Raw genomic sequence first — 218,301 nt, forward strand, 5'->3', positions numbered from 1 at the left:
GTATATCTAATATTTTTATGGCCTCTAGGTACGGCATGAACAGGTGGCGACATATTGCAACAACTATCTTTTTCTATACTTCAAGAACGAGGTCTTTTAGAGCCTGGATGGAGAGTGATGACAACTTGTCTCTTCAGAATTCACCATAGGTGTTGGGTTGAGCTCAGATTAGGAGACACTTAGCCACTGAATCACTTTCACCCTGTTCTTTAGAAATGCAACAGATGTGTGTGTTTTGAATCATTGTCCTGTTGGAAAAGTGCGCGGAGTGATATCAGCATATTCTCTTTCATCATAGAACAGTCCATCTGTGAACTTATGAAACCATCAATGAAATGTAGCTCCCGACAGCAGCAGCAGCTCTCATGCCGCCGCACATGAGGACACTGCCACCACCATGTTTCACTGTAGGCGCCATACAATTTTTTAAATTATTTTTTTCTAAGTCCTTATGTGCGACTGCATGAGAGCTACTGATGTCAGGAGCTACATTTCATTGTTACCATTAATTCACAGATGTACTGCTCTATAGTGAAAGAGAAGATGCCACCATCAATCCGTGCCCTTGATAGACGTGACCTTTTCCAACATGATAGTGATCCAAAGCGCAAATCTAAAGCCACTGTTGCATTTCTAAAGAAGAACATGGTGAAAGTTATTCAGTGGCAGAGTGTCTTCTAATCTGCACTCAAGTAAACACCTATGGGGGATTCTGAAGAGACAATTTGTCATCATTCTCCATCCAGCATCCAGGCTCTAAAAGAGGTCGGTTTTGAATAATGGAAAAAGATAATGTTGCAATGTCACCACGTTGTTTGTTCCATGTCTAGAAGACTTGATGCTGTTCTTAAAAATCATGGAGGTCATACCAAATACTGGATGTAGCAGTTTTTGATGTGGGGTGTACTCATTTTTGTATCAACTAATTTGCGCAAAACTGAATATGTTGTAATGACAGTTATAGTATTAACTTTACTTTCGTGTTACAGGGTAAAAATAATGTTCTATGACACTCAGTCTTGTCAAAATTTTGGAAATTGTTCTTGTGTTGACTTAGATACTGATTACATCATAGAATGGTAGAGTTGGAAGGGCCCTCAAGAGCCATCGGGGCCAACCCCCTGCTAGTGCAGGTTTTCCTAAATCATCCCAGCTCTATGTTTATCCAGCTTCTGCTTGAAGATTTCCATTGATGGAGAGCTCACCACCTCACTGTCAGAAAGTTTTTCCTAATGTCTAATCTGAATCTCCTTCCTTTTAGTTTCATCCCATTGCTCCTTGTACTTCCTTATGTTAATGAGAATAGGGTGGTTCCCTCTGCACTGTGATTACCTTTCAGATATTTGTAGACCGCTATTAAGTCTCCTCTCAGCCTTCTCTTTTTCATACTAATCATTCCTAGTTCTTTTAGCCATTCTGTTCATATACATAGTTTGCAGACCTTCTACATTAAAATCTTACTTTATAAAAGGGGTGTACTCATTTATGCTGATTACTGTATGTTTCTTGTCTTCATAATGATAATCCTGTAGCTGACGATGAAATATGTTCTCCTTTTATATAGGGAACTAAATTCGGGCAGTGGGACACTGCTACGTTCCAAAACCCCGAACAGCAAACCAAATTCTTGCGACTTTTAGGTGGATTCAAGAAGGAAAACCAAGGAAGCTTGACTTCAACCTCGAATCAAGTAAAAACCAACATGGCCTTGGGGAAGCAAGGAGAACAGGTTCTTGAGAGGAGCCTGCAAGCAGAGTTCGACAAGGCTCTTTCCTGGAAAGAGAACAGAGGCATTGGCTTAGGCTTCCAACCGGCCCAGAATAAGGTCTTCTATATAGACAAAACTGCGTCCAGATCGGTGAAATTTGAGAATTGACTTCTCCTTCTTTCATATCCCAGACTACATGTGGACATTGAAAAGATGATGGCTAGAAGCGTCTGGTGATCTCATCACTGGTCATTTGACATGCAGAATCCAGGTGCTTCCAAAAAAACAGATGCTGTGTCCTTGTTCACAGCTATAATTTATAAATGTTTTATTACGTGTAAATCTTTATATATGTAACTCCATAAATAAAATAACAGTTATAATAGTGTAATTTGCCATCCACTCTTTATTCATTGGGTGTTTTTTCTTTTTATCTGTACTTTCCACCGGGCTGTGGAGTCGGTAAGCCAAACCTTCGACTCAGACTCCGACTACTCAATTTCCCTTGCACCGACTCCGACTCCACGACTCCGACTCCTACATATATTGCTTATAGTTAAGTGAAAAATTTATTGTAGTACATGAACATGTGTATGTGACCATCAGACATTTAATAATTTTTATGATAGAAATAATCAAGATATTTGGATAGAACATAAAATATATTTACTGGAATACAACTTTAGAACACAAACTGTAATAAATTGTAATTATGGAATACACTATGTAATATACAGTAGATTACATATATTATGTATGTGTATATATATATATATATATATATATATATTCATTCATTCATTCATTACATATTTACAATGTATTATTTTTTTGTTTTAAAGTTGTATTCCAATAAGTATACTTTCTTTATCGTTCCTATGGGAGACCCAGACATTGGGTGTATAGCTGGAGGACACGCAAAGTACTACACTTAAAAGTGTAGCTCCTCCCTCTGAGCTTATACACCCCCTGGAGAACCAGATCTAGCCAGTTTATCGCTTTGTGTTCAGGAGGCATACATCCACACATGCATTCTCATCTGATTTTTCATTTCTGAAAAGAGTTTGAAGAAAAGCGGGTACAAGCCTGGACTCCCGGCATGTCCCTTCTCACCCCACTGTGTCGGCGGTGCTGTTAAGGTTGATTCCAAGGCTGGAGCCTTACATGCCGTGCTCCTTCACCATCCCTCCGGACTCTGGCTTGAAGTGGGATCCAGCACGGTTCTCCATGCTTGGCAGGAGACCGGTCTCCATCCGCAGCCCTTCAGGATCCTGCTGGACCGGAGCACTCGCCCCCAGGGACTTGGAACCCTGCGTCTCAGCAAGCTAAGTACCTGAGACGTTTATATATGGGGGTCCCTTGTACTTTATTGTTGGGGGAGAGTGTGCTGAGTGATTTTTGTGACATTTCCGGCGGGTTCTCTGGCTGTCGCCTGAGAACCGCGCCGATGGTGCCTGCGCGCCGGCCGCTCCGCTCAAATTTAGGCCCCGGCTTCGCCGGAGGCCTACTTTCAGTTTCACTGCCCTCGCATGTCATTCATGCAGAGGGACAGTGCGGCTCCGCCCAGCGGCCGTTCTGCACAGGGGAGGGACACTCCTCACTGAGTACATGTCTCCTCCCCTGTAGGTCTCTATGGCCCTCCAGATCCCGCTCTCAGAGTGAGTCCCGCCCCCTCTCTTCGCTCCGGCGCCATTTTCTCAGCGTTCTTCCCTGCGATCAGCGCTGGCTGCAGCATCCCTGCTGAGGTGCTTGGGGGTCCGGGCTTTGGGATCTGGAGGGCACACAAACCGCTCCAGCGGTCTGGTAAGCCACAACCTCCGGTTGTGGACCTTCTGTATATACTCTCTGGGGGTCATTCTGGCAGAGCCCCCACTTCAGCAGCATGTCTCACACGAGGAGCAAGGCTCCAAAGCTGTATTCAGTATGCACTGCATGTAAGCTCCTACTGTCTGAACCGAGCACCTATCCACATTGTGATGCCTGCTCTAACCTGACGATGCCTCAGCCTGGAATCGCACCCCCAGTGGTCTCTCCGGCTGCTCCAGCTCCTGTGGCTGAACCCCCGGCTTGGGTAGAAGCCTTATCTAGGTCTATCTCCCAGTCTTTTGCCGACTCCATGGGACAGCTGTCCAAGACTTTGCTGAACATGCATCAGCCCCCTTCACAGGGTGCCTCTGCTGCTAGGGCTCTCTCAGCGGAGCTCACAGAGGATTCATCATCTGGTCCCAGACCCCGTCCTACTAAAAGGAGACGCAGGGCTCCCTCTCCTTCCTCGTCCCGCGGCTCTGTTTCAGACGCTGACTCGCGGGACGAGGAGGATGCCTTTACAGGGGGCTCGGAGGCTAACTCCATGTGCCCCATTGATCTGTCCGAAAGTGACTCAGATGTTAGTGATTTGATTGCGTCCATTAATTCTGTACTGGATCTCAATCCGCCAGTATCAGAGGAGCAACCCTCTCTGGCAGAAAAGCACCAGTTTACCTCGCCTAAGAGGACAAAGAGTGTGTTCTTTAACCACTCCAGTTTTCAGGCCGCTGTGTCCAAGCCTAGGGCCTGTCCTGACAAACGCTTCCCAAAGCGTAATTCTGATGACCGGTTTCCATTTCCACCTGAGGTGGTCAAGGAGTGGGCTCATTCACCAAAGGTAGACCCTCCGGTGTCTAGACTATCAGCCCGGACCGTTGTTTCGGTGGCTGACGGCACCTCACTTAAGGATTCCACTGACCGCCAGGTCGACCTTCTGGCCAAATCTGTATATGAGGCGGCAGGGGCCTCGTTCTCCCCAACGTTTGCAGCAGTGTGGGCTCTCAAAGCCATCTCTGCTTCTCTAGAGGAGATGCATTCCCTCGCCAGGGAATCTATGCCCGAAATGGTTGCTTTAACTTCCCAAGCTTCAGCTTTTTCATCCTATGCCATGTCTGCCATGCTGGAGGCTTCTCACCGCACTGCGGTGGCTTCGGCTAATTCCCTCGCTATCCGCAGGATCCTGTGGCTTCGAGAGTGGAAGGCAGATGCTTCCTCGAAGAAGTTCCTTGCTGGACTCCCTTTTGCTGGGTCCAGGCTGTTCGGTGAACAACTGGATGAAATTATTAAGGAGGCTACTGGCGGGAAGAGTACTTCCATGCCACAAACCAAACCCAGGAAACCTGTCCAGGGCAGGAATCAGTCGAGGTTTCGTTCCTTTCGTTCCTCCAACTGGTCGTCCTCTAAGCCCTCGGCCTCGTCCACTAACTCAGCCAAGGACCAAAAATCCAGCTGGCGCACAAAAGCGCGTCCACAAAAGTCCGCAGGAGCTGCTGCCACTAAGGCAGCCTCCTCTTGACTATCTTAACAACGCCAGCAACGTCCTTAGTCGGTGGCAGGCTCTCCCACTTTGGCGACGTGTGGTTTCAACACGTCTCCGATCAGTGGGTGCGGGATATCATCTCCCACGGCTACAGGATAGAATTCTCTTCCAGCCCGCCAAACAGATTTTTTCTGTCAACTCCCCCCTGCTCCAAGGCCGCCGCCTTCTCTCAGGCCGTGGCATCCTTCCAGGCCAACGGAGTAATTGTACCGGTTCCCGCCCGGGAACGGTTCAGAGGTTTCTACTCAAATCTCTTCCTAGTCCCCAAAAAGGACGGTTCCTTCCGGCCCATCCTGGATCTCAAGCTTCTCAACAAGCATGTTCAGGTGCGTCATTTTCGCATGGAGTCACTGCGGTCAGTCTTTGCATCAATGACCCAAGGGGATTTCCTGGCATCCATCGACATCAGAGATGCCTATCTGCATGTGCCAATTGCAGTTTCACACCAGCGTTGGCTACGTTTTGCAATCGGAGAGGAACATTTCCAATTCGTGGCTCTCCCCTTCGGGTTAGCCACGGCCCCTCGGGTATTCACCAAGGTCATGGCAGCAGTGGTTGCGGTTCTGCACCTCCAGGGGTTGGCAGTGATTCCTTACCTGGACGACCTTCTAGTCAAGGCTTCATCCAGCGCAGACTGTCAGCGGAGTGTCTCGCTCACTCTCGCCACTCTAGCCCAATTCGGGTGGCTTGTCAATCTGCCCAAATCCACTCTGACTCTGACCCAGAGGCTCACGTACCTAGGGATGCAGTTCGAGACTCTGCCGGCACTTGTGAAGCTGCCCTTAGTCAAACAGCAGTCCCTCCAACTGGCGGTGCGCTCTCTGCTGAGGCCCCACCGTTATTCCATCAGGCACCTGATGCAGGTGCTGGGTCAGATGGTGGCGTCAATGGAGGCTGTTCCCTTTGCCCAGTTCCATCTGCGTTCTCTGCAGCTGGACATGCTCCGCTGTTGGGACAAGCGGCCTTCCTCCTTGCACAGGCTAGTGGCTCTGTCGCCACAGACCAGGAGCTCTCTTCAGTGGTGGCTTCGGCCCCTCTCTCTGTCTCAGGGGCGCTCCTTCCTGGCCCCGTCCTGGGTGATCCTCACCACGGATGCCAGTCTATCCGGCTGGGGAGCGGTATGTCTCCACCACCGAGCGCAGGGCACTTGGACTCCGTCCGAGTCAGGCCTCTCGATCAATGTGCTGGAATCCAGAGCTGTGTTTCTAGCTCTCCTAGCCTTTCATCACCTGTTGGCGGGCAAGCACATCAGAGTCCAGTCAGACAACGCGACAGCGGTTGCCTACATCAATCACCAAGGCGGGACACGCAGCCGCCTGGCAATGTTGGAGGTTCAACGCATCCTTCAATAGACGGAGGACTCCAAGTCCACCATATCTGCAGTCCACATCCCAGGCGTGGAAAACTGGGAAGCAGATTATCTCAGCCGTCAAACCGTGGACAGTGGCGAGTGGTCCCTGCATCCGGCAGTGTTTCAGTCAATCTGCCGCAAGTGGGGAACTCCGGAAGTGCACCTAATGGCATCCCGTCACAACAACAAGGTTCCGGTTTACGTGGCTCGCTCCCACGATCCTCAGGCCTTTGCAGCGGATGCTCTGGTTCAAGACTGGTCCCAGTTTTGTCTGTCCTACGTGTTTCCCCCTCTAGCTCTCTTGCCCAGAGTCCTGCGCAAGATCAGAATGGAGGGCCTTCGAGTCATCCTCATTGCTCCGGACTGGCCCAGGCGAGCTTGGTACCCAGACCTGCTCCATCTGTCCGTAGAGGTGCCGTGGCATCTTACGGACCGTCCAGACCTTCTCTCACAAGGTCCGTTTTTCCGCCAGAATTCTGCGGTTCTCAGATTGACGGCGTGGCTCTTGAGTCCTGGATCTTGACGGCTTCTGGTATCCCTCCTGAAGTCATCTCCACTATGACTCGGGCCCGTAAGTCTTCCTCTGCCAAGATCTATCACAGGACTTGGAAGATTTTCCTGTCCTGGTGTCGCTCTTCCGGCCATTCTCCTTGGCCTTTTTCCTTGCCGACCCTTCTGTCTTTTCTACAGTCCGGTCTGCAGCTAGGACTGTCCCTCAACTCTCTCAAGGGACAAGTCTCAGCTTTGTCAGTTCTGTTCCAGCGGCGTATCGCCCGGCTGGCTCAGGTCCGCACCTTCATGCAGGGCGCGTCTCACATCATTCCGCCTTACCGGCGGCCCTTGGATCCCTGGGACCTCAATTTGGTTCTCACGGTTTTGCAGAAACCCCCCTTTGAGCCTCTTAGGGAGGTTTCTTTGTTTCGTCTTTCACAGAAAGTGGTCTTTCTAGTGGCCATAACTTCCCTCAGGAGAGTCTCTGATTTAGCTGCGCTCTCTTCGGAGTCACCTTTTTTGGTTTTTCATCAAGACAAGGTGGTTCTCCGTCCGACTCCGGACTTTCTCCCTAAGGTGGTTTCTCCTTTCCACCTTAACCAGGACATTACCCTACCTTCCTTTTGTCCGGCTCCTGTTCATCGCTTTGAAAAAGCGTTGCATACTCTGGATCTGGTGCGGGCGTTCCGGATCTATGTAACTCGCACCTCTGCTCTTAGGCGGTGCACCTCTCTTTTTGTGCTAACCACAGGTCGGCGTAAGGGCCTCTCTGCTTCTAAGCCGACCTTAGCCCGTTGGATTAGGTCGACCATTTTGGATGCCTACCAGTGTTCTCAGGTGCCTCCCCCGCCGGGGATCAAGGCAGACTCGACCAGAGCTGTCGGTGCCTCTTGGGCTTTCAGGCACCAGGCTACGGCTTAGCAAGTCTGTCAGGCTGCCACTTGGGCTAGCCTGCATACCTTTTCAAAGCACTACCAAGTGCATGCTCATGCTTCGGCAGATGCGAGCTTGGGCAGACGCATCCTTCAGGCGGCTGTCGCCCACTTGTGAAGTTAGGCTCCGCCTACTTCTCAGTTTTTCTGTTTATTCCCACCCATGGACTGCTTTGAGACGTCCCAATGTCTGGGTCTCCCATAGGAACGATAAAGAAAAAGAGAATTTTGTTTACTTACCGTAAATTCTTTTTCTTATAGTTCCGTATTGGGAGACCCAGCACCCTCCCTGTTGCCAGTTTCTTGTTCCGCGTGTTATCACCGGCTGTTGTCGTAGACAGAGGCTCCGGTTGTTCCGGTTCTTGCTCTGTTTTTACTTGTGGGTGGCTATTCTCCTTCAGCTTTTGCACTAAACTGGCTAGATCTGGTTCTCCAGGGGGTGTATAAGCTCAGAGGGAGGAGCTACACTTTTGAGTGTAGTACTTTGTGTGTCCTCCGGAGGCAGAAGCTATACACCCAATGTCTGGGTCTCCCAATACGGAACTACAAGAAAAAGAATTTACGGTAAGTAAACAAAATTCTCTTTTTATGTTCTATCTAAATATTGATTATTGTATCAAATGATTAAATATCTGATGTTCACATTGTACTACAATAAATTTTTCACTTAAATATAAGCAATATACTAAATATTATTTAGTATGTTTTTGTTGAAAACTGTTGTTTGCCACTTACATAGTTTATTATATAGTGTTAGTATATATATTTACACACAAATATATATAACACTATATAATACACTATGTAAGTGGCAAACAACAGTTTTCAACAAAAACATACTAAATAACCTTTGTGCAGTCCATGAATTTGTTGTAAGAAATAGATTTTCCTCCATCAGATCCTCCTTCGCAGATGACCTCAAATCTGAGCTAATATTAAGGCTGGAGAACAACCTCTCTACAGTAACTTGGGTTGGAGGCAAAGCCGTAACCACATGGGCAACATCTCTAACAATTTCCGGATATAAAGGAATTGCCTCATGCACGGTCAGTTTTGATGAACTGTTGAATTTTTTTATTTCTTTGAGAGCGAGGGACCAGATTTCAGTAACATTTTTCAATCTGCTGCTATAGGAGACAGTGACATCTTTTTCCTTGCGGAAACGCTTTGCCTGCTCCATGTCATCCAAATACTTGTCAAAGTTAAACTCCTCATCTGATGAAGATATGGCAGCAGTTGCACTGTCAGTCCCCAAGTCCTCTTGCGCCTGGCAGTCCTGTAGCCGCTCATCCTAAATGCTACCTCACTCAAAGCTTCTTTTCCTTTAGTAAGCTGTTGATCATCAAGCAGTATATGATGACTTGGGTCCACATAAACAGCTTAGTTTCATTGAAGCAGAAATGCCATCTGCGATTAAACCTCTTTGGGACAGGCAAAATAGCAAGTTCTTCCACTCCCTTATGAAAATGCCAGGAGTTAAATCCTCAGCTTGTAATTTTTTAGTCACGGTAAATGGGTGATTTAAGCAATTCCTTCAATTGAGCCACCTGTGTCCATTGACCTTCATTTAATGTTACTTGAGGGTTCACCATATATATAAGAAACTATTTTAGTTCAAGCAATCGCTCAGTCATTAAATAAGTGGTGCCTCACCGAGTGGCTTGATTAACAATTGCCCCTTTCCCAGCACGTCTCTTCAAGATGGAATCAATTTTAGGGGTTCTGGCGGCAATAACCAACTTCCTCACTTTTCCAATTAGATTTCCAGCATGTCCACCCAGTTTCACACATCCAGCTTTTCGCCAGTTTGGCGGATGCGGCGCACGCCAGTACAGTACGATACAGTACTGTGGCAGCGCCGCAACTTCCGGGTCACATGACAGCATGTGACAAGCGTTTGTCACGCTGCCACTGTACTGTATACACTGTACTGGAGTGCGCCGCATTCGCCAAACTGGCAAAAAGTCGGATGTGTGAAACCGGGATCCCTCTTGCAGACTCTCTCTTATTGCCAGCTGCAGCGTGTGCACAACACAGCGCATGTGATGAATATGAACGTGTTTGGAAGCAGCTTCAACAAGATCATCTAATCCTAAAGTATCATTTTGCTGTTCTTCTGTTGTAATATCTGTTTGTTCCTCAGTTATATGAACAGCACTGTGGCCTTCCATCTCTAACACACTAAATCCTCTTCTAGCTGTTGTTCATTACTCTCATTCATCAGTGTAATTGTACTTGTGTTTGAAGCATTGTCCTTTACAATAGCAAGAACCTGTTCTTTTTTTGAGTTGGTAATCTTGCAGAACTGTTTCCACTAAGGCCTGGAGAAACTGGCCGGTGTGATGAGCTTTAGTGTCTTTTACTGCCAGTGTCTTGGTAACAATTTCTTTCTTGTTACAAACATATCTAACATTGATGGCAAAATAATTCAGTGAAATGCAGTGACTCTGGGCATCCAGCAAAGGCAGTGGGTGACAAGATAGGACATTCAGACACAGCGTTTTGTTTGGCTCCTCACAAAGAATGATCATGTTAGTTTGTGGCCTTTTTCTAATTTGCTTTTGCTATTGAAAGCATTATTTATGAGCTCAAAAACCTTTTAGGTGATGCAGTTTTTAAAAAGCTGATCTGCTTTTGCAGCTGACAAATGTATCCTCAAAAAACGCAGCAAATACACTGTGTGTGAATGTAGCCTTACATCAGGAATAGAACAGCCATTTATAGGACATTTCATAACTTTCCCAAATTCCTATGAAAAAATATTCAGCACATTCTGCATTCCACTACATTACTGTCCCCAATTTATTATATATTTTAGGAGTCTGAGTCTGTGCATTTTATTCAGGCTCCACCAAAATGAGCTCAGACTCCGCAGCCCTGCTTTTCACTATAGGTGCTGGAGCTTCATTTGCTTCAGTTCATAGTATGCACTCTGGCTGCTCTAAACAGAAGCTTGTAACGCTACTAAGATTGTATACAAAAAAAAATGAAAAACTTAAATTCCATCAACAGACTAGAAAACACCAAAGTGGGAGAAGCCCACAATTGGTCAACGGCAGCTTATATTAAACATATGCAACAGAAAGAGAACATGAGCAGAGATCGCTGATAATTAGAAAATATTTATTTTAAACATTTGCAAAGTGCAGAAAGTAAGAAATAAATTACACCATTAAAGGGGATGGGAATAGTACAATGTAATTAGTACAATGCTAAAGAGGCCAGGAGCACATTCAAAAGCTGTAAGAAGGTAAACAGTTAAAGCAGGAGTAATAAAATACAAATATAATTTCAAGGGAACATTACCACGGTCAGAAGGTGGAAAATGCCCGACGTACGTTTTGCGGCCTTTGGCGTGAAGCCAGCCACTTCACTTTCCCCCTTGATGAAGTGGCTGGCTCCACACCAAAGGCCGCGAAATGTACGTCGGGCATTTTTCCACATTCTGACCGCGGTAATGTTCCCTTAAAATTATATTTGTATTTTTCTACTACTTTTCAACTGATGTTTACCTTTTATAGCTTTTGAATGTGCTCCTGGTCTCTCTTTACTTGCAACTTTGCATATTCTCAGCCCTTTCTTAATTAATGGGCATCTTTTACTACCACCTGCTATATATATTTGGGACCCTTTAACCTACGTTTTGATAGGCCATTGAGGTTGATTAGCATTATACTAATCTATCTTTACTGCTGGTTTACACCTGATCACATTTTACTATTCCCATCCCCCATCCTCTGATGGGGTTTTGTTTAATTTCTTACTTTTTGCACTTTTTAAATGTTTAAAATATTTTCAAATTATCAGCAATCTCTGCTCACGTTCTCTTTTCTGTTGCATAAGATTGTATACAGTGTCACAGACAGGAGAGTAAGGAGACACAGCCACACCTTCCTGTAATCTGTCTCCAGAGCTGACCATGGTCTGATGATACCACAGCTCCTGAGCTGGAAAGGAAGCAAAAGAGGATGGCTATGTACGCATGTTGCATATTTGCGATAACCACAAACATGCACGTTTTTGGCCCCCAACAAACGCACCTGTGGCAAAAACACTACATCTGAAGCTCACAGCAAGTGCCATAGAACATGACTGCCCATTGTGAGCTCCATGCAGCAACTGAAGTGAGCTGTGTGATCAGCGGTGACATCACTCAGGTGATTTGTGGTCACAGGTGGAGGACTACAGATGTGGCCACGGGTAATTTGAATGACGTCACCACTGATCACACGGCTCACAGCGAACAGTCATGTTCTATGGCGCTCAGTGAGCTTCAGATGTAGCAGTGGTGGAAGCGTCGTGAGACCTTGCATGGATTACATCAGAACTGCAGGGTTTTTTTGGCGTTAATAAAGTGGTGAAAGAGGGTGCTTTTTTGCCTTTTATTTCAAATAAACAAATTTTTGATGTTTGTTTTATTTATTTTCACTTACAGATTAGTGTCTCATAGATACTGCCATTCACTAAATCTAGGATTTAGTGGCTGCTGTGGGCTGCCATTAACTCCCTCATTACCCCGATTGCCAACGCACCAGGGAAATCAGGAACAGCCGGGTAAAGTACCATCGCATCTAATGAATGTAAGACAAAACAATCACTGATATCCAGGAGATCAGCCAGTGAAGGCGCTCAACACCGTGAAATCCTAGGTGCATTGCCCCTTGGGAAGTATGCAAATTAAAAATGGTCCGTGGAGCCTCTGTTAGGAGTCTCAATACGGAAAATAGCCAGATATCCCTCCGGGAAGGAGACCATCATAACCACCATATTAAATGGCCCTTTTAGTCAATATCCAGCTCTTGATGAATTTAAAGATATGACAAGGGAATTACCAAGGCCAGGTATCCATCCACAGACAGCTGTTTTGGGGTATTGCCCCTCAACAGTGTGGAGTAGGATTTTGGCCAGCTACTTCTCAGGAGGCAATGCACCTAGGATTTCACTGTGTTGAGCGCCTTTGCTGGCTGTCGACAGTGTTTTCTCTGGCTGGTCTCCTCGAGATCAGTGATTGTTTAGTCTTGTTGGTCTTCTAGGCATTGCTCCCACCTAGCCAGAATCCTACTCCACACTGATGAGGGGCAATACCCTGAAACAGCTGTCTATGGATGGATACCTGGCCTTGGTAATTCCCTTGTCATATCTTTAAATTCCTCAAGAGCTGGATATTGACTAAAAGGGCCACTTAATATGGTGATTATGGTGTTCTCCTAAAAAGAGCCACTTCTCGGCTAGATCCTTCCCGGAGGGATATCTGGCTATCTGCCGTGTCGGATCTTTTTTGATTTGCATCTAATGAATGTGGCATTTCTGGGCGGCTGGTGGCTGATATTTTTAGTCTGGGGGGCGCCCAATAACCATGAGTATCCCCAGCCTGAGAATACCCACATCAAATTTCAACTGAACTTTGAGGTGGTTATAAATGGGCATAGAGGAGATAAGAAGAGTTTTAGACCCTGTTGGCAGAACTAACTCACTGACTGATTCACTGTTAACTCAGTCGGTAGGCTGCTATGTACAGTGAAACAGAGGGCCTGTAGATGCCAAACTCCAGTCTCTGACTCCATACACTGTTTGTACATGGCAGCTAAGATGTACCAAACTCATTAAGGCTGTGTTTGCACGCTGAGAATTTGATGCAGAAATTTTCTGCATCAAATCTGAAACTTCTGCCAGAAAAAAAATGCATGCGATTTATGCCATGTGTTTTTCATAATGAAGTGGAATGGCTGGAAAACGCAGGAAAAATGCATAAAGAATTGACATGCTGCAGATTTTCTGCACCAAATCTGCGAGGAAAAAAAATAAGCAGCGTGCGCACAACACTCTAGAATTCTCAGACTTTGCTGGTATAAGGATAGACACTAGATTTGTGACAACCGCACCAAAAATGCATCAACGCATTGTGTGCATACATCACATGCCAGCGCATTCTTCATTATGACTGGAGTACAAAATACGAGAGGTTTTTATCTTAACAGAGGCAGTGATTAGAGAAGTAAACTTTCCCCTACAAGTCTATGGGAGCATTCATCAAAGCTTTTATACCAGAATATGGGAGTAAAAACGCTTTGAGAAAAAAAAAAAAACAATTTTTTTGGCATCTCAACAAGCCAATCAAATTCAGGAAAGTGAATGTTTCTTTCTTAGTGCCTGAATGGAATTGAATTTTTGATGAGGCACACGTCATTGAGAAGATACGTTGAAGTCATTAAAGGGACTCTGTCACCAGGTTTTTGCTCCCCCATCTGAGAGCAGCATAATGTAGAGACAGAGACCCTGATTCCAGCCATGTGTCACTTACTGAGCTGTTTTCTGTCATTTTGATCAACTTTCCTCTGCTGTAGATCTAGCAGTTATACAGAGCTCATGAATATGCTGGACTACCTGAAGCATCCCAAGTAGTCCTGTAGATAATCTACTGCTAATTAAACTGGGATTTTATCAAAACTACACTAAGCAGCCCAGTAAGTGGCACATCGCTGGAATCAGGATTTCTGCCAACAGATTAGGTGGCAAAAACTTGGTGACATATTCCCCTTAACTGGGCGACTCTTAATATATTCAGCACATCGTACCAGCGAGTCCATCATTAAGCATGGCATGTCCCTGTGTGCTTAGATTTTATGACAAGTCAGTTTAAACAATTTCACAATAGATGTCAAGAATGAGTCACACTTAGAGCAAAAGCTGGATGGCCATATTAAAGGGAACTTGTCACCATTAATAATGGAGTGTTATCTGCTATCTAATAAAGCTGGAGGAGCTGAAGAAATTGACTTGTAGAATCTTAAGTATAACTTGTAATGTATTAATTAAAATCCCTGGGCATTCAGGGCTTAGGAGTCAAGTGGGTGGTCCTAATAAGTGATTGATAGTAACCTCTGGATGCGCACAGACACAGGAAAGGCTGTCAATCACAAGGAACTTGAGTTGCATTGTTACTGGTTATACAGCGTGTCCACCGCTGTTAACTTGAGAACGGCAGCAGCTATAGGCATACAAGTGGTGTCTAGGTATAGTAAAGTAGTCATGCGCTACGCAATGAAACCACCTATAGCACCACCTGGTGGAAAACATCGGAGTTAGCATTTTTATCTCGAAAACAGAACGAGATAGAGATAAAAAGTGAATTACAAAATTGTAAAGCATCATCAATTCAATACAAATCGACACCTTGCATACAGAAATGCTATGATATGAAACCCATGACCCCCAAAACATTGAATGCTGGTCACGCATAACGCGCTCATTTATCTTTGATGCTCAAAGTGGCCCCCGTCAGCTGCAATGCACATCCGGACTCTGCACAGCATACTGTATCTTGCTGCACGTTGTGCAATATGGTAGGGGACACGTTTGCACAAGCATCTGTGATACGTCGTCGTAGGTCCTGCAATGTTGGTGGAGGGGTCGCATACACCGGCTGTTTGATGTGACCTCACAGAAAGAAGTCCAATGGGGTCAGGTCAGGTGAGTGTGGAGGCCACACAGCCACCATACCCAATGACTTGTAGGAAGGTGTCCATGAGGTATCGCTTCACGTCCGCAGCCTCGTGCGTTTTACAAGTTCTAATCATAGCATTTCTGTATGCAAGGTGTCGATTCGTATTGAATTGATGATGCCCTACAACTTTGTAATTCACTTTTTTTCTCTATCTCGTTCCGTTTTCAAGATAAAAATGCTAACTCCGTTGTTTTCCACCAGATGGCGCTATAGGTGGTTTCATTGCGTAGCGCATGGCTACTTTACTATACCTAGACACCACTTCTATGCCTATAGCTGCCGCCGTTCTCAAGTTAATAGCGGTGGACACACTGTATACTATATGACTGGAGATGCCAAAGATCCAACTCCTTTTTTTTTTCCTACCATGCAATATTAGGAAACATGACCGCATTTTTTTTTTTTTTTTAGTGGTCAAGTATCTACGCTCTCTGTCGTTTCCGAATTTATCCTGCGTCATTCTAGTAACGGTTTGTTCTCTAATCTTGATGTCTCGATAGTTGGGATAATGTAAAAGAGGACGCACATTGAGAGCAAATATTTTTATTATATACAAAAGTATTTTTTTTGTTTTTTTTTGCAGAGATTTTGATAAATTCTGCTATGAGTTTAATAGTAAAAATAAGAGTTAATAACACTGACTTCATATCACCTGGCTGGTGTCTCCTTACACCATGTTCAGACGTTGCAGATTTGTACCAAACCCCATTCACGTGTGGTAAAAAGAAAAATCAGTTTGTGTTGTGGCTTTGCTGCAAAAACTCCACCATATATGAATGTGGCCTCATACTCCTGCCACGTAGGGCCCAGTATAAATTGGCATAAGGGTGACAGCGCTCGGCAGAAATGCTTCATAGCGGACCCTACAAACAATATGGAGGTATATAATGAGGATGGTGCCCGTCATAGCTGGCTGGTATAAGGTTATACACATCCGTATATGACCGTATATGACGGTATTGCTGCTACCAGGCTGAATCCTCCAGGGCCACAGACCAGGCTCGGCTTTATTATCTGCACCGGGAATAATCAGCCATTCCTGTCATTAGGCCCTAGTCTGCAGGGGTAATCTGGCCGCCAGCTCACTTAGGTGGGCACAATCCGGTTGTTTGCTTCTCTTCTTGATATATTCCAGAGTTTTCACCTAGTTGGGAAAAAAAAGTGATAAAATTAAACCTTTGATGCCACTTTTCACTTCTGCTCTGTAACCTATATAGATTATATATATATATGTATATATAGATTATATATATATTATATATATATATATATATATATATATATATATATATATATATATATACACACAGTGCCTACAAGTAGTATTCAACCCCCTGCAGATTTAGCAGCTTTGATAAGATGCAAATAAGTTAGAGCCTGCAAACTTCAAACAAGAGCAGGATTTATTAACAGATGCATAAATCTTACAAACCAACAAGTTATGTTGCTCAGTTAAATTTTAATAAATTTTCAACATAAAAGTGTGGGTCAATTATTATTCAACCCCTAGGTTTAATATTTTGTGGAATAACCCTTGTTTGCAATTACAGCTAATAATCGTCTTTTATAAGACCTGATCAGGCCGGCACAGGTCTCTGGAGTTATCTTGGCCCATTCCTCCATGCAGATCTTCTCCAAGTTATCTAGGTTCTTTGGGTGTCTCATGTGGACTTTAATCTTGAGCTCCTTCCACAAGTTTTCAATTGGGTTAAGGTCAGGAGACTGACTAGGCCACTGCAACACCTTGATTTTTTCCCTCTTGAACCAGGCCTTGGTTTTCTTGGGTCGTTGTCTTGTTGGAAGATGAAATGACGACCCATCTTAAGATCCTTGATGGAGGAGCGGAGGTTCTTGGCCAAAATCTCCAGGTAGGCCGTGCTATCCATCTTCCCATGGATGCGGACCAGATGGCCAGGCCCCTTGGCTGAGAAACAGCCCCACAGCATGATGCTGCCACCACCATGCTTGACTGTAGGGATGGTATTCTTGGGGTCGTATGCAGTGCCATCCAGTCTCCAAACGTCACGTGTGTGGTTGGCACCAAAGATCTCGATCTTGGTCTCATCAGACCAGAGAACCTTGAACCAGTCTGTCTCAGAGTCCTCCAAGTGATCATGAGCAAACTGTAGACGAGCCTTGACATGACGCTTTGAAAGTAAAGGTACCTTACGGGCTCGTCTGGAACGGAGACCATTGCGGTGGAGTACGTTACTTATGGTATTGACTGAAACCAATGTCCCCCACTGCCATGAGATCTTCCAAGAGCTCCTTCCTTGTTGTCCTTGGGTTAGCCTTGACTCTTCGGACAAGCCTGGCCTCGGCACGGGTGGAAACTTTCAAAGGCTGTCCAGGCCGTGGAAGGCTAACAGTAGTTCCATAAGCCTTCCACTTCCGGATGATGCTCCCAACAGTGGAGACAGGTAGGCCCAACTCCTTGGAAAGGGTTTTGTACCCCTTGCCAGCCTTGTGACCCTCCACGATCTTGTCTCTGATGGCCTTGGAATGCTCCTTTGTCTTTCCCATGTGGACCAAGTATGAGTGCTGTTCACAAGTTTGGAGAGGGTCTTAATTAGTCAGAAAAGGCTGGAAAAAGAGATAATTAATCCAAACATGTGAAGCTCATTGTTCTTTGTGCCTGAAATACTTCTTAATACTTTAGGGGGACCAAACAGAATTCTTGTGGTTTGAGGGGTTGAATAATAAATGACCCTCTGTATAAACTTTTCACAATTTAAAAAAAACAAAAAACAAAAAAGAAATAACATTCTTTTTTGCTGCAGTACATTTCACACTTCCAGGCTGATCTACAGTCCAAATGTCACAATGCCAAGTTAATTCCGAATGTGAAAACCTGCTAAATCTGCAGGGGGTTGAATACTACTTGTAGGCACTGTATATAATATATATAATTGCCCTATTCTGTCTTTCCAAGAAATGACGTCATACACTGAAACCGCCTAAACCATGCCCACACAGCTCCAATAAGCCAAACACCACCTCCCCACACCCACCCCTCACTCCACCCTCACCTAATCAGCAGAGGCCCTGCATCAAACCCCACCCACACCTTACTCTACCCACACCGAATCAGCAGCGACGACCGCTCAATTAGGACACGCCCACTCGTCGAAACCCTGACAACGCCATGACACAGCCGGCGGACAGGTACAAGAGACACCGCCATGGAAGCTCCCTACACCCGACGCAACGAAGCACAGTAAGCCACGACCCACAGGAGGACCCAAAGCGCAGGTCAGTGACCCAACTACGCCACAGAGACACAGAGGGACGGGAACCGGAGGATGCGCAGCTGCGGCATCTCAGGGCTTCCCCGCGCCACAGAGACACATAGAGGGACGGGTTCAGGAGGAGACGCAGCTGCGGCGCACTAGGAACCCAGCACTCCGGGATGCAGCTCTCCCACTAACCAACGATAAATAAGGGGGAAGCACATGGCTACTTAAATATTAACACTGCAGGGAATGTTAAGGAGCCGTTCATTATTATTTATGAGCCACTCATTACTATTCATGAGCAGCTACTTAACATTCCCTGCAGTGTTCATATTTAAGTAGCCATGTGCTTCCTCTGCATTCATCTCAGGTTAGTGGGAGAGCTGCATCCCAGAGTGCTCATGAGCCAATCATTACTATTCATGGCCAGCGGGAAATGAAGACACACACACACACCACGACTCCCACACAGCCCAACACAAACACACACAAACCACCACACACGCACAACCCCGCTCATATCAAACGCGGCCCCCACACATACATACACACACAACCACAACCAGCTGCACACACACACACATCACCCCACACACACACGCCCACACACACACGCCCACACACACACCCCCACAGCACACAAATACACACACACCCCACAAAACACACACCCCCACACACACACACACATCATCACCCCACATACGCACCGCAACACATACACAACGCAATACACACACACCGTGCAACAGAAACACCGCCCTACACAGACACCCACATACCAGGATGGGGTCCATACAAGGATGGAGACTATACCAGGATGGGACACAAACCAGGATGCTGCATACACAAGTATTCTACCTATACCACGATGGGGGCACATCACAGCATCAGCCCACATACCAGGCCAACCCACACCTCCCAACGCCACAGCCTGCAACTCACTGCCAGCCACAGTGGAAAAGCGGAGCGGACGCCGCCCAGGAGCGAGCAGTCGGCGGACAGGTACAAGGGACACCTAGGAAACATTCTAGATGGTGCCTATACCGGGAGGCTGCCTACACCAGATTGCGCACACAAGGATTTTTCTCAAAAATCATATATTAACTACACAATCAATTCTAGAATACCCGAGCGTTCGAATCGGGCCACCTTCTAGTGAGTACATATAATGCCGACTTCATACGCCCAATATTTACGGTTCGTTTATGGATGGTGAAATCCGGACTTTCGGATGAGGAGACCTGTGACGAGTCCAAAATCAATTTCTGTACACGGACTAGGAAACTTTGATGTATGAAGTCATCCTTAGAATAAAATACACCTGCTTAAGGCTGCCTACAGTATTTGTCCTTCCCCCATGCTTTACACTGCAGCTTAGCTTCTACACACTGAGCAACAGTCAATCATGAAGTCAGTACTGAGGCAATCAGACTACCACTGATTACATGGCAGACCGGTCCAGAAAATGGATAATGTGGAGGAAGCCCACATATACTGGTGATATTAGAAGACACTCTACAAATGAACGTCCCAGCTACACTGGCTCTTACCATAGTCTTCGTATCGGCAAAGCCGTGCTTCTGAGCCAGGTTCCATAAATTCACAGCAAGTTGGTTTAATTTATTGTTCCTCAGGTCTCCATGAGCGAGAATACTACTAAAAAAGAGCAGTGCGAGGGAGCTCTGCCGCTTCAAGGTCTACGGGGAGCAAAAAACAGGGATGTAATAACAGGTTAAAAGGGTTATTCCAACAAAATCATGTTATCCCTTACTGATAGCACCGGGGTATCTTGTGGATTGCAGTGACAACAGGGCTCAGCAGCCTCCATTCTATTCATTGTCTATGGGACTGTTGGAAATAGCCGAGTCATGTGCTTGGCAGTCCCATGGACAATGAATATAGAGGAGGCCTGGCATATGCATCTTCACTCCATTCATTGGCTATGGGACTTATTGAAATAAAAGAGTGCTGTGCTTGGCAGTCCCGTAGACAAAGAATATAGAGGAGGCTGTGCATACACATCTCTGCTCAACCCATTGTCTATGGGACTGATGGAAATAGCCGAGTGCTGTGCTTGGTAATCCCAAGGACAAAGAATATAAAGGAGGCTATGTATATGAAGCTCCACTCAAATCATTGTCTATGGGACTGATTGAAATAGCTGAGTGCTGTGCTTGGCAATTACATGGACAATGAATAATGAGAAGGGTGTGCATACACACCTCCAGTCCATTCATTGTCTATGGGACTAATGGAAATAGCAGAGTACTGTGCTTGGCAGTCCTGTGGATAATGAATATAGAGGAGGCTGTGCATCCGAAATTCCGCACCAATCAGGACAGTGCGGCCGAACACTTTTGTTTGGGGGACGTGGAGGGTCCCAGCGATTAGAAAGTTAATCCCTATCCAATGGATAGTAGATAAAGGGTTATTCCCCAAAAGTGAAGTTATAACTGTACAAAAATACTACTACAAGTATGAGTAAAGGGAACCTGTCTTCAGCATAATATAGGAGCCGAGACCCTGATTTCAGTGATGTGTCACTTGCTGTCATTTTCAATCACAGTTTTCCCTACTGTAGATCTAGCAGAGCTCAGAATGCTGAGCTGTATATAACCCCGCACACACCAGTGTTTGGCAAATTTATGTGTATGCTGTGCATAAGAAGAAAGCTGCTAATCAGTAGTAAGGATGTGGGTCATACAGAGCATTTGACTAGGAGGTACAAGACACGTAGCCCTGCAGTGATTATTTCCTGCTGATAAAACACTGATTTTATTGAAACAGCAAAATACAACCTAATAACTGACACATTGCTGGAATCAGGGTCGCAGCCCCTACATCATGGTTCTCTCAGATTATATAGCAAAAACTTACTGACCGATTCGGTTTAATGTATCCATATCCACATATATATATTTAACCAGGTAGTCCTGAGGAAGTGACCCTCTTATTTCTGCTGGCCCCCCACGTATCTATTGAGTCATCTTACCCAGATTAGCAGACAATATATCTACACAATTAGTATTATAGTCATTACTGGGTATACATTCAGGGTGGCACAGACTGCATGTACCATTTTCGGTGGGTACTAACCAGTGGCTACCGCGAACACCTCATAAGATCAGACCTTTTGACCTCACATACAGCCTCAGTGACCCCACTAATAAACAGGTAAGGTCCCATCGTTCCTTCCTTCCCACACATTACATGGAGAAAAGTAATGGGACACGTCAATCAATAAAGGTTTTTCATCCGGCCCCTGCCCCCCCACACTGGTGTCCAACATCCGCTCTCAACCCCTCACCATAGTGTATAACATCCGGCCCCCCACACTGCTGTACAACATCCGCTCTCAACCCCCACCCACCCCCAGTGTATAACATCTGGGCCCCCCACACTGGTGTACAATATCCGCTCTCAACCCCCCACCCCCAGTGTATAACATCCGGCCCCCCACACTGCTGTACAACATCCGTTCTCAACCCCCACCCACCCCCAGTGTATAACATCCGGTCCCCCACACTGCTGTACAACATCCGCTCTCAACCCCTCACCCCAGTGTATAACATCCGGCCCCCCACACTGCTGTACAACATCCGCTCTCAACCCCTCACCCCAGTGTATAACATCCGGCCCCCCACACTGCTGTACAACATCCAATCTCAAAACACCCCACCAACCCCGAGATGTAATACCCATAATCCCCTTCCCCAATGCCATCTGCCTTTACTAGCACGTGACAGAAGGATCGGTGGAAAAGATCTCACTGATACCAGCGCAGTCCTGTAATAGGAGTCACCTGTGTAACAAGTCTATTCAGGACATTTTCCTTCCTAAATATATCCCCATCACCTGTGAGAGGTGGAAGAAACTGCAGCAACGAAATAAAGACCCCATAACATTACAGAGCGGGGGGCTGAGTGCTGTGGAAACAAAGGGCAGATAAGTCACCAATGCTCTGCTGACTCCTTAACTACAGTGTCCAAACCTCCAAAACTGCGCCAGGAACTTCATGGGCGAGCAGTTGCAGCAGCCGTACATCACCAAGCTCAATACCGAGCATCGGATGGTATAAGGCAGCCCCTACAGGATGCTAGAGCCCCCACAGAACTCCACAGCATGCTAGAGCCCCCACAGCATGCTAGAGCCCCCACAGAACTCCACAGCATGCTAGAGCCCCCACAGCATGCTAGAGCCCCCACAGCATGCTAGAGCCCCCACAGCATGCTAGAGCCCCCACAGCATGCTAGAGCCCCCACAGCATGCTAGAGCCCCCACAGCATGCTAGAGCCCCCACAGCATGCTAGAGCCCCCACAGCATGCTAGATCCCCCACAGCATGCTAGATCCCCCACAGCATGCTAGAGCCCCCACAGCATGCTAGAGCCCCCACAGCATGCTAGAGCCCCCACAGCATGCTAGATCCCCCACAGCATGCTAGAGCCCCCACAGCATGCTAGAGCCCCCACAGCATGCTAGAGCCCCCACAGCATGCTGGAGTCCCAGAAATTTGATCCATGCAGTGTTATCTATCTATATCTAACCCTTCTAGCTACATGCTGTAGTTCTCCTCTTATTACCACAGAAAAACAACCTCTTCCCTCAGCTCAGTACTGAGCATGTGCAAAGACGGAGCAGGGACGCTACTGAGCATGTGCGACCACCACTGAAGGCAGACCTACACTGCAGCCACAGGAAAAACAGCAGGAGGCGCTATCACAGATGAAAATGTCATGTATATATATTAAAAAAAAAACACTTTCGAATGGATGTACATTTCAACTGCGCTCTGAACAATATTTTTCACAGACAGCCCCTTTAATACAAAGTTTCCTTCCTACGACACATTATTGGCAGGAATCGTCCGTCCCTTGAAGGCTAGTAATGGCTCTCACTCAGTGTGTGAGTGGTGATGGGACCTGGGAGAGGACGGTGAGTAATGACCTTCTAATGAGGAGTGGGAGATGCCGGATTGTGTGAGCGGGGAGATCATTCACAGTTCATCTCCCCTGCGGCCACACGGGACAAGCTGTTTCACATTACACCATTAGCTCATGGGCTGCAATCACAGCTGCATTGTCAGAGCGCTCGTCCGAAAAAGTCTGTAGTATCGAAATATAATAAACCAGCCCAGATGTGGAGAGGGGACTAGAAATGACCCCCTGACACTACGTGAAATATCCGGGGGCCCCTGCGGGTCATTACTGTATGGGTGTATCCCCAATATGCTGACAGCCATCACATTTTATCTCCGTACCATCGTATCCTCTTACTCAAGTGATACCGGGGTGGGGGGGGGGAAGATGCGGTCCGGATCCACGAAATGTGGATTGCAATGGGAGCATCTTGCTATCAGGGGAAATAATGATCGGGCATTGGGATTTCAACAGCCTGATCCTTTACTGGCAGCAACTAGCTCCGTTCTCTAAGAAAACGTATGCACCCCCCTTGGCCATGCTGGGGTCAGAAGAAGTGAATACAGACACATTTTGGCTGTAGGAGCTTGATAATAGCATTCACTTCGATTGGAAGAAAAGCAATTCCAGCAGCTAAACAGGAAAGGGTTCTTTACAGTTAGAGCAGTCAGACTGTGGAATGCCGACCACAAGAGGTAGTAATGGCAGATACTATAACAGCTTTCAAAAAAAGGGCTGGATGATTTCCTCAGTACACAACATTGTTGGTTATAAGTGACGTAGTGACAAAATGTAAAAATGGTGGAGGAAGGTTGAACTAGATGGACCGAGGGCTTTTTTCAACCTATGTAACTATATAATAACCTTTTTCAATGTATGAAGCCAAAGCACCACTGAGTAAGATGTACGGATCTACAGAGAACTCAACTCCCTTGGTTGCTTCATTGGGGGACACAGAACCATGGGATAGTCTGCTGCCACCTGGAGGCCAACAATAGTATTACACAGAATTAAAAATTGGCTCCTCCCCAGCAGAATAGACCTTGCCTACTAGCCACCGGCCACCTCAGTTTTCTCTAGTGTCATTTGGTGGAAAGGTCTGTGTCAGAACTGTCATTGATACTCGGTTAGGTGTTAACTTGATGTCTGTTTCCGGGTAACATTGTGTACCCTAATGGTCAGTTTCACCCAGGTAGTGACGGAGAGTACAGTCTGTATCGTCTGTCGTCGGTTTGGCCGGACTAGGGTGTCTGACTTAAAGGTCAGGTATGGGGTTGAGGTCCGTATGCCAGCAGGCTCCACAGAGCACAAGATAGCCTGCCTTCAGGACAGGTAACTATTACCCTGTTGTGTCTCCCCCTTCCGTCTTTCCCATAACGACCATGGGTTGGGGTGTGGGGGTGCCAATTGCATTCCAGAGTGCCGCCGCTGTCCTTGGCATTCTGGTGGGGAGCTCCTAGGGTGAGGGAGCGGGTTGCACGGCAGTTAGCATCACTGCTGATTTCAGGTTCTGGGTGTTCCTATTCAATCAGAGCTACTGCTTAGGCGTGGGGCAGCTGGGCATTCTCCTATATGTGCGGCACTTCACCCCCCCCCCCTCTCCAGTCCACCTCTTCCGGCAACAGCGCCATATTTTGGTGAAGACGTCAGCTACTTGCTGGGATTCCCACCTCTGCATGAGACACCTCACTATGTATTCAGCTGTTGTCCCCTTCACATTATACCTCAGACTCGGTATGCTGTTCCCATGTGGGAGCCGACTCTTTTCGGGTTTTTTCTCTCTACTCACCGATCTTCTTCATTTTCTCCCTTTCTTGTTCCTTCGATCTTCCAGATGTCGGAGACAAGAGAGGACCGGGCATGCCCTCCAGCTCAACCTGCAATTGTTACCTATGCATGTCCTGGAAATGGTAACAAGTCTATATCTTATCGTGCCACCTTGTCTCCTCCTCCCTTGCAGATGTCTACTCAGGGGTTCTCGAAGATTGCTGAAGAGAATGTGGCCCGTCCTATCTAGGCTCACAATCTGACTCAAATGGCTGCAGAACAAAAGTGTCCAGAACTCTGGTTACAGTTGTGGACCGTTTTCCGGTGACACCGGCAGCCCCAAAAGCTCTGGCCAACTCTTCAACCGAATCAGACCCTCCAGTGACTTCTCCCCAGTATGGCACGTCCTTCTATGTTCTAAACCAGTGTTTCTCAACTCCAGTCCTCAAGACTAGAGTTGAGCGCGGTTCGTGGTTCATGGTTCTCCAGTTCTAGGCTCGAGTGATTTTGGGGCATGTTCTAGATCGAACTAGAACTCGAGCTTTTTGCAAAAGCTCGATAGTTCTAGAAACGTTCGAGAACGGTTCTAGCAGCCAAAAAACAGCTAAATCTTAGCTTGGTTTCTGCTGTAATAGTGTAAGTCACTCTGTGAATCAAACTATTATCACATTTCAGTGTATAGTGTGCGTGAACAGCGCCTTCAGATCACTGCTGTTTCTATAATGGCGATCGCCATTTTTTTTTTTTTTTTTCTTGTCTTCCTTCCCTAAGCGCGCGCGTCTTGTGGGGCTGGCCAGCATGTCAGCCAATCACAGACACACACACACCTAAGTGGACTTTGAGGCAGAGAAGCAACGGCATGTGTGATAGGATCTGCATGTCACATGTCCCTGCATTATAAAACCGGACATTTTCTTCACGATCGCCATTATCTGCCTTCTGCGTCTTTGGTGTCAGACATCACTGTCGCAATTCCGTCCTTTGTCCTATCGCCGATACAGCTGTATGCGCTCCATACACAGCGTTAGACAGCTTAGGGAGAGCACATTCTAGCAGTCCTTTTAAGGGCTCGTACCGGCAGGGTCAGAGAGCCATAAGTGACAGGTCCTGCAAACAGCAACAGCGTCTGTGTAGCCCAGGTCAGGGATTTCCTCCCTGCATTTCACCATTAGGAGGGAATAGAAAGGCAGGCTTCCATTCCTCTACCCAGAGCACCACAATCCTGCCACTGTACCCTCTTGTCCTCTGCACACTCCAACTCATTCTAAGTAAGCCATTATACTAGCAAACACTCAGTGTACCTAGTGGCATCCTATCTGTGGCTATTGGACTTTGCTATAGTCCCACTAGTGCAAAGACATTTGCAGAGCACATCTGCCTGCATTGCACACTCCAAGTTTTTTAAACTAAGCAATTTTACTAGCAAACACTCAGTGTACCTAGTGGCATCCTATACGTGGCTATTGGACTTTGCTATAGTCCCACTAGTGCAAAGACATTAGCAGAGCACATCTGCCTGCATTGCACACTCCAAGTTTTTTAAACTCAGCCATTATACTAGCAAACACTCAGTGTACCTAGTGGCATCCTATACGTGGCTATTGGACTTTGCTATAGTCCCACTAGGGCCAAGACATTTGCAGAGCGCATCTGCCTGCGTTGCACACTCCAACAAATTATAACGAAGCCATTATACTAGCAAACACTCAGTGTACCTAGTGGCATCCTATACGTGGCTATTGGACTTTGCTATAGTCCCACTAGTGCCAAGACATTTGCAGCACGTCTGCCTGCGTTGCACACTCCAACGAATTATAACTAAGCCATTATACTAGCACACACTCAGTGTACCTAGTGGCATCCTATACGTGGCTATTGGACTTTGCTATAGTCCCACTAGTGCAAAGACATTAGCAGAGCACATCTGCCTGCATTGCACACTCCAAGTTTTTTAAACTCAGCCATTATACTAGCAAACAGTCAGTGTACCTAGTGGCATCCTAAACGTGGCTATTGTACTTTTGTCAATTCACAGTATTGGAACGTTATTTGCAGCACGTCTGCCTGCATTGCACACTCTAACTTTTTTAAACTCAGCCATTATACTAGCAAACAGTCAGTGTACCTAGTGGCATCCTATACGTGGCTATTGGACTTTGCTATAGTCCCACTAGTGCCAAGACATTTGCAGAGCGCATCTGCCTGCGGTGCACACTCCAACTAATTATAACGAAGCCATTATACTAGCAAACACTCACTGTACCTAGTTGTATCCTAAACGTGGCTATTGTACTTTTGTCAATTCACAGTATTGGAACGTTATTTGCAGCACGTCTGCCTGCATTGCACACTCCAACAAATTATAACGAAGCCATTATACTAGCACACACTCAGTGTACCTAGTGGCATCCTATACGTGGCTATTGGACTTTGCTATAGTCCCACTAGTGCAAAGACATTTGCATAGCACGTCTGCCTGCATTGCACACTACAACTTTTTTAAACTAAGCAATTTTACTAGCAAACACTCACTGTACCTAGTTGTATCCTAAACGTGGCTATTGTACTTTTGTCAATTCACACTACTGCAAATCTATGTGCAGCACCTCTGCATGACAACCTCGTGCTCTGTTTTTAATAAGCTATAATGATAGCACAAAATACTGCCATTTTGTGGCATCATAGAACTGGCTGTTGTATTCCATTAGTGCCCCACTGGTGACAAGCTATTTCTAGCACCTCTACATCACACCCTCATGCACATTTTGCTACGCTAATGTTATAGCAAACTCATGGAATTCATTGCTGCATTTCATAATTCGGAGGGATAGAAAGTCAGGCTTCCTTTAGCTTTTCCTTCTGTTCATAGACAGCATCTCCAAGACAAATTTCCCCTCCACGTCTAAGTGTGGAGAGGCAGCTAGTGCGCATGCGTGTGCCGATGTACCCCAGCTGCAGCATAATTACAGTGTTTCGCCTAGTGAGTATGCTCAGCCTGACTGTGCCATTCCTGACGCTAAGTTTTCATTTCGGGATACAGCGCATGCTCCCACACTAAGTGTGAAAAGCCTCTTTGCACAGGTGCTTGCATTCCGTGCCGGGTCTAAGTCCTGTTTTGGGCATAGACACCATGCTAAAGCTGATAGTCTTTTTTCAGAGACTGTATTTCATGCTACTGAGCATGCTCAGGCACTTCCTGCATCAGAGACTAGGTCCGGTAATGAACTCTTTGGCCCTGGCCCTGATGTGGGGGTCCCATATAGACCACAGGGCATCAGGTGTCCTCCCAAATGGCTTGCAGAGGCCCACACCTATGACTTGTCACCGCATTATTGATGCTCAGACGATGACTGGTGAGGTGTTTGGGTCATGGCAGCCATGAGGTCATCATTGAAGTTGCGTTTCCAAATAGGACGCTAGTTATGCCACTCATGACGTGTCACTCTACTTTTGTCTCCAGGAGGTGCATTGTGGTTCACCCTGGTTTGGGGCGGACCCAGGTTATAAAAGGGGCTGGAGCCAACAAGGAGGTGCGCAGTCTTCTATTATGCTCCGAAAGAGCACACCTCCATGTGTTGAACCCATTGCGGCTTTAGGCCAGAGGTAGGCAGGGATAGGGTGTCGATGCAGGCCACCACCACAGTTGGTAACGCAGAACGGTTAAGACCAGCTCCTGTCCTAACAGTCCTGCTTGTGCAGCCCAGTGGCATTAACAGGCCTGCTGCTGCTGATGCGCCTGCTGTCCACAGGTGTGGCCCCTACGCACACGGTCAGCGTACTCAATGGCCCCTGTGTTGTTAACAGGGAGTTCCTGGGCTGGGTGGGCATGTGGACCCTGTGACGCTAACAGGGCTCACAGTCTCCAGATCCGAATGGCGTCTAACTCGGTTCAGGCTACTATTAGTTTCATAGCCACACAGCTCTGTATCCTCCACCAAACCTTCAAGTTGCCAACCTCTCCTTTTCCAACTGGGAGCACGGTGGACACTGACTGCTGATGGGGATATATACCTTTCTCTTTCTTTTCTTATTAATTTTCGTTATATAGCGGTCACAGATTATATACCACTTTATCCAAATCTGCCAGTCCCACTGTAACAGATGTTGTTTCTTCAGCAAATGTTACAGTTGCTTAACCACCAAATCCACGGACCAAAACTTTTTTCCCCTTTCCAACACACCTGTTCCCCTTTCCAACAGCATCTGTCCTTTTTCAACTCATTTTGGGATATGACCAAAAGTGCCACTGTGCAGGGACACCGTACTCAACGCCATCTCAGCACAGCAGCCATCCCTCGGTCCCTCCGATGTGGACAAGTAAAAGACCATTTCCTCCTATCCATGACAAAGCGTTGAGATTCACTCTGTGCAGCACTGGTGTTTAGTGGAAAAGCAGATCTAAGATTGCGTACCACATTCTGCAGATACTCCTGTATACGTGCGTCTATTTCTATGGCAGGAATTAGTTCGCCAAATTTTGTCTTGTACCGGGGATCTAACAGTGTGGCAACCCAGTATTCAGGATTAGTTCAAATTCATACAATCCGAGGGTCATGTAGGTAGTGCAGCAAGAAGGCGCTCATGTGTCTTGTGCATCCAGGAGGACCAAGTCCTTGGTGTGTTGGTGGCAGAGAGGTGAGAATCGTGCATCCTTCCTCTGCCCTCTACCCACAACCTCGCACAACCGAAATGTGAGCAAGCTCTCACTCATCTGCTGAGTCTTCCATGCCCATCGCCAGTTCGTCCTCCATTTCTTCATGGGCTCCTGCACTTTCATCAACACTTTTTGCTGATACTATGCGCCCTTGTTAATCCCTCTCCCTCACCATGAATGCCGCATAGGTGCCGCTGACCATCTGGACCTCGTAGATCTTGTTATCCCTTCCGCATATGACTCCTCCTGTACTTCCTCCCCTTCCTCTTGTCCCAACACCTGACTCAGAATAATAATTACAGTGTGCTCCATCATGTAGATGACCAGAATTGTCACGCTGAGAATGACATTGCCAGTGCTAAACATCTTCGTCGACATTTCAAAACTGTGTAGCAGGGTGCATAGGTCCTTGATCTGACACCACTCCAGCAGCGTGATCTGCACCACCTCTGGATCAAGTTATCCCAGGCTATATGTCTTACCGTATTTCAGCAGGGCTCTGCGGTGCTGCCACACACGCTGCAACATGTGCAGATTCCAATTCCTGCGTGTCGAAACATCGCATTTACGGCGTTTAACTGCCAGACCCTAAGACTTCCGGAGTGATGAAAGTTGTTGAGCTGCTGTGTGCGCACGATGGAAGTGAGCACATAGCGAGCGTGCCCACTGCACAAGGCCATGTAGGCCGTGATGGTGTTTTAAAAATTGCTGGCGAATTCGGTTCAACACGTGAGCCCTAAAAGGCACGTGTGTCACATTGCCCTGAGGATGGCCCGCAGCCAGGTTTGCATCATTGCCGCACACGGCTGTTAAGTCACCAACGTAGTCCGCTCCGTCAATTTGTACTCCGGTTGCCAGGTGACAACGTGTTCCTTTCATGAATAGTGCTGATGATGTGAGAGTAGTCGATGCCAGCGGCGCAGGTGGACGCAGGTTATGCTCACCCACTGGGCTGCATTACCTTGACAGATGCAGAATCTCTGGCTGAATGTAGCTGGTGGGTATCTCACAGATGAAATACCATCATTCAGCTACAACCAATGGGAAGACACCACACCCTTTTTTATGCCCATCCTGTCTGCAGACCACTGCCAGACATAGCTATGAACCTCTGGTTAATTTTACCCCCAGTTCAGTTTTATGATTTTGTGTGCTTGTTACCTGACTACTTTTCCTGCTTGCTGTTTATGTACCTTGTTGGCCGATACGCATTTCAACTCTGCTTGTTTTCTGATTCTTTCCTGGCCGTCCCATTCTGTTCCTGTTCCTCAATTAATGTTTTGACCCTGCCTGACTACTATTCTCTGTAATAGCGGTGTGACTCACATTTCCCATACATTTCAAAGTAAAACTTTGACCGCCTGATGGCATTGAGCTCTGCTGCCAGCATAGTAAGGAGGTGTGTGGTAGTCCTTGTGCGCAGTTGCAAGGAAGGGTGGCCTGACCACACAGGGTTTGCGCAAAGGTAGAGGACCCACACGAGGTTGAAGAGGCAGAAGCAGTGTATTAACTTCTACATACAGAACAAGGATTGAAACAACTCGTGGGGACGGCAAGACTTGTACAGCAGACCCTTCTCCATCTCTCACCATAGTTTGCCAGTGCCCAGTCAGTGACATGTAATGACCCTGTCTATGCTTACTGGTCCAAGTATCTGTGTTGAAATGCACCCTGTCGCACACAGATTTTCTCAAGGAAGTGGTGATGTTGTGTGCGACATGCTGGTGTAGCGCGGGCATGCTTTTCTTGGAGAAGCAGTGGTGATTGGGCATGTGGTACTGGGGCACAGCGACAGACATAAGGTCTGTAAAATCCTGTGTGTCCACTACGCGTAAAGGCAGCATTTCGGTAGCCAACAGCTTACAGAGGGATAGAGTCAACCACTTAGCTTTGTCATGGGTCGCAGTAAGTGGCCTTTTATTTGACCACATCTGAGGGAAAGAGATCTGGCTGCTGTCTGTAGACGGTGTTGAGTAGGGTGTCCCTGGAAAAATGCAGGTTTGTGAGAAAAGTGCAGGCGGAGACATGATGTTGCCTTCATCTTGCCTTCAGATCTGTTCATCTTGTATCATTTTTAAAAAACACATCAAGCAAGGGTTACTCCAAGCGGAGTCTACCTTTTTTCCCAACATTGGGCACACAGACACCCCATCAGTGGCAGCACTTGTGCCCTAGTTGCAAACAGGATGTTTTGATTTGCATCAAGCACATTCCAAATCCACAAGCATTTACTCTCCCCAGGATGACACAGGGGTAGTAAATTCCTTCTGGATCCATGACTTGTTCATTTTGATGAACGTCAGTGTGTCCACATTGTCACTGGACAGACGCGTGCGCTTATCTGTCAGCACACACCCAGCAGCACTGAAGAAGACACGTTCAGAGACAACGCTGGCAGCTGCACACGACAAAATCTCCAAGGCGTAACTGGAGAGCTCTGTCAATTTTTCTAGATTTGAAGCCCAAAAGGAGCAAGGCTCCATTTGCAAAGTCATTGCATCGATGTTCATTTGGAGATACTCCTGTATCATCCTCTCCATCCGTTGACTATGTGTCAGACTTGTTGTCTCTGGTGGCCTTGCAAAGGAGGGTCTAAAAAAATTATGAAAATATTCCATAAAATTGCTGTTACCAGCACCAGATACGGTCCTACTGGTACGGGTAGACTGTTGAAGATGACGATGCCGTCCCATGTTTGTCAAGTTACAACTGGGAGAATCACTCCCTTCACCTGCACGGTTGTTTGGTGTAAAAGCCGAGCTAAGATCGAGTAACAGCTTATGCTGATACTCCAGCATACGTGCGTCCCTTTCTATGGGTGGAATTATGTCACAAAATTTGGACTTGTCCCGGGGATCTAATAGTGTGGCAAGCCAGTAGTCATCATCACTTCTAATTTTGACAATCCGAGGGTCATGTTGGAGGTAGTGCAACAAGAAGGCACTCATGTGTCTTGCGCAGCCATGCGGACCAAGTCCACGCTGTGTTTGTGGCATAGAGGTGCTAACCGTTCTTTCTTCCTCTGACATCTCCCCCCAACCTCTTTCAACTGAATTTTGACCAAGGTCTCCCTCATCCGCTGAGTCTTCCATGTCCATGGACAGTTCGTCCTCCATATCTTCATGTCCTCCTGCACCTTCCTCAACATCTCGCCTGCTACCATGCGCCCTTGTTGATCCCTGTCCCCCATGGTCCCATGCCTGCCGCGTTGGTGATGATGAACGTCTGGACCTTGGTGATGTTGTTGTGTCTTGCGCATATGAATCCTCCTGTAGTTCCTCCCCTTCCTGTTGTCCCACCCCCTGACTCCGAATAGTGTTTAGCGTGTGCTCCAGCATGTAAATGACTGTAATCGTCATGCTGATAATGGCATTGTCAGCGCTAAACATATTCGTCGCCATGTCGAAACTGTGCAGAACGGTGCATAGGTCCTTGATCTGAGATCACTCCATCAGGGTGATCTGCCCCACTTCTGCATCTCGTTGGCCCAGGCTATACATCATGACGTATTGCACCAGGGCTCGCCGGTGCTGCCACAGTCGCTGTAACATGTGGAGAGTTGAATTCCAGCGTGTCGCCACATCGCATTTCAGGCGATGAACCGGCAGGCCGAAAGACTTCTGGAGCGATGCAAGTCGCTCAGCTGCGGCGGTTGAACGGCGGAAGTGAGCACTGCAGACAGTTTACGTGCCCTGGTCAGAAGGCCATCTAGGCCGGGATAGTGTGTTAAAAATTGCTGGACAACAAGGTTCAACACGTGAGCCATACAAGGCACGTGTGTCACCTTGCCCAGGCGAAGGGCCGCACCCAGGTTTGCAGCATTGTCGCACACGGCCTTACCAGGCTGCAGGTTGAGTGGAGACAACCATTTATTAAACTCGGACCGCAGAGCTGACCACAACTCCTCAGCTGTGTGACTCTTATTCCCAAGACATGTCAAGCTAAAGACCGCCTGATGCCGTTGCGCTCTGCTGCCAGCATAGTAATGAGGGGTGCGTGATTCCTTCTGCGCAGTGAGAACGCTGGTGGCCTGACCAGGCAGGCTTGGGGCGGAGGTGGAGGACCCAGATGAGGTGGAGGATGCAGAAGCAGTGGCGGAACTTGGACAGACAGAGGATTGACACACAAGTCGTGGGGACGGCAAGACTTGTGCAGCAGACCCTTCACCATCTATCAACATAGTTACCCAGTGCCCAGTCAGCGACATGTAACGTCCCTGTCCATGCTTACTGGTCCAAGTATCGGTGGTGAAATGCACCCGTTCACACACAGAGTTTCTCAAGGAAGCGGTGATGTTGTGTGCGACATGCTGGTGTAGCGCGGGCACACCTTTCTTAGAGAAGTAGTGGCGACTAGGCATCTGGTACTGGGGCACAGCGACAGACATAAGGTCTCTAAAATCCTGTGTGTCCACTAGGCGGAAAGGCAGCATTTCGGTAGCCAACAGCTTACAGAGGGATAGAGTCAACCTCTTAGCTTTGTCATGGGTCGGAGGAAGTGGCCTTTTATTTGACCACATCTGAGGGACAGAGATCTGGCTGCTGTGTGTAGACGGTGTTGAGTAGGGTGTCCCTGGAAAAATGCAGGTTTGTGAGGAAAGTGCAGGCGGAGACATGATGTTGCCTTCATCCAACGTAGGTGCTATCGATGTCTGAGAGAGCTGTACACACTCACTTGTTTCCCCTTCCAAACCAACTGACGACCTACCAAGCAAACTGCCTGTTGCGGTTACAGTGGTGGAAGTTTTGCGTGGAAAAACAGGTGTGACAGCTGTCCCCACAGTCCTAGAAGATGAAGAGCGCGCGGATGCACTGGAAGGGGCGGGCGGTGGATGGTTCGCTCCGCTAGGCCGCATTGCAGCACAGTGAGCTTCCCACCGGGACCTATGATATTTATTCATGTGACGATTCATGGAAGAAGTTGTCAAACTGCTGAGGTTTTGACCTCTACTAAGAGAATCATGACAAATTTTACATATCACATGATTTGGGCGATCTTTTTCTATGTCAAAAAAGGAACAGGCTAGGCAAGGCTTAGAGGCCATGCGACCTGTTGATGCACCCCGAATAATGCTCATAGGCAGAGTGGTGGCTGAGGATGCAGTTGTAGACGTGCTACCAGTGCTCCGACTCTGTCCAGGAAGGCGCAAGGTAATTTCGTCGTCGGTTGCATCCTCCTCCACCGCCTCTGTTGACCTCCTCGAGTGCCTGACTGGGGGTTGACAGTAGGTGGGATCTAGAACTTCATCATCAATTGTTGTGTTTGCACTCCCCTCCCCCTCAGACCGAGCCTCTTCTTGCCCTGACCGAATATTTAAGTTGTCATCCCAATCGGGTATCTGCGTCTCATCTTCATCAGTATGTTCCTCATTGCCTATAACCACAGTTGTTGGAAAGGCAGCATTTTGGTAGCCAACAGTTTGCATTTTATGAAAGTCAACCTCCAAGCCATGTCATGCCCTTCTAAAAGCATGTATAACACAGCGAGGGGACTCCAACCACAGTCTCCCTCGTTTCCACTAACTGGGCCACACACACCCCACTTGACTGGCATCGGTTGAGCCCCCTTTTGAAAAAGAAAAAGATGCTTTGCATGAAGCACTCTCAAAAATACGCGTGCCTTTCCCGTCCCCTGGCTGACCCAGGGGAAGAAAAGTCCTCTGAGAGCCATGACTTGTTCATCTTGGTTCTTTTAGAGACACAGCGAGGGGACTCCAACCACAGTCTCCCTCGTTTCCACTAACTGGGCCACACACACCCCACTTGACTGGCATCGGTTGAGCCCCCTTTTGAAAAAGAAAAAGATGCTTTGCATGAAGCACTCTCAAAAATACGCGTGCCTTTCCCGTCCCCTGGCTGACCCAGGGGAAGAAAAGTCCTCTGAGAGCCATGACTTGTTCATCTTGGTTCTTTTAGAGACACAGCGAGGGGACTCCAACCACAGTCTCCCTCGTTGCCACTCACTGGGCCACACACACCCCACTTGACTGGCATCGGTTGAGCTCCCTTTTGAAAAAGAAAAAGATGCTTTGCATGAAGCACTCTCAAAAATAAGCGTGCCTTTCCCGTCCCCTGGCTGACCCAGGGGAAGAAAAGTCCTCTGAGAGCCATGACTTGTTCATCTTGGTTCTTTTAGAGACACAGCGAGGGGACTCCAACCACAGTCTCCCTCGTTTCCACTCACTGGGCCACACACACCCCACTTGACTGGCATCGGTTGAGCTCCCTTTTGAAAAAGAAAAAGATGCTTTGCATGAAGCACTCTCAAAAATACGCGTGCCTTTCCCGTCCCCTGGCTGACCCAGGGGAAGAAAAGTCCTCTGAGAGCCATGACTTGTTCATCTTGGTTCTTTTAGAGACACAGCGAGGGGACTCCAACCACAGTCTCCCTCGTTTCCACTCACTGGGCCACACACACCCCACTTGACTGGCATCGGTTGAGCTCCCTTTTGAAAAAGAAAAAGATGCTTTGCATGAAGCACTCTCAAAAATACGCGTGCCTTTCCCGTCCCCTGGCTGACCCAGGGGAAGAAAAGTCCTCTGAGAGCCATGACTTGTTCATCTTGGTTCTTTTAGAGACACAGCGAGGGGACTCCAACCACAGTCTCCCTGGTTGCCACTCACTGGGCCACACACACCCCACTTGACTGGCATCGGTTGAGCTCCCTTTTGAAAAAGAAAAAGATGCTTTGCATGAAGCACTCTCAAAAATACGCGTGCCTTTCCCGTCCCCTGGCTGACCCAGGGGAAGAAAAGTCCTCTGAGAGCCATGACTTGTTCATCTTGGTTCTTTTAGAGACACAGCGAGGGGACTCCAACCACAGTCTCCCTCGTTGCCACTCACTGGGCCACACACACCCCACTTGACTGGCATCGGTTGAGCTCCCTTTTGAAAAAGAAAAAGATGCTTTGCATGAAGCACTCTCAAAAATACGCGTGCCTTTCCCGTCCCCTGGCTGACCCAGGGGAAGAAAAGTCCTCTGAGAGCCATGACTTGTTCATCTTGGTTCTTTTAGAGACACAGCGAGGGGACTCCAACCACAGTCTCCCTCGTTTCCACTCACTGGGCCACACACACCCCACTTGACTGGCATCGGTTGAGCTCCCTTTTGAAAAAGAAAAAGATGCTTTGCATGAAGCACTCTCAAAAATACGCGTGCCTTTCCCGTCCCCTGGCTGACCCAGGGGAAGAAAAGTCCTCTGAGAGCCATGACTTGTTCATCTTGGTTCTTTTAGAGACACAGCGAGGGGACTCCAACCACAGTCTCCCTCGTTTCCACTCACTGGGCCACACACACCCCACTTGACTGGCATCGGTTGAGCTCCCTTTTGAAAAAGAAAAAGATGCTTTGCATGAAGCACTCTCAAAAATACGCGTGCCTTTCCCGTCCCCTGGCTGACCCAGGGGAAGAAAAGTCCTCTGAGAGCCATGACTTGTTCATCTTGGTTCTTTTAGAGACACAGCGAGGGGACTCCAACCACAGTCTCCCTGGTTGCCACTCACTGGGCCACACACACCCCACTTGACTGGCATCGGTTGAGCTCCCTTTTGAAAAAGAAAAAGATGCTTTGCATGAAGCACTCTCAAAAATACGCGTGCCTTTCCCGTCCCCTGGCTGACCCAGGGGAAGAAAAGTCCTCTGAGAGCCATGACTTGTTCATCTTGGTTCTTTTAGAGACACAGCGAGGGGACTCCAACCACAGTCTCCCTCGTTTCCACTAACTGGGCCACACACACCCCACTTGACTGGCATCGGTTGAGCCGCCTTTTGAAAAAGAAAAAGATGCTTTGCATGAAGCACTCTCAAAAATACGCGTGCCTTTCCCGTCCCCTGGCTGACCCAGGGGAAGAAAAGTCCTCTGAGAGCCATGACTTGTTCATCTTGGTTCTTTTAGAGACACAGCGAGGGGACTCCAACCACAGTCTCCCTCGTTTCCACTAACTGGGCCACACACACCCCACTTGACTGGCATCGGTTGAGCCCCCTTTTGAAAAAGAAAAAGATGCTTTGCATGAAGCACTCTCAAAAATACGCGTGCCTTTCCCGTCCCCTGGCTGACCCAGGGGAAGAAAAGTCCTCTGAGAGCCATGATTTGTTCATTTTGGGTCTTTTAGAAACACAGCGAGGGGACTCCAACCACAGTCTCCTTCGTTGCCACTCACTGGGCCACACACACCCCACTTGACTGGCATCGGTTGAGCTCCCTTTTGAAAAAGAAAAAGATGCTTTGCATGAAGCACTCTCAAAAATACGCGTGCCTTTCCCGTCCCCTGGCTGACCCAGGGGAAGAAAAGTCCTCTGAGAGCCATGACTTGTTCATCTTGGTTCTTTTAGAGACACAGCGAGGGGACTCCAACCACAGTCTCCCTGGTTGCCACTCACTGGGCCACACACACCCCACTTGACTGGCATCGGTTGAGCTCCCTTTTGAAAAAGAAAAAGATGCTTTGCATGAAGCACTCTCAAAAATACGCGTGCCTTTCCCGTCCCCTGGCTGACCCAGGGGAAGAAAAGTCCTCTGAGAGCCATGATTTGTTCATTTTGGGTCTTTTAGAAACACAGCGAGGGGACTCCAACCACAGTCTCCTTCGTTGCCACTCACTGGGCCACACACACCCCACTTGACTGGCATCGGTTGAGCTCCCTTTTGAAAAAGAAAAAGATGCTTTGCATGAAGCACTCTCAAAAATACGCGTGCCTTTCCCGTCCCCTGGCTGACCCAGGGGAAGAAAAGTCCTCTGAGAGCCATGACTTGTTCATCTTGGTTCTTTTAGAGACACAGCGAGGGGACTCCAACCACAGTCTCCCTCGTTGCCACTCACTGGGCCACACACACCCCACTTGACTGGCATCGGTTGAGCTCCCTTTTGAAAAAGAAAAAGATGCTTTGCATGAAGCACTCTCAAAAATACGCGTGCCTTTCCCGTCCCCTGGCTGACCCAGGGGAAGAAAAGTCCTCTGAGAGCCATGACTTGTTCATCTTGGTTCTTTTAGAGACACAGCGAGGGGACTCCAACCACAGTCTCCCTCGTTTCCACTCACTGGGCCACACACACCCCACTTGACTGGCATCGGTTGAGCTCCCTTTTGAAAAAGAAAAAGATGCTTTGCATGAAGCACTCTCAAAAATACGCGTGCCTTTCCCGTCCCCTGGCTGACCCAGGGGAAGAAAAGTCCTCTGAGAGCCATGACTTGTTCATCTTGGTTCTTTTAGAGACACAGCGAGGGGACTCCAACCACAGTCTCCCTCGTTTCCACTCACTGGGCCACACACACCCCACTTGACTGGCATCGGTTGAGCTCCCTTTTGAAAAAGAAAAAGATGCTTTGCATGAAGCACTCTCAAAAATACGCGTGCCTTTCCCGTCCCCTGGCTGACCCAGGGGAAGAAAAGTCCTCTGAGAGCCATGACTTGTTCATCTTGGTTCTTTTAGAGACACAGCGAGGGGACTCCAACCACAGTCTCCCTGGTTGCCACTCACTGGGCCACACACACCCCACTTGACTGGCATCGGTTGAGCTCCCTTTTGAAAAAGAAAAAGATGCTTTGCATGAAGCACTCTCAAAAATACGCGTGCCTTTCCCGTCCCCTGGCTGACCCAGGGGAAGAAAAGTCCTCTGAGAGCCATGTCCACATTGTCAGTGGACAGACACGTGTGCTTATCTGCCAGCAGACCCACAGCAGCACTGAAGACAGGTTCCGAGAGAACGCTGGCTGCAGGACACGACAAGATCCCCAAGACGTACGTGGCGAGCTCAGGCAATTTATCAAGATTGGAAGCCAAGAATGAGCAGGGCTCAAGTTGCACATTAATGGAATCGATGTTTCCTTGCATATACTCATATATCTGTGTGTCCTCCTCTTTTTCCTTGTCCAGCTCTTTTGTTTTCGCATGAGTATATGTCCTTGTCACTTTCCCATGTGTTGTGAGTTGTTTGTGACCTTTTGGACACCTTTGAGGGTGTTTTCTAGGTGTTTTTCTGTGTTTGTGATTGCCTGCCATTGTTTCCTATGCAGTTCGAGTTCGGTTCGTCGAACGTTCGACGAACCGAACTCGAACGGGAGGTCCGTTCGGCGAACCAACCTCGAGCCGAACCGCGACCGGTTCGCTCATCTCTACTCAAGACCCACCAACAGATCATGTTTTCAGGTTTTCCTCAATATTAGACAAGGAATAATTCCATCACCTGTGCAACATCAATGGAAGCCTGAAAACCTGATTGAGGAAAACCTAAAAACATGATCTGTTGGTGGGTCTTGAGGACTGGAGTTGAGTAACACTGTTCTAAACAGTCTTGGAGTTCTTTCCCTTCCAGGTCTCACTGTCCAGATAGAGGCCCAGCATTTTAGGGCGGCTTTGCACGTTGCAACATCGCACGTGCGATGTCGGTGGGGTCAAATCGAAAGTGACGCACATCCGGCGTCACTTTCGACATCGTTGTGTGTAAATCCTAGATGATACGATTAACGAGCGCAAAAGCGTCGTTATCGTATCATCGGTGCAGGCTCCGACTTTTCCATAATTATGCTGCCGTGACAGGTACGATGTTGTTCCTCGTTCCTGTGGCAGCACAAATCGCTGTGTGTTACGCCGCAGGAGCGAGGAACATCACCTTACCTGCCACCGGCGGCTCTACGGAAGGAAGGAGGTGGGCGGGATGTTTACATCCTTGCTCATCTCCGCCCCTCCGCCGCTATTGGCCGCCTGCTGTGTGACGTCGCTATGACACCGCACGACCCGCCCCCTTAGGAAGGAGGCGGGTCGCCGGCCAGAGCGACGGTCGCAGTGCATGTGAAGCTGGCATAGCGATAATTTTCGCTACGCCAGCTATCACAAGATATCGTACTTGCGATGGGGACTATCGCGTGCGACATCGCAGCATCGGCTTGCGATGTCGCAACGTGCAAAGCCCGCCTTACCTTCAATGCTGAGGAGGCAATCTGCAGGGCGTTCAGACTCCAGCTCCTGAGTGGAATTGGTGTTGGACGCTTATTGGGGGTATAATGTAGTGACGTACCTTTACACTTTTATACCATCATCTACAATGTTATGATACAGACAGAAGTCTGAGCAAATCGACAGATAATTACTGACTTAATATTAAAATAGGACTTACCTTTTCTTTCCCAAGAGCTTTCAGGTGTTCCAAAATCTGTCCAATCAGAGTGTCACACAGCTTGTTGATCTCAGTCAAGAATTTTGTATCTCCACCATAAAGATTATCATTGGAATCAACTAAAGAGAAGACAAAGGGTCATATTATCATGGTGGAGGTATGACCACCCTCTCAGACAGTGTAAGTGTGGATTTATTTCCTCTACAGATCTTTTAATTTGTTTGGAGCTTTGTATTTCTTATACAATCACCGATCTGTAATGTAACATTCTGCCTGTCTATAGTCACCACTAGAGTGAGCCAAAGAGGACACTGCAATACTGATATCACCACTAGAGGGAGCTAGAGAGCTCAGTGCATACTGTCACCACTAGAGGGAGCCAGAGTGCTTGCTACATACTACTGTCATCACTAGAGGGAGCCAGAGAGCTCAGTACACACTGCTGTTACACCTAGAGGGAGCCGGAGAGCTCAGTGTATACTGCTGTAACTGTCAAGGTTGGGAATTTAGGGAAAACCACAAAATGGGGTTTTTCAGGGTCACAGAGAGAGAGAGTTCAAATCAATTTGCGCAGATGTATGTATGAGGGAAAATAACCACACAGAGACGTGTCTCTATTCGGAAGAAGCTCAATGGTCTTCTGATCCGTATATTATAAAATACACACAGTTATTCAGTTCAACATTGTCCCTGATTGGTCAGAGATTACCAGCAATGTCCATATAGTACGTCATCAGCCTGTTTCTGGCTTCCTAACACCAGCTTAAACCAGCTGCTGAATACTTCTTTGTTAACATGTTGCTGAGGAAGAACGAGGTGTCAACCTCCCACATTTCACATGGTGAGCTCTAACTGATACAGATTCTCTCAGTATATTCTAAATACCTCTTTGTTCATTGTTCATTTTGGCTTGATTATGTAGTTAATACATTCCTAATCACACATCTTAAAGTCATATTATAAAGCTTCTATGCAATTGTCACAGACACACAGATAATTATACAACGATATCTATACTTTGATTACACACACACACACACACACACACACACACACATAATCTTATTACATCTGGACAAACAGCACAGCCCAGGCCTACCCTCACATTACCATTACAGGGAGCCAAAGAACTTCGTGCATAGTGCTGTCACCACTAGAGGGAGCCAGAGAGCTCAGTTTATACTGCTGTCACCACTACTGTGAGCCAGAGAGCTAACTGCATATTGCTGTGACCACTAGAGGGAGCGAGAGAGCTCAGTATATAATGCTTTCACTAGAGGGAGCCAACCACTAGAGGGAGCCAGAGAGCTCAGTGCATACTGCTCTCACCACTAGAGGGAGCCATAGAGCTCAGTGCATACTGCTGTCACCACTAGAGGGAGCCATAGAGCTCACTGCAAACTGCTGTCACCACTAAAGGGAGCCATAGAGCTCAGAGCATAATGCTGTCACAATGTATGCGTAGTTTCCTAATCTCCCTCCTTATTGACCATATCTAAGCCAAGGAATTGGAGCTCTGCATACAAAATTGTGAGTTAGGAAATTAATAGGACAGAAGGCTGGACCTTACATCATTGGTGTTACTGGGTGGGCATGACTCAATGACCCTTGCATGGGTAGCTGGACTGATCCAAAAAATTGACCTAATGGGTTATTAACTGTTTTTCTAGAATATGTAAAGCGCCCGTCCTGGGTAGTGTTTGGGCGCATAGTGCCATGTGGAGCACATTATGTTTGGTTGATGCATTTGTAAACAAAATCTATTGTTTGACAACTGTTGATTTTCCTAAGCGACTCTGCGGTGCGGATTAACAGGAGCACCACTTCTATGTTTGGTTACAGTGAGATAAGCCAGCTACAAAGCAGTTTATTTTGGGTTCCTTAGCGAGATGCCAACCATAAGCAACAGCTGCTGGAGGACACTGCCAAGTGTAAGGACTGGCACTGAAAAGGCTCCACGGGCTCGGAGCATTGGAACTCAACGTCAGTATTTACGAAGTGCTAACCGGGGTCGGTGCTACAGCACATATACACTATCCTTATATGTGACACGCATGCAGCAGTCTGGAATCCCTCCGCGGGGAAGGTCTGGAATCCCTCCGCGACGAAGGTCTGGAATCCCTCCGCGACGAAGGTCTGGAATCCCTCCGCGACGAAGGTCTGGAATCCCTCCGCGACGAAGGTCTGGAATCCCTCCGCGACGAAGGTCTGGAATCCCTCCGCGACGAAGGTCTGGAATCCCTCCGCGACGAAGGTCTGGAATCCCTCCGCGACGAAGGTCTGGAATCCCTCCGCGACGAAGGTCTGGAATCCCTCCGCGACGAAGGTCTGGAATCCCTCCGCGACGAAGGTCTGGAATCCCTCCGCGGGGAAGCTCTGGAATCCCTCCGCGGGGAAGCTCTGGAATCCCTCCGCGGGGAAGCTCTGGAATCCCTCCGCGGGGAAGCTCTGGAATCCCCCCGCGGGGAAGCTCTGGAATCCCCCCGCGGGGAAGCTCTGGAATCCCCCCGCGGGGAAGCTCTGGAATCCCCCCGCGGGGAAGCTCTGGAATCCCCCCGCGGGGAAGCTCTGGAATCCCCCCGCGGGGAAGCTCTGGAATCCCCCCGCGGGGAAGCTCTGGAATCCCCCCGCGGGGAAGCTCTGGAATCCCTCCGCGGGGAAGCTCTGGAATCCCTCCGCGGGGAAGCTCTGGAATCCCTCCGCGGGGAAGCTCTGGAATCCCTCCGCGGGGAAGCTCTGGAATCCCTCCGCGGGGAAGCTCTGGAATCCCTCCGCGGGGAAGCTCTGGAATCCCTCCGCGGGGAAGCTCTGGAATCCCTCCGCGGGGAAGCTCTGGAATCCCTCCGCGGGGAAGCTCTGGAATCCCTCCGCGGGGAAGCTCTGGAATCCCTCCGCGGGGAAGGTCTGGAATCCCTCCGCGGGGAAGGTCTGGAATCCCTCCGCGGGGAAGGTCTGGAATCCCTCCGCGGGGAAGGTCTGGAATCCCTCCGCGGGGAAGGTCTGGAATCCCTCCGCGGGGAAGGTCTGGAATCCCTCCGCGGGGAAGGTCTGGAATCCCTCCGCGGGGAAGGTCTGGAATCCCTCCGCGGGGAAGGTCTGGAATCCCTCCGCGGGGAAGGTCTGGAATCCCTCCGCGGGGAAGGTCTGGAATCCCTCCGCGGGGAAGGTCTGGAATCCCTCCGCGGGGAAGGTCTGGAATCCCTCCGCGGGGAAGGTCTGGAATCCCTTCGCGGGGAAGGTCTGGAATCCCTTCGCGGGGAAAGGTCTGGAATCCCTCCGCGGGGAAAGGTCTGGAATCCCTCCGCGGGGAAGGTCTGGAATCCCTCCACGGGGAAGGTCTGGAATCCCTCCACGGGGAAGGTCTGGAATCCCTCTGCGGGAAAGGTCTTGAATCCCTCTTTTTTTTTGTGAAAGATCAGCATGCTGCTTATATTTGTCCACAAAAGATCATTGTTTCTGCTGTGCATAGGCACATAAACTAACAATGTTGTCCAATATTGCTGGAAATACAGTATTTAAGTAGGGGTTGTTCTAGTAGTGGACAAGCCCTTTAAGACCAGCTTACCTTTATCTATATGATAGAGATAGCTCTCCTGACTTAAGGCAGCCAGTAAGTGTAGGACACTGGTGTAGATCCGGACTTTGTCGTCACTGTTGTCCTCCCATGTATAATCTTCAATCACGTTTAAAAGACCCCGGACCAGGAAGAGGACGCCTTGTTCTGGGTGGTCCTGTAGATATAACAGTACTGTTAGTCAAATAGGAAAATATAAAAGGCATTTTTGGGACATTTTTCCTCACTTTCGGTGTCTTTGCTTTTTACAACAAGCAGCATGCTCTAAATGTGATGGTTATTTTATGTGGTTATCCTTAGGCTTCTCCATCAGGTGAAAAAACATGGAAGATATAAAAATAATTATATTTTTTTTAAAAAAAAGCCACCCAAAAACCAACTGCATAAAATGTATGGCATTGTTTAAAACAAAACCCAAAAAACATGTTATGCTATGGATTGAATTCGATGGACTTAAGTTTTACCTTAAAAGGTGTGAAAAAAAACACAAAGTATGCTTTAACAGGAATCTGGCAGCAGGTTTTTGCTACCTCATCTGATAGCAGCATGATGTAGGCAAAGGGATCCTGAATCCAATGATGTATCACTTAGATTACTAGCTGTAGCATTCTAACAAAAATCACAATTTTTAGAATTAGCCATGTAGCAGAGCTGAGAGTGTTATTGCCAAACACACCAGGCTCTCTATAGAGATTGTACATAGACAGTGAGGTGTCAATCAGAGGAGGGGGGTGTCGGACTTCTCTGCACCTGAGTTACTAGTCCTGATATAAGGGTCCTGCTGCTTAAACAAAGAAACAAAAGATCGGACTGTGACAAACAGGCATGCCTGAATTTCCGGTGTTAACCCTTGCAGCATGCTGGCTTCATCTTACATAGCAAAAACCTGCTGACAGATTCCCTTTAAGAGAGCCTGACAGTGACAACACAAATAACCATATTAAAGGCAGTTTTCTAGGACTCCGTACTGATCGTAGCAGCTCGTTCTTGACTACAAAACGTGATACTCACAGGAACAACCAGCAATGTGGAGAAGAAGTTGCTGAGGAACTCCAGGAGGAAGGACTCAGAAGATCGCATCTTCCCGTCTATATTAATGGTCTTTGGCACCTCCGGAACAAGGCTGACGGCAGCTCTGAAGAAGGCGTCAGCTGGAGACGGAGACAAAAACATACCAATAGATTTATCCAAAGGTGCTAATGCACATACATCTTTGTCCGACATATCCAAGCATCTTTTAAAGCCCAACCCTGCACTAAACCCCACTCTCTCCTCCCAGGAGTTTAAGGTAAAAGCAAAGACCCAATCTGAGGAGCAACCATCTGTAACAGCGTGTCCCTCCCCCGCCTGTGCTCATGGTGTAAGAGTCTGTCTCTCCTTGACTGTCCTGTATGTACTACTGGTGGGGGATTGTTTGTTCTTCTCAGCATGGGACTTCTCCAGTCAGCAACTTGGTAAACAAGACAGAGCCAGGAGTCTAAAGTCCATTCATGTATCAAATGCCATCAAATGTCCAGGCGGAGTTGGGCCCACCTTAGGGGCTGATCCCAGGAGAGAAGAACAATGAGACCCATGTTAGGTTAGTTGGATCTCGGCTGGAGAAAGGCAAGGATCTGTGCTGAGGGCAGGTCCTTGTCCCTGTGTATGGACTTTGGGACATTGAAGATCAGCTGCTACATGGGATTGTGTTGTCTCCGCCACGCTATCGGATTTAAGGAACACATCTAAGGACTGTTATTGCATTTTCCTTGGCATTGGATTGCTGTGTGGCGCCCCGGATCTCTTTTCTTTGTGTAGACTCATTGTGGACCCTAAAGAACCATTTGGATATTGGATGTTTTATGCTCCCTGCCTCATTAAATCTTCTTGGATTGTTCATTGATCTGGTGTCCCTTACTGCTCTGTTGCATACCCCGTCACACCATCCTCGACCTTCCAGGAGCTCTGCTTTCAATGAGGTTTTCGGAGACTTTAGCAGTGCCAACTCTTCCAGGAGGTCCCCCTCTTTTCTCTCAGGAGTCTCCAAAATATTTGAGGAGAGTGAGAAAGTATCTTTCAACTTTCAGAAAATCTACTATTCTCATTCTTAAAGGGATATATTCAGAAAATAAAGCGTAATCATTGTAGAAATACACAAGGACAATTGCCATTCACTGACTTGCAGCAGAGATCTTAAAAACAGCACGGAATTGAGACACATGACTAAAGCTCAGTACTCGTAACTAATGATGAGCGAGCACTGCCATGCTCAGGTGCTTGGTATTTGTAATTAGTGATGAGTGAGCACTGCCATGCTCGGGTACTCGTAACTAGTGATGAGCGGGCACTACCATGCTCGGGTGCTCGGTACTCGTAACTAGTGATGAGCAGGCACTACCATGCTCGGGTGCTCAGTACTCGTAACTAGTCATGAGGAGCACTACCATGTTCAGTGGTCGCTACTTGTAACCAGCAGTTAATGCTTGGATGTACAATTGAAGTCAATGGGGAAGTCGAGCATTTTTCAGGTAGATTTTGACTTCCATCTACTTACATAATCACCAGTTCTGTCTGTTCCCCTATCACGTGATGCACTGCGGCATTGTCCGTTGCACAGCCGCAGTTCGAGCGATGCTCCGCCTTCCGGGTCCTCACTGCACGCATGCACACACACACACAGCTGACACACATAGATACACCAAGCAAATACACACATAGCGCACATGCACACAACACAGCCACACACACTGCTGTATACTCACCTGTCCGGGGCCGCCGCCGATTCTGCTATCAGCCTTTTACTGCAGTTGAATGCTTTGTGGAGCCGTAAAGCATTCAACTGCAGTAAAGCCATGACATCAACCTGCAGCGGCCGCTCCGCACGCTATCACGGAGTAGGTCTGCTGCAACTGGAGGCTCCACGGCCACGGAAGACAGGTGAGACACGGCATAATAGGGGACAGAAGGGAACAAGCAAGAGCACATTACTAAACAATGTGCTCATTGCTGCAGGGAACATCAGCCTCCCTCCACTAGATCTGTATACCCCCAGTCCCCCCCCACCAGATCTGTATACCCCCAGCCCCCCACCAGATCTGTATACCCCCAGCCCCCCACCAGATCTGTATACCTCCAGCCCCCCTTACCAGATCTGTATACCCCCAACCCCCCCCCCCCCACCAGATCTGTATACCTCCAGCCCCCCTTACCAGATCTGTATACCCCCCCACCAGATCTGTATACCGCCAACCCCCCCACCAGATCTGTATACCCCCAGCCCCCCCACCAGATCTGTATACCCCCAGCCCCCCCCACCAGTTCTGTATACCCCCAAGCCCCCCACCAGTTCTGTATACCCCCAACCCCCCCCCAGATCTGTATACCCCCAACCCCCCCACCAGATCTATATACCCCCAACCCCCCCCCACCAGATCTGTATACCCCCACCCCCCCCACACCAGATCTGTATACCCCCACCCCCCCACACCAGATCTGTATACCCCCAGCCCCCCACCAGATCTGTATACCCCCAGCCCCCCCCACCAGTTCTGTATACCCCCAACCCCCCCACCAGTTCTGTATACCCCCAGTCCCCTCACCAGATCTGCATGCCCCCAGCCCCCCCACCAGATCTGTATACCCCCAACCCCCCCCACCAGATCTGTATACCCCCAACCCCCCCCACCAGATCTGTATACCCCCAACCCCCCCCACCAGATCTGTATACCCCCAACCCCCCCACCAGATCTGTATACCCCCAGCCCCCTCACCAGATCTGTATGCCCCCAGCCCCCCCACCAGATCTGTATGCCCCCCCACCAGATCTGAATGCCTCCAGCCCTCCTCACCAGATCTGTATGCCCCCCACCAGATCTGAATGCCTCCAGCCCTCCTCACCAGATCTGTATGCCTCCTCACCAGATCTGCATGCCCCCAGCCCCACTCACCACTGCTCCTGTCAGCACCACTAAGTATAGACAGATGTTTTTTTCACCGCACCCCCGATGCGATAGCATCGGGCCTATTTCTAGTTATACTAATATACTTGAGTCGTGCCCATTAAAGCATAGTAGTGCCCGCTCATCACTGATCCTGACTTGTAACCTATTTATATACTGAGTAGTCCATTTACAGATATTGCATGTTTTTTGCCACGGGATAATCCCAGAAGTAGATATTTAACCTTTTTGGGAACTGCCGAGTTGATTTGGCCGATCTTTGAGTCTTTTCATATGGAGTATCAGCGGATAGCCACATTCCTGAAAGCAAATGTTCCTTTTCTTATGTACATGAAAATAATGGGGTTCTAAAACTAAATAATAATCACAGAGGTGACGGGCCGCTGATCTGTCAGCCGTCTCTGAAGTGTGGCCGGTAATTGCATGTGATGAACCAGACTCGTGGTGCAGTCATTAATATTTCACAGCACAAAAATAGAGGAAATGCCAACACAGCCAGGCGCCAGGAATAATGGCACACAGAATGGCATCGACACTGTTGTCAATCCTTAAAAAAGTTCCCCTATATGAACATATATCTCATACATCTGAGGGTACATAAAGGTTGTATATGCCCTAATAACCGAAGGAACCACTCGACATTTCCCTCTAGTTCCAGTAACTTCCAGGGCATAGCGGGTGCTGTTGCTGGGATCCCGGAGATTGACCGCTATCGGCAGGGAAAGTGGCGATTAGTATTCATGTTCTTCACAGAAAATCATTCAAATAAAATCTTTTCTGAAATCCGTGGTGCTCAGGTCACACCTCATTAGATATTAGATGGGCAGGAATAAGCCTGGCTTCACTCCATTTTTCTGGATGACTACCCGAGCAGTCAACTGTAACGAGCTTTATGGAAGCAACATAGCAGCAGCCATTAATAACGCTGATCTACAAGCGGTGAACATATGTAAGAGCGTGGACTGCCAACATCAGTATTCACCAGTCAGAGGTACATATACAGTGTGTGCACCTATATCCTGTCCACCGCCATTAACTTGAGAACAGTGGCAGCTATAGGCATAGAAGTGGTGTCTAGGTATAGTAAAGTAGCCATGCGCTACGCAATGAAACCACCTATAGCGCCACCTGGTGGAAAACAACAGAGTTAGCATTTTTATCTCGAAAACGGAACGAGATAGCGGAAAAAAAATGAATTACAAAGTTGTAGGGCATCATCAATTCAATACGAATCGACACCTTGCATACAGAAATGCTATGATATGAAACCCATGACCCCCCCCCCCCCAAAAACATTGAATGCTGGTCACGCATAAGGCGGTCATTTAACTTTGATGCTCAAAGTGGCCCCCGTCAGCTGCAATGCACATCTGGACTCTGCACAGCATACTGTATCTTGCTGCACATTGTGCAATATGGTAGGTGACACGTTTGCACAAGCATCTGTGATACGTCGTCGTAGGTCCTGCAATGTTGGTGGAGGGGTCGCATACACCTGCTGTTTGATGTGACCTCACAGAAGTCCAATTGGATCAGGTCAGGTGAGCGTGAAGGCCACTCCACGCAGCCACCATACCCTATGACTTGTAGGAAGGTCTCCATGAGGTATCGCTTCACATCCGCAGCCTTGTGAGTTTTACACGTTCTAATCATAGCATTTCTGTACGTAAGGTGTCGATTTGTATTGAATTGATGATGCCCTACAACTTTGTAATTCATTTTTTTTCTCTATCTCGTTCCGTTTTTGAGATAAAAATGCTAACTATGTTGTTTTCCACCAGGTGGCGCTATAGGTGGTTTCATTGCGAAGCGCATGGCTACTTTACTATACCTAGACACCACTTCTATGCCTATAGCTGCCGCTGTTCTCAAGTTAATAGTGGTGGGCAGGATATGGGTGGACACACTGTATATGTATGCATATAGTATAGGTCAAATGTTTGGACACCCTGTTGATGGAATGGTTTTCCTTGTTCTTATTGGAATGTGAACAATGTAAGTTCAGACTGAAGGCAGCAAACCGATTAAGGAATATATATAGAAACAAGGAGTGAAACAAACCAGAATGTTTGTTAAACCTTAGACACCTCGTATTATCCCCTCCTTTTACTATGATGGCAGTGTTACACCCCCTTGCATTCTCTCATGCTGCTTCATTAGGTAGCCACCTGGAATGGCTTCTAATGTATGCCATGTCAAGAGTTAATTTGTGGAGTTACCAGCCTTCAGAACACGGCTGCAACCATGACATGTGTTTTGTAGAGGATATGTTAATCTACAAGTCCATAAATTGCTGAGTCCTACTTCACAACTGTTCCAAGCCAGAATATGACAAGAACCACTCAACTAAGTAAAGAGAAACAACAGTTTATAATTACTTCAAGACATAAAGGTCACCTAATCTAGAAATTTGCTACCTTGAAGGTATCCTCAAGTGCAGTCATGAAAACCATCAACTGCTATGATGAAACTAGCTCTGATGGAGGACAAAAACTACCTCTGCTGTATAGGATAAGGTCATCAGTGATACCAACCTCAGAAACTGCAAATAACAGCACCTTAGATAACAACCCTTATAAATGATGCACAGACATAGCTGCAGAAACATCTCATTATAAGCTGTCCAGAGGAGACTGTGAGAAGCAGGACTTTATAATCAAACTGCAGAAAAGAAGCCTGTACTGAAAAACACAAACATGGAGAGATTTGTTTGGGCCAAGCAACACAAGTACCGGACATTAGATCTGTGAAAATCTGTACTATGGACTGAGGAGTCAAATTTTTAGATTTTTGGAACCAAATGCCATGTCTTTGTGAGACACAGAAAAGTACAGTGGTTAGTTTTTCATGAGTAGTGTCCACTTGGAAGCATAGAGGAGGTAGTGTGATGGTTTGGTGGTGCTGTATTGGTGATACTGTTGGCATTTTTTTTTCCAAATTCAAGGCACATTACCGAGCATGGCTACCACAGCATTCTGCAGTAACATGTCATCCCATCTGGTTTTACACTTAATGGAATCACTTGCGTTGCAACAGGAAAATAATGCGAAACACCTCCAGGCTATGGAGGGCCTACGTGACCACGAAGAAGGATGGAGGCCACATCAGATGACATGGACCTCACAGCCTCCTGAAACACCTACAGATTATGGAGGGCCTAGGTGAACAAGAAGAAGAAGAGGGATGGAGGCCACATCAGATGACATGGACCTCACAGCCTCCTGAAACACCTACAGATTATGGAGGGCCTACGTGACCAAGAAGAAGAAGGATGGAGGCCACATCAGATGACATGGACCTCACAGCCTCCTGAAATACCGACAGATTATGGAGGGCTTAGGTGAACAAGAAGAAGACGGATGGAGGCCACATCAGATGACAAACCTCACAACCTCCTGAACACCTCCAGACTATGGAAGGCCTATGTGACCAAGAAGAGGAGGGATGGAGGCTGCATCAGATGACATGAACCTCACAACCTCCCGACCTGAACTCAGTTGAGATGGTTTGAGATAAGTTGGATGTAGATTGAAGGATAAACAGCCAAAAAGTGCTGAGAACCTCTTGAAATTCCTTCAAGGCTGTTGGTAAACCATTCCAGGTAATGCCTGATGAAGCTGCTTGAGAGAATGCAAAGGGGGTATAATATCGTAGTCAGAGTTAAAGGGGGGTACTTTGAGGAATCTAAAGTCTAACACATTCTGTGCTTTGTTTCTTTACTCCTTATTCCACATGTGTTCCTTAGTGCTTTTGCTAACTTCAGTCTGAATTTGCAATGTGCACATTCCAATAAGGAGAAGGAAAATCAGTGCATGACAAGGGGTGTCCAAACATTTGATCCGTACGGTTTAAAAGGAGTATATTACAGTAGTAGATGATTCTTTTAATTATGAATAGCAGACTAGTAACCGTGACCTCCTTTATCCATTATCGATTTAAAGATCTGCGAGGGTCTACCATTTTCTTTAGGGTCCACATGAGCCTGAGAATGAGGGGGTCGACGTCCGCAGGGAAATACGGTGGACTAGACGGAGATCAGATGTCAGCTGATTCTAAAATCTAGGCGTATACTAGTGTATAAGGTGTGAACCTTCATCTGTAGAAAGCTATGACTACAGATTTGCATGTGACACACAGACTTATTGTGGATTAGCTGCAGATTTCACCCTATGTATTGCACAGGATGAAATAAGCAATTAAATCCAGATATGAATGGGTTAAGACTATTTTCTGTCCCCCAGAATGGCCAGAATCATACCTAAGTGATATCTAATGAGATTAAATGGCGTACAGCCGGAAGCGAGACCCCCCCAGTGTGACGCTGCCTCCCAGCCCGGGTAATAAACACTTATTATCTGACTTTGCAGCTTTTTTTTGTTCTTTTATAATAACCGGTTAAGAAAATTGCTCGGCTGTAGTTTCTTTTGTCTCGGGCCGTCCACAGCATCAGGTCCAAAACAAAAGAAACCTGCTACAGCGGTGGACTTCCAAAAGCCAGAGTCAGCTCCCTGCGTCAGCTCATTTATACCAGCGGCTGGAACCTACTGGGGTGTGGAGAGCAAAATCCACCCGGTGACCCACGAGAGTCAGTAATAAGCACAGCGGATACGCTCACAGCCATGTATGTAATGAAGACAATTTTGGGATTACCTAAACTTTCCACAGACTTGATAAATCCTCGCCGCTGGTATTAAAAGTTTGTGGAAAAAATAGAAAACTTCGTCTACATTCCCAACTTCATATAAGATTTGTGAAGTTCGGAACAACACAGCTCGTCATGAATTAGACCAATGTCCGTCGCAGCGCCCCATCCTAGGTCTGCCCATTTTGGCAAAGCTGGTCAAAACTTGTGGCAAAAGTAGCAACATTTTTTTGCAAAAACATTGTGACTTTTTAAAGCACTTTACACCAGCTTTCAGATGTGATGAATTACTGTATTTTTCGGACTATAAGACGCACCCTGGTTTTAGAGGAGGAAAATAGGAAAATAAAATTTTAAGCAAAAAATGTGGTCATGACACACTGTTATGGGGTGAGGATCTGCTGCTGACACTGTTATGGGGGTAATGTCCCCAAATTCTCTGCTAAGGTACCTCATCCTGGTAATGATCCTCCTGCCTTGTATATGATCCCCATCCTTGTATATATGTCCCTCATCCTGCTATATAGCCCCATCCTGCTATATACCCCCATCCTGCTCATAATATGCCCCCATCCTGCTCATAATATGCTCTCATCCTGTTCATAATATACCCCCATCCTGCTCATAATATACCCCCATCCTGCTCATAATATACCCCCATCCTGCTCATAATATACCCCCATCCTGCTCATAATATGCCCTCATCCTGCTATGTGGTCTGTATCCTATGGTATAGAAAAAAATAAACATTTATACTCCCCTTTCCTCACTCCCTGCAGCATCGCTTGTCTTCTGCTCTGTGACAGCAGCAGTGCTGCTGCCCTGTGTGGAGCCATTCCCCTGCAGCATCGCAATGTCCTCCTGTCTACTGGCTCGCTGATCTGTGTGGAGCCATGTGCGCACAGCGATGACGTCATCTCTGTGATCACCGTTCTCTACACAGATCAGCTGGCCAGCAGACAGGAGGACATCGCGATGCTGCAGGGATCGGTGACCAGTGAGTATACCGTACTTATTTACTGCACCCCGCGCTGCTGCTGATGATGCGCGGGGGCAGTGAATACAGCCGCACATGATCACTCCAGGCTGTAGTTGCCAGGGGTGATCACGTGGGCCAGCTGTTATGCGCACACACCCCGCCCATCATCCCGCCCACCTGTCAGCGCCGGCTTCAGCGCTGAGAGATGATAGGTGGGAGGATGCATGCATATTAAATGAGTGGGCCCCCGTAGTCACGGCAGGCGCTGCTACAGCCTGCTCGTGCCTCTGATAACCAGTTCCACCGCAGCACCCTCATTCCTCGCAGCCCTACATTCAGACTATAAGACGCGCCCCCCACTTTCCCCCAACATTTGGGGGGAAAAAAGTGAGTCTTATAGTGCGAAAAATACGGTAAGTTTTTAAACCCATTAAAAAAAAAAACGGATAGCAGTTGGAAAGGCGGGGAACATAAGACATTTTAGGACACTTCTGTTCCCATTCACATTAATGTGTCCTGCACCGGAACATTTTATTTCCTATTTTTATGCAGATCCAGAAATGTAAATAAGTATCGGATTAGAGCCTGACATACACAAGACTGGGTGTTTTTGCACTGACTGACAGCAAACGACAGGAAAAAGAAGATTATATCCCCTGTGGGTATAAAATCCTCAAACTGTGGTCTCCAGCCTAAGCTTAGTATTTGGCCACACTGATTTCCATATTGATAGCTGTAATAACTGGGAAAGTATTGGTGCGTTCTGATTCACAAAGTCACATATAGTCACCAAAATCATATGATTCGCTCCGTGGACGGTTGGTTATTCCTTACTTTGACATACTCACATTCAATTACCGCTCGCAATGTGAATCTACCCCCCCTTCCCCCAAAAAAACCAACCAGCACCATAAATATTACAGGGTCCGGTCTGTAATAATCTATATGTGCCCTTAATACACGCTGATAACTTAGGAAACATTGCTGCAGAGCATTACAATACATGATGTATTTTGTAGCATGGGACTAGCTGCTACAAACAATAATATTTAACCCCTTCACGACCATGGACGGATCTTTCCGTCATGGATCGTGTCCCGGTAATCCCCGCCCCCTGCCGCGGGCAGGCGGCGTGGATCGGCACACATATCAGCTGTTTTCAACAGCTGACATGTGTGCCTACATGTTCCGAGTGGAATCGCATTCCACCCGGAACATTAACCCCTTAGATCTCGCTGCCAAAGTCTGGCAGCGAGATCTATATGCGCGCGGCCATCTTTTTTTCTTACCGCCGCCCCCTCCGGACGTCACGTGAGTGATCACGTGACGTTCGGTGGTTGCCATCGTAGCACAGGGTCATGTGATGACGCCTGGTGCTAAGAAGTTTCACTTTCATTCTTCCTCGGCACGGAGCAGAGGAAGAAAGAAAGTGACTATTTCTGCTGTTTACAGCGGTATAGCTGTGATCAGCAGATAGCAATCAGCAATCGGATTGCTGATCGCTATAGCCCCCTAGGGGGACTAGTAAAATAAAATAAAAAAAGTAAAAAAAAGTTTTAAAAAATTAAAAAAAAAACAAAAAACCTAAAAGTTCAAATCACCCCCCTTTCCCCCCATTGAAAATTAAAGGGTTAAAAAATAAATAAATATACACATATTTGGTATCGCCGCGTTCAGACATGCCCGATCTATCAAAATATAAAATCAATTAATCTGATTGGTAAACGGCGTAGTGGCAAAAAAATTCCAAACGCCAAAATTACGTTTTTTGGTCGCCGCAAGTTTTACGCAAAATGCAATAATAGGCGATCAAAACGTAGCATCTGCGCATAAATGCTACCATTAGAAACATCAGCTCGAGACACAAAAAATAAGCTGTCACTGAGCCATAGATCCCAAAAAATAAAAACGCTACGTGTTTCGGAAAATGGCGCAAAACGTGCGCCACTTTTATTGGACAAACTTGTGAATTTTTTTTAACCCCTTAGATACAAGTAAACCTATACATGTTTGGTGTCTACAAACTCGCACCGACCTCAGGTATCATACCCACACATCAGTTTTACCATATAGTGAACACCGTGAATAAAACATCCCAAAAACTATTGTGCCATCACACTTTTTTTGCAATTTTTCCACACTTGGAATTTTTTTGCTGCTTTCCAGTACACCATATGGTAAAACTTATGGTTTCATTTAAAAGTACAACTTGTCTCGCAAAAAACAAGCCCTCATATGGCAAGATTGACGGAAAAATAAAAAAGTTACGGCTCTCGGAAGAAGGGGAGCAAAAAACAAAAACGCAAAAACGGAAAGTGCCCCGGGGCTGAAGGGGTTAAAGGGGCTGTCCACTATGTGCCATTAGCCATTTTTAAACGAAATAATACCAATTATATATATAAAAAAACAAAAAACAAAACAATATACTCACCTCTGATACTGGCGGGGTTCCAGTAATGTCACAACCATGACTCCTGGGGCTTGCATGTCATTGTTATGCTACATGAGCCCTGGAGCTAAGCAGTGGCCGCTGGCTGCCACTTTTTCCAGGTTCACCTCTTCAAACAAACCTCAAACAAGCGAAAGCCCAATATCGGCTGCTACCTATATGCAGCATGAGCCCAGCAACCAATGTCATGTGAGCCCTGGGAGACCCGGTGCTGGCATCACCAGAATGGGAGGTTGAGTATATGGTGAGTTGTTTTTTTTGTTTTTTTTTTAATGGTGAACTATTTGATTTAAAAAGGGCTTGTAGTGATAGTGGACAACTCCTTTAAGAAAGAAAAACCTATAAAAATGACATGTAGACATTGACTACTGTGTATTGGAGTCCATTTGTGTAAAAAAACAAAGGCCCTCTGGGCCTTATAGAATAGGGAATAGCTGCAAAGATTTTCTAACATTTTGACAAATTCAATGGCTTCATTTAATACCAGATTACCATAATTCTTCTGCCACCATAATGAGATGTGTTCATGTAAGACATGGTACTCCAGAAGGGACAATCCCTTTAAAAGTTGTTCCCATGTTCATAAATGGATATCTTTGGACAGAGATTACAAACACAAACTCTTTTATAATTTACTGTTTATTAAAATTTTCAGCCGTTCTTGAGAAATGAACACTTTTTGTTTTGTTTACAGCTCGTTGCCTTGGTCACCGACCACCGCTGTTGTCTATCTTCTAGGCACTGCTAAGTAAGTAATTGGACACTCCAGAAATCCTGGACAGTTTCTAAACAGTGTTTACAGGCTCAATAAAAATAAGCTTGTAAGCACTGCGCATGTTTTGCTGTCTAACAGCGGTGGTCGGTTACCAAGGCAATGAGCTGTAAACATAAGTGTTAATATCTCAAGAATGGCTGCAAATTTTAATATGCAGTAAATTGCAAAACTGATTGTATGTACACGCTCAATCCGACAATACAGATTAATGAAGATGAGAATAACTAAGTCATATGTTGGAATGCAGTGGTCTTATACTCACCTTGGGAAAGGCACTGGTTTGCAAGAGCCACTTGGCCAGAATGCAGGTATAGGTTGAGTCGGGTGAAGATGCTGGTCAGAGAAGGAATGGTGATAAAGCAGAAGGCAACACAAGCCTGGAACAAACAAGGAACATAACACTTGCATGAAAGTTTTCATAGTGGAGGAAGCTCCTCCTACTTGGCACTATACAAAGGCTTAGGCTTCATTCACACTTGTGTCAAGTCAATCTTAAGTAATGGGCCTAGCACAATGGAAATATTAACAAAAACCTAGACTCATCTCCCGATCTGGCGTTGCTCCTCCACACTCCGTATTATGTCCCTGTCTATAACATCTGGAGGAGAAGCAGTAACGTGACTGCTGCAGCTAATCAGCAGATACTGATTGGCTGCAGCCTTCACATTCTGGCCAAGTTTAAAAAAAAATATGGTTTCGAGAATACACTTTCAATTTGTTTTAAAAAGCAAACTGTGTTTTACTATCCCTCCCCGTGTCCTGTCTTAAGTGTCCACCGCTGCCCTCAGTGTCTGTTATTGCCTGCAGCATGGACATCATGTCGACAGCGCTGCAGCCAATAACTAAGCTCTATAGTTTTGACCAAGCTGACGGCACAAGCTCCTGAGTTCACTGATTGGCTGCAGTGCTGCAACTTGACGTCAGTGCTGAAGTCAATGACAAATACCAGGGGTGGCTGCAGAGACTCAGTGATGGACCTGGGGAGGGTGAATATAGCACAACTTGATTTTTTTTTGTAAGTAAACTGTATTGGGGGATGGGTTCTCCTCCCTGCATGTAAGACGCTCTACTATACTGCGCCATTATGTCTATACAGACCAACAATATGATTTATCTATAGATCTTACGGTGATTTTGACAGTGTCACCATCTTAAAGGCATATCTCTACACAAGAATCTGTTGTGTCTGATGAAGACCCAAATATCGGGGTCAAAACGTTACATGATTTGGATTGCCTGTATAATACAATTCTTAAATTCATTTTTGGTGTGCCACGATTTCTTGTATCTAATGCCAGGTTTGAACCCTTCTTGAGCCCCCGTAATTCCAAGTGTGCCATAAACCTTATTCTGCAGCCCCTTTAATAGTTACAGAACTCATTTATATACTTTAGCGATGTTAATCTATAATTATGGGGGTACCGTGACAATCACACCTACCCTGACAAACGAGGCAGTCTTTCTTGAATGATTCCCTTTCATCACCTTTTTGGTTTCCATGGCCAAATGGTTGACACTCTAGGGAAACAATAAAATGACTATTAAATACAGATCTGATTTATTAGCCTCTCCCTTTGCCGGCAATGATCACCCTCACGTTTCTCATTATCATGCACCGCTATGAAAGAGGAAGGTGGACAGACCCCTCTGAAGCCTTTAAAGCCACTAATACTAAGTATGTCTATGGTGCCAAAATGAGGATTTTCGGTACTCAACGTAAAATCTCTTTATGGCAGCCTTCATGGGGGGACACAAGAACCATGTGTTAGTCTGCTGCAAACTGGAGGCTGCCACCAAGAATACACCTTAGCAAAAAAAAAGTTGGCTACTACTATCTTACAAGCTTCCTCAGTTAGTGGGAAAGCAGTAGGAGAAGCATAAAAGAACTAAGCATGAAGAAATTAAAGCATAACCACCCTAAGAGAAAGACCAACTTAAATGAACACCCAACCGAGCAACCAAGAGTGGATGTTGTGTCCCCCAATGAAGAGTACGAGAAAGATTTTATGGTGAGTACCAAAAATCTTAATTTCTCAGTCACTTCATTGGGGGACAGAGGAACCATGGGATGTCCTAAAGCGGTCCTCATGGTAGGGATAAGAAACAAAAAAGTGAAGGTTAGCACCTAACGTAACCCAAACAACGGCAAGATTGGTCTGAAACTCTGCACCATGATTGCCTCCGAAAGACACTAAGTAGTCATGGGCGAATCCCCCCGAAGTTAGTGTTCAGGAGACTCGCCCGAACGTTTCGTAAAGTTTGAGTTCGGGTTCTGAGATAACGTGAACTTGCGTCCGAACACCGAACTTGGACTTTACAGTTATGTGAAGGGGCAGGGGGCGCTGTAAAATAAAGAATATAGTTAATAATAAACATTGTTATTATACTTACAGGTCCTGCGAAGCGTCCTGCAGACTCTGTCTCCCGCCGCTTCTGCTGCAGAGTTCTATCATCGCTGTGTCCTCCCGGTAACTGTCGCTGACGATAGGACCTTCCGTGACGTCATAGCTATGTGACCAGTCACGTGTGAATGTTATATTATATTATCTCATTGGCTACAAAATGGTCACATGACTATGACGTCATGCAAGGTCCTGCAGTGTCAGTGTCTCGATGCTCGCCGGTACTCGGTGTTCGCCCGAGCATCTCAGTACTCCATATACTCAGCGAGCGACGAATACCGGTGAGATGCTCAGACACATTCTTGGCTCCCCCTCCCTGCATGTTGGCGCTCTTTACACAGTCAGCCCACATGCAGGGATTGGCTGCCACATACTAATGCCACAGCCTGTGAATAGCGGCGCCGAGAATCAGGTGATCGGAGATCACTGTTGCTATAGTAACCCGCTCATTATGTTACTATGGCAACGGTGGAAGCAGTGACGTCACCGCTTACCAACCCACAGCGTCTGATCACTCATTGAGTGATTAGACAGCGAGGAGAGCAGAAGCATTCTTCCTCCCCCCATGCATTCTGATATAGCAGAGCTGCATCGGTTGAAGAAGAAAGAAGACCAGGATCATGGAGGGGTGAGAGGAGGTAATAAAGATGGAGTCCCTAAGTGTGTCTGTGTATTTATCTCTAATAAAGTATTTTTTTCTGTGTGGTGTCTTTTTTTAACCCTTTATTAGAGATTCTTAATGGCTGGGTCAAACTTGGCCTGACATTAAAAATCTCTGGCTTAATACTAGCTGGTAAAACAAAGCTGGTATTAACCCATTATTACCCAGCATGCCACCCTGCACCAGGGCCACTGGAAGAGTTGGATACAGTCCAGAAGATGACACTTCTATGAAAGCGCCATTTTCTGGGGCAGCTGCGGACTGCAATTCGTAGCGGGGGTGGCCAGTAAGCTTTGGCCAACCTGCGCTGCGGATTCCAAACCCCTGCTGCCTAGTTGTACCTGGCTGGACACAAAAATTGGGCGAAGCCCACGTTGTTTTTTTATTTTTTAATAATTTCATGAAATTCAAAGTGAGAAACAAATAGACCCATGTCAGCTCTGCTACATCACTCTGTACAAAGCAAGATGAAGCAGGCTGACCGTGAGGAGATGATTGCACTTGCGTCTTCACCGCAATCTCAGGACAGGAGCGACTCAGCTGCATGAAAATAAACGCAGCTGACCCAATGCTGTCAGGAGATTGTGCGTCGTGATGCAATGCGACACTGGCATCACGGCGCACCAGGACCTTTGATGACGTCATAGTCATGTGACCAGTCTGTATCCAATGAAGTAATACAACATTCACACATGACTGGCCACATGGGTATGACATCACGAAAGGTCCTGTAACTCCGTGCTGGTTACCGGGCGGCACAGTAATGATCGGAGGCAGAAGCGGCGGGAGACAGAGTCTGCAGGACGCGTCGCTGGACCTGTAAGTATAATCATAATGTTTTTTAATACTGTGCTTTTTTTTTTTTTTTTTTTTTACAGCGCCTGGACCTGAACTGTAACACGAGCTTCCCAGGAAAGCTCGTGTTTGGGATCATGTGAAGTACGGACCCCAAACTTTACAGTTCGGGTTCACCCATCTCTAACATTAAGCTAAACTTAGGAGTCTTGATGCCAACAGGGGAGGTATAGTCTGCTAGGGAGGAGCATGTACTGTTAGTGTCAGCCTCTAGGTGGCAGCAGACTAACCGATGGCTCCTGTGTCCCCCAATAAAACTGAGAAACGATAATTTCTGATCAGCTGAAACCTTTGCCAAGAATTAGAGAGCGCTTTCTATAATGATTTCAAGATGGGAATTTCTCTACACTCCCCATATAATAATACAGAACAACTGATAAGGCCGGTTTCACACATCCGGCTTTTCGTCGGTTTGCCGGATCCGGCGCTCTCCCATACAGTGACTACAGTACAGTGACAGCGCAACAAGCGCCGGTCACATGCTGTCATGTGACCGGCGCATGTGACCCGGAAGTTACAGCGCTGTCACTGTACTGTATTGTCTGTACGGGAGAGCGCCGGATCCGGTAAACCGGCGAAAAGCCGGATGTGTGAAACCGGCCTAAGAAGGATTAATAACGGATTATGAGATAACTGATATTAAGGATCAGTCTTGACCTATTCATTGGAAATTATACAATTTCAGGGGCTACATTTTCTGAGTAGGTGTTTTAAAGAGCTGTTTGGTCTCGTATCCATTGTTTGTATTTTTGTGCAATATATATGACAAATTTCATATTAATAAAATATGTGTCTGGTATATCTTAAGGCCTATTGTAGCCTTTTTCTTGGTATGTAGGTTGTTGTGCTTGTAAATGGAGGGGACACAGTGGCCATATGAAGTTGTGCAGGTGGTATACAGACTGAACAGAGCAGAAGAAGCTACAGTGCTCAACGGCTTAACAAGAGCTGCCCATTTAACCAGGAGTACAGAGAGTAAGACCCCCTCCATTATATAGAGATTCAAGACAAGAAAAATTCATCCAGCAACCAATTCCCTTTTTTTAAAAATAAATTTCTTCTTCTTTATTATAAAGATTAAAACAACTCAATTTCCAGTGGTAAAAAAACAATGCATTGTGAGCAAAAGTACAAATTACGCGTTTTGGATGTTACACATCCTTAAGGTTTCAGATTAAGGATGTGTAACATCCGAAACGCGTAATTTGTGGATGAATTTTTCTTGTCTTGGATCTCTATATACATAGTCTGGCTGAAGCTGTCCGTGATTCCATGCACCTTCCTGGAACAGATGGTGGTTTCCTTACCGGGTTCCATACTTTCCTTCCTTCCCCTCCATTATATATACACGTGTGTGTGTGTGTGTATTATGTGTGCATATACGTATACACACACACGCACACACACACACACACACACACATCTTTCTCCCTCTCTCTCTCGATTATATATATGTGTGTGTGTATATGTTATTTATATATATATATATATATATATATATATATATATATATATATATATATATATATATATATATATATATATATATTATATACACACACACACACATACATACACACATATATATATATATATATATATATATATATATATATATATATATATCTCTTGTATGTATATAATACACATATATACCGTATTTTTCGCTTTATAAGACGCACCCTAAATTTAGACACAAAAAAAGGTAAAAAAAAAGAAAAATGGGGTCCGTCTTATACTCCGGTGTTTTCTTACCGGAGGGGGGCAGCAGTGGTGGGGAAGCGGGTCACAGGAGGCACAGGTTGTGCTGGCAGGCGCGGCGGGTCAGTGGTGGCAGGTGCCGTGGCATCCGTGGTGGCAGGTGCCGTGGCATCCGTGGTGGCAGCGGCGGCTCAGTGGTGGCAGCGGCGGCTCAGTGGTGGCAGCGGCGGCGACGGCTCAGTGGTGGCAGCGGCGGCGACGGCTCAGTGGTGGCAGCGGCGGCGACGGCTCAGTGGTGGCAGCGGCGGCGACGGCTCAGTGGTGGCAGCGGCGGCGACGGCTCAGTGGTGGCAGCGGCGGCGACGGCTCAGTGGTGGCAGCGACGGCTCAGTGGTGGCAGCGGCGGCGACGGCTCAATGGTGGCAGCGGCGGCGACGGCTCAGTGGTGGCAGCGGCGGCGACGGCTCAGTGGTGGCAGCGGCGGCGACAGCTCAGTGGTGGAGCAAACAGATGCGGTGTTTTCCCAGTGTGTCCGTGGTCCCGATTCAAGTGATGGCGCCCGGAGCGGCGCATGCGCAGATGGAGCTCTCATCCCAGTGCTCCATCTGCGCACGCGCCCGCTTCCCGGCGCCATCATTTGAAAGTGGGATCGTGGACAAACTGGGTAACTTGCTGCACAGCCGCCGCCCCGCACGCACAGAGTGGCAGCCAGCAGGCTGTCCGCCTACCCTGCGTGCAAGCGGCAGGGTACCTGTGCTTGCGTGCGGGCGGCAGCCGGGTGCCTGTGTGAGGGCGGCAGCCGCCTGCCGCCCGCACGGGCACCCAACTGCCACCGGCACACAGCACCCGGCTGCCGCCCACACGCAAGCACAGGTACCCTGCCGCTTGCACGCAGCCACAGACACCCAGCCGCCCGATCGCCGCACATACAGGACCCCCAGGTACCGCTATATTCGGATTATAAGACGCACCCCCCATTTTCCTCCCAAATTTTTGCGTCTTATAAAGCGAAAAATACGGTACACACACACATTATATATATATATATATATATATATATATATATATATATATATATATATATATATATATATATATATATATATATATATATATATATATATATAAATATATATATATATATATATATGTATACACACACATATACACACATATACACACACACACATATATATTATATATAACTGAAATGAAAAGTAAAGATAGCATCAGTATGATAAGAGCACAGCACGCGATCCCCAGGGGTAATAAGTAATGTGTAACATACATGGAGAGCTATGTGCTGCGTCATTGCCCCTGGTGGACACAACTCACATGAATTAGATGGACAAGAACCGGCTCCAGATTGCAGAACAGCGCTCGGGCCTCCACATAAAAACTGAGCTGTTGTTCAAAGTCACGCCCAAAGGAGACCTGGGAATTAAACAGAAAATTAGGGCCAGCTCTGGTGTAACTCAAACACCTATGACAACTCTGACGGGAAAGGGAACAGCATGGATTTCAGCAGCCGCCAGGTTAATTTAACGGCTGATTCCCATTTCCAATATCCTATCCCAGTATGTAGTAGGTGTAGTAATAATAATATTAGCAAATACCTCCAATTAAAAATATAGTACAGTTCTCCTGATATAGCCACAACTCCTACCTCATGTGCAGGGCATTGCAGCTAGGTATCCATGGTAACATCCATTCATATAGTGACCGTTAGTTAGTTGTTCATGATCGTATCCATAGATAATTAGCTATGTCTCTTACCTCATGTGCAGGGCATTGCAGCTTAGGTATCTATGGATACTATCACGAACAACTAACTAACTGTGACTATAAGAGTGGATGTAACCATAGATACCTAAGCTGCAATGCCCTGCACATGAAGTAAGAGACATGGCTATATCAGGAGAACTATACTACATTTCTAATTGGAGATATTTGCTAATATTATTTCACCTACTACATAATAGGACAGGATTTTGGAGATGGAAATACACCTTTAATTTTTTTTTTCTTTTCTTTAATAATTTTGTCCAGCATGGGAAGTTATGAAACTTTACAAATCACTTTATTAAGGTGATTTGTCTTAATTTTTTTTTTTTTTTTTTTAAAAATGCATGTAATTGATTTTCACAAAATACATAAATCTGCACTCTAGAATGCATTGAATAAATGAATTCTGGTATTGCATTACTGCTATAGGAATATTTGAAAAAAAGAGAATTTTGTTTACTTACCGTAAATTCTTTTTCTTATAGTTCCGTATTGGGAGACCCAGACCATGAGTGTTTAGCTTCTGCCTCCGGAGGACACACAAAGTACTACATTCAAAAGTGTAGCTCCTCCCTCTGAGCTTATACACCCCCTGGAGAACCAGATCTAGCCAGTTTAGTGCAAAAGCTGAAGGAGAATAGCCACCCACAAGTAAAAACAGAGCAAGAACCGGAACAACCGGAGACTCTGTCCACGACAACAGCCAGTGATAACACGCGGAACAAGAAAAATTGCCAACAGGGAGGGAGCTGGGTCTCCCAATACGGAACTATAAGAAAAAGAATTTACGGTAAGTAAACAAAATTCTCTTTTTCTTTATCGTTCCTATGGGAGACCCAGACATTGGGACGTCTCAAAGCAGTCCATGGGTGGGAATAAACAGAAAAACTAGGAAGTAGGCGGAGCCTAACTTCACAAATGGGCGACAGCCGCCTGAAGGATGCGTTTGCCCAAGCTCGCATCTGCCGAAGCATGAGCATGCACTTGGTAGTGCTTCGAGAAGGTATGCAGGCTAGCCCAAGTGGCAGCCTGACAGACTTGCTGAGCCGTAGCCTGGTGCCTAAAAGCCCAAGAGGCACCGACAGCTCTGGTCGATTGTGCCTTGATCCCCGGCGGGGGAGGCACCTGAGAACACTGGTAGGCATCCGAAATGGTCGACCTAATCCAACGGGCTAAGGTCGGCTTAGAAGCAGAGAGGCCCTTGCGCCGACCTGTGGTTAGCACAAAAAAGAGAATTTTGTTACTTACCGTAAATTCTTTTTCTTATAGTTCCGTCATGGGAGACCCAGACCATGGGTGTATAGCTACTGCCTCCGGAGGACACACAAAGTTACTACACTCAAAACGTGTAGCTCCTCCCTCCTAGCATATACACCCCCTGCTAGCCAGTCCTAGCCAGTTTAGTGCAAAAGCTGAAGGAGGACATCCACCCACAAGAAGAGACAGAGTAAAAACCGGAAGAACCGGAACCTCTGTCTACAACAATAACAGCCGGTGAAGACACACGGAACAAGAACCTGCCAACAGGCAATAGGGAGGGTGCTGGGTCTCCCATGACGGAACTATAAGAAAAAGAATTTACGGTAAGTAACAAAATTCTCTTTTTCTTTATCGTTCCTATGGGAGACCCAGACCATGGGACGTTCCAAAGCAGTCCATGGGTGGGAATAAACAGACAACTGAGAAGCAGGCAAACCCAACTTCACAAATGGGCGACAGACGCCTGAAAGATGCGTCTGCCCAAACCCGCGTCTGCCAAAGCAAGAGCATGCCTTGGATAGAGCTTCGAAAAAGTATGCAGACTAATTCGAGCTGCAGTCTGACAGACCTACTGAGCCGTAGCCTGGCGTGAAAGCCCAAAAGGCACCGACAGGTCTGATCAAATGTGCTCTAATCCCCGGCGGGGAAGGCACTTGAGTACACTTGTAGGCCTCGGAAATGGCCGACCTAAGCCAACGAACCAGGGTCGGCTTAGATGCCGAGAGACCGCTACGCTGACTAGCAGTCAGTACTAGAGAGAGGTGCACCGCCTAATAACGGCGGTGCGAGACACATAGATCCGGGGCGCCCGCACCAGATCCAGGATATGCAACGCTTCCTCAAAGCGATGAACAGGAGCCGGACAAAAGGAAGGCAGGAAAATTGCCCCGGATAAGGTGGAAGCTGTAACCACCTTAGGGAAAAAAGTCCGGAGTCGGACGGAGACCACCTTGTCTTGATGCAAAAGACCAAAAAAAGGGGGTGACTCAGAGAAAGTGCCGCCAGAACTCCCTGGCGGGAAATTATAGCCACTAGAAAGACTACTTTCTGTGAAATATGAAACAAAGAAACCTCCCTAAGAGGCGCAAAGGGGGGTTTCCGGGAACCGGGAGGACCGGATTAAGGTCCTAGGGCTCCATAGGCCGCCGGAAAGGCGGAATGATGTGAGATGCGCCCTTAAAGGAGCGCACCGGAGCCAGCCGGACGATACGCCGCTGGCACATACTGACAGAGCCGAGACCTGTCCCTTAATGAGGGATAGTCCTAGCTGTAGACCGGACTGTGGAAGGGACAGGAGGGTCGGCAAGGCTAAAAAGGTCCAAGGACACTTTGGAGCTCGAGTCATAGCGGAGATGACTTCAGGAAGGATACCAGAAGTCGCCAAGATCCAGGACTCAATAGCTACGCCGTCAATCTGAGAATCCAGAATTCTGACGGAAAAAACTGACCTTTTGAGAAAAGGTCTGGACGGTCCGGAAGATGCCATGGCAACCTAACGGACAAAAGGAGCAGGTCAGGGTACCAAGCCTGCCTGGGTCAGTCTGGAGTAAGAGAATGACCCGACGGCCCCCTTTACTGATCTTGCGCAGGACTCTGGGCAAGAGGTAGAGACGAAGCTGGGATCAAACATGAGCCAGTGTGTCTACCGCAAAACCTGAGGATTGTGGACCACGGTTGGACAGCTGAAATAGTCTGCCTCGCAGTTTTGACATCTAGGATGTGGGCTGCGGATACGGTGGACTAGGAGTCCCTTGTCCACTGAAGAATGTTGAGGCGCCAAGATTGCCAGGCGGCTGAGTGTCCCGCCCTGGAAGTTGATGTAGGAAAACGCTGTCACGTTTTCCGACTGGACTCGAATGTGCCTAGCCGCCAACAGATGGTGAAGGCGTAGAGAGCTAGAAAAAGAGCTCTGATTTCCAACCTATTGATCCAGAGGGCTGATGCGGACAGAGTCCAAGCGCCCTGCGCTCCACGGTGGAGATATACTGCTCCCAAGGCGGAAAGACCAGCACCCTGGTGAGGATCACCCGGGACGGGGCCAGGAAGGAGCGTCCCTGAGACAGAGTGGCCGAAACCACCACTGAAAACGAGCCCCTGCTCAGTGGCAAAGCCACCACCCCGTGGAAGGAGGGAGTTCGCGTGTACAGCGGAAAACATCCAGTCTCAGAGGACGCAGGAGAAACTGGGCAAGGAATCGCTTCCATTGACGCCACTGTCTGACCAGCACCAGTATTTGGTGTCTGATAGAACGACGTCAACCGCCAGCGGAGGGACTACTGATCGACTAAGAGCAGCTTCACAAGAGCCGACAGAGTCTCGAATTGCGTCCCTGAGAACCTCTGGTTCGAAGTCAGAGTGGACTTGAACAGAATGACAAGCCACCCGAATAGGTTAGAGTGGCGAGAGAAGCGAAGTACTCTGCTAAGAGTCTGCACTGGATGAAGCCCCGAGAAGAAGGCCGTCCAGGGCAAACGATCACTGCCAATCCCTAGGGGTGCAGGACCTTAATCACAGCAGCCCCACTGAGAATACTCGAGGGGCCGTGGCTAACCCCAAGGGAAGAGCCACGAATTGGACCACTCCGATGGCAAAACGTAGTCAACGCTGGTGTGAAACTGCGATTGACCCCTGCCGAAAAGCATCTCTGATGCCGATGGCTGCTAGGGAATCTCCTTGGGTTCTTGATTGATCCGGTGAAAAAAAACACACGGAACAAGACCGAGGCTCCATGTGAAAATGCCACACCTGACCATGCTGAAAAAGCTAAAGATCTAGGTCGGAAGGCACCGCCCTCTTCGGGGACTAGAAATAGATTTGAACCAAAATCTCAGAACCGTTCTCAGTCGAGAACCGGTACAATTACTCCATTGGCCTGCAAGAAATGCCACGGCCTGTGAGAAGGCGGCGGCCTTGGAGCCGGGAGGTGACAGAAAAAAATCTGTTTGGCGGGTGGACAGAAATCCATCCTGTAGCCATGGGAGATATGATCCCGCCCCCACTGAACGGAGACGTGGTAGAACCATACGTCGCCAAGTGGAGAGAGCCTGCCACCGACCAAGGAGGTGGTTGGCGTGGCTAGATAGCTCGGAGGAAGCTGACTCCGTGGTAGCATCTCCTGCGGTCTTTTGAAGACGCAGCTTCAAGCTATTTGGTTCTATGAACCAAGGCCGAGCTAGAGGACGATCAGATGGAGGAACGCCACCAAAACCTCAACTGATTCCTGTCCTGGACAGGTTCCCTGGTTTAGGTTTGTGGCAAGGAAGAACTCTCCCCGCCAAGAGCTTCCTGAATTTCATCCAGTTGGTTCCGAAGAGACTGGTCCCACCAAAGGGGAGCCCAGCAAGGAACCCCTATAGAGGCATCTGCTTTCCATTACCGAAGCCACAGGAGCCTGCGGATAGCGAGGAAAAGTAGCCAAGACCACCGCCGTGCGGTGTCCAGCATGGCAGACCTGGCATAGGATGAAAAGACTGAAGTCTGGAAGTTCAGGCAACCGTTTTGGGCATAGAGTCCCTGTGAGGGAATGCATCTCCTCCAGACAAGCAGAGAAGGTACAAAAGAACCGCACTGCCGTAAAGCTGAGGAGAACGAAGCTGCTGCCGCCCCAATACCGACTTGGCCCAAGGACAACCGGGCGGACCGCAAAACCTTAAGTGAGGAGCTATCAGCCACTGACATAACGGTCCGGGCTGAGCCACCTGAGGTGACTGAGCCCACTTCTTGACCACCATTGGTGGACAGGGAAACACAGTCCTCAGAATCACGCTTCATGGGAAGCGACTGTCAGAGCGGACCCTGGGCTTGGTCACAGGGGCCTGAAAACTGGAGTGGTTAAGGAACACACTTTGGTGTTCTCCTAGGTAAGGTAACTCCGGCGGATTGGGGTCCAGTACAAAATTAATGTACCGTGGGAGCCCTATAGAGGTGCCGTCAGCCACTGATACAACTATCCGGGCTGAAAGTCTGGACACTGGAGGGGCCACGTTTGGCGAATGAGTACACTCCTTGACCACCTCTGATGGGAGGGGGAAACAGCCGCAGAACCCCGCTTTGGGGTCTGCAGGACAGGCTGTGAGCTTGGACGCAGCAGGCTGAAAACTGGAGTGGTTAAAGAACACACTCCTCGTCCTGTTAAAGGTATACTGATGCCTTTCTGCCAGCGGGGAATACTCCCCTGATACGGGCGGATGGAGGTCCAGTACAAGTATAATGGACGCAATCCAATCATTCGGCTCTGCGTCACGTACGGACGGATCAATGTACATAAAGTAGCGTCCGAGCCCCTGGTAGAGACATCCTCCTCGTCAGTGAGTCAGCTCGAAATCGGAGCTGCGGGACGGGGAAGGACAGGGGACCCTGCGTCTCCCTGTCAGGAGGACGGGGTCTGAGCCCAGAAGGAGAGTCCTTTGTGAGCTTTATTGAGCGAGCTGAAGCAGAAGAACGCCCTGAGAGGGGAGCTGCATGCTCAGCAGATGCCAGGACAGCCGACCCCTGGAAATAGGATTCCCTCAGGGGTCAGCCACCGAAACCGGAGCAGATGGAGGGGCCACTAATTAGCAATCATTCGGCTCTGCCTCCAAGCTGAGGGGCCACCATGGTTATGAGCTCGGTACAGCCGTACGAGACTACCTGCAGTGCATAATAAAAACAACCTGCAGCCCTGCTCTGTGAGACATGCTGCAGAGGTGGGGGCTCTGTCAAGACTGGTCCCCAGCATATATAAACCGATAAAACAAGCAGCTGCACAACCGAGGTTGTGGCTGCCAATCGTTTAAACAGACATGTCTGTGCCCCCTGGTCCCTCAGCCCAGGTCCCCACTTGTCACACTGTGGAATCTCTGTGCCCATGCAGGCACAGAGAACGCTGAGAACATGGCGACCGGAGCGAGCGAGACGGGGGCGGGGCCTACTCTGAGAGCGGCAAAAGGATTCTGTCAGTGAGGTAGCCAGGGGGAGGGGAATCTTTCCTCAATGAGGAGTGTCCCTTCGCTTGTGCTGCACAGCCGCTGGGCGGAGCTACACTGCCTCTCTGCATGACTGACATGCAGAGACAGTGGAAACCGAAACTAGGCCCCAGGCGAAGCCGGGGCCTAGAGTAAAACATGCGGCCGACGTGCAGGCACCATCGGCGCGGTTCTCCAGTGAAAACTGGAGAACCGGCCGGAAATGTTAACACCAAACATAAAACACATTCCCCCAATAAATAAACATAAAGGACCCTTGGAAAGACCACTTTCTGTGGTAATAACGTCTCATATACTTAGCTTTTGAGACGCAGGTTGCCAGGGTCCTGGGGGGTGATAGCTCCGTCCAGCAGGGTCCTGCAAAAGGGCTGCGGATGGAGACCGGTCTCCTGCAAAGCAGTGAGAACCGTGTTGGCTCCGACTTCAAGCCAGAGCCCCAGCATGGGATGGTGAAGGAGCGCGGCATGAAAGGGATACAGCCCTGAAATCAACCTTAACAGCAGCCCCGCAGTGGGGTGTGAAGGGACATGCCGGGAGTCCAGACTGGACCCGCTTTTCTTCCAAATCTTTGTCCAAAAGGAAAAATAAAAAATCAGAGAATGCATGTGTGTGTGATCCTCCTGAAACACAAAGCATGAAAACTGGCTAGGACTGGCTAGCAGGGGGTGTATATGCTAGGAGGGAGGAGCTACACGTTTTGAGTGTAGTAACTTTGTGTGTCCCCCGGAGGCAGTAGCTATACACCCATGGTCTGGGTCTCCCATAGGAACGATAAAGAAAAGAGAGGTGCACCGCCTAAGAGTAGCGGGACGAGATACATAGATCCGGAGAGCACGCACCAGATCCAGAGTATGCAACGCTTTTTCAAAGCGATGAACAGGAGCTGGACAAAAGGAAGGTAGGGTAATGTCCTGGTTAAGGTGGAAAGGAGAAACCACCTTAGGGAGAAAGTCCGGAGTCGGACGGAGAACCACCTTGTCTTGATGAAAAACCAAGAAAGGTGACTCCGAAGAGAGCGCAGCCAAATCAGAGACTCTCCCGAGGGAAGTTATGGCCACTAGAAAGACCACTTTCTGTGAAAGTCGAAATAAAGAAACCTCCCTAAGAGGCTCAAAGGGGGGTTTCTGCAAAACCGTGAGAACCAAATTGAGGTCCCAGGGATCCAAGGGCCGCCGGTAAGTTGGAATGGTGTGAGACGCGCCCTGCATGAAGGTGCGGACCTGAGCCAGCCGGGCGATACGCCACTGGAACAGCACTGACAGAGCCGAGACTTGTCCCTTGAGAGAGTTGAGGGACAGTCCCAGCTGCAGACCGGACTGTAGAAAAGACAGAAGGGTCGGCAAGGAAAAAGGCCAAGGAGAATGGCCGGAAGAGCGACACCAGGACAGGAAAATTTTCCAAGTCCTGTGATAGATCTTGGCAGAGGAAGACTTACGGGCCCGAGTCATAGTGGAGATGACTTCAGGGGGAATACCAGAAGCCGTCAAGATCCAGGACTCAAGAGCCACGCCGTCAATCTGAGAGCCGCAGAATTCTGGCGGAAAAACGGACCTTGTGAGAGAAGGTCTGGACGGTCTGGAAGATGCCACGGCACCTCTACGGACAGATGGAGCAGGTCTGGGTACCAAGCTCGCCTGGGCCAGTCCGGAGCAATGAGGATGACTCGACGGCCCTCCATTCTGATCTTGCGCAGAACTCTGGGCAAGAGAGCTAGAGGGGGAAACACGTAGGACAGACGAAACTGGGACCAGTCTTGAACCAGAGCGTCCGCTGCAAAGGCCTGAGGATCGTGGGAGCGAGCCACGTAAACCGGAACCTTGTTGTTGTGACGGGATGCCATTAGGTCCATGTCCGGAGTGCCCCACTTGCGGCAGATTGACTGAAACACTGCCGGATGAAGGGACCACTCGCCTCTGTCCACGGTTTGACGACTGAGATAATCTGCCTCCCAGTTTTCCACGCCTGGGATGTAGACTGCGGATATGGTGGACTTGGAGTCCTCCGTCCATTGAAGGATGAGTTGCACCTCTAACATTGCCAGGCGGCTGCGTGTCCCGCCTTGGTGATTGATGTAGGCAACCGCTGTCGCGTTGTCTGACTGGACTCGGATGTGCTTGCCCGCCAATAGGTGGTGAAAAGCTAGGAGAGCCAGAAGCACGGCTCTGGTTTCCAGCACATTGATTGAGAGGACTGACTCGGACGGAGTCCAAGTGCCCTGTGCTCAGTGGTGGAGACATACCGCTCCCCAGCCGGATAGACTGGCATCCGTGGTGAGGATCACCCAGGACGGGGCCAGAAAGGAGCATCCCCTGGGACAGAGAGAGGGGCCGAAGCCACCACTGAAGAGAGCTCCTGGTCTCTGGCGACAGAGCCACTAACCTGTGCAAGGAGGAAGGCCACTTGTCCCAACAGCGGAGAATGTCCAGCTGCAGTGGACGCAGATGGAACTGGGCAAAGGGAACAGCCTCCATTGACGCCACCATCTGACCCAGCACCTGCATCAGGTGCCTGATGGAATAACGGCGGGGCCTCAGCAGAGAGCGCACCGCCAGTTGGAGGGACTGCTGTTTGATTAAAGGCAACTTCACAAGTGCCGGCAGAGTCTCGAACTGCATCCCTAGGTACGAGAGCCTCTGGGTCGGAGTCAGAGTGGATTTGGGCAGATGGACAAGCCACCCGAATTGGGCTAGAGTGGCGAGAGTGAGCGAGACACTGCGCTGACAGTCTGCGCTGGATGAAGCCTTGACTAGAAGGTCGTCCAGGTAAGGAATCACTGCCAACCCGTGGAGGTGCAGAACCGCAACCACTGCTGCCATGACCTTGGTGAATACCCGAGGGGCCGTGGCTAACCCGAAGGGGAGAGCCACAAATTGGAAATGTTCCTCTCCGATTGCAAAACGTAGCCAACGCTGGTGTGAAACTGCAATTGGCACATGCAGATAGGCATCTCTGATGTCGATGGACGCCAGGAAATCCCCTTGGGTCATTGAGGCAATGACTGACCGCAGAGACTCCATGCGAAAATGCCGCACCTGAACATGCTTGTTGAGAAGCTTGAGATCCAGGATGGGCCGGAAGGAACCGTCCTTTTTGGGGACTAGGAAGAGATTTGAGTAGAAACCTCTGAACCGTTCCCGGGCGGGAACCGGTACAATTACTCCGTTGGCCTGCAAGGATGCCACGGCCTGAGAGAAGGCGGCGGCCTTGGAGCAGGGGGGAGTTGACAGAAAAAATCTGTTTGGCGGGCTGGAAGAGAATTCTATCCTGTAGCCGTGGGAGATGATATCCCGCACCCACTGATCGGAGACGTGTTGAAACCACACGTCGCCAAAGTGGGAGAGCCTGCCACCGACTAAGGACGTTGCTGGCGCGGACAGATAGTCAAGAGGAAGCTGCCTTAGTGGCAGCAGCTCCTGCGGTCTTCTGTGGACGCGCTTTTGTGCGCCAGTTGGATTTTTGGTCCTTGCAAATATTTCAAAAGACTGACCTGCACATCCTACAAGTGTGTATAGGTGCCAGCTGAAAAAACCTAGCAAATACAAAATGGATACAGCCGCACACTAAATGCCATCAATGTATAAGGGAACTCTGGTACTGCATTACTGCTATATGAAAAAATGAGATTTTAGTTTATGAATTGGCCAATGCATGTAAGCCCGGACACCAAACGGCAAGGTAAATCTCAATATTCCGGGTCCCTAACTAAAATGCCACTATCTAGGTTAAAAACATCCTTGTCTGGGCAGCTAGACTAAAAATCTAACTAGAAATGCCACTATCTGGACTAACCTCCATGTCTGGGCAGCTAGGACTCCTGGTATAAGGATTTTGAACACAGCCTGGTTTATAGGGCGGAGTGCTCAGTCAGAAAAAAACTCACTGCAAATATTTCAAAAGACTGACCTGCACATCCTACAAGTGTGTATAGGTGCCAGCTGAAAAAACCTAGCAAATACAAAATGGATACAGCCGCACACTAAATGCCATCAATGCATAAGGGAACTCTGGTACTGCATTACTGCTATATGAAAAAATGAGATTTTAGTTTATGAATTGGCCAATGCATGTAAGCCCGGACACCAAACGGCAAGGTAAATCTCAATATTCCGGGTCCCTAACTAAAATGCCACTATCTAGGTTAAAAACATCCTTGTCTGGGCAGCTAGACTAAAAATCTAACTAGAAATGCCACTATCTGGACTAACCTCCATGTCTGGGCAGCTAGGACTCATTGAATTGGCCAATGCATGTAAGCCTGGACACCAAACGGCAAGGTAAATCTCAATACCTTGCCGTTTGGTGTCCGGGCTTACATGCATTGGCCAATTCATAAACTAAAATCTTATTTTTTCATATAGCAGTAATGCAGTACCAGAGTTCCCTTATACATTGATGGCATTTAGTGTGCGGCTGTATCCATTTTGTATTTGCTAGGTTTTTTCAGTTGGCACCTATACACACTTGTAGGATGTGCAGGTCAGTCTTTTGAAATATTTGCAGTGAGTTTTTTTCTGACTGAGCACTCCGCCCTATAAACCAGGCTGTGTTCAAAATCCTTATACCAGGAGTCCTAGCTGCCCAGACATGGAGGTTAGTCCAGATAGTGGCATTTCTAGTTAGATTTTTAGTCTAGCTGCCCAGACAAGGATGTTTTTAACCTAGATAGTGGCATTTTAGTTAGGGACCCGGAATATTGAGATTTACCTTGCCGTTTGGTGTCCGGGCTTACATGCATTGGCCAATTCATAAACTAAAATCTCATTTCTCTAGCGTTTCATTGGGGGACACAGGACCATGGGTTATGCTGCTGTCACTAGGAGGCTGACACTAAGTAAACAGAAAAAGTTAGCTCCTCCCCAGCAGTATAACCCCTGAGCCGGAGGCGGGCTCAATCAGTTTTTTGCTTAGTGTCGTAGGAGGCTGATGTGGGCCGACTGGGCCCCCTTCAGCCACTTGATTTTTTGCGTATATTTTTTCATTTTTTCTCTCGGCTGTGGTAATTCTCTTTTTCTACAGGTATCGTTTCTCTACCTCAGCTCTCGCAGCCCGTGTGGGTACCACTCCCCTGGGTCGCAGAGGCTTGAGTCGTCGGGCCCTCTCCCCCGTCCAATTCCACGGTACCACTCCCGGGTTGGCACGCGGGGCTGAACTTTACTGAGCACCCCCTATTCACCCTGCGGTATCACCCCAAAGGGTGCAAGGGGCATACAGCAGGGACTGGACCTCGCAGCGCGTCTGGATTGTATGATGGGGCCCGCAGCGCTGCTACACTTCAGAGGGGCTTCCCCCCCACCGGCGTCCACCTCCCTGCCTGCCTGCCTGCCTCATTCTTCTCCTGCTGCCGCAGCCAGTCATCCGGTGTGCGGAGCACAGGGGCACGGGTGCAGAGCTCCACGCCTGCACACTGGCAGATGCGACGCCGCCCTTCAGGTAGGACACCCTCTCCTACCTTCTCCCGGGCGGATGCAATCTTTAGGCCCCGGTCCGGGCCTACTCACCGGGCGCCCCCACGTCCCCATCCGGTCATCGGGCGGCTGCTAAAATTTAGGCCCCGGTCTGGGCCTAGTCGCCTGGCACCCCGGCCACGTCCGCGGAGCTCCCTGCCGACATCCGAGGTCGGGAGGGTCCGCATCGCCGCTGCGCCGCCGCCGCTTCGTGAGTGGGTCCGCCGGCGCTGCCTCTGCCCGCGGCGGCAGCTTCCAAATTTAGTCCCCGGTCTGGGCCTAGCCGCCTGGCACCCCGGCCACGTCCGCGGAGCTCCCTGCCGACATCCGAGGTCGGGGGGATCCGCATCGCTACTGCGCCGCCGCCGCATCGCTACTGCGCCGCCGCCGCTTCGTGAGTGGGTCCGCCGGCGCTGCCTCTGCCCGCGGCGGCAGCTTCAAAATTTAGTCCCCGGCTTCGGCCCTGTCTTCGGCGTCCCAGGCCCGCCTCCCGCGCAGCGCTATTGGCCGCCGGCCTCTCTGCCTCCGCCCTCCGCTCTGCTCCAGGCATCACTAGGGGGGTGGTGGATAGTTTTTCCCGCTCTCTTGGGTCCGCCTCCAGCCCCCTCAGCGTCCATTTTAAATAAAAAATAAAAAAAAAAAGAGGATCAGGGCAGACTCCTGATCTGCGGATTGCTGAGGCTGCAGCATCCCTTATCAGGGAAAAATGGGCCCAAAAATAGCCACAATTTTTAACGATAGTAGGTTTTTTATGTTCATGGGTTGAGTTATTACTATATATGTAGATTGAGTTTATTAACTCTTACAGGTCTCAGCTTGAGATATTTGTTTTGGACCGGTAAGCTCAGGTCTATGCTTCCCTCAATTGTTTTTTACATCCACCGCAGCCACTGGCACTGCACGCCCCTGCTCCCCGCCCCTGCCGAATAGTTGGCGCCTGGCTCTGGCTAAATCCCCTCGCTGGCGTTCCTCGGGTTGGTGCGCATGCGCTGCGTCCCTGGCCGACGCTCTGTCAGATCATCCACAGGACTGGCGCAATCCCCTCGGGGAGGTGAGTCCCATACCAGGGGCCGGTTCCTCTGCCGGAAGCGGACCCGCCAGGTCTCATCTTCTGCGGCCCCCCAGGTTTCACCTTAATCCCCAGGTCCAGACTGCCTGTCCTTCGGTAGCCTTTCGACCTCTCGGGTGATGGCCCAGGCGTTCCACCTCTGGTGAACTCCGAGCAGGACCTGGATGTTTTTGCCGCATGACAAGTAGCCTGCTAGGAATGGTGAGTCAAGCCGTAAGGCTACGGACAGCCCTCTTCTCTCTGTGCACGCAGGTCTCCTTTAAGACATTTGGAGCGGACCCTTGATGTAATCAGTGGACATCCAGAGTTCGCCGAGTTACCGCGTGATCACTGACAACAACCGGACACGAAGTTTACCAGCGGTAAGTCTTGTCAGTATCATTATGCCTTTCTCCAAGAGGGTTTTCGGACAAAATGGGCATGCTACACTGGAGTCGCTGTTTGATCACGAACAGCAACTAGACACTGCGTTTCCAGCGGTAAGTCGTGTTATTGCCATTATCATTCCCCCAAAGGGCTCCGGAGAGAGGGGGCATGTCATCTTGAAGAGACGAATGTGGCGGGCCCCTGCGGTTTACAGGGGACATCCAGAGTTCGCCGTGCTGACTGCGTGAGCATGGTTATTTCCCAGGCACGATGTTTACCAGTGGTAAGTCCCTTTACTTGTCATTACCCCTTCTCGAAGGGGGGCTCCGAAAGGAAGAGGCGCGCTACCCTGTAATCGACCCGCCTGGGTTCCTTCTGGTTTCTCGTCCCTAACGTGACGCTCCGCAGGGTCTCCGCGGACACCCTACGCGGCGGACCACGTTCCACCTATGCCGACCCTGGACTGGTTATCATCTTCCGTGAGTACCCTCTCTTCACAGACCTGGTGTCTGACTGCGGCTCGGCCTGAGCCTCTAGCATCGGTGTGTACACCCGTCGAGACCTCTGACTCAGGATTAGGAACTGGAATCGACGTCTAAGGAGTCGCTGACTTCCCTTCCGACTGTACGTGAACGCCCTTCGGAGATGGGCGGGGCCAGTTGCTCCCCTAGGCTACGTCAGGGTAGAGTACATCTCTTCCCGGCATTGGCCAGACGCATCAGGATCGTCCCCCTACAGCTAGGTCCCAGTCCGTTCACGCCGCACCCGTCAGGGCGCCTCTATCCCTCCAACAGTCCCTCCGCCTCGCGGGACAGTGGGCCGTTCCAGTTTTTTAAGAGCGCTTGCAGGGATCACTGTCCCTGCGCATACTACGCTACAGGGCTGCTAGGTTCACTCCGCCCAAAAACGACCTAGAGGACCAGAGTTCTCCCTTCAAGGGCCCGCGCTTGAGGTTTAGACCGTCATCATCACTTTTCGCTACTAGGGTAGCTGAGCTACCGGAGGGAGTCCTCTCAGATCCCTACCCGGTAGATCATCTCTTAGGCACGGTATCGAGCCCGTCCACGGGTAGCTACTCCTCACGCAGGAGTAGTTTTCTACCGGGCACAGAGTCCCGCGTACCCTTTGCCATCCGCGCCCGTTTTTTTCCATCAGTTTTGCTATGCGAGCCCTCGGCAGTCTGTGGCGGGAATAGCGGCGGTGCACTTACCAGATTCATCCTTGACTCTCCAGCGGACCACTCTGAAGAACGGAGTCAGGAAGGTTCCGTCTTCGTGGGGGACTCGCCAATCCCCTCCTTGCGGACCAGTTTTCACAACCGTCCCTTGAAGCTCCCCTTTCCTCCTCTGGAGCGTGTTATCAACCGTCACCAGTCTCCCGTGCTAGGGTATCCTTCTCCCCTCCGGTTAGCCCGGTTTACAATTTATTCTCTTGGTCGGGGTGGCCCATTCAGGTTCCACTCGGACCATGCCACAGCGGTGACGTGCATCATCCTCCAGGGAGATGCAGGGAGTGTCATGGCAAGGGAAGAAGCCTAGAAGATCTTCCCCTGGGACAGGTCTCTTCACTCGCTAATCTCGGCTCCACATACCTAGCGTGGACGTTTGGACGGCCGATTCTCTCGGCAAGAAGGACCTCGCTTAGGCAAATGGCTCTTCAACAGGGAAGTCACCAGCCAGTTCCCCGGCGAAGGAAGATCTCCAGTCGTGGTCCTATTGGTCTTGCGATCGCACTTTCAGGTCAATGGGGCATCGTGGGTGCCACCTGCTCTGGACTAGGTGACGATGCCCTCGACCGGTCGTGAAGCCTATTCAGGCTCTTGTGCGTCTTCCCGCGGTTTCCCATGATCTTGAGGGTTCTCAAGATGGACCAGGGCAGAGGAAGGCTCTGGAGTAGCCCAGGTGAGCATAGTTCACATATCTTGCTCAACTCCTCGCAGATGCCCCGTGACTCCTTCCAGACCGCCCAGTTCATCCGTGTCGGGGCCCCTCTCTTCTACCGGGACTCAGAAGTCCCAAGTCCAACGGGCTCACCAGTGGATCCCGGGTTCTGGCTCGGTCAGGTCTGTTGTCAAGAAGATTGCAGACAAATGGTGAGGGCTGGGGAGTCCAGTTTCCTCGAGGATTTAATTCCACTCGTACAGAGCTCCCCCGGTGGTATGAGGAGCACATCTTCCCTTCTCCTCTCTCTCCCTCCCCTCCTTCTTGCTGGCCTTCTTCCAGTCAGTTCTGGATGCGGCACTCTCGCGTTTCCCTGTATCGACCAGGTGGCTGCTCGATTGTTCGGGTTTTCGGAGTCCTCTCACTTTCCGTCCTTCGATCACGGCCTCCACTCAGGGAAGCGTCCATCTGGCTCGGCGGTATCTTCGGTCACTAGAAACGTGGGACCTTAATCCAGTGATGGTTTCGCTTCAGAGTACTCTTTTTCCCTGCTCCCACCGGTTTTGATAGGTGGGCTCCTCGTGGCCGTCTTTTGGTTACGGACGGCATCAGGGCGGGCAGCCCTCTTGTCGCCTTTCCCCCTTTTCCGGCTCCTCTAGCAGGACAAGGGGGTGCTCCGGCAGAACCCTTCGTTCTGTCCAAGGCAGCTTGCTGTTTCTTCCAGAAGAGGAGTTTAGGTTTCAGTGTTCGGTTCTAGTCTCCTCTCTCAGCCAAAATGAGGGCCTAGTTCGTTCCAGGGCTGGTACGAGCCCTCAGTCTTTTAGGTCTGCAGGACACCACTTTTCGGTTACACCGACAGTCAGTCCATCCTTCCACCTGTTCCCAAGAGGCGCATGCCGGCGCCAAGGGCCAGAATTTCACATTGATCCATTCCTCCATATGGTTAGGCTATCGCACGAAGGACGGACTTCCGCCGCGGTCTACCGAGCAAGGGATACCCCTTGGACGGATGGACTTCAGACGTCGACTGGCCAGGTCCCCTGGGTCGCCACCTGATCTAGTCGGCATACCTTTACTAGTTTTGACCAGGGTCACACCCAAGCTTCGGTAGAGCCCGGTCTTGGCGTAAGGTTTGCGGGCGGCAATCGCACACCTGTATCAAGGTAGGTGCTTGTAGGTCTGGGTCAAGTCCGACAGGGGGAAGCGGCTCCTTCCTATCTCTGGTGATGGTTCTCTTCCCACCCAGGGACTGCTTTTGGACGTCCCATGGTCCTGTGTCCCCCAATGAAACGCTAGAGAAAGAAGGATTTTTGTGTACTCACCGTAAAATCTCTTTCTCTGAGTCTTCATTGGGGGACACAGCACCCACCCTGCTTGTGTTTCTTGTTATATATTACCTGCCGGTTACCCCAGTGGCCATATTCCCATGCCACTGGTCACACGACTAATGATCATAGTTTTTACCTTGTTTTATCCAGGATTGTTTGGTTCTCCTCCTACTGCTTGTGCACTAAACTGATTGAGCCCGCCTCCGGCTCAGGGGTTATACTGCTGGGGAGGAGCTAACTTTTTCTGTTTACTTAGTGTCAGCCTCCTAGTGACAGCAGCATAACCCATGGTCCTGTGTCCCCCAATGAAGACTCAGAGAAAGAGATTTTACGGTGAGTACACAAAAATCCTTCTTTTTTCATATAGCAGTAATGCAGTACCAGAGTTCCCTTATACATTGATGGCATTTAGTGTGCGGCTGTATCCATTTTGTATTTGCTAGGTTTTTTCAGCTGGCACCTATACACACTTGTAGGATGTGCAGGTCAGTCTTTTGAAGTATTTGCAGTGAGTTTTTTTCTGACTGAGCACTCCGCCCTATAAACCAGGCTGTGTTCAAAATCCTTATACCAGGAGTCCTAGCTGCCCAGACATGGGGGTTAGTCCAGATAGTGGCATTTCTAGTTAGATTTTTAGTCTAGCTGCCCAGACAAGGATGTTTTTAACCTAGATAGTGGCATTTTAGTTAGGGACCCCGGAATATTGAGATTTACCTTGCCGTTTGGTGTCCGGGCTTACATGCATTGGCCAATTCATAAACTAAAATCTCATTTTTTCATATAGCAGTAATGCAGTACCAGAGTTCCCTTATACATTGATGGCATTTAGTGTGCGGCTGTATCCATTTTGGATTTTTGGTCCTTGGCTGAGTTAGTGGACGAGGCCGAGGGCTTAGAGGACGACCAGTTGGAGGAACGAAAGGAACGAAACCTCGACTGATTCCTGCCCTGGACAGGTTTCCTGGGTTTGGTTTGTGGCATGGAAGTACTCTTCCCGCCAGTAGCTTCCTTAATAATTTCATCCAGCTGTTCACCGAACAGCCTGGACCCAGCAAAAGGGAGTCCAGCAAGGTACTTCTTTGAAGAAGCATCTGCCTTCCACTCTCGAAGCCACAAGATCCTGCGGATAGCGAGGGAATTAGCCAAAGCCACCGCAGTGCGGTGAGAAGCCTCCAGCATGGCAGACATGGCATAGGATGAAAAAGCTGAAGCTTGGGAAGTTAAGGTAACCATTTCGGGCATAGATTCCCTAGCGAGGGAATGCATCTCCTCTAGAGAAGCAGAGATGGCTTTGAGAGCCCACACTGCTGCAAAAGTCGGGGAGAACGAGGCCCCTGCCGCTTCATATACAGATTTGGCCAGAAGGTCAACCTGGCGGTCAGTGGAATCCTTAAGAGAGGTGCCATCAGCCACTGATACAACGGTCCGGGCTGAGAGTCTAGACACCGGGGGGTCTACCTTTGGTGAATGAGCCAACTCCTTGACCACCTCAGGTGGAAAGGGAAAACGGTCATCAGAACCACGCTTTGGGAAGCGTTTGTCAGGACAGGCCCTAGGTGTGGTCACAGCGGCCTGAAAACTAGAGTGATTAAAGAACACACTCTTTGACCTCTTAGGCAAGGTAAACTGGTGCTTTTCTGCCAGAGAGGGTTGCTCCTCTGATACTGGCGGATTGAGATCCAGTACTGAATTAATGGACGCAATCAAATCACTAACATCTGAGTCACTCTCGGACAGATCAATGGGGCACATGGAGTTAGCATCCGAGTCCCCTGTAAAGGCATCCTCCTCGTCCTGCGAGTCAGCTTCTGAAAAAGAGACGCGGGACGAGGAAGGAGAGGGAGCCCTGCGTCTCCTCTTAGGAGGACGGGGTCTGGGACCAGATGATGAATCCTCTGTGAGCTCCGGTCATTAGAAAGCTCTAGCAGCAGAGGCACCCTGTGAAGGGGGCTGATGCATGTTCAGCAAAGTCCTGGACAGCTGTCCCATGGAGTCGGCAAAAGACTGGGAGATAGACCTAGATAAGGATTCTACCCAAGCCGGGGGTTCAGCCACAGTAGCCGGAGCAGCCGGAGAGACCACTGGGGGTGCGAATCCAGGCTGAGGCATCGTCAGGTTAGAGCAGGCATCACAATGTGGATAGGTGCTCGGTTCAGGCAGTAGGAGCTTACATGCAGCGCATACTGAATATAGCTTTGGAGCCTTGCTCCTCGTGTGAGACATGCTGCTGGAGTGGGGGCTCTGCCAGAGAATGACCCCCAGAGAGTATATACAGAGGTCCACAACCAGAGGTTGTGGCTTACCAGACCGCTGGAGCGGTGTTGTGTGCCCTCCAGATCCTGAAGCCCGGACCCCCAAGCACCTCAGCAGGGATGCTGCAGACCAGTGCTGATCGCAGGGAAAAACGCTGAGAAAATGGCCGCCGGAGCAAAGAGAGGGGGCGGGACTCACTCTGAGAGCGGGATCTGGAGGGCCATAGAGACTTACAGGGGAGGAGACATGTACCCAGTGAGGAGTGGCCTTCCCCTGTGCAGAACGGTCGCTGGGCGGAGCCGCGCTGTCCCTCTGCATGAATGACATGCGAGGGCAGTGAAACCGAAAGTAGGCCTCCGGTGAAGCCGGGGCCTAAATTTGAGCTGTGCGGCCGGTGCGCAGGCACCATCGGCGCGGTTCTCAGGCGGCAGCCAGAGAACCCGCCGGAAATGTCATAAAACTCACTCAGCACACTCTCCCACAATAATAAAGTACAGGGACCCCCAATATATAAACGTCTCAGGTACTTAGCTTGCTGAGACGCAGGGTTCCAAGTCCCTGGGGATGAGTGCTCCTGTCCAGCAGGATCCTGAAGGGCTGCGGATGGAGACCGGTCTCCTGCCAAGCATGGAGAACCGTGCTGGCTCCCACTTCAAGACAGAGCCCAGGAGGGATGGTGAAGGAGCACGGCATGTAAGGCTCCAGCCTTGGAATCAACCTTAACAGCACCGCCGACACAGTGGGGTGAGAAGGGACATGCCGGGGGTCCAGGCTTGGACCCGCTTTTCTTCAAACTCTTTCCAAAAATCAGATGAGAATGCATGTGTGGATGTATGCCTCCTGAACACAAAGCGATAAACTAGCTAGATCTGGTTCTCCAGGGGGTGTATAAGCTCAGAGGGAGGAGCAACACTTTTGAGTGTAGTACTTTGTGTGTCCTCTGGAGGCAGAAGCTATACACCCAATGTCTGGATCTCCCATAGGAACGATAAAGAAAAAAAGTGATACTTCGCTTATGTATTGGCCAATGCATGTGAGCCCGGTCACCACGACAAGGTGATCTCATATATTGGGACCCTAACAAATGCCTCTATCTGGGTTAAAACCTACATGTCTGAGCAGAAAGGATCCAGTTATAAAGGGAGATGGATACAGCCTGGTTACAAGGTGGATGCTCAGTCAGAAAGAAATGCATTACAAATATATCAAAAAGACTGACCTGCACATCCAACCGGTGTGAACAGGTACTAGCTGAAAACACAATATAACTACAAAATACATACAGCTGCACTCTAGAATGTATATAGATCAGCTGGATACTTACTAGTAATAGTCAGTGCTGGGTTATGCACTCTAGAATGCTAACAATTAATAAGGGTTCTCTGGAATTGCATTACTGCTATAGGAATATTTGGAAAAAAAGATGCTTAGCTGAGGCATTGGCCAATGCATGTGAGCCCGATAACCAACGGCAAGGTGATCTCTTGTAGACTGGAACCTTAACTTAAATGCCTCTATCTGGGTTAAAAACCTACATGTCTGGGCAGGAAGGATCCAGCTTTTTTTCAAATATTCCTATAGCAGTAATGCGATACCAGAGTTCCCTTATTCATTGTTAGCATTCTAGAGTGCAGCTGTATGTGTTTTGTAGTTATATTGTGTTTTCGGCTATCACCTGTTCACACACCTGTTGGATGTGCAGGTAAATCCTTTTGATATATTTTTAATTGATTTCCAAACCCCTACTTCTAACTTGTCTATTGGCTACCTTTATTTGCATTTATATCAGAACCTACTCATTTGGAGTACAGGTAGTCCAGCCTATTCATCAGCTCTGTATAACTGCTAGATCTGCAGCAGAGAAAACACTGATTTTATCAAAATGACAGCAAACAGCTCAGTAATTGACATCACTGGAATCAGGGTCTCTGTCTCTACATTATACCGCTCTCAGATGGGGAAGCAAAAACCTGGTGAAAGATTCCCTTTAAATGCAGCTTACCCCCTCAATCACAGAGGATACAGAAAATAGACCTATAAAGGTCATATGCAGGCTGCAAATTATATAGGGGATGACGTTAAGACACAAGGAGAAATAACTAAACATCTTGCCTTATAAGAGAGGATCACAAAGGGGTTTTCAAGACAAAAAATGCACTTGGCGCTAATCAGTGATGTCTTATGTTTGGCATGTAATTGATAAAAAGCTACAGTAAGGCTATGTGCGCACTGGGAAATGGAATTTTCTTGAGAAAATTCCGCATGCTCTCAAAGATTACCGCACCCGCGGTAAAAAACCGCGGGAAACCGCACCCGAAAACCGCATGCGGTTTGCCGCGGTTTTACCGCGGTATTATTCGCGGTATTGCCGCGTGCGGGTTGGGATGTGCTTTATTGCATTCAATGCAATAAAGCACATTGAAAAAAAAAAAAAAAGTCATTTAATTCTGAGATAGTAGATAGATAGATAGATAGATAAAGAGACAGAAGAATAGATAGATAGATAGATAGAGAGATAGAGGACAGATCGCTGCATTTCCCACGGTCGGCAGTGAGTTCACATTACCGGCCGTGGGAAATGACCGGTAATTACCTCTGCTGTCTGCTGCATTCAGCCTGTGTCTGTGACAGTCGCGGCTGGATGTCAGCAGTGCAGGACGTCGGAGCCGGAGCTGTGGATTATGTCGGAGCTGTGGATTACGCCGGAGTTTTGTTGCGGGAGGGGTTAATAAAATGGTGAACGAGGCTTGTTGGTTTTATTTAAAATAAAGGATTTTTGGTGTCTGTGTTTTATTCACTTTATTTACGGGTTGATCATGTCAGCTGTCACATAGACGCTGCCATGATCAAGCCTGGGGTTAATGGCGGTGGTCCCCCACCACCATTAACCCCTTGTTATATTACCCTGACCGCCACTGCTACACGGCGGCAGGAAGAGCCGAGGACACTCCCGGTGCTGCCGCATAATGCATGCGACAGTCCCGGGGCAGCTGCGGCTGATATTCTCGGCTGCGGGAGGGGGAGGGAGGCGGGGGACATTAACCCTGCCCCTCTCCCTCCCCAGCCTGAGAATACCGGGCCACCGCTGTGTGCTTACCTCGGCTGGAAGGTAAATATGCAGCGGAGCCCACGTTCTTTGTTTTCTATATTTCCGTTTTCTTTCTATGTGTGTTCTATGTGTCTGTGTCTGTGATGTCTGTGTTCTATGTCTGTGTGTGTGTGTGTGTGATCTGTGTGTGTTTACTCTCTGCTCCGCTTCCTCTTCCTGTAATGACATCACTTCCCTGCAAACCGCAGGCCAGCGTTGTACATTACCGGAGGTAAACCGCGAAATACCGCAGGGAATAACGCAGGAAAACGCAGTGAACCGCACAGAATTTGCTGCCTGCGTTATTCCCTGCGGGATTTCTCGATTACATTGGAGTCAATGGAGTGAAATCCCGCAGCGATGTGCGGAAAAGAAGTGACATGCACTTGTTTTTGCTGCGGGATTCCCGCAGCAAAACATGCAGCTGTCAAATTCCGCCCAGTGCGCACAGGATTTTTTTTCTCCATAGGATTTGCTGGTGATTCACTGCAGAGATGTTATGAACATTTTCTGCAGCGAAACATGCAGCAAATCCGCGAAAAATCCGCGGCAAAATCCGGTAAGTGCGCACATAGCCTAAAGCATCAGTCGTCCGCGTACATGATGAGAAGCAGGAATCCACCTACCATTCTGATGAATCCATTAATGAGCTGAGCCAGCGTCCTCTTCTCATCCTCCAGGGTCAAGGCACTGCGAAGAGAGAACTGTAAGTCACATACCTAAAAATGGCTGTCCGGTGAAAATAAGTTACAAAAGATAAAAGGACTAATTGCTGTACAAAGGGGGTCCATCTGCTGGGGTCCGCACCAATCAGCAGAACAGGACATTTATCACTGTGAGAATGAAGCCTCTGCACATGCTGGAACGTTGCTCCCTTCATTCTCTATGGGGCTGAGCGCTGCGCTCCGCTTCATCCAGAAGTACCATGGTGAATAGATGGAGTGGTGGTCATGTATCCAACCAGCCTCATTAATTTATAATGGGGATAAGAATTCCCCTATCTGCTGATCAGTGATGATCCTGGGGATATGATATCCACAAATCAGTAAGTTATCACCTACCAATAACCTGTTGTAACTGGACAATTCCTTTAATACGTAATGACAGATTTGGGAAAACCTATATAAAATACTTATTATTCATTATTATTTAATTTTTGTAGCTAAGATCATAGAATGTATGAACCAGGTAGAATTTTGGCTCGTCAAGTGGCTTTTTGCAGTACAGAGGCCCAAACTACCATTCATTGTGATTGGCTGCAGCAGTCACAAGATGTCGATGTGACAACGACGCATCAGCCATGTAAACAAAACTGGGGAAAGCAGAGAAATAATATAGAAGGAGCAACATAGTTTAGATACTGGAGGGCTAGGAACAAAAAAAAATAAATAAATAAAAATGGACAATCCCTTTAAGAGGAGTTTTTTTCCTTCAATGATTTACAATATCACAGTTATCGCTGAAGTGAATGTAGGAAAGTCTTACTTTACGGAGTCATGCATGGTCTTACAGACGTGGAGGAGCGCGTTCAGTATGACCGGATCCTTGGTCACCTCCTGCTGATGTCTACGGGTAAAAAAAACCCAAATTGTATAAAAATGTATTGTATGGTGCAGGAGTAAACTAAGCCATATTCAGTGATATATTTATGATATTGCTATTCACATTCACTCTATAAAGTTTATAGAGATATTTTCAAGTTTGGAAGTGATCATATATTCTTGGATAGGGGATACAGTTCTGATTAGTGGGGGTTTGACTGCTGGGAAACCCATGAATCCCAAGAACCAGAGCTTTTTTTTTAGGGAAGGGAAAGGGAAGGGAAAGGGAAGGGAAAGGGAAGGGAAAGGGAAGGGAAAGGGAAGGGAAACGGAAGGGAAAGGGAAAGGGGAAGGTAAGGAAAGGGAAAGGTAAGGGAAAGGTAAGGGAAAGGGAAAGGAAAGGGAAAGGGAAGGGAAAGGGAAGGGAGGAAAGGTAGGGAAAGCAAGAGAAAGTAAGAGAAAGGGAAGGGAAAGGGAAGGGAAAGGGAAAGGGAAGGGAAAGGGAAGGGAAAGGGAAAGGGAAAGGGAAAGGGAAAGGGAAGGGAAAGGGAAAGGGAAAGGGAAGGGAGGAAAGGAAGGGAAAGGAAGGGAAAGCAAGGGAAAGCAAGAGAAAGCAAGAGAAAGCAAGAGAAAGCAAGAGAAAGGGAAGGGAAAGGGAAGGGAAAGGAAAGGGAAGGGAAAGGGAAGGGAGGAAAGGAAGGGAAAGCAAGAGAAAGCAAAAGAAAGGAAGGGAAAGGGAAGGGAAAGGGAAAGGGAAGGGAGGAAAGGAAGGGAAAGGAAGGGAAAGGAAGGGAAAGCAAGAGAAAGGAAGGGAAAGGGAAGGGAAAGGGAAGGGGAAGGGAAAGGGAAAGAGAAGGGAAAGGGAAGGGAAAAGGGAAGGGAAAAGGGAAGGGAAAGGGAAGGGAGGAAAGGAAGGGAAAGCAAGAGAAAGCAAGAGAAAGGAAGGGAAAGGGAAGGGAAGGGAGGGAAGAGAAAGCAAGGGAAAGCAAGGGAAAGGAAGGGAAAGGAAGGGAAAGGAAGGGAAAGGAAGGGAAAGGAAGGGAAAGGAAGGGAAAGGAAGGGAAAGGAAGGGAAAGGAAGAGAAAGGAAGGGAAAGGAAGGGAAAGGAAGGGAAAGGAAGGGAAAGGGAAGGGAAAGGGAAGGGAAAGGGAAGGGAAAGGGAAGGGGAAGGGAAAGGGAAGGGAAAGGGAAGGGAAAGGGAAGGGAAAGGGGCAGTGTACATATTTTTTGGATTGGTGCCGGTCCCAGAGGTTGGGAAGTTATTGTCTATGGAAGGATAGGGGCTGCCTACCTATCTTGAGGAAAGCCCTCTAAGGTTTTGAGGATCTAAATTCTTACTTGATAAAGGCCTCCATTATGCACTTGCAGACCTCAACTCTGACACTTTCCTTCTGGAACATGTCCATAAATGGCAGGAACTTCTCCTAAAACCAAAATATTTGGCTTTTAACACCCAAAAAATAGGAGTATAACTATAGTGTATAAGCAATTCTATATGTCAGCAATGGCAGGGATATCTCACCACCGAAAAGAGGACGGAGAAGTCGTGAAAATGTGCAACCACTTTGGTCATTACAGACTGGAGCTGGAAAACAAATCCATCAAATATAAGACAACACCAAACGATTCAGGACCCAAGCAGCGGAGATTAACCCATTGTGAAATACCCACTTTTGGGTTAACAAACGGGAGTTGAAGACCAAACACTTATCAGTCGGATTAGAGAGCATTTCTGAGGTTAGAGAAACCAACATGCGTAATCGTGTAATTCTTCATTTTACCTGCGGAGGCGCTCTTTCCTGTTCCTGTGTACGGGACTTTGAAATATTGCAAATGAATGGACTGGATTGCATGTTCATTCACAGTGTCACCCCCCCAATGTGGTCCAGCAGCACCTATCTAGTGTGATGGATGAGGAGGGATCCACATCTGTGTAGAGTCACAGGACCAGATATTTTCTTTGGATGTGCACATATGGATAGATGGAGATTTCTCAGCCACCCATATGAGCCTACTAATATTTTTGCATACACACAGTGTATATATACGCATATCATTTTGACAGCTGCACCATGCACTAGAGTCCAAGTTCTTTTCCTCTCTGAAAAGGCAATTTGCATATTGGATTTTACGGAGGAGCGTTGTATGGCTCCTAAGCCTCCTCATCTGGACCTGCTGGACATGTCACTCTCCACAAGGAAAAACATTACCCCTTGGATCCTAGTCATAAGCCTCTCATGCAGTCAAATCAGATCTCATGCTTTGCACTGATGAGGGGCAATTCCCCAAAACACGTGTCTCCATGTTAAGATTCTGCTTTGGCTTTTATCCTAAGTCATATGACAAGGCTCATTAAAAAGGTGATATTGACCTTTAAGACTGCTACTTTCAATAGGTGGCACTAGAGTTCAAGTACGCTACGTCTCTTAAGGGGATATTTGCATATTAACTTTCCCAGAAAAGCATTGCATGGAATATAAGCCTCCTCACCTAGGCATGCCAGACATGTCACGCTCCACAAAGAGAACATTACCCCTTGGACAACTGTACCAAAATCTGGAATTACTGTACCCAACGTAGTATAAAAATTACCTGTGGATAGGCCTCTTCAAATGCCCGATCCGGGGTCATGTGTTTAATAACATCAGCCAAGATAGTGTTCACCTCTCTCTTCTACAAACACATAAGGTATAAAAACATCAAAAATGCAATGATAGAGGCCTAAAGCTATATATTAAAGAGGCTTCCAGTTTACACCATAACTATTATAGTAGTTAAATGAAGATTTTTGGTACTCACTGTAAAATCCCTCTCTCATTCATTGGGGGACACAGGAACCATGGGTTAGTCTGCTCTCACCTGGTGGCTAACACTAACAATATATCTTAACAAAAAATGATGTCTTCTCCCCAGCACACTATACCTTGCCTCCTCAGTTAGTGAGAAAGCAATAAAATAATCCAAAATAACTAAAGCATAAAAAAATAAAAGAAAAGCATAACTACCCCCTGAAGGACAAATAAACTTAAATGCACGCCCAACTGGGAAACAAGGAAAGGTGCAGTGTCCCCCCAATGAACATTACGAGAAAAACATTTTATAGTGAGTACCAAAAATCTTAATTTCTCTGTTATTTCATTGGGGGACACCCTAAAACTGCGCATGGGGTGGGAAAACTCATACCAGTACTGCAGAAGGAAGAATAGCAATCTCTTATTCTGCTGCCTGAACAACTGCTACTTGTAGCACCCTTCTGCTAAAACTTGTGTCTCTAGACACAAAAGGTAACAGCTCCACAAGAAAAAAAAAAAAAAAAGGTTAGCGCCTAACCTAACTTATTTATTACATATTGCCTATAGAGCGGCAACATATTCCACAGCACGTTACAGAGATGATCATCGCTGTCCCCATTGGGGCTCCAAATCTAAATCCCCTATCAGTATGTCTTTGGAGTGTGGGAGGATACAGCAGAAGGTGGAGGAAACCCACGCAGCAAGGGGAGAACATACAAACTGTTTGAAGATGTTGTCCTTGGTTAGATTTGAACCCAGGACCCCAGCGCTGAAAATTAACAATGGTAGCCACTGAGCCACCGTGATGCCCATACCTGCCAAGGCTACGACTGCTCTAAGACTCAGACCTATGTCTGTCTCCAAATTACATCAAGCTAAACCGATAAGGCCTGGTGTTAGCAAGCATAGTCTGCTGGGAAGGAGCCATTTTTTTTTAAGGTGTATTAGTAAAGTCAGCCTCGAGATGGCAGAAGACTAACCCATGGTTCTTGTGTCCCCCAATGAACCCCCATGGTTCTACTTACATAATCACCAGTTCTGTCTGTTCCCCTATTCCGTGATGCACTGCGGCATTGTCCATTGCGCAGCCGCAGTTCGAACGATGCTCCGGCTTCCAGGTCCTCACTGCACGCATGCATACACACACAGCAGATACACATAGATACACCGAACACACACACACACGCAAACAACACAGCCACACACACTGCTGTATACTCACCTGTCCCGGGCCGCCACCGATTCTGCTGTCAGCCCTTTACTGCAGTTGAATGCTTTGTGGTGACATAAAGCATTCAACTGCCTTAAAGCCATGACATAAACCTGCAGCGGCCGCTCCATACACCGCACGCTATCACGGAGGAGTCTGTCTGCTGCAGCTGGAGGCTCCGCGGGCACTGAGGACAGGTGAGACACGGCATAATAGGGATCAGAAGGGAACCAAAAGGAGCACATTACTAAACAATGTACTCATTGCTGCAGGGGACATCAGCCCCCCCCCCTACCACATTTGTAGGCCCCGAGCTACCCACCCTACCACATTTGTAGGCCCCCAGCCCCCCCCACCACCACATTTGTAGGCCCCCAGCCCCCCCCACCACCACATTTGTAGGCCCCCAGCCCCCCCCCACCACCACATTTGTAGGTCCCCAGCCCCCCCACCACCACATTTGCAGGCCCCCAGCCCCCTCCCACCACCACATTTGTAGGCCCCCAGCCCCCCCACCACCACATTTGTAGGCCCCCAGCCCCCCCCACCACCACATCTGTAGGCCCCCAGCCCCCCACCACCACATCTGTAGGCCCCCAGCCCCCCACCACCACCACATCTGTAGGCCTCCAGCCCCCACCACCACATCGTTAGGGGAGCGCCACTCCACAGTTAGGGGAGCGCCACTCCACAGTTAGGGGAGCGCCACTCCACAGTTAGGGGAGCGCCACTCCACAGTTAGGGGAGCGCCACTCCACAGTTAGGGGAGCGCCACTCCACAGTTAGTGGAGCGCCACTCCACAGTTAGGGGAGCGCCACTCCACAGTTAGGGGAGCGCCACTCCACAGTTAGGGGAGCGCCACTCCACAGTTAGGGGAGCGCCACTCCACAGTTAGGGGAGCGCCACTCCACAGTTAGGGGAGCGCCACTCCACAGTTAGGATGCATGAACCATAGTGAATAGGAGGATGTTTATACTCACATCTATTACATTAAATTGTGACAATTCGATAGAATCATGGTCATAATATGGGATAATAGTGGTCCCAAAGGATGGACTCCCTCCGATAATAAAGTAAGGGCATATTCCAGCAATGCCTCATTGCTACAGTAGGAACAGCCTGAACTTTGATGAACGATGATAAAGATTCATTAGTATAGCTCATAATCACTCACCGTAAAATGTCTGCAGGTATATTCAACCCAGACCTCTGCACAGTTAATGTAATCCTGCAAACAAAAGTGAAATTAATCTGTATCCCATTCAGAGAAAATATACCAGAATCTTGATCTGTATAGCGGTGACTTACACCAAACTACAAAGTGGTTGTAGAAAGCATAAAGAGGGATTTTATGGGGTCTCCGGGACGAGTCATCACTTGATAATTTTTGTGAAACTCTGTTTGTTGGACAAAAAAAGTGGATGGGGGAGAAACACATGTCCATCGCCTAATGGAAAAAAAAACTTGAAAACACAGTAATACTATACACGAAGGGCTGCTGATAAGTCTTTGGCTTTACCCAGAAAGAAACGAGATAGGATGATGAAACTTTACATTTATTCCACATACTCTCCACTAATGACCATACACTTCTTACATCCGTATTCCAAGTTCTGTAAGCCTAGCAACAAGAAGATTTTCGGTTGTGCCTCAAACCAGCAACTGTAGCATCCATGGCATCAGAAATGGTGTGAAATTTGGTTCCCTTGAGGTGTTTCTTCAGGTTTGGAAACAGATGATAGTCAGAGGGAGCTAGATCTGGTGAATAAGGTGGGTGGTGAACCAGCTGGAAGCCCAGCTCTGCCAGTGTTGCCGTGGTTGCTTGTGCAGCGTGAGTGGAGGCATTGTCTTGCAGGAACAGGATTCCTTTGGACAGCTTGCCGCACCTTTTGGCCTTCAGAGCTGCCTTCAATTGGTCCAAAAGTTCAATGTAATACCTTGCATTGATCATGGAACTCTTTTGAAGGTAGTCCACTAAAAACACACCCTCCTTATCCCAGAACACAGACACCATCACTTAAAAGGCTGATTTTTGTATCAAACTTCTTTGGACGAGAACCACTGTGCCTCCACTCTTTTGACTGCTCCTTGTTTTCAGGTTCATACAAATAAATCCAGGTCTCATCTATAGTGACCAGTCGATCCAGGAAAGTTCTTATCTGTCCGGAAATGCTGACAAATGGACCGGGAAGTTTTCACTCGCTGCTTCTCTGATCTGTTGTCAAACATTTGGGGACCCACTTTGCAGATCGCGTCCTCATGTCCAAATGTTCATGGATAATGACACAAACACATTCACGGGAAATCCCCATGATGTCTGCTATTGCTTTAGCTGAAATTCGTGAATTCTCCAGTATGAGGTTGTGCACAGCATCGACGATCTCCGGAACAACAACCACTCTCGGTCGTCCAGGACGGTCCTCATCATTGGTGCTGAAGTGGCCCGTTTTAACTTTGGCAACCCAGTGATTAACTGTGGAATATGAAGGGCATTGATCCCCCAATGCCTGCGACATATCACCATGAATATCCTTCACGAACTTTCCTTGCAGGAACAAGAATTTTATCCCTCCTCTGCTCTCAGTTGCTGTGAATATCACATTAGACTCTACTATTTTGTTTTCCCGCCTGCATAGAACACTGTTGCCATAAGCAACAAACACAAAATTTTGAAAACATATATTAGACACATAAGGCTTTCACGTGATGTAACATTCGTTTCCATAGAGACAAAAAAAGATGACAAAGACTTATCAGCAGCCCCTCGTATAAGAATAGGGGTTGTCAGAAGCTCTCTGAGGTCTGGGGGCTTTGTGTGCTTCCCCCCGTCTATTCTCCTGGCGCCCTTAGGTCCTGTCCGGTAGGGGGGTAGATGGGCCAACTCACAACTAAATGTATTTCTAGCATCATGTCTGTCAGATCATCTCATCTACGGGATATGGAATAATCTGACCCTTGCTCCTTGATTGATCTAATGTTCTGTAGGTATTACAAAACACACTGACGCAATATGTATACCATATTTTTCAGATTATAAGACGCACTATTTAACAAGAAAAATTCCTGCTAAAAACTGAACTACGTAGAATCTTCTTCAGCTGCTCATCCGGTACAGCCTCCGTTCAGATCCCGATCAGGAACTGCAAGATGTGGTATTAAGATTGTGAGTGTGTGGGACTGCAAAGTGTGGTAATGTAAAGTGTGTGCATATGTGCATGCAACAGAGCTGTAGGTGTGTCCATATGTGCATGTAGCAGAGCTGTATATGTATATCTATATGTGCATGTAGCAAAGCTGCATATGTCTATCTATACGTGCATGTAACAGAGCTATAGGTGTGTCTATATGTGCATGTAGAAAAGCTACATATGTATATCTATATATGCATGTAAGAGCTGTAGGTGTGTCTATATGTGCATGTAACAGAGCTGTATATGTGTATCTATATCTGCATGTAGCAAAGCTGCATATGTATATCTATATGTGCATGTAACAGATGTGTGTATTTATATCTGCATGTAGCAAAGCTGTCTATGTGCATGTTGCAGAGATGTACTGTATGTGTCTATATGTGCATGTAACAGAGCTTGTATGTGTGTCTATATATGCATGTTACATATTTTGAAAAAAGACCAGGGTCCATCTAGGTCAACCTTCTTCCACTAATTATATACTGTATTTTGTCACTAAATCAATTATAAACAACAATATTATGTGTACTGAGGAAATCATCCAGCCCTTTTTTAAAAGCTGTTATAGTATCTGCCATTACTACCTCTTGTGGTCGGCATTCCACAGTCTGACTGCTCTAACTGAAAAGAACCCTTTCCTATTTAGCTGTCGGAATCGCTTTTCTTCCACTCGCAGTGAATGCCCCCTGGTCCTTAGTATTGTCTTTGGAAGAAATAAGTCATGTGCCAGTCCTTTATATTGACCACACATGTATTTATACATATAAATGAGATCTCCTCTGAGATGTCTTTTTTTCTAAGCTAAACTAATCCAACTTTTTCCAAGCTCTCATCATATGGAAGGTCTTCCATTTCGTGTAATAATCTACTGTAGTTGCCGCCTTTGAACTGACTCTCGTATTCTAGATGTGGCCTTACAAGTGTCATAGAGAGGTAACAATACGCCGGGATCACGGGATCTAATCTCTTTTTTTATACACCCTAAAAAAGAGAATTTTGTTTACTTACCGTAAATTCTTTTTCTTATAGTTCCGACATGGGAGACCTAGACCATGGGTGTATAGCTTCTGCCTCCGGAGGACACACAAAGTACTACACTAAAAAGTGTAGCTCCTCCCTCCTAGCATATACACCCCCTGGATAACCATAATATAGCCAGTTTAGTGCAAAAGCTGAAGGAGGACATCCACCCACAAGTAGAGATAGAGCAAAACCCGGAACAACCGGAACCTCTGTCTACAACAACAGCCGGTGAAAACACACGGAACAAGAAAACTGCCAACATGCAACAGAGAAAAAAAAGAAAAAAAAGGGAACCAGCACGATCTGAAATTGGCATGCATCATATAAAAAGTGAAAATTCACAAATTTATTCCAACTGTACTATAATAAAAAATGAGATTTTTAGCAAATAATTGATCAATTTTTTGAGCCACCCCTGCCAACGTCACGGCAAATCTCAATAGGGGGGTCCTACTCTACATTCTGTATTTCATGTGCCATGCGGCCTCCTAGATAAAGTTAAAAGCAGAACCATAATGGAGCACACATACCTGCAACCTGTATATAGCCGCTTCCATGTTGCAAAAAAGGCACTTGTGGATAGAGACCAGCCCAGGTCCCAGCATGTGGAGCAAGCCCTACACATATCAGGACTATATCAGAACTGATCCTCCCAGTGTCAAACAGCAACCATTGATAAAGGCGGACAAGATCCAAGAATGGTGCTTAATTAGCATTGCCTGTGGAAAGGGGTGAGGTAACTGAGTCTGAACAGCTACCAACAGGAGGAATATATTGCAAGCCAAAATCAGGCGTGCATGGTATGGTGTTGGTCAGACACCATATTTGTAGCATAACTACGGTCAAAACAGAGAGAAAAAAAAAAAAACTTTTTATATGATGCATGCCAATTTCAGATCGTGCTGGCTCCCCTCTCTCTCTGTTTGGTCGTAGTTATGCTACAAATTCTGGTGGCCGGTCACCACCATGCCATGCACGCCTGATTTTGGTTTGCTATGTATTCCTCCTGTTGGTAGCTGTTCAGATTCAGTTACCTCACCCCTTTCCACAGGCAATGCTAATTAAGCACCATCTTGGATCTGGTCCGCCTTTATCAATGGTTGCTGTTTGGCACTGGGAGGATCAGTTCTGATATAGTCCTGGTATGGTGCAGAGCTTGCTCCACATGCTGGGACCTGGGCTGGTCTCTATCCACAAGTGCCTTTTTTGCAACATAGAAGCGGTTATATACAGGTTACAGGTATGTGTGCTCTATTATGGTTCTGCTTTTAACTTTATCTAGGAGGCCGCATGGCACATGAAATACAGAATGTAGAGTAGGACCCCCCTATTGAGATTTGCCGTGACGTTGGCAGGGGTGGCTCAAAAAATTGATCAATTATTTGCTAAAAATCTCATTTTTTTATTGTAGTACAGTTGGAATAAATCTGTGAATTTTCACTTTTTATATGATGCATGCCAATTTCAGATCGTGCTGGCTCCCCTCTCTCTCTGTTTGGTCGTAGTTATGCTACAAATTCTGGTGGCCGGTCACCACCATGCCATGCACGCCTGATTTTGGTTTGCTATGTATTCCTCCTGTTGGTAGCTGTTCAGATTCAGTTACCTCACCCCTTTCCACAGGCAATGCTAATTAAGCACCATCTTGGATCTGGTCCGCCTTTATCAATGGTTGCTGTTTGGCACTGGGAGGATCAGTTCTGATATAGTCCTGGTATGGTGCAGAGCTTGCTCCACATGCTGGGACCTGGGCTGGTCTCTATCCACAAGTGCCTTTTTTGCAACATAGAAGCGGTTATATACAGGTTACAGGTATGTGTGCTCTATTATGGTTCTGCTTTTAACTTTATCTAGGAGGCCGCATGGCACATGAAATACAGAATGTAGAGTAGGACCCCCCTATTGAGATTTGCCGTGACGTTGGCAGGGGTGGCTCAAAAAATTGATCAATTATTTGCTAAAAATCTCATTTTTTTATTGTAGTACAGTTGGAATAAATCTGTGAATTTTCACTTTTTATATGATGCATGCCAATTTCAGATCGTGCTGGCTCCCCTCTCTCTCAACATGCAACAGGGAGGGTGCTGGGTCTCCCATGTCGGAACTATAAGAAAAAGAATTTACGGTAAGTAAACAAAATTCTCTTTTTCTTCATCGTTCCTTATGGGAGACCCAGACCATGGGACGTCTCAAAGCAGTCCATGGGTGGGAATAAACAGAAAACTGAGAAGTAGGCAAAACCTAACTTCACAAATGGGCGACAGCCGCCTGAAGGATGCGCCTGCCCAAGCTCGCATCTGCCGAAGCATGAGCATGCACTTGGTAGTGCTTCGAAAAGGTGTGCAGACTAGACCAAGTGGCAGCCTGACAGACCTGCTGAGCCGTAGCCTGGTGCCTGAAAGCCCAAGAGGCACCGACAGCTCTGGTTGAGTGTGCCTTGATCCCCGGCGGGGGAGGCACTTGAGAACACTGGTAGGCATCGGAAATGGCCGACCTAATCCAGTGAGCTAGGGTCGGCTTAGAAGCCGAGAGGCCCTTACGCTGACCAGTGGTCAGCACAAAGAGAGAGGTGCACCGCCTAAGAGCAGCGGTGCGAAACACATAGATCCGGAGCGCCCGCACCAGATCCAGAGTATGCAACGCTTTTTCAAAGCGATGAACAGGAGCCGGACAAAAGGAAGGCAGGGAAATATCCTGGTTAAGGTGGAAAGGAGAAACCACCTTAGGGAGAAAGTCCGGAGACGGACGAAGAACCACCTTGTCTTGGTGAAAAACCAAAAAAGGTGACTCCGAGGAGAGCGTAGCCAAATCAGAGACTCTCCTGAGGGAAGTTATGGCCACTAGAAAGACCACTTTCTGTGAAAGACGAGACAAAGAAACCTCCCTAAGTGGCTCAAAAGGGGGTTTCTGCAAGGCCGTGAGGACCAGATTAAGGTCCCAGGGATCCAGAGGTCGCCGGTAAGGCGGAATGATGTGAGATGCGCCCTGCATGAAGGTGCGCACCTGAGCCAGCCGGGCGATACGCCGCTGGAACAACACTGACAGAGCCGAGACCTGTCCCTTGAGGGAATTGAGGAATAGTCCTAGCTGCAGACCAGACTGCAGGAAGGACAGAAGGGTCGGCAGGGCAAAAGGCCAAGGGGCGTGGCCGGAAGAACGACACAAGGACAGGAAAATTCTCCAAGTCCTGTGGTAAATCTTTGCAGAGGAAGACTTCCGAGCCTGAGTCATAGTGGAGATGACTTCGGGAGGAATGCCGGAAGCCGTCAGGATCCAGGACTCAAGAGCCACGCCGTCAATCTGAGAGCCGCAGAATTCTGGCGGAAAAACGGACCTTGTGAGAGAAGGTCTGGACGGTCTGGGAGATGCCACGGCACCTCTACGGACAGACGGAGCAGGTCTGATCCGACGGCCCTCCATTCTGATCTTGCGCAGGACTCTGGGCAAGAGAACTAGAGGGGGAAACACGTAAGCCAGACGGAACTGGGACCAATCCTGAACCAGCGCGTCCGCTGCAAAGGCCTGAGGATCGTGGGAGCGAGCCACGTAAACCGGGACCTTGTTGTTGTGCCGTGAAGCCATTAGATCCACTTCCGGAGTTCCCCACTTGCGGCAGATCGACCGGAACACTGCCGGATGCAGAGCCCACTCGCCGTTGTCCACGTTTTGACGGCTGAGATAATCTGCCTCCCAGTTTTCTACGCCTGGGATGTGGACTGCGGATATGGTGGACTTGGAGTCCTCCGTCCACTGAAGGATGCGTTGAACCTCCAACATTGCCAGGCGGCTGCGAGTCCCGCCCTGGTGATTGATGTAGGCAACTGCTGTCGCGTTGTCTGACTGGACTCGAATGTGCTTGCCCGCCAACAGGTGGTGAAAGGCTACGAGAGCTAAGAACACAGCTCTGATTTCCAGCACATTGATCGAGAGGGCTGATTCGGACGGAGTCCAAGTGCCCTGTGCTCGGTGGTGGAGAAATACTGCTCCCCAGTCGGATAGACTGGCATCCGTGGTGAGGATCACCCAGGACGGGGCCAGGAAGGAGCGTCCCTGAGACAGAGAGAGGGGCCGAAGCCACCACTGAAGAGAGCTCCTGGTCTGTGGCGACAGAGCCACCAACCTGTGCAAGGAAGAAGTCCGCTTGTCCCAACAGCGGAGAATGTCCAGCTGCAGAGGACGCAGATGGAACTGGGCAAAGGGAACCGCTTCCATTGACGCCACCATCTGACCCAGCACCTGCATGAGGTGCCTGATGGAATGACGGCGGGGCCTCAACAGAGAGCGCACTGCCAGATGGAGGGACTGCTGTTTGACTAAGGGCAGCTTGACAAGTGCCGGCAGAGTCTCGAATTTCATCCCTAGGTACGTGAGTTCTTGGGTCGGGGTCAAAGTGGACTTGGGCAGATTGACAAGCCACCCGAATTGAACAAGCGTGGCGAGAGTGAGCGAGACACTCCGCTGACAGTCTGCACTGGATGAAGCCTTGACAAGAAGGTCGTCCAGGTAAGGAGTCACTGCCAACCCCTGGAGGTGCAGAACCGCCACCACTGCTGCCATGACCTTGGTAAATACTCGAGGGGCCGTGGCTAACCCGAAGGGGAGAGCCACGAATTGGAAATGTTCCTCTCCGATTGCAAAACGTAGCCAACGCGGGTGTGAAACTGCAATTGGCACATGCAGATAGGCATCTCTGATGTCGATGGATGCCAGGAAATCTCCTTGGGTCATTGAGGCAATGACTGATCGCAGAGACTCCATGCGAAAGTGCCGCACCTGAACATGCTTGTTGAGAAGCTTGAGATCCAGGATGGGCCGGAAGGAACCGTCCTTTTTGGGGACTAGGAAGAGATTTGAGTAGAAGCCTCTGAACCGTTCCCTGGCGGGAACCGGTACAATCACTCCGCTGGCCTGCAAGGATGCCACGGCCTGAGAGAAGGCGGCGACCTTGGAGCAGGGGGGAGTTGACAGAAAAAAATCTGTTTGGCGGGCTGGAAGAGAACTCTATCCTGTAGCCGTGGGAGATGATATCCCGCACCCACTGATCGGAGACGTGTTGAAACCACACGTCGCCAAAGTGGGAGAGCCTGCCACCGACCAAGGACGTTGCTGGCTCGGCCAGATAGTCAAGAGGAGGCTGCCTTGGTGGCAGCAGCTCCTGCGGACTTTTGTGGACGCGGCTTCTTGCGCCAGGAGGGCTTCTGGTCCTTGGCTGAGTTAGTGGACGAGGCCGAGGGCTTAGAGGACGACCAGTTAGAGGAACGAAAGGAACGAAACCTCGACTGGTTCCTGCCCTGGACAGGTTTCCTGGTTTTAGTCTGTGGCAAGGAAGTACTCTTTCCGCCAGTAGCCTCCTTAATTATTTCTTCCAGTTGTTCGCCGAACAGCCTGGACCCAGCAAATGGGAGCCCAGCAAGGTACTTCTTTGAGGAAGCATCTGCCCTCCACTGTCGAAGCCACAAGATCCTGCGGATAGCGAGGGAATTAGCGGAGGCCACTGCAGTGCGGTGAGAGGCCTCCAGCATGGCAGACATGGCATAGGCTGAAAAGGCTGAAGCCTGGGAAGTTAAGGCAACCAATTCAGGCATAGAGTCCCAGGTGAGGGAATGCATCTCCTCTAGGGAAGCAGAGATGGCTTTGAGAGCCCACACTGCTGCAAAGGATGGGGAGAACGAGGCCCCTGCCGCCTCATAGACAGACTTGGCCAGGAGGTCAACCTGGCGGTCAGTGGGATCCTAAAGTGAGGTGCCATCAGCCACAGATACAACTGTCCGGGCTGAGAGTCTAGACACCGGAGGGTCTACCTTTGGTGAGTGAGCCCACTCCTTGACCACCTCTGGTGGAAAAGGATAACGGTCGTCAGAACCACGCTTTGGAAAGCGTTTGTCAGGACAGGCTCTGGGCTTGGACACAGTGGCTTGAAAACTGGAGTGGTTAAAGAACACACTCCTTGTTCTCTTAGGCAAGGTAAAGTGGTGCTTTTCTGCCAGAGAGGGTTGCTCCTCTGATGCTGGCGGATTGAGGTCCAGTACAGAATTAATGGACGCAATCAAGTCACTCACATCTGCGTCACCCTCGGTCAGATCAATGGGGCACATGGAGGTAGCGTCCGAGCCCCCAGTAAAGATATCCTCCTCGTCCTGTGGATCGACTCGTGAATCGGAGTCGCGGGACGAGGAAGGAGAGGGGTCCCTGCGTCCCCTCTTAGGAGGACGGGGTCTGGGAGCAGATGAAAAATCCTCTGTGAGCTCTGCAGAGCGAGCCGAAGCAGCAGAGGCGCCCTGAGAAGGGGGCTGATGCAAGGTTAGCAGAGTCCGGGACAGCTGTCCCATGGAGTCGGCAAAGGACTGGGAGATAGATTTAGAAAACACTTCTACCCAAGCCGGGGGTTCAGCCACCTGGGCCGGAGCAGCCGGAGGGACCACTGGGGAGACTCCAGGCTGAGGCACCACCATGTTAGAGCAGGCATCACAATGAGGATATGTGCTCGGTTCAGGCACTACGAGCTTACATGCAGTGCATATTGAGTACAGCCTTGCAGCCTTGCTCCTAGTGTGAGACATGCTGCTGAGGTGGAGGCTCTGCAGTAAAGAATACACTCCTTCAGAATGACCCCCAGAGAGTGTATAAGAAAGTCCACAACCAGAGGTTGTGGATTACCAGACCGTTTTGTGTGCCCTCCGGATTCCACAGCTCGGACCCCCAGACAGAATGCAGAGATGCAGCAGCCAGCGCCGATCAGTGTGAGAACGCTGATAAAATGGCGCTGGAGTGAGGAGGGGGGGCGGGACCTAGCCCAAGAGCGGGAACCGGAGGGCCAAGGGGATATACAGGGGAGGGAAACATCTCCTCAGAGAGGAGTGTCCTCCCCTGAGTTGAACGGCCGGTGGGCGGCGCCGCACTGTCCCTCTGCATGACTGACATGCAGGGGCAGTGAAAACGAAACTAGGCCGCAGCCGAAGCCGGGGCCTAAATTTTTCAATGCGGCCGGCGAGCAGGCACCCTCGGCGCGGTTCTCTGGTGAAAACCGGAGAACCGGCCGGAAATGTCACAAATAGTACAAAACACACTCTCCCAAACATTAAAGTACAAGGGACCCCCCTGACAATAACGTCTCAATACTTAGCTTGTGAGACGCAGGGCCAGGTCCCTGAGGGATGAGTGCTCCGTCCGGCAGGGTCCTGAAAGGGCTGCGGATGGAGGCCGGTCTCCTGCAAAGCAGTGAGAACCGTGCTGGCTCCCACTTCAAGCCAGAGCCCGAGGGATGGTGAAGGAGCGCGGCATGTAAGGCTCCAGCCTTGAAATCAACCTTAACAACACCGCCGACACAGTGGGGTGAGAAGGGACATGCCGGGAGTCCAGCTTGGACCCGCTTTTCTTCCAACTCTTTAAAATGAAAATCAGATGAGAATGCATGAATGTGGATGTGTGCCTCCTGAACACAAAGCATTGAACTGGCTATATTATGGTTATCCAGGGGGTGTATATGCTAGGAGGGAGGAGCTACACTTTTTAGTGTAGTACTTTGTGTGTCCTCCGGAGGCAGAAGCTATACACCCATGGTCTGGGTCTCCCATAAGGAACGATAAAGAAATCTTGTTTGCTTTGTCTATATGTGCATGTGGAAGAGCTGTGTGTTTGTCTATATGTGCATGTAATTTTCTCGTAGCAGAGCTGCATGTGTGTCTATATGTGCATGTAGTTTGCATGTAGCAGAGCTGTGTGTGTGTCTATATCTGCATGTAGTTTCCATGTAGCAGAGCTGTGTGTGTCTATATGTGCATGTAGTTTGCATGTAGCAGAGCTGTGTGTGTGTGTGTGTGTGTGTGTGTGTGTGTGTCTATATCTTCATGTAGTTTCCATGTAGCAGAGCTGCATGTGTGTCTATATGTGCATGTAGTTTGCATGTAGCAGATCTGTGTGTGTGTCTATATCTGCATGTAGTTTCCATGTAGCAGAGCTGTGTGTGTCTATATGTGCATGTAGTTTGCATGTAGCAGAGCTGTGTGTGTGTGTGTGTGTGTCTATATCTTCATGTAGTTTCCATGTAGCAGAGCTGTGTGTGTCTATATGTGCATGTAGTTTGCATGTAGCAGAGCTGTGTGTGTGTGTCTATAGCTGCATGTAGTTTCCATGTAGCAAAGCTGTGTGGGTGTCAAAACTGCATATAGTTTGCACGTAGCAGAGGTGTGTGTGTATATAATACACACAGAAAAATACACAAACAATATGTTTATTACCTCCCTATTCTACCCTAGTACATTAAATTAGTGCTAAAGACCACTCTACTTTACACCAACAGGGAAGTTTTAAATAACAGGAAAAACATTTTTCCCCATTTTCTGCTGTCTAAACCTAGGCTGCGTTTTATGGTACAGGGCATCTTAGAGTCTGAAAAATACGGTAATTCCTTTTTTTCCCTCCTTATTTTATTGTATTCTTAAATTGAGAGTTTGATAAAAAGAAGATTTTAAAAAAAGTATTTCCAATATCTGTCTGTATTCTGAATAAATCTCAAGCAGGTAGGTAAGACTATACATATCATAATGGCAGAACATGTTTTCACAATGAAGCTGTTGTAGAAGACTGGGTCCATTTCTTTTTCAATGAGATGCTTACAACCAGTGTAAAAAGAGGATTTTTGGACTTACCGTAAAATCCCTTTCTCGTAGCCTTCATTGGGGGGACAGAGGAACCATGGCAGCAGCATACACTCATGGTTCCTGTGTCCACCAATGAAGCACGTGAGAAAAGAAGGGAATTTTGTTTACTTACCGTAAATTCCTTTTCTTCTAGCTCCAATTGGGAGACCCAGACAATTGGGTGTATAGCTATTGCCTCTGGAGGCCACACAAAGTATTACACTTAAAAGTGTAAGGCCCCTCCCCTTCTGGCTATACACCCCCAGTGGGATCACTGGCTCACCAGTTTTAGTGCCAAAGCAAGAAGGAGGAAAGCCAATAACTGGTTTAAAGACCAATTCAATCCGAGGAAACATCGGAGAACTGAACCATACCACATGAACAACATGTGTACCCGAAAAAACAGAAAAACCCCGAGAAAACAGGGCGGGTGCTGGGTCTCCCAATTGGAGCTAGAAGAAAAGGAATTTACGGTAAGTAAACAAAATTCCCTTCTTCTTTGTCGCTCCATTGGGAGACCCAGACAATTGGGATGTCCAAAAGCAATCCCTGGGTGGGTAAAAGAATACCTCATGATAGGGCCGTCAAACGGCCCTCTCCTACAGGTGGCCAACCGCCGCCTGAATGACTTATCTACCTAGGCTGGCGTCTGCCGAAGCGTAGGTATGCATCTGATAATGCTTGGTAAAAGTAAGTAGACTCGACCAGGTGGGTGCCTGACACACCTGCTGAGCCGTAGCCTGGTGCCGTAATGCCCAGGATGCACCCACGGCTCTGGTAGAATGGGCCTTCGGCCTTGAGAGAACCAGAAGCCCAGTAGAACTGTAGGTTTCAAGAATTGGTTCCTCGAGCCCCCGAGCAAGGGTGGATCTGGAAGCTTGCGACTGTTTACGCCGACCAGCGACAAGGACAAAGAGTGCATCCGGGTGGCGCAGGAGCGCCATGCGGGAAGTAGAACCTGAGTGCTCTCACCAGAACCAACAGATGCAAATCTTTCTGAAATTGATGGACTGGACGAGGACACAAAGAAGGTGAGGTGATATCCTGATTGATATGAAAATGGGATACCACCTTAGGGAGAAATTCCGGAACCGGACGCAGAACTACCCTGTCCTGGTGAAGGACCAGGAAGGGAGTTTGTATGAGAGCGTTGCTAGCTCGGAAACTCTCCTAAGAGACGAGACCGTTACTAGAAGGCCACTTCCCGTGAAAAACGGGAAGGGAGACATCCTTCAAAGGCTCGAAAGGCGGCATCTGGAGAGCAATTAGAACCTTGTTCAGATCTCAGGGCTCTAACGGCCGCTTGTACGGAGTGCTGAGAAGACAAACTCCCCGTAGGAACGTGCGTACCTGAGGAAGTCGTTGTTTCTGAAAAAATACAGATAGCGCTGAGACTTGTCCCTAAAGGGAACTGAGCGACAACCCATTTTCCTACCTAGATTGCAGGAAGGAAGGAAACATAGACGATGCAACCGGCCAGGGAGAAACACCCTGCGCCGAGCACCGAGATAAGAACATCTTCCACGTCCTGTGGTCAATCTTGGCGGACGTTGGTATGCTAGCCTGTCTCATGGTGGCAACCACGTCCTGAGGTAATCCTGACGACACTAGGTTCCAGGACTCAATGCCACACCATCCGGTTGAGGGCCGTAGAATTCAAATGGAAGAATGGCCCTTGAGACAGCCAGTCTGATTGGTCTGGTAGTGCCCCCGGTTAGCCTACCGTGAGGCACCACAGAACCGAGTACCACAACATCCTCGGCCAATTTGTAGCGACGAGGATGGCGCGGCCGCAGTCGGTCTTGATCTAGCGCAGTACTCTGGGCAACAATGCCAGAGGTGGCACCTAAGGTAGCTGGAACTGCGACCAATGCTGAACTAAGGCGTTTGCCGCCAGAGCTCGATGATTGTGAAACCGTGCCATGAAGCTGGCACATTGTTGTTGTGCCGTGACGCCATTAGATCGACGTCCGGCCTCTGTCAGCGGCGCCAGATCTCCTGAAACCCGTCCGGGTGAGGAGACCATACTCTTTCGGCCACACCTCAGCGACTTAGGAAGTCAGCTTCCTAGTTTCCACACTTGGGATGTGAATTGTGGATATGGTGGATGCCGTGTCTTCCACCCACATCAGAACCTGCCGGACTTCCTGGAAGGCTTGCCGGTTGCGCGTTCTTCCTTGGTGGTTGATGTATGCCACCGCTGTGGAGCTGTCCGACTGAAGTCGGATATGCTTGCTTTCCAGCCGCTGTTGGAAGGATTGTAGGGCAAGATACACTGCTCTGTGTTCAAGAACATTGATCTGAAGAGTGGACTCTTGCTGAGTCCACGTACCCTGAGCGCTGTAGTGGAGAAAAACTGCTCCCCACCCTGATAGACTCGCGTCTGTCGTAACTATCGCCCAGGACGGGGATAGGAAGGACCTTCTTTTTGACCAAGAGGTGAGAAGAAGCCACCACCGTAGAGATTCCTTGGCCGCCTGAGAAAGAACGACGACTCTGTTGAGGGACGTCGACTCCTCGTCCCATTGGCGGAGAATGTCCCATTGTAGTGGACGCAGTAAAACTGCGCGAAAGGAACTGCCTCCATTGCTACCATCTTACGTAGGAAGTGCATGAGGCGTCTCAATGTGTGCGACTGGTTCTTAAAGAAGAGCTTGCAGCCCGTAGTGAATGCTGTTTGTCTAGCGGCAGCTTCACTATCGCTGAGAGAGTAAGAAACTCTATGCCTAGATATGTTATCGATAGGGTCGGGGTCGGATCTGACTTTAAAAAGTTGATGATCCACCCAAAACTCTAGAGAGTCTCCAGCGCAACGTTCGGGCAGTGTTGGCATGTTTCCTAAGAGAGTGCCTTGACAAGTAGATCGTCTAAATACGGGACCACAGAGTGACCCTGAGAGTGCAGGACTGTGACTACTGCTGCCCTGACCTTGGCGAAGACCAGTTGGACTGTCGCTAGCCGGAAGGTAGAGCTACGAACAGAGGGTGTTCGTCTCCTATAACGAAGCGTAGAAACGCTAGTGCTCTGGATCAATCGGCACGTGTGGATAAGCATCCTTGATGCCTAATGATGCTAGGAAATATCCTTGGGACCTTGAGGCGATGACATGGCGGAGGGATTCCATCCGGAACCGCCTGGTGTCCACGAGCTTGCTGAGCATTTTTAGATCCAGAACGGGACGGAACGGCCCGTTGTTATAGGTACCGCAAAGAATTTGGGGTAAAAACCGTGACCTTGTTCCTGAAGAGGAACGGGGGTCATCACTCTTTCTGCCTATAGAGTGCACCCTGTTTGCAGAAGAGCAGCGGCCCGGCCGGGAGGTGGAGAAATTCTGAAGAATCGAGTTGGAGGACGAGAAGTGAGCTCTATCCTGTACCCGTGAGACAGAATGTCTCACACTCAATGGTCATTGACCTATGGCAGCTAAATATCGCCAAGGCGGGAGAGCCTGCTACCGACCGAGGCCGCAAGTCATGAGGAAGCCGCCTTGGAAGCGGGTTTTCAGACTGTCGCTTTTTTGGGCGAGACTGAGCCCTCTAAGAATCTTAGCTCCTCTGATCCTTTTGAGTCCACATTGGACGAGGAAAAATGGGACCTGCCCGAGCCTCGAAAAGGCCGAAAACCCCGACTGCCTCTTGCTCTGTTGGGGTTTGTTGTGTCCGGGCTGAGGAAAGGATGAATCCTTACCCCTGGACTGTTTGATGGTTACATCCAACGCTCACCAAACAGTCGGTCAGCAGAAAAAGGCAACTGGTTAGGCAACCTTTTTTGGAAGCAGAATCTGCCTTCCATTCACTTAACGAGCAGACCAGGCTCTGCTTAAAAACACGGAGTAGCGGAGGCTACCGCCGCACGGTTCGCAGAGTCCAGGACAACCTGAATCGCGTAAGAAACAAATGCAGACATTTGAGAGGTTAAGGATGCCACCTGCGGCACAGATGTACGTGTAACCGTGTCAATCTGTGTAAGACAAGCTGAAATAGCTTGGAGTGCCCCAAGGGAGAGAATGCCGGAGCCAACGGTGCGCCGACAGCCTCATAGATGGCTTTCGACCAGAGATCCATCTGTCTGTCAGTGGCATCTTTGAGTTTGCAGTTCCATCTCCCACTGCAACTATGGATCTAGCTACAAGCCTGGAGATTGGAGGATGCCGCTCGGGACATTGGGTCCAGTCCTTGACCAAGTCAGGGGACAGGGATAACGTGTATCCTAAGCCGTTTGGAGAAGCGCATATCTGGATAAGCGTGGTGTTCCTGGACTGCCTCTCTGAAGGCAGAGTGGTCCAGAAAAATACGTGAAGCTGACTCCTCCACTGGAGGAGCTGTGAGAAATAACCCACATTCTATAGATGGACGCTATAAGATTATTTACTATGGCGTCACAATCAGGTGTATCCAGATTGAGAGCGGTCTCAGGATCAGAATCCTGAGCCGCTACTTCCGCCTCATTACACAGCGAGTCCTTCTGTTAGGACCCTGATGAAACCGAGGCCGCTCATAGCGAGCCCACTTAGGCTGTCTGGGACTGACGTCCGTGCAGAGCCGTGACTCTGGGATGCGTGTGACATTCCCGGAGCTGTTAGTTATTCACACTGAGGGGGGCCATGGATCAATGATTCAACAGTGCCCATATTGTGAGAGACATGTCCGGACTGCTAGGCTTCTAGTATCATAGCCATAGTCTCAGAAAAACTGTCAGTAAATACTGCAGACACCGTCCTCATCCCCTGGCCATTAGTGCATACAATGGGAGTCTATGTACCTGCCGGCCGTATAGCCGTACATGCTGTACCAGCTGTATAGAAAAACATGTGGTTCTGCACCTTTGTTTTACACAGAGAATATGCTGATAACTCCTCCGCATAAACCAGGAGGGTATATACAACGTGCGACCAAACAGTGCAATGTATATAGTACAAGCATATCTATAAGTGCACTTCTGCACTAGTGGGGTTAGCACCACAGGTGCTGCTTAACGCCTGTTACAGCGATTGTGTGACTATCAGAATGCCAGGGTCTTCCACACTTGTCTCTGTATCGTACAGAAACTGACACTAATGGCTGCCGGTGTCCTTGTAGAGAAGGAAGCCGTGGGCGTGCCTGAGAAAGTGCGGGAATCCGGATTCACAGTGCACACAGTGAGAGGGGTGGAGTATGCAAAACATACTCCAGCTCTCAGCTCTGCTCTATGCAGCGTCACGCCCCTACCCTGACTGTCAGGGCTGTGGGCGGTAACGAAGGGAGACTAGGCCCAGAAGCCGGGGACTCGAGTTAACAGCGCGGCCGCCGTAAAAGCGCGGGCCGCGCTGAAGTCCCCGGCGCACCACAAGTGCCAGCCGCGCCGCAGTTCCAGCGGCCGGCGCGACCGATTCATAGAAGTGGCCAGCGTCCCGCCCCTCTCCTGACTGGCAGGTCTGGGGGCGGGAACGAACGGAAGCAGGCCGCAAAAGCCGGGGACTCTAGTTATCAGCGCGGCTGCCGTAAAAGCGCGGGCCGCGCTGAAGTCCCCGGCGCACCACAAGTGCCAGCCGCGCCGCTGCCAGCGGCCGGCGCGACCGATTCCTGGAAGTGGCCAGCGTCCCGCCCCTCTCCTGACTGGCAGGTCTGGGGGCGGGAACGAACGGAAGCAGGCCGCAAAAGCCGGGGACTCTAGTTATCAGCGCGGCCGCCGTAAAAGCGCAGGCCGCGCTGAAGTCCCCGGCGCACTACAAGTGCCAGCCGCGCCGCAGTCCCAGCGGCCGGCGCGACCAATTCCCATAAGTGAGCCTGCTTCAGCAAAGCTGAATGAGGCCATGGCACAGGCGCCGCAGCGCTGATGTCCCCCGGCGCACTACAACACCCAGCATGCTGCGGTGTGAGCGCCAAATGCACGGGGACACAGAGTACCTTGAGGAAGCAGGGCCATGTCCCTGATGTACTCCGCTCCATCCAGCATCTTCTCCAGGGGCTGTAGATGGAGCACGGTCTCAGTGCCTGGAGACCGGTAAATCCCACTTCACCCAGAGCCCTGTAAAAAGGGATGGGGAAGGAATCAGCATGTGGGCTCCTGCCGCCGTACCCGCAATGGGTACCTCAACCTTACAAACACCTCCGACATACAGTGGGGTGAGAAGGGAGCATGCTGGGGACACTATATGTGTCCTCTTTTCTTCCATCCGACATAGTCAGCAGCTGCTGCTGACTAAAAAGTGGAGCTATGCGTGGATGTGTTGCCTCCTTCGCACAAAGCACAAAACTGGTGAGCCAGTGATCCCACTGGGGGTGTATAGCCAGAAGGGGAGGGGCCTTACACTTTTAAGTGTAATACTTTGTGTGGCCTCCAGAGGCAATAGCTATACACCCAATTGTCTGGGTCTCCCAATGGAGCGACAAAGAAAAGAGAATTTTGTTACTTACCGTAAATTCTTTTTCTTATAGTTCCGTCATGGGAGACCCAAACCATGGGTGTATAGCTTCTGCCTCCGGAGGACACACAAAGTACTACACTCAAACGTGTAGCTCCTCCCTCCTAGCATATACACCCCCTGCTAGCCAGTCCTAGCCAGTTTAGTGCAAAAGCTGAAGGAGGACATCCACCCACAAGTAGAGACAGAGTAAAACCCGGAACAACCGGAACCTCTGTCTGCAACAACAACAGCCGGTGAAGACACACGGAACAAGAAACCTGCCAACAGGCAATAGGGAGGGTGCTGGGTCTCCCATGACGGAACTATAAGAAAAAGAATTTACGGTAAGTAACAAAATTCTCTTTTTCTTTATCGTTCCTATGGGAGACCCAAACCATGGGACGTTCTAAAGCAGTCCATGGGTGGGAATAAACAGACAAACTGAGAAGTAGGCGAAACCTAACTTCACAAATGGGCGACAGCCGCCTGAAAAAAGCGTCTGCCCAAGCCCGCGTCTGCCGAAGCATGAGCCTGCATTGGGTAGTGCTTCGAAAAGGTATGCAGACTAATCCAAGTGGCAGTCTGACAGACCTGGTGAGCCGTAGCCTGGTGCTTGAAAGCCCAAGAGGCACCGACAGCTCTGGTCAAGTGTGCCCTGATCCCAGGCGGGGAAGGCACTTGAGTACACTGGTAGGCATCAGAAATGGCCGACCTAAGACGAACCAGGGTCGGCGTAGATGCCGAGAGACCGCTACGCTGACTAGTGGTCAGCACCAGAGAGAGGTGCACCGCCTAATAACAGCGGTGCGAGACACAAAGATCCGGAGCGCCCGCACCAGATCCAGGATATGCAACGCTTTTTCAAAGCGATGAACAGGAGCCGGACAAAAGGAAGGCAGGGAAAATGCCCCGGTTAAGGTGGAAGCAGCAACCACCTTAGGGAGAAAGTCCGGAGTCGGACGGAGACCACCTTGTCTTGATGAAAAACCAAAAAAGGGGGTGACTCAGAAGAGAGTGCAGCCAAAACAGAGACTCTCTTGAGGGAAATTATGGCCACTAGAAAGACCACTTTCTGTGAAAAACGAAACAAAGAAACCTCCCTGAGAGGCTCAAAGGGGGGTTTCCAGAAACCGTGAGGACCGGATTAAGGTCCCAGGGCTCCATAGGCCGCCAGTAAGGCGGAATAATGTGAGATGCGCCCTTGAAGGAGCGCACCTGAGCCAGCCGGATGATATGCCGCTGGCACACAGTGACAGAGCCAAGAGCTGTCCCTTAAAGAGGGATAGTCCTAAGCTGTAGACCGGACTGTAGAAGGGACAGGAGGGTCAGCAAGGCCAAAAGGCCAAGGACACTTCGGAGCTCGAGTCATAGTGGAGATGACTTCAGGAGGGATACCAGAAGTCGTCAAAATCCAGGACTCAAGAGCCACGCCGTCAATCTGAGAATCCAGAATTCTGGCGGAAAAAAACGGACCCTTTGAGAGAAGGTCTGGACGGTCCGGAAGATGCCATGGCAACACTACGGACAGATGGAGCAGGTCAGGGTACTAAGCTTGCCTGGGCCAGTCTGGAGTATGAGAATGACCCGACGGCCCTCCTTACTGATCTTGCGCAGGATTCTGGGCAAGAGCTAGAGGGTGAAACACGTAAGACAGACGAAGCTGGGACCAAACATGCACCAGTGCGTCTGCCGCAGAAACCAGAGGATCGTGGACCGCGGATGGACAGCTGAGATAATTTGCCTCGCAGTCTTCACGTCTGGGATATGGGCTGCGGATATGGTGGACTAGGAGTCCTTCGTCCACTGAAGAATGCGTTGAGCCTCCAACATTACCAGGCGGCTGAGTGTGCCGCCCTGGAGGTTGATGTAGGTAAACGCTGTTACGTCGTCTGACTGGACTCGAATGTGCCCAGCCGCCAACAGATGGTGAAAGGCTTAGAGAGCTAGAAACACAGCTCTGATTTCCAGCACATTGATCCAGAGGGCTGATTCGGACAGAGTCCAAGCGCCCTGCGCTCCGTGGTGGAGAAACACTGCTCCCCAGTCGGATGGACTAGTATCCTGGTGAGGATCACCCGGGACGGGGCCAGGAAGGAGCGTCCCTGAGACAGAGTGGCCGAAGCCACCACTGAAACGAGCCCCTGGTCTGTGGCGAAGCCACCACCCAGGAGGAAGTTCGCTTGTTCCAACAGCGGAAAATGTCCAGCCTCCGAGGAGGAGAAACTGGGCAAGGGAATCGCTTCCATTGACGCCACCATATGATCCAGTACCTGTATTTGGTGCCTGATGGAACGACGTCGACCGCCAGCAGAGGGACTACTGTTTGACTAAGGGCAGCTTCACAAGTGCCGACAGAGTCTCGAATTGCGTCCCTGGGTACGTGAACTTCTGGTTCGAAGTCAGAGTGGTCTTGGACAGAATGACAAGCCACCCGAATTGGTTAGCGTGGCGAGAGTGAGCGAGGCACTCTGCTAAGAGTCTGCACTGGATGAAGCCCCGACAAGAAGGCCGTTCAGGGCAAAAGATCACTGCCAACCTCTAGGGGTGCAGGACCCTAATCACAGCTGCCCCAACCTTGAGAGTACTCGAGGGGCCGTGGCTAACTTCAAGGGAAGAGCCACGAATTGGACCACTCCGATTGCAAAACGTAGCCAACGCTGGTGAGAAGCTGCGATTGGCACATGCAGATAGGCATCTCTGATGTCGAAGGATGCTAGGGAATGTCCTTGGGTTATCAATTGATCCGGTGAAAATACCCGGAACAAGACCGAGACTCCATGTGAAAACGCCGCACCTGAACATGCTTGAAAAGCTTGAGATCCAGGTCGGAAGTACCTGCCCTCTACGGGGACTAGGAATAGATTTAAGCAGAATCTCAGAACCGTTCCCAATTGGGAACCGGTACAATTACTCCATTGGCCTGCAAGAATGCCACGGCCTGTGAGAAGGCGGCGGCCTTGGAACAGGGGGGAGTTGACAGAAAAAATCTGTTTGGCGGGTGGATAGAAATCTATCCTGTAGCCATGGAGAAGTAATCCCGCCCCCACTGATCGGAGACGTGTTAAAATCATACGTCGCCAAAGTGGAAGAGCCTGCCACCGACCAAGGACGTTGCTGGCGTGGCCAGATAGCCCGGAGGAAGCTGACTTAGTGGCAGCATCTCCTGCGGTTTCTGAAGACGCGGCTTCGAGCGCCATTTGGGTTTTACGATCCTTGGCCGAACTAGTGGACGAGGCCGAGGGCTTAGAAAACGCTCAGATGGAGGAACGCAAGAACGAAAACCTCCGCTGATTCCTGCCCTGGAAAAGTTTCCTGATTTGGGATTGTGGCATGGAAGAACTTTTCCCGCCAAAAGCTTCCTTAACAATTTCATCCAGTTGTTTTCGAAAGACTGGTCCCAACAAAAGGGAGCCCAGCAAGGAACTTCTATAGAAGCATCTGCCTTCCACTTCCGAAGCCACAGGAGCCTGCGGATAGCGAGGAAAGTAGCCGAGGCCACCGCGGTGCGGTGAGAGTCTCCAGCATGGCAGACATGGCATAGGATGAAAAGGCTGAATCTGGAAGTTCAGGCAACCATTTCGGGCATAGAGTCCCTGTGAGGGAACGCATCTCCTCTAGAGAAGCAGAGGAGGCTACGAAAGCCCGCACTGCTATAAAGCTGAGGAGAACGAAGCTCCTGCCGCCCCTAAACAGATTTGGCCAGAAGGACAACCTGGTGGACAGCAAAACTATAAATGAGGAGCCATCAGCCACTGATATAACGGCCCGGGCTGAGCCACCCTTGGTGAATGAGCCCACTCCTTAACCCCACTGGTGGAAAGGGAAACAGTCATCAGAACCACGCTTCATGGGAAGCGTCTGTCAGAGCAGACTCTGGGCTTAGTCACAGAGGCCTGATAAACTGGAGTGGTTAAGGAACACACTCCTTGTTCTCTTAGGCAAGGTAACTCCGGCGGATTAAGGTCCAGTACAAAAGTAATGTACAGTGGGATCCCTATAGAGGTGCCGTCAGCCACTGATACAACTATCCGGGCTGAAAGTCTAGATACCGGAGGGACCACCCTTGGCAAATTAGCTCACTCCTTCACCACCACTGGTGGGAGGGAGAAACAGTCATCAGAACTCCGCTTTGGGGTCTGACAGGACAGGCTGTGGGCCTGGACACAGTGGGCTGAAAACTAGAGTGGTAAGGAACACACTCCTTGTTCTGTTTAAGGTATACTGATGCCTTTCTGCCAGCGGGGAGTGCTCCCCTGATACAGGCGGATGGAGGTCCAGTACAAGTATAATGGACGCAATCCCATCATTAGCATCTGCGTCACCTTCGGACAGATCAATGGTACATAAAGTAGCGTCCGAGCCCCTGGTAGGGACATCCTCCTCGTCCAGTGAGTCAGCTCGTGAATCAGAGCTGCGGGACGGGGAAGGACAGGGGACCCTGCGTCTCCATTTTAGGAGGACGGGGTCTGAGACCAGAAGGAGAGTCCTCCGTGAGCTTTGCTGAGCGAGTAGCAGCAGAAACATCCTGAGAAGGGGGCTAATGCATGCTCCGCAGAGTCCGGGACGGTCATCCCCTGGAAAGAGCGGATTCTGCCCAAACCGGGGGTTCAGCCACCGAAGCCGAAGCAGCTGGAGGGACCACTGATGAGCCTCCAGGCTGACTCTGCGTCTCCTGTGTGTATGTGCTCGGTACCGGCCGTACGACTCCTCATACAGTGCAAATTAAAAACAGCCCTGCAGCCTTGCTCTGATGTGAGACATGCTGCAGAGGTGGGGGCTCTGACCAGAGTGGCCCCCAGCAGAGTATATAACAGATAAAATAAGCAGCTGCACAAACCGGAGGTTGTGGCTGCTAGGCCGTTTAATAGACATTTTTGTGCCCCCAGTCCCTCAGCCCAGGCCCCCACTTGTCACAATGTGGAATCTCTGTGCCTATGCAGGCACAGAGAACGCTGAGAAAATGGCGACCGGAGCGAGGAGAGGGGGCGGGGCCTACTCTGAGAGCGGCAAATGAGGTAGACAGGGGAGGGAATCCTTCCTCAGTGAGGAGTGTCCCTTCCCTGTGCTGCACAGCCGCTGGGCGGAGCCATCCTGTCTCTCTGCGTGACTGACAAGCAGAGGCAGTGGAAACCGAAACTAGGCCTCAGGCGAAGCCGGGGTCTAGATTTAACATGCGGCCGGCGTGCAGGCACCATCGGCGCGGTTCTCCAGTGAAAACTGGAGAACCGGCCGGAAATGTTAACACAAACATAAAACACACTCTCCCCACAAAATAAAGTATAAAGGACCCCTGGAAAGACCACTTTCTGTGGTAATAACGTCTCATGTACTTAGCTTGTGAGACGCAGGTGCCAGGTCCCTGGGGGATGAGCGCTCCGTCCGACAGGATCCTGAACAGGGCTGTGGATGGAGACCGGTCTCCTGCAAAGCAGTGAGAACCGTGTTGGCTCCCACTTCAAACCAGAGCCTCTCAGAGGGTGTTGAAGGAGCGCGGCATGTGAAGGCTCCAGCCTTGGAAAATCAACCTTAACAGCACCGCCGACAGAGTGGGGTGAGAAGGGACATGCCGGGAGTCCAGACTGGACCCGCTTTTCTTCCAAATCTTTGATCCAAAGAAAAAAATCAAAAATCAAAAATCAGAGAATGCATGTGTGTGTGACCTCCTGAAACACAAAGCATTGAACTGGCTAGGACTGGCTAGCAGGGGGTGTATATGCTAGGAGGGAGGAGCTACACGTTTGAGTGTAGTACTTTGTGTGTCCTCCGGAGGCAGAAGCTATACACCCATGGTTTGGGTCTCCCATAGGAACGATAAAGAAAGAGGATTTTTGGACTTACTGTAAAATCCCTTGCTCGTAGCCTTTATTAGGGAACACAAGAACCATGGGTGCATTCACCATGTTCCAATGAAGTCTATGAGGAAGGGATTTTACAGTTAGCCCAAAAATCCTCTTTTCTCAGGAGGTTCATTGGTGGACACAGGAACCATGAGTGTATGGTGCTGCCATGGCTCCTATGTCCCCCCAATAAAGGCTACGAGAAAGGGATTTTACAGTAAGTCCAAAAATCCTCTTTTCTCAGGCACTTCATTGGTGGACACAGGAACCATTGGTGTATGCTACGGTTCATGGTTCCGGTGCCCCCCAATCAAGTGCCCGAGAAACTACATTTTAGGCTGGGTTCACACAAACATATTTTACAATCTGTTTATGGAATGTGGGTCTCGCCACCTGAATTTACAACCTGATAGACACATTTGAGGCTGTAATTTCGGGTTGGGAAAACGAAGGTCAGTCTGGGTATTGCGGCAGTATACGAACTGTGAAATACACCTGTGTGAACCCAGCCAAAGAAACACCAAGCAGTTCTGTCTTATGTAACAAACCCCAGTACGAAAATGTGTGACCCAGTTTTGTGGAGCTATGGGTTCTCCTCTGACCTGTGCACACTTTACAAGTACTACACCCTTGACAGAAGAATTATCTATGATTTTCAGCCACATTCCAATATGATAAATACTATATGCCAGTACAAAGTAAATTTATGCCTCTAAAGGCCGCTTTACACGCAGCGATATCGATATCGCTAGCGAGCATACCCGCCCCCGTCGGTTGTCCATCACGGGCAAATCGCTGCCCGTGGCGCACAATATCGTTAACACCCGTCACACGGACTTACCTGCCTTGCGACGTCGCTGTGGCCGGCGAACCGCCTCCTTTCTAAGGGGGAGGTTCGTGCGGCGTCACAGCGACGTCACACGGCAGCCGTCCAATAGAAGTTGAGGGGCGGAGAGCAGCCGCAGGAAAGTCACGCCCACCTCCTTCCTTCCTCATTGCCGGCGGCCGTAGGTACGATGTAGCTCCTCGTTCCTGCGGTGTCACACGTAGCGATGTGTGCTGCCGCAGGAACGACGAACAACCTGCATCCTGCAACAGCAATGATAATCGGGAAAGGAACGACGCGTCAACGATCAACGATAAGGTAAGTAATTTTGATCGTTAACGGTCGTTCCTGCGTTTCACACGCAACGACGTCGCTAACGAGGCCGGATGTGTGTCACGAATTCCGTGACCCCAATGACATCTCGTTAGCGATGTCGTTGCATGTAAAGTGGCCTTTAGAATAGATCAGACATTAAATTTGTAACCTAAATCCAGGGTGTGAGGACATTTCTCATTATATAGGAATACACTGCGCACATGGAGCAGGCTCCTCACAAGTCTGGAGCCAATGCATTCTGCGGTGGAGGAATCTAATACCTGAGGGACCTTCAGCTTAGTGATCACTTTCCATGCTTCATTCAAAATCTGGAGTCTGTCATTCTCCAGAGGGTCAGCTAGAGCCACGTTCAGTCCCAAGGAGCGGAAGAGTAGATGCTGGAAAACAGAAACTCTGCTCATTACTTATTAATCCAGGCCGAGGTCCATGGAGACACATGAATCAGAAATAGATCAAAGGCATAAAAACGTCCCAAAAATTACAGACGCCTCTGGAATGAAATGCCCTGAAAAAGTCAAAATGCAGAACTAATTGCATTAAAATTTCTAATGTGTACAGGGTGCACAGAGCTGCCCAGAGACAGGACCAACACAGGCAGCAAAACGGAAAATTCCATCTGTATCTACCATGAAAATCAGCTGCACCACTGCGGCATAGTGGCGAAATATCCAACTTTTAAGATCATGACATTTTTTCTTGAGATGTTATGGTTTTCTCTCTGGAGAGACGCCGACTTATTCACCGCCCCGGCCGGGTCGCGTCCTCCCCCGCACTCTCCTGGCCATCCACATGTGCTGCTGCCTCCTTCCCTTCCCGAGCCTTGTACATGTCACACAGTGTTCCCGGGAGTGCACATAAGATGCTCACTCGCACACACCAGCCCTCTTAAAGGGCCGGAGCACCATTTCCCATTTAAGGCATCCTCCCATTAGGGGAGGTGCCTGCACAACACCTTGAGTTAGTCAATTTTCTGTCTATCTAGCTAGTTGTCAGGTACTGTTATCATTGTGTCCACTACCTATACCTGAGTCTGCCTTCCCATATCTACCCATCCCTGCCGTACCCACCATTCTTGTCTATACCCGCCTGTCCAGCCTGCCTCAGTATGTAGCTGCCTCTAAACCAGAGTCTGTCTCCTGTCCTCGGGGTCAGTTGCCACAGTCCCGGTCACGTCTCTGTCAGCGGTACCTGACGAACGCCTCACAGTGGGCGTTTAGTTAAGCCCCTCCCACTAAAGGGTAAACCAAGGTCCCCCCTGTGGTCCAGTGAGTCCTCTAATCCCACTTGCTGCCTCTACACTTCGGTATTGAAAAATAATAAATTGTATTCAATTGCGTTGATTGGTTCTGCACAACGCATAATTGGAGGGGGGTGGGGGATTCAAAGTTATAAAACATTTTTCTTTAGTAAAAAAAATGTTCACATCTTTATACACAGCCCACAATTGTGAAAACATTCTGCAATATGCTGAACAAATTAAATATTGGCAAATTCCCTGAGCCTGATGGCATTCATCCATGGATACTGAGGGAGTTGAGCTCAGTAACTGACTTAGACTCTCTAGTTACAGGGTCGGCGTCAGAGGATTGGAGAAAGGCGCTGGGCATAGGGTCAGTGAGCATGATCAGAAGTCCCGGCACTTCCGGTCATGCGCACTATGCAGCTGGGTGTACGTGTCCCGGCTTCAGAGAGGTCTAATGCGCATGACCGGAAGTGCCGGGACTTCTGATCATACTCACTGACTCTATGCCCAGCGTTCTGAATCCGTGACAAAGGGCACAGGTACACACTTCACCAATGATGACGCTGGTAGTGGACACCAAATAGCATGTGAAGTACTCCCTTGTAGGCGTGCTAACATGCTAAAAGGGGGAAATGAGCGCAGAAACTAACGCACTTGTGATTAGTCCCTGGCCTCATAAAGGATCTTTAGAAATACTTTTTCTATAGATCCCTTTATCTATACTAGTGTATACAGGGACAGTTAGGCAGGGATTAGCCATATACACCCAGAACTGCTCGTGGTTCTCGGTGCATAATGCACCTGACAGGTTCCCTTTAAAGGGGACTATTAAAAATATGGATGAAGCAAATATTGGGGCACACTCATTGGGGTGCACTGTAATATTTGGGGAAGAGCATTGAACTTCTGGAGTTAACCGAATCTGTAAAATATTGGCAGCAGAAACCATCTGAGGTCATCAAAACTAAATAACTGGCCAATATATAAAATTCTGTGAGCCATAATGAGCGCTACCTTGGGGAAGCCGGCCTCGTCACATTCTTTAATCATTCCTATGAAGTCCATTGATCTGGCAGCGATAAACTCTGCTCTGAAAGCCGACATCACTGAATTCAGCAGAAGAGCGCTGAGGAGAAGAGAAGAAAAAGACTGCAAATACACACATAAAGGGGTAAAGACAGGGACAGTTTTGCCCTTAAAGGGGGTTCCCACTTTTATAGAAAGTAGACGCCAAACTCTGTGAAATGCCTAAAATTACAAACACGCAAGGTACTCACACTCCCGGGGTCCGGCACCATCTCTCCACTGCTGCTCCGATTTAGGTTTCTTGGCTACAGTGGTTTATGTCTCATTGCATCACCGCTGCAGCCAATCACTGAGGTCAGTGGCTTTGGCTGTCTCCCTTGGCACTACCGCTGATCTCAGAGATTTGCTACAGTGGGGAGGAGTGCTGCCCATGTGACATCACCGCTGCAGCCAATCACTAAGATCAGTGGCTTGGGCTGTCTACCTTGGCACTACCGCTGACCTCAGCTATTTGCTACAGTGGGGATGAGTGCTGCATGTGACATCACCGCTGCAGCCAATCACTGAGATCAGTGGCTTGGGCTGTCTACCTTGGCACTACTGCTGATCTCAGCTATTTGCTACAGTGGGGAGGAGTGCTTCCCATGTGACATCACCGCTGCAGCCAATCACTGAGATCAGTGACTTGAACAATCTACCTTTGCACTGTCACTGATCTCAGCGATTTGCTACAGAGGGGATGAAAGCTGCCCATGTGACATCACCGCTGCAGCCAATCACTAAGGTCAGCAATTTGGGCTGTCTACCTCGGCAGTGCCGCTGATCTCAGTGATTTGCTATGGTGGAGACGCGTGGTGTCCATGTGACGTCGCTGCTGCCAAAACACAAAGGCCGGAGCAGATGTGGGGACCCTGTGCTGGAGCCAAGGAGGGCGAGTACCTACCGTGTTTGATACTTTGGGTATTTTCCAGAGTTTGGAGTCCACTTTCCTGAAAGTGTCCAGCCCCTTTAGACTTAGATATTGATTATTGATGCCCTGTTCTTAGGATACATCATCAATATTATATCAGTGGGAATCTGACAACCCCACGATCAGATCTTATTACATGTTGTGCTCCAGAAGTGGTCGGATGCACACAGTGTGCAGAGCCGAAACAGCACAGATCTGTACGCTGTGTAGTGGCCGATCCCGGTACTGAGGCTCAAATCCCATTTACTTCAATAGGAGCTGAGCTGCAGTACCAGAGAATGGCCACTACACGGTGTATGTTGCTGTGCTGTTCCGTCCACTCTGTACACTAAATGCTTACATCCAGACGTCGCTGACTCTACAAAGCTGAAAGTGTGTGGGGGGGTGTTTGACACCCACCAATCTGATATTGATGATTCTTGGTTATTTACTCATACTCTTGTCCCAGGGATTCCCAATGATATGATCAATAGAGAGCTTGCCTTACGGGTGTTTCCCAATCTGTGCATAATCCTTTAGTTGCCACAATCTGTGTTGATGGCATAAGTGAAGCTTCAGATCAGAGGGTTTTATAGTTTCCACTGCCCGAGCATACCCATAATAATACAACGGCGATATAATCTGTGAAAGCTCCTTAAAATTATAGACATTGGCAGTTTCCACAATTGTCACTGCCAACAAGAACATAATACCAAAAACGCAGCCATGCAATCCACAGAGGAACATTCACAATAATATGGATCGTAATGAAGAGCGCAAGAGAATTATTATCATTAAAACTAGTAGAAAGGAAAATAGAAGCAAAAACTCAGATAATTCCTCCTTATCAAAAGTGCTGTTCTCGGCGATCTCCAGCAGTCCCATAGACAATAGATGGAGTGCAACCATTGGGCAGCTCCAAAGATCCATTCTTGGGATCGTTAGGCGTCCCAGCGATCAGTACATTATCACTTACCCTCTGGATAGGTCCTTTTTTTTTTACTAAGTTTGGAATAACCATTTATTTATCATTAAATAGTCAAAAACAGTAAATAGAAAATTTCATAAATTACAAATGCAAATTCCCTATTGTAGAAAATTTGGAAAGTAAATGCCCCTTCTTAATATAGATTGGTGTAAAAGTCATCCCTGCGAAAAATCGAGGCTGTTGGCAAGCACGGAGATACAAAAAAAATACAAGAGGAATGGCACTTTGTCACTTACTTGTTTCCTAGTTTTTTGCACCGTTCCATCATTTCTGTCAGCAGGGACTGTCAAGTCAAGGATATTAATTAGTGTAATGTGATTGGAGAGTATAAGTAATTGCAATAAAGCAACAATATGCAAGCGGTGAAAATGTGATCTTGATCCATTCCAAAAATTTGGAAGTGATCTCCTATTCATAGGATAGAGGCCAACTTCCCGGCCAAGGGTCTGACTGCTGGGACCTCCACCGATGCTAAGAACCTGGGCTCTGAAAAGTCCCCTATAAATGGGGTGGAGATGGATCAAGTGCTCTGCCGCTTTATGATTCTTAATGGGAGTGCCAGAGATAGCAGAGAGATGCATGAATGAATGAATGAATGAATGAGTGGATGAATGAATGAATGAATGAATGAATGAATGAGTGGATGAATGAGTGGATGAATGAGTGGATGAATGAATGAATGAATGAATGAGTAGATGGATGTGTTAAGGGGGCCATAAATTTGCAGTGATGCAATCGAAATTATGCATCTACCTTAACCCCATCAGCATCCAAATCATATGAGTCATTTGTTAGTAGCATGCATACTATTCTTCCATACAGACCAGGGAAATGTACACTGATCTGCATAGAAAATATGACTGGCTTTATTGCGGAAGTTAAGACACATTTAAAGGAACCAGTTGGCTAGGAGCCAAGAATACGTAACACATCTCCTATTGGGTAAACCGTAAAAAAGAGAATTTTGTTACTTACCGTAAATTCTTTTTCTTATAGTTCCGACATGGGAGACCCAGACCATGGGTGTATAGCTTCTGCCTCCGGAGGACACACAAAGTACTACACTAAAAGTGTAGCTCCTCCCTCCTAGCATATACACCCCCTGGATGACACATCTAACCAGTTTAGTGCAAAAGCTGAAGGAGGACATCCACCCATAAGTAGAGATAGAGTAAAACCCGGAATAACCGGAACCTCTGTCTACAACAACAGCCGGTGAAAACACGCGGAACAAGAACTGCCAACAGGCAACAGGGAGGGTGCTGGGTCTCCCATGTCGGAACTATAAGAAAAAGAATTTACGGTAAGTAACAAAATTCTCTTTTTCTTCATCGTTCCTTATGGGAGACCCAGACCATAGGACGTCTCAAAGCAGTCCATGGGTGGGAAATAAACAGAACTGAGAAGTAGGCAAAACCTAACTTCACAAATGGGCGACAGCCGCCTGAAGGATGCGTCTGCCCAAGCTCGCGTCTGCCGAAGCATGAGCATGCACTTGGTAGTGCTTCGAAAAGGTGTGCAGACTAGACCAAGTGGCAGCCTGACAAACCTGCTAAGCCGTAGCCTGGTGCCTGAAAGCCCAGGAGGCACCGACAGCTCTGGTCGAGTGCGCCTTAATCCCTGGCGGTGGGGGCACCTGAGAACATTGGTAGGCATCGGATATGGCCGACCTAATCCAACGAGCTAGGGTCGGTTTAGAAGCCGAGAGACCCTTGCGCTGACCCGTGGTGAGCACAAAAAGAGAGGTGCACCGCCTAAGAGCGGCGGTGCGTGACACATAGATTCGGAGCGCCCGCACCAAATCCAAAGTATGCAACGCTTTCTCAAAGCGATGCACAGGGGCCGGACAAAGGGAAGGCAATGAAATGTCCTGGTTAAGGTGGAAAGGAGACACCACCTTAGGGAGAAAGTCCGGAGTCGGACGAAGAACCACCTTGTCTTGGTGAAAAACCAAAAAAGGTGACTCCGAAGAGAGCGCAGCCAAATCAGAGACTCTCCTGAGAGAAGTTATGGCCACCAGAAAGACCACTTTCTGTGAAAGTCGAAACAAAGGAACCTCCCTAAGAGGCTCAAAGGGGGGTTTCTGTAAGGCCGTGAGGACCAGATTAAGGTCCCAGGGATCCAAAGGCCGCCGGTAAGGAGGAATGATGTGAGATGCGCCCTGCATGAAGGTGCGCACCTGGGCCAGTCGGGCGATACGCCGCTGGAACAATACCGACAGAGCCGAGACCTGTCCCTTGAGGGAATTGAGGGATAGACCTAGCTGCAGACCGGACTGTAGAAAGGACAGGATGGTCGGCAAAGAAAACGGCCAAGGAGCATGGCCGGAAGAGCGACACCAGGACAGGAAAATCCTCCAAGTCCTGTGGTAAATCCTGGCCGAGGAAGACTTCCGAGCCTGAGTCATAGTGAAGATGACCTCGGAAGGAATGCCTGAAGCCGTCAGGATCCAGGACTCAAGAGCCACGCCGTCAATCTGAGAGCCGCAGAATCCTGGCGGAAAAACGGACCTTGAGAGAGAAGGTCTGGGCGGTCCGGGAGATGCCACGGCATTTCTACGGACAGACGGAGCAGGTCTGGGTACCAAGCTCGCCTGGGCCAGTCTGGAGCAATGATTATAACCCGACGGCCCTCCATCCTGATCTTGCGCAGGACTCTGGGCAAGAGAGCTAGAGGGGGAAACACGTAGGCCAGACGGAACTGGGTCCAATCTTGAACCAGCGCGTCCGCTGCCAAGGCCTGAGGATCGTGGGAGCGAGCCACGTAAACCGGGACCTTGTTGTTGTGCCGGGATGCCATTAGATCCACTTCCGGAGTGCCCCACTTGCGGCAGATTGACCGGAACACTGCCGGATGCAGGGACCACTCGCCGCTGTCCACGGTTTGACGGCTGAGATAATCTGCCTCCCAGTTTTCTACGCCTGGGATGTGGACTGCGGATATGGTGGACTTGGAGTCCTCCGTCCACAGATGGATGCGTTGTACCTCCAACATCGCAAGGCGGCTGCGAGTCCCGCCCTGGTGATTGATGTAGGCAACTGCAGTCGCGTTGTCCGACTGGACTCGAATGTGCTTGCCCGCCAACAGGTGGTGAAAGGCTACGAGAGCTAGAAGTACAGCCCTGATTTCCAGCACATTGATCGAGAGGGCTGATTCGGACGGAGTCCAAGTGCCCTGTGCTCGGTGGTGGAGAAATACTGCTCCCCAGCCGGAGAGACTGGCGTCCGTGGTGAGGATCACCCAGGACGGAGTCAGAAAGGAGCGTCCCTGAGATAGAGAGAGGGGCCAAAGCCATCACTGAAGAGAGCTCCTGGCCTGTGGCGACAGAGCCACTAGCCTGTGCAAGGAAGAGGTCCGCTTGTCCCAACAGCGGAGAATGTCCAGCTGCAGAGGACGCAGGTGGAACTGGGCAAAGGGAACCGCTTCCATTGACGCCACCATCTGCCCCAGCACCTGCATGAGGTGCCTGATGGAATGACGGCGGGGCTTCAACAGAGAACGCACCGCCAGATGAAGGGACTGCGGTTTGACTAAGGGCAGCTTCACAAGTGCCGACAGTCTCGAATTGCATCCCTAGGTACGTAAGTTCCTGGGTCGGGGTCAGAGTGGACTTGGGCAGATTGACAAGCCACACGAATTGAACAAGCGTGGCGAGAGTGAGCGAGACACTCCGCTGACAGTCTGCACTGGATGAGGCCTTGACTAGAAGGTCGTCCAGGTAGGGGATTACTGCCAACCCCTGGAGATGCAAAACCGCAACCATTGCTGCCATGACCTTGGTGAACACACGAGGGGCCGTGGCTAACCCGAAGGGGAGAGCCACGAATTGGAAATGTTCCTCTCCGATTGCAAAGCGTAGCCAACGCTGGTGTGAAACTGCAATTGGCACATGCAGATAAGCATCTCTGATGTCGATGGATGCTAGAAAATCTCCTTGGGTCATTGAGGCAATGACCGATCGCAGAGATTCCATGCGAAAGTGCTGCACCTGAACATGCTTGTTGAGAAGCTTGAGATCCAGGATGGGCCGGAAGGAACCGTCGTCCTTGGGGACTAGAAAGAGGTTTGAGTAGAAACCTCTGAACCGTTCCCGGGCGGGAACCGGAACAATTACTCCGTTGGCCTGCCAGGATGCCACAGCCTGTGAGAAGGCGGCGGCTTTGGAGCAGGGGGGAGTGGACATAAAAAATCTGTTTGGCGGGCTGTAAGAAAATTCTATCCTGTAGCCGTGGGAGATGATATCCCGCACCCACTGATCGGAGACGTGCTGAAACCACACGTCGCCAAAGTGGGAGAGCCTGCCACCGACCAAGGACATTGCTGGCGCAGCCAGATAGTCAAGAGGAGGCTGCCTTAGTGGCAGCGGCTCCTCCGTTCTTCTGAGGACGCGGCTTCGCGCGCCAGCTGGGTTTGCGATCCTTGGCTGAGTTAGTGGACGAAGCCGAGGGCTTAGAGGATGACCAGTTAGAGGAACGAAAGGAACGAAACCTCGACTGGTTCCTGCCCTGGACAGGTTTCCTGGTTTTAGTTTGTGGCAAGGAAGTACTCTTCCCGCCAGTAGCTTCCTTAATAATTTCATCCAGTTGTTCACCGAACAGCCGGGACCCAGCAAAGGGGAGCCCAGCAAGATACTTCTTGGAAGAAGCGTCTGCTTTCCACTCTCGAAGCCACAAGATCCTGCGGATCGCGAGGGAATTAGCCGAAGCCACCGCAGTGCGGTGAGAAGCCTCCAGAATGGCAGACATGGCGTAGGAAGAAAAAGCCGAAGCCTGGGAAGTTAAGGCAACCATCTCGGGTATAGAGTCCCTGGCGAGGGAATGTATCTCCGCCAGAGAAGCAGAGACTGCCTTAAGAGCCCACACTGCTGCAAAGGACGGGGAGAACGAGGCTCCTGCCGCCTCATATACAGATTTGGCCAGAAGGTCAACCTGGCGGTCAGTGGGATCCTTAAGAGAGGTGCCATCGGCCACAGATACGACTGTCCGGGCCGAGATTCTAGACACCGGAGGATCTACCTTTGGTGACTGAGCCCACTCCTTGACCACTTCTGGTGGAAAGGGAAAACGGTCATCAGAACTACGCTTTGGTAAGCATTTGTCAGGACAGGCCCTGGGCTTGGTAACAGTGGCCTGAAAACTGGAGTGGTTAAAAAACATACTCCTTGCTCTCTTAGGTGAGGTAAACTGGTGTTTTTCTACCAGAGAGGCTTGTTCCTCTGACGCTGGTGGATTGAGGTTCAGAACGGAGTTAATGGATGCAATCAAGTCACTAACATCCGCATCACCCTCAGATAAATCAATGGGGTACATAGAGGTAGCGTCTGAGCCCACAGTAAAAGTATCCTCCTCGCCCTGCAATTCAGCTCGTGAATCAGAGCCGTGGGACGAGGAAGGAGAAGAGTCCCTGCGTCTCCGTTTAGGAGGACGGGGTCCTAAAACATGCTCTGTTAGCTCTGCAGAGTGAGTCGGAGCGGCAGAGGCGCCCTGAGAAGGGGGCTGATGCATGGTCAGCAGAGTCCGGGACAGCTGTCCCATGGAGTCGGCAAAAGACTGGGAGATAGCTCTGGAAAAAGATGCTACCCAAGCCGGGGGTTCAGCCACCGGGGCCGGAGCAGCCGGAGGGACCCCTGAGGAGGCTCCAGGCTGAGGCACCACCATGTTAGAGCAGGCATCACAATGTGGATATGTGCTCGGTTCAGGCAGAATGAGCTGACATGCAGTGCATATAGAGTACAGCTTTGCAGCCTTGCTCCTAGTGACAGACATGCTGCTGAGGTGGAGGCTCTGCAGTAAAGAATACACTCCTTTAGAATGACCCCCAGAGAGTGTATAATAAAGCCCACAACCAGAGGTTGTGGCTTACCAGACCGCTTTTTGTGTGCCCTCCGGATTCCACAGCTCGGACCCCCAGACAGATGCAGAAGCTGCAGCAGCCAGCGCCGATCAGTGTGAGAACGCTGATAAAATGGCGCTGGAGTGAGGAGGGGGGGCGGGGATTAGACCAAGAGCGGGAACCGGAGGGCCAAGGAGAGATACAGGGGAGGGAAACATCTCCTCAGAGAGGAGTGTCCTCCCCTCTGCTGAACGGCCGGTGGGCGGCGCCGCACTGTTCCCCTGCATGACTGACATGCAGGGGAACTGAAAACGAAACTAGGCCGCAACTGAAGCCGGGGCCTAGATTTTTACATGCGGCCGACGAGCAGGCACCCTCGGCACGGTTCTCAGGAAAAACCCAGAGAACCGGCCGGAAATCACAGCAAGGTTAACAAACACACTCCCCCCTCAATAAATGTACAAGGGACCCCTGAATAACGTCTCAATACTTAGCTTATGAGACGCAGGGCCATGTCCCTGGGGGGGGTTGAGCGCTCCGTCCGGCAGGATCCTGACAGGGCTGCGGATGGAGACCGGTCTCCTGCAAAGCAGAGAGAACCGTGATGGCTCCCACTTCAAGGCAGAGCCTCAGGGGATGGTGAAGGAGCGCGGCATGTGAAGGCTCCAGCCTTGTAAAGTCAACCTTAACAGCACCGCCGACACAGTGGGGTGAGAAGGGACATGCCGGGAGTCCAGACTGGACCAGCTTTTCTTCCAAATCTTTGAAATCAAAAAATAAAAAATCAGAGAATGCATGTGTGTGTGTGACCTCCTGAACACACAGCATTGAAACTGGTTAGATGTGTCATCCAGGGGGTGTATATGCTCGGAGGGAGGAGCTACACTTTTAGTGTAGTACTTTGTGTGTCCTCCGGAGGCAGAAGCTATACACCCATGGTCTGGGTCTCCAATAAGGAACGATGAAGAAATAGCTCATTCTGTAATATATGTATACTGTATATGTGCTTCCTCATTTACAGTGCTTACAAGTAGTATTCAACCCCCTGCAGATTTAGCAGGTTTACACAGTCGGAATTGACTTGGCATTATGACATTTGGACTGTAGATCAACCTGGAAGTGTGAAATGCACTGCAGCAAAAAAGAATGTTATTTCTTTGGGGTTTTTTTTGTTTTTTTTTAAACTTGTGAAAAGTTTATTCAGCGGGTCATTTATTATTCAACCCCTCAAACCACAAGAATTCTGTTTGGTTCCCCTAAAGTATTAAGAGGTATTTCAGGCACAAAGAACAATGAGCTTCACATGTTTGGATTAATTATCTCTTTTTCCAGCCTTTTCTGACTAATTAAGACCCTCCCCAAACTTGTGAACAGCACTCACTTAGTTCAACATGGGAAAGAGGGAGAAAGAACTTCCCTGACCTAGCCCTTCCTCAACGACGGGGGTCGGCATCCTAATGTGAAGACGCCCCCGTTCCACGACGGCTAACCCTGAGTAAGGCCCTCCCTAACGGGTAAGATGTAACCCCTATTAGATAGAATCAACCCCTAAAGTAGTAACACCACAGTGAGGAAGAGGTGCTCAGTCCACAGTGGCTAATTTGTCTGTATCACCACTTGGGTGAGTGAGGGTATGGGGCCTAGGGAAGTCGTCATATATTTATGAGTCCATGTGCTCAGTATAAATGTTAGAAGTAAGAGTCACATTAATTATAACCACAATACAATTTGTCAAATAGAGACATAGTTCATATTCCATATATAAACTAGTTCAAGAAATGCCCGACGCGTTTCGCCCTTGTCAATATTCAGGGGCTCATCAGGGGCTTTTCAACATGTTCTTGAAAGAAGTATCCAATTTTGAACAAATCTGTGACAAACATAACAAATTAAACCTATATTAGTGACAACATCCAATGATCCAATGAAATAACAAATGTAGGTACTGATAATGAACACCAATACTAACCAGCAGTGGTAAATATTGTTTACTTCAGAGGGGTATAGGAAGATAATAAGCTGCCTACTCAGCTGGTCTATCATGGGGCTTGTCAGGATGACTTATTCACCTATACAGATAAACACATTATCAGCCGAAGCAACGCCAGTTTTTATAAAATAAGAACCATGCATGCTACAGACAGTACCTTTCTTAAGTAGAGGTTCCTGTCTTACTCACGGATTAAAAATATGCACAATCAGAAATGGACCCTGATAAAGAATTAAAACACAAATTTATGACCTGTTTTAAGCATTTCAGAACACATACCCTAGTGGGTACTATATGTTCAAACACCAGTATTAAAATACCTGGGATATTTGTGCCTAATCCGCCCTGGAATATACGTTACGTTGCTCAGAATAAGGACTGTGAGGTGTGGCTAAATACATCTAGTCCATAGTAGGAACAATTGCACTGTAAAAACACACCGTAATACAGAGACTTCAATTAGCTCCAGGAAGAAAAAACAACCTGCTGGATATATCATATCACATAGAACAGTACAGCGATACCTAATATACATCAGCCAAAGTGAATATCTTCGACTGGTAACCTATTTACCAACGGCCATGTAATGCTTATGCAGCCACCGATATCAGAGGAGAAGTACAAGTACCCAAAATAAATCCTGTATGGACAGAGGGATACATTTAGAAATACATATATCAACATAAAAACACACCTCTCTCCCCATGAATAAGGACCACATACCTAGTTGCTGTCCCACAGTGGGGCAAGGAATAACCGTAGGGAACCACAGCAACCAGTATCTACAATGCAATTATATGTACATCAGCCTCCATTAAGCACATGTTGCTTCAGTTGCCAAAAAGGGGTTGTGGAGATCCTACCTTAAACAGGTCCGTATGGGAGAAACCAAGTGTGGCGTCCAGTGATCGCTGACCCAGTGGGGCAAGGTGGGCTATTTAAAGCAAGTTTGGCGCCACCATGAAAGGAAACCGGAAGTGACGTCGCGCCACTTGTCTCATCCTCTCAGGATGTATGAAGCCGCTCGCATCACATCCGGTCATGTGATCGAGTGATGTGCATCCGCAATTCACATCCCCAGAGCCGACGAACATCAGTTCCCGGTTGTTGGGATTTACACAAAGTGTCCGCGCATGCGCAGTGCAATGTTGACAACTATAATATCAACGACTGCTGGCGCTTACATGGCCATACGATATGATGGGGCTATATCAGCCACACTAGTTGGACACCTTCTAATACGCAACAAAATGTACTTCAGGATGATATAGGGATTTATTGTATTGTGACATTAATATCGCCAACCGGAGCCATCAAAGGGTAGAACCTACACCTGAGTAGCGTAAGGGGGATTCATAACCTGAGTGGAACCGTACCTACTATGATCATTAGTAATACCATGTTAGTAAATGGTTATAGGGTCATTGAACGCAGTTATTACCACCCAATTAAGGGGGAGGGTATAGGAAATTGAAATTAATTTGTTATTGCTCAAAAGGAGGGCACACAGATAACTTATGTATGCAATTATATGATATGATATAAAAGTTGCCAGTAAATTCGTTACTGTAACTAAAGACCCCTCTTCAATTTTGTGGGTCTGATTAAATAACAGGAAGGTCTACTACAGACACAGTATTCCTAAATGTGACGGCTAAGTATCAGTTTGTTACTGGATAAAGGGACTAAAGCTTATTGTTTCGTTTAGGCCATCAGGATGTACAGAGTCCATCCAAAAGATCCATCTCGCCTCTCTTTGCAACAGAAGGACATCCCAATCCCCTTTCCTCTCAGTTTCCGGTACTGTTTCTATGGATTTAAAAAGGGCACCCTCCATTTTGCCTGCATGATGAAGATTCATATGCCGTGCTATTGGTGTGTCGCGTTGATTGCGGACATCACCAAGGTGTTCGCCAATGCGTACTCGAAGTTGTCTCTTAGTTTTGCCGATATAATTTTTCGGACAGCCACAACTAAAGAGATAGATGACACCTTGGGTCCGACAATTGGCAAAGTTTCTGTTTGAATATGTTCTTCCTGTTTTAGCACTTTGAAATGTGTTAGATGGAGAGATAAATTTGCAAAACTTGCAAGCCCCACATCGGAAAGTGCCATTATCACGTGACCTAAGCCATGCACTTCCGAGCATCTCAGGGGCCACATAGTGGCTTTTGACCACATAATCCCTCAGGTTGCGGCCTTTGCGGAACATCACAGATGGGTAGGGGAGAATGTTATCCTTCAGGTCTGGGTCTTGTTTTAAAATACCCCAGTATTTTCTGAGGATTTTCATTACCTGATTGTTTTGGTCGTCATAAGTACCCACTAATCTAGTCATCCCTTTTGTTTCCTTAATCGTCTTACTGTTTAGTAATTCGTGTCTATCCCTGGCCGCTGCAAAATTAAAGGCCTTGTGGACGACATTTTTTGGATATCCCCTATCGAGGAACCTTTTAGTCAATTGTCCAGCCTGTCTCCTGAACTCCTGATTATCCGAACAGTTCCTGCGAATACGTAGAAATTGGCCCTTAGGAATACCTCTTTTTAAACTTTCTGGGTGGTGACTATCCCAATGGAGAAAGCTGTTGGTGGCACTAGGTTTTCTGTACAAAGTTGTCTGCAAGGTTCCATCCGGATTCTTTTTGATAAAAATATCCAAGAACGCAAGTCTGTCGCCCCCTATTTCATAAGTGAATTTGAGTCCTATTTGGTTCATGTTAAGTTCTTCCACAAATTCTTTAAAGGATTGAATACTACCGTCCCAGATAACCAGTATATCGTCTATATACCTGCCCCAGAAAAAAACCGGCAGCAGTGGTTATTCCCATCGTCCTTGAAAACGACGGTATTCTCCCACCAGCCAGGAGCAAGTTAGCGTACGTAGGGGCACACGGGCTCCCCATTGCTGTGCCCCTGAGCTGATGGTAGAATCTAGAGTTAAACATAAATGCGTTCTTGGTAAGGATGAAATACAGAAGTTCTCCAATAAACTTGTTGTGTGCCCCCATTTGGTTCCCACGCATACTGAGGAAATAGTTCACGGCTTCCATCCCCTTATCATGAGGAATACTCGTGTAAAGGGACTCAACATCAATTGAGGTGAAACAACAAAGAGCCAGCACCAATGTGCACTAAGGCATCAAATATTCCAAACTGCATTATAAAAAATTTTTTTTGAGATTTTTGGCAAAAAATTGCAATTTCTTGAGCTGCTTCGCCACGTCACGGCAAATCTCATTTGAAGCAGTCCTACACTAAAATATTTTTATAAAATGTGCCATGCGGCCTCACATATAAATAGCAGAACTGCTCTCAGCAGCACTCACCTGGTCTATTGCAGTCCCGTACCCATGACTGAGACATGGCTGTGGGCGGGACAGGTCCAAGCAAATGCTGCATGAAGTATATATATAGCCTGTGGACAAAGCCTGATGACCCAATGTGAACAGTCACCAAACGCCAAAATCTATACAGATGGAATACATCCCAAATTGGGGTGCATAGCAAGGTGGAGGTCAACCACCGACCAATTCAACAAAGAAACAACAAAGAGCCAGCACCAATGTGCACTAAGGCATCAAATATTCCAAACTGCATTATAAAAAATTTTTTTTTGAGATTTTTGGCAAAAAATTGCAATTTCTTGAGCTGCTTCGCCACGTCACGGCAAATCTCATTTGAAGCAGTCCTACACTAAAATATTTTTATAAAATGTGCCATGCGGCCTCACATATAAATAGCAGAACTGCTCTCAGCAGCACTCACCTGGTCTATTGCAGTCCCGTACCCATGACTGAGACATGGCTGTGGGCGGGACAGGTCCAAGCAAATGCTGCATGAAGTATATATATAGCCTGTGGACAAAGCCTGATGACCCAATGTGAACAGTCACCAAACGCCAAAATCTATACAGATGGAATACATCCCAAATTGGGGTGCATAGCAAGGTGGAGGTCAACCACCGACCAATTCAACAAAGAAACAACAAAGAGCCAGCACCAATGTGCACTAAGGCATCAAATATTCCAAACTGCATTATAAAAAATTTTTTTTGAGATTTTTGGCAAAAAATTGCAATTTCTTGAGCTGCTTCGCCACGTCACGGCAAATCTCATTTGAAGCAGTCCTACACTAAAATATTTTTATAAAATGTGCCATGCGGCCTCACATATAAATAGCAGAACTGCTCTCAGCAGCACTCACCTGGTCTATTGCAGTCCCGTACCCATGACTGAGACATGGCTGTGGGCGGGACAGGTCCAAGCAAATGCTGCATGAAGTATATATATAGCCTGTGGACAAAGCCTGATGACCCAATGTGAACAGTCACCAAACGCCAAAATCTATACAGATGGAATACATCCCAAATTGGGGTGCATAGCAAGGTGGAGGTCAACCACCGACCAATTCAACAAAGAAACAACAAAGAGCCAGCACCAATGTGCACTAAGGCATCAAATATTCCAAACTGCATTATAAAAAATTTTTTTTGAGATTTTTGGCAAAAAATTGCAATTTCTTGAGCTGCTTCGCCACGTCACGGCAAATCTCATTTGAAGCAGTCCTACACTAAAATATTTTTATAAAATGTGCCATGCGGCCTCACATATAAATAGCAGAACTGCTCTCAGCAGCACTCACCTGGTCTATTGCAGTCCCGTACCCATGACTGAGACATGGCTGTGGGCGGGACAGGTCCAAGCAAATGCTGCATGAAGTATATATATAGCCTGTGGACAAAGCCTGATGACCCAATGTGAACAGTCACCAAACGCCAAAATCTATACAGATGGAATACATCCCAAATTGGGGTGCATAGCAAGGTGGAGGTCAACCACCGACCAATTCAACAAAGAAACAACAAAGAGCCAGCACCAATGTGCACTAAGGCATCAAATATTCCAAACTGCATTATAAAAAAATTTTTTTGAGATTTTTGGCAAAAAATTGCAATTTCTTGAGCTGCTTCGCCACGTCACGGCAAATCTCATTTGAAGCAGTCCTACACTAAAATATTTTTATAAAATGTGCCATGCGGCCTCACATATAAATAGCAGAACTGCTCTCAGCAGCACTCACCTGGTCTATTGCAGTCCCGTACCCATGACTGAGACATGGCTGTGGGCGGGACAGGTCCAAGCAAATGCTGCATGAAGTATATATATAGCCTGTGGACAAAGCCTGATGACCCAATGTGAACAGTCACCAAACGCCAAAATCTATACAGATGGAATACATCCCAAATTGGGGTGCATAGCAAGGTGGAGGTCAACCACCGACCAATTCAACAAAGAAACAACAAAGAGCCAGCACCAATGTGCACTAAGGCATCAAATATTCCAAACTGCATTATAAAAAATTTTTTTTGAGATTTTTGGCAAAAAATTGCAATTTCTTGAGCTGCTTCGCCACGTCACGGCAAATCTCATTTGAAGCAGTCCTACACTAAAATATTTTTATAAAATGTGCCATGCGGCCTCACATATAAATAGCAGAACTGCTCTCAGCAGCACTCACCTGGTCTATTGCAGTCCCGTACCCATGACTGAGACATGGCTGTGGGCGGGACAGGTCCAAGCAAATGCTGCATGAAGTATATATATAGCCTGTGGACAAAGCCTGATGACCCAATGTGAACAGTCACCAAAAACCAAAAAAAAAAAAAAAAAAAAAAAAAAAAAAATTTTTATAATGCAGTTTGGAATATTTGATGCCTTAGTGCACACTGGTGCTGGCTCTTTGTTGTTTCTTTGTTGAATTGGTCGGTGGTTGACCTCCACCTTGCTATGCACCCCAATTTGGGATGTATTCCATCTGTATAGATTTTGGCGTTTGGTGACTGTTCACATTGGGTCATCAGGCTTTGTCCACAGGCTATATATATACTTCATGCAGCATTTGCTTGGACCTGTCCCGCCCACAGCCATGACTCAGTCATGGGTACGGGACTGCAATAGACCAGGTGAGTGCTGCTGAGAGCAGTTCTGCTATTTATATGTGAGGCCGCATGGCACATTTTATAAAAATATTTTAGTGTAGGACTGCTTCAAATGAGATTTGCCGTGACGTGGCGAAGCAGCTCAAGAAATTGCAATTTTTTGCCAAAAATCTCAAAAAAAAAAAAAAAAAAAAAAAAAAAAAAAATTTTTATAATGCAGTTTGGAATATTTGATGCCTTAGTGCACACTGGTGCTGGCTCTTTGTTGTTTCTTTGTTGAATTGGTCGGTGGTTGACCTCCACCTTGCTATGCACCCCAATTTGGGATGTATTCCATCTGTATAGATTTTGGCGTTTGGTGACTGTTCACATTGGGTCATCAGGCTTTGTCCACAGGCTATATATATACTTCATGCAGCATTTGCTTGGACCTGTCCCGCCCACAGCCATGACTCAGTCATGGGTACGGGACTGCAATAGACCAGGTGAGTGCTGCTGAGAGCAGTTCTGCTATTTATATGTGAGGCCGCATGGCACATTTTATAAAAATATTTTAGTGTAGGACTGCTTCAAATGAGATTTGCCGTGACGTGGCGAAGCAGCTCAAGAAATTGCAATTTTTTGCCAAAAATCTCAAAAAAAAAAAAAAAAAAAAAATTTTATAATGCAGTTTGGAATATTTGATGCCTTAGTGCACACTGGTGCTGGCTCTTTGTTGTTTCTTTGTTGAATTGGTCGGTGGTTGACCTCCACCTTGCTATGCACCCCAATTTGGGATGTATTCCATCTGTATAGATTTTGGCGTTTGGTGACTGTTCACATTGGGTCATCAGGCTTTGTCCACAGGCTATATATATACTTCATGCAGCATTTGCTTGGACCTGTCCCGCCCACAGCCATGACTCAGTCATGGGTACGGGACTGCAATAGACCAGGTGAGTGCTGCTGAGAGCAGTTCTGCTATTTATATGTGAGGCCGCATGGCACATTTTATAAAAATATTTTAGTGTAGGACTGCTTCAAATGAGATTTGCCGTGACGTGGCGAAGCAGCTCAAGAAATTGCAATTTTTTGCCAAAAATCTCAAAAAAAAAAAAAAAAAAAAAAAAAAAAAAAAATTTTTATAATGCAGTTTGGAATATTTGATGCCTTAGTGCACACTGGTGCTGGCTCTTTGTTGTTTCTTTGTTGAATTGGTCGGTGGTTGACCTCCACCTTGCTATGCACCCCAATTTGGGATGTATTCCATCTGTATAGATTTTGGCGTTTGGTGACTGTTCACATTGGGTCATCAGGCTTTGTCCACAGGCTATATATATACTTCATGCAGCATTTGCTTGGACCTGTCCCGCCCACAGCCATGACTCAGTCATGGGTACGGGACTGCAATAGACCAGGTGAGTGCTGCTGAGAGCAGTTCTGCTATTTATATGTGAGGCCGCATGGCACATTTTATAAAAATATTTTAGTGTAGGACTGCTTCAAATGAGATTTGCCGTGACGTGGCGAAGCAGCTCAAGAAATTGCAATTTTTTGCCAAAAATCTCAAAAAAAAAAAAAAAATTTTTATAATGCAGTTTGGAATATTTGATGCCTTAGTGCACACTGGTGCTGGCTCTTTGTTGTTTCTTTATCAATTGAGGTGAGTATCATGTTCTCTTCAAGGGTAATGTCCTCTATTTTTGCCAGTAAATCCAAGGTATCACGTATATATGACGGCAAGCTGGTGACAAAAGATCTTAATATCTGGTCTACGCATGTACTGCTGTTCTGAGTTAAGGAATCGATTCCGGATACTATTGGCCTCCCCTTAATGGGGTTGGTTCCTTTGTGTATTTTGGGGATGGCATAGAAAGTGGCTAGTTTAGGGTGGCGAGGTAACAGAAAGTCATACTCATTGGACGAAATGAGTCTCTGCTGCTTGGCCGTGTCTAGTATTTGTTTAAGTTGCAAATAGTATTGGGGGGTAGAGTCTCCTGTGAGTCGTTCGTATGATTTGTGGTCCCTTAGTAGTTGGGTGCACATACATACATAGGTCTCTCGGTCAAGGATCACTATATTTCCCCCTTTGTCTGAGGGTTTGATTACTATATTAGTGTTACATTCCAAACCTCGTATGGCTTCCCTCTCATCTACAGTGACGTTAGATGTTGTTGCATGCCTTTTAGGGTGAATCATTTTTATCTCATCTGTAACGATATTACAAAACAGATCGAGATTGGCATAGTCACCCAAAGGAGGTGCCTTTTTACTTTTCTTTTTCAAGGTGGAGAAAGGACCCTCTCCCACATTATGTGTGCCTTCATTTTCAAGTTCGATAAGAATATCAATGTCTTCCAACATATCCAACGGTACCCCCAGTTGCTGGCTCCTCTTTTTATTCTCCACCGCAAAATGTTTTCTCCATTTCAGCTTTCTTATAAACAGATGAACGTCTGTCTGATGTGATGCGAGCGGCTTCATACATCCTGAGAGGATGAGACAAGTGGCGCGACGTCACTTCCGGTTTCCTTTCATGGTGGCGCCAAACTTGCTTTAAATAGCCCACCTTGCCCCACTGGGTCAGCGATCACTGGACGCCACACTTGGTTTCTCCCATACGGACCTGTTTAAGGTAGGATCTCCACAACCCCTTTTTGGCAACTGAAGCAACATGTGCTTAATGGAGGCTGATGTACATATAATTGCATTGTAGATACTGGTTGCTGTGGTTCCCTACGGTTATTCCTTGCCCCACTGTGGGACAGCAACTAGGTATGTGGTCCTTTATTCATGGGGAGAGAGGTGTGTTTTTATGTTGATATATGTATTTCTAAATGTATCCCTCTGTCCATACAGGATTTATTTTGGGTACTTGTACTTCTCCTCTGATATCGGTGGCTGCATAAGCATTACATGGCCGTTGGTAAATAGGTTACCAGTCGAAGATATTCACTTTGGCTGATGTATATTAGGTATCGCTGTACTGTTCTATGTGATATGATATATCCAGCAGGTTGTTTTTTCTTCCTGGAGCTAATTGAAGTCTCTGTATTACGGTGTGTTTTTACAGTGCAATTGTTCCTACTATGGACTAGATGTATTTAGCCACACCTCACAGTCCTTATTCTGAGCAACGTAACGTATATTCCAGGGCGGATTAGGCACAAATATCCCAGGTATTTTAATACTGGTGTTTGAACATATAGGACCCACTAGTTTATGTGTTCTGAAATGCTTAAAACAGTACATAAATTTGTGTTTTAATTGTTTATCAGGGTCCAGTTCTGATTGTGCATATTTTTAATACGCGAGTAAGACAGGAACCTCTACTTAAGAAAGGTACTGTCTGTAGCATGCATGGTTCTTATTTTATAAAAACTGGCGTTGCTTCGGCTGATAATGTGTTTATCTGTATAGGTGAATAAGTCATCCTGACAAGCCCCATGATAGACCAGCTGAGTAGGCAGCTTATTATCTTCCTATACCCCTCTGAAGGAAACAATATTTACCACTGCTGGTTAGTATTGGTGTTCATTATCAGTACCTACATTTGTTATTTCATTGGATCATTGGATGTTGTCACTAATATAGGTTTAATTTGTTATGTTTGTCACAGATTTGTTCAAAATTGGATACTTCTTTCAAGAACATGTTGAAAAGCCCCTGATGAGCCCCTGAATATTGACAAGGGCGAAACGCGTCGGGCATTTCTTGAACTAGTTTATATATGGAATATGAACTATGTCTCTATCTGACAAATTGTATTGTGGTTATAATTAATGTGACTCTTACTTCTAACATTTATACTGAGCACATGGACTCATAAATATATGACGACTTCCCTAGGCCCCATACCCTCACTCACCCAAGTGGTGATACAGACAAATTAGCCACTGTGGACTGAGCACCTCTTCCTCACTGTGGTGTTACTACTTTAGGGGTTGATTCTATCTAATAGGGGTTACATCTTACCCGTTAGGGAGGGCCTTACTCAAGGTTAGCCGTTGTGGAACGGGGGCGTCTTCACATTAGGACGCCGACCCCCGTCGTTGAGGAAGGGCTAGGTCAGGGAAGTTCTTTCTTCCTCCCTTTCTCAAACCTCCAATTTTAAATACATGTTTGACTCATAGCCACTTTGTGCCGCCCAGTGAGGGAACCACGTGGATCCCCAACAGACCACATGGTTGCTTTAACCCCTTAACGACCGCGGGCCGTAAAATTACGTCCTAAATGACATAATCTTACTGCCCGCGGTCCTCCGGCGGCAGCATGCCGCGATCGGCACACATCTCAGCTGATTTTCACAGCTGAGATGTGTGCCTGCTAGGCACGAGCAGAATCGTTATCTGCTCGTGCCGATTAACCCCTTATAATGGCGCTGTCAATACATGACAGCGCCATTATAAGCGCAATCGCGGTAAAGTTTTACTTACCGCCGAAACCGGAAGTCACGTGACGCGATCACGTGACTCCCGATAGTTGTCATGGTAGTACAGGGTCATGTGATGACTCCTGTACTACACATGAATTGGTTTCACTTTCGCTGTGCCCGGGGCACAGCAAAAGAGAAAGACAGCGTATCTGCTGTTTACAGCCTTCCAGCTGTGATCAGCAGATACTGCAGAGCGATCGGAATGCTGATCGCAATAGCCCCCTAGGGGGACTAGTAAAATAAAATAAAAAAGTAAAAAAATAAGTTTTAAAAAATTAAAAAAAAACAAAAAAACCTAAAAGTTCAAATCACCCCCCATTCGCCCCATTGAAAATTAAAGGGTTAAAAAAATAAAAAATATACACACATTTGGTATCGCCGCGTTCAGAAACGCCCGATCTATCAAAATATAAAATCAATTAATCTAATCAGTAAACGGCGTAGCGGCAAAAAAATTCCAAACGCCAAAACGACGTTTTTTTGTCGCCACAACTTTTGCGCAAAATGCAATAAGAGGCGATCAAAACGTAGCATCTGCGCAAAAATGGTACCGTTAAAAACGTCAGCTCGAGACGCAAAAAATAAGCCGTCATTGAGCCTAAGATCCCGAAAAATGAGAACGCTACGGGTCACGGAATATGGCGTAAAACGTGCGCCACTTTTTTCGGACAAACTTCCGATTTTTTTTTAACCCCTTATATAAAAGTAAACCTATACATGTTTGGTGTCTACGAACTCGCACTGACCTGAGGCATCACACCCACACATCAGTTTTACCATATAGTGAACACAGTGAATAAAATATCTCAAAAACCATAGTGCTATCGCACTTTTTTTGCAATTTTTCAGCATTTGGAATTTTTTTGCCATTTTCTAGTACACAATATGGTAAAACTGATGGTTTCATTTAAAAGTACAGCTCGTTCCGCAAAAAATGAGCCCTCACATGACCATATTGACTGAAAAATAAAAAAGGTACGTCTCTCAGAAAAAGAATGGCGAAAAAAAAAAACGGAAAGCGAAAAATCGGCCGGTCGTGAAAGGGTTAAATGTGGCTCATGTGTTGCCTGTAAAAATATTCAAACAGGCAAAAGGTACACTAGCACATCTACAGGTGAATCTCTGGACATTAGAGAATTCATGAATTGTAAAACAAAGGGTGTTGTGTATCTGGCTACCTGCCATTGCGGTGTACAATATGTCGGTAAGACGACACGTGAGCTCCGGAGACGGGTAGGTGAGCATATGGGGGATATTAGAAACGATCGCGATACCCCCATTGCACGGCACATGAATGTACGCCACAGTCAGAACAAGGAGGCCATTTTTTTCATGGGCATTCTGAGAGTGAAACAATCCCCCAGAGGTGGTAATCTCGATCGTGTCCTATTACAAAAAGAGGCAAGGATGATTTTTCGCCTCAAGACTTGCCACCCGGATGGCCTTAATGATCAGATCAATTATGGGTGCTTCATATAGCCTTTGTATCTACAGTAGCCAACTGTTGTGTTTTTGTCTTGTCCGAATGGTAGTCTTAGGCCATTGACCAAGTTCTATATTTAGCCCTCTTACCTGGCATCCACTTTATTATAGGGTTAATTGAGGACCAGGCTGGGAATGTTAATGGACCCTTGGTGTCTTTGGAATAGCTAGATTCAAGATGGTCCGATTTGGGAAAGATATTGATTCCTCCTCTTTTTGGTTTCCCCCCCCCCCTCCTCATTTTTTGCAGTATGAGTTGTGGATCACTGATCACAGTTTCGCTTTTCTTCATATACAAATGTGTTGATACCCTTTAACTTAACCTTCTGGCCACTGTAGATTTTGTCGTTCTTGCCGGTATCCCATATTTTAGATTGTTTATCTGATGAACTGACAATCTAATTCCTTATAATAATCGGTAAGTTTATGAATAACCTTAGGTGCTCTATCTGCTGGTCATTAGTGCTTTGTATATATCTTAGCTATCATTCATTAACGAAATCAGAGGTTATTGTTTGGTTTTGTTTACTAGCACTAATTTGCGATATGTGGGTGATACGAACTGTATATGAACAACATACGTCACATGATCTGTGATGACACACCCCTATTGCAAGAAGATTGGATGGGATAGCTTGTGTGACATACAACAGTGAGGTCTGCCAAACCGGATATGACCTCGTCTATTGACGTCTCCCATACCCAATCATTTTCTATGCGTTCCACATTGGAGCGCGGAAGTCTGTTAGTCACATGACTATAAGTGATATCAGACGCCGGCAATTTGAGCACGAACGGAATATTGTACAGGGAGTCTGCCCTGTACGGTAACGACATGCCCCCTGTACAAAGCGATAGGATGGGGAAGCTTGAGTTATTATAATGGTGAAATTCGCAAAACCGGATGTGACCTCATTGATTGATGTCTCCCCCATCCAATGGTTATTCATGCGTTCCAGACTGGAGCGCGGAAGTCTGTTGGTCACATGACCGGAAGTGACCTCAGACGCCGGCAGTGCGAGCACGAACGGAGCATCATGCAGGGCGGTTTCCCTGCACGGCTAAAGGTAATAATCATTAACAAATGGGTATATAGCGATTTCAGGCATTAATGTCCATGCACCACCCTGTACTTGGACACATAGCCTGTATCTTTGATCCCTGCCACTGTAGGTTGATCAGTTTCTTGAACCCTGCCACTGCAGGTTGTTCAACTGGTTCTTTAATCTCCCCTGAAGGACTCTTTTCACTTAGAGGGAAACGCGTTGGGAGAACACTTCTTTATTTGGTTGTGGGGCAGACAGCTCACTTGGGCGCTGCCCTTGTCAGGGCGGAAGCATTGGCACAGGGCACGACAGGGTTTATATCTCACCATCTCCCAATGCTTTACCCTGGTTTTTTCCGCTTCTGATCAACCCTGGATCGGTGTGTCCTTATGTCCCTGGAGAACATCTGGGTGAGACCACTTCAACTTATAGCCATTTGGCAATTTTACTGCACTTTTGTAATATTGACAATTTTATCTGGATTATTAAAAGCTAAGTTTTAGTCCCTGCTATTATCTTGTATAAATTGGACTATTGGGCATTATCTACCTGGTTGCAGGTTATTGCTGTTATATTATAATTAATGTGACTCTTACTTCTAACATTTATACTGAGCACATGGACTCATAAATATATGACGACTTCCCTAGGCCCCATACTCTCACTCACCCAAGTGGTGATACAGACAAATTAGCCACTGTGGACTGAGCACCTCTTCCTCACTGTGGTGTTACTACTTTAGGGGTTGATTCTATCTAATAGGGGTTACATCTTACCCGTTAGGGAGGGCCTTACTCAGGGTTAGCCGTCGTGGAACGGGGGCGTCTTCACATTAGGACGCCGACCCCCGTCGTTGAGGAAGGGCTAGGTCAGGGAAGTTCTTTCTTCCTCCCTTTCTCAAACCTCCAATTTTAAATACATGTTTGTACGTGATTTGATTAATAAAATTCTATATAATTTTTAAAGTAGTTAGACTCTGGTTTTGGCTAAATATCTACTTTACGCAATTTGTATTGGTATATAATTCAACATGGGAAAGACAAAGGAGCATTCCAAGGCCATCAGAGACAAGATCGTGGAGGGTCACAAGGCTGGCAAGGGGTACAAAACCCTTTCCAAGGAGTTGGGCCTACCTGTCTCCACTGTTGGGAGCATCATCCGGAAGTGGAAGGCTTATGGAACTACTGTTAGCCTTCCACGGCATGGACAGCCTTTGAAAGTTTCCACCCGTGCTGAGGCCAGGCTTGTCCGAAGAGTCAAGGCTAACCCAAGGACAACAAGGAAGGAGCTCCGGAAAGATCTCATGGCAGTGGGGACATTGGTTTCAGTTAATACCATAAGTAACGTACTCCACCGCAATGGTCTCCGTTCCAGACGAGCCCGTAAGGTACCTTTACTTTCAAAGCGTCATGTCAAGGCTCGTCTACAGTTTGCTCATGATCACTTGGAGGACTCCGAGACAAACTGATTCAAGGTTCTCTGGTCTGATGAGACCAAGATCGAGATCTTTGGTGCCAATCACACACGTGACGTTTGGAGACTGGATGGCACTGCATACGACCCCAAGAATACCATCCCTACAGTCAAGCATGGTGGTGGCAGCATCATGCTGTGGGGCTGTTTCTCAGCCAAGGGGCCTGGCCATCTGGTCCGCATCCATGGGAAGATGGATAGCACGGCCTACCTGGAGATTTTGGCCAAGAACCTCCGCTCCTCCATCAAGGATCTTAAGATGGGTCGTCATTTCATCTTCCAACAAGACAACGACCCAAAGCACACAGCCAAGAAAACCAAGGCCTGGTTCAAGAGGGAAAAAATCAAGGTGTTGCAGTGGCCTAGTCAGTCTCCTGACCTTAACCCAATTGAAAACTTGTGGAAGGAGCTCAAGATTAAAGTCCACATGAGACACCCAAAAAACCTAGATAACTTGGAGAAGATCTGCATGGAGGAGTGGGCCAAGATAACTCCAGAGACCTGTGCCGGCCTGATCTTATAAAAGACGATTATTAGCTGTAATTGCAAACAAGGGTTATTCCACAAAATATTAAACCTAGGGGTTGAATAATAATTGACCCACACTTTTATGTTAAAAATGTATTAAAATTTAACTGAGCAACATAACTTGTTGGTTTGTAAGATTTATGCATCTGTTCATAAATCCTGCTCTTGTTTGAAGTTTGCAGGCTCTAACTTATTTGCATCTTATCAAACCTGCTAAATCTGCAGGGGGTTGAATACTACTTGTAGGCACTGTATATTAAGCTATGTCAGCATGATTCACTTGTCATATGAAAGTCCAGACTGTCTGATGAGTCTTATGATGCGTGAATGCAGATATATGTGTGGTACAGAGTTCAAGCACTATCTTAAATTCTGTTTTTTGGAAATCTCATATAACTCTTAATACTCATAATAGTTCATAATCTTGTCCTTAACAGATGAATGAATGGATGGATGGATGAATGAATGGATGGATGAAAGAGTGGATGGATGAAAGAGTAGATGGACGAATGAATGAGTGGATGAATGAATGAGTGGACGAATGAGTTGATGAATGAATGAAAAAGTGGAATGAATGAATGAACAAATGAATGCGTGGATGAATGAATAAATGAATGAATGAATGGAGCAGCAGGGCGCACGATCGATCGCCACTCCTGTCTTCAGAACCAGTTCTTGGGATCGTTGGGGGTCCCCAGAGGAAAAACCCACAGTAATCTGGAATTGATCCCGTATCCCACAGATAGGAAATAACTTGAGAATACTCGGTGTATATATATTATATATAACATCATGCCTATAAATACTTTTTTTTTGTAAATTTATTACCTTTTTTTACTATCATATCAGTTGGTGTCTACAATATAGCTAAGGTTACTGGTAAGGCTATAGGGATGCATTAGTGGTCAATCTGGTGGCCAGCTGACTCTCCAAAATACAGGATATTTTGTCTTGGGTTTTGTTTTTTTTACAGAATACGATCACTTATCTTGTCCTTGTTAAATTACCAAATATAAAATGTCTCTTTTGAAACATTACTGCAGAACACTGAAGTTTGCTATTTAATCCTGCATTCTAGATGTTTTTGTGCTCATAGAGATCCAGTATAATGAATCAGTCACTCACGTCTGGCGCGCGATACGCGATGCAGCGCAACATCCAGTCGATGGCGGGAGAATACAGGGTGAGGTAGATGGGGATCTCCACAGCTTGCACCGCCAGCTGGTTCTGGACCGTGTCGCTGTGAATCTGGACCGAATAGCACAATATTACGGTAAATTATTACTTCGTGGTATCGGATTTTTGACACCTTGAATAGAACACAAAATCTCTTACTTGTTTAAAAGTGAGCAAAAAGTCAAAAAAGTTCTGGTTGAGATTCTCCTTGATGTGCGGAGCGACCTCCATACCGACCTATAAAACAGCAGAACGTGGCATCAGTAAGGCGTCCGCAGAATGCCAAGAATTAAGGTATGCCGATGCCTTACCCTGCAGAGATACGCCCGGGCATACACCGACACCAGCGGGTCTCCAATGCCTTTTATCATAGACGTCAGCCGAGGAAGAGATTCCGATATCCCACTGTAATAAAAATGCACCAAAAAACTCTACTTAAAGAGGTTGTCCACATTTCTTGTAAGTATATTTTTCGGATTATAAGACGCAGCTCTCTGTGCGTGCGTGCGGCGGGCAGGCAGCCGGGTACCTGTCGGTGCCGCCTGCCTCTCTGTGCGTGTGTGCGGGCAGCCGGGTGCCAGTCGGTGCCGCCTTCCTCTCTGTGCATGCGTGCGTGCGGCCTGCTCGCTGTCACTCTGTGCGTGCTTCGGGCGGGCGGCTATGCGGCAGGTGTCCCAGTGTGTCCGCGGTCCCAGTTTCAAATGATGGCGACAGGAGTCAGCGCGTGCGCAGATTGAGCTCTTGGATGAGAGCTCCATCTGCGTCAGCGCGTACGCAAATGGAACCCTCGGATGAGAGCTCCATCTGCGCATGCGCCACTCCAGGCGCCATCATTTGAAGCGGGACCGCAGACATACTGAGACACTTACTTCACCGGCCTGCTCCACCTGTCACCCGCCGCGGCTCCCACCACGGACGCCGCCGCGCCTGCCGCCATTGACCGCTGCTGCCACCACGGACCCGCTGCGGCTGACGCTACTAACCTGCTGCGGCTGCCAGCACAACCTCTGCCTCCTGTGACCCCGCTTCACCACCACTGCTGCCCCCCTCCGGTAAACAACACTGGATTATAAGAGGGACCCCATTTTTTAATTTTTTTTTTACCTTTTTTAGCTCTAAATTTGGGGTGCGTCTTATAATCCGATGCGCCTTATAAAACGGAAAAAAAAGTTAAATGCTTATATTTTGGGCTAAACATTTTTGCAAATGGTTTTCACTCAATATTTTGCCCCATTGACTTTCTATAGCCTCTTTGTTGCACTATCTATTGTTGGCTGTAGAGTGAGCTAACAGAGAATCAGTCAGTGAGCTTGTTTTGGCAGTCTGATTGTCCGGAGATTAATAAGTGTTGTCTCTCTAGATGATATATAACCACAAGCCACATGAAAGTTGAATGTGAGAGGAAAGAAGAGCCTGTAAAAGCCACACGGCGCAAAGGTTTTAATGAAACTTGAATTAATCTCATGCAAAATTTTAGAAAATTCTGGATCCCATCACAATGTATTGAAATACTTACTTTTTAGAAAGAAACTTGTTGCATTTTAGAATGGCGGCCTCTACATAGCTGGACGAGAAGTGGGTCAAGGATACAGTAATTAGGACAATACATATAATTATTATTGGTTTCATAGCTGCACTAGAGGCTTAATTTTGTTACACATTTTGACCCCCCCCCCAAAAAAAAAAAACATCGCTACACGAGTGAACCCAAAACACCCCATTATAAGTCAATAGAGTCTGTTGAGCACTGCCTTCATCATTACCAACAAATGTATCAAGGGGGTTGTCATGTTCCCATCATCAGGAGCGCACTGCTCCCCCTGCCTTGAGGCTCCATGCTTGCCAGGAGCGGTGTGCTCCTGATTAGTGATGAGCGAGCACTACTCAGGTGCGCCATACTCGTAGCGAACAGTTAAACGCTTGGATGGGCGCGACTCGTGTACCGAGTATAATGGAAGTCAATGGGGAACTGGAGCATTTTTTCAGAAGATCTTCAGATAAGCCGCTTGAATTCCCATTGATTTCTATTATACTCTGTAAATTTTCTGGGATTTTTATATTAATAACCTATTTGTTAGATAGCCTACCAATATTGGATCAGAGGCAGCTTATTGAAAAGGCCGTGGCACACCATTATACACCCCCTACAGTGTTTTCTAAAAAAAAATATCAAGCCACAGATATCATAGCAACTCTTCTTTTACAGAACTGCAACACCCAGCACAGATAATGATAAAACCAAGCACTCGCAAGAGTATCGCATCCCCCTCAAATAGATAATCCTTAGAGGTGTGAGTGTCATTCATGTCACTGGACAGTGGCAGATTAAATGCATGCTGGGATAATAGGGAAAGGGAGTTCCAGCTCATATAGTGCTGGCAGAATACTCACGAAGAAGAGCCATACACTCAAAATAAGTGTATAGTAAGTTAACGAGCAGGAGTTCCAGAACTTGTTAGACTTGCATGTCCACTACGAGCAATGTTTAACATGTTGTGGGGGATGAGGATAGACATTTTACACAGATACTGTATATAGACAATAGATATTTTCTATAGGTTTTGAGTGAAAAAAAGAGATACGATTTGACAGTAATAATAGAAATCCTGTACAGTCCTAACCCAAAAGTAGGGCTAATGCAATAAAAAAGGCCATAGCCTGCTCCAAACCAAGACCGCATGATGTGCAGCATCTATTGTAATATACTGGTATTATAGTAGTAGCCAACGCACGTTTCTATTTTTTTTTTAATAAAAGATACAATCTAGGAACAAGTTCCCGAATGGACGCAATCTTGAAAAACCAATTCAAACACGTCTCCTTGGCTGTGTCATTCACATTATCCGGGGTAAAATTAGCTGAAAATATTACAAAAGAGGTCATAAACAGGTCATAAAAAAGTCAAAATGTATTAAATATGTAATAAATATTTCTGGTATTGCACCACAACAACATTTCAGAGCATCGTACTGTAAAGTTGTTCATACAGCCAGCATTAGTGCTGGTTTGACCAACATCCATCTTTCCAAACACCTCCTCCTTACACATGCATGCTCAATTATGGCAAGCATGCATGTGTTTTCAACAGGGCACTGTAGAAGGATGCTGACGGACACCTCTGGATGTGGATAATCTCAGGGAAGAGGAAAAAAGGATCAGGCCTTGTAATGTAATGCGTCTGTTCCTTCCCTATACAGATCATCTGATGGAGAAGAGTCCGGTGCCACCATGCACATTACAATGACGGACGTTCCTACCTCACAGGTTCGGGCGACTTTTGTCTGTATAAATAGCTCAATAATACTGACTCTACTATACCGCTCTTGTAGCCTCACCACCTAGGTCAATTTAAAGGGGTTGTCCAGACTTATTATACAGTAGACCTGTGCATAGGTGAAGTGAATAGAGGCAGTGCTGCAGATCTGCCCCTATATAACGTATGGAGCTGAGGTGCAGATCTGCCCCTATATAACGTATGGAGCTGAGCTGCAGATCCTCCCCTATATAACGTATGGAGCCGAGCTGCAGATCTGCCCCTATATAACGTATGGAGCTAGGCTGCAGATCTTCCCCTATATAATGTATGGAGCGGAGCTGCAGATCTGCCCCTATATAATGTATGGAGCGGAGCTGCAGATCTGCCCCTATATAATGTATTTAGCTGAGCTGCAGATCTACCCCTATATAATGTATGGAGCGTAGTTGCAGATCTGCCCCTATATAATGTATGGAGCGGAGCTGCAGATCTACCCTTATATAATGCATGGAGCGGAGCTGCAGATCTGCCCCTATATAATGTATTTAGCTGAGCTGCAGATCTACCCCTATATAATGTATGGAGCGGAGCTGCAGATCTGCTCCTATATAATGTATGGAGCGGTGCTGCAGATCTACCCCTATATAATGTATGGAGCGGTGCTGCAGATCTGCCCCTATATAATGTATGGAGCGGTGCTGCAGATCTACCCCTATATAATGTATGGAGCGGAGCTGCAGATCTGTCCCTATATAATGTATGGAGCGGTGCTGCAGATCTACCCCTATATAATGTATGGAGCAGTGCTGCAGATCTGCCCCTATATAATGTATGAAGCGGTGCTGCAGATCTACCCCTATATAATGTATGGAGCAGTGCTGCAGATCTGCCCCTATATAATGTATGGAGCGGTGCTGCAGATTTACCCCTATATAATGTATGGAGCGGAGCTGCAGATCTGCCCATATATAATGTATGGTGCGGAGCTGCAGATCTGCCCCTATATAATGTATGGAGCGGTGCTGCAGATTTACCCCTATATAATGTATGGAGCGGAGCTGCAGATCTGCCCATATATAATGTATGGTGCGGAGCTGCAGATCTGCCCCTATATAATGTATGGAGCAGTGCTGCAGATCTACCCCTATATAATGTATGGAGCGGAGCTGCAGATCTGTCCCTATATAATGTATGGAGCTGAGCTGCAGATCTGCCCCTATATAATGTATGGAGCTGAGCTGCAGATCTGCCCCTATATAATGCATGGTGTGGAGCTGCAGATCTGCCCCTATATAATGTATGGAGTGGTGCTGCAGATCTGCCCCTATATAATGTATGGAGCGGTGCTGCAGATCTGTCCCTATATAATGTATGGAGCTAGGCTGCAGATCTGCCCCTATATGATGTATGGAGCTGAGGTACAGATCTACCCCTATATAATGTATGGAGTGGTGCTGCAGATCTGCCCCTATATAATGTATGGAGCGGTGCTGCAGATCTGTCCCTATATAATGTATGGAGCTAGGCTGCAGATCTGCCCCTATATGATGTATGGAGCTGAGGTGCAGATCTGCCCCTATATAATGTATGGAGCGGAGCTGCATTTTTTTTAATATTGTGAATGAAAATGATGAAATAAGGCATTACCAGGCAGAGCGGTCCTGCTGTCTATACACATGGACAGAATACGCTCATACACCAGTTTTCCTGTATAAAAAAAAAAAGAAAATTAAAAACACAATGCTACAAGCGGAACATAACGATCCAATGCAGAAAGTACAGAAATGGCCTCCTATATTCATGGGATAGGCTAAAAAAAAAAAATATATGTCTGACAGCTGTAATTCTTAGAGAGGGGACCCACATCTAGGTCTCCCGTTCCGGCCGGTGTAAGACCACCGGAGAGTGCAGAGGCGTCGGTGCTCTCCATTCATTCTGATAGGAGATATCACTACAGCTGAGCAAATACTCAAGGATATATTGAAATCTCACATAGCAATGAACAGAGATCTCATCGCTCCACTCGGTGGTGGTCAGACGCCGGCCGGAACGGGAGATCTGATGAAGCAGCCAGGGAAATGACGGCTGGAGCAAAATATGCATAGTAAAGAACGCCGCGGCGATCTAAGCTATGTGATTGGTGAGGTCTTTCGCCTTCACTCTGAGGCTGCTGCATGCAGATACCAGCATACAACTAATATACGGATATACTACGGTACTTACCAAAAGTGTCCAGGATATCGGTGATCAGCACAAACTTGCTGGGGTAAAACTTGATCACTGTGGTGTCGGAGAGGAGCTTGGAGCACTGGAAAAGGAGAAAGATATCTTACACATGTTACCTATATCTCTACCATGATCTGGTGCCACTTGTACCAAGCCAGTGCCAGGGTGAGAGGACGATATTGTACAGGTCATTGATTTATTACATGTTGCTAAAACTAATCACTGAGCTATCAGACAGGAGCTGTACAATAAAGGAAATGGCAAAATTGTATGAACTGTATTCATTTACCCCCCACTGAAATCTTGACATGTACATGTCAGTGGCAGGTGTACGGAGCAGGCTCAGGAGCTGAACCCGCATCATACCCATCAGATAGTGTTATGCAGCCGGCTTCTGCTTGTAACAGCAGCAATCAGAGCTGTCTCTGACTGCAGATGATAAATCATCTGAACGCCTCTTTCAATTACTGACAGCAGCACTGGTCAGGTTCCCATTGGAGGTAAATGTGTGATGCTAATAGGTTGTGTTTGCAGCCAGTGGTCTTCTGAAAGCCTCCACAGCTGCTACGGCTGTCCTCATATCCAGCGCCAACGGCTACTGTTACTAGTAGATGCTGTTTATGTATTACAGCTGGAATCTGCCCTCAGGCACAGCTCCTGAGCCTGATCCATGCACACCCATCATAAGACTTTGGGATTCTGATCTGGCAAATAAATCCTATTTGCAGACACAGTGTTTCAGGGTGCCTGCCCCTTGTCAGTGCAAAGTGTGGGTATCTGATCTGGCTTATGAGAAGCTATGTGGGGACCACGGGGAAGACTATTCTCCTTATGGAGACCTGACAAACCAGTCTTCCCCGTTTTCCCCACATAGCTTCTCATAAGCCAGATCAGATACCCACACTTTGCACTGACGAGGGGCAATCACCCCGAAACACCGTGTCTGCAAATTGGGATTCTGATCTGGCAATAAATCCTAAGTCTTATGAAAAGGCTTGTTTAAAAAGCCACATTTGACTTTTAGAATTGCTACTTCCAATAGGTGGCGCTAGAGTTTGTTTCCTTCCTCACTGGAGGGACAATTTGAAAACATACCGGAGAGAACACGTGTCTTTGAAATAAAATTATTTTCTATACTCACCTATCTCCGGCGCTGCTGTCACTCGCATCCAGGCCTGCTCATTATGCTCATGAATATTCACTGGACTGCAGACCCAGAAGCAGCACCAGCAGCGCCAGAGACATCAGCACAAAGGACAGGTGAGTAAAAAGTTCCTGCTCTCCGTGGGCTATCATGGATAGCACACGGGGTACACTAGTGTGCCAGAATCACAGCACACAGAGGGCCATACGCACCTTCAACACGGCCGTGCACAACACGGACGTATTTTACAGACATATGAAGGGGGCCAATCTATGACAAACATGTATGAAAGCGTAGGTGAAGGGGTTAAAATTTGAAGCTCGTGCTCCACCTTCATGAAACAAAATACAGAACATACTCTCCATAGATGACTGGGTTTATCAATCACTGAGGTAATGAAGCAGACAACGAGCAGAGACCTGTATGACTATCTTCAGGGCTTTGACTTTCTGATCGGAGGCCCAGGCGTCCTTCAGGGACTGGTTCAGATCCTCTATCCGGCTGATGTAATCTTGTTGAGTCAGATTCAAGAGTTCTTTCTGTGATCCCTGGAAACAGATGAATGTGGACGGTCAATGTCACAACCCAGCGCCAGGAAAGCCTTATAAAGAGCAACCTATGGAGGGAACATCATTGTCACCATCACTAAACCCTCAATAGCTCTGCTCGGGGATCATTACGGTAACCACTTCCTCTTAAAGTGATGAAGAAGAAGGCATATATCACAAAAGAAATATTCTGATTGATCTGAATCACTGGTGAAAAGAAAAACAAAGCAAAACAGGTCCTTAGAGACTTGGAGAAAATTAGATGAACACAAACAAATTAGGAAAGTCCTTACTCAAGTGGTGAAGTGGCCATCGACCGGCACATGCAGGTGGGCACCGACCGGAAAGACGGTCGTCCTCGACGGGTTCTGCAACTCCCACACGCACCAACCTCTTCATGTATTACCCGCCTGTATGTGGTGTTGGGAATGTGTGGTGTATCCATAGATTGGGAATAACCCTTTAACCCCTTAGTGACCTCCAACACAACTTAAAACTGACTAAGGCTACGTGCCCACGGGAGCTCGTACCTGCGGATATATCCGCAGGTAAGGCCGCAGGTTTACAGCAGCTGCCCGCCGGCATCCGCAGCTAGTACAGCGGAATAGCAGCGGTAAACCTGCGGACATTCATGCGATTTTCCAGAGGAAGTCCCGGACTCTATCGCCATAGTGGAGGGCCGGGATTTCCGCAGGTAATTCCGCAGGAATAATTGACATGCAGTTACATGCGGCTGCGGGACATCCGCAGCATATTCTGCAGCCGCACATTCCGCAGCATGGACATTGACACTCCCCATAGGATAACAGGGAGTGTCTGTACTTGCTGTAACCTGCGGATTTATCTGGATAATCCAGATAAATCTGCAGGTTTTCCGCGGCAAAATCCGCAGAAGCAACCTCCCGTGGGCACATAGCCTAAAGATATAAGTGAATAGCATCCCCCCATGGATGAAAATGCGGCAGCTGTCGACTGTACACTACAGCTGACACCCTGCTGCATCAGTCATAATCACTATTGGTGCTCACCATGGCTGTATAACCCCTTAAATGCTACAGTCAATAGCGACTACAGCATCAAGATGGGTTAACAAAGAGTGTAGGGGGTCCTCAATCATGATTGTGTGATCCCGATGATTACCATGGGAAATCATGGCCAAATAATGTCCTAAGAGGCTGCCGGCTATAAGGGCCTGTTCAGAAGTTAGCTATATTTAGGTGGGAAAAATAACATTTTTCTTTTCTGTCATGTCAATTAGCATTAATTCCTAACTAGCAGCGGAAGGGGTTAAAGGGAACCTGTCACCAGTTTTTTGGCCTATAAGCTGCAGCCACCACCACCAGGCTCTTATATACAGCATTCTAACATGCTGTATATAAGAGCCCAGGCCGGGAGTATAACATACAAAACACTTTATAATACTTACCTAACGGTTGCACGGTGGGCCTAAAGGGCATCTCCGTTGCCGGCGCCTCCCCTTTCAGCCATCTTTGTCCTCTTTCTGAAGCCTGTGTGTATGACGTGGCTACGTCATACACACTCGCCGGTCCTGCGCAGGCGCACTACAATACTTTGACTTTACGACTGCTCAGGACTTGAAGGCCGGAAAGTGTGGATGACGTCGGACCCGTCATGCACCGCGGCTAGAGAAGAAGAACAAAGATGGCCGAAAGAGGCGACGCCGGGAACCAGACAACGGAAACGCCCATTAGACCCACCGCGCGACTGTTAGGTGAGTGTTATAAAGAAGGGAATTTTGTTTACTTACCGTAAATTCCTTTTCTTCTAGCTCCAATTGGGAGACCCAGACAATTGGGTGTATAGCTTCTGCCTCCGGAGGCCACACAAAGTATTACACTTAAAAGTGTAAAGCCCCTCCCCTTCTGCCTATACACCCCCGTGCCTCACGGGCTCCTCAGTTTTGGTGCAAAAGCAAGAAGGAGGAAAAGTTATAAATTGGTTTAAAGTAAATTCGATCCGAAGAAATTTCGGAGAACTGAAACCATTCAACATGAACAACATGTGTACACAAAGAACAACAGCCCGAAGGGAACAGGGGCGGGTGCTGGGTCTCCCAATTGGAGCTAGAAGAAAAGGAATTTACGGTAAGTAAACAAAATTCCCTTCTTCTTTGTCGCTCCATTGGGAGACCCAGACAATTGGGACGTCCAAAAGCAGTCCCTGGGTGGGTAAAGTAAAACCTTGTAATAGAGCCGTAAAAACGGCCCCTTCCTACAGGTGGGCAACCGCCGCCTGAAGGACTCGCCTACCTAGGCTGGCATCTGCCGAAGCATAGGTATGCACCTGATAGTGTTTCGTGAAAGTGTGCAGGCTCGACCAGGTAGCTGCCTGACACACCTGCTGAGCCGTAGCCTGGTGCCGCAAAGCCCAGGACGCACCCACGGCTCTGGTAGAATGGGCCCTCAGCCCTGAGGGAACCGGAAGCCCAGAAGATCGGTAAGCTTCGAGAATTGGTTCCTTGATCCACCGAGCCAGGGTTGATTTGGAAGCCTGTGACCCTTTACACTGGCCAGCGACAAGGACAGAGTGCATCCGAGCGGCGCAGGGGCGCCGTACGAGAAATGTAGAGTCTGAGTGCTCTCACCAGATCTAACAAGTGCAAATCCCTTTCACATTGGTGAACTGGATGAGGACAAAAAGAGGGTAAGGAGATATCCTGATTGAGATGAAAGGGGGATACCACCTTAGGGAGAAATTCCGGAACCGGACGCAGAACCACCTTGTCCTGGTGAAACACCAGGAAAGGGGCTTTGCATGTCAGCGCTGCTAGCTCAGACACTCTCCGAAGTGATGTGACTGCTACTAGGAAGGCCACTTTCTGCGAAAGGCGTGAGAGAGAAATGTCCCTCATTGGCTCGAAAGGTGGTTTCTGAAGAGCCATCAGCACCCTGTTCAGATCCCAGGGTTCTAACGGCCGCTTGTAAGGAGGGACTATGTGACAAACCCCCTGCAGGAACGTGCGTACCTGTGGAAGTCTGGCTAGGCGCTTCTGAAAGAACACAGAGAGCGCTGAGACTTGTCCCTTAAGGGAGCCGAGCGACAAACCTTTTTCCAATCCGGATTGAAGGAAGGAAAGAAAAGTGGGCAAGGCAAATGGCCAGGGAGAAAAACCCTGATCAGAGCACCAAGATAGGAATATCCTCCACGTCCTGTGGTAGATCTTGGCGGACGTTGGTTTCCTAGCCTGTCTCATAGTGGCAATGACCTCTTGAGATAACCCTGAAGACGCTAGGATCCAGGACTCAATGGCCACACAGTCAGGTTGAGGGCCGCAGAATTCAGATGGAAAAACGGTCCTTGAGACAGCAAGTCTGGTCGGTCTGGTAGTGCCCACGGTTGGCCCACCGTGAGATGCCACAGATCCGGGTACCACGACCTCCTCGGCCAGTCTGGAGCGACGAGGATGGCGCGGCGGCAGTCGGACCTGATCTTGCGTAACACTCTGGGCAACAGTGCCAGAGGAGGAAACACATAAGGGAGTTGAAACTGCGACCAATCCTGAACTAAGGCGTCTGCCGCCAGAGCTCTGTGATCTTGAGACCGTGCCATGAATGTCGGGACCTTGTTGTTGTGCCGGGACGCCATTAGGTCGACGTCCGGCATCCTCCAGCGGCAACAGATCTCCTGAAACACGTCCGGGTGAAGGGACCATTCCCCTGCGTCCATGCCCTGGCGACTGAGAAAGTCTGCTTCCCAGTTTTCTACGCCCGGGATGTGAACTGCGGATATGGTGGAGGCTGTGGCTTCCACCCATAGCAGAATCCGCCGGACTTCCTGGAAGGCTTGCCGACTGCGTGTTCCGCCTTGGTGGTTGATGTATGCCACCGCTGTGGAGTTGTCCGACTGAATTCGGATCTGCTTGCCTTCCAGCCACGGCTGGAACGCCTTTAGGGCAAGATACACTGCCCTTATCTCCAGAACATTGATCTGAAGGGAGGACTCTGGCTGAGTCCAAGTACCCTGAGCCCTGTGGTGGAGAAAGACCGCTCCCCACCCTGACAGGCTCGCGTCCGTCGTGACCACAGCCCAGGATGGGGGCAGGAAGGATTTCCCCTTCGACAGAGAAGTGGGAAGAAGCCACCACTGAAGGGAAGCCTTGGCTGCCCGAGAAAGGGAGACGTTCCTGTCGAGGGACGTCGACTTCCTGTCCCATTTGCGGAGAATGTCCCATTGAAGTGGACGCAGATGAAACTGCGCAAAAGGAACTGCCTCCATTGCTGCTACCATCTTCCCTAGGAAGTGCATGAGGCGCCTCAAGGGGTGTGACTGGCCTTGAAGGAGAGATTGCACCCCTGTCTGTAGTGAACGCTGTTTGCCCAGCGGAAGCTTCACTATCGCTGAGAGAGTATGAAACTCCATGCCAAGATATGTCAGTGATTGGGCCGGTGTCAGATTTGACTTTGGAAAATTGATGATCCACCCGAAACTCTGGAGAGTCTCCAGAGCAACGTTCAGGCTGTGTTGGCATGCCACTTGAGAGGGTGCCTTGACAAGAAGATCGTCTAAGTAAGGGATCACCGAGTGTCCCTGAGAGTGCAGAACTGCTACTACTGTTGCCATGACCTTGGTGAAGACCCGTGGGGCTGTCGCCAGGCCGAAAGGCAGTGCTACGAACTGAAGGTGTTCGTCCCCTATGGCGAAACGCAGGAAGCGCTGATGCTCTGGAGCAATCGGTACGTGGAGATAAGCATCTTTGATGTCTATTGATGCTAGGAAATCTCCTTGGGACATTGAGGCGATGACGGAGCGGAGCGATTCCATCCGGAACCGCCTGGTTTTTACGTGTTTGTTGAGCAGTTTTAGGTCCAGAACAGGACGGAAGGATCCGTCCTTTTTCGGCACCACGAACAAGTTGGAGTAAAAACCGTGACCCTGTTGCTGAAAAGGAACAGGGATCATCCTTCTGCCTTCAGAGTGCACACCGCCTGAAGAAGAGCATCGGCTCGCTCGGGGGGCGGAGATGTTCTGAAGAATCGAGTCGGAGGACGAGAGCTGAACTCTATCCTGTAACCGTGAGACAGAATGTCTCTCACCCAACGGTCTTTTACCTGTGGCAGCCAGGCGCCGCAAAAGCGGGAAAGCCTGCCACCGACCGAGGATGCGGTGTGAGGAGGCCGAAAGTCATGAGGAGGCCGCTTTGGGAGCGGTTCCTCCGGCGGTCTTTTTTGGACGTGACTTAGACCGCCATGAATCGGAGTTCCTCTGATCCTTCTGAGGCCTTTTGGACGAGGAGAATTGAGACCTGCCCGCGGACCGAAAGGACCGAAACCTCGATTGTACCTTCCGTGGTTGAGGTCTGTTTGGTTTGGACTGGGGTAAGGATGAGTCCTTTCCCTTGGATTGTTTAATGATTTCATCCAATCGCTCACCAAACAGGCGGTCGCCAGAAAATGGCAAACCGGTTAAGAACTTTTTGGAAGCAGAGTCTGCCTTCCATTCACGTAGCCACATGGCCCTGCGGACTGCCACCGAATTGGCGGATGCTACCGCCGTACGGCTCGCAGAGTCCAGGACAGCATTAATGGCGTAGGACGCAAACGCCGACGCCTGAGAGGTTAAGGACACCACTTGCGGAGCAGACGTACGTGTGACTGCATTAATCTGCGCATGACAAGCTGAGATAGCTTGGAGTGCCCATACGGCTGCGAATGCTGGAGCAAAAGACGCGCCGATAGCTTCATAGATGGATTTCAACCAGAGCTCCATCTGTCTGTCAGTGGCATCTTTGAGTGAAGCCCCATCTTCCACTGCAACTATGGATCTAGCCGCCAGTCTGGAGACCGGAGGATCCACCTTGGGACACTGAGCCCAGCCCTTGACCACGTCAGGGGGGAAGGGATAACGTGTATCCTTAAGGCGCTTGGAAAAACGCTTATCTGGACAAGCTCGGTGTTTCTGGACTGCCTCTCTGAAGTCAGAGTGATCCAGAAACGTACTCAATGTACGCTTGGGAAACCTGAAACGGAATTTCTCCTGCTGAGAAGCTGACTCCTCAATTGGAGGAGCTGGGGGAGAAATATCCAACACCTGATTGATGGTCGCTATAAGGTCATTCACTATGGCGTCACCTTCAGGTGTATCTAGGTTGAGAGCGGCGTCAGGATCAGAATCCTGATCTGCTACCTCCGCTTCATCATCCAGAGAGTCCTCCTGCTGAGACCCTGAACAGTGTGATGAAGTCGAGGGAATTTCCCAGCGAGCCCGCTTAGGCGACCTGGGACTGCGGTCCGTGTCAGAGACCTCACCCTGGGACCTATGGGTCACCCCAGGAACACTTTGCTGCTCCAACTGAGGGGGGCCTGGGGTCAATGATTCAACATTGCCCGGGGCCTGAGTCACCGGTCTGGACTGTAAGGCTTCTAGTATCTTAGCAGACCATCTATCCATACTCGCAGACAGTTTGTCAGTAAATACTGCAAACTCCGTCCCTGTCACCTGGACAGTGGTAGCAGGTGGTTCCACCTGGGCCACCAGTAACAGAGGCTCCGGCTGAGTAAGTGCCACAGGGGCCGAGCATTGCACACAATGAGGATCTGTGGAACCTGCCGGTAGTATAGCCGCACATGAGGTACAGGTTGCAAAGTAAGCCTGTGCTTTGGCACCCTTGCTTTTTGCGGACGACATGCTGTTGTCTCCTGTGAGTACAATCCAGGAGGGTATATAGCCAAAAATCAACAGTGCGACCGTACAGTGTAAATGTATAGCATATAAGCATATATATATATGTACACTTCGGCACTCAGTGGGGCCAGCACCACAGGTGCTGCTTACCGACCGCTCAAAGCGGTTGTGTGATCACCAGATTCCCTGCCTGGGCCTCCCAGAGCCGTGTTGTCTCTCCTCTCCAGCGTCAGAAGTGCTGACAGGAATGGCTGCCGGCGTTCTGTGGGGAGGAGGGGGCCGTGGGCGTGCCCTAGAAAGTGCGGGAATCTGATGCCCCACTGTGCTGAGTGAGGGGGGAGGAGGATACAAAGTATGCTCCAGCCCTCAGCGCTGACGTCCTGTGCAGCGTCCCGCCCTTCCCCTGACTGGCAGGCCTGGGGGCGGGAATATGCGATACTAGGCCGCAAAAGCCGGGGACTAAAGTTATAAGCGCGGCCGGCAAATAAGCGCGGTCGGCGCGGTAGTCCCCGGCGCACTAACACACCCAGCAGTGCTGCAGTGTGTATGGCACAAGCGCTCCATGCGCGGTCCCCCAAGGGGACACAGAGTACCTCACAGTAGCAGGGCCTTGTCCCTGACGATACCCAGCTCCTGTCCAGCAGATTCCCCAGGGGCTGCGGAGGGAGCACGGTCCCAGTGCCTGGAGACCGATTAGGATCCCACTTCACCCAGAGCCCATTAAGGGATGGGGAAGGAAAACAGCATGTGGCTCCTGCCTATGTACCCGCAATGGGTACCTCAACCTTAACAGCACCGCCGACCAGAGTGGGGTGAGAAGGGAGCATGCTGGGGGCCCTGTTATGGGCCCTCTTTTCTTCCATCCGACATAGTCAGCAGCTGCTGCTGACTAAGATGTGGAGCTATGCGTGGATGTCAGCCTCCTTCGCACAAAGCATAAAAACTGAGGAGCCCGTGAGGCACGGGGGGTGTATAGGCAGAAGGGGAGGGGCTTTACACTTTTAAGTGTAATACTTTGTGTGGCCTCCGGAGGCAGAAGCTATACACCCAATTGTCTGGGTCTCCCAATGGAGCGACAAAGAAAAGTGTTTTTTAGGTTATACTCCCAGCCTGGGCTCATATATAGAACATGTTAGAATGCTGTATATAAGAGCCCGGTGGTGGTGGTCGCAGCTTATAGTCCAAAACAGTGGTGACAGGTTCCCTTTAATAAACTACCTGACATCAGACAGGCAGAATATATTGAGAGGTGCAGTTTTTAAAATGGTGTCCCTTTAGGGGATTTTCCAATATATAGACCCCACCAAAGTAATTTCAAAATTGATTAGGTTCCTAAAAAATAAGTTTTGTAAATTTCCTTGAAAAAAAAAAATAAAAATGAAAAGTGACTGCTACAATGTGACAGGTTCCAAACATCCTGATAAAATAAAAAAAAAAAAAAAAAACTTTTACAGACGTACTGATGTAAAGCAGGTATGGGGTAAACAGAATTTATTAACTATTTTGTGTGTTGTGACTACCCGGTTTAAAGGGATAATCATGAAAAGTTTGAAACGTAGCAATATCCTATCCTATCCAAACATCAGCGCACTACCACTGAGCATCTCCTAAAGTGTAGCAGTATCCTATCCAAGGAACGGCAGATCACCACTGAGCATCTCCTAAAACATAGTATTATACAATCCAAGGATCAACAGACCACCAATGAGCATCTCCTAAAACGTAGCAATATCCTATCCAAGGATTGGCGGACCACCAATGAGCATCTCCTAAAACGTAGCAATATCCTATCTAAGGATCGGTGGACCACCACTGAGCATCTCCTAAAACACAGCAATATTCTAAGGATCGGTGGACCACCACTGTGCATGTGCTAAAACCTAGCAAGATCCTATCCAAGGATCGGTGGACCACCACTGAGCATGTCCTAAAGCCTAGCAAGATCCTATTCAAGGATCGGTGGACCACAACTGAGCATGTCCTAAAGCCTAACAAGATCCTATCCAAGGATTGGTGGACCACCACTGAGCATGTTCTAAAGCCTAGCAAGATCCTATCCAAGGATCGGTGGATCACCACTGAGCACGTCCTAAAGCCTAGCAAGATCCTATCCAAGGATCGGTGGATCACCACTGGTCATCTCATAAAATGTAGCAATGCCCTAATATACTGGGTATTGAACGGGGGCTGGAGAAAAAGCCGGCTCATATAATATTTTTGTAGAACTAGAAAACAAGGGGGAAAAAAAAGTTTATTCTTACTTCCTCCAGATCGTCCAGTTCCTCCAGCCGTGTTCTCACTTTCTCAGACACCGCTGAACCTGGAGTTGTAGTTTTGCCTAAATGAGGAACAGATTTTTGGTAACAAAAATCATTTTATACTGTATATATATATATATATATATATATGTGTGTGTGTATAGATACAGGCTAATAAAGACAGCAGCATCCTGGATAAATCCAGCCTGTACTACAGAGAGGGACGATCCCACAAGAAAATCACTCAGCAACTTGGTCTACCTACAAACTGCATATCATAGGGTCTGAAAATTAATTAAGAATTAAAAAAAGAAGGGAATTTTGTTACTTACCGTAAATTCCTTTTCTTCTAGCTCTTATTGGGAGACCCAGACGATTGGGTGTATAGCACTGCCTCCGGAGGCCACACAAAGCAATTACACTAAAAAGTGTAAGGCCCCTCCCCTTCTGGCTATACACCCCCAGTGGGATCACTGGCTCACCAGTTTTAGTGCAAAAGCAAGAAGGAGGAAAGCCAATAACTGGTTTAAACAAATTTACTCCGAGTAACATCGGAGAACTGAAAACCGTTCAACATGAACAACATGTGTACCCGCAAACAAACCAAAAATCCCGAAGGACAACAGGGCGGGTGCTGGGTCTCCCAATAAGAGCTAGAAGAAAAGGAATTTACGGTAAGTAACAAAATTCCCTTCTTCTTCGGCGCTCTATTGGGAGACCCAGACGATTGGGACGTCCAAAAGCTGTCCCTGGGTGGGTAAAGAAATACCTCATGTTAGAGCTGCAAAGACAGCCCTCCCCTACGGGGAGGCAACTGCCGCCTGCAGGACTCTCCTACCTAGGCTGGCGTCCGCCGAAGCATAGGTATGCACCTGATAATGTTTGGTGAAAGTGTGCAGACTCGACCAGGTAGCTGCCTGGCACACCTGTTGAGCCGTAGCCTGGTGTCGCAATGCCCAGGACGCACCCACGGCTCTGGTAGAATGGGCCTTCAGCCCTGATGGAACCGGAAGCCCCGCAGAACGGTAGGCTTCAAGAATTGGTTCTTTGATCCATCGAGCCAGGGTGGCCTTAGAAGCCTGCGACCCTTTGCGCTTACCAGCGACAAGGACAAAGAGTGCATCCGAATGGCGCAGGGGCGCCGTGCGGGAAATGTAGATTCTGAGTGCTCTCACCAGATCTAACAAATGTAAATCCTTCTCATACCGATGAACTGCATGAGGACAAAACGAAGGCAAAGAGATATCCTGATTAAGATGAAAAGAGGATACCACCTTCGGGAGAAACTCCTGAATGGGGCGCAGCACTACCTTGTCCTGGTGGAAGACCAGGAAGGGAGCCTTGGAAGACAGCGCTGCTAGTTCAGACACTCTCCGGAGAGATGTGATCGCTACCAGAAAAGCCACTTTCTGTGATAGTCTAGAAAGTGAAACCTCCTTCAGAGGCTCGAAGGGCGGCTTCTGGAGGGCAACTAGTACCCTGTTCAGATCCCATGGATCTAACGGCCGCTTGTACGGGGGAACGATATGGCAAACCCCCTGTAGGAACGTGCGCACCTTAGAAAGTCGTGCTAGACGCTTCTGAAAAAAGACGGATAGCGCCGAGACTTGTCCTTTCAGGGAGCCGAGCGACAACCCTTTTTCTAACCCAGATTGCAGGAAAGAAAGAAGGGTAGGTAATGCAAATGGCCAGGGAGACACTCCCTGAGCAGAGCACCAGGATAAGAATATCCTCCACGTTCTGTGGTAGATCTTAGCAGACGTGGGCTTCCTAGCCTGTCTCATGGTGGCAACGACCCCTTGGGATAATCCTGAAGACGCTAGGATCCAGGATTCAATGGCCACACAGTCAGGTTCAGGGCCGCAGAATTCCGATGGAAAAACGGCCCCTGGGACAGTAAGTCTGGTCGGTCTGGAAGTGCCCACGGTTGGCCGACCGTGAGATGCCACAGATCCGGATACCACGCCCTCCTTGGCCAGTCTGGGGCGACGAGTATGACGCGGCTGCAGTCGGATCTGATCTTGCGTAGCACTCTGGGCAAGAGTGCCAGAGGTGGAAACACATAAGGGAGCCGGAACTGCGACCAATCTTGCACTAGGGCGTCTGCTGCTAGGGCTCTTTGATCGCGAGACCGTGCCATGAAGGTTGGGACCTTGTTGTTGTGCCGGGACGCCATCAGGTCGACGTCCGGCCTTCCCCATCGGCGGCAGATTTCCTGAAACACGTCCGGGTGAAGGGACCATTCCCCTGCGTCCATGCCCTGGCGACTGAGGAAGTCTGCTTCCCAGTTTTCTACGCCGGGGATGTGAACTGCGGATATGGTGGAGGCCGTGGCTTCCACCCACATCAGAATCCGCCGGACTTCCTGGAAGGCTTGCCGACTGCGAGTCCCCCCTTGGTGATTGATGTATGCCACCGCTGTGGAGTTGTCCGATTGAATTCGGATCTGCTTCCCTTCCAGCCACTGCTGGAAGGCTAGAAGGGCAAGATACACTGCTCTGATTTCCAGAACATTGATCTGAAGGCTGGACTCCTGCTGAGTCCACGTACCCTGAGCCCTGTGGTGAAGAAACACTGCTCCCCACCCTGACAGACTCGCGTCTGTCGTGACCACCGCCCAGGACGGTGGTAGGAAGGATCTTCCCTGTGATAATGAGGTGGACAGGAGCCACCACTGTAGAGAGTCCTTGGCCGTTTGGGAAAGGGAGACTTTCCTGTCCAGGGATGTCGACCTCCCGTCCCATTGGCGGAGAATGTCCCATTGAAGTGGACGCAGATGAAACTGCGCAAACGGAACCGCCTCTATTGCCGCCACCATCTTCCCGAGGAAGTGCATGAGGCGTCTTAAGGAGTGCGACTGACTTTGAAGGAGAGCCTGCACCCCTGTCTGTAGTGACCGCTGCTTGCTCAGCGGAAGCTTCACTATCGCTGATAGAGTATGAAACTCCATGCCAAGATACGTTAGTGATTGGGTCGGTGACAGATTTGACTTTGGGAAGTTGATGATCCACCCGAACGCCTGGAGAGTCTCCAGTGCAAAACTCAGGCTGAGTTGGCATGCCTCCTGAGAGGGTGCCTTGACCAGTAGATCGTCCAAGTAAGGGATCACAGAGTGTCCGTGAGAGTGCAAGACTGCTACCACTGCTGCCATGATCTTGGTGAACACCCGGGGGGCTGTCGCCAGACCAAATGGCAGAGCCACGAACTGAAGGTGTTCGTCTCCTATCACGAAGCGCAGAAAGCGTTGGTGCTCCGTAGCAATCGGCACGTTGAGATAAGCATCTTTGATGTCTATTGATGCTAGGAAATCTCCTTGGGACATTGAGGCAATGACTGAGCGGAGGGATTCCATCCGGAACCGCCTGGCGTTCACATGCTTGTTGAGCAGTTTTAGGTCCAGAACAGGACGGAAGGAGCCGTCCTTTTTTGGAACCACAAAGAGATTGGAGTAAAATCCTCGCCCCCGTTCCAGAGGGGGGACAGGGATCACGACTCCTTCTGCTCTTAGAGAGTCCACCGCCTGCAGCAGGGCATCTGCTCGGTTGGGGTGTGGGGAGGTTCTGAAGAACCGAAGTGGAGGCCGAGAACTGAACTCGATTCTGTACCCGCGAGACAAAATGTCTGTTACCCACCGGTCTTTGACCTGTGACAGCCAAATGTCGCAAAAGCGGGAGAGCCTGCCACCGACCGAGGATGCGGAGGGAGGAGGCCGAAAGTCATGAGGTAGCCGCTTTGGAAGCGGTTCCTCCATTTGCTTTCCTGGGGCGTGAGTGAGCCCGCCAGGAATCTGAGCTCCCTTGTCCTTTCTGAGTCCCTTTGGACGAGGAGAATTGGGGCTTGCCCGAGCCTCGAAAGGACCGAAACCTCGACTGCCACTTTTTCTGTTGAGGTTTACTTGCTCTGGGCTGTGGCAAGGAAGAGTCCTTACCCTTGGACTGTTTTATGATTTCAGCCAATGGCTCACCAAACAGTCTGTCTCTAGATAATGGCAAGCTGGTTAAGCATTTTTTGGAACCAGCATCTGCTTTCCAGTCCTTTAACCATAAGGCTCTGCGCAAAACCACAGAATTGGCGGCCGCCATAGAGGTACGGCTCGTAGATTCTAGGACAGCATTGATAGCATAGGTCGCAAACGCAGACATTTGCGAAGTTAGAGACGCCACCTGTGGCACTGCTGGATGTATGATAGCATCCACCTGTGCTAAACCAGCTGAAATAGCTTGGAGTGCCCACACGGCCGCGAATGCTGGAGCAAACGACGCGCCGATAGCTTCATAGACAGATTTCAACCAAAGGTCCATCTGTCTGTCGTTGGCATCTTTAAGTGAAGCGCCATCCTCTACTGCGACTATAGATCTAGCCGCAAGCTTGGAAATTGGGGGATCCACCTTTGGGCACTGGGTCCAGCGTTTGGCTACTTCAGAGGGAAAAGGATAACGGGTATCCTTAGAACGTTTAGAGAAACGCTTGTCTGGATGAGCGTCGTGCTTCTGGATTGATTCTCTGAAGTCAGAGTGGTCCAAAAAAGCACTTAATTTACGCTTGGGATACAGGAAATGGAACTTCTCCTGCTGTGCAGCTGCCTCCTCTGCTGAAGGAGCTGGGGGAGAAATATCCAACAGTCTATTAATTGCCGATATAAGGTCATTAACCATGGCGTCACCCTCAGGGGCATCCAGATTGAGAGGGGCCTCAGGATTAGAATCCTGATCACCTTCTTCAGTCTCATCACAGAGAGACTCTTCTCGCTGAGACCCTGAGCAGTGTGATGACGTCGAGGGTCTTTCCCAGCGAGCTCGCTTAGGCTGCCTGGGACTGTCATCTGAGTCAGAGACTTCAGCTTGTGATGCTTGAGACCCCCTTGAAGTACGGATTAGTTCCAACTGAGGGGGACCAGAGAGCATAGCCACAGCAGTGTCCATGGTCTGAGGAACTGGCCTGGCCTGCAAGGTCTCCAGGATTTTTGTCATAGCCTCAGACATTTTATCAGCAAACACTGCAAAGTCTGTCCCCGTCACCGGGGCAGGGTTCACAGGCGTCGCTGCCTGGGCTACCACCACAATAGGCTCTGGCTGACGAAGTGCCACTGGGACTGAACATTGCACACAATGTGAATCATAGGAGCCTGCCGGTAGATCAGCCCCACATGCAGTACAAACAGTGCACACAGCCCGTGCCTTGGCAGCCTTGCGTTTTGCGGATGACATGTTGCTGCCTCCTCAGAGCAGTACAGGGTGTCCAGCCAAGAAGCGACCTACAGTGCTGTAATGGCTGCCGGCGTCCTTGTGGAGAGGGGGGGCGGGCCGTGGGCGTACACCGACGAAGAGCGGGAAGTCTGCTTCCCCTTGTGCCTAGTGAGAGGGCTGGAGCATGTAAATAAAGCTCCAGCCCTTGGCGCTGCCTATTGAGCAGCGTCTCTCCCCTACCCTGATTGACAGGGTGGGGGCGGGAACGAAGCGGCGCTAGGCCGCAGAAGCCGGGGGCTAAAGTTAGAAGCGCCGCCGCCGTAAAAGCGCGGTCGGCGCAAAGCCCCCGGCGCACCATAAGTCGCAGCTGCGCCGCCGCTCCAGGAGCGGTCGGCGCAGTAGTTCCCAATACACAACGTCACTCAGCAAAGCTGCAGTGACCTAACCCCCAGCGTACAGCGCCACTGTCCCCGGCGCACTACAACGCTCAGCAGGCCCTGAGAGTGTCCGTGCCTGCCGGGGACACAGAGTACCTGAAAGTTGCAGGGCCTTGTCCCTGAACGGCACTCCCGCTCCAAATCCAGCAGGTTCTATGGGTCTGTGGATGGAGCCCGGCCCCAGGGCTTGGGGGCCGGCAAGATCCCACTTCCACAGAGCCCTAAGGGGATGTGGAAGGAAAACAGCATGTGGGCTCCAGCCTCCGTACCAGCAATAGGTACCTCAACCTTACAAGCACCAACCGCGGGTGAGAAGGGACCATGCTGGGGGCCCTATATGGGCCCTCTTTTCTTCCATCCGATAGAGCCAGCAGCTACTGCTGACTACAAACAGTGGAGCTATGCGTGGATGTCTGACCTCCTTCGCACAAAGCAGAAAACTGGTGAGCCAGTGATCCCACTGGGGGTGTATAGCCAGAAGGGGAGGGGCCTTACACTTTTTAGTGTAATTGCTTTGTGTGGCCTCCGGAGGCAGTGCTATACACCCAATCGTCTGGGTCTCCCAATAGAGCGCCGAAGAAAAAAACTTTTTTCTATTTCAAACATATTCTTAGCCTTTAAAGCTAGCAAGAGCAGAACATATATACAGTATATCACAAAAAAAAAAAGTACACTCCCACATTTTTAAAAAAATATTTTATTAACTTTTGATGGGATAACACTGAAGATACAATGTACAGTGTCAGTGTGCAGCTTGTATAACAGGGTAAATTTGGTTTCCCCTAAATAACTCAACAGACAGCCATTAATGTCTAAAAGTGAGTACACCCCTAACTGAAAATGGCCAAATTGCGCCCAATTAGCCATTTTCCCTCCCCGGTGTCATGTGACTCATTAGTGTTACAAGGTCTCAGGTGTGAATGGGGATCAGGTGGTTACATATGGTGTTATCCCTCACACACTCCCTCATACTGGTCACTGGAAGTACAACATGGCTCCTCACAGCAAAAAATTCTAGGAGGATCTGAAAAAAATAATTGTTGCTCTACATAAGGATGGCCGAGGCTATAAGAAGACTGCCAACACCCTGACACTGAGCTGCAGAACGGTGGCCAAGACCATACAGCGGATAACAAGACAGGTTCCACCCAGAAGAGGCCTCACCATGGTTGAGCATAGAAGTTGAGTGCATGTGCTCAGCGTCATATCCAGAGGTCATCATTTCAATATAGACGTATGAGTGCTGCCAGCATTGCTGCAGAGGTTACAGGGGTGGAGGGTCCGCCGGTCAGTGCTCAGAATATATGCCGAGGAGGCTATTGAATGTCTTTGTAAAATAGCGATCGCTGTGGTCATCTACTATAGGAACAACATATAAGCTAGCCAGAGACATAGGATCAGTGAGTCTAAATAGGGAATCCCCTGTGGCTAAAATACTGGCATATGTGTTATAAGGTAGATCACAGCGCTCTGCGTTTTTAAGTTTGTTTGTCCCCTTATCTTAATAAGTTGATTAAAAGCTACAAATTAATAGATTAGTCTTTAGTTTAGGGATTTAATTGCCTTGGCAAAATGTAAATTAATGCAGAATATACTGTATGCCGCATACTGCATCAAATTGGTCTGCATGGCTGTTGTCCCAGAAGGAAGCCTCTTCTAAAGATGATGCACGAGAAAGCCCACAAACAGTTTGCTGAAGACAAGCAGACTAAGGACATGGATTACTGGAACCATGTCCTGTGGTCTGATGAGACCAAGAGAAACTTATTTGGGTCAGATGGTGTCAGGTGTGTGTGGTGGCAACCAGGTGAGGAGGACAAAGACAAGTGTGTCCTGCCTACAGTCAGGCATGGTGGTGGGAGTGTCATGGTTTGGAGGTGCATGAGTACTGTCGGATGTGGGGAGCTACAGTTCATTGAGGGAACCATGAATGCCATCATGTACTGTGACTTCCTGAAGCAGAGCATGATCCCTTCTTATTCCAACATTATAACAACTCCAAACACACCTCCAAGATGACCACTGCCTTGCTCAAGAGACTGAGGGTAAAGGTGCTGGACTGGCCAAACGTCTCCAGACCTCAACAATATTGAGTGTCTGTGGGGCCTCCTCAAAATGGAAGGTGGAGGGGAGCAAGGTCTGTAACATCCAGCAGCTCCGTGATGTCATCATGGAGGATGGAAGAGGATCCAGCGGCTCCTGTAAAGCTCTAGTGACCTCCATGCCCAAGAGAGATAAGGCAGTGATGGAAATCATGGTGGCTACACAAAATAATTACATTTTTCTGCATTTTCCCTTAGGGGTGTACTCACTTTTGCTGCCAGCGGTTTAGACATTAATGGCTGTGTGTTGAGCTATTTAGCAGTCACCAAATGTATGTTATTATACAAGCTGCAAACTGTGTCACAGGGTCAGATCCTCAGTGTTGTCCCATGAAAAGATATAAGAAAATATTTACAAAAATGTGAGGGGTGTACTTACTTTTATGGCATACGGTATGCGCGATATTTCCTTATATACAACATACTAAGTTTTCATTTACAGCAAAAATGTAATGTTTTTTTAAAGAAAAACTTCACATTTTGAATTCTTGCAATCTTCTAACTTCTGCATTGAAAGTTGAGTAATTTTGGAGACACTTTGCTTCACGCGTCTTGTGCCGTTTTCTTATCACATGAGGTTTTAGTCGATGTTCTGTGACCAGAGAGTGATCCATTGTGGGGGCAGAGGTGACGGCCACACCACAAGTGACCACTCCGTGTACTCTTTACAGTTAGGTTATTCCCCATGTATGCTGCCGTTACAATACTTCCCAGATGACATAGTGTCCCCATAATTGTAACTGTCAGTTACTTCTACCACTTGCTCTTATCCCTTCCTTCTCCTCTCTTACACCTTTCCTGGAACTTTTATATTGAGAAATGGACATTGAAACCTTATTTATTATGAGTGTGTATTCCCCTTTAAGAGTTAAAGGCACAGAAATTTTTTTAAATTTTTTATTTTGTATTTGCTTCCTAAATGCAAAACTAACCACCTTCCGCAATAGTCTTCGTTAATAATTTACAACTACTTTCCGGCTGCAGAGGTTAATCTATCCCAGTCAGCTGCAAAAATGTAACAAATGCATCAGAGCTCTCTTCTGCTCCCCTGCCCCTTTGCAGTATTATAGTTTGATCAAACTAGCATATAAAAAAAATTGGGCCAATGTCTATCCGGAAAAGAAGGACGATATCTCACTTGTGATCCATATACAATCAGTTTTTTCTTAGCAGATATTATTCATTTACAGTGTTCTATGCTATAGAATGGTAATGTATCTGTAAAAAATGGATACCACTAAGAGGGTCCATGTCGCATCCAATTTTTTTCTCGCACCCATAGATTTGCATAGCGAGTCTCTGCCAATTTACGCATCCCCTCGCAGGATGCCGAATACAGCTGAGAAAAAAAAAATTGCAGATCTGCTCTGCCTCACTGAATAACATGGGTTTGAGTACAATCCATTTTTTTTTTACATTACACTCGTCCAAATTATACTCCAGTGTGAGCGAGCCCTTATATAAAGCAGCAGGCTGTACACAGATCTCCACAATGTAGAGAGGAGTGAAAGTATATACAGTCTCAGGGAGGGCAGAAGAAAAAAAAAAAGCTATAGAAAAGAAGGAAAGCAGATGAAGAGGACATAAGCACAGAATAGAAGCTGTGCTGATATATGTTAATAAGGTAATGAAGACACCCAGACCTCAAATCCAGCCTATATTACTGGGAGGGACACTGCCACAAGAAATAAAACCTAAAAATTGATATACAATTTGTAGCTTGACCAAAGAGTAAGAAGACAATCTGAAACTATGTGCAACCTGATTAACTAAAAGTAGTCACTAACATATGGAGGAAAAAAAAAAAAGTTTTTTCCCCCACTTCAAACGCGCCCACATCCTATTGGGAAGTGCATAACATTAAAGAGGTTTTCCCCTACTAATGTGACCACCTTTCATTTGTCCTAACTATTCCTAACTAACACTTCCCCAATATACTTCTGTTACCTACCCTGCTCCTGTAAGCTCATTTCTTTTATTTCACGTATATAATTTTATTTTTGAAGATTTGATCCCTCCTGTCTGGAGACTGGAATCGGACCGACTGAGCAGAGGATATCACTGGTGGGGGGTGAGGCTGCCTCTCTGTGAGGGACAGCAGTATGGGCGTGCATGCCGAGATCATACTTCACTCTCCTCACAGCCTGCTTTATAGTGTAGTGCTGTCATCTGACAAGTGCAGCAATGTGCAGATCATTAGGGAGATATACTATCTAACCAGTGACGTGCCCTGCTCAGTTGGTCCGATTCCGGTCTCGAGACCAAAAGGATCAAAGCTAAAACATCAACATAGGAATATAGGCGCCGCAAAAAGATCAGCTTACAGCAGCAGGGTAGGTAGCAGAAGCATATCAGAGAAGCGTTAACACGCCAGCACAGTCATCATCACAGAGGGGTGAATAAATATTATAGGGAGGGAGGGGATCCAAATTCAGGAGGTAGAACGGTGCACTGAAGCTATCCACCCAGCACCCTAATTTGCAGAGATGCATAAAGAGAGGGTTTTTGTTTTTTTTTCCAGATTTATCAATATGATTTTAAGAGGATTTAAATCCCCTATATTACTATGTGCTTAATTACTATTATGTTTTTGGAGTGAAAGTCTCCCTTTATAGCTAATTTATCCCCAAATTTTACAATACAAACATTATCAATTAGGTTTTCTAATCCTGATGAGGCTGGTGTACTTACATTGATAAACCATGTCAGAATGGCTGTACAATCCTATGTGAATGTTTAAAGCACCTCTTCAGCGTTTTTTTATTTTAGCATTGGAGTGGTATCACTAATGTCCTACTAATAAACCTACCAGCTGCCGCCATCTGCTTTTCCCAGCGTCGCTCCGGTCCTGTTCCACCATCTAGTGACCGCAGCTCCTGACTGGCAAGAAGTCAGTGGTAACGGTAACAAGATCTCAATGCAAGTCTATGTGAGCCTTGCTCTTGCCCTCATAGACTTACACTGAAAATGACTTCAGACCCACCCAGAAAACACCGGCGCGATCTGGCAGGTCCACAACCAGCGGAAGACGACCACAGCAGTGCCAAGAGTTGAAGAAGATGCCAGGTGGCAAGTATATTACTAGGAGCAGGGAACTTACATTTGTGATACCAGTCCAACAATGTGGGGCTTTAACTCCTGCCGCCTATACAGACTAACAGCTCCTCAGTGCACCTCCTTCCTGCTGTTGCTCAGATCTCACACTGTTCAGTACAAGCTGCACCTGTCAGTCAGGTTTGGCAGCGAAAAAGGGTTACATACCTCTCTCAGAGCCCATGAATAGATTCTGCAACAAAACGACAAAAATACTTTAGATGCATAGTAATAAAAGTAACCGGACACTATCTGTTCATTGTCTAACACTATATATTACAGACATAAAATAAGAAAAAAAAATGGGACCACTGTACATAATAAAATGAGGAGTTCTGTGCGGCCGGTGTACAAACCACTCACAATGGAAAGCTTCTCCGTCGTCGTGTACCGGGCCAGGATCTCACCACGCTTACTTGACCACGGCTCAAAATCACTTCCTATGAAATCTTCCTCCTTCTCACGCTTTTTCCTGTTGACATCCTACAAAAGAAAAAAAATGTGTAGTGCCTGGGAGAAAAAACTAAAAGTGTAGGATTGAATGGATTTAAGGTTAAAGGGGCTGTCCACTACTTTGATGTTGAAATAGGTCATCAATATAAGATACTATAGAAGTGAACAGGATCAGAGCTGCAGTTCTCAGCACCGGGCAGTACGCGGAGTACGAAGCTGTGCTGCACGGGCGCCGCACACTCTTTACATCCGACCTGCTGCTGGAACGGATTTCACCTGATTGGTGATGCCCAGTGATGGCCAATCCTAAAGAGGAGTCATCAATATATATATATATATATATATATATATTATATATATATATATGAGAAATTTTAAATGAGTGTGCAAAATTATTATTGTACAGGAGCAGAGATTTTAACCTAGATATATGGGAAGTTGGAGAGAGCTGAGCCTGCTTTATTTGTGGCTATGTCAGCTGTGTAATACAGCTGACACTTGCCTGCACTTGCTGGGGTAAGATATTCTGACAGAATAATGCTTTAGATGCTCTAATCAACAGTGACTATAGCATGTAAGTAGTTAGATAGAGGGGTTTCTTACCGTAGCGGCCCATCTCCGTAGCGGCTGCAGCCTATTACCGTAGCGGCTGCAGCCTATTACCGTAGCGGCTGCAGCCTATTACCGTAGCGGCTGCAGCCTATTACCGTAGCGGCTGCAGCCTATTACCGTAGCGGCTGCAGCCTATTACCGTAGCGGCTGCAGCCTATTACCGTAGAGGCTGCAAACTATTACCGTAGAGGCTGCAAACTATTACCGTAGAGGCTGCAAACTATTACCGTAGAGGCTGCAAACTATTACCGTAGCAGCTGCGGCCTATCAACGTAGCAGCTGCAGCCTATTACCGTAACAGCTGCAGCCTATTACCGTAGCAGCTGCAGCCTATTACCGTAGCAGCTGCAGCCCATTACCGTAGCAGCTGCAGCCCATTACCGTAGCAGCTGCAGCCCATTACCGTAGCAGCTGCAGCCCATTACCGTAGCAGCTGCAGCCCATTACCGTAGCAGCTGCAGCCTATCACCGTAGCGGCTGCAGCCCATTACCGTAGAGGCTGCAGCCTATTACCGCAGCGGCTGTGGCTTATTACCGTAGCAGCCGCGGCTTATTACCGTAGCGGCTTATTACCGTACCGGCTGTAGCCTATTACCGCAGCGGTTGTGGCTTATTACCATAGCGGTTGTGGCTTATTACCGTAGCAGCTGCAGCCTATCACCGTAGCAGCTGCAGCCTATCACCATAGCAGCTGCAGCCCATTACCATAGCAGCTGCAGCCCATTACCATAGCAGCTGCAGCCCATTACCATAGCAGCTGCAGCCCATTACCATAGCAGCTGCAGCCCATTACCGTAGCAGCTGCAGCCTATCACCGTAGCGGCTGCAGCCTATCACCGTAGCAGCTGCAGCCTATCACCGTAGCGGCTGCAGCCTATCACCGTAGCGGCTGCAGCCTATCACCGTAGCGGCTGCAGCCTATCACCGTAGCGGCTGCAGCCCATTACCGTAGAGGCTGCAGCCTATTACCGCAGCGGCTGTGGCTTATTACCGTAGCAGCCGCGGCTTATTACCGTACCGGCTGTAGCCTATTACGCAGCGGTTGCGGCTTATTACCATAGCGGTTGTGGCTTATTACCGTAGCAGCTGCAGCTTATTACCGTAGCGGCTGCAGCCTATTACCATAGCAGCAGCGGCTTACTACCGTAGCGGAAGCGGCTTATTACCGTGGGGGCTGCGGCTTATTACCGTGGGGGCTGCGGCTTATTACCGTGGGGGCTGCGGCTTATTACCGTGGGGGCTGCGGCTTATTACCGTGGGGGCTGCGGCTTATTACCGTGGCGGCTGCGGCTTATTACCGTGGCGGCTGCGGCCTATTACCATAGCGGCAGCGGCTTACTACCGTAACGGTTGCGGCTTATTACCGTGGCGGCTGCGGCTTATTACCGTGGCGGCTGCAGCCTATTACCATAGCGGCAGCGGCTTACTACCGTAACGGTTGCGGCTTATTACCGTAGCGGCAGCGGCTTATTACCGTAGCGGCAGCGGCTTATTACCGTAGCGGCTGCGGCTTATTACCATGGCGGCTGCGGCTTATTACCGTGGCGGCTGCGGCTTATTACCGTGGCGGCTGCGGCTTATTACCGTGGCGGCTGCGGCTTATTACCGTGGCGGCTGCGGCTTATTACCGTGGCGGCTGCGGCTTATTACCGCAGCGGCTTATTACCGTAGCGGCAGCGGCTTATTACCGTAGTGGTTGCTGCTGACTCAGCTGTGGCTGCAAACATGGACAGGGGATCCGTGCCATCCAGGACGCTGCTCAGCGGGTCCGCCACCGAGCTGGAGGAGCACGAAGAAGAGTTGGAGGACGTACTCTCTTTTCTTCCTAGTTTCTTAGATTTGGATTCTGTAACCTAAAACACAAAAGTGCAGAAGGTCACAAAACACAATCCTGAGCCCAAAGGATGAACATTTCTACTGTTCTCATTCTAGATTGAATTGAGTTCCATAAAACAGGGAAGAAATGGTTAATCAGATACAGTATGTGCGGTATAACTAAAATCATTGCATATAAGAACCGCCAGAACTAATGCGGAAACCAGCAGTACCAAATAACTTACTGCCAATATGATGGCGCCATCCGGTGGCCAAAATAAAAATCGCAACAGCAGGCAGATAATTACAAAATGCTGCACATAAAGATACAATGGGTTGGCCAAATATCACACCCACAATATAGACCATAAAATGTACAATATTATCTATTTATATATCATTAAAAGGAATCTGTCAGTTAAATTACACCCCACCACCACATGCTGTATATGTGCTGTACTGCAGGTCTTTAAAATGTAAATCTGCTGACACCTTTATATCTTCTGTTGTTGCATTTCTAAGTAATTAGCATTTTTTTATTCATTTGTAAATAAGGTGTTAAGTGCTGTGGATGTGACAAAGCAGCTATCAATCAAGCTAAGAGGTCAGTGCTGGTGGAGAAACAATTAAGGGAGGCAAAGGCTTGGGAAGTGCTCTGTCACACCTGAGCACGTAACACCTCATCAGTGGCATACCACCAATGGCCACAGGCCAGGCAGTTATGGGGCCCATGAGCTGGGGGGGCCTGCCGACTAAGTCATCTGCTTCAGCTGGATGTGTGTTGGAGTGCGCACATCCAGGTGAAATAAATTGCAGTACAAAGACCTGCACAGTCCCTGCACTGCAAATATGCCTGCCATTTAGGGATATGAATATACACTGTTCTCCAAGCCCATAATCCCGCCCACCTCCTGGCACTAAAGTGAGTGCTGAAAAGTGGGCGGGATTATGTGGTGGGGAGGAGTGAATGTTCATTCTTTTTAATCGCAGCACACAGGATCATGCAGTAACCGGCTTCCTGCAGCTGCTGGGCAATCACGTGTGCTGCTATTGCATATCTAATACCCATAATCACGGGCATGGGGAGCAGCAAATATGCTAGTAGCTGACAGCGATGTAAGTGGCTCCACATGGCTTACACGTTGAAGTCATTAACCATACAATTTTAAGAAAAAACATGAAACCCATGTTAAAACATGCTGCCACTCAAAAATAGTTTGTAATCAAGCGGAAGTGAGTTTTTATATGCAGCTACCAAAGAATGTGTGCACGCCCCCTGAGGAAGTGCCAGCAATGGCATGAAACATGTAGGGGTGGTCCTGCTATCTCTGGTGGAGGTATATGTTTTGGAGCATTATTATGGGTAAGGTCTGGTAATTTTCCACAGTGCATGTATACTTTGGGCATATCCTTCACCTATTTAACTACTGCAGTGTTTCTTGCATTCGTACTTTCATGCATGATTATGCTTAGAGGTGTTTGTTTGCTCTTGATGCACTGTGGTTTATTCCACTCCCTTATACCCCTATTCTAGCTATTTACTTGTCCAACATTGAGTGCAGGTCATATGTGATATGATGGGGCCAGGATAGGGACACGTGCCAGGATGGGGCCAGGATGGGGACACGTACCAGGATTGGGCCAGGATGGGGACACGTACCAGGATGGGGCCAGGATGGGGACACGTACCAGGATGGGGCCAGGATGGGGACACGTACCAGGATGGGGCCAGGATGGGGACACGTACCAGGATGGGGCCACGTACCAGGATGGGGCCACGTACCAGGATGGGGCCACGTACCAGGATGGGGACACGTACCAGGATGGGGCCAGGATGGGGACACGTACCAGGATGGGGCCAGGATGGGGACACGTACCAGGATGGGGCCAGGATGGGGACACGTACCAGGATGGGGCCAGGATGGGGACACGTACCAGGATGGGGCCAGGATGGGGACACGTACCAGGATGGGGCCAGGATGGGGACACGTACCAGGATGGGGCCAGGATGGGGACACGTACCAGGATGGGGCCAGGATGGGGACACGTACCAGGATGGGGCCAGGATGGGGACACGTACCAGGATGGGGCCAGGATGGGGACACGTACCAGGATGCGGCCAGGATGGGGACACATACCAGGATGGGGACACGTACCAGGATGGGGCCAGGATGGGGACACGTACCAGGATGGGGCCAGGACGGGGACACGTACCAGGATGGGGCCAGGACGGGGACACGTACCAGGATGGGGCCAGGATGGGGACACGTACCAGGATCGGGCCAGGATGGGGACACGTACCAGGATCGGGCCAGGATGGGGCCACGTACCAGGATCGGGCCAGGATGGGGCCACGTACCAGGATGGGGCCAAAATGGGGACACGTACCAGGATGGGGCCAGCATGGGAACACGTACCAGGATGGGGACACCTACCAGGATGGGGCCAAGATGGGGACACCTACCAGGATGGGGCTATATACCAGGATGGGGATTTATTATGAATCAATGTATATGGCATGATATGTAATGGCACATGGCAATGTGTGTTATGGCACATGTCACGATGTATTATGGCTTGATGTATAATGACACATGGCACGGTGCAATATGCAATATATGAGCAGAAGTCAGGAGCTGGCAAGTGAGCACACTGTCAGTACAGGTTGTAAGATCACCTAGTGTGCAGGAAAAGCAGAGACCAGTGCCATCCCCACAAGTGAGGTAACTAAAGAAATTAAATTGGTGTTACGGACCACCCCCTTAAGCTCTGATTCATGTCTGGCAGCAGACCCCCAGGTCATTGTCCGCCAGCTCATCAGAAGTGTGTCAGATTATGTTGATCCCGACGTGCTCAGAAACGCACGTGGGGATCATACGCTAAGTGCGTCACATTATCATTTTCTGTGATGAAACTCAGAACGACAGGATTTCAATGTTTTACATAGAGCGTGAAAGGCAAAGTACCCCCCATTATAATACACAATGGCTGCAGAATACCATTTATCCTTATGGCACTGAGATGACAAGATGTTACTTACCGTGATGGTCTTTAATGGGTGGTAATCCCCGTAGTCTACAGGGGTCCTCTCCAGCCTGCATGACGCAAACTCATCTGAATAATCTCTTTCCCGGGAATGCCTGGACATGGAGAACAATCAAAGAGACAATTAGATTTCTTATATGTCTAATGTGCCGGTAAAGAACGGCTGGGGTCAATCAGGGTGGATGCCACTTTCTAATAGGGGCACAATTGTAGCTGATATCACCAAATAGCCCATAAAAGAGCAATTGATTACCATTATAGTGAACGGAGAAGAACGTGATCGGCAGGATCCATAGCTGGTCCATTTGTATTGCAAACTGCCCAGATATCGATAGATTATAGTATTACAATTCTCCTGCCACTACCCAACATGTTCCACCCACGGGATCAGCCATTCACCTGTTCTACCCCTGATGAAGCTGATCCAGGGGTGAAACATTTTGGGGGTTAAGAGTTATAATACTATTATGTATCAATATCCAGGTAGCTTATATTATACATAATATATAGGACAGAGGACCCCAACTATTCATACCTTGAGAGCCACATTCAGCTCTGCAAAATTGTCAAAAGCCAAACGATGGGAAGAAACCAGAGCAGCCTCGTGTGCCTATTCTGAAGATTAGCATTCCCTGACTAACTGCAAACAACCTCTAAGTAATAATGCCCCGAGTGTCCCCCGTATAAAGTAATAATGCCCCAAGTGCCCCCGTATAAAGTAATAATTCCCGAGTGCTCCCCGAATAAACTAATAATGCCCAAACTGCCTCCCCCTGTATAAAGTAGTAATGCCCCAAGTGCCCCCAAATAAAGTAATAATGCCCCGAGTGCCCCCCCATATAAAGTAATGCCCAGAGTGCCCCCATGTAAAGCAATAATGTCCAAAGTGCCCCCACTTAAAGTAATAATGCCCTGAATGCCCCCTATATAAAGTAATATTGCCCCAAATGCCCCCTATAAAGTAATAATGCCCCAAGTGCCCCGGTATAAAGTAATAAAGCCCAGAGTGCCCCCCGTATAAAGTAATGCCCACAGTACCCCCGTATAAAGTAATAATGCCTCGAGTGCCTCCCGTATAAAGTAATAATGCCCCGACTGCCCCCCGTATAACGTAATAATGCCCCAAGTGCCCCCCGTATAACGTAATAATGCCCCAAGTGCCCCCCCGTATAACGTAATAATGCCCCAAGTGCCCCCCGTATAAAGTAATAATGCCCCAAGTGCCCCCCAAATAAAGTAATAATGCCCAGAGTGCCCCCCGTATAACGTAATAATGCCCCAAGTGCCCCCCGTATAAAGTAATAATGCCCCAAATGCCCCCCAAATAAAGTAATAATGCCCAGAGTGCCCCTTGTATAAAGCAATAATGCCCTGAGTGCCCCCTGTATAAAGCAATAATGCCCTGAGTGCCTCCCGTATAAAGCAATAATACCCCGAGTGCCCCCAATATAAAGCAATAATCCCCCGAGTGCCCCCTGTATAAAGTAATGCCCAGAATGCCCACATGTAAACTAATAATGTCCCAAGTGCCCCCACATAAAGTAATAATGCCCTGAATGCCCTCTATATAAAGTAATAATGCCCCAAATGCCCCTTATAAAGTAATAATGCCCCCATATAAAGTAATGCCCAGAGTTCCCCTATATAATGTAATAATGCTCAGAGTGCCCCCTTTATAAAGTAATAATGCTCAGAGTGACCCCGTGTAAAGTGATAATGCCCAGAGAGCCCCTCGTATAAAGTAATAATGCCCCTGTATAAGTAATAATACCCAGAGTGCCCCCTATATAAAAGTAATAATGCCCCGAGTGCCCCCTATATAAAAGTAATAATGCCTCGAGTGCCCTTGTATAAAGTAAAGTAATAATGGTTGAAGCCCCACTTATAAAGTACCTATGCCCTGAGAGCCCCCCTACAATACCACATGTGTCCCCTTATAAAGCAGTAATGCCACAAGTCAGTTTCTTAAAGCCAATAATGCCTTGAGTGCCTTCTTATAAAATTATAATCCCCCAAGTGCCATCTTAAAAAATAGTAATGACCTGGGTGCCACTTACAGTGCCTACAAGTAGTATTCAACCCCCTGCAGTTTTAGCAGGTTTACACATTCGGAATTAACTTGGCATTGTGACATTTGGACTGTAGATCTGCCTGGAAGTGTGAAATGCACTGCAGCAAAAAAGAATGTTATTTCTTTTTTTTTTCTTTTTTTAAATTGTGAAAAGTTTATTCAGAGGGTCATTTATTATTCAACCCCTCAAACCACCAGAATTCTGTTTGGTTCCCCTAAAGTATTAAGAAGTATTTCAGGCACAAAGAACAATGAGCTTCACATGTTTGGATTAATTATCTCTTTTTCCAGCCTTTTCTGACTAATTAAGACCCTCCCCAAACTTGTGAACAGCACTCATACTTGGTCAACATGGGAAAGACAAAGGAGCATTCCAAGGCCATCAGAGACAAGATCGTGGAGGGTCACAAGGCTGGCAAGGGGTACAAAACCCTTTCCAAGGAGTTGGGCCTACCTGTCTCCACTGTTGGGAGCATCATCCGGAAGTGGAAGGCTTATGGAACTACTGTTAGCCTTCCACGGCCTGGACAGCCTTTGAAAGTTCACCCGTGCCGAGGCCAGGCTTGTCCGAAGAGTCAAGGCTCACCCAAGGACAACAAGGAAGGAGCTCCGGGAAGATCTCATGGCAGTGGGGACATTGGTTTCAGTCAATACCATAAGTAACGTACTCCACCGCAATGGTCTCCGTTCCAGACGAGCCCGTAAGGTACCTTTACTTTCAAAGCGTCATGTCTAGGCTCGTCTACAGTTTGCTCATGATCACTTGGAGGACTCTGAGACAGACTGGTTCAAGGTTCTCTGGTCTGATGAGACCAAGATCGAGATCTTTGGTGCCAACCACACACGTGACATTTGGAGACTGGATGGCACTGCATACGACCCCAAGAATGCCATCCCTACAGTCAAGCATGGTGGTGGCAGCATCATGCTGTGGGGCTGTTTCTCAGCCAAGGGGCCTGGCCATCTGGTCCGCATCCATGGGAAGATGGATAGCACGGCCAACCTGGAGATTTTGGCTAAGAACCTCCGCTCCTCCATCAAGGATCTTAAGATGGGTCGTCATTTCATCTTCCAACAAGACAACGACCCAAAGCACACAGCCAAGAAAACCAAGGCCTGGTTCAAGAGGGAAAAAAATCAAGGTGTTGCAGTGGCCTAGTCAGTCTCCTGACCTTAACCCAATTGAAAACTTGTGGAAGGAGCTCAAGATTAAAGTCCACATGAGACACCCAAAGAACCTAGATAACTTGGAGAAGATCTGCATGGAGGAGTGGGCCAAGATAACTCCAGAGACCTGTGGCGGCCTGATCAGGTCTTATAAAAGACGATTATTAGCTGTAATTGCAAACAAGGGTTATGCCACAAAATATTAAACCTAGGGGTTGAATAATAATAGACCCACACTTTTATGTTGAAAATTTATTAAAATTTAAGTGAGCAACATAACTTGTTGGTTTGTAAGATTTATGCAGCTGTTAATAAATCCTGCTCTTGTTTGAAGTTTGCAGGCTCTAACTTATTTGCATCTTATCAAACCTGCTAAATCTGCAGGGGGTTGAATACTACTTGTTGGCACTGTATAAAAACAAAAAAGTGAGCCGGAGTATGAGATGGTATACATGGAACCTGTGAGACCATGTTCACACTGGCCATGGGACAAAGAGAAACCAAGGAAAAAATTGTGAAAACATACCCTGCTGTAACTAAATAAAAGCATAGTGCATATAAACATAGGGTACTTAGTAAACACTGTTTTTGATCAAAAAAAAGCATAAAGCTAGCCACATTGAGGCCTATTTTAGACCCATGGTAAGGTTTTAATATTAGAGAGTGTAGGTACTATCCCAACTGGGTACACCTTGACGTTTGGTGGGATAGCTTTATGCTTTTTTTGATCAAAAACAGTGTTTACTAAGTACCCTATGTTTATATGCACTATGCTTTTATTTAGTTACAGCAGGGTATGTTTTCACAATTTTTTCCTTGGTTTCTCTTTGTCTCATGGCCAGTGTGAACATGGTCTCACAAGTTCCATGTATACCATCTCATACTCCGGCTCACTTTTTTGTTTTTATGTAGTTTTTTTGTATTCAGTACAAACAGGGACTGGCCCCCTTCTAAGCGAGCTGGACATTTCATTCTGTGAATCCCCCTGACTGTGTGTGTCCTGTTGGGACCCGGTCGCTCTCAGCCCTTAGCCACATTGGGGCCTATTTTAGACCCATGGTAAGGTTTTAATATTAGAGAGTGTAGGTACTATCCCAACTGGGTACACCTTGACGTTTGGTGGGATAGCTTTATGCTTTTTTTGATCAAAAACAGTGTTTACTAAGTACCCTATGTTTATATGCACTATGCTTTTATTTAGTTACAGCAGGGTATGTTTTCACCATTTTTTCCTTGGTTTCTCTTTGTTGGCACTGTATGTAACAATGCGCCTTCGATACCCCTTAAAACGTAATTTTCTAGTAGCACGCTCCTGTCTGCCCATAAAATTGTAGGCTGTTCAGCCCAGGTAGAAGCATCATTAAGTAGGGACCCAGCATTAGAGATACGCCTTGACGCTTGCTGCTGGGCTCGCTTAAAAAGTAGCAATGCCCAAGTGCTCCCACTACAAGTAATAATACCTCATCGGTGTATGATATAGGGACTGGCTGCAGACAGTGGAGACCACAGTCTTCTCCATTCACTATAATTGCAGTACAATGACCTGCACAATCACTACCCCATCTCTATGTCACTTCCCGCTCCATGGGTCTTAATTTTAGTTTTGGCATATGATGAACGGCACATAAAAAGTTGATTTTTACAAGATAGAAGTGTTATAGTGTCCTGACACTTGAGCCCCCACTGATGTAGTGCTGCGGCACCATCACAGCGCTGCTCCCGACCCCTGGGCCCTGCACAAAGGAAAAAGCTCTAGTAGATGCATTGCTTGAGAGGGCTCATCACTTGAAGGGACACGCGCCGCCAGAGGGGGACATACGCCACCAGAGGGGGAAGAGGGGGGCATACGACGCCAGAGGGGAACGAGGGGGGCATATGACGCCAGAGGGGTTATACGACGCCAGAGGGAGAGGGCGACACACCTCACTCAAGAGGGCTCATCGCTCAAAGGGACAGGCGCCGCCAGAGGGGGACATACGCCGCCAGAGGGGGGAATACGACGGCAGAGGGGGACGAGGTGGGCATACGATGCCAGAGGGGGGGGGCATACGACGCCAGAGGGGGACGAGGGGGGGCATACGACGCCAGAGGAGGAAGAGGGGGACGAGGTGGGCATACGACGCCAGAGGGGGGGGGCATACGACGCCAGAGGGGGAAGAGGGGGACGAGGGGGGCATATGACGCCAGAGGGGGGAATACGACGCAAGAGGGGGACGAGGGGGGGGCATACGACGCCAGAGGGAGAAGAGGGGGACGAGGGGGGCATATGACGCCAGAGGGGGGAATACGACGGCAGAGGGGGACGAGGGGGGCATACGACGCCAGAGGGGGGGGACATACGACGCCAGAGGGGGACGAGGGGGGGCATACGACACCAGAGGGGGACACGCGTCAGCTCAGTACTTGCTACAGCCCCTTCATTCTCTTTAGAGACCAGACCCCCAGCGATAATGAAGGGTGTGGAATTAATTATTGACACGAGTTTACCCCTTTAGGGCCCTCTGACATTTTAACTGGCACATGGTAGGGCATTGGGCCCCAATAGCTACTAGTTACCCCTATGGCCACCAGCAGCCATGCCCTCACTATGGTGACCTGTATACTCTCGGGTACAGACTTGTGATCTGCAGAGTATACAGAAACAATAACACTGGTGGTTCCAGGATCCCCTGCAAGGTGCATAGATCTTACCGCCCTGGACTCAGGACCACCCCACTGATGCCCATCAGATTATTTTTCCCCCATATCTGAGGTCTGGGGTAACAGCCCCCAAAATTCAGGAGCATAAACACTACAACCAATCACATTTAAGCTCTTATTTTGCAAACGTCCTCCAGAAAATAAAAGCAGCGCCCTGATTGGCTGATTCAGACAACCTCAGCACTTTACGTTCACACAAACACTAAGGTGCGTCAGTGCACATAACAATGTACACAAAACTAGCAGGTAACCTCCGCTGCACGAGCGACACAGTCACCGACACACCCGTACAATTATACATTGATGCCTCGTATAAGGAGAGACGATTCTTACCACTGAGCAGCAGCCATCTTCAGCGTCATGTGACAACACACTGTCAACTTTTACCTCTGACCCCTCGCCATGTTGTGGATGGCGGATGCGCCGCCATCCAGCCGTTGCATAAACTCAATGTCGACATCTGGTGGGCAACATCGGTACTGCAGGCTGAAGAATTCTGCGCAAAATGTACTTTTCTAGTGATCCGATCTTCTATCGATCTGATTGTATGAAGTTGATAAATCATAATGTTTAAAAATCAATTTTAATCTGTCTCATTCTTTTTATTGAAACTGAATTTTGATCCAGTAGTTTCTCTGACCTACTTATTTTATAAGGTGACACTGGAAGTGCAGGATTGGATGAATAATAATAATAATTTTATTTTTTTAGCCCCAATATATTCGGCAGAGCTTTAATGTGCACTCTGCTGGATCCTGAATTATATAGCCCAGGAAAATGTTAAAAGTTATCTGGTTTATTTATTTACATAGCGCCATCATATTCCTTAGCGCTGTACAGACATCATCATCACTGTCCCCATTGGGGCTCACAATCTAAATCCCCTAACTGTACGGTTTTCCATTGCAGGATGAAACCCACCAAACAGAGAGATACCATACAACGTGAGATTATTCGGGGTGGGTGTAATGGTGCAAAGGAAGGAAGAATATTCCAGATCCCTGTCTCCCCAGAAACATTGGGGGCCGTAATTTGGGCAAATAATGATTTTCGTCCCACATTAAAAGTAGTGATTGAAAATGTTGCTACAGAAGTTAACATGATGGAGTTTTTAAACATCAGAGGTCAATTTTAATCCTGAAAACACCTGCGTCTGTCGGACACCGCCCACTGTGGAGCATCCGTGTGACTCATTCCCCAAGGCCTCGTGCACACATTGTCTATTTGTTGAGTTTTTTACCTCAGTAATTGTAAGCCAAAACCAGAAGTGGGTGTGACACCGTGGCCTAGCCAGGTAGTCACAGACACAACATCACACACACCCCCTCCCTGGACAGGTCACACCAGTCACACATAAAATCCTTGTTGCCACCCTCCAGGGTTGATGTCCACACCAGGTGGGGCGGAGCCAGGCAGTTGGCCCCGCCCACCGAGGAGTTCACAGGCCTGGAGGCGGGAAAACACAGTCAGTGAGTAGAGAGTCCAGTTGTGGACGGTAGAGAGTAAGGAGTGAAACTGTTGGTGTCTGGGTTGGAGCCCAGGCACTTCCAGCATGGTCGGAAGACGGTGGTGGCCGTCTGCAGGAGTTGGTGACGGTCAGCGGAACCGTAGGACCGGGGTCGGGCGGTGGCCCGCCGGTACCAAACCGGGGAGCCGATTGGAGCCAAGCACCAGGCAGGGTACTCAGACCCCGACTAGGCTTAAAGCCAACCTTTAGTCAAATTTGCTGATTGCGGTCTGGACCTCAGGGGTTCCTTCCCAACCAAGTCCCGATTGAAGGTAACAGCCCAACCGTTCTGGATAAGCGCCACCGCCAAGGGCCAGAGATCCAAAGGGCCAGCGTCTGCGGGCAAACGGGCTCCTCCGGCACGTATACGCCAGGGAGCGGACTACCGGTGCCCAGGCATTGGAGTCAAGATACAACACACAGGTGCAGGGAAACGACAGCCACCATCAACCCATCCAGGGAGAACACTGCAGCCGACTGCGGGCCCCCGTCGATCCAGCCGTTTGGTTTACCAGAGACTCTGTCAATCTGTGTATGAGTGAGTACACCTGTGCCATCCGGCACCGCGCTGCGCTGCACCGCAACACTGCACCCTGCAAAACCCCTGATCCGGGACTCTCTCCCGTCACCAGCATCGGTGGTGCCCACCATCACCACAACCCGTGGGTGGTGTCACGAACTCTATCTATATCCCAAAAATCCAATTTCCCTTTTCACTCGTGGGTGAGGAGCGCTGCTCGAGCCCCAGGTCTGGCTCGCTCGAGCCACCGAGGAAAAGGCACCAGATCCGAGCGCGATCACCCCAAGCGGCCCCCGCGACGGGGAACTGGCCCCCGCCCCCGACATGGGCAGAAGTGGGGCCCATGGTTTTGACTTACAAATAACAGAGGTAAAAAAAACCTCACCAAATACTCAACGAGTGCACGTGGTCTTATAGATGGTACTACAGCCTTGCTCCCTGAGGCCATGTGAACACGTTGAGTATTTGGTGAGTTTTTTACCTCAGTATTTGTAAGCCAAATCCAGGAGTAGGTGAAACATGCAGATGTGGTGCCCATGGTTTTGGCTTACACATACTGGAGGTAAAAAGCTCACCAAATACTCAACGTGTGCACGAGGCCTTATAGTTGGTCTGCAGCCTTCCTCTCTAGGACCACGTTTACACATGAAGTATTGGGAAGGGTTTTTTTACCTCAATATTTGTAGCCAAAATCAGGAGTGGAACAATCAGAGGAAAAGTATAATAGAAACACAAGCACCACTGCTGTATTTTTCACCCACTCCTGGTTTTGGCTACAAAGTCTGAGGTAAAAAACTCACTAAATACTCAACGTGCGCACATGGCCTTATAGTTGGTGCTGCAGCCTTCCTCCCTAAGGCCCCGTGCATACGTTCAGTATTCGGTGAGCTTTTTACCTCAGTATTTGTAAGCCAAAACCAGGAATGGGTGAAACATGCAGAAGGGGTGCTCGTGGTTTTGGCTTACACATACTGGAGGTAAAAAACTCAACAAATACTCTCTGTGTGCACGTGGCCTTATAGTGGGTACTACAGCCTTCCTCCCTAAGGCCACATTCACATGGTGAGTTTTTTACCTCAGTATTTGTAGCCAAAACCAGGAGTGGAACAATCAGAGGAAAAGTATAATAGATACACGGGCATCACTTCTGTATTTGTCACCCACTCCTGGTTTTGGCTTCCAAATACTGAGGTAAAAACTCACCAAATACTCATCATGTGCATGTGGCCTTATACTTATAGATGCCATAATACAGCGCCATGAGGCATTACACAGAGATACCGTGATTTACCACATATATACTATCGTATGGCTGGACACATAGATGTGGGTTGTTTTTTAGTTTTTAGAAAAAGCAGAAGTGGGTCTAGAAAGTAGAATTTTTCCTTCCTTTATATTTCAGTTTCATTCTGAATCCATTTCTGGCTTTGGTTCAGAAAACCACCCCCAAAACAGGTCATATGTAATTTTAGTCTAATGCGACATTTGGACTGTATAGAACACTATAGATGGAAGTATCTAAAAGGGGTTGTCCAAAGAGGGAAAAAAATTAATATGTAAGGCACGGATGTGCTTAAAATAATAAACAGTGAGATACCCCCTTCCCAGAGGTCTGCGCAGGCTCCAGAGGTGAAGCTTGTTCCGTTAGGTCGTTACATGAACACTGCAGACAATCACAGGTCACTTAAAGGAGATATCCGCTACTCGGACAACCCCTTCTGAATCTGAGTGTTTGACCCCATTAAACTAAAAACACTTATACTCACCTATTGCGCCATTCCAGCAGCGTCAGCACTCCTTCTCCCGGGGCTCACAATCCCTGCACTCAATCAGAGCTGTCTTCAATTGCCACCATCAATAGGAAATGAAAGATAAGCCACATCCATGACTTCCATTTGTCCAAAAGCGGGGACAGAAAAGACAGCGCAGATTGGGCAAGGGGCTCATGAGCCATAACAACTTCAAGAAGGTCGGTTTCACACTTGCGTTGTTTTGACGCAAACGGAATCCGTCATTAATGTAGTACAGTTCATTTATTTACAGTGGAAGAGCGACACCAAGCTTCCTGCACTACCCGCATGTGTCCACATGGTGTCGCGCTTACACTGCGTAAATAAATGAACTGTACTACATGAGTGACGGAGTCCGTTTGCTTCAAAACAACAAACCGACCGAAGCCAGAGAGAGCGAGTGCTGCCATTTCTGCAATGGCGCAAGAGGTGAGTATAAAGGCCGCTTTACACGCTGCGATATCGTGACCGATGTCGCTAGCGTGGGTACCCGCCCCCATCGGTTGTGCGACACAGGTGTCGCGGGCGGAGGAGGGGACGCTGCGCTCTCCCACTGCTCGGGTCCGGCTGCCGCTGCTGCTGCGGCTGCTGCTGCTCGGTGGTGGCTCGAGCGGTGGGCCGGATCCCGGGGACTCGAGCGGCGTTCCTCGCCCGTGAGTGAAAAAGGGGATTTTGATTGTGAGGGGTTTGATTATTGTCCGTGACGCCACCCACGGTTGTGGTGATATTGGTGACACCACCGCTGCTCTGGACGGGGATCCCGGGAGCGGTGACAGGGAGCAGCTTTGTTGTTAGTTCTCCCCTCCATGGGTAGGGGGTTGGTTGTCCCGGGGCCCGGTGATGGGGTAGGGATGAATGGCAGGCGGGTTACGGGGCCTGGTGAGGTGCAGGGTCGCGGGGGCAGCGCTGTGCCGCACGGCACGGTGGTACTCACTCAGCCAATGATGAGGACACAGTTCTCGGTAAAACACACGGCTGGATGGACGGGTCCCACAGACGGCTGCGGTGTTGTTTTCTCCCGGCAGGTTGATGGTGACTGCCTATCCCTGCACCTAGATATGGTAAATGGTTCCAATGGGTTCCCACCGGTAACCCGCTCCCCGGCTTGGATATAGGCCGGAGGAGCCCCTTTTGCCCGCAGGCGCTGGCCCTGAGAAACGGTTGCCTTGGCGGTGGCGGTGTCTCCCTCACTTGGTTGGACTGTTGCCTTCTGTCGGGACTTGGCTGTTGGGAAACCCAGGAGGTTCCCTTCACTAACGAATTTGGCAAATTCACGGCGACTCCTAGCCTTGCCGGGGTCCGTAAGCCACTGCCAGATGGTGCTGGCTTCTCTTCACGTACCGGTCCGGTACCGCCGGGCCACCGTCCGTCCACGGTCCTTACGGTAGACTCCAATCGGCCACTCCTGCAGACGGTCACCACCGTCTGCCAACCTTGCTGATCTGTCCGGGAACACACACCCGGACCAACTTCAGGCTCTTTTACTACTTCTCTCATTCCACTTTCACTTCTCAAACTGATCTCTCTCCACTCCTCAACTCATCTGCCTGCTTTTCCCGCCTTCAAGACTGTGAACTCCTCGGTGGGCGGGACCAACCGCCTGGCCCACCCCCTGGTGTGAACATCAGCCCCTGGAGGAAGGCAACAAGGGTTTTGTGTCTGACTTCGGTGTGCCTGCTGGGAGTGTGGGGTGTGTGGATGTTGTTCTCTGTGGCCCCTGGCTTGTCCAGTGCGCCACATTCCCCCTTAGTTAAATGCAGACCGTCCGCGGGCTGCCCGTCCATCACCGGTTTTATTTTCACCAACTGAAAAATAGAAAAACGGTAACACATAACAATTATAATAACTTCTTCCCACATCGGGAGGTACTCTTACTTAAACGTTGCGTAACGGTTACGGCTTCCGCTCTCTCTCCCGCCCAAGCAACCTGGCCCTGATGCTGCCCCTAAGCAAACAGGCAGAACCCCTTGACCCCAGACCTGCACAAGTTGCCCGAGCGGGTTCTGTCCTTTTCAGGGGACCCACGTCCATGGGGAACCCCTGAAACCCCCAGAGGATTGCCACCGGTTCCGGTGGTGGCTGGGCCCCAGCCTGCTCCACTGCGGGCCCTTCCTCCAATCTGCCTCTCCGGAGGCGGTAACGGTGAAATCCACAACAACATTATTTACATGCCACTAGTTTGTGGTTGCCCTGCTAGTTCTCGGGCCTGTTCATAAGGAGTTCCTTATGCAAAACTTTTCAAACGGTCCCCACGGGGACAACGGTGCCGGCAACGACCGGTTCTAAGCAGGCTGACAATCAGGTAGCAAATCAGATGACTTCATCGGTAGATTATTCTTCACTTATCATTCATTTTAACTTCAAACGGTACTTTTAACACTGGTGGTCCCAACGGGGACAACTGCCATGGCACTCCGCTGCCCTTACTCTGATTCTTCTGAAGAGGCAGCCCCATCTTCCGCCACCAGCATATCAAACATACAGTGGCAGGCCTGCTGTGAAAGGGGTGCCCGGTATCCGTTTCCACCATTGCATGGGGTGTAATAAACCACCGGTTCTCCCACGTAGCGGGGACACTCACTTGCCGCCGCGCTTCCAGGGGTGGGCTCAGCACCGGAGCTGGAGTCACTGGAGTCACTATCACTTGTCTCTGCGTCAGGCGGGTTGCCGCCAGCTGCCGCAGCCTCCTGGCCTCCAGCATCCAGCACATCAGATTCTTCTGCGGTAGCGTGGGGTAGTAGGTCAGGTTGGTTAACGCTGAGGCGCCCCAAGAATAATGGTAGGGATGATACGAGGGCCGAGACAGGGCCGGGCCCCCCAGCCGCAGTGACTGGTCCTGGTAGGACATGGGGACGTGGGCTACCCATTGGCTCCATCACATCTACTCCCTTCCCATACATTGGGGCGGTTGCAACCAGCGTTTCCACTTCATTGGTCCACTGCTTCATCATAAGGAATATCTGACTTTGCTGGCGTCGGTGGAACTCCATCACTCGGGCCTTCATCCATGCCACGGTCCCGGGCTCGGGGTCTGGCGCAATCACTACCGGGGCTTCTGGCACATCTTCGTTAAGGGGCCGCGGTCCCAGCGGCTCCCACGGGAGCGATTCAGGGGAGTCCTGAGCGTCTGCAGCCGGTTGGTCCGCCGGGGCGGGTTGGCAGGGTATCGCTACCGGTTGGACAGGTAGCGGGCCTAGTGGCGGGGCGGCAGCAGCTAACACGGGTAGCGGGGAGGGAGGCAGGGTGAGCGGGCGCAGGCCGGGCTCATCAGCCGCAGTGGCCGATCCCTCGGGAATACAGGGGCGTGGGTCTCTTACCCGCTCCTCCAAATCCTCTTCCACCTCGCGTCTCCGCATAGCAGCCACCACGTCCGCCATGTCGGTCTCCCACTCCTCCAGGAGGAGCTGCATGTGGGCTTGCAGACGGTTATTCAGCGGGGCAGTCCAGTCTCTCAGCCACATCGCCGTGCCGGGTGCGGGAGCGTCCTCGTTGGTAGTCGGACTGTGCATTTTGGCAATAAAGTCTTCCAGGAATCCAGTATCGCTGCAGAGTCCTGGCGTCCCTGCTTTTATAGCTGCGGGCTACATGCGGCCAGACGCCATCAGTCCCCCTTAGCCTCTTTCCGGCTCCTCCTCTATAGGGGCGGGGTTTAGGCCTTCGCGCCTTGACTACTCGAGGAGACGCTCGAGCGGGAACTCTTCGCGCCCAAGATGGCGGCTTTTCAAATTTTCCGGCCGGACACCTCCGGCGGTCACACAAGGCGCACTTCCACCAGTCGGTAGAACGGTAGGATCCTGTTCGTGACGCCAAGTTGTCGCGGGCGGAGGAGGGGATGCTGCGCTTTCCCACTGCTCGGGTCCGGCTGCCGCTGCTGCTGCGGCTGCTGCTGCTGCGGCTGCTGCTGCTCGGTGGTGGCTCGAGCGGTGGGCCGGATCCCGGGGATTCGAGCGGCGTTCCTCGCCCATGAGTGAAAAAGGGGATTTTGATTGTGGGGGTTTTGATTATTGTCCGTGACGCCACCCACGGTTGTGGTGGTGAAGTTAGTGACACCACCGCTGCTCTGGACGGGGATCCCGGGAGCGGTGACAGGGAGCAGCTTTGTTGTTAGTTCTCCCCTCCGTGGGTAGGGGGTTGGTTGTCCCGGGGCCCGGTGATGGGGTAGGGATGAATGGCAGGCGGGTTACGGGGCCTGGTGAGGTGCAGGGTCGCGGGGGCAGCGCTGTGCCACACGGCACGGTGGTACTCACTCAGCCAATGATGAGGACACAGTTCTCGGTAAAACACACGGCTGGACGGACGGGTCCCACAGACGGCTGCGGTGTTGTTTTCTCCCGGCAGGTTGATGGTGACTGCTTTTCCCTGCACCTAGATACGGTAGATGGTTCCAATGGGTTCCCACCGGTAACCCACTCCCCGGCTTGGATATAGGCCGGAGGAGCCCCTTTTGCCCGCAGGCGCTGGCCCTGAGAAACGGTTGCCTTGGCGGTGGCGGTGTCTCCCTCACTTGGTTGGACTGTTGCCTTCTGTCGGGACTTGGCTGTTGGGAAACCCAGGAGGTTCCCTTCACTAACGAATTTGGCAAATTCACGGCGACTCCTAGCCTTGCCGGGGTCCGTAAGCCCCTTCCAGATGGTGCTGGCTTCTCTTCGCGTACCGGTCCGGTACCGCCGGGCCACCGCCCGTCCACGGTCCTTACGGTAGACTCCAATCGGCCACTCCTGCAGACGGTCACCACCGTCTGCCAACCTTGCTGATCTGTCCGGGCCACACACCCGGACCAACTTCAGGCTCTTTTACTACTTCTCTCCTTCCACTTTCACTTCTCAAACTGATCTCTCTCCACTCATCAACTCATCTGCCTGCTTTTCCCACCTCCAGGACTGTGAACTCCTCGGTGGGCGGGACCAACCGCCTGGCCCACCCCCTGGTGTGAACATCAGCCCCTGGAGGAAGGCAACAAGGGTTTTGTGTCTGACTTCGGTGTGCCTGCTGGGAGTGTGGGGTGTGTGGATTTTGTTCTCTGTGGCACCTGGCTTGTCCAGGGCACCACACAGGCAAATCGCTGCCCGTGGCGCACAACATCGCGCGGATCCGGAGATGAGCGGGACGAACATCCCACCCACCTCCTTCCTTCCACATTGCGGGTGGGATGCAGGTAAGAAGAGGTTCCTCGTTCCTGCGGTGTCACACGGAGCGATGTGTGCTGCCGCAGGGACGACGAACTACATCGTTACTGCAGGCGCAACGATATTCTAGAATGGACCCCCATGTCACCGATGAGCGATTTTGCACGTTTTTGCAACGATACAAAATCGCTCATAGGTGTCACACGCAATGGCATCGCTAAAGTGACCGGATGTGCGTCACAAATTCCGTGACCCCCAACGAGATCACTTGAGCGATGTCGCAGCGTGTAAAGCGGCCTTAAGTGTTTTTATTTTAACGGGGTAAACACTCATATTGAGATTGAATTGTCCCAATATTAGACAACTACTTTATGCCCCATGGCTTTGGATTTCCTTCTGACACATTAGATGGTTGGTGGGCGGGAGATAGGTATATGGGGTCTTTAGTCTCTTCCCAACCTAGGACATAAAAGTAATTCCTTGTTGAACACGAAACATACGTGATGGAGACTGACTGTGCTACATAGCTGGCATCTTCTTATAACAGCAACGACCAGAGCGAGCTCCAATCTCTGCTGTTTAGCCATTTAAATGCCACTGGCAATCAGTGAATGTGTACACCAGCTGCAAATGGCAATTAGTGCATGAATACACCAGCTGCCACTGGCAATCAGCGCATGTGTACACTAGCTGCCACTAGCTATCAGTGGATGCGTACACCATCTGTTGGTGTTTGAGATGTACTAATATAGGGTTTGATGATTAATACCCTTTTTTGTAACTTTATATCCCATGTTATACATATTGATAGGTTGGGGTATATAGGTAGTGATTTTTATCTTTCTACTGCCCAGCCGGATAGTGAATATACCATTGTCTTAATTAGTGTGGGATTTATTGATTAATATACCCGCTTTATGTGTCACTAATATTAGGCTGAGCAGACCTACATATTTGCCGGTAGAAATGGTCATTTTTGAAAGTTTTTAAAATTTATCAATAAACGTTAGGTTTTATATTGTTACAATCCACCAGCTCAGTGATTTTTTTTTTCTTAGTTGTGGATTTCTTTGGTGACATACAGTGATATTCCAATTGTGACATCACCCATGTGTAGCCACGCCCCCCGTGATGTCACAAGTGGATTCCAATTGTGATGTCACGGAATTTGTGCCTATAATGAGTGATGTTACAGATTGAGGCTTTGTCTGGAGAGACTCATTGTGGTATCTACACAATTAGTGATTTTCCTCCATACTAAAATACTATTCAGATTACTGCTAGTTCTGATTTTGCTATTAGCGCCTGTGGCAGGTGCTCCCATCGGAAACCGCAACATGCGGTCCATACCGGAGAACAAGATCCAGGGAGGTAAGTGCATTACCAGATATACACTGACTATGGGGTAAAGAGGGACCGCCATTTTAATTTTTACTTCATAAATCAATAATACACATGGAAATAAGCAACTTTGTAATAATGTATGGAGAACTATGGGGAGTGTATTTTAATATATGGAAGACTATGAACAGTGTATTATAATGTATGGACAACTATGGGGAGTGTATTATAATCCATGGAGAGCTATGGGGAGTGTATTATAATGTATTGAGGACCATGAGGAGTATATTATAATGTATGGAGGACTATGGGGAGTGTATTATAATACATGGAGGACTATGGGGAGTGTATTATAATACATGGAGGACTATGGGGAGTGTATTATAATCCATGACGAGCTATAGGGAGTGTATTATAATACATGGAGAGCTATGGGGAGTGTATTATAATGTATGGAGGACTATGAGGAGTGTATTATAATGTATGGAGGACTATGAGGAGTATATTATAATGTATGGAGAGCTATGGGGAGTGTATTATAATGTATGGCGGACTATGGTGAGTGTATTATAATGTATTGAGGACCATGAGGAGTATATTATAATGTATGGAGGACTATGGGGAGTGTATTATAATGTATGGAGGACTATGAGGAGTGTATTATAATACATGGAGGACTATGAGGAGTGTATTATAATGTATGGAGGACTATGAGGAGTATATTATAATGTATGGAGAGCTATGGGGAGTGTATTATAATGTATGGCGGACTATGGTGAGTGTATTATAATGTATGGAGGACTATGAGGAGTGTATTATAATACATGGAGGACTATGAGGAGTGTATTATAATGTATGGAGGACTATGAGGAGTATATTATAATGTATGGAGAGCTATGGGGAGTGTATTATAATGTATGGCGGACTATGGTGAGTGTATTATAATGTATGGAGGACTATGAGGAGTGTATTATAATACATGGAGGACTATGAGGAGTGTATTATAATGTATGGAGGACTATGAGGAGTATATTATAATGTATGGAGAGCTATGGGGAGTGTATTATAATGTATGGCGGACTATGGTGAGTGTATTATAATGTATGGAGGACTATGAGGAGTGTATTATAATACATGGAGGACTATGAGGAGTGTATTATAATGTATGGAGGACTATGAGGAGTATATTATAATGTATGGAGAGCTATGGGGAGTGTATTATAATGTATGGCGGACTATGGTGAGTGTATTATAATGTATGGAGGACTATGAGGAGTGTATTATAATACATGGAGGACTATGAGGAGTGTATTATAATGTATGGAGGACTATGAGGAGTATATTATAATGTATGGAGAGCTATGGGGAGTGTATTATAATGTATGGCGGACTATGGTGAGTGTATTATAATGTATGGAGGACTATGAGGAGTGTATTATAATACATGGAGGACTATGAGGAGTGTATTATAATGTATGGAGGACTATGAGGAGTATATTATAATGTATGGAGAGCTATGGGGAGTGTATTATAATGTATGGCGGACTATGGTGAGTGTATTATAATGTATGGAGGACTATGAGGAGTGTATTATAATACATGGAGGACTATGAGGAGTGTATTATAATGTATGGAGGACTATGAGGAGTATATTATAATGTATGGAGAGCTATGGGGAGTGTATTATAATGTATGGCGGACTATGGTGAGTGTATTATAATGTATGGAGGACTATGAGGAGTGTATTATAATACATGGAGGACTATGAGGAGTGTATTATAATGTATGGAGGACTATGAGGAGTATATTATAATGTATGGAGAGCTATGGGGAGTGTATTATAATGTATGGCGGACTATGGTGAGTGTATTATAATGTATGGAGGACTATGAGGAGTGTATTATAATACATGGAGGACTATGAGGAGTGTATTATAATGTATGGAGGACTATGAGGAGTATATTATAATGTATGGAGAGCTATGGGGAGTGTATTATAATGTATGGCGGACTATGGTGAGTGTATTATAATACATGGAGGACTATGGGGAGTGTATTATAATGTATGGAGGACTATGGGGAGTGTATTATAATGTATGGAGGACTATGAGGAGTGTATTATAATACATGGAGGACTATGAGGAGTATATTATAATGTATGGAGGACTATGAGGAGTATATTATAATGTATGGAGAGCTATGGGGAGTGTATTATAATGTATGGCGGACTATGGGGAGTGTATTATAATACATGGAGGACTATGGGGAGTGTATTATAATGCATGTAGAGCTTTGGGGAGTGAATTATAATGTATTGAGGACTATGAGGAGTATATTATAATGCATGGAGGACTATGAGGAGTGTATTATAATGTATTGAGCACTATGAAATGCATTATAATATTAGATATTATATCATCGGGATATCGGAGTATGGGAGAGCCAAGTGTCAGTATAATTATCCTGTACCCCAAGGGGGGGCCCAGGTTCAAACATTGCACCGGGGCCCATTGAACTCTCGTTACACCACGTCCTGATCCAGTAGACGCCCCGCTCAGGCTGAACAATGCAGAGGCCTCAGGTTGCTTGTCAGGCTCTGAGGTGTGAACAGATTCCGACAACATCAACCTTTAAAAATGATTTTGAGGCTTTTTATAACATCTGAAACACTCATTAAAACAAATGAGGCAATAACACCTTTTAGATCCCTTTAATAATGCGCCCCTGTTGGTGCTTGAGATGTACTAATACAGGGTTTGATGATTAATACCCTTTTTTGTAACTTTATATCCCATCTTATACATATTGGTAGGTTGGGGTATATAGGTAGTGATTTTTATCTTTCTAGTGTCCAGCCGGATAGTGACTATACCATTTTCATCATTAGTGTGGGATATATTGATTAATATACCCGCTTTATGGGTCACTAATATTAGGCTGAGCAGACCTACATACTGTATTTGCCGGTAGAAATGCTCATTTTTGAAAGATTTTAAAATGTATCAATAAATGTTAGGTCTTATATTGTTACAATCCACCAGGTCAGTGATTTTTTTTCTTAGCTGTGGATTTCTTTGGTGACATACACTGATATTCCAACTGTGACATCACGCATGTGTAGCCACGCCCCCCGTGATGTCACAAGTGGATTCCAATTGTGATGTCACGGAATTTGTGCCTATAATGAGTGATGTTACAGATTGAGGCTTTGTCTGGAGAGACTCATTGTGGTATCTACACAATTAGTGATTTTCCTCCATACTAAACTGCTATTCAGATTACTGCTAGTTCTGATTTTGCTATTAGCGCCTGTGACAGGTGCTCCCATCGGAAACCGCAACATGCGGTCCATACCGGAGAACAAGATCCAGGGAGGTAAGTGCATTACCAGATATACACTGACTATGGGGTAAAGAGGAACCGCCATTTTAATTTTTACTTCATAAATCAATAATACACATGGAAATAAGCGACTTTGTAATATTTCTTATCAGAGATAATCTGCTTCTTTCTCCTTCTCTCTGATTTTTCACTCTTCATTCACCTGTAAATTCTGTCTTCAGTGAATACAAATTTCCCATTCCTGAGATAGGAGATGACAATTGCTGCTTTTCATATTCTATGGAGGAGGAGGAGCGAGTGGCCGACAGACATTCTGCTGCAAGTTCTCCTGACCGTAAGGTACAGATCTCCATAGAACATTATGAAAACCAACTGTCATCTCCTATTTCAGTAATGGGAGATTTGTAGTCACTGAAGACAGATTTCACCTCAGAATTCAGCATTTTGAGAATGAAAGATCAGAGAAGAAATAAGCAGATTTCTATGTGAAGATATTACACAGTTTATCTGGTGAAGGGTTATCTGATCACTTCTGTTCTTTCTTTTTCTCTTTCAGAGGATAACATCGTCCTTCCCAATAATTCTCAGGATCTGACCGTTAACATTGCTATAGGTGCTTGCCTTGCCTTCATCCTTGTGATAACGGTTGCTGCCATCTCTACCCTCATCTATAGGTAAGTATAGTAAGGAATGATTTATGGGCCACACTGGAGCCTGGAGGAGAAATGTCTCATCTTCAGGTCACTCCAGTAATGGGGACATTTCAGTGTAGACTAGAAAACCATGTGCAGGACCCTGGTCCAGAGGCCATGTCAGTGCCCGTGGCCCCCGGAGCTGAGCACTGGGGACTTCCTGCTCCCTGTCGGCATCCGGTGCTTCTTCCCCAATACCATGTCCGCACTTCCACAGAGGACATTGTGGCTCTTCCCAATCACAAGAGGCGGCTGGACCAGACCCCGCTGTAGTACAGACTTCTAGGGTCTCTCCAGTCTGGAGCCCGGGGACTGATGGGGCAGATTAGACTTTTATGTAGATAATGAAGAATAATTATTGAAATGACAGAATGGTGATAATTCTCCTGATAGAACATGTAATGTAACACGTGTTATTACCCTGTCAAGAAATCACATTTCATTATAATTTACAATATGACTTCAATTTTACCATTTTACAGGCTTTGGAAAAACAAAAAGTCCAGAAGAGATGAGGAAGGTCTAAGCCACGCTGACGAAGATCGTGAATGCCACGACGACTTAAACAGCCTGTGCAGCGGCAAACCAAATGGTAAATATATCTTTACACATGTGACATTGTATCACGACCGGGGAAGGGCTTCTCAGGTGTAGGGGGCTCCAGAGCCGAGCTCCCTCCACACACGGCAGGTACCGGCTATACTCTATAGATGGCATTCAGGGGGGCTCAGGAGCCAAGCTCCCTCCACACACGACAGGTGCCGGCTATACTCTATAGCTGGCATTCGGGGGGCTCAGGAGTCGAGCTCCCTCCACACGCGGCAGGTACCGGCTTTACTTTATAGCTGGCATTCGGGGGTTCAGGAGCCGAGCTCCCGCTACACGCGGCAGGTACCGGCTATACTCTATAGCTGGCATTCATTTCTTACACCCGCAACTAGCGTCCAATTGCAGACACAGCTATTAACCACTTAGGCTGGTTTCACACTACGTTTATTTAACATGCGTCAGGAACGTTTTTTTGCTGCAAAAGCGGATCCTGCTTTTACAGCAAAAAACGCATGCAAACGCATCTGTTATTTTGCAGGATCCTGTCACTGGATGTTTAGGGGCGGGCATTGGAGTCATGTGATCGGGAGTGAGGGGAACTAGACTGGGAGCCGGCTTCTGACAGCTGCAGACGCTCGTAACCAAGGTAAACATCGGGCTTGGATACCCGATATTTATCTTGGTTACGAGTGTCTGCAGCTGCTAGGAGCAGGGCTGCCTGCACACGTAACCAACGTAAACATCGGGTAACTAAGAGAAGTGGTTACCCGATATTTACCTTCGTTACGAGTGTCCGCAGCTCTCAGGTGGGAGAGAGAGGGAGGGGAGGAAGGGGGAAAGACAGAGATAGAGAGAGAGAGAGAGAGGGTGAGGGAGGGAGGAGGAGAGAGAGACAGATCACGCGAGACTGGTTCTGTGCATGCTCAGTAGAGCAAGCAGGATCCTGTCTATCAGCACGCCAGCGTTCACCTGCGTTTGCGTGCTGTTTAGTCAGGATCCGGTGACATGCAGTATTTGGACGCAGCTCAAAAACGCTACAAGTAGCGTTTTTGAAAGATGTTAAAAAACTGCAAGTCGCTGGATCCTCACTATAACGCACGCAAACGCAGGTGAACGCATGTTAACGCGAGTCCATTGCAAATGCATTGAAGTGAAAACGCATTTGCACTGGATCCGTTTTTCCGCTAAAAAAACGTTATGGACGGATGTTAAATAAACGTAGTGTGAAACCAGCCTTAAACGCTGCTGTTGCCCAAATAAATGGCTCCCATTATCCCTTGCATTGCTATTGTGGGTGGCTGATGGCTCACTATGGCAGCCAGGGGTCCTTTAAAGACCCTCTGTCGCTGCTTGTGAGGCTCAGCCATATATTGAGCTCCATAGGAAAACGTGGTTATCATTATGTCCTGCAATATCATGGTATTACAGGATATAGTATAAGCGATTAAACCATTCAAGTTCCCTAAAAGGACCAATAAAAATTTGAAGAAATAAAGTTAAAGGTTTTAAGACAGACATTTTTAAAAAATAATCAAAGGATTTAATTCATCCATCTTTTCCTCCATTAAAAATACAGAAAGGAAAAAATAATTATATACATACAGTATTTGGTATCACCACATTTGTAAAAGTCCAATCTATTAAAAGATAGTATCTATAGAAACATCAGCTCCCAAGTAAAAACAAGTGATTTCCAAATCCCGTCAGTGAATGAACCCGAGACATTAAGGAAATTTTCTACAAGAAACACAGAGAAGATATTTATTTTATTAATGCTGATTTCAATATTCTGTGTTACAGGAGAACATGAGGAGAAAATAAAGCTTATTGCTGATGATGCTCCTCATGAACCCAAGACTGAAAATGGAGATATCCTTGAAGAGACCAAGATCCCTGTGTCTGGCCCCCCTGATGTAATAATCGGCATGCCAGATGAGGACGTGGTCCCCGCCTCTGGCCCCTCTGATGTAATAATCGGCATGCCAGATGAGGACGTGGTCACTGCCTCTGGCCCCCCTGATGTAGTAATCAGCATGCCAGATGAGGACATGGTCCCCGCCTCTGGCCCCTCTGATGTAATAATCGGCATGCCAGATGAGGACGTGGTCACCGCCTCTGGCCCCTCTGATGTAATAATCGGCATGCCAGATGAGGACGTGGTCACTGCCTCTGGCCCCTCTGATGTAATAATCGGCATGCCAGATGAGGACGTGGTCCCCGCCTCTGACGGTAAGTTTATTTTATCTTCACTTTCAGCAATTTCTTAATATTTTCTAGGTCATATACTGTATGTGTCTGCATAGATTTTGTGTTCACCATTAGGGGCAGGAACTGCTTTTTGCAGATATTTTTGTCTGATTCATTAATTATCTATTACGTGCTCCAGTCCCCCGGAGACATTTTATGTTTGCCTGAAATTGTGGCGCAATATTTGCATAATTTTGTAAAGAATAGCAAACCAAGCCAAAGGCCAAAAAAAGACTTATTGTTTATTTTCCACAAAATTTATGAACCATTTGCAACATTTTCAAGAATGTGGCGTAAAAAACCATTGACAAATACACAATAGAAAAAATAAAGAAAAAGAAAACTAAATAAATAATACAACACAAATAATGTATCGGGTCCAATGTGTTTTACAGATCATGAAGAGGACATGGTAAATATTCCACCTCCTCCTCCTCCGCTTCCAAGTTACCATACACTTTTTGGACAAGGAGCGGACATGAATAGATCAGAAGGCTCTATGTCTGACGACAAAAAGGACTGCGACCTCCAACCACAGTAAGTTATTACCTCTTATATGTCTGCATGTTTATATATATATATATATGTGTATGTGTATGTGTGTGTGTGTGTGTGTGTGTGTGTGTGTGTGTGTGTTTTAACATAAACAAGTAATGGGCTAAATAATTAGAAATTGGGCGCTTTAGAGCTAAACATTTTAGCTTTATGTATTTATTATCTAGAGCAGGGCTTCTCAAACTTTTCTACTCGTTCCTCTTTAGACATACCCAAGAAATGCCCGAGCTTCACCTGGACGATCTAGCCGGTGAATGGGCCTTGCCACCTGTAATGGACGGCTGGGATAGGGTCACCTCCGCTGACAGTAAGTTAATGTTATCTTCATTTTAAACAATTTCTAATAGTTTCTGCGTGTCCAACCCCACACCGGGAATAAAGTAGAATTAATGTCCATTAACACTTATAAACAATGTGTTTTACAGAAGGAGAAGAGGACACGGAAGATATTCTACTTCCAAGAAACATCCACACTTGCCAGTGTGGAAACATGCCCTTTAGGGTACAACTTTTTGTTTACTTCAAAACAAAGGATGGAGACCTCCTGCCCATGTAAGTTCTTATGATTTTGTATTATGAATATATATGTTTTATGCTATATGTTAAGTTTTAAGATAAATTGAAATTGCCCACTTTTTCTACCCATTGCTCATTAAACAGAACAAAATAATGCTCGGGCCTCACCAGACAGACCATGGGTGGCGCCTGGGCCTCACCATCTAGAGTTAAAACCCATACTAATATCAAAAATATTTCTCAGTATTGTTTGTTTGTCTCATAAACCAGTATAATAATATAATATTAGAATAACTACAAAATGACCAACGATGATTCTAAATAAAATATTGCTGCAGTCATAGAATGGACTGTGCAGCACACGATCACTTCTAGGGAAACTGCCCCCCCCCCTCCCCAGCTGCCTCTAAGGGAAGCCTTACCGTTTGAGAGGCACTGATCTAGTGGATAACAGAATCTTCCTGGCTGTCCTGCTCATTATCATATATATCCATGTATTTATATTATTCCTTACTATTTTCCTTATTTTATGATCATGTATTACAGGTGAGGCAAAGCGAGGTCAAGACGCAGATTCCGGGCTCGGTCTCTGCTCCCAACCACTGGACATGACATTTACCGGACTTTCCGCAGTCAGATGTAGTCACAGACAAGTGACTTTCCTGCTGCATAGAGGCAGATTACCGGGCTCGGTTTCTGCTCTCACCCATGGATATGACATTTACCGGACTTTCCGCAGTCAGATGTAGTCACAGACAAGTGACTTTCCTGCTGCATAAAGAGGCAGAGTACCGGGCTCGGTCTCTGCTCTCACCCATGGATATGACTTTTACTGGACTTTCCGCAGTCAGACGTAGTCACAGACAAGTGACTTTCCTGCTGCATAAAGAGGCAGATTACCGGGCTCGGTTTCTGTTCTCAACATTTTATATGCAAAGCCCAAGGGAAGGGCTCTCCTTTAGCCATGGTTCCCTAAAGGTTTCCTCCACTGGGGGTTTTTCCTTTCCTGAGTGCTGAAGGACGACTCTTCATGAGTCAAGGCCCCCTGTCATCATCATCATCATCATCATCATCATCATCATCAAGGCCACATAAAATATTGTCCTGACTTCAAATAGGAACTTCTATATTAGACAAATTGAATGAAGTAAATAAAGAAGTCAGCGTATATCATGTGTATCTGAGTATTTTTATAGATGTTGTTGTAGCTTTTTTGTTCTAAATCAAATTCAGATTACTGGATCACCAAGGAGGACAAATTGATGGACGAGGCCATGTTAATCATAATGTCACAGGTTGCTGCGAAAACTGCTCCCTGACCTATCATTTCTGCTTGATGTATTTAGTATCCTATGTATCTCCTCTGCTTTTATTTTCATCCTTTTCCCCTTAAAGGTACCATCACACATAACGAGATCGCTAGAGAGATCGCAGCTGAGTCACGGTTTCTGTGACGCAGTAGCGATCCCGTTAGCGATCTTTTTATGTGTGACATCTACCAGCGATCAGGCCCCTGCTGTGAGATCGCTAGTCGTTGCAGAATGGTCCAGGCCATTTTCTTCAAAGGCGATGTCCTGCTGGGCAGGACACATCGCTGTGTTTGACACTGTGTGACAGGGTCACAGTGACTGCTGAGATCGTTATACAGGTCGCTACTGCGACCTGTATTGTTCCTGCATTGCTGGTAAAATCTGACTGTGTGACATCTCACCTGCGACCTCCCAGCGACTTACCAGCGATCCCTATCAGGTCCCATTGTTTTCGGGATCGCTGGTAAGTCGTTGTGTGTGACTTGGCCTTAAGACCCTGCGGAGTTCCTCTCAGCTGCTTTTTATCAGCACTTCCTTGGTGTCTGTATAAGCCCTCATTTTCCGATACTTAGTGCTGGTGATAAGTCCTCTACCCTTTACAAGTCTTCAGTGAAAGCAGTTGGCTCGCATTTGTGTGGTGTAACCTTGTTGTTGTTTGCAGTTCCTCTTCCTGAGGCATCTGGAGATAAGTTGTAGTGACCTTTGCTTGTTTGTTATCCCTGTATGTCCATTAGCGCTCAGTGAGGTTAACAAAGAGCTCAAACCATCCACTTCCTTCCTAGGGCCTAGATACAGGGTCAGCCTAGGTTCAGGTATCCTGTTCAACACATAGGTGCGGTGATGGAACCCAGGGCCCAGCGGTAGGCTTGGTCAGGGGTTACCATTTCTCCCTTCCCTAGACACCGGTTTTCCTTTCCCTTTCGCCGTATGTTGGGTAATTCCCTGTATCTAGTGGGACAATTGAGCGCTTGGAAAAAAGAATGCACACCGGTTGTGTGCATAAGCGATTCTGATTATTCCCCTATGAGTAGTTCACAAAGAAATGTAATACTGCATTCAACGTTCCCATTGGAAGTTCCACCGGCCACCCCCTTCTCTGAAAAGTATGTCTTTCGCAGTTTACTGCCCATAACACAGCTTTCTTAGAACATTACAAATTAAATTAGAAATTATTAGACCAAATACGAAAACTTGGATATTAGACTATAAGGGGTACTTTGCACACTACGACATCGCAAGCCGATGCTTGCGATGCCGAGCGCGATAGTCCCCGCCCCCGTCGCAGCTGCGATATCATTTTGATAACTGCCATAGCGAACATTATCGCTACGGATGCTTCACATGCACTCACCTGTCGTGCGACGTCGCTCTGGCCGGCGAACCGCCTCCTTATTAAGGGGGCGGGTCATGCGGCATCACAGCGACGTCACACAGCAGGCGGCCAATAGGAGCGGAGGTGCGGATATGAGCGGGATGTAAACATCCCGCCCACCTCCTTCCTTCCGCATTGCAGCCGGGACGCAGGTAAGAGATGTTCCTCGCTCCTGTGACTTCACACACAGCGATGTGTGCTGCTGCAGGAGCGAGGAACAACATTGGACCGTCGCGTCAGCGTAATTATGGAATTCGCCGACGCTACAACAATGATACGATTACGACGCTTTTACGCTCATTAATCGTATCATCTAAGATTTACACACTACAATGTCGAGAGCGACGCAGGAAGTGCGTCACTTTCGACATGACCCCACCGACATCGCACCTGCGATGTCAGTGTGCAAAGTACCCCTTAGACTAGCTAATACTAAACAAAATGTAGAATGGAGAAAATCCCCTTCTATTTGAATTTCCCTCTTTTGTAAATGATATAACTTCTACCACAGAGTTAGTTTGTATCTACATAGGGGCTTCAGTCTCATGGGTCTTGTAATCATGATGGCACTTACTTCCTATGTGCTTCACCCATCCACCCTCATTGTGGACACCCACAACTCACTAGTAGTGGTCCTCCATCATCTAGGACAGGGGTCTCAAACACGTGGGCCGCATGCAGCATGTGAGTCGCCCACCGCTGCAGCGGTCGCCCCGGGGATACCGCTCCACCTAAAGGGACACCGCAGGGACTGCTCTTTAAGATCTTCTGGCAACATGTATGTCAGGTTATTTACATCTGATTCGTGACGCCACTCTCGGTTTGCAGTCAAGGTTATGGGTGACCGCCACTGCAGTTTTAACGAGCGTCTGGGGCTGATGGGATCTGCAGCAGGGTGGTGTGGCCTCCCGAGAGTGAGCTGGCCCCAGGGGCTCGGGTGTATGTGTGTAGAACAACAGGTCGCAGAATAACTCAGTCTCAGTCCAAAGTGTCTTTCAACTTGTTTACTCACGTTCAGGTGTTTTTGTGAGGCAATCCGGGCGATGCTGAGATTAAACCAGGTGGAACCAGGTATCCTACAGGCTGGTCTAAGGGTAACCGTCAACTCGCCTTCCTAGCACTTCTTGTTTGGATAACCCCTGACTTGAAGTACCGTGAGATTCATCCAGGGAAGTCGCAACTGCCTTTTCTCCCCTTTTTGGCCCATTTGCTGGCAGCGTGGACCAAGGTGGATAGCTTCAGGCTTGATCCTCCTTATGGGCCCCCTCGTTGCTGCTGATGCTCGGAATCTAGTTGGTTGGTGTGGGATTTGTGGTTCCCCCACCGGCAGGTTTAGCAGACCAAATAAATGGATATCTACTCTAGGGACCTGTTCCCCGTGCATGCCTAGCCCCCAGAGGTCTCCGTACACGACCAGCTGACTTCCTCAGCGTCTTTCTGTCCAACTTCTGGTGACCGTTCTCCCCCGCCAACAGCCACCACACGTGCAGGGTCTGACTAGCGTGTCCGCTCTCCTGCGTCTCCGCCTCAGACTGGCTACCTCCAGCTCTTTTTCCTGACTGCCGCTGCAACCTAGCTTCCAGCCTCTCTACCGCACCCCTTGATTGGATGTGGAGGCATGCCCTCTCCTGGGTCTGTCCAGGGGTCCCCTTAAAGGTGTGTGAGACCTGGTCACTATGTATCTGTCGTACACACCCTATTCCAGCCTTTTTGAATTACCTGTTTGCACTCACCCAGCATGGGTGCAGCACTCAGTGGCGCCTGACCAGGTCAGGGGCGCCACACATGCAGACCCTCAAGCTACTTCTTATTGCCCACAGGCCCACAGACCCCATGATGATCGCAGCCTGGTGCAGGTGCCAATGCCGTCAGCGCTTTACTTCAATTTTATAATTTTTCCTGCTGCGCAGAGATGAGCACTGTCCAACTATGCCAATGGCAGATGCCAACCAATCAGAGGACGGCAGCTGATGTCGGAGTATGATGTCCGGTGGCTGCCATTCAAATAGCTGTACTTAGTGCCGCAAATGATTCAAGTGAAGTAAATTGCGGAAGGTGTCAATCCCCTGCAGCGGGCCGCGATCGTCAGGAGATCTGCAAGCTGCAAGCAGCAGAAAAGAGGACATCGAAGGACTGGACGACAGGCGAGAAGAGTCTTGTGTGTGTGTGCGTGCGTGTGTGTGTGAGAGAGAGAGAGATAAGAACAGCATAATGGGGGACATTACTACAGGATGGGACTTTGCTAAAAGGAGGGAACCAACATGGACACATTACTACAAGGGGAGAGAGATGGGCACATTACTACAGGGGACAACATCGGAACATTACTACAAGGGAGAAGGATGGTTGCATTACTACAGGTAGGCCAGGATGGGCATTTTACTACAAGGGACAAGATGGGCACAAGGATGGGCACATTACTACAGGGGACAAGATGGGCACATTACAACAAAGGGACAAGGATGAGTACATTACTACAAAGGGACAAGGATGAGCACATTACTACAAGGGAAAAGGATAGGTACATTACTACAGAGGACAAGGATTGGACATTACTACGAGGGGACAATATGGGCACATTGCTACAGGGGAAAAGATAGACACATTACTACAAAAGGACAAGGATGAGCACATTACTACAAGGGTCAAGTATGGGTACATTACTACAAATTGATAAGATGGACACATTGCTAAAGGGCATAAGTATGGGCCTATTACTACAGGGGACAAGATGAGCACAAGGACGGGCACCTTATAATCTCCAATCTCCAGACCAGAAGCCCATTGAAAACCACTGAAATGTAATCAAGAGGAAGAAGGATAGTCAAAAGCCATCAAACAAAGAAGAACTGCTTAAATGTTTGCACCAGGAGTGGTATAAGGTCACCCAAAAGCAGTGTGAAAGACAGGTGGAAAGCAGCCAAGACGCATGAAAGCTGTGATTATAAATCATGGTTATTCCACAAAATATTGATTTCTTTATCGTTCCTTTGGGAGACCCATACCATGGGACGTTCCAAAGCTGTCCCTGGGTGGGAATAAACAGAAAAACTAAGAAGTAGGCGGAGCCTAACTTCACAAGTGGGCGACAGCCGCCTGAAGGATGCGTCTGCCCAAGCTTGCATCTGCCGAAGCATGAGCATGCACTTGGTAGTGCTTCGAAAAGGTATGCAGGCTAGTCCAAGTGGCAGCCTGACAGACTTGTTGAGCTGTAGCCTGGTGCCTAAAAGCCCAAGAGGCACCGACAGCTCCGGTCGAGTGTGCTTTGATCCCCGGCGGGGGAGGCACCTGAATACTCTGGTAGACGTCCGAAATGGTCGATCTAATCCAACGGGCCAAGGTCGGCTTAGAAGCAGAGAGACCCTTGCGCAGCCCTGTGGTTAGCACAAAAAGAGAGGTGCACCGCCTAAGGGCAGCGGTGCGAGACACATAAATCCGGAGAGCACGCACCAGATCTAGAGTATGCAGCGCTTTCTCAAAGCGATGAACAGGGGCCGGACAGAAAGAAGGCAAAGAAATATCCTGGTTAAGGTGGAAGGGAGAGACCACCTTAGGAAGAAAGTCCGGGGTCGGATGGAGAACTACCTTGTCTTGGTGAAAAACCAAAAAAGGTGACTCCGAGGAGAGCGCAGCCAAATCAGAGACTCTCCTGAGAGAAGTTATGGCAACTAGAAAGGCCACCTTTTGAGAAAGACGATACAAAGAAACCTCCCTAAGGGGCTCGAAAGGGGGTTTCTGCAATACCGTGAGGACCAAGTTAAGGTCCCAGGGATCCAAGGGCCGCCGATAAGGCGGAATGATGTGAGACGCACCTTGCATGAAGGTGCGGATCTGAGCCAGCCGGGCGAGACGCCGCTGGAACAGCACTGATAGAGCTGAGACTTGTCCCTTGAGAGAGTTGAGGGACAGTCCTAGCTGCAGACCGGACTGTAAAAAAGACAGAAGGGTCGGCAACGAGAATGGCCAAGGAGAATGGCCGGAAGAGCAACACCAGGCCAGGAAAATTTTCCAAGTCCTGTGATAGATCTTGACGGAGGAAGACTTACGGGCCCGAGTCATAGTGGAGATGACTTCAGGAGGAATACCAGAAGCCGTCAAAATCCAGGACTCAAGAGCCACGCCGTCAATTTGAGTGCCGCAGAACTCGGGCGGAAAAACGGACCTTGCGAGAGCAGGTCTGGACGGTCCGGAAGATGCCACGGCATCTCCACGGACAGTTGGAGCAGGTCCGGATACCAAGCTCGCCTGGGCCAGTCCGGTGCAATGAGGATGACTTGACGGCCCTCCATTCTGATCTTGCGCAGGACTCTGGGCAAGAGAGCTAGAGGGGGAAACACGTAGGACAGACGAAACTGGGACCAGTCTTGAACCAGAGCGTCCGCGGCGAAGGCCTGAGGATCGTGGGAGCGAGCCACGTAAACCGGAACCTTGTTGTTGTGACGGGATGCCATTAGGTCCACGTCCGGAGTGCCCCATTTGCGAAAGATTGACTGAAACACTGCCGGGTGCAGGGACCACTCGCCACCGTCCACGGATTGACGGCTGAGATAATCTGCCTCCCAGTTTTCTACGCCAGGTATGTGGACTGCGGATATGGTGGACTTGGAGTCCTCCGCCCATTGAAGAATGCGTTGGACCTCCAACATTGCCAGGCGGCTGCGTGTCCCGCCTTGGTGATTGATGTAGGCAACCGCTGTCGCGTTGTCTGACTGGACTCGAATGTGCCTGCCCGCCAACAGGTGGTGAAAGGCTAGGAGAGCTAGAAGCACAGCTCTGGTTTCCAGCACATTGATTGAAAGGGCTGACTCGGACGGAGTCCAAGTGCCCTGTGCTCTGTGGTGATGTACCGCTCCCCAGCCGGAAAGGCTGGCATCCGTGGTGAGAATCACCCAGGACGGAGTCAGGAAGAAGTGCCCTTGGGACAGGGAGAGGGGTCGAAGCCACCACTGAAGAGAGCTCCTGGTCCGTGGTGACAGAGCCACTAACCTCTGTAAGGAGGAAGGCCGCTTGTCCCATCAGCGGAGAATGTCCAGCTGCAGAGGACGCAGATGGAACTGGGCAAAGGGAACCGCCTCCATGGAGGCCACCATTTGACCCAGCACCTGCATCAGGCACCTGAGGGAATAACGGCGGGGCCTCAGGAGAGAGCGCACCGCTAGCCGGAGAGACTGCTGTTTGATTAAGGGCAACTTCACAAGTGCCGGCAAAGTCTCGAACTGCATCCCTAGGTACGTGAGACTCTGGGTCGGAGTCAGAGTGGATTTGGGAAGATTGACAATCCACCCGAATTGGGCTAGGGTGGCGAGAGTGAGCGAAACACTCCGCTGACAGTCTGCGCTGGATGTACCCTTGACCAGAAGGTCGTCCAGATAAGGAAGCACTGCTAACCCCTGGAGGTGCAGGACCGCAATCACTGCCGCCATGACCTTGGTGAATACCCGAGGGGCCGTGGCTAACCCAAAGGGGAGAGCCACAAATTGGAAATGATCCTCTCCTATCGCAAAACGTAACCAACGCTGATGTGACACTGCGATTGGCACATGTAGATCGGCATCTCTGATGTCGATGGACGCCAGGAACTCCCCTTGGGTCATAGAGTCAATGACTGATCGCAGAGACTCCATGCGAAAATGCCGCACCCGGACATGCTTGTTGAGAAGCTTGAGATCCAGGATGGGCCGGAAGGTACCGTCCTTTTTTGGAACTAGGAAGAGATTTGAGTAAAAACCTCTGAACCGTTCCTGAGCGGGAACTGGGACAATCACTCAGTTTGCCTGCAAGGACGCCACGGCCTGCGAGAAGGCGGCGGCCTTGGAGCAGGGGGGAGTTGAGAGAAAAAATCTGTTTGGAGGGCTGGAAGAGAATTCTATCCTGTAGCCATGAGATATGATGTCTCTCACCCACTGATCGGAGACTTGCTTTAACCAAGCGTCGCCAAAGTGGGAGAGCCTGCCACCGACTAAGGACGTGGCTGGAGTGGGCCGAGAGTCATGAGGAAGCTGCCTTAGTGGGGTCTTCTGCGGACGCGCTTTTGGGCGCCAGTTGGATTTCTAATCCTTGGCTGAGTTAGCGGACGAGGCGGAAGGCTTAGAGGATGACCAGTTGGAGGAACGAAAGGAACGAAACCTCGATTGATTCCTACCCTGGGCGGGTTTCCTGGTCTTGGTTTGTGGCATGGAAGTACTCTTCCCGCCAGTAGCTTCTTTAATGATTTCATGCAGCTGTTCACCAAACAGCCGTGAACCAGCAAAAGGAGGCCCAGCAAGAAACTACTTGGAAGAAGCATCTGCTTTACACTCTCGAAGCCACAAAATCCAGCGGATAACAAGAGAAATTAGCTGAAGCCACCGCAGTGCGGTGAGCAGCCTCTAGCATGGCAGACATGGCATAAGATGAAAAGGCTGAAGCCTGAGAAGTTGAGGTAACCATCTCAGGCATAGATTCCTTGGTGAGGGAATGCATCTCCTCTAGAGAAGCAGAGATGGCTTTGAGAGCCCACACTGCTGCAAAAGACGGGGAAAACGCGGCCCCCCCAGCTTCATACACAGATTTGGCCAGAAGGTCAATCTGACGGTCAGTGGAATCCTTAAGTGAGGTGCCGTCAGCCACCGACACAACGGTCCGGGCTGATAGCCTAGACACCGGAGGGTCTACCTTTGGGGATTGAGACCACTCCTTGACCACCTCAGGTGGAAATGGAAACCGGTCATCAGAACCACGCTTTGGAGAGCGTTTGTCAGGGCAGGCCCTGGGTTTGGTCACAGCGGTCTGAAAACTGGAGTGGTTAAAGAACACACTCTTCACTCTCTTAGGCGAGGTAAACTGATGTTTTTCTGCCAAAGAGAGTTGCTCCTCTGATACTGGCGGATTGAGATCCAGCACAGAATTAATAGAAGCAATCAAATCACTAAGATCTGAGTCACCCTCAGAGAAATCGATGGGATACATAGCCTCCGAGCCCCCAGTGAGGGCATCCTCCTCATCTTGAGAGTCAGCTCTTGAGACAGAGCCGTGGGATGGGGAGGGGGAGGAAACCCTGCGCCTTCTCTTAGAAGGACGGGGTCTGGGATCAGATGATGAATCCTCCGTGAGCTCTGATGGACGGAGGTCAGAGGATAGGAGTCCTCTGTCAAGAGTATTAGAGGCACCCTGTGAGGGGGGCTGATGCATATTCATCAAAGTCCTGGACAAAAGTCCCATGGACTCAGCAAATGACTGGGATATGGACCTAGAAAAGGACTCTACCCAGGCCGGGGGTTCAATCACAGGTGCAGCAGCAGCCTGAGAGACCACTGGGCCTTGCTCCTTGTGTGAGACATGCTGCTGGTATACAGAGGTCCACAACCGGAGACCGGCTGTGGCTTACCAGACCGCTGAGTGCGGGGTTGTGTGCTCTCCAGATCCCGAAGCCCGGTCCCCCAGTCTCAGCACCTCAGCAGAGATGCAGAATGCAGGATGTCCCAGAGCAGAGTGAACTCTGCCTGAGAAATGACTAGGGGGCGTTCCTATAAAAGAGCGGGAACTGGAGGGCTATAGAGACCTGCAGGGAAGGAGGGACGCCCCAGCAGTGGGGAATGTCCCTCCCCTGTGTAGAACGGCCGCCGGGAGGAGCCGAACCTGTCCCTCTGCATGAGTGACATGCGAGGGCTGGAAAATGAAACTAGGCCTCCGGCGAAGCCGGGGCCTAAATTTAAGCGGCGAGGCCGACAAGCAGGCACCATTGGCGCGGTTCTCAGGCAAAAGCTAGAGAACCCGCCGGAAAAGTTAAAACAATCACATACAGCATACTCTCCCCTTACAATAAAGAACCGGGGCCCCCAACATAAACGTCTCAGGTACTTAGCTGCTGAGACGCAGGGCCATGTCCCTGGGGATGAGTGCTCCGGTCCAACAGAATCCTCAAGGGGCTGTGGATGGAGACCGGACTCCTGCCAGGCATGGAGACCGTGCTGGCTCCCACTTCAAGCCAGAGCCCAGAAGGGATGGTGAAGGAGCGCGGCATGTAAGGCTGCAGCCTTGTAAATCAACCTTAACAACACCGCCGACACAGTGGGGTGAGAAGGGACATGCCGGGGGTTCAGACGTGGACCCGCTTTTCTTCAAACTCTTTCCAAAAGTCAAACAAATCAGATGAGAATGCATGTGTGGATGTATGCCTCCTGACAAAGCAATAAACTGGCTAGGACTGGCTACCAGGGGGTGTATAAGCTCAGAGGGAGGAGCTACACTTTTAAGTGTAGTACTTTGTGTGTCCTCCGGAGGCAGAAGCTAAACACCCATGGTATGGGTCTCCCAAAGGAATGATAAAGAAATTAATATTGTTGTTTCTAAATGATTATGAACTTGTTTTCTTTGCATTATTTGAGGTCTGAAGCAATGCATTGTTTTATTATTTTGACCATTTCTCATTTTCAGAAAATGAATACAAAATTTATTGCTTGGAAATTCGGAGACATGTTGTCAGTAGTTTATAGAATAAAAGAACAATTTACATTTTACTCAAATATATACCTATAAAGAGAAAAATCAGAAATCCTGACAATTTTTCAGTGGTCTCTTAATTTATTCCAGAGCTGTATGTCCACAGAGGCAAAATCCGCAAATTCCTGTTCTTCTGCTCTGTAGCACATGTTCAGAAAAAGCAGCAGCATGGAAGAGATTATGCAGCAGTACTGCACAGTGTAGCGGTGAATCCAGCTCTGGAATACTAAATCACTTACTAGAAGTAGAGTGAGCTGGCAGTCCACCTAGTCTAGAGAAAGATGGATTTGATCTTATTTTCAGAATGATCTTATGGCCTCGGTTCCAGTTGCGCTTAGCTTCTGATGAGAGCGCGTCGGAAGCGATATACTAATGACCCTCTGCTGCGAGTATGAGCCGAGGGTCATGTGACTGTGATGCGATCTTGCAATCGGATCACAGCTGCGGACGAGAGGGAGGAAGCACTTTCTCCCCATCTCCTCCGCTGCCTGTCTTGCTGTATAACGCACTGCACTCGGATGACATCTGAGTGCAGTGCAATGTTTCACACGCTCCCATAGACTTGTATGGGTACGTGTGAGCTGAGACTCTCTGCCAAACACAGCATGCTTCGATACTTTGCTTATGCCAATATGGCATGAGAAATCAATCGCAGATGGACACTGCCCATAGTTTTGCACTGGTGTGAGAGCAATTTGTTGTTTTATCGGATTGCACTCGTCCTTGCAAAATGCACGTGGAACTAAGCCCTTTCACAGGAGGCGAATGTTGGGGAAAGAAGTGGTGATCGAAGCAGATTTCTTTATTGTTATAGTTTTTATATACCTTGTCCAATTACTTGGTGTAACATTTTTTGAAACCATTGCGATCATTTAAAAATAATTCTTAAAACAGGTCACAATAAAAACTTTATTAGCTCTTAAGAAAAGACAAACAAAAGCACGAACAAAAAAAAAGACATACAAAGTAATGTACAAAAATAAATACATTTTAAAAAAGGAACCAGTTTGCATGCAGCTGTAAATTAAATATGTATAAATAAATACAATGTACATAAAAATGTTCTGGCACTTGTAAAGAAATAAAAAAAAAAGGCCACGGGGAGTTTATAGTTGGGATTGCCCCTTTTGGAGGATAAAAAAACAAACCTTTGAAAAACAACAAAAAGATGTACAAACGTTCATAGAAAAGGTGAGTGTAGAAACCGGAGGGGAGATCTCGACTATAGTCACAATCACATTCATCCTGCGCCGTCCGGCCTCGGTTTACTATGGAGATTGAACTCTTCCAATATAACAGAACTATAGTAATGGAGTGATACAGGACCTCACTCCTGGATGTAGCAGTAAATTACGTACAAACAGTACGCTGTCATATTAGCGGAGTGACGTGACATCGCGGGGGGCGAGTAACAAACAGCAGAGAACATCTTACGTGGTCCAGAAAAGTGCACAAAATTTCCCTCACCAGATAACAACAAATTTTGGGGGAGTATAGTAATAAACATCAAATAAGTACATACATAAAATCATGTGAAATAGATCGAGAGACATAAATACAAGTTTTCTTTACTTCCATCTCGTTAAACATGTCAGCTTTAATAAATACTTACATTAGCCATGAAATAATATTGTTGGAGAAGCTTTAATTAGAAATCTGCTTTATGCCAACCCTCTGTTATTCCTCTTGGAAAAGTATGGCTAAATAGACAACTGGGTGGTACCATCCCCCTTGTCAATTTGAAGGTGTAACCAACATGCACAGTATCTGTCATGGGAGGGCATCTCCCTACTTCTATCCCTTTGGTATAACATGTCCTTACAGAGTGTGACACTACAAAACAGCTTGGAGGGTCAGTGTCACTGGTTTGGGTGTCCACCTAAGCCAGAAAAATTAGTAAAATTAGTGGACAAAAAGTCCTATAGGTCCTCGACAGTGAATTTATTGGAGGGTTAGGGTGGTTTCAGATCAGCGGTATTCTGCCGCACTCCCAGATCCGGCACATTGGCAGTACAGTACAGTTCACAGACAGTGCAGCAAGCCCTGGTCACATGCTGTCACATGCTCCGGTCACATGACCGCATGTGCCCGTAGCTTGCCAGTGAACTGTATTGTACTATACTGCCCTTGTGCCGGATCTCGGAGTGCGGCAGAAAAACGCTGATCTGAAACGGCCCTTAGTGTGCAAGGATGTGCTATATAAGTGATAGCAGTCACATATATATATATATATATATATTTATTTATTTCCAGGAGGAATAATGGAGGAACAGGACAGTGCAGAGTTGTAAACAGAAAAAATGACCCAAAATTCATGGTGTATGCAAATATTTACTAAAATAGACACATCAGGCGAGTGGACAGGTTTTCTTTGCAACTCAGTAGATGAAAGCTTATTGTCAGGATATCCCATCACAATGATTGGTGGGGGTCCTACTCCTGTGACCCCCTGATCCTAAAAATAAAGGAGCCACATCGCATTCAGTTTTTCTGATTTGTGGCCAGAGAAGGAGAAGGGAACAAACTTGTGTGGCCTCAGAGACTGGATGCCGACCGATCACTGATAGTGATGAGCGAGCACTACCATGGTCATGTACTCCATACTCAGCAGTTGGACACTAGGATGGACACGACTAGAGTACATGAGTATAATGGAAGGCAATGGGAAACTTGAGTATGTGCGAGATCTCCATTGACTTCCGTTATACTCGTTATATGAGTCGAGCCCGTCCGAGGGTCTGACCTGCTAGTTTTGAGTACCGAGCATGGTAGTGCCCGCTCATCACTTATCGTTAATCCTAGCAATATGCCGTCACTTACCAAGATGGGAAAGTTCTTTTAAAGTTTATATGGAGAGGCACAGACCTTTTTAGGTTGTTGGATCTCTTAGGCAAGCGTCTCACGGGTGCTATTCATACATGCTAATTTGTGGTGCCTTTCATCAGATCAAAATTGTACACCACAAAAATAGTGAATGGGCGCCACACTGGGGTGTATGACAACCGCTCAGAAGGTGCAACCACAGAGAAGTTTACCCTTAATGGATGCGCTAACTAAAGGGTCTGACCTGGGAACAGACGGAGCGGCTTTAGCTATGTGCAGCACGGATCAGTGGGGAGGAGCTGGATGATAAATATTCAGCACCTCAAATCTCTGCGTATGTGGGCGTTATAGGTCTAAAGGGTGGTCTCATGTCAGTGATTCACAGCCTTCCGCCATACGCATGCTGTCAATCATTAAGAGAGTCCGCCTATCAGACTCAACGATTCAAAAGCAGCAAGTACATCTATAATCAAAATCCTGTAGATATGGCCCATAGACATGGGAATATAAGATACACACACAAATAGAAAAATAAGAGCCCAGTTATATTAAAGTGCAAATTACTGACCAAGTATTAAAATAACAATGACAAAAATTGTATTAAAAAAATATTTAAAAGACAGCACAAGTACAAGCATGCAGGTCAGGGACTGAGGCTGACGGGAATCATCAGATTCAGGCTATAGTGAATATATACATGAGATGAAGCATCTATTGCGAAACGCGCGGCAGGGACATGAACCTTCTTTTTTATATAGGCGGACATAACGGGTATTGCATTGTGATTTGTGATTTCTTGTTTTACATACTGCTGTGCAATATATGTCCCCCCAGTAAATCTTTGGATTGGACTTTACAAATTGTATTAATAGTTCTCAATGCCATGTATATATTCCCATGCCCTACTACTTTCCCTGTAACCAGAGTCTGTTGATTTCCGTCAGGTTCAGTCTCCGTCCCTGACCTGCATGCTTGTATTTGTGCAGTTTCTATATATTTTTTATACAATTTTTATCATTGTGATTTTAATACTTGGTCAATAAATATTATGCATTCACTATATAACGCTC

At 48.2% G+C, this 218,301-nt stretch overlaps 2 protein-coding genes across 4 annotated transcripts in view; one reads left to right on the forward strand and one right to left on the reverse strand.

Annotated features, from left to right (window-relative positions):
• Positions 1-2,091, forward strand: part of KNOP1 (lysine rich nucleolar protein 1) — a 46,970-nt gene extending 44,879 nt beyond the window's left edge. For both annotated transcript variants that reach the window (XM_075319138.1, XM_075319139.1), the window contains one exon: positions 1,565-2,091. In XM_075319138.1, coding sequence (XP_075175253.1) covers positions 1,565-1,876 — 312 coding nt within the window. In that variant the 3' untranslated portion in view covers positions 1,877-2,091. The remainder of the gene's footprint in view (positions 1-1,564) is intronic.
• Positions 2,092-15,871: 13,780 nt separating this feature from the next.
• On the reverse strand, positions 15,872-185,436 carry VPS35L (VPS35 endosomal protein sorting factor like). 2 transcript variants are annotated; one of them, XM_075317995.1, is made up of 31 exons: positions 185,053-185,102; positions 179,119-179,218; positions 175,952-176,116; positions 173,562-173,681; positions 173,367-173,391; positions 162,384-162,460; positions 153,352-153,480; positions 151,786-151,870; positions 151,210-151,269; positions 149,068-149,164; positions 147,823-147,870; positions 146,618-146,711; positions 146,466-146,543; positions 146,256-146,378; positions 122,664-122,710; positions 120,479-120,590; positions 118,482-118,598; positions 93,159-93,212; positions 90,574-90,654; positions 89,504-89,566; positions 89,320-89,405; positions 87,926-88,006; positions 87,067-87,130; positions 64,339-64,437; positions 58,825-58,902; positions 57,647-57,761; positions 45,613-45,752; positions 44,593-44,758; positions 41,028-41,146; positions 20,120-20,266; positions 15,872-16,477 (listed from the first exon to the last, which is right to left on the reverse strand). In XM_075317995.1, the coding sequence occupies exons 1-31, from the start codon at positions 185,085-185,087 to the stop codon at positions 16,379-16,381; spliced, it is 2,904 nt and encodes a 967-aa protein (XP_075174110.1). In that variant the 5' UTR covers positions 185,088-185,102; the 3' UTR covers positions 15,872-16,378. The 2 variants fall into 2 exon arrangements, with proteins under 2 accessions (XP_075174110.1, XP_075174112.1); XM_075317997.1 differs by lacking the exon at positions 185,053-185,102 and adding an exon at positions 185,395-185,436 and having other exon boundaries at positions 15,873-16,477.
• Between the last annotated feature and the right edge of the window lie 32,865 nt (positions 185,437-218,301).

The sequence above is a fragment of the Anomaloglossus baeobatrachus genome, chromosome 7, assembly GCF_048569485.1.
Source record: "Anomaloglossus baeobatrachus isolate aAnoBae1 chromosome 7, aAnoBae1.hap1, whole genome shotgun sequence".
Classification (NCBI taxonomy): Eukaryota; Metazoa; Chordata; class Amphibia; order Anura; family Aromobatidae; genus Anomaloglossus; species Anomaloglossus baeobatrachus.

Excerpts from the sequence above, each read along its gene's own strand:
- VPS35L (XM_075317995.1), bottom strand. The coding sequence starts at position 185,087 with ATGGGCATCAGTGGGGTGGTCCTGAGTCCAGGGCG. Across the intron at positions 151,270-151,785 it reads CGATATCCTGGACACTTTTG|GAAAACTGGTGTATGAGCGT; the intron begins GTAAGTACCGTA and ends TTTTTTATACAG. Across the intron at positions 147,871-149,067 it reads CGGGAACTTGTTCCTAGATT|CTATGTAGAGGCCGCCATTC; the intron begins GTATCTTTTATT and ends CTTCTCGTCCAG.